The sequence below is a fragment of the Equus przewalskii genome, chromosome 12 (genome assembly GCF_037783145.1).
Source record: "Equus przewalskii isolate Varuska chromosome 12, EquPr2, whole genome shotgun sequence".
NCBI lineage: Eukaryota > Metazoa > Chordata > Mammalia > Perissodactyla > Equidae > Equus > Equus przewalskii.
In genome coordinates, this window is record NC_091842.1 from 18,036,854 (window position 1) to 18,319,004 (window position 282,151).

Here is a 282,151-nt window from a genome sequence, read left to right on the forward strand (position 1 = left end):
TCTCATAATTTCTTCATTTCTTTTTGGTCTTAGTCCTCTCTCCTCCTCCATCTGAAGCATTTGCTTCAGCATATTTCTGTCCTCTAAATTGTTAATTCTGTCCTCCATAATGTCAGCTGTTATTTAAGGACTCCAAGTTTTTCTTTATTTCCTTCAGTGTGTTTATCATCTCCAACATTTCTGATTGGCTTTTTTTATGGTTTCAGTCTCTTTTGTGAAGAGTTCCCTCTTTTCATTAATTTTATTCCTGATTTCATTGGACTATCTTTCTGAGTTTTCTTGTAATTCATTGAATTTTTTTATGATAGCTATTTTGAATTCTCTGTCATTTAGATTGTAAATTTCTGTGCCTTCAGGATTGATATCTGGGTGGTTATCATTTTCCTTCTGGTCTGGAGTGTTAATACACCTCTTCATACTATTTGATGGGGTGGATTTGTGCCTTTGCATAGTGGTAGTTTCTGGTCGCAGATTCCACCTGCTGCCACAAATGATCAGGGCAGGAGCTGTGTATTCTGAGCCTGCCGTGATCCCTGGCAGCTATGCCTGACCTTTGAAAACTATGTTGACAGGGCCCATCTCTGTTTGCCCACTCACCACTGCTGCTTTACAAACGTATGTGCAGGCACTCTGGAAGGGGTTCCCTGCTCTGGCTGACTGGCAAAGCTGGTGCACAAGGTGGAGGAGAGGTGCTTTGTTTTGCATGCGTGATCCCAGGGGTGCTCCTGCTCTGCATTCACTGTCTGCCTTCCTATGGTGCTGAGCTTGGTGAAGATGCCCCTGCAATTGCTTAGCCTCCTTGGTGTGGAGCTTTCCCATGGACAAGTCCAAGACTGAAGGTGTTCCCATAGAGACCTGCCCCTCCCCCCTCTCCTCAGAGCCACATGCAGTCCTGCACCCTAAGTCACTACCATTGGGGGAGGGAGAGGAGATACCCTTACCTCCTTTCACTGCCTTCCAGGGATCCATCACCTCCACCTTCAGACATATGGCCGTGTGGATCTCTCAGATGTCTATTGTGCTGTGTGAGTGTCATCTGTTGGTTTATGAGTATTCTTTTCGTTGTATCTTAGTGGGGAGAGTCTACAGGAAGACCTCATTCTGCCACCATGCTGATGTCACTCCTCAAATGATTTTTATATCCATTCCTCATTTGATTCTCACACTGTTGTGACAGAAAATAAAACTGAGGCCTAGAGGATTAGAATAGCTTCGAGGAGGTCAGCAATGAACTAGAGGCACAGCATGTCCTCTGTTGGACCCATCACACTCCCACCTATAGGAGTTTCTAGGTCACTGTGTTCTCCAAAGTTAGTTGCATCAAAATCACTGGAGGAGGATCTTGTTAAGAATACAGATTCCCAATCCCACCTTCAGAGAATCTGATTTGCTCAGTCTGTGGTGAAACCCTTGAATTTGCATTCTGAACAAACTCCCAGGGAATTCTGATGCTGCAGGTCCATGAACCACACTTTGAGTAGCACTATCCTAAAGAAGCTCCCCTGAGGCCTTCTCCTATCTATCACTACTTGCCCCAGCCTTTCTCAACAATATCTATAACAAAATTCCCTCTTTTCATCCTCATGACAATTAGGATGCTTCAGCTTTAAGAGAAAGCACAACCCAAAGTGCTTTAAATAATAAAAGAATTTTATTATCTTTCATAACAAGAAGTCTGAGTAGGGATCCTGGGTTGGTTCATTAAGTAACTCAACAAGGAGTTACCTGGACCAGCTTCCTTCCAATTATCCGCTCTTCCAGTTGGCCTCTCCCCTAGGAATCCATACAAGAAAACCACAGCACTAGGGGCTATCAGGGAGACATTTGTTCCAACACCTTACAGCAAGGCTGTATAGACAAAATGGGAAGGGAGCCCTAGAGGCTCAGGAGGTAGGAAAATCCATGTGCAATCAGTTCTATGTTGCTGACTGTATTGGAGTTTTCGTCTTCCATTTCTGCTGAGGGTTTCCTTTGGGAATGTAGTTTCCCAGTTGGTTCTGTTTATACGGGGGGAAACAGATATAAGCAGGTATTATCAGACTGATGTTGGACTGGAGGCCCAGAGTCCCACTCACTCACCCTCATTGTCCTCTGAAGTGGCCCATGAGGCATCTCTAAGGGTCTCACAGTGTTCAGCAGCCTGGGCTGAGGACTTGTTGAGTGAGTAGGAAAGGGTTGGAGCAGACTTTCTGGGAAAGCAGGGCAGTTTGCTGGCAGCAGGTATCCCCACCGCCAAGCAGAGTGACTCCCAGGCTGGTTCACATGTGGGCTGCGGGGAGGGGTCTGTGGGCCTTCAAGGGAGGAATAGGTAATACATACCCATGCAGAGGTGGGGGCTGCTCTCAGAGCACAGGCAGTTATAGCCCTGGGATTACTTGTCCTCCAAGAATCAATCAAACAAACAGTCCTACGGGGAACCAAGCCTTGAGATTAATAAACTGGATTCCATTCTCCATGCTTCCCCAAAGAAAAGAACTTTTGAATGCTGACAGATCTCCAAATTTCTGATTCCTGAATTTTCTCTCTTGATTCTAATTTATTGAATAAATACTTTAACAACAATAAAGGAAATAAAAACAGAAACAAAAGTACCCATCTTTTCAACATAACCTTCTTTTAGTTTTAATTTTCATTTAAATATTTTAGACATATAAACAATTATAGGTAATAATAAATGAAACCCCATGTACTCGCCTCCCAGCTCATGAAATACAATATTACAAACAAAATTGTATCTGCACATGCTCCCTAATTGCACTCCCCTCCCTCCTAAATATGGTGTGTATTAGTCCATGCATGTTTTCTTTTTTGCTTGGAATATATGGTACAGAAAAGTACAAAACCATATATATACAGTTTTAAGAATAATTATAAAGGAGATACTCATATAACCACCACTCAATCAAGAAATAGAACATTGCCAGCTCTCACACTCTCCAAGCGTTCCTCCCTGATGAAGACAACCTCCATTCTCCCAGAGGTCACCACTCTCCTCACTTTTCTGACAACTATTTCCTTGTTTTCTTGACTTAATGTCCCCAAACCTGGTTTACCTTCTTTTCTACTTCCTTAAGACTGAAAGTCCCTTGCCCTCCCACCCTTTTCTCTCAAGTATCTAATCACTTGACTTTATTTTCTCCCTTGTCCTACCAAGACCCTATGTGTCCATTTAAACATCTCTCTGGGGAACAAGTACATGTGTTCCTTCCCTCTTCAGCACTTGACCACCCTACAAAACCAATAACCTTAGATTAACCTATCAACCTTTTGTGCTCTACCTCTGGGTAGGTGCCACCACCATGTGAATTGCTACACCTACAAACACATAATTAACTCCCAGTTTCATCAGGGTATCCATCCATGTGTTTCTTCTAGTCAGCTCTCTTTTCTCTTTTTTTTCAGTGAGGAATATTGGCCCTGAGCTAACATCTATGCTAATCTTCCCTATTTTGTATGTATGACATTGTCAAAGCCTGGGTCGGTGAGCAGTGTGTAGATTTGTACCTGGGATCTGAACCCACTAACCTCAGGCTGCCAAAGCAGAGCATGTGAACCCAACCTCTATGCCACCAGGCTGGCCCTTTTCTCTCTCTCTTTTTTTTTTTTAATTGAGGTATAATAGACATATAACGTTAGTTTCAGGTGTACAATATTTGATATTTGTATATATTGCAAAGAAATCACCACAGTAAGTCTAGTTAACATCGGTTACTATACATAGTTGTGGAGTTTTTTCTTGTAATGAGAAATTTTAAGATTTATTCTCTTGGCAATTTTCAAATATGCAATTATTAACTATAGTTGCCATGCTGTACATAACATCTTCATGACCTATTTATTTTATAACTGGAAGTTTGTACATTTTGACTCCCTTCACTTGTTTTGCCCACCCTCCACCCCTCACCTCTGGCAACCATTAATCTGTTCTCCGTATCTATGAGCTTGGTGCTTTTTTTTTTTTCTTTTTAAGATTCCACATATAAGTGAGATCATATGGTATTCGTCTTTCTCAGACTGACTTATTTCACTTAGCATAATGCCCTCAAGGTCCATCCATATTGTTGCAAATGGCAAGATTTCATTATTTTTTATGGCTAAATAATAGTCCATTGTATATATATATATATATATATCACAATTTCTTCATCCATTCATCCATCAATGGACACGTAGGTTGTTTCCATTTCTTGGCCATTGTAAATAATGTTGCAGTGAATGTAGTGATACATATATCTTTTCGAGTTAGTTTTCTTAAAGTAAATACCCAGAAGTGGAATTGCTGGATCATATAGTAGTTCTTTTTTTAATTTTTCTTTTTCCTGAGGGAGATTCACCCTGAGCTAACATCCATTGCCAATCTTCCTCCTTTTGCTTGAGGAAGATTAGCCCTGAGCTAGTGTCTGTGCCCATCTTCCACTATTTTGCATGTGGGTCATCACCACAACATAGCCACTAACAAGTGGTGTAGGTCTGCATCCAGGAACTGAACCCAGGCTGCAGAAGTGGGACATGCTGAACTTAACCACTCTGCCATGGGGCCAGCTCCTATTTTTAATTTTTTGAGGACTCTCATACTGTTCTTCATAGTGGCTGCACCAATTTACATTCTCACCAACAGTGCACAAGGGTTCCCTTTTCTCCACATCCTCACCAATACTTGTTATTTTTTGTCTTTTGATAACAGTCATTCTAACAGGTGTGAGGTGATATCTCATTCTGGGTGTTTTTTGGTGAGGAAGATTTTCCCTGAGCTAACACCTGTGCTAATCTTCCTCTATTTTGTTTGTGGATTGCCACCACAGCATGGCTTGATGAGTGGTGTGTAGGTCCGCATCTGGGATTTGAACCCTGGGCAGCCGAAGTGGAGCTTGCAAACTTAACCACTATGCCATCAGGTTGGCTCCTCATTTTGGTTTTGATTTGCATTTCCCTGATGATTAGTGATGTTCAGCATCTTTTCATATACCTATTGGCCATCTCTATTCTTCTTTGGGAAAACGTCTATTCAGATCCTCTTCTCATTTTTTAATCAGATTGTTTTGTTTTTTTGCTATTGAGTTGTATGAGTACTTTATATATTTTGGATATTAATTCCTTACCAGATACATTATTTCAAATATTTTTTCCCATTCCATAGGTTGCCTTTTCATTTTGTGGATGGTTTATTTTGCTGTACAGAAGCTTTTTAGTTTGATGTAATCCCACTTGTTTATTTTTGCTTTTGTTGCCTTTGCTTTTGGCGTCAAATCCAAAAAAATCATTGCCAAGACCCATGTCAAAGAGCTTACCACCTCTTTTCTTCTAGAAGTTTCATGGTTTCAGGTCTTACATTCAAGTCTTTAATCCATTTTGAGTTAATTTTTGTGTATGGTGTTAGATAGTGGTACAGTTTCATTTTCTTGCATGTTGCTCTTTGGTTTTCCTAACATCATTTATAGAGGAGACTGTCCTTTCTCCCACTGTATGTTCTTGGCTCCTTTGTCATAAATTATTGATCATATATGTAGGGGTTTATTTCTGGGCTCTCTATTCTATTCCATTGATCTATATGTCTGTTTTTATGCCAATACCATACAGTTTTGATTAATTACTCTAGCTTTGTAATATAGTTTGAAATCAGGGAGTGTGATGCCTTCAGCTTTGTTCTTCTTTCTCAAGATTGCTTTGGCTATTCCAAGTCTTTTGTGGTTCCATACAAATTTTGGAATTGTTTGGTCTAGTTCTGTGAAAAACTGCCATTGGAATTTTGATAAGGATTGCATTGAATCTGTAGATTGCTTAGGTAGTATGGAGATTTTAACAGTATTAATTCTTCCAATCCATGAGCATGGAATTTTTTCCATTTATTTGTGTCTCCTTCAATTTCTTTCATCAATATCTTATAGTTTTCAGTGTATCAGCTCTCTTTTCTATTTCCAATGTTACCATCCTTTTCAAAACCCCTCCTCACTCCAGGAAATTCCCTCTCCTTCCAGCAAATAACAACTTTGCTTTTATTGCATAGAGAAATGTAGGCTATCAGGCATGAAAAGCTCCCTCAACTTCCTAGCATCTCATCTACAACTTAACTAGTTAACTCTATCTGCAAAATCTCTTTCCCTCCAGCTTTGGAGAAGTTTCTCTTCTCTGTGTTTAAGGTTAATTCCTACATTGGGGCTTTCACTTTCCAGGATTGTACCTTGCTCCATCAGTTAACCCTTCTCTCTCATGAATTTTTTTTTTATTAAGATTATGATAGTTAACAACCTTGTGAAATTACAGTTGTACATCATTATTAGTCATGTTGTAGGTACACCACTTCACCCCTAGTACCCTCCCCCCATCCCCCCTTTCCCCTGGTAACCACAGATCAGTTCTCTTTGTCTATATGTTAACTACCACCTATGAGTGGAGTCATACAGAGTTCGTCCTTCTCTGTCTGGCTTATTTCACTCAACATAATACCCTCAAGGTCTATCCATGTTGTTGTGAATGGGACGACTTTGTCCTTTTTGTGGCTGAGTAGTAGTCCATTGTATATATATATATATATGTGTGATATATATATATATATATATATATATATATATATATACACCATATCTTCTTTATCCAATCATCAGTTGCTGGGCACTTAGGTTGGTTCCATGACTTGGCTATTGTGAATAATGCTGCGATGAACATAGGGGTGCATGGGACTTTTGGAATTGCTGATTTCAGGCTCTTAGGATAGATACCCAGTAGTGGGATGGCTGGGTCATAAGGTATTTCTATTTTTAACTTTTTGAGAAATCTCTATACTGTTTTCCATAGTGGATGCACCAGTTTGCATTCCCACCAACAGTGTATGAGGGTTCCTTTTTCTCCACAGCCTCTCCAACATTTGTCACTCTTGGTTTTGGATATTTTTTGCCATTCTAACAGGTGTAAGGTGATATCTTAGTGTAGTTTTGATTTGCATTTCCCTGGTGATTAGTGGTGATGAGCATCTTTTCATGTGTCTATTGGCCATCCTTATATCTTCTTTGGAGAAATGTCTGTTCATGTCCCCTGCCCATTTTGTCATTGGGTTGTTTGATTTTGTGTTGTTGAGCTGTGTGAGTTCTTTATATATTATGGAGATTAACCCTTTGTCGGCTATATAACTTGTAAACTTTTTTTTCCCAATTAGTGGGCTGTTTTTTTGTTTCAATCCTGTTTTCCCTTGCTTTGAAGAAGCTCTTTAGTCTGATGAAGTCCCATTTGTTTATTCTTTCTATTGTTTCCCTCGTCTGAGGGGTTACCGTGTCCGAAAAGATTCTTTTGAAACTGATGTCAAAGAGTGTACTGCCTATATTCTCTTCTAGAAGACTTATTGTTTCAGGCCTAATCTTTACATCTTTGATCCATTTTGAGTTTATTTTAGTGAATGGTGAAAAAGAATGGTCGATTTTCATTCTTTTACATGTGGCTGTCCAGTTTTCCCAGCACCGCTTGTTGAAGAGACTCTCTTTTCTCCATTGTAGGACCTCAGCTCCTTTGTCAAAGATTAGCTGTCCATAGATGTGTGGTTTTATTTCTTGGCTTTCAATTCTGTTCCATTGATCTGTGCACCTGTTTTTGTACCAGTACCATGCTGTTTTGATTACTGTAGCTTTGTAGTATGTTTTGAAGTCGGGGATTGTGATGCCTCCAGCTTTGTTCTTCTTTCTCAGGATTGCTTTAGCAATTCGTGGTCTTTTGTTGCCCCATATGAATTTTAGTATTCTTTGTTCAATTTCTGTAAAGAATGTCATTGGGATTCTGATTGGGAAAGCGTTGGTAGTATGGATATTTTAACTATGTTTATTTTTCCAATCCATGTGCATGGAATGTCTTTCCATCTCTTTATGTTGTCATCGATTTCTTTCAAGAAAGTCTTGTAGTTTTTGTTGTATAGATCTTTCAATTCCTTGGTTAAATTTATCCCAAGGTATTTTATTATTTTTGTTGTTATCATGAATGGGATTGAGTTCTTGAGATCTTTTTCTGTTAGTTCATTGTTACCATATAGAAATGCTACTGATTTATGTATGTTGATTTTATACCCTGCAACTTTGCTGTAGCTGTTGATTGTTTCTAATAGTTTTTCTATGGATTCTTTGGGGTTTTCTATATACAAGATCATGTCGTCTGCAAACAGCGAGAGTTTTACTTCTTCGTTGCCTGTTTGGATTCCTTTTATTTCTTTTTCCTGCCGAATTGCTCTGGCCAACACCTCCAGTACTATGTTGAATAAGAGTGGTGAAAGTGGGCACCCTTCTCTTGTTCCTGTTCTGAGAGGGACGGTTTTCAGTTTTTGTCCGTTGAGTATGATGTTGGCTGTGGGTTTGTCATATATGGCCTTTATTATGTTGAGGTACTTTCCTTCTATACCTATTTTATTCAGGGTTTTTATCATAAATGGATGTTGGATCTTGTCGAATGCTTTCTCTGCATCTATTGAGATGATCATGTGGTTTTTATTTCTCATTTTGTTAATGTAGTGAATCACGTTGATTGACTTGCGGATGTTGAACCATCCCTGTGTCCCTGGTATAAATCCAACTTGATCATGGTGTATAATCTTTTTGATGTATTGCTGTATTCGGTTTGCCAAAATTTTGTTCAGGATTTTTGCATCTATGTTCATCAGTGATATTGGCCTGTGATTTTCCTTCTTTGTGTTGTCCTTGTCAGGTTTGGGGATCAGGGTGATGTTGGCTTCATAGAATGTATTAGGGAGTGCTCCATCTTCCTCTATTTTCTGGAATAGTTTGAGAAGGATAGGTATTAAATCTTCTTTGAATGTTTGGTAGAATTCTCCAGAGAAGACATCTGGTCCTGGATTCTTATTTTTGGGGAGGTTTTTGATTACTGTTTCTATTTCTTTACTTGTGATTGGTCTATTCAGATTCTCTATTTCTTCCTGATTCAGTTTGGGGAGGTTGTATGAGTCTAGGAATTTATCCATTTCTTCTAGGTTGTTCAATTTGTTGGTATAGTTGTTCATAGTATTCTCTTATGATCCTTTGTATTTCTTTGGTATCTGTTGTGATTTCTCCTCTCTCATTTCTAATTTTATTTATTTGATATGTCTCTCTTTTTATCTTAGTGAGTCTGGCTAAGGGTTTATCGATTTTGTTAATTTTTTCAAAGAACCAACTCTTTGTTTCATTGATCCTTTCTACTGTCTTTTTTGTTTCAATATTGTTTATTTCTGCTCTAATTTTTATTATTTCCCTCCTTCTACTGACTTTGGCCTTTGTTTGTTCTTCTTTTTCTAATTCTGTTAGGTGTCGTTTGAGGTTGTTTATGCAAGATTTTTCTTGCTTATTGAGGTGAGCCTGTATTGCAATGAATTTCCCTCTTAGGACTGCCTTCACTGTGTCCCAAATAAGTTGGTATGGTATGTTTTCATTTTCATTTGTCTCCAGATAATATTCGATTTCTTCTTTTTATTTCTTCAATAATCCATTGTTTGTTCAGTAGCATGTTGTTTAGTCTCCACATTTTTGCCCCTTTCCCAGCTTTATTCTTGTAGTTGATTTCTAGTTTCATAGCATTATGATCTGAAGAGATGCTCATTATTATTTCAACCCTCTTGAACTTATTGATGCTTGCTTTGTTTCCCAACATATGGTCTATCCTTGAGAATGTTCCATGCGCGCTTGAGAAGAATGTGTAACCTGCTGTTTTTGGATGAAGTGTTCTATATATATCTATTAAGTCCATCTGGTCTAATTTTTCATTTAATTCTATAATTTCCTTGTTGAGTTTCTGTCTGGATGATCTATCCATTGGTTTTAATGGAGTGTTGAGGTCCCCTACTATTATTGTATTTTTGTTGATGTCTCCTTTTAGCTCTGTTAATAGTTTCTTTACAAATTTTTGTGCTCCTGTGTTGGGTGCATACATATTTATAAGTGTTATGTCATCTTGGTGGAGTGTCCCTTTTATCATTATATACTGCCCCTTTTTGTCTTCCTTTATCTGTTTTGCTTTGAAGTCTACTTTGTCTGATATAAGTATGGCAACACCTGCTTTCTTTTGTTCATTATTAGCTTGGAGTATTGTCTTCCATCCCTTCACTCTGAGTCTGTGTTTGTCTTTGGGGCTGAGGTGTGTTTCCTGGAGGCAGCATATTGTTGGATCTTATTCTTTGATCCATCCTGCCACTCTGTGTCTTTTGATTGGAGAGTTCAATCCATTTACATTTAGAGTGATTATTGATACATGGGGGCCTACTGCTGCCATTTTATTACTTGTTTTCCAGTTGTTTTGCATTTCCTTTGTTTCTCATCCCATGATTTTTGGATTCCTAATTCAAGTAGGTAAATTTCTGTATTGGCTTTCTTCTTATTTGTAATTTGTGTCTTTATTCTTGTTGTTTGTTTAGTGGTTACCAGGTGGTTTGTATAACACATCTCATAGATGAGATAGTCCTTTCTTTGATAGCCTCTTATTTCTTTAAATTAAAACGTTCCTACCCTTTTCTCTTCCCCTTCTAGCTTGTTATTGTCAGATTTTTTTTTCTCTTCTTTTTTGTGTTGTGAGTTTGTGGTTAAAATGACTAGGTTATATTTATTCTTGGTGTTTCTGTTCTGTTTATCTTTAATCTTTTATTTAACTTTTGCTAACCTGGTGTGATGGAGAGCTGCTACTTTCTGTTATTGTCCTTCTGCTTATCTCCTTTGTTCTGGATTTTGTAACCCCTTTCCTTTTTTTGATTTTTCAGGTATGAGGTTCTTCCTGAGCATTTCTTGAAGAGGGGGTTTTGTGGCAATCAATTCCCTTAACTTTTGTTTATCTGGGAAAGTTTTTATTTCTCCATCGTATTTGAAGGATATTTTCGCTGGGTAGAGTATTCTTGGCTGCAGGTTTTTGTCCTTCAGAATTTTGAATATTTCATTCCAATCTCTTCTAGCCTGTAAGGTATCTCCTGAGAAATCTGCTGAGAGCCTTATGGGGTTTCCTTTGTAAATTATTTTCTTCTGCCTGGCTGCCCTTAGTATTTTCTCTTTGACATTGACTTTTGCTAGCTTCACTACTATATGCCTTGGGCTTGGTCTTCTTGCATTAATAAAGTTTGGCGATCTATTGGCTTCTGTCACATGAAGTTCCATCTCTCCTCCCAAGTTTGGAAAGTTCTCAGCCATTATTTCTTTGAACAGGCCTTCTGCCCCCTTCTCCTTCTCTTCTCCCTCTGGTATACCTATAACCCTTATGTTGCATCTCCTAACTGAGTAAGATAATTCTTGGAGAGTTTCTTCATTTCTTTTTAGTCTTAGTTCTCTCTCCTCCTCTGTCTGCAGCATTTCTATATTCCTATCCTCCATTTTGCTAATTCTGTCCTCCATATTATCAACCCTACTGTTCAGAGAGTCCAGATTTTTCTTAATCTCCTCCATTGTGTTCTTCATCTCCAGTATTTCTAATTGGTTCTTCTTTATAGTATCAAGCTCTTTTGTGACATAGCTCCTGAACTCATTGAGTTGTCTATCTGAATTCTCTTTTAACTCATTGAGTTTTTTAATAATGGCTGTTTTGAAATCATCATCATTTAGGTTATAGATTTCATTGTCTTTGGGATTGTTTTCTGGGTGCTTATCATTTTCCTTCTGTTCTGGAGATTTAATATATTTTTTCATACTGCTTGATGGCATGGATTTGTGCCTCCACATCAAGATAGAGTTTAGTCGCTGCTTCCACTTGTTGCAACTGGTGTTGTGGGGGGGGGAGCAGCTGTTTAGACTGCACCAACCAGGAACCCTGTCAGCTGTTACTGAGTGGACCCAGGCCTCTCCTCGTAGTCACAGTGGTCTTGTGGGATCCCTTGTCAGTTGTGGGGGCAATTGCAAGGGGGCCTCAGGCTGCTGGTGCCTACTGTTGCAGCCCTCCTAGACGCGCTCCCTCCTTGGGGTCTGCAGCAGTGTTATGGGCTTTCCCAGCAGCCGGGAGCAGGATCACCTATAATCACAGCTTTGTCACTGTCAGAGCCCACAAGATCACACTTGTCCACTATAGGTCCAAGCAGAGCTATGGGTATCTTCTGCAATCTGTGGTTAGCTCACCTCGTTGTGCTACTTTTGCCCCAGGACCTTCCAGCCTTGTGATTGCCGGTCGGGACCTCTCCACTAGTTAGTGCTGTGCAGAGGCTTTCACTGAGGCTGCTGTGGGAACCTGGAGTTCCCCCCGGGCCACGTAGCTGTTCCACTGGAGCACCACCCAACCCCACACCACTCTCACGGAATCTCTGGGAGCCCCTTGCCTCGTCTGGGACATGGCCAGAGTCCGTGGGCCTGGCGGTGGCTGGCAGGCTGCTGCCTTGTGGGGAATTCTGCTCTTTGGGAGCTTCCTGGCGTTCCGAATGCTGGGTGGGGCCTCCCCGCTAATGGTGAGCAGAGGCTTTCCCTGCAGCAGGTGTGGGACCCTGGAGTTTCCCCCTGGGCCATGGAGCCGAGTGCTGGAGCTCCACCCAGTCCCCAAGCACGTCCATGGGAAGTCTGGGTGCCTCCTGCACCGTCTGTGCACAGCCAGAGACCGTGGACCTGGCAGCAGCTGATGGGCTGGTGCCCTGCCAGGGAATCTGCTCCCTGGGAGCTTCCCCTTGTTCTGAATGCTGGGAGGGGCCTCTCTGCTAATGGCGAGCAGAGGCTTTCCCTGCCGGTGGGTGTGGGACCCTGGAGTTTCCCCCTGGGCTTAGGTGTAATCACGGGGGGCTTAGGTAGGGCTGTTGTCACCTGTTTCCACCATTGCTCCGCCAGTGAGTGCACACTCCTGCCCTTGGTGCGTGGCGATGCTATGGGGGAGTCTGCTGGAAGAAAGCCTCTTGCAGATACCAGGCTGTCTGGGGGTCGGGTGTCGGAGAGTTTTCACCTATTTCCACCTCCTCCAGGGGAGAAGTCCGTCCGCCTTCCGATGTATAGCAGCACGAGTCTCTCAGGCATCTTGAGATGCTATCTGGATATCCTTTGTTAATTGGTGAATGTCCAATTAGTTGTAGATTCGAAGGGGGAGAGACAAAGAAGCCCACTCACTCCGCCATCTTGGTCCTGCCCACTCTCTCGTGAATTTTTAGTCTCTCCCTCTATATGGTTTTCTTTGCTGCGGCCTATTTTATGTACCAGTCTCTCTTATCATAACAAACAAAAACTTTCCCTCAATCCTGCATTTTTCTCTACATAACACACCTTCTTTGTCCCTTTGTAGTCAACATCTTCACAAGAATAGTTCAAACTTGCTTCTTCTACTTCCTTATCCCCATTGCAAGTTAGACTTCTGACCCATCACTTCCCTGAAACTACTCTCCCCAAGAATCAGCATTTTCTCCTAATTGCCAAGCCCAAAGATTTGTCTTTCTTGAACTGTCTGAAGCATGCCACCATTGACCAGTTTCTCTCTTAAAATCCCTTCCTCTTTTGAACTCCATGACTCTCCTCTGGCTCTCCTACTCTTTCCAATTGTTTTCCCTCTCCCTTGCAGGCCCCTCCTCCCTTTCCTTTCTTCAGTGATGTTGGATCCCAAAACTAGTCCTCGGTTTCCTTCTTTCCCATTCCACATGCACTCTCAAGGTCATTCCATCTACTCGTCTGGTTTCAACCACCATACATTAAAGATTTTCAAATTTAAATTTCCAGCTCAGCTTTTCCCCCCAAACTTCAGATCCTTATCCTACATAAAATTGACTACTTGGCATCTCTAACTGGATGTCCCCAAGGGATCTCAAACTTAATATGTCCAAAACCTAACTCAGCATCTTCCCACCAGTTTATCGTCCTTTATTTCTTCAAATTCTCTCAATTCCTTTTCCTCATTCATGGGGTACAAAGGGAAAAGTGTGACTGAGAGGGAGTTGGAGGTTGGCCTTCCCTTGCCCTCCCATCCTTGAGGAGGAGGTTGTTTGCCAGCAGCTTCCTAAGGCACAAAAGCTTGACTAAGGGCTCACTTGCTCTCAACCCAGCTCAGCTCCCCCCAGCCTCTGAATCACCCCACTCATAAACTACTGCTATTCCTTAGCCTGGAATTCTCTTCCCATTGTCCACTTGGTAAATGTGGCTGTTCAGAGTGGTTCTCTCACCTCTTTTCTGACCCCCTTAAGTGTGCCTCACTGAGTGCTGGAAGCTTAAAATCTAAAAGCTACTTTTCCCAGAGTATCGTGTATCCCGGGTTCCACAGGTGATCTAACTTTCACCAAGCCCTTTCATCAATGCCCTTGCGATCTGGAGGGGGAAAGTGCACACTGAGTTGGAGGCCATGCTTCTTGCTCTTTTGGTGGGTAAACTTGGACGTGGAAGTGTTAAAACTTTTCCTTTTTGCTGCGGTTGTAGCAGAGGTTCCAGTGTTGATCTCTAGCTTTCTGGATGTCAAAAAGCAGGGTGAGGGCATCCATTTTGCTGTTTATTAATCTCTTTAATAAATACTATCTCTAAGGCCCATAGTAGGTACATAGTAGGAACTCAGGAGATGAACACATGAAAGAAATTTGTGCTATGATCATGTTCAAATAATTACTTCTCCATAGATTTTTTAAAATCTATTTTATTGGTATTCTTAGTAATATAGAAGCATGAATTGCTGTTATTAATATCATAAAGGTGGGGAATTCCAGGATGCCATCATGCTGGGATGGTGGGAAGGAGCTCCCCTCAAGTAGTGGGATGTCTTAGGGGTCTTACCCAGAGCAGACCATTAAGGGAGGGCTCTTTAGTTTGGGGTGCACACTAATAATCATGGATATCTTCACTGTGCAAGATGACATGGGCCCTGAAGTGCTCCCATCCCAAGCTCTTTACATATAGGCTTTTAATGACTATTGTTTTATATTTTCATTTATCATTTAATTATAATAAAACAGAAATCACATAAAATATACACGCAAAAATAAAACATCCAGAATTCCACGAAAATAGTCTTTTACGAATTTGGTTTGCAGGTCCATGGTTGTCCTACCTACTACGGCATATTACTTTCTCATCTCTTATGTCTCTGAGTTCTTGTTCCATTCACTTCTGGAAGCATTACGGTCAAATCTCATCAGTAGGTGGGTGAGTGTGTTGCAGCCACTTCCCCAATTCTCCTTGCCACCTCATGCCCAGTTTGTGTGGCATTTTCACTGGTCGATCAGTTCAGGTTTGAGCACTTCATAGTTTAAATATCTATTACTTCAATATGATTCCATCCAGTGGACAAAGAATTTAACTGGAAATATATTATCCTCTACGCCCTGATAAAATGCACCCTATCTCCTAATGTCCCCATCTCTTGGGGCCTCTCTCCCGTTCCACAGCCCTTCTTCCCCCAGGCATCCCAACCCACTTAGAAAATGCATTAAATTTGAGGCTGGGAGGGGCCTGCTTCTCTGAGGTAATAAAAGGGCATCAGGGAAAAACAATTTGCCATTTGCGGGGGTGGGGGTGGGGGTGCTTCCTAGCACTGACGTGTTTGCAATTGCCAGCTGAGAGTCTTTTCGGTTGGCTAGAAACATTAAGGCATAGTGAGACATTCATTAAAAAAACCTGAGGCAACAGAGGATTAAAATAACCTATAAGAGGCAAGATCGGCAGCAAAGGGCCAGATAGTAAATATTTACAGCTTAGCAGGCCATACAATTTCTGTCGCTACTCCACTCTGCTGCTGTTAAAGGGAAGCAGTCATAGACAAGACGTAACTGATAGTGTGGTCAGATTGGGCTCACTGGCTGTAGCTTGCCACCCCCTGCATAAGAGAAATGAGTCAATGCTAACCCACCGCAATCTGTTCAAATGTGCTTCATCTGAAACTCCTACTAGCTGATACCTTGCTTTCATTTCTGATTCAAGTCTCAGTTGTCCATTTGTGAAGAACAATCAATAGTCAAGTCTTGAAGATTATTAATATCACTAGTTTTGCTCAAAAGAGTTGGCTAAATAATAAGACATCAGAAAATCAATGAACTGCAGGTCCACTTGAGGTCTAACGAGACGTGTAGTCTTGGGGAAGTGACAGCGCAACTCTAGACCCCAGTTTTGGGGTTCAATCTCACGATTTCTTTCTTTAAAAAAACTCTATAATGTTTTTTACAAAAGTAATTCATGTTGACCGTAGCACATTTAGAAATAGAGTTAAGCAGAAAGAAGAAAACAAGGATCCTCACAACTCCGCCACACAGAGACACCACTGGGGACATTCTGGCACACATCCTTTCAGCTGTCTATCAATTTAGCTATTCTATTTACTTTCCTGGCGATCCTTCAAATAATAAAAGTGGGATCATACTAAACAGCTTCATGATCTCAGATTTTTCACTTAATATAACGTGAACATTTTTCCATGTTATTAAATATTTTTCTACAATATTAGCCAAATAGTATTGTTATGTGGCTGTACCATAATTCATTTAACTAATATCCTCTTTAGTTAGGTTGTTTCCAATTTCTTGTTTGTATAAATTACATTGCAATGGGCATCTCTGTAGAGAAAGCTTTGCACACATTCCTGATTATTTCCTTCTTTCAACGTTAAAACTTTTTCATAGGTTCAGCAGTCATTCCATGTTTGGCCAATAGAGGGCATGTTGGGTCTTCCTCCTCAGGGCAAGGCCATGCATAAAGCCGTTTCTACAGTATATAACAACAAAAATAATGGTTTTATTGTGAAAATTATTCAATTTTGGATCTTCAGTAATAATCAACAAACTCCAAAGGGAGGATCAAAGTCATTTATGTCTAACAAGATTACACACACACTCAATACCTAAATAATGAACTACCTTGTTAGCACTTAAACCCAAAATGAATAAAAATTGCCTCTTTTGCCCAGTTCAGAGTAACTAAGGGAGCGCTCTGCTTTATGCAAAGACATGAAAAGTCTCTGCAGAAGACTGTAGGATAGTAACAAGCAAGCAGAAAAGGGAACTCAAGCCTGAAAATACTGACCTTGCTAGAGAAAAAAGCCCAGAGGGCCCTAGGAGTTTTAGCTCCCTAGAAATACAGATTTTGGGCCAACACTGCATGGAAACTTGCCTAGACCATTACTTATCTATCACCTAGCTACCAGGTTTTGGTAGGTAGTACTATAAGTTTTGTCAGCTAGAGATTGAAATAATTATTTTATGCGCTTTTTAAAAAATTTTAACCAAGACCATCATTTTCCAAGGGCAGTGATCTGCCTATACTTCTTGGCACACTCAATTACTAAGCACAAGGGAGGTACTTAAATAGCTGTCACTCAATGCTAATGACCAGTTTCTATTCTAGTATAATGATGATTATTGAGAGGTAGAGAGTGGTTAAGGGCGGAGGCTCTGGAGCCAGGTTGCTGTATTTGTATCCCGATTTGCTCATTCACTAGCTGTATTGGGTACTTTACCCCCTTGAGCCAATGTTTCATCATCTTGTAAAATGTGGGTAGTAACAGTATGCATCCCAGAGGTTGATTATGAGAATTAAATGAATTTAAACATGTAAAGAGGTCAGCACAGGGCCTGGACCATGAGAAGTTCTTGATAGGTGTTATTAAAGTAATTGCTTAACTAAGTGATTACTAAGATTTATTCCTCACTTTAAAATTCTATGATTCTTCATGGGTGATGCTCTCTCCAAGCTTCTCCTGTAGCCACTGAGGACAGCAGCCTCTCCCTGGCTTCCCAGGTTCACCTGCTGGCTGTGGCCATGGCTATGCTGGCTCTAGGAAGCTCTCTGATAGCCATAGGCCACATATCTACCCTGGTCCCTTACCCAGTTACCTCTTTTCAATTCAACTCCAGCCATCTTCCATTTGTTCAAAAGGAGTTCCATTTGATTCCATCAAATCAGGACATTTCACAAATATAGTCATCTTCATAAAGGTGATCTAAGATGTCATATGGAACAGAAATGTTTTCCTTCACAGGCCTCAAACACAATGTGCTCAGACTAGAAAGATACAAGGCTTTGTGCAAGAAGGGACGTCAGAAGGGATGGAGATACCACAGCCCCTGCTTCTTCAGGCCAGCTGTGCCGTGGTTCCTCTTTGTCATTTTGTGCAGCGGTTCTCTGCCCTTTTCCTATGCCAATACACTCCCATCCAGAAAAGTGGATTCTCCAGGGGTGGGCAGGTGTGGGGAATGAAAACCATATGTTCCTTTAGGGGCAAATATTGGAATCAGGCTGAGTTATAAAGATGTCCTCCCCTCCCATTCTGATCAGCTCTAGAGGGGTGCATGACCTCCTCCCAACAAAGTTAGTGACATAAGACTAACACAGGATACAAGCAAGAAAAAACAAACATATACGTCTACAGATGGGGTTCATGGCTGGCTGCTCCAAGATGTGGCACTCTGGTACGCAGATTATTTTGAACTGAAGACAATAAAGGCTCAGAAGACTCAAGAATAACATTTGACCTTCCCCCAACATGCCTGAAAGAACTTAAGATAGAAGGTCTGTTCCGGGAAGGAGCTAATACCGTGAGACAACCATAGTACAGTGTAAAACAGGGGCAACAGAAAAGGCACCCACAAGCCCACTTTCATCAAAGTTCTGTCTCTCAGCCCACATTCTCTATAGGTGGCCCAGCAAACAGCTGTCTAATAAACATCTGCATTTCCCTCTCTATGTAAATTGCCTTCCTCCTGTTTGAAGTTCCAAACCACTACTGTCAACATCCTCCTTTGTCTTTAGCTGAAGATGTATTTGACATGGCAACTTCGGCGATTCTGGAAAGTTGCTCAGTTTCCTGGATTTCTCCCAAGTATACATATTAAACTTTGTTTTATTTTGTCCAGCTAACTTGCCTTATGTCATTCTAATTTTTTGATTAGCCATAAGAACCAGAGGGAAGTGGGGGGAGGGGCAGAATTCTCCTTCTTCCCCTATAATATACATATATAACGATATGCTGAAGCTGATTTTATTGCTATTTGGACGTTGAAGGAGTTGAGTAACAAGAAATGGCACTTAAGAGAGCTGAGCCCTTAATGAGGCTGGATTTCCCAGGCAGAGGGGAGAGGCATTGGGTTTATAGGCATCTGGAAGCAGCAGAAAGTGAACAGAGTGTAAGGAGACAGGAAGGAAGAGTACCATAAACTAGGGAGTAATGGAGCCAGACTGTGGAGCACACTAGTTTAGATGGAATGTGTTAGGTATTGGAGAATCAAAGGTTTTTGAACAAAGGAGTGACTACGACATAGTGTTGAACAGAGGCTTGATCTGGCAGCTCTATTCATTGTAAATTGAAGGGGACAGGCGAAGGAGTGGAGTGGAAAGAATGTTTCAGTCAGGCTTGGGCCTGACCACTGTGGCCAGGTCACCACTGTGGCACTAAGCTGAGGTGCCTCGGGTAAGTGACATGACCTGGCTGAGCCTCGGTTTCCTCATCTGTAAAATGATATGTCAGAGGCTTCTAGGAGGATTAATCATTTACCAAGTATTTTGCTGGGTTCCTAGAATGTGCCAGACTTTTTGCTGAGTGTCAGGGGTACAAAAATGGACAAGAAAAGAGGTAGTCTATGTCTTCAAGGAACTTTCCATCTACGACAGAGACAGATAATAAAAAAAAAGTAAACAAACAAATTAAAAACTGCAAAGTGTGATAAGGTGAAGAAGGCAGGTAGGGGGCAACCACTTCCCATTCAAGAGGTCAGGGAAAGTCCCTCCGAGGAAGTGAAATTTATTGAGACCAGAGAATTGAAAAGGAGGCTATCAGGCAAAGAGCAAAGGGAAGAAGATTCAGGGGAGGGGAATAATATGTGCAGAAGTAGGAAAAGGTTGGTGTGTTCCAAGAAATGCAAAGAACCCTAGAGCACGAGGGGTGAGGTGGGGGAGGAGGGCATGCGACGAGATGGAGAGGAGGGCAGTAACCGGATCACGGCAGGAGTCTGAACTCTACTGTAAACAAAGTGGTGAGCCACTGAAAAGTTTTAAGTGGGGAGGGTCATGTCCAGATGCGTGTTTTTAAACTATTACTCTGCTGTGCGCTAAACAGATTTGAGGGGGGCAAGAGCAGAAATGGGGATACTGTTCAGGAGGCTAGCTATTGCAGTAGTCTAAGTGACAGACGCTGATGCCTTAGATTAGGGTGGGGACAGTGGAGCTGAAGGGAAGGGTGGGATTCAAGAAATATTGTGAAGGTAGAATCAAAGATCTTGTACGTGGGTGAGAAAAGGGAGGGAAGGAGTGAAATGCAGTATGACTCAGGTTTCTGGCTTGAGTGACTGGGTAGAAAGCATTGTAATAAGTGAGATGAATGAGACTGGAAGAGGTACAGTTTTGGACCAGGGATAAGATAACATATAAAATATCTTGTTCAGTGCCTGGCACATAGAAGACACTCAATAAATGGAAATTACTATTATTATATGGTCATTCTATATTCTATAACAATGGCTTCTAGAAAACAGCTGGAAACAGTAACTTCTCTGTCCTTAAATACAGTATGTATATTGTATATGTATATGAAACAGAAGAACAAGATTCTGAGAAAAACAGATGATGGTAGCAGGCCTCTCTGAAAGAAATTACAGCAAAACCTTCACTAAGGAAGTAAGATGCACAGAGGGGGACAGCTACAACACAGCCACTGAAGAAGCTGGTTTATCAGATCACCACCTGATATGGTCTCACTTCTCCTCTGAAACCGCAGTAATGAAAACATGTAAACTACCAGAATGTTTCACATTTAAAGCTTTTATTTTGAAAAATAAAATACAAAAGTCATTAAGTTGTAAATGTATATGGTAATTCCCCAACTTCTCAGAAACAATACAATGAATTATTTAAATAATTAAGACATTTAACATTATCCACATCAATACATTTCAACAGGGACAAGTGTTCTACAAAACATTAGAACACGTACAGACGACCTATTTCAAGACGAAACTGCCCAATTTTGCTTTAAGAATCCCATTTTGAAGCCCTCCCCTTGAAACCAAAGATTAGAATCTGATAAGAAAAGATGAGGACCAGAGCAGTTTTAACAGAAGAAAATACACATCCCCTCTGGGCTCCGTATCCACAGGGTTATGCGTGTAATTAGGATCAGGAGCACTGTACTCAGAACGCAGGCCACTCGGGAAGGCCCAGAGGTGGACTGACACCCCACCTTCTTTCTCAGCAGGAGGAGATTGGCAAACGAATGGGAGATGTGGGCCATGGTACATGTACTCCACTGGTCTCCGCAGGGCACAGCTAGTCCTAGAAGTTTCCCTTCTGTTGAAGAGGCAGCTGTCTTCCTAGGGCAGACAGACAGGATTCGGTTACAGGTGCAGAGTCGCGGCTCTTCCTCCCCGGCACCACAGTGCCCTCTTCCCAGTTGTGAGCCTGGCATCAGCCAGGTAGCGGGGCAGGAGGATCAACAATTCCAAGAACAGCTGCATCAGGAGGACCACCGGAGAGGTACACCCTCCCTCAGTCTGGGATGCTTTCAGATGCTTGCCGGCAGCTTCTCTGTGCAAAACAAGCAGATGGCAGCCAAAGCAAGGACTGCTTCTGCCCATTTCTAAATGACTGCCACTGCCATCTGCAAACGAAGCTACTTCAGGGGCACTGGTATGGACGTCAAATGTCCAGGGGTCCAACAGGCTGACTCTTCATTTGACAAAATGGATACTAAGGTTCTTTAAAGGAAGCTTTAGAGAACACAGTGACTGTCATTCAAATGCCAAAGGGACCCAAAAGACAAGAAGAAAGACTAGTATCTGTCCTGAGATGCTGTGCTGTCTTCCTAGCTTCTCCTGAATCCTTCTCTCACTGCATGTGGACACCTACAGGCCTTGGCAAACAAACACGGATGAAATGCTGTTTTGGAGGCAACCTGAAGCCTGGAGTCAACCGACACTGTGTTCCGTCTTGTAAAACAGCTGGTCAACCAATCAATTCCTGTGTGTGCGTTTCAGGGGGGGAATTTATCTACAAATTTGGAAGTATTTTGGATAAGCAAAATTATCCAAGGCCTGTTAACTGCTACATCCATGCATACCCATAGAGGGGAAGTCTAACACTCAGCATTTGCTCCTTAGCAAAAAGGGAATCACAAACCCTGAAACCTAGTTAATATCATTAGCTCACTGCCATCCATTATTTTGACACAGCAGTGTTCACGTGCTTTTTATATCTACAATCCATTAACACAAAGTCAGTCACAAAAATCTCTTATTCAAATTATCCAATCTAAGTTTTCTCATCAGTACAACAAGAATACCACCTACTTGCCAGAGTGGTTTGAAAATTGAATGAAATCATTTATATATAAATGAATAATATATATATTTATCATAGATGTTATATACATATTGTATTATATATGTCATATACCATTTACATATTATATAGATAAAATGTTTGCTATTTTATGCCCAGTATAAAGTATGCGCCGAGTACACAGTTACTATATAAACTAAAAATAAAAATCAGCAAGCAAAACTAAGAAAAACATCAGATTTTTTAAAAAAAGCTTTCAAATTCCAAATGATCTAAGGCATCACTACATCGTTCAGAGCAAAACAGAATCTTAAGAAAGTGTGGGAGTGGTTGGCACCATGACCTAGTGGTTAAGTTCAGCATGCTCCACTTCAGTGGCCCAGGTGTGGCTCCTGGGTGAGGACCTATACTACTCATCAGCGGCCATGCTGTGGTGACGACCCACATACCAAGTAGAGGAAGATTGGCACAGATGTTAGCTCAGGGTGAATCTTCCTCAGCAAAAAAAAAAAAAAAAAGTGTGCAAGAGGGGTGCGAAGCTCTGAGCACTACGTCAAGAGGTCTGGGTTCAGAAACTAGCTTTGCCACTAATTGGCTGGTGTCCCTGGACATGAACCTGATGATTACTCAGATATAAGGCATGGCTGGCCTAGCCCACACTGCACCCTTAACTACAATGAGACAACATAGGTTACAAACATAAGAGATCATAATATATTAAAATCAGCAAGGCCAGATCAGAAAAACCAACCAACCCCCAAAAATATTAGTGCAGAAACATTTGCATGCCCAGCACACACAGAAAGGAGCATGGATGGTGGAAGAAGCCCTGGCTGGAAGCCAGGAGGCGATGTTCTCTAGTCCTGGGCTTCTACCTGTGATGCAACCTTAACAAATAAGTTCTCTCTGGGATCAGTTTCCTTATGAGCAAACAGGTGGCTGGGCTTGATGGTCTCTAGGTTTCTTTCAGCTAAAATATTTCATTATTTTAAACCCCTCTTCATATTGAAAATAACAACCAATACAATAATAACAACCAATCATGTGCCATGATTTTTGCAGATACTATTATGGTTAATTCTTACTACCACTCTCTTAGTTATTATACTCATTTTACTGATGAGGAAGCTAAGACACAGAGAAGTTAAGTAGTTTGCTCCATGCCACACAGAGCCAAGATTGCAACCCAGGTGGACTAACTCCAGAGCTGTGCGCTCCACTCCGGCTATGCTGCCTCCAGTGAGAGTCTGAGCAGGGAAACCCAAAAGACCCAGCAATGTCCCCCAACTCTCACCTCATGTAAGAAAGAGGCTCCTGGCTCTGCTACTCCACTTGCTCAGTCTGCTGAAGGAAGCAAAAGATGTTTTAAAGTCCTTGAAGTCAGCATGAAAAGTGACTGCCCCCCTCGAAATATCAGGTGTAACTTTCAGGCTCTGATCACAGACTTTGTAATGAACTCAGTGTGCTACTTTTGCATAATAAAGAATTTGACTGGTCTTTGTCCCTGGTTCCTGGTAGGGAGACTCTAAATCCTTGGAATTTCTGGGGTAATAGGAGGGTCTTTCGTATTCATGAGCTCCTTGGATCACATCTGAGTTTATGCTAAGAGATGAGATGACTTGAGATAGGGGCTGGTCACCAAAAGACAACTGTGTGATTAGAGGGGTGGGGCTTTGAGTCAGCCCAACCTCTGGGTAGGGGAAGTTGACTGGGGATTGAATTCAATCACATGGCCATGATTCAATCAATCATGCCCTTGTAATTAGACCCCAACAAAAACTCTGGATGCAGAAGTTCAGTGGAGCCTCCTAGCTGGAGAAGACTGATGTGCCAGGAGGGAGACACCCTGATTCCATGGAGAGATGGCACCAAGGCTCGCTGTCTGAGACCCTCCAGACCTTGTCCTGTGTTCTCTTCATTTGGCTGGTCCCGATTTGTATCCTTTACAATAAAACTGTAATCGTATGTACAGTGCTTTCCTGAGTTCTGTGAGCCATTCTAGCTAAATATCCAACCTGAGGTTCTGTGGGCTTGTTTTCTCATTCATTTGAAGTTAAACCAAAGTCTTTTATAGGCTCTTTTCTAAGTATATGTGTCTGATGCATTAAATGAAACTAACCAGAATAAGGGGCTTGAAGTATCTGCTAAGCCTTTCGCCTAATTTTTTATCATCTTTTTCTTATTGATTTGTAGGAATTCTCTACATTCTACAGATGAGTCCTTTGTTTCAAATAGTTTCTCCAACTCAAGGCTTATTTTTTTACTCTAAGATGCTTTCTAATAAGTAAACACTCTAAATTTTAATGTAGTCCAACTTATCCATTTTAAAATTAATAATTAGTGTTTTTTACAACTTGTTTAAGAAATTCTCCCCTCTTAAGGTGATGAACATATTCTCCTCTATTGTCTTCTAAAAACTATTATTTTGCCTTTCACCTTTAGGTCTATAACCCACCTGGAAATGATTCTTGTGTGTGCTTTGAGTGTCCCTTTAGTTTTAGTCTCAAATTCCCTTTCTTGACTCCTTCAGACTTAATATGCAAAACAGCCTTTCGATTTGACATTCCTTCAATACTCTTGAATTTTATTCTCTGGCTCCAATTGCCATAGGCCGTAAGTGAGTGACAGTCTGTTCACAAATCCATCCAGGCTTCTGGGACATCACGCCCAGCCCAGGCTCAGGGCCTTCCACTCCCTTGTCTGTAAAAGTTTATCAGTCTTTTGAATAGATTAGGAGCTCCTTGAGAAGATTTTTTTTTCCCTTTGACTACTGAGGACTTTTTCCAATTTCTCACCCATAACAGAAATTCAGTAAACATTTGTTCAATAAATGAAATGAATGAATAGACGGATTGATTAAAATCAAAGATATGCTAATAAGAATACGCCTTGAAAGTAGTTTGAAATTCTCAAGTAATATGTATCAATTATTGATGGATGATTGTTAACAGACAAGAATCTGGGAAGACAGAGCCTTAAACACTGGTGTGAGACACAGCTTCTCTTACGAGAGCCCAGCCCATTTACTCCAGGCTTGCTTCAGGCAACATGACTTCACACAGAGTCTGTGAGTTGGTATGTTTCCCTCACCAACCCATATCTGGAATGTTTTTAGAAACTGAGTTCAGTGTGGCCTTCATTTCCTATTAACGAACTAATTGCTGATAGCAGCAGCCTGGAGGCAACATGCATTATCACTACGCTAGAAAAAGAAGTCCACTGCTGGGCTCAAGGAGTAGCTATCAATTTCTTCCCTGCTACTATATAGGAATGGAAGATGATGCTAAGATGCAGGACACTTTGGACTACTCTAGGCATGTCAGCCATAACACTACTGTTTCTTTTCAACTCAAGAAACAATACTGGAATCCAAGTAAATGAGAATGTGACATTACAAGGATAACTCTGGATCTGTTTTAATCAATTTTTAAAAAAGTAAAAGTTATAAGCTTCAAACTCTCCTTTCCCAACTTGGAGGACTTTGCAGTGGAGGGCCAATGGCCAAGTATAATGTATTGACAAGTCTTCTAGGCTCCAAATGAGAAAAGTCAAAAGGCCATGGACATATATATAATAAGAACAAAGTATGGCTGTACACTTTTTTTCAAGCTAGATATAAGAAGGCTGGAGCAGATTTCCCAAGGCAGGCTCTTCACATGTGAGATACTGTGTGCCTTGTGAGTGACCTCAAGCAACTGGATTTTAGTTATTCATAAAGTATTCCCTAGTTTTGGAAGGTACTGAACTCTCTGAAATGAAGACTATGCTAAATTATTGTTAAAACCAACAATCACCAAAGGCTAATTTTTCTGCCATCAGCACATATCATTATCCCTTTAAAAAGATCACTTCAATGCTAGAGCCCATCTGCTGTATACATCAAGAGGAGGAAGCAGATACAGTACCTGAGGCTTTTCTTTAAGAAATTCAGGTAGCTGAAATTCTCCTTTATAGACCTGGAAAAACAAAGTCACGTATGAGTTTAAGGAAACAGGCAGTGTTATAGCACTTTAGGACGCCTGCAGCGCTTGATGGTGGATGGGTTTACTCCTTCATTCTTGGCGAGTTTTAGAATGGGAGGGAAGCCTGTCAGTTCAAGAGCAGCCACAGCAAGGACGGAGTGACACCGCCATTCACCCCGATCCCATCTGTTCCACATTTGTCTGTGCTCCCAAGTGGAGGCTGGCTGGGAGAGGGCTCAGAGTATCTGAAGAAGAAAAAAATGCATCCCAACACTCCAAGTGCCGATCACTTCAGCTGAGAGAGAAAGTGAGGCCCAGGCCAGGCCTCTCCAGTAAGCAGCAAAGAATCCATACAACTCACACAATCAGGAATCCTCCTGATTTCTCCAGGAAACCTCCAACTCTCCTTTCCTTTATGTATCCAATATTCCCATAATAATTTTAATATTAAATGATTCTTAAAATGATATATACTTTTAACCTTGTAAAATCTTAAAATTAAACATGTTTTAATATATAAATTGATTCTAATATCAGCAATAATTAGGACATAATTTAAAAATACCATTTATAATAACATATAAAAAAAACCCACCAGATACCTAAGAATAAATCTAATAAAAGATGTGTAAGATATTTACACAGAAAACTATAAAACATTATTGAGAGAAATTAAAGACCAAATAAACTGAGAGACATACCATTTTCAAGGATTGGAAGATTCCATATAACAAACATGTCCATTCTCCTCAAAGGATTTCCAATCAAAATTCTAGCATGCTTTTTTTTTGGCTGGGGGGCAGTTTCAAGCTGACTGTAAAAGTTACATGGAAATGCATAGGACCAAGAATAATCAAGGTAATCTTAGAAAGAACAAAGTGGGAGGACTTATTCTATCAGATAGTACAACTTCTTATTACACAGCTTTAATTATACTATATAAAATAGAGCTATAATTAAGACAGCAAGCAGCAAGGTTTTGGCATAACGACAGACAAATATATTAATGAAACAGAATAAAGAGTTCAGAAACAGCCCCTTGTATACAGATCCTTGGTTTATAACAAAGGTGGCAATGCAAAGTAGTGCAATTAGAACAAATAAATAAATGTTGTTTATGTATATAATGGTATACTATATAGAAGTAAAACAATGAACTACTACCATACCAACAACACAGATAAATCCCAACACGTGAGGATGAGGGGAAAAAAGCTACACCCCTGAAAATAATATATTACGTCTTCATTTAAAAATTTTAAAGCTCATAAATAGGCAAAACAACTCAATGATGTTCGAATTCAGGATCCTGCTTACTCTGGGGAGCAGGGATGTGGGAGCCACGGGGAGGGAGGCTGAGGGAGGTTTCCAGAGTGCTTGTAATTTTCTGTCTTGATATGGGTAGTGATTATGAAAGTGAGTTAATTTTATGATTATTTATTGAGCTATGATTTGTGTACTTTTCTGTATGTATGTTAAACTTCAATAACAAATTTGAACAAATTAAGCCAACAGATTAATACTAAAAGTTCACTGCTAACACATACACACTTTGAGTACAAAGATGTTTGTTTCAAGACTGCAACAGCAAAGGAAAAAAAAAAGGGAACTTTCATGTCAATCAAGAGTGAAGGTTTCCATTAGGAAAAGTCTGATAACTGCTGGACTCGAGGAGCTAGGCTAAGAAACTACGGGTCGTTATTGGGAGGAGTGCCACTGGATAGCTCTTTAGAGCACAAAGAAACCTCATAAACGGTGAATCCCATAGCCTACAAACCTAAAGGATTTTTACTTGGTTATAAGACGACTGATCCACTTGCAAAAGCAGCAGCATTCCTTCTGAGATTCAGAGAATGAACGTATTTTCTTCCTGTCTCTTTCTCCACAATTTCTAAAGCCTGGTCTATTCTTTGGGGTCTCTGCTACTGTCCTGGGAAGGCTAAATTAAAGCAGACATACCAGGCTTATGGATAAAGCTTTCCTTGAGAGATGCATCACACTGGAGGCTGAGGTGGGTTCTGGGTAACAATGCAGCAGCTAGGAGTGTCTCAAAAGCTACCACCATCTCTTTCATACCTGCAGATGGTCCCAAGGTCACTGTAGTGGGGGTAGAGGGGGTGGGGATGGCCTAGCTGCTCCCTAAAGAATCTGCATGTTTGCTGTACCCCAACACCACAAGCCAGAGATTGTTCCAGCTTTCTTCCCTGCCCCCACTGCCCCCAGTTTTATTGAGATATAACTGATATGTAACATTGTGTTACTATCCTAGCTTTCTGATACAGGAAGTATCTGAGTCCCAGAAGCTGTGTATCATGTTAACACTGACTTCTATCGTGCCCGTCTACTATCTGCGGGGCAAGCAGACACCCATCAGTGCTGGGGCTCAAGCCACTAGGAGGGTTTTTTGGTTTTTGTTTTTTACCAGATTTTCAGGTATCTTTCCTTCTTCCTCTATTCAGAGAACTGAGTCACAACCCCCACCCTGCAAGCCCCTAGGGCATAAGCTGCTCAGGCCTAGGGTCCTGTGCCCTGGCGGCTGTATTGAATCAGAACAAGTTTGGTTTGCCCCAGTCCTTCTTCCACTGTTAGTGGGTTAGGGCCCCAAGCAACTTTTCTTACATTCCTCACATCCTCTGCAACTCCCAGAAACGGAATCTCCTCTCAGCTAGCCTCTTCTGCTAGAAGTCAAGCAGAAGGTCAGCGCAAGCCCAGGGGGTCATACAGCTAGTTAGCGGCAGAGCGAGGCTCAGAAGGTCCCAGGCCAGCACTCTCCATTATCCCACACTTTTTGCATTTTATTACCATTAGCAATTCTTACAGTTAAATCTTCCATTCTCTTTTTGGTCTGTTGTAAAACCCAGTAAGATGATAGAAAATATGAGTGGGAACATTAAATATTTTAAGTTTCCTCCACGCCATCAACAGGTCCAGAGAGGGAAGGGTTATATGAAGGGGGGGAAAAAAAACCCTAAATGTGTGATGTCACAAAAATAATAAAAAACCAAAAAGGAGTCAGGAAAAGACAGGAGATAAAAGGCTCAATCAAAAAATAAGGAAGCTGTTTCCTTTCATTATCCTTTAGGGAAAAAATGCTTCAAAAGTTAGAAACTAGGGTACTGATGAAAAGACGACTTTCTACTGACAGAGCAATTCCTATGTGGTGCAGGAAACTCAATACTGCTTCGCTTATGAAAACAGCAATGTTAGGAATGGAATTTCCCTTGGTTAAATGAACAGCGTTTCTGGACATACTATTCTCTAGTACTAACAGATTGAAGATTTTGCTTGACGGCAACGAGCCAGGTACTCAGAATCCAAATATTCCTACAGAACCCTCCCACCTCAAGCACTGAAGGAATGATGAGGAGACAAAAAGTAGGCTTCTGATTTGGAGAATACATTGGAAATAAAAGTAGTAAGAACAGCAGCTAAACTTTACTATTTTCTCTGCACCAGGTTAGTGTTAAATAAGTGCTTCACGTGCTATTACTTCATTGAATTCCACAATCCCTTGAGGAAGGTATTATTCTCTTCGCAGATAAAGCAACTGAGGCACACAGAAATTAAGAAATCTGTCCAAATGGGAAGCTACTAGGTACCATGACTGAACTTCCATTTTAAAAGGATCATCCTAACTGCTTTGTTTAGACTGCAGAGGGTCAAGGATAGAGGTATGGAGGCCACAACAGTAATCCAGACAAGAAGGCAGCACTGGAGGTGGGGAGAAGTGGCAGGTTTGTGGATTTTTTCTAATTACATCAAGATTTCCCAAAAGATTGGATGTGAGGTGTAAGACAGCAGGGCCAGAGTCGAGGATGACTCCAAGGTTTTTGGCCTAAGCAACTCCCAACTAGAAATATGGAGCTGCTATCAACTCAGTTGGGAAAGGTTCTGGGTAGAGCAGATTTTCAGGGGAAGGTCAGTAGTTCAATTTTGGATATGTTAAGCTTGAGATAAGACAATAAATGAAAACGTCAAGTAGCCAGTTGGATATACAAATCTGGAGTTCATGGAAGAAGTCTGGGCTAGGATATATGAATTTGAGAATCATCAACTTTTACATGGTATTTAAAGCCTTGATATCTGATGTGATAAGCCAGGCACTGAGGGCAGACAGAGAAGAGCAGAGTACTTAAGACTGAGATATGGGGGCATTCTAACATTAAGAGATCAAGAGAAGAGGAAGAACCAGCAAAGAAGACTGAGAGGCAGCTACCAATGACATAGAAAGAAAATTCAAAAAGTGGTACCCTAAAAGCCAAGTGAAGAAAATACATCAAGGAGCAATTAATTGTATGAAAAGATGGTGGAAGATAAGATGATAATTGACCACTGGATATAGCAATGTAAAGGTCACTGTGGCCTTGACAAGAGCAAATTAAGCACAACAGTAGCTGTGAAACTCTGAATGGAGTGGATGGTAGGACAGAAAAGAGGGAGAGGAACTGGTGACATGGAGTACAGAAAACTTGAGTTTTGATGTAAAGGGAAGTAAAGAAATGGAATTGCAGTGGCAGGGCAACTAGGATCAATAACTGTGTGTGTGTGTGTGTGTGTGTGTGTGTTAAGAAACAAGAACTAAGGGCATACTAGTTTGTTGACGGGAAAGACCTTGCTGCAAAGCAAAATCTGATGATGCAGGAGACATGGGGAGATGGCTTGGGTACATGAGAGGAGGAAATGCCGTCAGATAGGAGCATGGATGTTCACTGCTGTTACACAGATTTCTATTGTGATAGATGAGAATAGGTCTGCAATGCTTTTCTTCCTCCAGTCTCTCAGAAATTACATTATAATTTTCAATTAAAGTCACATCTGGGGCCGGCCCAGTGGCGTAGTGGTTAAGTTCGTGTGCTCTACTTCGGCAGCCCAGGGTTCACAGGTTCAGATCTCAGGTGCAGACATTACACACTGGCTCATCAAGCCATGCTGTGGGGGAATCCCACAGACAAAATAGAGGAAGACTGGCACAGATGTTAGCTCACAGCCAAACTTCCTCACCAAAAAAGAAAGAAAGAAAGAAAGAAAAAGTCACATTCTCTACGTTTTCATTATTATGACAATATAAATATCATATGATGTTGAGCACTTTTTCATATGCTTAGTTGTCAGTGGTATATTTTCTTTGGTAAGGTGTCTGTTTAGATCTTTTGCTCATTTTTTTGATGATTTTTTTAAATTTATTTTTTTATTGTGCTCATAATAGTTTGTAACATTGTGAAATTTCACTTGTACATTATTATTTGTCAGACACCACATAAGTGTACTCCTTCACCCCTTGTGCCCACCCCTCATCTCCCTTCCCCCTGGTAACCACTAAACTGTTCTCCTTGTCTGTAAGTTTGTTTGTTCCACAAGTAAGTGAAATCATATGGTGTTTGTCTTTTCTGACTAGTTTATTTCACTTAACATAATTCCCTCAAGGTCCATCTATGTGGTTGTGAATGGAATGATTTTGTCATTTCTTATAGCTGAGTAGTATTCCATTGTGTATATATACCACATCTTCTTTATCCAATCATCCATCGACGGGCACTTGGGTTGCTTCCACGTCTTGGCTACTGTGAATAATGCTACAATGAACACAGGAGCACATAAGCCTCTCTCTTTGCATTGTTGATTTCAAGTTCTTTGGATAAATACCCAGTAGTGGCAGGGCTGGATCCTAAGCTATTTCTATTTTTAATTTTTTGAGAAATCTCCATGCTGTTTCTATAGTGGCTGCACCAGTTTGCATTCTCACCAGCAGTGTATGAGGGTCCCCTTTTCTCCACAACCCCTCCAACCTTTGTTATTTTTTTGTGTTGGTGATTATAGCCATTCTAACAGGCATAAGGTGATATCTAAGCATAGTTTTGATTTGCATTTCCCTGACGATTAGTGATATTGAGCATCTTTTCATGTGCCTATTTGCCATGTGTATATCTTCTTTGGAAAAACGTCTGTTCATCTCCTCTGCCCATTTTCTGATCGGGCTGTTTGTTTTTTTGTTATCCAGTTGTGTGAGTTCCTTATATATTGTGGAGATTAACCCCTTGTCGGATGTATGATTTGCAAATATTTTCTCCCAGTTGGTGGGTTGTCTTTTCGTTTTCTTAAAATCTTTTTGTTGTTGTTGCTATTTTTTAAAGACTTTATTTTCCTTTTTCTCCCCAAAGCCCGCAGGTACATAGTTGTATATTTTTAGTCATGGGTCCTTCTAGTTGTGGCATGTGGGATGCTGCCTCAGCGTGGCCAGACAAGCAGTACCACGTCCGCACCCAGGATCTGAACTGGTGAGACTCTGGGCCACCGAAGCAGAGTGAGCAAACTTAATGACTCAGCACGGGGCGGCCCCTGTCTTTTCATTTTGATCCTGGTTTCTTTTGCCTTGCAGAAGCTCTTTAGTCTGATGAAGTCCCACTTGTTTATTTTTTCTTAAGTCTCCCCTGTCCAAGTAGACATGGTACTGGATAAGATTCTTTTAACACTGATGTCAAAGAGTGCACTGCCCATATTTTCTTCCAGAAGTTTTATGGTTTCAGGTCTTACTTTCAAGTCTTTGGTCCATTTTGAGTCTATTTTTGTGTATGGAGAAAGATAGTGGTCTACTTTCATTCTTTTGCATATGGGGCTCCAGCTTTTCCAGCACCATTTATTGAAGAGGCTTTCCTTTCTCCATTGTATGCTCTTGGCTCTTGTGTCAAAGATTACCTGTCCGCAGATGTGTGGTTTTATTTCTGGGCTTTCAATTTTGTTTCACTGATCTGTGTGCCTGTTTTTGTACTAGTACCGTGCTGTTTTGATTACTATAGCTTTGTAACATATTTTGAAGTCTAGGATTTCTTTTGTTCATTTTTTTATTTTTTGAGGAAGATTAGCTCTGCGCTAACATCTGCTGCTAATCTTCCTCTTTTGGCTGAGGAAGACTGGCCCTGAGCTAACATCCGTGCCTATCTTCCACTACGTTATATGTGGGATGCCTACCACAGCATGGCTTGGAGAGCGGTGCCATGTCTGCACCCAGGATCCAAACCAGTGAACCCAGGGCTGCCGAAGTGGAATGTGCAAATTTAACTGCTGCACCACCGGGCCAGCCCCTTTGCTGAATTTTTAACTGGATTTTTTCTTCTTTTTTTGGTGAGGAAGATTCCCCCTGAGCTAACATCTGTTGCCAATCTTCTTCTTTTAGCTTGAGGAAGATTGTCGGTGAGCTAACATCTGTGCCCATCTTCCTCTATTCTATGTGGGATGCCGACACAGCATAGCCTGATGAGCGGTGCTAGGTCTGTGCCCGGGATCTGAACCTGTGAATCCTGGGATGCCAAAGCAGAGTGTGTGAACTTAAGCACTACGCCACCCAGCTGGCTCCAAAGTAGATTGTTTTTTAATTCTGCATTTTAAGAATTCTTTTTGGATGATAAGAGTAAGAATTCTATATTTTGGATGCCAGTCCTTTATCAGATTAGGTGTTTTGCAAAGATTTTTCTCCCAGTCTGTGGCCTGTCTTTTCATTCCCTTAACAGTGTCTTTTGCTTTGTCTGAAAGCTTCTCCAGCTTTTCTTTTATTAGTCTTATCATGATATATCTTTAGTCATCGTTCTAATTTGTGTCTTTATATTTGAATTTGTTTTCTTGTTACAAGAAACCTATTTTCTCTACTCACAACACTTCTGACGCCAAATGTGTATGTTTTTCCTCAAACCAAGCAATTCTAACACTAATTTCCTAGAGTTACCACAGACCTCCACAGGTTAAGAGCTCAGCCTTCCACAAGACTGCCGTCCACTTCAGAAGCCAACTGCCAGTCCAGGCCTCCCATACTTCTGACCAACTGACTATAAATCAGGATTTCCCATAACCCCCTCCTCAGGCTCAATAATTTGCTCTAATGGCTCACAGAACTCAGGGGAACACTTTACTTAGTATTACCAATTATTATAAAGGATACAAATGAACAGCTAGATGAAGAAGTGCATAGGACAAGGTCCAGAAGGTCCTGAGCACAGGAGTTTCTGTCTCCGTGTAGTATGGGGTGCACCACCCTCCCAGCACACGGATGTGTTCACCAACCTGGAAGCCCTCTGAACTCCTTCATTTTCATTTAGGGTCTTTACGGAAGCCCCATTATGTAGGCATGACTGATTAAATCACTGGCCAATCATTGACTAACTTAATCCGTAGTCCCTCCTTTCTCCCTGGATCCTGAGAGGGTGGGGCTGAAAATTCCAACCCTCTAATCACAAGGTTGCCAGCCCTGGTGGTCTAGTGGTTAATATTTGGTGCTCCCACTGATGTGGTCCGGGTCCTCACATTCCCATCTATCAGTTGTCATATTGTGGCAGCTGCATGTTGCTGTGATGCTGAAAATGCCACTGGTATTTCAAATACCAGCAGGGTCATCCATGGTGGACAGGTTTCAGTGGAGCTTCCAGACTAAGACAGACTAGGAAGAAGGACCTGGTCACTCACTTCTGAAAAAACAGGCCGTGAAAACCCTATGAGTAGCAGGGAAGCATTGTCTGATACAGCACTGGAAGACAGAGGATGGTGCAAAAAGACCCTTTTGCCGTACAAAGGGTCACTAGGGGTTAGAATGGACTCAAACAGCACTAACAACAACAAAAAATCACATGGTTAGTTCCTCTGGCAACCAGCTCCCATCTTGAAGCTGTCTAGGGGCCTACAAAGTAACTCATTAACACAACTTTAGGTATGCTTGAAAGGGGCTTATTATGAGTAACAAAAGATTTTCCTCTCACTCTTATCACTCAGAAGTGATGAGGGTTTTAGGAGCTCCATGACAGGAACTGGGAATGAAAACTGAATATGTATTTCTTACATCACAATATCAAACTTGTAGACAACATATAGTTGGGTTTCACATTTTAATCCACTCTTGCAGTCTCTGTCTTTTAATTAGTATATTTAGACTATTCACATTTAAAGTAATTACTGACACAGTTGGGTTAGTGTCTTCTTTCTACTCTTTTTTTGTCTTCTCTAGGCTTTTTTTGTGTGTGTGTGTGTGAGGAAGATTGGCCCTTAGCTAACATCTGTTGCCAATCTTCCTCCACCCTGCATGTGGGACACCACCACAACATGGTTTGATGAGCAGTGTTTAGGTCCACGCCCAGGGTTCCAAACCCATGAACCCTGGGCCACTGAAGCGTAGTGTGAGAACTCAACCACTATGCCATCAGGCTGGCCCCCACTGCCTTCTCTAGTTTTAATTGAGCATTTTATGATTCCATTTCCTCTTTTCTCTAAGCATATCAATTATACTTCTTTTAAAAATGTCTTCAGTGGTTGTCCTAGAGTTTGCAATATATAGTTATAGCTAATCTAAGTCCACTTTCAAATAACATTATATTGCCTCACCAGTAGCGCAGGTATCTTATTATAGAGTATTCCCAATTCCTTCCTTCTTTCCTTTATTAAATTCCTATCATTCATTTCACTTATCCATAAGCTATAATCACTGAATACATTGTTGCTATTATTATTTTGAAAAAAAAATTATCTGCTAGATCAATTAATGAGAAAAATAAAAGATTTTATTTTACCTTCATTTATTCCTCTCTAGTACTCCTTTCGTTATGTAGATCTGAGTTCTGGCCTATGTTATTTTCCTTCTCTCTGAAGAACTTCTTTTAACATTTCTTGCAAGGCTGGCCTATAGGCGACAAAGTTCCTCAATTTTGTCTGTCTGAGAATGTCTTTACTTCTCCTTCAATTTTGAAGGATAATTTCACTGGATACAGAATCTAGGTTGGTATTTTTTTTCTTTCAACACTTTAAATATTTCACTCCACTCTCTTCTTGCTTTTATGGCTTCTGTGGGGAAATCTGATACTATTATTATCCTTGTTACTCTATAGGTGAGGTATTTTTGTCTTCTGGGTTCTTTCAAGATTTTCTTTGATTTTCTGCAATTTGAATATGATATGTGAAGTGTAGATTTTTTAGTATTTATTCTGCTTGGTGTTTTCTGAGCTTTCTGGATGTATGGTTTGGTGTCTGTCATTAGTTTTGGAAACTTCTCAGCAATTATTACTTCAAATGTTTCTTCTGTTCCTTCCTTCCTTTCTTTGCCTTCTGGCATTTCCATTATGCATAGATTACATCTTTTGTCACTGTTCCACAGTTCTTGGATATTCTGTTCCATCTTTTTCATTCCTTCTTCTCTTTCCATTTCAGTTTTACAAGCTCACTGATTCTTTCCTGGGTTGTGTTCAATCTACTGATGAGTCCATCAAAGGCATTCTTCATTTGTGTTACAGTGCTTTTGATTTCTAGCACTTCCTTTTGATTCTTTCGTAGAGTTTCTATCTCTATGTTTACATTACCCACGTGTTCTTGCATATTATCAATTTTTCCCATCAGAATCCTCAGCATATTAATCATAGTTATCTTAAATTCCCAGTTTGATAATTCTCAAATCTCTACCATATCTGAATTTGGTTCTGATATTTGCTATCATCTCCTCAAGCTGTGATTTTTGCCTTTTAGCATGTCTTGCAATTTTCCGTTGAAAGTGAACATGATGTATTATGTAAACGGGACTAAGATAACTAAGCTTTTAGTGTAGATTTTACATTTATCTGGCTAGGAATTAGGCTGTGTTTACTGTTTGTTAAAGCTGTAGGTATCAGAAGCTAAAATTTCCTCTATTGTCTTTGTTTTTGTACCCTGTTGTTTTGGAGTTTCTTTAGAGACTTCTTTTAAAATAGGGTCTGAGCAGTATAGTTCTTTTAGCAGTAATCCACTGTTATACAAAAGCCGGATTAGTGTGGTGGTAGGGTATGTGTGTGTGGGTAGGGGGGTGAGTATTCTACAACACTATAATTACATCTCACTACTTTAGCGTGTCTGTGTGTCCGGGCTGTGCTTCTTAGCTTTACCTCCTACCCTTTTAGGTAAGACAGGAAGGCTAAAGGGGGCTGGAGTTGGGTATTCCCCTTCCCCAAGTTGCTTACGCTTTGGTAAAATAGTTTACCTTGAGGCCAAGCCATTGTTAGGGAGTATTCTGAGCTTATTTCAAATGGTTACTTTCCCCCTCCCTCTGCCAGAACACCAGGAGATTTTTCTCCGATCTTTACTCTGAGAACCTTGTGAGGCTACTGGAGGCAAAGCTCATGAGGGTGTAGGGGCCCCATTAAGACTTGACCTAGCTCACATTGAGCCTCTGGCAAGTCCTCATTTACAGTTTAAGTGTTCCTAACAATACTGACTTCAGCAGGAGGCTTCTGCTCTAGGTAATCTATGATTCTTAGCATCTACACGTCTCCCTTCAGTTTTTGGGGCAATGGCTTACCCTGTGACCTCAACTTTCTTTTAAGATCTCAACTCTCCTACATCTCAATTGATTTAGAATTGTTGATTTTCAGTTTTTGCAGCTTTCTTGTTGCGAGGATGGGAGTGACAACTGGAGGCCTTTTGCCTCAGATTTTTATTTGTGTAGTTTATTTGAAATTATGGCTAAGACTTCTCACATCCACTGATGTCTTTATAAAAACCTCTTGATATAATTTTCCACATGATTAAACCTGTCAGATCATTTATCAGTTATTTTCTTTTCCCCTTTCCTAAAACATCTTTCCTGAAACCCACTGTCTTCAATTTGGACTGCCTGTTGTCTAGGTGTCCTGCATTGCTGCTGTCTTGGGATTTTTCCTTCACTGTCATCTTGGACATCCTCCATACGTCTCTGGTTTTGATTCTGTTTTCTTGACCAAGATCTTCCTTTACTTAGTTAATCACTCATCTTTGGTGGAGTACATTCTTCAGTAACTCCTGAGAAAGGGTGTATAAGAAACAAATCTTTTGTGATTTTGCATGTCTAAAAATGTCTTTATTTTATCCTAACACTTAATTGAAAGTTTTTCTGGTTCTATAATTCTAAGATGTAAATTTTCTCTTTGAAATTATGGCATTGCTCCATTGTCTTCTAGTTTCCCAAGTTTCTGTTGACAAGGCCGATACTATTCTAATTTCTGGTCCTTTGTATGTGGTCTTTGTTTTCACTCTGGAAGCTTAAAGAATTTTCCCTTTATCCCTGGTGTTCTATAATTTTATGATAATATGCCTTCATGAGGTTCATTTTTTTCACTCGCTAGTGACACCTGCCCTGATTTTGGTTCCCCCACATTAAACCCAGCATACATGGGGTTAAAACCAAAGCACTCATTCCCTGCTTACTCTCTGGCTTCCTGGCTCCAGAATCCACTCTCCTCCATGGAGACAGACACAGCTAAGGACAAGCACCCGGTTCGTTATCTCCTCCCCACAAGGAGATACAGGCTGGTGGGAAAGGTGCTGACCAGCAAGGTCACGGGCTCCCTCCTCTCTGCAAGTAGTCTCAAGGCCAAAGACAGGTTGGTGGAAAAGTTATGACAAGCAAGGCCATATGCTCCCCCTCCCCTACCTAAAACCCCAAATAAAAACCTTTCCTTTTAGCTTCTTGGGGAGTTTGGGATTTCAGTGTTAGCTGCCCTTTATCCTTGCTCAGTGCTGTTCAATAATAAAGTCCTTTCTTCCACTACACCTGGTGTCAGAGATTGGCTTGCTGTGCAATGGGTGAACGAACTCACTTCAGGTTCAATATCACTAGTACTCAAGATGTATGTCCTTCTGTTCTTAGGCATGTCCTTATATTACTACTTTGATAATTTCCTGCTCATAGTTTTCTCTCTTTTTCTGGAACCTCAGTTAGTCAAACACTGGACCACCTGAACTAAGCCTCTAATTTTCCTTTTTTTTCCCCTCTCCCAATTATCTCTTGATCTTTTTGTTCTATTTTCTAAGAGATTTTCTCAACTTTTTGCTTTTTTATTTTTATTTTTTAGGCACCTGAGCTAACAACTATTGCCAATCTCTTCTTTTCTTCCCCCTGCTTTTTCTCCCCAAATGCCCCCAGTACATAGTTGTAGGTCCTTCTAGTTGTGGCATGTGGGAAGCCACCTCAGCATGGCCTAATGAGCACTGCCATGTCCACACTCAGGATCCGAACTGGTGAAACCCCAGGCTGCCGAAGTGGAGTGCACAAACTTTACGTGGCCATGGGGCCGGCCCCTCAACTTTATTTTTCCAACTCTTTATTGATTTTAAATTTCAGCTCTATTTTTACTTAATAAATTTTTAGTTCAATGATTGTTTTTGTCATTTGAAAAAATAACATCTTATTCCTTCATCTTAATATCAAAAATATTAATTACAGTTCATTTAAGTTTTCTTTTGCTCATTACATTGTGTTTGTTTCCTCTGAGGTCCTTTTTTCTCTTTCTTTTGGTTTCTCTCTTTCATGTTAGAGATGTTCTGCAAATGTTCAGTGAGTCTTGGCTGTGAAGTACTAAAAAGTTGACTGGAGTTCACAATCTCTTACCTAGGTGCCAGCATTCTTGAGCTGGGTTGAGAATTGGAGAGGGCAGCATCTAATGATAAATTTATTTTTTCAGAAAGCAGACTTTCACTTAATGCTCTGGTTTTCAAGTTGGAGCCCTACCTTTATTCCTAATGTCCTCATTTTCCCTAGTTTTCCTCCCTAAGAGAATATACTTCTTCTGCGGGGGGGGGGAGGGATGGTGATCTGGAAGTCTAACCCCTCCATACAGACTTTCAAACTCCATGGTTTTAGCATCCGATGTCATCCTGTCCTTTAATTTGTAATACTCTATGTTTCCAAATTTCTGAGCTTTTGTAGGGTTCAGGGTGAACTGGCTTGTTTCTTGACCCTTTGCTTGGTTGTATTCCTTTTTTCAGGCATACAGGTTTGGTTATCTTCCACTCTGCTAAGTCATTTACTGTTTATTCCTACAACAGCTTTCCATCTTCATCTATTATGTTTCAGAAGTGACAAATGGGTTTGTGGTCTCTAGTTTGGTGGTCCCTGCAAGGTTGGAAATGAAGAAGGAGGAGGTGCTAAAGTCAAAGGATCCAACAGCACTTAGTTTTAAGGAAATGTGTGGTCAGAGTACTCTTACAGTATGTATATTCCTTGAAGTCCAGGTAAGTAACTTGTAGCTGGAGGCTCTAAGGCCTTGTGGAGGCTGGAAATCAGCATTTATGGGATTTCTAAACAGAGGAACACACTACTACTGGAAAAGAAATTCTTTGTTGTGCAGAGGAAAAAGATAAATAGGCAGAGGCATGTAATTCCCATAATCTTTAGCTTTACTGTTAACTATTTGCAAGAGACCAGAGCTGGGAGAAAAAGACTAAGAGGTTTTTAAACCACTCCCCTCCAATCTCTAATATTTTGTGATTTTGAAGGAAGTTTCTCAAAGCCTGAGTATCACAGGGATTGCTTTCTCAGTTCCACCTCTGCCCTCTCTAGCAGGCCTCCTGGATCTGTGAATAACCAGTTATAAAGGTTACCACACTGCTCACAGAGCAAAACACTAAATAAGGCCTAAAAGAAATGCATATAAAAACGTGAGCTCCAAATATTTAACACTGCTTTATAGCTTTTACTTGTGGTAGTGGCAGTATGTTTCCATTTGAGAGGCTTTGGCTGTCAAGAGATACCATTTCAAAAGAAATCACTTGAATAGAAAAGTAAATTGTATTTGCTGCTTTGGGTTTGTAGACTGAAATCAGGTTCAAATCTTTGGAGTGAGGTATAATTAACTCCATTATAAGTACAGCCTTCAATTATGGAATTATGTAGAATACAGAGCTAGAGAAGGGAGGAGAATTTACCTAAGTTGCCTGTGAAGCTTTAAAAATACAAGAAAAGAGGTCCTGAATGTCGGCTGAAGTGAGCAACGCATCATTATTTGTCCTCAGGCCACGTCAGCCTTCTTATGAGGTTAATTAGGAACTGACCTACTAAGCCCTGTAGCGCTTCACCTGTTAGCACAGGCTCATCTATGGTAACAATTTACAATTAAGATGTAAACACAAGCCTCAGAGCAGCTCAAATGGATGTCATTAACATTACTTGCAGACTGCAGATCCAACCCTATATAGGTCCCTTTTCCTTTACACAGTTTTAACCAATGTAAGTTAATTAGTTTCAACCCGTAGCAATTCAATATAGCAAACAGGAAGCCAAATACTGATAACCGAGAAGTGACAAATGAAACAAAGGAAGACAGAAATTATAAAAGGCGGACAGGAAGCCTTGAGTTCTTAAGAAAGAGACAATAGTTCTATATCCAATATAAAGAGAAGACAGATATTTTCTCTTTATAACACATACAATAATAAATTTTCTTTTGATGAAATAAAATTTCAAATTATGATCAGTAATTTATTTAAGAAGGTAGGTAAGTATGTGATCAAATACAGAAGGAATTCTATACCAAATTATTAATTAAGATTTGGTCTTTAGGGGCTGGCCCCGTGGCCGAGTGGTTAAGTTCGCGCACTCCGCTGCAGGCGGCCCAGTGTTTCATTGGTTCGAATCCTGGGCGCAGACATGGCACTGCTCATCAAACCACGCTGAGGCAGCGTCCCACATGCCACAACTAGAAGGACCCACAACTAAGAATATACAACTATGTACCGGGGGGCTTTGGGGAGAAAAAGGAAAAAAAAAAGATTTGGTCTTTAATGGGACAAATCTATCTAGAAATGACCTTCTAGAACGACTGATTCCCCAAGGGTTTCAGAGTCAAGCTTTCACAAGTTACAAGAGAAACTGTCAGAAATGTTATGAGGCCAAATTCTGAATGTTAAGTGTTTTCTAAATTATTTTCATCCTAAAACTGTGGCCACATCCTGAGACACACGCTATCTGTGGTAGGCAGCCTCAGAGATTGGGCCCCCATGATCCTTGCCTCTGGTATTCATGACCTTGTATAATCCCCATCCTTTAGGTGTGAGCTGGATTTAGTGGCTTGCTTCTAACTAGAATATGGCAAAAATGATGGGATGTTAGCTCTGAGATTAGGTCACAAATAATCTATATCTTCTGTCTTAGGTACTCTTTCTTGCTCTTTTGCTTAGTTGCTCTGAGGGAAGCCAGCTGCATGCTCTGCTGCCTTATAGAGAGGCCTACACAGCAAAAAACGGCCATCCCCAGCCAATGGCCATTAAGGAATTGAGATGTGCCAACAGTCATAGGAGTGAGTTTGGAAAGGGATCCTCTTCCAGTTGAGGCTTGGGATGACTGCAGCCCTGGCTGACAGTTTGACTGCAACCTCATGAAAGACCCTGATCAGAGGCATCTACATAAACTACACTGGAATTCCTAATCCACAAAACTGTGACATAATATGTTTGTTGTTTTATGGCTCAGTAGATAACTAATACAGATTTTGGTGTCATGAGTGGGGTTCTACTGTAACAAACACCTAAAATATGGCAGAAGTTTTGGAACTGGGCAGTAGGAAGCGGCTAGAAAGACTTTAAGAAGAGCAGCGGTAGAAGCCTAAATTGCCATGAATTGATAGTTAGTAGATTTTGGATTTTGAGGAGGCTGCCTGTGAGGGTTTTAAGGAAAGTTGGAACATTTGATTAGAAACTGGAGGCAGGGGGAGTCTTTGTTATGTAGTGACAGAAAGTTTAGCAACCCTGTCACTGGCAGTTATACAGAAAGTAGAAAATGAACCAAATGAACTGGACAGTCCAGCTAAGGAGATAACTAAGCAAAGTGCTGAAGGTGTCACCAGGTTTCTCCTTGATGATTACAGTAAAACACAAGAGGAGAGAAAAATTGAGGCAAAGACTGTTTAAAAAAAAGAAAAAAAAGGAGCCAGAAGTTGATGATTTTGAAACTGGGTTTGAAAATGGTTAGCCTTGCCACCTTCAATGCTAGCCGTGTGGCACTGTCACATTTCTTTCACTGATTCTGCATCCAACGTCACATCACCTTATCACCTTCTCTGCCTTTAACTCTCCTTCCTCCCTCTTACAAGGACCCTTACAAGGACACTGGGCCCACCCAGATAGTACAGGATAATCTCCTTACTTTAAATTCCTTAATTATATCTCCAAAGCCCTTTTGCCATGTAAGGTAACACATTCAGATTCCAGGGATCAGGACATGGGAAGCTTTAGGAAACCATTATTCAGCTACCACACATAAGCAACAGATAACTAATGCATTAAACTTAGAATTTCTACAAACAGATGGATGAACAAAGTGCTATAGAAATGACAGTTATATACAGCCCTTACACATAAACAAAAAGCCCATACATGTGTCTTTAAATTTTAAAACAATGGCTTATGTAAAAGAATGCTCTTATTCTTAGAAATGTGTGCTTAAGGAGCATAATATCTGCAACTTTCAATAATTCAACAGTAGCAGCAGCAGCAACAAAATAAATGCATGTGCAGGGCTGGTCCAGTGGCATAGTGGTTAAGGTGGTGTGCTCCACTTCGGCAGCCTGGGATTCGCAGGTTTGGATCCTGAGTGCAGATCTACCACCACTCATCAAGACACACTGTTGGCAGCATCCCACATAAAACAGAGGAAGATTGGCACAGATGTTAGCTCAGCAACAATCTTCCTCAAGCAAAAGAAAGAGGTAACAGGTGTTAGCTCAAGGCCAATCTTCCTCACCAAAAAAAAAAAAAAAAAAAAAGCATGCGCATATACGTGTACATAGAGAAAGATGAAGAAAATACAGCAAAATTTTAACAACCAATGAATCTATGTTAAAGGTATACAGATGTTCTTCAAATTTTTCTCTAAGTATGAAAAAGTTGGGAAAAAATAGGGGGATCAAAAAAATGTTCAACACAACAAATATATTAACCTTCTAAAGCTCACTGGAGTAGATTACAAGAAATACATAACTTGTGAATGGTCTGAAACTGAGGATTAAACTCAAGGGTTGGCAACCTATTCCATAAAAGGCTAGGGAGTAAATATTTTAGGCTTTGTGGGCCATACAGTCACTTTCCCCACTATTCAACTCTGCTGTTATAGTGTGAAAACAAACAAAGACAATATGTAAATAAACGAGCATAGTGTGTTCTAATAAAACTTTATTTACAAAAATAGGTGGCAGGCCATATTTGGCCTGCAGGCTGTAAATTACCAATCCCTGATTTAACTTAAAACATTCTTTCAAAATAAGAGAATTTGTTTTTTATGATTGGCACCTGAGCTAACATCTGTTGCCAATCTTCTTTTTCTTTCTTCTTCTTCTCCTCCCCAAAGCTCTCCAGTACACAGTTGTACATTCCAGTTATGAGTGCCTCTGGTTGTGGCATGTGGGACGCCACCTCTACGTGGCCTGATGAGCGGTGCCATGTCTGCACCTAGGATCTGAACCGGCAAAACCCTGGGCCGCCAAAGCGGAGTGCATGACCTTAACCACTCGGCCACAGGGCCGGCCCCAAAATAAGAGAATTTTAAACAATCTCCAGAAACATGTACTAAGGACTGTACTATTTGTGAGGCACTGTATTAGGCATTACAGACTAAGGTATTGCTTTTGCTCATTGTTTAAAAAAAAAAAATATATATATATATATATTTAAAAAAAGGTTTATATATATATATTTAATCCCACTGGGTTCTTGTGGCCCACTAGAGACTCACTATCTCTAAAACACAAATATGAAACAGCTGATAACATATATATTTATATATTCTTATTTGTCTTAAAACGTTGTGGCACCTTTGCAAATCTCAGACTGGGTTCCTGCAGAGTTTACTAGTCTTCTGCGGCCTAGAAACAATGGGATAAATGTTATTAATATTTGTTATATCAAGAAGAAAAAATACTAATCAGCTCAGAAGCATGATATTCTACTCCAACAATGTTTTTAAGAAAAAGAAATGTTGGGGCTGGTCTGGTGGTGTAGTGGTTAAGTTCACACACTCTGCTTCAGCAGCCTGGGGTTTGTGGGTTCAGATCCCATGCGTGGACCTATGCACTGCTCATCAAGCCATGCTGTGGTGGCATCCTACATACAAAATAGAGGAAGACGGGCACAAATGTTAGCTCAGGGACAATCTTCCTCACTGAAAAAAAAAAAGAAAAGAAAAGAAAAAGAAATGTTCCAGTGTATTGATTTTTGGGTGAAGTTAGACAGGATGGACTGGAGTGAACTGAATTGGGAATGTGCAGTAACTGTGAAATAGGAACCTCTTCCTATTATAGAAAGCAGTGCAGTAGTCCCTCCTTATTCGACGGGGATATGTTCTGAAACCCCCAGTGGATGCCTGAAACCGTGGATAGTAATGAACCCTACATATACTATGTTTTTTCCTATACATACATACCTATGATAAAGTTCAATTTACTAATTAGGCACAATAAGAGATGAACAAAAATAGCTAATAATAAAATAGAACAATTATAACAATTTACTGTAACAAAGGTTACTGTAGATCTTAGCAAACTCAGCATACGATTTTTTTTCTTATTAAATCAAGAACGCTCACCTTTTCACTTAAAAGAAGCACTTTATGGCTTCTCTTTGGCATATACGAATTGCCAGCATCACTACTCTTGTGCTTTGGGGTAAAATATTAAGCAAAATAAGGGTTACTTGAACACAAGCACTGTGATACCACAACAAACGATTTGATAACCAAGACAGCTACTAAGTGACTAATGGGTTAGGGAGCTTATACAGTGTGAATATGCTGGACAAAGGGATGATTCAGTCCAGCAGGACGGAGTGGGAAGGTGTGAGATTTCATCACACTGCTCATAATGATTCACAATTTAAAACATGAATTGTTTATTTCTGGAATTTTCCATTTAATATTTTCAGACCATGGTTGACTGTGTTTAACTGAAACCAGATAAGGGGGCCTACTGTATAAATATAAATATAGCAAATATAAATATAGCAAATTTAGCATTAAGATTTTGATTTCCTGGGAAAAAAGTTTGGTGTGCACAATGATAAAGAAATCATAATCATTTGACTACAGGACACTTATCAGGTAAGAATGCTAAGTCATTTCCATTAAAAATAATGGTACCAAACCAAGTTTTCAGGGACACTGAAAGATAGTCAATACATACAAGTATAGCCAACAACTATTTCATCAATTTCCTTTCACTGGGGTGATTTTTCCTCTTTTCTCAAACTGTGAAACTTCTACTTATTCTTTAAACATGAGAATCCAGTAGTGACATTTCTGTGCCCACACGGTATGTGAATGCCCTACTTTTATGGCAGTTATCAAATTGAATTACAATTAATTACAAATTTATCTCCTCCATATTTCTTAAAGAGATAGAGTCTTACTCATCCTTATATCCTGGATGCAGGAATGAATCAACAGTTGGATGAAAAAGAAAGAGAAAGGAATGAGATCCTTTCATAGTGGTCTCCATTTTTACAGACAATGGACTGTAGGAGTGATGTTGGCATCATGGTGGAGTGAGCTCTTCCCTTGGACTCTCCCCCTCAGATACAACCAAAAGAACATTCATACACCAACAGAGGACATATATGCATCACAAAAGACGTCTGAGAGACCCACGCAGCCATACGCCTGCAGGTGTTGGTGGGGCTGGATCCTCCGGAAGAAGTGGAAGCTGACTCACAGGAGCTCCATGGAGAGAGAAAGGCTGTGGCAGCTGGAAGTGCATAGGTGAAAAGGGCGCCCCATCCCTGGTGGGTACTCCAGCCCCAGAATCGTCCAGAGCATGATGCAGTGAGCATGGTAGTGGTGGTGGGGAAAGTGCGGAGGTGAGGAGAGGTCCCCCATCCCCACTCCGCACCCCAGCCCCAGAATCGTTTGGAGCACAGTGCAGAGAACGTGGCAGTGATGGCAGGGAAAGAGTGCAGGTGAGGGAGGTGCACCATCCCTGCCCAGTACTCCAGTCCCAGGATCACCCAGAGCAAGGTGCAGAGAGCTTGGTGGTGGTGGCAGGGAAAGTGCACACCCCAGAATTGTCCAGAGCATGGCATGGAGAGTGTGGCAGCTGCCAAGGGGAAAGTGCACAGGTGAGAGCGATGCCCTGACACCACCCAGTATTCCAGCCCCAGAATCGTCCAGCACATGGTGTGGAGAGCATGGCAGCTGTGGTGGGGATAGTGTGCAGGTGAGAGAGGTGCCCTGTGCCCCTGCCCAGTACTCCAGCCCCAGAATCATCTAGAGTATGATACAGAGAGCTTGGCAGCAGCGGCGGGGAAAGGGAAATTACACAGTCCTGCAATCGCCCAAAGCTCCATACAAAGAGACAAGCAGCAGCTGGGGGAAGCGCTGGGGAAGGAGAGTACCGTTCCCCTGCCCGGTGCTCCAGATCTGCCATCATACAGTCACTCAGAGAGAAAAGCAGTCAGTGGCTGGAGCTGGCGAGCCCCTGCTCGTGCCAGGCCCAGAATACACAACACCTGATCCCCATCCAGTGGCAGTAAGTGGCAGCTGCAACCAGATAAGATCACCATGAGGAAGCAAAAACCTACTCCATCAAGCAGTATGAGTAGGTATATTAAAGCTCCAGATCAGAAGGAAAGTGACAAGTACCCAGCAACCAACCCTGAAGGCACAGAAATCCATAACCTAAACAACAAAGAATTCAAACCAGCTATCATTAAAAAACTCAATGAGTTACAAGAAAACACAGAAAGACAATTAATTAGTGAATTCAGGAGCTTCTTCACAAAGAGGATTGAAACCATAAAGAACAACCCATCAGAAGTGTTGGAGATGGAAACCACAATGGATGAAATAAACAAAAATCTGGATTCCCTAAACAATAGAGCTGACAATATGGAGGAGAGAATCAGCCAGTTAGAGCACAGTACTATAGAAATGCTTCAGAGAGAGTAGGAGAACTAAGACTAAAAAGAAATGAAGAAGCTCTCAGAGAAATATCTGACTCAATCAGGAAATGCAACATAAAGATTATAGGTAGTCCAAAGGGGTAGGAGAAGGAAAATGGAGCAGAAAGTTTGTTCAAAGAAATAATAGCTGAGAACTTCCCAAACCTGGGGAGGAAGCTGGAAGTCCACGTGAAAGAGACATCCAGACCTCCTAACTTTGTCAATGTAAAAAGACCCACTCCCTCTATATGGCCACTACTATACGCCACAAGCCATATAGTAATGAAGCTGGCAAAAGTCAAGGACAAAGAAAATATAGTAAGGACAGCAAGGGAGAAGAAAATAACTTACAAAAAACTCCTATCAGGCTTTCAGCAGATTTCTCAGCAGAAACTTTACAGGCTAGGACAGGGTGGAATGATATATTCAAAATCCTGAAAGACAAAAACTTCCAGCCAAGAATACTCTATCCAGTGAAAATCTCCTTTAGATATGACAGAGAAATAAAAACTTTCCCAGAAAAACAAAAGCTAAGGGAGTTCATTGCCACAAGACACTCCCTACAAGAAATCCTCAAGAAGGCCCTCAAAGCCCTGAACAAAGAGATGAATAGGTAGGCAATAATCAGAAAATGGCAGCTCTCTATTAGTAAACATTTAAGTTTAACATCAAAGATAAAGAAAAGGAAAACACCACAACAAAAATGATCTCATCATTTTAACCATAAACTCCCAACACAAGATGGAAAAATATATGACAAAAATTACTTAGAAGGGAAAGCGGAAAGGGCTGGAATCAGTACAGTCTAAGGAAATAAGAGGCTATCAGAAAACAGACTATCTCAACTACAAGATTTTTAATACAAACCTAAGGGTAACCACTAAATAAATAATTAGAACAGAGACATTTACGATAAACAAGGAGAAAACGAAGAAAACCAACAGAGAAAACTATCTAATCAAACTGGTAGTCCAAAATACATGGGATGAGAAAACAAAGGAAATGCACAAGAACCGGGAAACGTGCAATAAGATGGGAATATTAAGCCTTCATATATCAATAATCACTCTAAATGTAAATAGATTGAATTCTCCAATCAAAACACACAGAGTGGCAGGATGGATTAAAGAACAAGATGCAACAAAACGCTGCCTTCATGAAACACATCTCAGTTCTAGAGACAAAAATAAGCTGAGTGAAGGGATGGAAGACGATACTCCAAGCTAATGGCAAACAAAAAAAAACAGGTGTTGCCATACTTATATCAGACAAAGTAGAGTTTGAGATAAAACAGGTAAAGAGAGACATAGAGGGGCAGTACATAATGATAAAAGGGACTCTCCACCATGAAGACATAACACTTATAAATATGTATGCACCCAACACAGGAGTACCAAAGTACATAAAGCAACTATTAACAAACCTAAAAGGAGATATCAACAACACAGTACTAGTAGGGGACTTCAACACCCTACTTACATCAATGGATAGATCATCCAGACAAAAAGTCAACAAGGAGACAGTGGACTTAAACAAAAAACTGGACCAGACGAACTTAATAGATATATATAGAGAGCGCACTCCACCCTCGAAAAGCAGACTACACACTCTTTTCAAGTGCACACGGAACATTCTCAAGGACAGACCACATACTGGGAAACAAGGCAAATCTCAATAAATTTAAGAAGACTGAAATCATATCTACTATCTTTTCTGACCAGAACGCTGTGAAACTAGAAATCAACTACAAGAAAAAAGCTGCAAATGGAAGAAAAATGTGGAAACTAAACAACATGCTACTGAACAGCCAAGGTCATCAAAGAAATAAAGGGAGAAATCAAAAAATATTTGGAGACAAACGAGAATGAAAACACACCATACCAACTCTTATGGAATGCATCAAAAGCCATCCTAAGAGTGAAATTTATAGGAACACAGGCCCATATTAACAAACAAGAGAAGACCCAAATAAACAATCTTAAACTACACCTAAGAGAATTAGAAAAAGAAGAACAAAGCCCAAAGTCAGGTGGAGGAGGGAAATAATAAAAATTAGAGCAGAAATAAATGTAATTAAAACAAAAAAGACTGTAAAAAGAATCAACGAAACAAGGAGCTGGTTCTTTGAGAGGAAAAACAAAATTGACAAACCCCTGGCCAGACTCACTAAGAAAAAGAGAGAGAAGGTTCAAATAAAATTAGAAATGAAAGAGGAGAAACTACAATGGATACCACAGAAAAACAAAAGATTATAAGAGAATATTATGAAAAACAATATGCCAACAAACTGGACAATCTAGAAGAAATGGATAAATTCTTAGACTCTTAGAACCTCCCAAATCTGAATCAAGAAAGAGAGAATCTGAATAGACCAATCACAAGTAAAGAGATTGAAACAGTAATCAAAAACCTCCCCAAAAATAAAAGTCCAGGACCAGATGGCTTCTCAGGAGAATTCTAACAAACATTCAAAGACAATTTATTACCTATCCTCAAACTACTCCAAAAAATTGAGGAAGATGGAAATATTCCTAACACATTCTACAAGGCCAACATCACCCTGATCCCAAAACCAGACAACGACAACACAAAGAAGGAAAATCACAGGCCAACATCACTGATGAACATAGATGCAAAAATTCTCAACAAAATACTGGCAAACCAAACACAGCAATACATTAAAAAGATCATACACCATGATCAACTGGGATTCATACCTGGGACACAGGGATGGTTCAACATCCACAAATCAGTCAATGTGATACACCATATTAACAAAAACCACATGATCATCTCAATAGATGCAGAGAAAGCATCTGACAAGATCCAATATCCGTTCATGATAAAAACTTTCAATAAAATGGGTATAGAAGAAAATATCTCAACATAATAAAGGCTGTATATGACAAACCCACTGCCAACATCATACTTAATGGGGAAAAACTGAAAGCCATTCCACTGAGAACAGGAACAAGACAAGGGTGCCCATTCTTGCCACTCTTATTCAACATACTACTAGAAGTTTTGGCCAGAGCAATTAGTCAGGAAAAAGAAATAAAAGGAATCCAAACAGGCAGTGAAGAAGTGGAACTCTTGCTCTTTGCAGATGACACAATTTTATATATAGAAAACCCTAAAGAATCCATCGGAAAACTATTAGAAATAATCAACAACTAGAGCAAAGTTGCAGGATACAAAGTCAATGCACAAAAATCAGTGGCATTTCTATACTCTAATAATAAACTAACAGAACTCAAGAATACAAGCCTATTTACAATCGCAACAAAAAGAATAAATATTCAAAACATATTAATAAATATTCAAAACACAAATAATAAATAAATATTCAAAACATATTACAAAGCTATAATAATCAAAACAGCATGGACTGAAAGTAGTTTCTGAGGCCAACTTACAGTATAGATTGAGCACAGAGTGGCAGAAAAAGTGAATCTGTTGGGACTCCCTGATTTGAAGCTGCTGAAGCTTCAGTGCTACATATGACATTACTTTATATAATATTGCCATTCATTCCATCATTTTATTCAATTCTACTCTTGGAAATAAAAGAAGTCAAGAATTTTAAATTATTTTTTGTTAAAAATATTAGGTTAAAAAAAGGGAATTACATTCTGCTTAATTGCATTTCGAAATGTTCAGGAAGGAATCCATTGATGCCAGGTAGCAAAAAAAAAAAAAAAAGGTAGAAAATCTAAGAAATTCTCCCTGGCCCCAACATTAGAAAGGCTTCAGTAAGAGAAAGAATAGGGTACATTTTCCAAGACCTCTAATCACAATCTTTCTTTTCTTGGCTGGAAGACTACTCTAGAAAAATCACATTGCAGATACAAGTGTTTTGCTTCATTTTTCTTTTTAGAAATGGACATGATGAAAAAAGGAAAGCTAGGCTAGGACAATCAAATTCCCTGTAAAGAAGGTGGCCTACAAAGAAAAAGGGAGATTAAGAACAAAGAAATATGTTATGACTTCACTCTGTTAAGATGTTCAGTTAAACTAGATCTAAGAGCTACAAGTCAGTGTTGGGGCAGAAAGATAATATTCTAAATTTCCTTAAAGCAGAAAGTAAAATCTGGTTTAATTAAACAGAGATTGATAACTGCAAGGTTCAGTGAAAAGGAGACCAAGCCGCGCACGTGTGTGTGTATGTGCACACAGACATATTTTCTTTTTCCCGACACATCTCCATGTAGTGGTACTTGTACAGTCATACACCCATAATGATGTGTCAGTCAACAACAGACCTTGTATATAATGGTGGTCCCATAAGATTAGTACCATATAGCCTAGGTGTGTAGTAGGCTATACGATCTAGGTTTGTGTAAGTAAACTCTATGTTTGCCCAATGATGAAGTCACGTAATGACACATTTCTCAGAATGTATCCCTGTTGTTAAGCGATACACGACTGTACTCTCTTTGGCTGCCTAGGATTTGAATCCCATTCCTACATTTGGGAAATGCCTCACCTCATGAGTCTTGGTGGCAGACAAATCTTGGCCCCTATATAAAACCTGAAAATAACAAACACTTGCCTCTGCTTCATATCTCCTTCTGCATAATTATTATTATTAATAATTTTTAAAAGATAATTGCATATTTTAAAAATTTCAGTGCTATATGCTTGGTCAAATCTTCATCTGGTGCTGATTCCCTTTTGACTTACTACTCATTTTTAAGAGAGAGGAGTTGTTCATATGTCAAATATTTATAATGGTTCATACTGGGGAATGCCAGAGCTACATTCCAGGTTACTAGGAATTCCCTTTACGACACCTTGTAAATGAGAATTGATTTTTTTACTTTTACTTCTCCACAACTAACCAAGATCCACTGTAGGGGCTCCTTTAATTGCTGAATCTCTCCTTCAACCTGGTTCACAACAGACAGCATTGTACAAATACGGCTTATGGTCTGTATGTCAGTCCCACCTTCCCCGCTTTGTGACATTTCATGTCAAACTATGTCTAGGGAAGCTATTGGCACTTGGCTGTGTACTTACTGTTCTTCTTGTTACAGACAAAAGACTGCTGGTTTTGCCCTCAAGGCTACCAATTCTGTAGAAACCTGTGTTCTTGCCTAAAGGTATCCACATTGGGTGTCCCACTCACCTTTTCTTGATATTCACTGCATTTGTCCACTGTTCCTCAGTCTCCTGTTGTTTGGGGCTGCAGATTTCTCCAAGTGTATGGAATGATAGCCCAACCCCTCATAATCTCTATTTTACTTTCTGTATCTATGAATTTGCCTGTTCGACACATCTTATATAAGTAGAATCACACAATATTTATCCTTTTGTGTTTGGCTTATTTTGCTTAGCATAATGTTTTCAATTTTCATCCAAGTTGTAGCATGTATTCAAATTTCATTCTTTTTTTATGACTGAATAATATTCCATTTATGTATATATCACCTGTTTATCCATTCATCCATCAATGGACATTGGGTTGTTTCTACCTCTTGGCTATTATGAATAATGTTGCTATGAACACTGGTATACAAATATCTGTTTCAGTTTTTGCTTTCTATTCTTCTGGGTATATACCTAGAAGTGGAATTGCTGGGTCTATGTGGTATTCTATATTTAACTTTTTTTGAGGAACTGTCATAAAGTGGCTGCCTCATTTTACATTCCAACCAGCAACGCATGGGGGTTCCAATTTCTCTACCTTCTCATCAACACTTGTAATTTCCTTTTCTTTCTTTCTTTTTTCTTTTTCAATAACAGCCATCCTAATGGGTGTGCAGTGGTATCTCACTGTGGTTTTGATTTGCATTTCCTTAATGACTAAGGATATTGAGCATTGTATTTTAAATATTTTAAATTTCTGTATATTATGATGTTTTGACATCTTAAGAAAAAAACAAAAAACTTTTCTGGCTGGAGAGAGACTGCCCCTTTAGGACTAGGCAATTCTCAGAGATAGCAAAGGGCCCAGCACTAAGGGATGTCTTTGATATACAAACTAACCAATCCATGGTCATCTCCTCTATCTGGCCCCTATGCGCCAGGAGACAATGTTCCTCTGTCTTAATCATCCCAGTGCCAGGTGCCAAGTGAGAATGGGCCCACCCCTATAGTCCCAATCCCACCAAAATCATTTAAACTGGCCAGTCCTAAACTGTTCACCCTGCCCTGCATTGCCTTTCCCTCAGAAACCCCAATAAAGGCTCCAGTCTAAACCTCCCCCTTGCTCCTGTCTTCTGCGTCCTGACCACTCTGGTGGCTTTTCCACTTAGAAGTGCCATGCCTCCTGTCTCTAGGACCTGTGAGTATAATAAACTTTGTTTTCCTGAGCATTTCCTGTGATTCCTCCTGTAGCCACACTTGACTGACCATCTCATAAAAGAATACAAAACAAGCATATTTTCATATGTGTATTAGCCATTTGCATATGTTCTTTGGAGAAATATCTATTCATGGCCTTTGTCCATTTCATGTTTAAGCTCTTTTTTAAAAGACTGGCACCTGAGCTAACATCTGTTGCAAATCTTTTATTTTCTTCTTCTTCTCCCCAAAGCCCTCCAGTACATAGTTGTATATTCTAGTTGCAGGTCCTTGTGGTTGTGCTACATGGGACGCCAATTCAGCATGGCTTGATGAGCGGGGTTGGGTCTGTGCCGAGAATCCGAACCCATGAAACCCTGGGCCACTGCAGCAGAGCGTGCAAACTTAACCACTTGGCCATGGGGCTGGCCCCTATCTTTAACTTTTTGAGGAACTGCCAGTATATTTTCCAAAGTGATTACACCATTTTACATTCCCACCAGTAATGTACGAGGGTTCTAATTTCCCCACATCTTTGCCAACACATTATCATGCATTCTTTTCTTTTGGTTTTATTGTGGTAAAATACACATTACATAAAATTTCCCATTTTAATCATTTTTAAGTGTACAGTTCAGTGGCATTAGTGTATTGACACTGTTGTGCAACCATCACCACTATCCATTTCCAGAAGTTTTTAAATCATCCCTTACTAAAACTCTGCATCCATTAAACAATAACTTCTAATGCCCTCCTTCCTCTAGCCCCTGAAAACCACTGTTCTACTTTCTGTCTTTATATATTTGATTATTCTAGGTACTTCATACATGTAGAATCATACAATATTTGTCCTTTTGTATCTGGCTATTTTACTTAGCAAATTTTCTTCAAGGTTCATCTACGTGGTAGCATGTATCAAAATTTCATCCCTTTTTAAGGAATTTCACTCCTCTGCATGTATATACCGCATTTTGTTTATCCATTCATCTGTTAACTGACAACAGGTTCTTGTTTCCACCTTTTGGCTGTTGTGAATAACACTGCTATGACCATTGGTATACAAATACCTGAGTCCCTGCTTTCATTTATTTTGCGTACATACCCAGAAGTAGAATTGCTGAATTATATGGTAATTCTAGGTTTAATATTTTGAGGAACCACCATACAGTTTTCTGTATATTTTTATTACAGGCTCCCTAGTGGGTATGAAGTAGCACCTGATTGTGGTTTTGATTTGCATCTCCCCAACGGCTAATGATGTCAAGTATCTTTTCACGTGCTTATTGGCTACTTCTATATCTTCTTTAGAGAAATGTCTACTCAAATTCTTTGCCCATCTTTAAATTTGGTGATGTAAATTCTTATTACTGAGTCATACAGTTCTTTATATATTCTGGATACTAGTCTCTGGATACCATTCTGTGTGTTGTCTTTTCACTTTCTTGATGATATCATTTATAGCACAAAAGTTTTCAGCTTCATTGCAGTCCAATTTTCCTATTTTTCCTTTTGTTGCTTGTGCTTTTGGTGTCTTATCTACAAAACCAGTGTGAAATCTAAGGTCATAAATATTTACTCCTATGTTTTCTTCTAAGAGTTTTACAGTTTTAGCTCTTAAATTTAGGTCTATAGTTCATTTTGAATTAATTTCTGTCTAGGGTATTAAAGAAGGGTGTCTAACTTCAATCTTCTGCATGTCAATATCCAGCTGTCCCAGCACCATCTGTTGAAAAGACTGTTCTTTTCCCAATGAATTGTCTTGGCACTCTTTTTGAAAAACAACTATATACATTAGGGCTTATTTATAGATTCTCATGTCACCTAATAATGTTTTAATACATTCTCTTTCTGCTTAAATCAGCCAGAGTTGGTTCCTGTTGCTTGAAACTAAGAATTTCATTCAGGAATGGGGAACTGTAATATAAAGTTAAGTAAGAGGAGTATCATAAGAGAGTAGCAGTGACTCCACAATTCCAAACAGGAAATTCGGGAATTCTTGTAGCAGTTTCAGTCCTTTGAGGTTAAACTATCAAATACTGTACCTCAGACATTCATAAAGTCTCACTTTCTAATGGAAGTTCTGATACTGAATTAAGGAATGAGTCACTATTTAAGATCTCATTTTGATTACATTTAAAGGGTTTCTCTCCAGTGTGGACTTTACTAATGAGTAAGTAATAACCCAAAGGCCTTGCTGCATTTCTCTCCATTTTGACTTCTCTGATAATTAATAACACTTAAACTCTAATAAAGGATCTTTCATAATCCTTAAATTTGTATGGTTCCTTCCCAGGTTGAATTTTCTGATATTAGCTAGGCTTTGAGACTTAGTTAAAGGCCTGTCCACTTTGCTGCATTTACAGGGTTTCTGGCTAGTGTGAATTGTTTCATGCTGATTAAGGTATAAATCATGACTAAAGACTTTCCTTTATTCCATTGTATATATAGAGTGAGGTGAGAGTCATGGCGAAAACCCCACAATAAAATTACATTCCCACCTTTACAATCCCACTGTGAATTTTCTGATGTTCATTAAAGTGGGAACTATGTCTGAAAGGCATTCTCAGATTCATTTTAATGGCATTTTAAAAAACCCATGGTTGGTTGACATGCTAGTTTTAGATTGCTTGTCACTTCTCTCCCTCTCCCTTCCAGGATCCTTTTCTGGCTCCCAAAAGGATACCCCATCTGCCACAGAATCCAGGATTCTGTAGTTCTCTAGTATCACTTCCTGGTATTATTTTTTAACACAATGTGAGACATCGTGTTATGGAAGTATTACATTAAAATACATTAAATGGGGGCCGGCCTGGTGGTGCAGCAGTTAAGTGCGCACGTTCCACTTTGGCGGCCTGGGGTTCGCCAGTTCAGATCCCGGGTGCGGACATGGCACTGCTTGGCAAGCCATGCCATGGCAGGCGTCCCACATACAAAGTTGAGGAAGGTGGGCACAGATGTTAGCTCAGGGCCAGTCTTCCTCAGCAAAAAGAGGAGGATTGGCAGCAGATGTTAGCTCAGGGCTAATCTTCCTCAAAAAAAAGGAAAAAAAAACGTGAAATGAATCCACAATTAAGGTATGTGTTATGTATTCATGCTGGTGATCTTTATTGTTTTTTGTTTTCCTACTTCTAGTGAACATTTCCAAGTAAAGTGTTTTAGAGCATATAAATTAACAATAAATAAATAAAACCATATTGCCATAAAAAATATTGTACCTTGGACACTGATCCTGTGCCTTCGGAGGCTATAATATTAGGGAAAATTACAAGTTAAGGTCCAGATGTTGGCATTTGTTGACTAAATTTTTTAGCCTTTAGCAAATCCTGCCATGAAGGCATCTGAAAGTAAATATAGCTCTGTTAAGACCAAATCAAAACTGACTGAGAGTATAGTAATTTGGAAATTTTCAGGACTGAAAAAGCCAAATTGTGTATATTAAGCTAAAGTTAGGGTAAGCAGAGACAGTGGGGTGGAAGACTTGATAGAAGATAAAATTGAGCAAGAAAAAGAAACAAAAGCCTAATCTAGGCCTTTCTGGGTACCTTCTGCTAAGAATTCTCCACCAGAGACAAGCCTGGGGGCTAAGACTAAATTATGGGTTATATCTTTCCAACCTGAGCCTGTTTTTAAAAAGTCGTCTCAGAGCCAAGTGGATGGACAGGCTCTGTCCATAGAAGACTATGGCTAAGAGACAGGAATTCCCATGATCAAAAAGAGACTAGACAAGCACTATGGACCACAGCCATGTCACATGGCTAGGACCAGAGACCAGAAGTCAACTCATCTCCTAATCTCTGTCTCATTAGCTCTACTCCAACCCCACTAACCAAACCGCTGTGCAAGGCCTCAAACAGACCGAGTGCTGTCCTGCCTTAAGGCCTTTCCACAGGCTCGCCCTCCAGATTTGAGGATGGAAGTTCACTTACCACCTTGATGTCTTTGTCAGATGCATCTTCTTTTAATAAGGGCTGTTTAGACTACCCTATATGTAACTGTAACCTGTTCCCCCACTCACTCAGCTCCCTCAATCCTCCTAACCCTTCTCTATGTTTTTTCCACAGAAGTTATCTTCTGACAATATATAATTTACTTATTTGCTATAATTATTGACTATTTTTTTTACTTATTCCTCTAGAATACAAGCTCCATGAAAGAAGGGATTTTTGATTTTTGTCAGTTTTGTTTCCCAATGTCCTCAAAAATTCCTGTTGATTCAATGAATGAAATATGCTGTACTAAGCTAAATTTCGTATTTTGAGAAGAAAAAAATTATGGGAGAATGAAATCATCATTTGCTAAATGGTAGCATAGATATTATAGCATGTATATCAACTTTCTATTTCTAAACATGAAAAGACTTAAAAATAATGCTATTTCATTTTTGTTGTTGTTGTTTTTGTTGTTGTCAAGGAAGATTTACCCTGGGCTAACATCTATTGCCAATCTTCCTCTTTTTGCTCAAGGAAGATCAGCCCTGAGCTAACATCGGCACCAGTCTTGCTCTATTTTGTATGTGGGTCACCGCCACAGCATGGCTGCCAATGAGTGTGGTGCAGGTCCACATCTGGGAGCTGAACCTGGGCACTGAAGTGCAGCATGCCAACCTTAACCAGTAGGCCACGGGGATGGCACTATTTCATATTTTTTGATACCAATTGGAAGCTTAGTCCATTGTGAAGGGAGAATTTGACATGCTATTCTTAAAATGTCCATAAAGATTAAACGTAATAAACTCCCAGACAGAAGAAAAACAAATGGTTGCTCATTAGAAGTAAATTCAACTTGTACCCTTTTATACCTATAGCCAATCAGAAAATATCATTGCTTTACCATAATTGGGGAGTTTAATGTTTGCTTTCTACTAGTTTGTTCAACAGCTACTTCTTGGTTAGGGGTAAGATATTGTCCTAGGTGTTCATCACACTGTGGTAAACAAGACAGGCAAATAAGGTCCTTGTGTTCATGATATTTACATTCACTTTCCTTGAAAACATCTTTTAAAAGAGAGTGGTAAATATCTGTGCTGCTTACCAATATATCCAGTCCTCCTTTCCTCTGGCATGTGGGAGGACTGTACCTCAGTATCCCTTGAAGTTAGACAGGACCACCTAACATCAGGCATTGCTTTTACTAACGAAATGTAAGGAGAAATGATGTTTGACATTTCTAAGAGGAAGCATTACAGACCTTGTGTATGATTCTCCATGCTCTCTCTCTCTCTTCCTCTGCCACAGTGGCTGTGAATCACATGTTGACATAGAAGCAGCACAAGATTAAAGAAGCCTGAATGTTGAGACAATACATGAGATGCCTAGGAGTAGCCTAAACTCCAAAAAACATTTAAAAGTTTTTGGCTAAGCCCCCTGAAATTTGGAAGTTGTTTGCACTGTAGCATAACCGGCCTATCCTGCTGACAAAGGAAGATTATTCAAACTTCTTTCCACTGTAATACCTAAGTCAGAAGAAATAGTGATGTCTACCAGACATCCTTTTTAATCTAGAACACACTAACAACTTCATGGTTGCTTGAAACTAACCAGAGGTTCTCAAACTGGTTCTGAGACCCTTTCAGTGATTTCATAAAGTGAACACTAATTCTCTCTACAGTAGAGTTTTCCAGAGGCTACCTCATGTGTGATATTGCAAGACTGAATGCAAAGCAGATATCATAATCCATCTATCAAGTAAGACAATAAAGAGATCTTGAAAAAACTTAAAATACTCTTCTTACTAATTTTTTTATAGAAAGTAGTTGTTTTTTGATAAATATGCTATATTATGTTCATATATAATGAGTTTCTTATTTATAAATGAATTTAAAATATTTAAATTATTTTCCAGTTTAAATTTCTAATACAATAAACACATATATATAAATATAAATGTGTATGTATATATACACACACCCACATATATATAGCATGTAAACCAAAGCTCTTTGGAGTCTTTGACAATTTTTAATAATTTTGGTCCTGACACCAAAAAATGTGAGATCTGCTGGACTAGACTATGCTTCTATCAGTGAAGAGTTATTTTTCATCTTTATCACTCACTCTTTTCCTTCTCTATGAAATAATTATTTTACAGATAATACTAAAGTTTCCATGGTAAATATGAACATATGTCATCAAGTTTCTGCTCAAAAGTACTTTAAATTGGGATGCATGAGTAAAAGAAATTTTAAGAATTCTGAAATTTGTATCTCTTTGACCTGAATCTGGAAAAATTATAAAACAGAGTAAAAAGTGCTCTTAGAGAGTAGTAATACTCCCCTCCAAACCTCTTGGCTGGTGAACCCTATTTAACTCTCAAAACTCCACTAAAATATCGGCACCACTGTGAAGTCCCAAGTTGAATTAAAATTTCTAATCTTTCAGAGTACTTGGTTATTCTTTTTATAGCATCAATCAATTTAGTTTGGGAATTATTTTTTTTTCCATGCCTTTTTCCCTAGGGATATTAGTCTTACCTTAATAGCAAAGACTATATTTCATTTATCCCCAGTCCATCTGATGTGGTACCTAGTAGGTACTCAGTAAACTTCTGCTGAATTAATGACTGGACTATTATACTGCAAAGAGTTAAGAGCCAAGGCTGTGGAGTTAGAAAGATCTGAGGTAGTAATGGCCAGCTTTGCTACTGATATCATGGGTGACTTTGGCCAAGTTACTAACCACTCTGAACCTCAGCTTCCTTCTATATAAGATAGGGTAATAACTCAGATTTATTTTGAGGATTGAACATGTAAATGCATATAAAATACTAAACTTAGCACAGATCCTAGCACATCAAAGGTGATCGATAAATTATAGCTATCATTATTACTACTTTCCCAATATTAGGGCCAGGTTACATTGTTCCACTGATCTCTGTCCCTTCAATTATTAGTTTAGGGTGGACTCTGTGATTACAAAGAGGTAAAACAAATTGGTCTATCCATTACTTAACAGAGAAGTCTGTCTCCCTGACCACATACCCTAGCTGTCTGAAGAAGCTGAGAAACTAGCTTTCAAACGTTCTCAGTCCAGTAAATAGCAGTATTGATTAAATTGCATTAGTTTTCTCTGAGCATTCATATTTTACTGCAGGTTCAAAACATATATAAAAATACCTGTAGTGAAGGTCGCTAAAATTTATAAAACATATACACTGATAAATGAGTTTACGTATTTATCCTGAATGTCCTCCTGTTTATCAAAGGTATTATCTGTAATATGCAGTTGAAAACTAGGGTGTGTATAATTATTGGATTGAATTTACTGCTAGAGTGAAGTGTGACTTCCAGTTTCCAGTTCCACATTTAAGGAGCTTGGAAGTCACCACTTCATCTAACAGCAAGTCAAAAGCTGAACAGAATGAAAAATCAACAACTCTTCTTGGATTTGTAAGAGAGGTAAGGAAACAAGGGAAACCACTGCCCCCAAGATAGGAGAAACAGACAGGTGAATACAGGGAGTCATGGCTTACTGGAGCAGACCCTCCAGTGGAAATCACTGCAAAAACCAGTGCCGGGGGCGCTGGCCCTGTGGCCGAGTGGTTAAGTTCTCGAGCTCCGCTGCAGGCGGCCCAGTGTTTCGTTGGTTCGAATCCTGGGCGCGGACATGGCACTGCTCATCAAACCATGCTGAGGCAGCGTCCCACATGCCACAACTAGAAGCACCCACAACGAAATATACAACTATGTACCGGGGGGCTTTGGGGAGAAAAAGGAGAAAAATAAAAAAAAATCTTTATAAAAATAAAAAAAACAAAAAACAAAAAACAAAAACCAGTGCCAGGGTAGGAAAACCTGAACTATCATTAATGAATTGCTGGAGGCTTAGCATGGACAAGTCTGAGAGTTAAAAACTCCAGGGAGACCCAGTCATAGGGGAGCCCCTACACTTTTGTGAGCTTTACCTCCAGGAGCTCAACCAGGCTCTCTCACTACATACTGGAGAAACATTCTCTTGTGTTTTGGCAGAGGAAGGGAGGAAGGGAATAGGGAACCATTTTTAAATATACTAGAGCACTCTGTTCTTCTTAACAAGGCCTGCCCTTAGGAGAAATTAGTTAACCAGAGCTTAACCTGCTGGGGTATTATCAGAGCCTAACAGACCTGGAGAAAGGAAATGCCCTACTCAAGCCAGATCTAGAATTTCATGTGGGAGACGGGAAATAGCTAACTCCAGCCTACTCTAGCCATCCTGTTCCACCTAAGGAGGTGAAAAAGAAAAAAAAAACACTTGCGATGCTCACAATCCAGAGGCAAAGGCTCACTAAAAGACTGAGACCTAATCACAGGACTATAGAACACTTCCTCTTCCTCCATACTTTCAGAACTAGACATGGCAGAGATGTTAGAATTATCAGACTGGGAATTTAAAACAACTATGATTAACATGCTAAGAACTCTAATGATAAAGTAGCAGCATGCAAGAACAGATGCAACCAAAAGACATGCTAGAGATAAAAAACAACGTAACAGAAATGATGAATGGCTTTGATGGGCTTATTAATAAATAGCTGAGGACAGACTCTCTGAGCTTGAGGATATATCAATTAAACCTCCAAAATTAAAAAACAAAGAGTGAAAAAAAAACCCACCACAAAAACAGAGGAGAATATCCAAGAATTGTGGGACAACTACAAAGGGTGTAACATATACATAATAAGAATACCAGAAGGAGAAGAAAGATAGAAAGGAACAGAAGAAATATTTAAAACAATAATGACTGAGAATTTCCCTAAATTAATAGACAACAATCCACAAATCCAGTAAGCTCAGAGAACACCACACAGGATAAATGTCAAAAAGACTACACCTAGGGATACCATTTTCAAACTACAGAAAAGAAAAGATAAAGAAAAAATTCTAAAAGAAGTCAGAGGGGGAAAACATGTTACCAACAGAGGAACAAAGAATTAAATCTGACTTCTCCTCAAAAACCATGCAAGCAAGAAGTGAGTGGAGTGAAATATTTAAGGTGCTGAGAAGAAGAACCTACCAACCTAGAATTCTGTACCTGCAAAATTATCTTTCAAAAGCGAAGAAGAAATACTTTCTCAAACAAACAAAAATTGAGGGAATTTGTTGCCAGCAGGCCTGCCTTGCAAGAAATGTTAAAAGAAACTCTTTAGAGAGAAGGAAAATAATATAGGTCAGAACTTCGACTCTACATAAAGAAAGGAAGAGCACTGAAAAAGCAGTAAGTAAAGGTAAAATAAAAACTTTTTTTAATTCTTATTTATCCTAATGGAGAATAGTTTGCTCAAAATGATAATAGCAACAATCTATTCACATATGTATGCTTATTCATATGTCTTACGTATATATATTTGCTTATGTCTGCTTACATATAAGTGAAATGAATGACAGCAATTATACAAGGGGCAGGAGGGAGGAATTAGGATTATTTTGTTAATTATAAGGTACTCACACTACCTGTTAAGTGGTATACGGTTATTTGAAAGTAGACTTGGATTAGTTGTAAATGCACACTGGGAACTGAAGGGCAATGACTAAAAAAGTAATAATAATAAAAAAGGAAGTATAACTGATAAGCTAAGAATGGAGAGAAAATGAAATCATATAAAATGTTCAATTAAGGGGCCAGCGCCATGGCCAAGAGGTTAAGTTCATGCACTCCGCTTCCACGGCCCAGGGTTTCACCGGTTCAGATCCTGGGCACAGGCCTAGCACCACTCATCAGACCATGTTGTGGTGGCATCCCACATAGCAGAACTAGCAGGACCTACAACTAGAACATACAGCTATGTACTGAGGGCTTTTGGGAGAGCAAGAAGAAAAATAAGATTGGCAACAGATGTTAGCTCAGAGCCAAGCTTAAAAAAAAAAAGTTCAATTAAAACCACAACAAGCAGAAAAAATAGTCGAAGACAAAAATTGGAACAAAGAACAAGAGCAACAAATAGAAAACAGTAACAAATGTGGTAGATATTAATTCAACTATATCGACAGTCAGCTTGAACATCAATGTCTAAATGTACCAGTCAAGACAGAGATTGCCAGAGTGGACAAAAGATAGGACCCAACTATATGTTGTCTACAAGAACCCCACTTTATAGAGGCACATACAAATTAAAAGTAAATGAATGGAGAAAAAAATACCATGCTAACACGAATCAAAAGAAAGCAGGAGCAGCTATATTAATTTCAGACAGAGCAGATTTCAAAGCAAGGGAAGTTACCAGGCAGAAAGGACAACACATAATGAAAAAAGAGTCACTTCTCCAAAACACATAACAATACTTACTGTGTATGTGCCTAACAACAGAACATCAAACTACATGAAAAACTGATAAAACGGAAAGGAGAGAGATAAATCCACTATCAGACTTCACACCCCTCTGTCAGACATGGACAAATTCAGCAGGTAGAAAATCAGTAAGGACATAGCTGAACTCAATAACATGATCAATCAACTGGATATAACTGATATCTAAAGACTACTTCATCCAACAACAGCAGAATACACTTCTCGAGCTCACATGTAACATTTACCAAGACAGACCACCATAAATAACACACCTTAACAAGGGAGTGAAATGCAACTAACAGAGTAGCCATATCAAACACAGTTTTTAACTAGATCCTTATTTTAAAAAGTATACCCACTCAAGTAGAATGAGAAGATCAATGATATAATGGCAGAGTTAGGAAGGCATCCACGTAGGAGTGTGGGCTGCTGGGATGTTGTAACCCCAAGAGGGTGAGAAGGTCTTTTAAGTTGGGGAGGAGGAACAATGCAAGGGAGTACAGTGGCAAAGAATCAGAGCCTGGGTGGGGCGAAAGGTCACAGTGGAGTTGCCCAAAATGGTATATCAGAGCAAGAGAGGGGTGAGTAGAGCATTTCCAAGGAGAAGGGGCAGCAGAGATGAGAGATTTATTACATATGGGGAGACTGAGCAAAAAAGTCAATACGTTAAAGAGTGGGAGCCAGGTTTCTCATTACCAAACAAGTCATTATTATTAAGGACACAAATATTAAAAGAAAGCTAGAAAAAACTCTGAGATGTTGGATTGGAATCAGAAGTATTAGTATAAATCTAGAGTTTTCAACATAGAAATAAACGCAGATGTAAAATACGTGCATATGTGTGTACTCTCTAGCTCTGTTCAGTAAGAAAAGTCTAGGATTAGCAATACCCAACTTACAAAGAGCACATCTAGTGCCCTGATCTTGGTTTCCTAAGACCATTCTCCATCAAAAAGAACCAGGGCTAGGATAAACTACAAGATAATCCCAGATCATTTGGTGGTGCCAGAAAGTAAGAAAGTGTTCAAAGAAAGATGAGGTCATGTCTAAAGGACACAGGTCAGCTTGAAAGGGCTCCCACCAGCCAGATTTGGGAAAACTTGAGCATGAAAACAAATAACGGCATTAACTCTTTGAGTAAAATAGGACAATATGAGTTCATATTGATATAAATGAATAAATTGAAAGTTTATTGAGGAGCAGGATGTTTACATAGTCTCAAAGCACCTCCTTACAAAGGACTAATTAATTGCAAAGGGAAAATGAGTAACCACTGTGAATAATCCGGCAATCAAATTACCTTAAATAAATTATCAAAGTGATTATCATCAGTACTGGGACAAATTAATTTGTACGCCACCTGAGAAGATGCAATGAGAAGAACACAGCATCATTTCTGAACTATTCCTGCCAGAAATGAGCAACCTGAATCTAATGATGAAACATCAGACAAACCCAAACTGAGGGAATTTCAACAAAATAACCAGCCTGTACTCTCTACGAGTGTCAATATCATGAAAGTCAAAAAGGAGACTTCCAAAGTGAAAAAGACTAAAGAGACATGATAACTACATGCAGCGTATGACTCTGAACTGGATACTTTTCTACAAAGGTGATTCTGACCTGGATACTTAAACAATGTAAGGACAAGCAGCAAAACTTGAATGGTGTCTGAGGATTTGACAAGAGTAAAGATAATGTCAATGTTAATATATCAGTTTGGAGAATGTCCTTGTTAACAGGAGACATACTAAAGTATACAGGAGTGATGGGGACATTGAGTAAGCAACCTACTCTTAAATGGTTCTGGAAAACAAAAAGCTCTTTGTACTGTTCTTGCAACTTTTCTTTTAGTTTGATATTGTTTCAAAATAAAAGAGAAATTAAAATAATTGAATCAACCACCATTTTCCCATGATCCTGAAAAATAAATACTCCCCAACTATCAAGAATATACTTCCCTTTCCAGCAATGGTAAACCAAGACGTTTTTTGTTACCTTTCTACTGAAAACCACCAAAAAAGCAGGACAAAATATAGAAACAAACCAACAAACAAGCTGTCTGTAGGTACTGAAGACTTGCTAAGGTATTAAGTAAGAAAGCGCAAGACAAAGACTGGGAGAGAAGGGAAACCTAGAAAGGTAGGCCTGGCACTTGGGGTTTCTTTAGCCCTCAAGGGAGATACCCATTCTGAAATTGGCGGCAGACCAGAAGAGAAGCTGCACAAAACTTTTGACAGACCTATAACCTTGGGGAGAGGGATAAAAATCGGAGTTTAGGACCTATCAAAGAAGACATAAACATCTCAGGCTTTTGGATGGGACTCCAAAGGACTATACTGTGAAGTAAAGATAAACTGGAAACAGACAAGCCATCACAGGGACTTCAGCACAGCTTCAAACAATCATATTTCTATCCTGGATTCTATCCTGGTGATCTGAAAGTGTTAGTACCTTTAGCCAAAATGCCTGTCAGAAACATAAGTAAATCTCCTGGTAGGAAGATATCATCCAAAATTTCAAACAGGTTCTACAGTTTTTCAAATAAATATGTATCTTTTTAATATTTAAAATTTTCAAATAAATATGTAGTTTTCTAGTATGTTTTTAAAAAACACACAAGTCTAGAAGGGTGATATAACTAAATACTGAGAAGAAAAACAGACAAAAGAAATAGATCCACAAAAGACCCAAGAAATGGTATAATCGGACACAGACATTTAATAATTAAGATGTTTAAAAAATTTAAAAACATGATTGAGAATTTTCAGTAGAGAACTGAAAACTATAAAAAGAAACCAGATGGAAATTCTATAAAAACATTTTTAAAAATGAAGTTAAGAACTCAGTGGAGGAGTTTCACAGATATTAGATATAGATTAATAGAGAATTAATAAACTAGAAAATGGGTTAGAAGAAAATAGAAAGGCACAAAGAAAATAAAGAACATAAGAGACATAAATTATGGTGAAAAGGTCTAACATATATGTTATTTGAATATTAGAAAAAAAGAGCTAACAGAGCAGGAGCAATATCTGAAGATATGATGGCTGAGAATTATCCAAAATTGTTAAGAGACACCAGACCACAGATCCAGGAGACATTATGAATCTTAAGTAAGATGAATACAAAATGAGTGCACTTAGATCCATGATAGCAAAAGTACTGAAAACTAAACATAAGGAGAAAAAGTTTAAAGCAGACAGAGGAAACAAGGGCAGATTACTGTTAAAAGAGAAACAGTAAGACAAAGAAATGACTTTAAAGCAGAAACAATGGAAGTTAGGACATAATGGAATAACTTCAATTATTGAAAAAAACAACCAAATATAATTCTATAATTAGTGTAAGTATCCTTCAAGTAAAACAAAACAAAACAAAACAAAGACATTTTCAAACAAAAACAGGAAGATTTTGTTACGTATCAACTCACACAAAAGAAAAAAGTAAACAGGATTCTTTAAGCAGAATGAAAATAATTACAGATGCAAGCACAAAGTTTCAGGAAGGGTTGAAAAGCAAAGAAAAGTGTAAATTCTAATTCTAGATTTAGAATACAATGTATAACTTCAATTATTGAAAGAAAATATTACCATCTGTAATTCTAGAATTAGTGTAAGTACTTTTCTAAGTAAAAACATAAAGACATTTTCAAAGAAACAAAAACAGAAAGAATTTAATACTCATCAACCCACACAAAAGAAAAAAGTAAAGGGGGTGCGCTTTGGGCAGAAGGAAAATGATCAGAGATCAAATCATAAAGTTCTAGGAAGGACCGAGAAGCAACAGAAAGGGTAAACATGTGTCTGAGTTTAAAATAAAATTGATTTTATAATACAAAAATAAAAATATAATTTGGAGACATATATACGTAATATTAAAATATAGAACAAAATTTGCACAAAAAGTAGCAGGGGATATGAAAATACCAAAGTGTGCTAAGGTCTTTAAATTGGGAAATAGTAAAAGTACTAATTTAAATTAGGATTTAATTAGCCACAGAGGTATGTTTTAATCTCTACAGTAATCCCTAAAAAAAAGAGTAAAAGAATACGTAACTTATAAGCTAATGGAACTGAAAAGGAAATGAAAAATATTTATTAAATCCAAAAGATAAAAAAGGAGAGAAAAAGGAACATATAACAGGCAGTATAAACACAAAGGACATAGGAAAACAGCAGATTAAAACTCAAATATGAACTTAAATTAAACAAAAACAAACTAATTCAAATAAAAGAAAATGTCAGATTAGATAAAAAACAAAACCTAACTATATTCTGCTTACAAGCGACACACTTTAAATATGAAAAAAGAAGACAAACTAAAAGAATTAACACAATATACCATGCAATATAATGCTAGTGTATCTATGTTTACATCAGACAAAGCAGACGTTAAGGCAAAAGGAACACTGAGAAAGAGAGACATTTCAAAATGGTAATGGGTTAAAGTTCACTGAAAATATATAACAACTCTAAATTTCCATATTTTTAATACATGCGTACCTTTTTTCATTACACTTTGCTTCATTGCCCTTTGTGGATATTGCATCTTTCACAAGACCCTCCACCAGCAAAAAGATAATGACTCGCAGAAGGCTTAGATGATGATTAGCATTTTTTAACAATAAAGTATTTTTAAATTAGGATATGTACCTTGTTTTTCTTAGACATAAGGCTATTGCACACTTAATAGACTAGAGTATAGTGTAAACATAACTTTTATATGCACTGGGAAACCAAAACATTCATGTAACTCACTTTATTGTGATATTCGTTTTATTGCACTGGTCTGGAAACAAACCCGTAGGATCTCTGAGGTATGCCTGTATCCTAGCTTCAAAATATCTAAAGCAAAAACTGACAGAACTAACAGGAGAAATAAACAAAACCACGGTGAGAGTTGGAGATTTAACACACCTGTCTAAGTAACTGACAGAACAAAGCGACAAGAAAATTAGCAAGGTTATAGAAGATTATTACAACATAATTAACCACCTTGACCTAATGTCATTCGTCGTGCACCATATAAGGACATGTCAGTCACGACTGTGGTCCCATAAGATCAGCACCACATAGCTGAGGTTTGCAGTAGGCTATACCATCTAGGTTTGTGTAAGCACACTCTATGACATCCACACAACGACAAAATCATCTAACAATGCGTTTCTCAGGACGTATCACCATTGTTAAGTGACACATGACTGTATATAGTATTTGTAGGCAAAAATTGTAGAATAAATATTCCTTCCAAGTGAATGAAAAAGATTTACTGAAATTTACAATGTGCTGGACCAAAAGTAAGTGTTGCTAAATTTCAAAAAACTGAAAAAAAAAAAATAACAGATTCTCTGGCTATAGTAGTATTAAGGTAGAAATTAACTACAAGAAGATAATTAGAAAATTCCTAAACGCTTGGAAATTAACAAATTCTAACTAATCCACGGAATAAAAAGGAAATCAAAGTGAAAATTACCAAATGTTTTGAACTAAATGATAAAAAAATACTACATATAAAAACAACTAGGCTGCTGATACAGCCTTGTTGACAGAAAAATTTACAGCCTTAAATGAATATTTAAGAACAGAATAAAGGTTGAAACTAATGATCTAAGCATGCATCTCTAGAAGTCAGATTAAGAATAGTATATACTAAACTCAAAAACATTAGAAAAAGGAAATAAAAAAATAAAAGCAATTAATGAACTACAAAACACAGATACAAATAAAAATTTAAAAAGCCAAAAGATGATTTTAAAAAACTGGAAAACTTTATAAACCTCAGGCAAAACTGGTTTTAAAAAACAGACCATAAAGGGGTTGGCCTGGTGATGTAGTGGTTGGGTTTGTGTGTTCTGCTTCAGCAGCCTGGGGTTCACCAGTTCAGGTCCTGGGCACAGACCTACACACCGCTTATCAGCCCATGCATGCCATGGCAGGCATCCCACATATAAAGTAGAGGCAGATGGGCACGGATGTTAGCTCAGGACCAATCTTCCGCAGCAAAAGAGGAGGACTGGCAGCAGATATTAGCTCAGGGCTAATCTTTCTCAAAAACAAGACCATAAAAATAACCAACATTATAAATGGAACAGAAATCATCATCACAGACAGTAAAAAGGTAATCTAGCAAATTGTTTCCCGATTTTTTTGATCATCCTAAATAACCAATTTTAGTTTCATTGATTCTATTTTCTATTTCACTAATTTCAAATCTAATCTTTATTACTTCATTCTGCTGGCTTTGTGTTTAGTTTGCTATTTTTTTCCAGTTCCTAAAGGTGTAAAGTTAGGTTGTTGGTTTGAGATCTTTCTTCATTTCTAACGTAGGTACATACAGATAAATTTCCATTTTAGCACTGATTTCACTGCATCCTATAAGTTTTGATATATTACATTTCCTTTTTTAAATTTTCTTTTCCTTTTTTCGTTATTTATTGAGGTATAATTGACATATATTATATTAAATTTAAGTGTAAAACATAACGATTCAATATTTGTATATATCACAAAATGATCAGCACACTAAGTCTAGTTAACATGTCACCATACATAGTGACAGAATTTTCTTTCTCTTGTGATGAGAACTTTTAAGACCTACTCTCTTAGCCACTTTCAAATATGCAAAACAGTATTATTAACTATAGTTGCCATGCTGTACATTATATCCACATGATTTCTTTATTTTATAACTGGAAGTTTTTACCTGTTGACTCCCTTTAACCATTTGGTTCACTCCCTGAATCCTCACCTCTGGCAATCACCAATTTGTTCTCTATATCAATGAGCTTGGCTTTTTATTTTTAGATTTCACAAATATGTGAGATCATACAGTATTTGTCTTTCTCAGTCTGACTTGTTTCACTTAGCATAATGCCCCTGAGGTCCATCCATATTGTTGCAAATGGCAAGATTTTATTCTTTTTTAAGGCCAAATAATATTCCACTGTGTATATAAACCAAAATTTCTTCATCTACTCATCCATTGATGGACACTTAGGTTGTTTCCATAACTTGGCTATTGTAAATAATGCTGCAATGAACATGGGGGTACACATATCTTTTCCAGTTAGTTTTCTTGAGGTAAATACCAGAAGTGAAATTCCTGGATCATATGGTAGTTCTATTTTTAATTTTTTGAGGAATCTCATACTGTTTCCCACAGTGGCTGCACCAATTTACATTCTCACTAACAGTGCACAAGGGTTCCCTTTTCTCCAAATCCTTACCAACACCTGTTGTTTCTTGTCTTTTTGATAACAGCCATTCTAACAGGTATGAGATGATATCTCATTGTGGTTTTGATTTTCATTTCTCTGATGATTAGTGATGGTGAGCATCTTTTCATATACCTGTTGGCCACTGCTGCCGAGACCAGCTAGGCAGCCAGCTGAAGGGGCGGATGGAATTAATAGACAGAACACAATCTATATTATTCAATGGGACAGGGGACCATCAGCCTCAAGGACTGAGGTGAGGTCCCTCGGATCGCCACGTATTTATTTGCAGGTAAAGAATCACAAGCAATTACAATAGCAGAAATTCATGCCTGCAGAGACACGCAGGCCAGAGTCCAAAGGTTCTATTCTTCATCCCCCAAAGCACACCAGCCCATCCCAGGTCATTCCCTTGGGGAGTATCTTAAGGACAATCAGCAAGGTATGCAGGCAACTTCTGTTCCTGCAAGGGCCCGGGGTTCCTAAGCCCCTTGCCTTCACGCCTGATAACATATTCAGCCTGAGAGTCCAAAGCACAAGCAAGCTGGTATAATGATTATGAGAATCAGCAGATCACATATCCCCCCAGACATCCATTTGGAAATTATTTTTCCTTAGGCTTAAAGCCTAGCAAGAATGCTGCTATGATCTCCTGCAGCAGGCCACCATTTTGTCTTTGGAAAAATGTCTATTCAGATCTTCTGCCCATTTATCACATTGTTAGTTTGCTATTGAGTTCTTCATATATTTTGGATATCAATCCCTTATCAGATATATAATTTACAAATATTTTCTACCAGTCAGCAGGTTGCCTTTTCATTTTGTTGATGGTTTCCTTTGCTGTACATACGCTTTTCTGTTTGATGTAATCCACTTGCTTATTTTTGCTTTTGTTGCTTTTGCTTTGGTGTCAAATTCCAAAAATCATCACAAGACCCATAGAGCTTACTGCCTATGCTTTCTTCTAGGAGTTTTAAGGTTTCAGATCTTCTATTCAAGGCTTTAGTTCATTTTGAGTTAATTTTTGTATATGGTATAAGACAGTGGTCCAGTTTCATTCTTTTGCACACGGCTGTCCAGTTTTCCCAACACCATTTATTGAAGTGACTATCCTTTCCCCATTGTATATTCTTGGACCTTTTGTCATAAATTAATTGACAAAATATGTATGAGTTTATTTCTGGGCTCTTTATTCTTTTCCACTGATCTATGTGTCTGTTTTTATGACAATACCACACGATTTTCATTGCTATAGCTATGTAATATAGTTTTAAATCAGAGAGCACGAGCCCTCCAGCTTTGTTCTTCTTTCTCAAGATTGCTTTGGCTATTTGAAGTCTTTTGTGGTTCCATACAAATTTTAGAATTGTTTGTTCTAGTTCTGTGAAAAAATGCCATTGGAAATTTTAATAGAGATTGGATTGAATCTGTAGATTGTTTTGGGCAATATGGACATTTTAACAATATTAATTTTTCCAATCCATTTATTTGTGTCTTCTTCAGTCTCATTCATCAGAGTCTTATAGTTTTCAGTGTACAGGTATTTCACCTCCTTGGTTAACTTTATTCCAAGGTATTTTATTCTTTTTTGATGTGATTGTGAGTGGAATTGTTTTCTAAATTTCTCTTTCTGATAGTTTATTATTAGTGCATAGAAACACAACAGACTTTTGTGTACTGATTTAAATCCTGCAACTTTACTGAACTCTTTTATTAGTTGCAACAGTTTTTTGATGGAGTCTTTAGGGTTTTCTATATATAATATCATGTCACCTGGAAATAGCGACAGTTTCACTTCTTCCTTCCCAATTTGGATGCCTTTTATTTCTTTGTCTCATCTAAGTGCCCTGGCTAGGACTTCAAAATACTGTGCTGAATAAAAGTGGTGAGAATGGGCATCCTTGCCTCATTTCTGATACTAGAGGAAAGGTTTGGAGATTTTCACCATTGAGAATGATGTTAGATGTGGGCTTGTCATAGATGGCTTTTATTATGTTGAGCTACATTCCCCGTAATTGAGGATGTGCCACGACCAGTCAGTGCCCCAAAGAAGAGGATCTAGGTTAGCACCTAGATTAAGGCTGACTGGAAGCCAGACCCTCAGTCAACAGCTTTTAAAGAACAGAATTATATACAGTCCTGTGGGGCCAGAAACGTAAGCCCCACTGGCCACCAGAACGAGGAAATCTGGAGGTATCCCCTGGGCAGCATTTGTAAAAATGAGGGCTCCAGACAAGTATATAAGCTCCTTTCTGGGAGATACCAGTGAGCTGTAGTAAGGTAGAGGGAGAGTGCAATGATAGCGTTCCCCAGCCTATGTTCCCTGAGAGCTGCTCTGTAGCTTCTAGATGTATGCCAAACCTGAAGCCCGTCCCTACGGCCAAAGCTCCAGGACAGGTAAGTAGGCCTCTTTCACAGAAAGGCTGGGGGTGTCTTTCAGTCTGCTGTCTGTGCAGCAGTCCTGTGGGCCCAAGGAACACAAGCACCCCTGGCCAGCAGAACCAGGTGATCAAGGGGTATCCCCTGGGTGGCAGCTGCAAAAACCAGGGAACCAGATGTGTGTAGAAGCTCATCTCTGGGAGATACTGGTGCTCTTTAACATGGCAGAAGGAGAGTGCAAAGATAGTGCCCAGTGGCTGGAGCAAGGCAGAGTGGGAGTATAAATATGGCACCCACTGAAAAAAGGAAATAAAAAAGAAAAAAGAAGAAAAAACAAAAAGAAAAAAAGAAGAAAAAAACCTGGTGCCTGCCAGCTTTAGCAAGGCACAGGGAAAGCATGGAAGATGGTGCTCACTGGCTGGAGCATAAAGATCATACCCACTAGAGAAAAAAGAAAAAAGATGGTGCCCACAGGCTTTAACAAGGCAGAGGGAGAACAGGAAGATGGCATCCACCAACCTCCAATCCTGGAGAGCATCCTAGCAGGCCCTTGCCCTTCAGACCGCTTTAAAATTAGCAAACCAGTCTCTTTCACGCAGTTTGGGCACTTTTCAAAGGGCTGCTTCCGCACACGGCCCTGAAGTGGGTGAGTCTGCATGTGCCCTTTAAGAGCTGTTTCTTAGTTCACCACTGCCCGTTGGGTCTCCTGGGTGTGAGCCCAGTCGGTCTTAAAGTCAGATGCTTTGATGGCTCATGTCTCAGGTGCCAATGTTGAAAGCTGGGGTACCCAATGGGGGGTACAAACCCTTTGCTCCTCAGGGAGAAGCTCTGGTTTTGAGTTCCCTCCTGATTGTGGGTTGCTGTGCCAGGGGTGGGGTTTATGACAAGATTGCATCTCAGCCTTTCCTACCCACTTTGATGTGGTTTCCCGCTCATTTGTTCAATATGAAGGGCTTGCTCCACAGGTTTTTAGATTTTTTTCAAGGGAAATTGTTCCATATGTAACTGTTGATTTGGTGTGTCTGTGGGAGGAGCTGAGTTCAGGATCTTCCTACATTACCATCTTAACCGGAACCCCTTGTGTTTTCATTTTCATTCACCTCAAAGTATTTTCTAATTTCCTTAGTAATTTCTTCTTTGACCCATTGGTTAAGAGTGTGTTGTTCAATTTAAACATATTTGAAAATGATCCAATTTTCCTTCCGCTATGAGTTCTAGCTTCATCCTGCTGTGGTTGGAGAAGATACTTTGCATGATTTCAATCTTTTAAAACTTACTGAAAATTATTTTATGGCCTAACATACACAGGAAAATGTTCCACATGCCCTTGAGAAGAATGCATTCCACTATTGTTGGGCGGAGTGTTCTGGATAAGTCTGTTAAGTCTAGCTGGCTTACGGTGTTTTTCAACTCCTCTATTTCCTTATTGATCTGTTCTATCTGAAACTGAAATTCAGTCAACGTTTGCTCCATATTTTGGGACTCTGTTGTATGGTGTATATGTTTAAAATTGTTATATCCTCCTGCTGAACTGACCATTTTATCAACATAGAATGTTCTCCTTTGTCACTCATAACAATTTTTTTACTTAGAATCTATTATATCTGATAGAAATATAGCCACCTTACCTCTCTTTTGGTTATTATTTGCATAAAATATATTTTTCCATCTTTTCGCCTTCGACCTATTTGTGTCTTTGGATCTAAAGTGAGTCTCTTGTAAGCAGCAAATAGTTGGATCATATTTTTTAGTCCATTGTCCCAATCTGTCTCTTAATCGGTGAATTTACTCTATTTATGTTTAAAGTTACTACTGACGATGGAGGACTGACTTCTGCCATTTTGCTATTTGTTTTCTATGTCATATTTTTTCAGTTCTTCAATTCCTCCAATAATGTCTTCTTTTTTTTTCAATTGATGTTTCTTGTGTACCATTGTGATTCTCTTTTCATTTCCTTTCCTGTATATCTTTTATTTATTTTCCTAGTGGTTATAACGGGGATTGCAGTTATCTTAAATTTATACCAATGTAAATGAGAGAGAGAAAAAAAAAGAGAGAAGACACACCTAAACCAGAAATGAAAGTGGAGACATTACTACTGAACTGGAGAAATTAAAAGGATTATAAGAAAAAACTACCTACAAGTGTACGCCCACAAATAATCTAGGTGAAACAGAAAAATTCCTAGAAAAACAAAAATTATCAAATCTGACTCAAGAAGAAATAGAAAATCTTAAGACTTGTAAGACTTAAGACTTGTAACAAGTAAAGTGAGTAAGTCAGTAACAAAAATCTCCCAACAGGGGCTGGCCCCATGGTGCAGCAGTTAAGTGCGCACGTTCCGCTTCGGCTGGCTGGGGTTCACCGGTTCGGATCCCAGGTGCAGACATTGCACCACTTGGCAAGTCATGCTATGGTAGGCGTCCCACATATAAAAAAAAAAATAGAGGAAGATGGGCATGGATGTTAGCTCAGGGCCAGTCTTCCTCAGCAAAAAGAGGAGGATTGGTGGCAGATATTAGCTCAGAACTAATCTTCCTCAAAAAAAAAAAATTCTCCCAACAAAGAAAAGCCCAGACCACATAGCTTCATTGGTGAATTCCATGAAACATTTAGAGAAGAACTAACACCAATCCTACTCAAACTCTTCCAAAAAATAGAAGAAAAAGGAGTATTTCCTAACACATTCTACGAGGCCAGCATTACTTGATAGCAAAGCCAGACAAAAGTAACAGAAGTAAAACTACAGACCAATATCACTTATGAATATAGATGCAAAAATTCTCAAAAAAATACCAGCAAACTGAATCCAATAGCACATTAAAAAATTATACACTGTGATCAAGTTGGATTTATCTCAGGAATGCTAGAGTGGTTCAACAACAACAAAAATTAATTAGTGTACTACAATAATAATGGAATATTGGAGAAAAGCCACATAATCATCTCAATAAACTCAGAAAAAGCATTTGACCAAACTCAAAACCTTTTCATGACAAAAACAGCGAACTAGAAGTAGAAGGTAACTTCACTAAAATGGCAGAGGGCATTTAGGAAAAAACAACATTTAACATCAAACTAATGGTGAGGGGGCTGGCCCTGTGGTTGAGTGGTTAAGTTCATGTGCTCTACTTCGGCAGCCCTTGGGTTCACCAGTTCAGATCCTGGGCACGAACCTATACACTGCTCATCAAGCCAAGGTGTGGCAGCATCCCACATAGAAGAACTAGAATGACCTACATCTAGGATATAAAACTATGTACTGGGGCTTTGGGGAGGAAAAAGAAAAGAGAAAGATTGGCAACAGATGTCAGCTCAGGGCCAATCTTCCTCACCAAGAAGCATACTAAAAACAAACCCCCCAAAACAAAAAAATAACCTTAATGGTGAAAGACTGAAAGATTCCCACTAAGATCAGGAATAACACAAGGATACCAACTTTCAAACTGCTGTTCAATCTTATACTGGAAGTCTTAGCCAGAGAAATCATGCAAGAAAAAGAAATGACTTGTGTTTAGATGCACCAGTAATGAATAATCAAAAAGGAAATTAAGAAACCAATTACAGTTACAATAGCATCTAAAAGAATAAAATACCTAGGAATAAATTTAAAGTGAGTAAAGACTTTTACAGTAAAAACAACCAAACACAGATGAAAAAAATTAAAGATGACATAATTATGTGAAAAAACATTCCATGTTCATAGATTAGAAGACTTAATATTGTTAAGATGGTAATAATCCCCAAAGTGACCTAGAGATTTAATGAAATTCCTATCAAAATTCCAAAGGCTTTTTTTTGTGGAAATGAAATCATCAAATTCATACGGAATTGCAAGAGACCCTGAATAGCCAAAACAATATTGAAAAACAAAAACAGAGTTCAAGAACTCATACAGATTTCAAAACTTACTCCAAAGCTACAGTAATCAAAACACTGTTACTGGCATAAGGATGGACATACAGACAAATGGAATGGAATGGAATTGTGCTTCCAGAAATAAACCCAGACATCTACGGCCAACTGATTTTTCACAAGAGTGCCAAAACTATTCAATGAGGTAAAGATAATCTCTTCAAGAAATGGTGCTGGGCCAAGCGCATATATGAAAAACTGAAGTTGGAACCCTACTTCATTCCACATACAAAAATTAGCTCAAAATGGATAAAAGGCCTAAATATAAGAACTAAAACTATTAAATTATTAGAAGAAAACATAGTGGCAAATCTTTAAAATTTCAGATGTCACAATGGACTTGTTACTGACTCTTAGTTAATATCAGCTCTGATACTGGTGTCCTTATAGTGAACCAGCACATATGGGGTTGGAACTGGGAGCACACATTCCCAGTTCCCTGCTTCTTTAGTTACACTCATACATAAATGTTTGTTTCTATAACCTCTGACTCCCTGAGCTTTACAACCAAATAGAAGCTACAAGTTGCTAAAAGCCCTCCGGTCTCACGCTGGGCTTCCATTACAGTTGTGGCTAATCACAGGATCTTGAAGTTCTTTCACAGAGAAACTAATGTCCAGAGAATATCAAGAAACCAAAGCTTCCCAGGCCCAGCTCCTTAGCTTCCTGATGCCAAAGTCTACCACCACGGAGATAAACAGCCAACAACACTCATCTGAGAAATCCTTTGTCTCCTCTGCTGGAAGCAGCCCCAGACAGAGGTCGATGGGAAAACGCTGACCAAGAAGGCCATGACCCCCCTCCCCTACCTAAAACCCCAAATAAAAACCACTACCTGTTTCCTGATGGAGAGCTAGCAATTCTCGAGGCAGTAGTCTTTGCTTTGCTGCCTCTGCCTGGCATAGTAAAGCTTTCCTTTTTCACTCACGACTCTGTTCTTATTATGTGGATTGGGATTGGGATCAGAGACCGAACTTTTAGTAACAGATTCTTGATTTGACATCAAAAGCACAAGCAACAAGAGAAAAAAAAGAGATAAATTGGGCTGCACAAAAATTAAGACTTTGGTCCATCAAAAGACCTATCAGTGGCTAGCCCTGGTAGCCTAGTGGTTGAGTTCAGCATGCTCTGCTTCAGTGGCCCAGGTTTGGTTCCCAGGTGCAGACCTACACCATTCGTCTGTCAGTGGCCATGCTACAGTGGTGCCTCACATACAAAAAGAGGAAGATTGGCAATGGATGTTATCTCATGCGAATCTTCCTCAGGAAAAAAAAGAAGAAGAAGAAGAAGAAGAAGAAGAAGAAGAAGAAGAAGACATATCAAAAGAATGAAAAGACAACCTATGGAATGGGAAAAATATTTGCAACCATACCTCTGACAAGGGTTTGATATCCAGAATATATAAGGAACTCCTACAACTCAACAACAAAAAAACCAGAACTCAATCACAAAATGGGCAGAGGATTTGAATAGCCATTTCTCCAAAGGACATATACAAGTGGACAAAAAGCACATGAAAAAAATGTTCAAATTCATTGGTCATTAAGGAAATGCAAATAAAAACCACAATGAGATACCACTTCACACATGCTAGGATGGCTAGAATTAAAAAAATGAAAAATAACAAGTGTTGATGAGGAGGTGGATAAATAGGAACTCTTGTGCATTGCTGATGGGAAGGTAAAATGGCACAATCACTGTGAAAAACAGTTTGACAGTTTATCAAGAAGTTAAACATAAAATTGCCATATGACCCAGCAATTCCACTCCTAGGTATATATCCAAGAGAAATAAAAACATATGTCTACACAGAAACTTGTACATGAATGTTCATAGCAGCATTGTTCATAATAGCCAAAAGATGGAAACAATACAAATGTCCATCAATGGATAAACAAAATGTAGTATATATATTCAATGGAATATTATTAAGCTTTAAAAAGGATACATGAACCACAAAGACATTCTAAGTGAAATAAACCACACACAAAAGGACACATATTGCACAATTCCTTTTATATGACATATCCACAATAGGCAAGTCCATAGAGGCAGAAAGCAGATTAACGGTTCCCAGGGGGTAAGGGGAGGGAGGAATTGAGAATGACTAAAGGTTATTCTTCTGAGATAATGTCAAAGTACTGAAATTAGAAACAGTTGGTGATTGTATAACACTGTGAACGAACTGAATGCCACTGAGTTGTACACTTTAAAAATGTCACATGAATTTCACTTTGATTTTTTTTAGTTTTAAATTAAATTTTAATTATATAAAAATATATTATCACTGTAAAAAAACTGAAATATTACAGATAAGGCCAAAGTGCCCTTTGAGCTATTCATGCTCCCCAATTTCATTCTTAGCCCCTTACCTTGCTATTGAGAGGTAATTACTTTTGCCATTTTTTCGGGGGGGGGGGGGTGTATCTTTCCTAGTGTTTTGCTATGCATTCATGCTATGCATCAATATTTTAAAAGGTAATTAAGCAGATATTAAACTTTTTGGCAATAAATTTGAACTATCAGAAGAAGTGGACAAGCTCTTGGAAAACACAACTCAACAAACTGACATAAGAAAAAAAAAGACGTATTATTTGTCTGTTACAGAAAAATGATCCATAATTTGAAATCATCCCTTCTGTAGACTGCAAAAGTGGCCCTGGTTTCAACTCCCTTTATCCAGGTTACTTGCAATGTGACTCAGCAACTCAGAAAAGGCTTCAGAGGGCCTAGATCCTCTAGCTGGACTGATAGTGAAGATCTTACCCCGCATGAAGCCAGTGCACAAAGAATGGGAGAGGTGACTGGTTTTTCAAATACCTAAATCTCAACAAAAGACCACAAAGCATACAAATAAACAGGGAAACACTGCCTAATCAAAGGATTAGACTTAAACTTCGGAAACCAACCCTAAAGAAATGTGGACATCTGCAAATCATATATGTGATGAGGAGTTAATATGCAGAATATACAATAAACTTCTAGAACTCAAGAATAAAAAATCAAATAACTTGATTAAAAAATAGGCAAAGGACTTGAGCAGACATTTCTCCAAAGATGATATACAAATGGCCAATGAGCATATGGAAAGATACCCAACATCATTAATCATCAGAAAAATAGAAATCAAAACCACAATGAGATAGCATTTCACAGCCATTAGTAATCTATTAGGATTACTATAAAAAAAAATTACAAGTGTTGACAAGGATGTGGAGAAATTGGAACCATTGTGCACTGTTGGTGAAACTGAAAAATGATACAACTGCTATGGAAACAGTATGCAGTTCCTCAAAAAACTAAAAATAAGATTACCATATAATCCAGCAATCCCACTTCTGGATATATATCCAAAAAAATTGAAAGCACAGTCTCAAAGAGATAGTTGCACACCATGTTCACAGCAGCACTATTCACAAGGTGGAAGCAACCCAAACATCCACCAATGGATGAATGGATAAACAAAATGTGGTACCTACATATAATGGAGAATCATTCAGTTTTAAAAAGGAAGGAAACCCTGTCATGTGCTACATGGATGAACCTTGAGGCCATTATGCTAAATGAAATAAGCATGTCATAAAAAGACAAATACTATGAGTCCACTATTTTAGGTAACTGGAGTACAGTCAAATCTAGAGATAGAAAGTGGCATGGTGGTTGCCAAGGGCTGGGGGGAAAGGAAGAATGGGGAGTTGTTTCATGGGAAGGGAGTTGGTTTTCAAGATGAAAAAGTTGTGGATATCTGTTTCACAGCAATGCCAATTAATACTACTGAATTGTACACTTACAAATGTTTAAGATGGTAAATTTTATGTTACGCATTATTTTACCACAATTAAAAAAAATTAGTTCCAGGTAAGTTTCAGATCTAATGAGAAAGGTTACATAGGAGAATATCTTCATGGCCTTAGATTACAAAAACGATTTACTAAAATGCTATAACAAAAACACTAAACATAAGGGAAAAGGTTACTAAATTAGGCATTAAAATTAAGAACTTCTATTCTTGAAAAGACAGCCTTAAGAGAAAGAAAAGGCAAGGCAAATGGGTGAGAGAAGATATGTGAAATACATATAAACTCTATCAAAATATGTAGATAATTTATAAAAATCATTAAGGAAAAAGCAAACATAGAAATTTGGGTAAAAGACTTGAATAGGTATTTCATAACACAATCTAATGGCAAATAACATATGAAAAGGTGTTCATTCTCATTAGTTACTACTACGGAAATACAAATTTTAACCATAATGGGACATCACTATGCACCTACAAGAAAAACTAAAATTTTAAAAGATTGACTCTAACAAATATTGGCAATGTAGAAAAACTGGTATTCTCACACACTTGCTGGTGAGAGAGTAAACTGGTATAATCACTTTGAAAAACTCTTTGGCATTAGCTTCTAAATTTGTACACACAAATACTCTATGACCCATCACTTTCAACCTGTGAAGAAGGAAAAGATTAACTCAGCAGGACTAGCTTGCTCAAATGCTGCACATTCCCAAGAAAGGCCTATGTTCAGGACTGGCTCTTGCTGTCTCTCGGGATCCAAGCTTGGAATGATCTGTCTATAAGAATGTTTTTGCATGTCTGAGGCCTTGGGCCAGTCTGCACCAGTTTGAGTAGATAGTTTATGTTAATTTATTTACGGTGAACACCTATTTTTTCTCAGAGAGGTCCAGAGCATGAGAAACTGAGGTCAGTCATGGAGGCACTACATGCTTACATGACCGACACTCAATAAAAGACCCTGGTTGAGTGCCCTGGTTGGCAACAATTCGCATGTGTTGTCTCATATGTTGCTGGGAAATTAAGCATATCCTGTGTGACTCCACCAGAGGGGACATTTGAAAGATAGCACCTGGTTTCTTCCAGACTTCCCTCCACATGCCTTTTCTCTTTGCTGATTTTACTTTGTATCCTTTTGTTGTAATCAACTGTAACAGTGAGTATAAGAACTTCAGATTACTGTGAGTGGACTCCTAACGTAACTCAGGAATGTTCTTAAAAAACTGCATACTCATTTTCACCAAAAGAAATGAACATGGATACTGTATATCAATATTAAAACATCCATAAAACTATAAACAACCCAAATGTCCAAATAGGTGGGTAATCATAGCACAGTATTAAATAACAAAAATGTACTACTGTAAAATACAGCAACATTAAGCTCACATATGTTAAATGAGAGAAACCAGATACAAATGAATACTGTTAATGCCCTCCAGCTAAAGACTACCAGAAATATAACTGCAGTTGAATGCGTTGAGTTTATCACTCACTTCAACGAGAAAGAATACATCATGAAGAAATGGGTGTCTCAATAAAAGAGTATTAGAAAGGACTTATATGATTCAGGTTGAGGTTAGGAGATTTTGGGAAGAGTTCAAGGAAACAGGAGTTTGCTCTGGACTGGGTGCTGCCGGCAAGCAGGGATGATTCTATGACTGGGTATCTTTTTTTTTTTTTAAAGATTTTATTTTTTTCCTTTTCTTCCCCAAAGCCCCCCAGTACATAGTTGTATATTCTTAGTTGTGGGTCCTTCTAGTTGTGGCATGTGGGATGCTGCCTCAGTGTGGTTTGGTGAGCAGTGCCATGTCTGCGCCCAGGATTCGAACTGACGAAACACGGGGCCGCCTGCAGCAGAGCGCGCTAACTTAACCACTCAGCCACGGGGCCAGCCCCCTATGACTGGGTATCTTAATAAATCTTATCTAGAAGGTAGGTAGACTAGAAGTGAGACTAAAACTATCACTGGTAAGAAGCAGCAGTCACTCATAATAGACAAGAGGTGGATATTAGGTATTTCGTGGTTACCATGGTAACAGTGATTTTCTCTGTGCTTAGACAAAATTATGAAGTGGTCTGGTCTTTTCTCAGTTCATCATGGTTAAAAAGTAATCTTGTCTGATGTTGGTGTTCTCTGAGATCATTTGTATCCAACAGGAGACTAACATGTTCTAGCGGTGAGCACCAAGCCAGCTTCTAATAAACCATAGCCTAGATATTGTGTCAGATCAGTTCCTGGATGTCAGAGACTGCCTTTTTTTCCCCCTAAATACACACTGTATGATTTCATTTATGTGACGTGTAAAAATAAGCAAAATTAAATCCACGATGGCAGAATTCAGGACAGAAGTTATCTTTGGAGAGAAGGAAAGAGGAGGAGGGAATAATTTGGAGGGGCAGGAAGGGGGCTTCTGGGGGTACTGTTACTGTCTTGGAAAGAAAAAGAAGCATCTCTGGGTTGAAAACTGGTAGGAAAATAGAAAAAAACGAACAATAATCTGCACAGTCTTCACTCAATTATGAAACATGATCAATGGACTTTCATTACAAGATGAAGTCTTTCTATGCCCACTTGCATATCAAGTCATTGTTTAGGAGAATGTGTCACTTGTTGAAGTGCAAAATACATCAGATGGAAAATATACGAAGGGCTTACATGAAGCCCATGATGCTTAGTCGAGATTTCAAATCCCAAAAATGAATATCTGAACAAAACAACATTGAAATTATATCAAATTCAGCTCTTTGAATTCAACAATGACAAAAAAGAATATAAGAACATTTGAGAATGGTAATCTAAGAAAGTAAGTATAAATGTGTGATAAAGATCTAGGAGTTGTTCAGCAGGTGAAACACCCAAAACCATTCTGTCATGTTTTAAAAATTGCCATATAATACATATATTAAAAAATAAGTAAGGAACAAGAGAATATTTTTTAAAAACATAGCAGACATATTAAAAAGAACCAAGAACATAATTGTTAAAATTAAAATACATTGGATAGGTTAAAGAGCAGATGAGAAACAGATGAAGAGAGAATGAGTGAATTAGAAAATGAGTCCAAAGAAATTACCCAGAACATAGCAGATAGAAAGACAAGATAAAAAAAAACATGAAGATGTTAAAATATTTGGAGGGTAGAATGAGATAGTTTACATTATTTTGTTTTAATTGAGGTAACGTTGGTTTACAACGTTATACAAATTTTAGGTGTACATCATTATATTTCAATTTCTGTGAAGGCTCACCAGCCAAAGTTTAATTGCCTTCTGTCACCGTACCCATGTGGCCTTTTTACCTTTCCTTTTTACCCTCCCCACTTCCCCAGAACGAGCTATTTTAATGTAAGCATACCTTTGAAATATTATGGGTTCAGTTCCAGACAACTGCAATAAGGTAAATATCGCAATAAAAGTGACTCACACAAATTTTTTGGTTTCCCAGTGCATATAAGAGTTACGTTTACATGATACTGTAGTCTATTAAGTGCGCAATAGCATTATGTCTAAAAACAGTACATATCTTAATTTAAAAATACTTTATTGCTAAAAAGTACTATCCATCATCTGAGCCTTCAATGAGTCATAACCTTTTCGCTGGTGGAGGGTCTTGTAAAATATGCCTTATCCTGCCAGTATTCAACTAATTGGAGTCCAAAGACAAAATGGAGAGAATGGAGGAAACAAAATATTCAAAGAGAAATGGCTGAGAATTTTACAGGACTAATGAAACACAGGAATTCACCTAAAATAGGTACACAAAGCAAAATAAATAAAAAAGAAAAGCTGTGTGTGTGTGTGTCTGTGTGTATAAAGGGAGACCCCACTTGAGAAAGATGATCTCAGATGCAAGTACTTAAAAGCAAAGGAAGTGGGAAATATAGACATAAATAAATATTGTTTATATAATAATGATACTGTCTAACATATGGGATAAAAAAAACCCTAAAATACTCAGCAGAAATAGCAAAAACATTAAAAGGGTGGTTATCAGAGGTAAAATGTTTATGTGGGGATTTAAAATATTGAATAACTTGAGATTTTATCAAGTAGAGTTTGGACAGTAATATTTAAAGGCTAACAAAAGAATAAATACAAGAGTGATGTCAGCATCATGGCAGAGTGAGCTCTTCCCTTAGACTCTGCCTCCTAATATTAACAAAAAGGACATTCATAAACCAACAGAGGACATTCATAGCCATTGCTTTACTTCTACCTCTTAAATCTCAAACAAGTTCCTCTCCAAACTGGTTCCTCTAAGACCAATTCTATCTTAGAACCATACAAGAAAGAGAATTCTGGGAAAGGTAGTTAACCAAGCTGACAACAGAACAACCCAAGAAACCTACAGGGTGATCGACCTTCTAACACTACCCAAGACTGTCCCAGTTATAGCACTGAAAGTCCCACATCCCAGGAAACTCCTCAGTCCTGGGCAAACCAGGACAGTCAATCATCCTACCTTCCTTGCCAATAGAGGCAATCTTTTCTCTCTGAGAAAGTTGGCATCCTCTTGCCAAAATAACCTTTAATGACCTTTCCTGAGGTAGTCAGCTGGGAGGAGCATACTGATCCACTCACTACCACTTATTGCTTCTAAATTTATAACTAAACTTAAATTCCAGCAGGACCCAGAGAGATGAACACAGAGTCTGACCCAAAAAGAAGTTCTGTACACACCATAAGAAGTGCAAGATTTTGCCCTTGTGTATCTGCAAAACCTAGGTAAAGTATAGGAATCAAAAGAATGTTAGACTACAGCAGAACAAATGTAATGTTGGTTCAATCCAAATTTATTGATATGGGTACATTAACCAGAGATTTTGTATGCAGTGTGTTAGCTTGAGTACCTGGTAATAACTCTTAATTTCTTCAACTGGTTGACTAAAACCTGGAGCCAGGGGCCGGCCCAGTAGTGCAGCAGTTAAGTTCGCACATTCCGCTTCTCAGCGGCCTGGGGTTTGCCAGTTCGGATCCTGGGTGTGGATAAGGCATCACTTGGCAAAGGCATGCTGTGGTAGGCGTCCCAGATATAAACTAGAGGAAGATGGGCATGGATGTTAGCTCAGGGCCAGTCTTCCTCAACAAAAAGAGGAGGATTGGCAGTAGTTAGCTCAGGGCTAATCTTCCGCAAAACAAAACAAAACAAAAACCTGGAGCCAACAGTGGCCTACATTAAATGAAGTTTAGATGCCAGAACTTTCCTGGTATACAGTAAAGAAAAGTTATTCAAAAGCTCAGACAATAAGGAACACTGGGGTATATTTAATATGTATGACTGACCTGCTCACTTACTCCCTAACTATACCCCCGGAGGCTCCCCAGAAGTCAATCCTCTGCCAAGCCACTGAGAAACACATCAGCAAAGGGTGAAACAGCATCCCTGAAAAAGTTCTTTAGTACTTTCTCTCTGCAGGCTAGAAATAACAGTGGGAAAGGCTACCAACAAAGTAGACTCCCTGAACTCTAGGAGGGAAGATCTCAGAGCGGCAGATGCCAAGTGGTGGCATATAACTACTAGAAACAAGGGACGCATGGTTATAAGGTATAACCACGTGCAGAGGTAGAGCAGGAAAACAGAATGGTGTGACCTGTAGAGATCTTTGGTGGTAGCTAATTGATCATGGTGTTCCTAGGACTAACATACATGGGGCAGCATACTGAAGTCTCACTTCAGGGGTTACACTAGAACTGCCCCTCCCTATCAAAATATTAAACCAAACGCAACACTGCATTCCTAGAGAGACTGCAGAGATTAGTGCCACCAACAAAAACTTGAAAGATACAGGGTGATACTTAATGAAGTAGTGACTCCTATTACACCTGCTATTCCGGTTGAGTTAACTTTACTAGAGCTATCAACATAGCTCTTAATATCTACTATGTACTAATTGACGCAGCAAACACTTCTTTCTCTATACCTCTTAGTAAAAACCATCAGAAATAATATCTTATGAGAGGTCTATATCAACTCTCCAGCATTCTGTCATAATCTACAGGGACCTTGACCATCTCGCTATTGCACAACACAGCACACTGATCCATTACACTGATGACACGTTAGTTCTTTTTCCCCAACTGAATGCAGACTGATACACTCATAAAGTACTGCCACAGCTACTGGAGGCTTACCTGTGTAATGGAGCATTTCTTAATAAGGCAGGATCCCTGTGAACTGAGACATAACTTCGACTATTGTCTACGAGAGCCTCATATCAGAATATAGTGCTTTTTGTTGCAGAAATATTCTTCTTCCTATGTCTAAGATTTATTTTGCTAATAATAATCATATGATGGAGCACCTACTAATTGTCAAGTATTAACTTTGGTGTTCAGGATATAAAATGCATACGACGTGGTCCTTGCCTTTGAAAACATCTTACTCTAAAAGAAGCAGCATATAATATAAGCAATTATAATATAGCGTGATCACTGAAAGAATAAAGGCGGGTACAAAGTATAGAAGGAGCTGTGGCACAGAAGAGGTGTCAATTTGAGCTGAGTCTTAAAGGACAAAATTGTTAGACGAAGAGGAGGAGAAGTAGGACAATCAAGACAGAAGGAACAACAAGTGGAAAGGTATGGAGGCATAGAAATATGATAAGAGAATAAAAGGCAGGTAGTGTGGTATGGCTAGAATAAAAAGAGATGAAGTTGAAAAGGAAGATTAAAATGAGAAGAGGAAGAATCTTAACCCTATTCTAAGGAGCTCCATTATGGTTAGAATGCAGGAGCTCTCAGGAGACCGTCACCAAAAACGCCATCAAAACACCACCAGCAGATAAAACTAAACTTCATACTTTTCTTAGGAGCCATCAAAGAGCAGTGGATGCAAAGAAGTCTAAATGAACCAAATTCTAGAGAAGGAAGAGTTCTTCAAAGGTAAGCAAAGAGTCTCTTTCTATCTTGAATCAACTGCCTAGTCCGGGGCTAGGTGGGCAGAAAAGCAGGCTTACCACGGGTGAAAAAATTTTGCTGAGATAAAAAGAAGCCAAATTTTTAGTGACAATGCAGACTGCTGTGATGGAGTAGAATCTGGAAGAGGCCCAAGTATAAATTAACTCTCTTGGCCTGACAACTGTACTCTAAGGGAATTCTGCTAAGTGGCAAGGGGAACAGAGCTAGAAAGTAGAAAGAAATCTCCCAATTTTGTGAGGTGTGCAGGTTCTAGGGCCCTGCTGCAGCTGCAATCCAGAGGTGAAATAAGTTAATTTAAACTTCAACTCAACTCCCTGCCAGGTGAAATCTTGAAAAAAGACAAAGAAATGAATTCTTTATCTACAGCACACAGGAAGCTGTGAGTTGGGTAAAAGGTTAAATCACGATAATGTCATTTGAATCCAGAGGTAAACTGTAATTAAAACTGCTGCTCAGGAGCTGGCCCTGTGGCCAAGTGGTTAAGTTCACAAGCTTTGCTTTGGTGGCTCAGGGTTTCACCGATTCAGATCCTGAGGGTGGGCATGGCACCACTTATCAGGTCATGCTAAGGCAGTGTCCCACATGTGACAACTAGAAGGACCCACAACTAAAATATACAACTATGTACTGGGCGGATTTGGGGAGAAAAAGCAGAAAAAAAAGATTGGCAATACTTGTTAGCTCAGGTGCCAATCTTAAAAAACAAACAAACAAACAAAACTACTGCTCAGCCCCAGCTCAGCCTGACTCATTGAAATTTGAAGGATCATCCAGTTATCTTACCTGCCTGACAGAGGAAAGAATATGCCTTCTCTTAGAAAAATAAAACAAAAATACCATCTACTTCATTCTCTGCATTTCTCTTATACAAAAGGTCCAGTATGAAATCAAAACTTCTAAGACATCTGAAGAAACAAAGTATAACTCATAATTAAGAAAAAAATGTCAAGAGAGAGACCCAGGGACAGAACTTTAAATTATTATGAATATGTTAAAAGAACATACAGGAGAGTGCTGTGAGCATCATGGCTGAGTGAACTTTCCTGCTAATCCTCCCCACCAGCGTAGAACAAAAAAAATTCATACTCCAACAGAAGACATCCAAACACAACACAAATAACATTGGAGAGACACACGCAGCCACAAGACAGAGGGCAGAGAGGCTAGAGCCCCTCTTGGAGGAGGTGGAACAGGGTAAGAGGAAACATCACCCCCCACCCCAAAGACTGCGATCCAGGACTGCGGGAGGACTCATAGAGGGAAGGAACGGAGAAGGGGACATTTGTTTGCATGAACATCAAGGATCCCAGAGGGCCTGTGCAGCCTAAAGAGAAGACCTCTACTGGGGCAGGAGCTTTTTCAGGTGGTGACCTCATCAAGCCAACACCCCAGGAGAGCAGATTGTGAGAGCAGAGAGCGAGAGCAGATAGTGAGAGCACAGTGAGAAAACCCCAAGAGCACGAAGGAGAAAGTACACCTCCTGCTACCCACCCAGCGTGGCTCCAATGCTGAGGATCTCAGCTGAAGGCAGAGGGCTGAGAACACACAGCTCTTGACCCCGACCAACTGGCGACAGGAGGTAACTGCAACCAAATAATACGAGAATGCATAAAAACAGAGCCACCCCTTTAGCAATATCAAACACTATATTAGATCTCCAGACTAGAAAGAAAACAACAAGTACCTAGAATTCAGACCTGAGGACACAGAAATATGTAATCTAAACGACAATGAATTCAAAATAGTTATAAAAAAACTCAATGAGGTAAAAGAGAAGGTGGCAAAACAATTCAATGAGTTCAGGAGCTACTTCACAAAAGAGATCGAAACTATAAAGAAGAGTCAATCAGAAATATTAGAGATGAAATACACAATAAGAAATAAAACAAAATACAGAGTCCCTGAATGCTTGAGTGAACATCATAGAGGAGTGTATCAGCATAATCAAAGAAAGTCATGTTGAAATGCTTCAGACAGGGGAGGACAAAGAACTAAGACTAAAAAGAAACAAAATTTCCGAGAAATATCCAACTCAATTAGGAAATGCAACATAAGAATTATAGGTATTCTAGAAGGAGAGGAGGAGAATGGAACAGAAAGCATGTTCAAAGAAATAATAGCAGAGAACTTCCCAAACCTGGGGAGAGAGATGGAAATCCATGTAGAAGAGGATTCCAGATCTCCTAGATACGTCAATGTAAAAAGACCCACTGCAAGGCATATAATAGTAAAACTGGCAAAAACGAATGACAAAGAAAGAATACTGAGCACAGCAAGGCAGAAGAAAATAACCTACAAAGGAACCCCTATCAGGCTTTCAGCGGATTTTTCTGCAGAAACCTTACAGGCTAGGAGAGAATGGAATGACATTTTCAAGTCTTTGAAAAACAAAAATTTTAAGCCAAGAATACTCTATCCAGCAAAATATCCTTCAGATACATGGTAGAAATAAAAACTTTCCCAAATAAAAGCTAAGGGAGTCCGTAGCTACGAGATGCCCCCTACAGGAAATCATCAAGAAGGCCCTCATAACTGAAAAAAGAAAACAAGGGAGAAAGGGGTTACAAAGCACAGAGTAAGGAGATAAGTAGGTAGACAGAATCAGAATAGGATAGCAAATACTCAAGTGTAGCATTAAAGATAAAGGGAAGGAAAACACCAAAACTAAAAATAATCTTGCCATTTTAACCACAAACTCACAACACAAGATGGAATAAGATGTGAGAAAAACAACTTAGGAGGGGAGGAGGAAAGGGACTGAATCGGTTTAGGCCAAGGAAATAAGAGGCCATCAGAAAATGGACTATCTTATACACGAGATTCTGAATACAAACCTCATGGTAACCACTAAACAAAAAAGCATATCAGAGACACAAACAATAAATAAGGAGAAAGCAAAGAAGCACATCATAAAAAACTACATAATTCAATGGATAGACCAAAACACACAGGATGAGAAACAAAGGAAATGCATGAGAACTGGAAAATGAGTGATAAAATCGCAGCATTAAGCCCTCATACATCGATAATCCCTCTAAATGTAAATGGACTAAATTCTCCAATAAAAAGACAGAGTGGCAAAATGGATTAAAGAACCAGTCCCAACAATATGCTGCATCCAGGAAACACATCTCAGCTCCAAAGACAAACACAGGCTCAGAGTGAAGGGATGGAGGACGATACGTCAAGCTAATGGCAAACAAAGGAAAGCAGGTGTCATAATATTTATATCAGACAAAGTAGACTTCAAGATAAGTCAGGTAAAGAGAGACAAAGAGGGGCAGTATATAATGATCAAAGAGACACTCCAACAAGAAGAAATAACACTTATAAATATTTATGCACCCAGCACAGGGGGACCAAAGTTCATAAAGCAACTATTAACAAACCTGAAAGAAGATATTAAAATAACACAATAATAGTAAGGGACCTCAACACCCCACTCACATCAATGGGTAGATCATCCAGACAGAAAATCAACAAGGGAACAGTGGAATTAAATGAAAAGCTCAAACAGTTGGACTTAATAGACATATATAGAAGACTCCATCCAAAACAAGTGGAATACACATTCTTCTAAAGCACACACAGAACACTCTCAAGGATAGACCATACGTTGGGAAACAAAGCAAGCCTCAATAAAAAATTTAAGAAAATTGAAATAATAAGAAGCATATTTTCCAATCACAATGCTATAAAGCTAGAAATTAATTACAAGAAAAAAGCTGAGAAAGGGACAAAGATGTGGAGACTAAACAATATGCTATTGAACAAGCAATGGATCATTGAATAAATTAAAGAAGAAATAAAAAAATATCTGGAGACAAATGAAAATGAAAACATACCACACCAACTCATATGGGATGCAGCAAAAGCCGTTTTAAGAGGGAAATTCACTGCAATACAAGCTCACCTAAACAAACAACAAAAATCCAAAATAAGAAACCTCAAATTACACCTAATTGAATTAGAAAAAGAAGAAACAAAGTCCAAAGTCAGCAGAAGGAGAGAAATAATAAAAATCAGAGCAGAAATAAATGCTATTGAAACGAAAAAAGCAGTACAAAGGATCAATGAAACAAACAGCTGGTTCTTTGAGAAGATAAAATTGACAAAAACCCTAGCCAGACTTACAAAGAAAAAAAAGAGAGAAAGCTCAGATAAACAAAACTAGAAATGAAAGAGGAGGAAATAACAACAGATACCACAGAAATACAATGGATTATAAGAGAATACTACGAAAAACTATATGCCAACAAAACGGACAATCTAGAGGAAAGGGATAAATTCTTAGATGCACAGAACCTCCCAAAGCTGAATCAAGAAGAAACAGATAATCTGAATAGACCAATCACATGGAAAGAGACTGAAACAGTAATCAAAAGCATCCCAAAGAATAAAAGCCCAGGACCAGACAGCTTTCCTGAGGAATTCTACCAAACTTTCAGAGGACTTAATACCTATCCTTCTCAAGATATTCCAAAAAATTAGGGAAGATGGAACACTTCCTAACACATTTTATCAGGCCAACACCACTCTGATACCAAAGCCTGACAAGGAGAACACAAAAGAGAAAAACTACAGGCCAATATCACTGATGAACCTAGATGCAAAAATCCTCAAAATATTGGCAACCCAAATACAGCAATACGTCAAAAGGATCATACATCATGATCAAGTGGGATTTATACCAGGGACACAGGGATGGTTCAACATCTGCGAATCAATCAGTGTGATACACCACATCAACAAATTGAGGAATAAAATCCACATGATCATCTGAATAGATGCAGAGAAAGCATTTGACAAGACCCAACAGCCATTTATGATAAAAAAAAAACTTTTACCAAAATGGGGATAGAAGGAAATCACCTCAACACAATAAAGGCCATATATGAAAAACCCACAGCCAACATCATATTCAATGGGCAAAAACTAAACGGCATCCCTCTGAGAACAGGAACAAGACAAGGATGCCCACTATCACCACTCTTATTCAACATAGTGCTGGAGGCTTTGGCCAGAGCAATTAGGCAAGAGAAAGAATAAGAGGAATCCATAGGGAGTGAAGAAGTGAAACTCTCACTGTTTGCAGATGACACAATCTCATATATAGAAAATCCTAAAGAATCCACTGGAAAACTATTAGAAATAATTAATAACTACAGTAAAGGTGTGGGTTACAAAATCAACTTACAACAATCAATTGCATTTCTGTACTTCAATAATGAACTTACAGAAAGAGAACTCAAGAATACAATTCCATGTATAATCGCAACTAAAGAAATAAAGTACCTAAGAATAAATTCAACCAAGGAGGTGAAGGACTTATACGATGAAAACTACAAGATATTAATGAAAGAAATAGATAACGACATAAAGAGATGAAACAACATTCCATACACACAGATTGGAAGAAGAAACATAGTTAAAATGTCCATACTACCCAAAGCAATCTACAGATTCAATGCAATCCCAATTAGAATCCCAATTACATTCTTCATGGAAATAGAACAAAGAATCCTAAAATTCATACGGGGCAACAAAAGACTCCAAATTGATAAAGCAATCCTGAGAAAAAGAACAAAGGTGCAGGCATCACAGTCCCTGACTTCAAAATGTACTAGAAAGCCATAGTGATCAAAATGGCATGGTACTCATACAAAAACAGACACACAGATCAATGGAACAGATCTGAAAGCCCACAAATAAAACCGCACATCTATGGACAGCTAATCTTCGACAAAGGTGCCAAGAACACACAATGGAAAAAAGAGAGTCTTCAAAAATGGTGTTGGGAGAACTGGACAGCCAGACGCAAAAGCATGAAAGTAGACCATTATCTCATGCCATACACAAAAATAAACTCAAAATGGATCAAAGACTTGAAGATAAGTCCTGAAACTATAAAACTCCTGGAAGATAATATAGGCAGTACACTCTTTGACATCAGACTTAAAAGGATCTTTTCGAATACCATGTCTTCTCAGACCAGGGAAACAAAAGAAAAAATAAACAAGTGGGACTTCATCAGACTAAAGAGCTTCTGCAAAGCAGAACTAGGATCAAAACAAAGAGACAACCCACCAACTGGGAGAAAATATTTGCAAACCATATATCTGACAAGGGGTTAATCTCCAGTAATATATAAGGAACTCACACAACTGAACAACAAGAAAACAAACAGCCTGATCAAAAAATGGGCAGAAGGGGGCCAACCCAGTGGCGCAGCACTTAAGTGCACACATTCCCCTCGGTGACCTGGGGTTTGCCGGTTTGGATCTCGGCTGGGGACATGCCACCACTTGACAGGCCATGCTGTGGTAGGCATCCCACGTATAAAGTGGAGGAAGACGGGCACAGATGTTAGCTCAGGGCCAGCCTTCCTCAGCAAAAAGAGGAGGATTGGCGGCATATGTTAGCTCAGGGCTAATCCTCCTCCTCAAAAAAATAAAATAAAATAATAAATTAAAAAATGGGCAGAGGACATGAACAGACATTTTTCCAAAGATGGCCAATAAACACATGAAAAGATGTTCAACATCACTAATCACTAGGGAAATGCAAATCAAAACTACACTAGGATACCACCTTACACCTGTTAAAATTGCTATAATCACAAAGACTAAACATAACAAATGTTGGAGACGGTGTAGAGAAAAGGGAACCCTCATACACTGCTGGTGGGAGTGCAAACTGGCGCAGCCACTATGGAAAACAGTATGGAGAGTCCTCAAAGAACGAGTAATAGAACTACCATACGACCCAGCTATCCTACTACTGGGTATCTACCCAAACTACTTGAAGTCAACAATCCAAAGTAACATATGCACCCCTATGTTCATTGCATCACTATTCACAATAGCCAAGACATGGAAGCAACCCAAGTGTCTGCCGACTGATGATTGGATAAAGATGATGTTATATATACATACAATGGGATAATAGCCATAAAAAAAGACAATATCATTCCATTTGTAACAACATGGATGGAGCAGGAGGGAATTTTACTACTCGAAAGAAGCCACAGTGAGAAAGACAAACACCAGGTGATTTCACTCATATGTGGAATACGAACAAACAGGTGGACAAAGAAAACAGTTTGGTGGTTACCACAGGAAGGGGGGTGGTGGGTGGGCACAGGGGGTGAAGGGGAGCACCTATGTGGTGACAGTCAAGAAATAATGTACAACTGAAATTTCACATTGATGTAAACTATTATGAACTCAATGTAAAAAAAAAAAAAACAAACAAGAAAGAACTTAGAGGAAAAATGAACAGAATGGATAAAGAGATGGAGGATTCCAGCCAAGAACTGGAAATTCCAGAACTGAAAAAGAAATTATCTCAGGTTAATTGAAAACTAATGAAAGCTGAGGCCCAGGCTGGAGATGGCAAAATAGAGGATCAGTGAATTTGGCACATTATAGCCAAACAGCTGAAAACCAAAGATAAAACAAAAATCTTACAAAACAAAACAAATGCTTACATGATAAGAATTTTAGCTGACTTCCCATATGGAAGTCAATAAAATAACATCTTTTAAGTGCTAATAGTAAAAAACAAAACAAAAACACTCTTCCAAAAAATCTGTCAAACTAGAATTCTATCCCTAGCAAAATATTTTCACATAATGGAGAAATAAAGATATTTTCACTTAAACAAAAGCTGAGAGAATTAGTAGCCAGCATATCCTTACCATAAGGAATGCTAAAAGAAGTTCACCAGGGTGAAGAGAAACGATTCCAGAGGAAAATCTGGATCTTCAGAAAGGATGACCGAGATCATCTGTGGCCCATAAAGCTTACAATAGTTACTGTCTCTTTTTTTCTTTTTGCTGAGGAAGATTCAGCCCGAGTTAACATTTGCTGCCAATCTTCCTCTTTTTCAGTTGAGAAAGATTCACCCTGAGCTAACATCTGTGCCAGTCTTCCTCTATTTTGTACGTGGGTTGCCGCCATAGCATGGTGTAGGTCTGCGTCCAGGACCTGAACCCGCAAACCCAGGCCACCACAGTGGAGCACTCAAACTTAACCATCAGGCCACGGGCCAGCCCCACTATCTGGCTTTTTCCAGAAGAAATTTGCAGCTTTTGTCAGAGAACAACTGCTATAAACAAACAGACAAACAAAAAAAAGAGGTAATAATAGAGGAGACAAAATGGAATACTAAAACATTAGGTTGATGCAAAAGAAGGCAGGAAAAGATAAACAAAGAGACAAAGACAGATGGTCCAATTAGAAAACAAACAGTAAGATGGTAGCCTTAAACCCAACCAGGTGAATAATTACATTAAATGTAAATTGATTAAATCATCCATTTAAAGGCAGAGATTACAAAATGAGATTAACAAACAAGACCAGCTATATCTGTTTATAAGCAACATACATACTTTAAATATACAGACACAGATTAACAGTAATAGGATGGAAAAAACATACCATGTATACGGTATGCATAAAAACAACGTTGTGGCTATGTTTATATCAGACAAAGTAGATTTCCAGAGAGTAACTGACATCAGAGACGATGAGAGATATTTCATAAAGATAAAAGAATTAATTCCTCAAGAAGATATAAAAGAGTATGCTCCCAAAAATATAGATTCAAAACACAAGAAGCAAAATTGATAGAAATAAAAAGAGAAAGAGACAAATTCACATTTCCCAAAATTGATAAAATTAGACCCAAAAAATCAAGAAGTAGAAGACTTGAGCAACACTATGAAACAACTTGACCTAACTGATATTTATAGAACTCTGCCACAACTGCAGAATATATATCCTCTCAAGTGATCACATGAGACCAAATTCTGGCCACAAAGCAATTTTCAACATATTTCAAAAGACTGAAACTATACTGAATGTGTTCTCTCACAATAATGGAATTAAATTAGAAACCAACCACAAAAAGATAACTAGGAAATCTCCAAATATTGGAAAAGTAAATGCCATTCTAAGAAGTCTGGGCTTTATCCTGTAGTACCAGTAGAGCTATTCAAGGATTTTATGCGACAGAATGATACATTCAGATGTGAGTTTTTAAAAAATAATTTTCATTGAAAATAAAAAATGCAGAAGAAGAAGAAGGACTAAACACACTCATACAATAGAGGAATAAGTCACAACTCATATGAGAAAGGAGGAGAAACTGATCTAAGGCAGCTGAAAGGAAACAGCATTGAATCAATGTTTTCAAATGTAGAATCAAGGGGACTTGGTGACCAATTAATTACATGTGATCTGCAAAGCTAGACAGTCTTAACAAACTTTGATGACAGGATAAATAGGAATGCCATGTACGGAGATAGGAAAAACAAGGAGAAGCAGTTTTTGCTGGGTATAGGAACTAGAAAACACAAGTGTCCATTACAGGCTCTACCTTTAATGCGAGAACATCAATTCCAACTGCTGCAGCTTCTTCCTGTTTGGTTCAGAGATTTAACCCAACTTCCTCTTCCAGGTCACTTAATCTTCAAGTTCCGCCTTGTCTGCTACTGTGGGTTCTGCACCCTGATACTTGCTTTTCCACGTGATCACTTGCTATTCCTTAGTACTACTGTCTACTCAGGTTTTCAACTGGAATATCAACTGGAGATTCCATTCATGCTTGGATCTGCTTTTCTGCTCTTTCTTCAGATTTAGTAAACAGGTCTTCAAAGTGTTTTTGGCTTGACCCATGTGCCCTGAGGACTTTTCATATCTGCTTACTGGCTCAGAGACACTGCAAATATAGATGAACACAGCAATATCCCACCTCTACTCTAGATTCCTGCTCAGTTTACTGAACAACTCCATCTAGCTTCTGCTTTATAAGGGAACAAGTTTGGACAATCAGTTCAATTAAGGACACTGAGCTTGAGGTCCTTGTGAGCATCCGGGTGGAGATACACAGAAGGCAGTTGGAAATACTGAGGCTGGGGTTCAGGGAAGAGATGCACTGGGGGACAGAGATTTATGATCATCAGCAAATAGGTTGTAATCAAAGCCACATGAGTGGATAAGCGTGATCAAGGAGACTATAAAGCAGAAGTCCTTAACCTGATGGGCTTCAGGGGCATCTATGCATCCACTAAAATTGTGGGTAAAATTTTGTGTATGTATGTGTCTGGTATTTCTAAGGTAGGGATCCATAGGTTTCATAGATTCTCAAATAGGTCTGTAAATCTAAAAAGATTAAAAACCTATGGGGGAGGGAGAAGGCTTAAGATGCATCCTAAAGGGCATTATTTACTGAAATGTGCTACAATTTTGGGATTTGAGACTATTGTGGGAAAGAGTAAGGAATATGTTAGCATTTCATTTCCAATTTACCATCTGAGTCACAGCAACCATGAAACACATGATTTTCTATTCAAAATTGGGCAATTTATCCCAAAAATATGCTGATTCAAACACCAATACTTTTAGACTACCCAGAATTGTATGAAAAACAACACTTTTAGGCCTAGAGCTTTGGATTCTATATTCCCAGTCAAAATGTGAAGTTTTTCTTACTCTCACCCCATAATTAAAGGGAAGAGTCTCCCCAGCCATCTTTTTTCTCTGGAGCCCACCTCATGTCACAGCTGACAACCGAAGATCACTTTTTAAGCATTACTTTATGGAACTTCATGACCATCAATGCTGGATATATTAGCATCTGAGTTTTTACAAGCAAAAAGGCTTTGAAAATACATAGGATTTAGATTACAATAAGGCCTATGAAACCCAACCCCACAAAACAAGAATGTCAGCTTGTACATATTATCACAAAGTGCTCAAAAATGCAATTGCAGTTCACACTTTAGCTTTTTTTTCCTCAAAATTATTTGTCACTTAAGAGACAGACAGAGATAGGAAGGGAAAAAAGTTTTTTTCTAGTGTACATTTTGAAACCCTTTCAAAAGCCACAAATGTGTTATGAAACAAATTCTCTAGTCACATGGATTCAAACCACAACATTCTTCCCAACCTACCACTCAAGCAAGCCAAGAATAATCTAGCCAGCCAACTTGCATGTAAGAAACGTATAATGTCTACTGCCTGGAAAACCTCTAAATATCATTTGTACGTGTACCTTGGCTTATGAAAACCATTTCAAGATTGTACAAAGGATAAAACTATGAATTACTAATTACCAAGAGATTATCAAGGACTATGATCATGGATGCTAGATTGATGTGTATTTCAACTTCAGCAGAATGTAATTCAAAAAATTTTAACACATAAAAAACTCTTTTAAAACCTAAGAGATGGTTCATAAAAGAAAATATACATGTAGGTAATAACCGGAAAATGGTCAATTACATTAATCAATGAAACCTATTAAAATTAGCAAAAATCTAAAACAAAATTACCTGTACCATGCTGGTTCAAAAGATTAAAAAAACATTTTTATCAACATATTCAAGCACCTTAAAAAATTTCAGATAATTTGACCCAATTTGATTCTACTTTTATTAGTCTAATCTTTAAAAAAACCCAAAAAACCCTAAAATGTTATATGTGCAAAGATGTTCATTGTAGCACAATTTGCCAAGGAGAAAGCTATAAATGATAAAATAAAAATGGTAAAATGAATTATAGAACATATACTTGGGAAACACATTGTATTTATTCTTTCATTCATTCACTTACTACTGTTTCAGAAAGGATTTAAGGAGGCTCATATGATGACATATTACTTAGCCATGAAAAATTATGTTCAAAAAGCATGTGCAAAATGTGAAAATGCTCATGAATATTAAGAGGGAAGGAGTGGACACAAAATTGTGTGTCTGCAAAGGTAAGATAGTAAGATATGTAATGCTACCTTTTTATAACAACATGCAGAGAAGGAAGGGAAATACACCAAAATATTAAGAATGGTATATGTCTGGGTGGTAACATTACAAGTGAATTTTATTCTCTTATCTTTTTAACTTTATAAGTTTTATACACTGAGCTTATATTTTTATAATAAAATGCTTATACATATTAAAAGTAGAAAAAGGGCAAAATTATTTAAAAAATAAAAAATCTGCCTTCATATATGATGTTTTACAAGATAGCTCTTCCTGTTTAGCCACTAATGAATAGAAAAAGGAAAATGAGAATACCCAAGAGAAAAAAATCCATATGGAAATTAACTTCAAGAAATATGCTGGGGCCAGCTCAGTGGCACAGCATTGTTAAGTTCGCATGTTCTGCCTGGGCAGCCAGGGTTCGCCAGTTTGGATCCTGGGTGCAGACCTATGCACCAGTTGTCAAGCCATGCTGTGGTAGGTGTCCCACATATAAAGTAGAGGAAGATGGGCACAGATGTTAGCTCAGGGCCAATCTTCCTCAGCAAAAAGAGGATAATTGGCAGATGTTAGCTCAGGGCTAATCTTCCTCAAAAAAAAGAAAAAAAAGAAATATAAATTTGTCAATTAAAGGTATCAAAACAAAGACAGAGTAAAAAGATGATACATTATAAGGTTGTCGGGAGGGGAGGACACTGACATAAATGAGAGAATACCAAAGGAAGGCAAGGAGTTTTAATAATGAAATCAAATAGCCTATCAATGAACTTATGCTAACATGTTTATCTCATTTATACTGTAGCTTCAAACAAGAACACATCTAGAGACAGAAAGTAGAAGTGTGGTTGCCAGGGGCTTGAGGGAGGGGGAACGGGTAATGAGAATGTACTTTTAGTTTGGAAAGATGAAAAAAGTTCTGGAGAAGGATGGTGGGGATGGTTGCACAATAATGTGAATATACTTAATGCCAATGAACTGTACATTTATAAACTGTTAAAACAGTAAATTTTATGTTACGTATATTTTACCGCATACAAAAAAGAATGAATTAAGGTCTGATTTGAAGTAAATTCAACTGGTTAAGGTATATATTCAGATTGGCTCTTTGAGTTCACGGCTTTTCTGAAACAGTATTCTATAATGATGTGAGCATAATTTAAAAGAAAAAGCTGTAATTACACTATAAGAGCAACTTTCTCTTAATCAGAGGGTAGCCTATTGCACCTGTTTACTAATTCTTCTAATGTAGCCAATGTTTAGTTTCAAGTATTAAGGAAGCATGCCTCATCTAAACAAAGGTTTAAAAGTAAAGCAGCCATTAGATTCAAAGAAAAAAGAAAGGAGACGTAAGTGAGGTCACTAATAATTTCAGTGTTCACACAAATTTCTGGTAATTGCTTATGAGGATAAATCTCCAACAGTAAGCCCCATTCCTAGAAATAGGGCAAAATACAGAACTGTCCCCATAGCTCCTGGGAAGAACCACGGTTATCATTAAAATGTAGTGGAAGACTCCTGACGATAAAGCATTCTACAAATAGAATTTTTCTATTTTAAAATAATCTTCTGGTTATAAAAAAGCAAGAAACAAAATAGGAAAAAACTTTTCAGGACTTAAATTCCATAGCCAGTTTTCACAATTCACTTTAAAAATCTCACTTACCCTTCTAGTATTTTCAAGAATTTTGGGATCAGGTTTTCCATAGTTAGGTGGATTGGCATATGGGTCATATCCAAGTTTGGCGAGCATGGGTGCAATCACTGCCATGTCTTGTAAAACATCTGGAGGTATCTTCCCAACCCATTTTGATAGAGCTCCCACATTGACTGGCTTGATGACTTGGTCTGTAGATCTCTCCACTCTGAAAATATATAATGTGAATAAATATTTATTTAGAACACCAAAAAATAGTGTTAAAAGACAGTTGGAAATTATTTTTGATAACTTTAAAATTTGTAAGTGTCTGGATCTGTTGAGAAAGAGGGCACTAATCAGGCTTAACACTATTTACCAGACGTTGTTTAATGTTCTAAATTTGGCAGTGATCAATGGCAACTTCAGATTTCTAGAAACTGGAAAAAGGGTCAGTTGAAAACTTCAGCAGAAAATGTACTGACACTTTAATTGCAACAGTCAGAAAAAAATAACAAAGCTAAGAATGTTTACGAAAACAGCCAGTCAACTTACTCGAAATGCATGATTAATAAACAACTAAATAAATAAATAAGATGGATGGATGAATGACCAGAGGGACAGATAGATGGACTAATGTAACAAAGTAAATACAGCAAAATGTTAATTGTAGCTGGTGGGTAAAATTCTTTTATAATTCCTTCTGTTTGAAATTTTTCAAAATGAAATTTTGGGGGGAAAATAGCCAACCATAATCTGCTAAAAATGAAAACTATTCATTTGTTCTATTTTTCTACTGACTTCCTGAAAAATTTTACTTTCTAACGAAGAAAAAGAAGTGCTGGTGATGATTTTCAATATTATAGAATAAATGTGTTCTACCTCTTGACCTCGGAAATTACTTTTCAGCTTACAGTGATAATATTTACTATATTTGGCTAAATAAGTCATAATCTCAGGATAAAACATAACATAAAATGACACCTAGGTTTAAATTGGATCTGAATTAGCAGATTTTGGCCAAACGACTATAAGACAAAAACGTTAGGAGAGTTTTACATCATAATACATAAGAAGTCATTCAAACATAATATTCCAATAAAGGATAAAAACCCTTTTTCTTTAAGGATATGAACTCTCCCAGGAGATAATCTTTATCTGATGAGGAATCCCTCAGAGAGACTCCACTCCTAAAATAACAGACAAGAGAAAAATGAAATGATTCCTCCCTGGGATGCTGTGAGACCACTACTCCAGGTTTCCTTCCTGCCTCAAAGGCCACATTCTTTTCTTCCGTTTTGAAAACTTCTCCAGAAAAAGAAAAAGAAAATCTTTGAAAAAAAAAAAGAAACTTCTTCAGGATTCCACTTAACTCTATATGTCTAGATGGACTTAATAGATCTATATAGAATATTCCATCCAAAAATAGCAGAATACACATTCTTTTCAAGTGCACATGGAACATTCTAAAAGACAGACCATGTGTTGGGAAACAAGGCAAGCCTCAATACATTTAAGAAACTAGAAACCATATCGAGCATCTTTGCTGACCACAATGCTATGAAACCAGAAACTGACTACAAGAAAAAGGCTGGAAAAGTCACAAATATGTGGAGACTAAACAACATGCTACTGAACACCCATTTGATCAATGAAGAAATCAAAAAATACCTAGAGCCAAATGAAAATGAAAATTCAACATACCAACTACTATGGGATGCAAGAAAAGTGGTGCTAAGAGGGAAATTTACAGCAATACAGGCCTACCTCAACAAAGAAGAAAAATCTCAAATAAATAATATTAAACTACACCTAACGAAACTAGAAAAAGAAGAAAAAGTAAAGTCCAAAGTCAGCAGAAGGAGGGAAATAAAAATTAGAGCAGAAATACACAAAACAGAGACCAAAAACAATAAAAAGGATTGATGAAACTAAGAGCTGGTTCTTTGAAAAGATAAACAAAATTGACAAACCCTTAGCCAGACTCACTAAGAAAAAAAGAGAGAAGGCTCGAATAGATAAAATTAAAAATGAAAGAGCAGAAATTACAATGGATACCACAGAAATACAAAGGATTTTAAGAGAATACTATGAAAAACCATATACCAACAAATTGGATAACCTAGAACAAACGAATAAATTTTTAGATTCATACAACCTCTCAAAACTGAACGAAGAAGAAATAGAGAATCTGAATATAACAATCACAAGTAAAGATATTAAAATAGTAATCAAAAACCTCCCAAAAAACAAAAGTCCAGGACCAGATGACTTCTCTAGAGAATTCTACCAAACATTCAAAGATTTACTAACTATCCTTCTTAAACTATTACAAACAATTGAAGAAGATGGAGCACTTCCTAACTCATTCTGAGGCCAACATCACCCTGATCCCAAAAACAGACAAGGACAACACAAAGAAGGAAAATTACAGGCCAATATTGCTGATGAACAGAGATGCTAAAATCCTCAACAAAACATTGGCAAACTGAATATAGCAATTCATTAAAGGGATCACACGCCACGATCAAGCGGGATTTCTAACAGAGATGCAAGGATGGTTCAACATCCACAAATCAATCAATGTGATACATCGCATTAACAAAATGAGGAATAAAAATCACATGAACAACTCAATAGATGCAGAGAAAGCATTTGACAAGATACAGCATCCATTTATGATGAAAACTCAATAAAATGGGTATAGAAGGAAAGTATCTCAACATAATAAAGGCCATCATATATGACAAATCCACAGCCAACATCATACTCGATGAAAAACTGAAAGCCATCCCCCTGAGAACAAGAACAAGACAAGGGTGCCCACTCTTATTCAGCATAGTACTGGAGGTTTTTGACCAGGGAAATTAGGCAAGAAAAAGAAATAAAAGTTACGCAAACAGGCAAGAAAGAAGTGAAACACTCGCTGTTTGCGAACAACATGACTCTCTATATAGAAAATCCTAAAGAATCCATCAGAAAAGTATTAGAAACAATAAACAACTATAGCAGAGTTGCAGGGTACAAAATCAACTTACAAAACTCAGGTGCATTTCTATACTTTAATAATGAACTAACAGAACACTCAAGAATACAATCCCATTTACAATCACAACAAAAAGAATAAAATACCTAGGAATAAATTTAAGCAAGGAGGTAAATTTAACTATTCCACTGAATACTACAAGACATTGTTGAAAGAAACTGAAGAAGACATAAAAATATAGAAAGATATTCCATGCTCTTGGACTGGAAGAATAAACATAGTTAAAATGTCCATATTACCTATAGCAATCTATAGATTCAGTGCAATCCCAATGAGACTCCCAGTGACATTCTTCACAGAAATAGAACAAAGAATCCTAAAATTTATATGGAACAACAAGACCCCAAATAGCTAAAGCAATCCTGAGAAAAAAGAACAAAGCTGGAAGCATCACAACCACTGACTTCAAGATATACTACAACACTACAGTAATCAAAACAGCACAGTACTCGTACAAAAGCAGACACACAGATCAATGGAACAGAATTGAAAGCCCAGAAATAAAACCATACATCTATGGACAGCTAATCTTTGAAAAACGAGCCAAGAACATACAATGGAGAAAGAAAGGTCTCTTCCATAATCGGTGTTGGGAAAACGGGACAGCCATGTGCAAAAGAATGAAAGTAGATCATCTTGCACCATATACAAAAATTAACTCAAAATGGATCAAGACTTGAATGTAAGACCAGAAACCATAAAACACCTAGAAGAAAATAAAGGAAGTATGCTCTCTGACATCAGTCTTAGCAGCATCTTTTCAAATACCATGTCTACTCAGGAATGGGAAACAAAAGAAAAAATTAACAAATGGGACCACATCACACTAAAAAGCTTCTGCAAAGCAAAAGAAACCATGGACAAAATGAAAAGACAACCTCCCAAATGGGAGAAAATATTTACAAATCACACATCCGAAAAAGGGTTAATTCCCAAAATATATAAAGAACTCATATAACTCAACTACAAAAAAATAAACAACTTGATCAAAAAACGGGCAGAGTATGAACAGACATTTTTCCAAAGAAGATATACAAAAGGCCAACAGGCACATGAAAAGATATTCAACTCACTAATTATTAGTGAAATGCAAATCAAAACTACAATGAGATATCACCTTACACCTGTTGGAATGGCTATAATCACCAAGACAAAAAACAACAAATGTTGGAGAGGATGGGGAGAAAAGGGAACCCTCAAACACTATTGGTAGGAATGTAAACTGGTGCAGCCATTATGGAAAACAGTATGGAGTTTTCTCAAAAAATGAAAAATCTAAATACCATATGACCCAGCTATCCTAATACTGGGTATTTATCCAAAGAACTTGAAATCAACAATTGAAAGAGATTGATGCACCCTTATGTTCACTGCAGCATTATTCACTATAGCCAAGAGGTGGGAGCAACCCAACTTCCCGTCAACTGATGAATGGATAAAGAAGATGTGGTGTATGTATGTGTTTTTATATATATATATAATGGAATACTATGCAGCTATAAAAAAAGACAAAATCATCCCATGTGCAACAACATGGATGGATCCTGAGGGTATTATGTTAAGTGAAATAAGCCAGACAGAGAAAGACAAACACCGTATGATTTCACTCACATGTGGAAGATAAACTCATGGATAAAGAGAATAGATTAGTGGTTACAAGAGGGGAAGAGGGTAGAAGGGGTGGGCTAAAGGGGTAAAGGGGCACATATGCATGGTGATGGATAATTACTACTGGGCCTTTCACAGACAACAGTTTGTGACCCCTACTTCACACTAAATCCTTTGTTGGCTAAACGTTTGACAGATATCTTTGCCCTCTCCATGGCTTGCCTTTTGACTTTATTATTGGTATTTTCTAATAAACAGGATTTCTTAATTAAAAAAAAAAAAACCTAAGATGTTCCAAAACCTTGACACGTCATCTTCTTCTCCAAATATACTCCTCTTCATGTACATCTTATCTTGATAAATGGCACCTATCCACAAGGCAAAGACGAGATCTGGGATGAAATAGGGAGAAAGCAAGATCACTCCCAAGTTATCTAGTTCTACAGGCTTTATCTCTGAGTAGGACAACCTCTCCTCCATTCCTACTGCCACTACCTTAGTTCATGTCACCATGATTTCTCGCCCAGATTACTACAAAAGTCTCCTAATTTCCCTCCATTTAAATTGTCGGCTTCCTTGCCCAACTATTTATCATTCTACCAGCATATAAGAAGGGTCTATGTCTTACTAATCTCACTATCACCAGAACCTAGCACATTAACAGACAATAACAGGTAACAGATGCTCAATAAATGTTTATTAAATGAATGACTAAAAGCTTTTCATGGGAGAAAAAAACTCCACAAATTTAGTTTATACAAACATGCTCAAGAGAAGTCAAGGATCATATCTTTATAAGGCGATTAATTGACACAAGATGAAATAACTAGAGACTATCTAAGTGCTAAACACTACATGATATTTACTGTGGGTGCATTAGGAATGTTAGAGAATGAAAGTCATGTCTGCAGCAATAAACATTTACAGAAAAAAAAGCTCATAGAAACAAAGAATAACATTTTCTTTTCATTCTGTCGGGCATTTTGCATATGATTTTTAATTTAATCCTTAAAACAACCTTAAGAGAAAGATATTATCAGTAACCATTTTTCAATTGTGTAAACTGAGACATAGAGAAGGTAAGTTATTTACCCAGGGTCATACCGTCTGGAAATAATGGAATTAAGAATTTGAACCCATGTTGTGACTCCAAAGCTCCTGTTTTTCCCAGTTTCTCTTACTGCCATCCTAGTGATTATCTTAATTTTTACATTCTATGCTTCCTTATAAACCTTGGCCTTTTGCTCTACACTGCATAGAGTGGACAAGTTGGTTTGCCACAATGATAAAAACATACAAATGAACTATTGACATAATATGTATATACAGTGCTGTGCTAGTACTGTGTAACAACCTGTTCTCCAGGTGGGAAAAAGCAATGATTTGTTGCATTTACTGATGTCCATGGTGGAACCTCCCACCACAGCTGATTTCAAGCTACCAACATGATGTCACTGACTGCAGAGTTGGGAAGAGATGCACAAAATGGGCTCTCTATAGCTGGAGCAAGCCAGCTCCAGCAGACCACTGGATATCTACAGGGCCACAATCTCTTATCCCAAATTCTGAAATCCAAAAAGCTCTAAAAACTAAACTCATTTGGCAGCAAAACATGACCTGAACTGATAGGAATCTATTTATGGTCTTTATTCTACTAGGCACAAACAATCACACTCTTTAATGAGTCTGATTAGAGTGCTGACCCAGAACAAGCAGTGGATGTTACATGTGTTCTGTACATCCCAAAATTTCTGAATTCTGAAACACATTTGTATTAAGCCCTGGAGTCACACATAGGGTCTTGTATGTCATGACTGGGAAGATGGTTTTATCTTGAAAATGCTGGGGAATGACAGAAGGGTTTTAATCACAGGACTGACATAATCAGATTATCATTATCAGTTTTTAATGCTGATAACTATGGGAAGAGTAGATTAAAGGAAGGGGCAACTAGGGTCAGCAAAACCAGTAAAGAAGTTCAACTACATACTGGAAGAGATGAGAAATGATTAAAGCTTCAACAATAGCAAGCAATATAGAGATAGAAAGAAGAGAAACTCCATAGATTTTTTTTAAATTGATGAGACTTAATGGCCAGTTAGATATGTAAGGAAGGAAGGAGAGGAGTCTAGACGAATCCAGATTTAACTTGAAGGACTGAATGGATGGTGTTACCATTCATTACAATAAGGTAGTATGGAGGAAAAGCATATGATGCTGTTACTTCGTATTGTTTCAAGTGTAGGGAACGAAGAAAAAGAGGTAAACTGATACTAGTCATAAAGTTACCAAAAGTCTAAAGAAAAATTAGAGTTGAGACTGGAATGTAGTATGTGCTCAATAAACAATAGCTATTACTATTTTTTTCACCCAGATTATTGTTGTCCTGGTTCATAAGAAAAGTAAAAGCCATTACTTATCATTATGATAGAATAAACGATTTAAAGATAAAGTCCAATCATCTCTTTTTATGAAAGAGATAGAACTCTAAAAGTACTTGGGAAGGCCTACTGCATATCAATTAGGTGTTTCTCTTTAAGACAGCAGTTAACAGCATTTTATATTTATTGAGCATAAAGCTGAAATTAAACATTTTTTGAATACCCACTGTGTCAGGTCAAGTGTTAGATACCAAGGATGCAAAGATGACTAGGCCATGGCCCTCCTCTCAAGAAGCTCAGAGTCCAGTAAGAGAGATAAACATATACACATGATTAATATGCAGCAGGATAAATGTAATGACAGAGGTTAGAAACCATTATTATGGGAATGCAGATGACATAACTAGGCCATTCTTCTCCTGGAGTGGGACAGGAGTCAGGGCAAGTTACCAAGGAGCTAAGGTTGAGGTTAATCATCTATGGGTCACAGGCCAAATCCAGTCCCACTGCCTGTTTTTGTCTGGCTTCAAACTAAGAATGGCTTTCACATTTTTAAATGGCTTTTTAAAACAAAAAATCTAAAGAACAATATTTCATAACACATGAAAATCACATGAAATTCAAATTTCAATGTCATAAAGTTTTATTGGAACATAGCTGTGCTCATTTGTTTACACATTATCTATGGCTGCTCTTGTGCTGCAATGGCAGAGTTGAGTAGTTGAGGTAAAGATTATACGGTTCCCAAACCTAAAATATTTACTACTATCTGGAGCCCTTAACAGGAAAAATTTGTCAGCCCTGATCTAAGACTATATCTTAAGGGCATACAGGATCAGTGTGGGCATCTCAGGTGATGTCCTTCCTCACAGAAGAGCCACATCAACTTTCACACACGTGAGACAAGCTGGTGCACTTCGAGAATGGCACATGAGGAGAGCTAAGGATGTACTGAAGCTGCTTGTGGGGTAAGGGTGAGAGCGGTAAAAGAAACAATAGTGTTTACTTTGCACTTACCAGGTTAAAGACAGACATTTGTTGAGCTATAAGGATAAATAAATAAAATAAAGTAAAATAGAAAATAAAATAAAATACAAGATAGGGTGTGGTCCCAAATCCTCAAGGAGGTCACTGTCTGGTTGATGAGCCACACAAACTTTCCACACTTAAACTCAGAGTTGCTCTTAGTTCCAAATCAGCTCCTTGGGCTCACCTTTCCTCTTTTCCCACAGGTTCTAGTTATTTAGTCTGCCACTTTCTAAGAGTAGCAAGGTGTAGTGGGGAGAATGCAGACCTGGAAGTTGGGCATGTGTGATCTAGCTCTGTGATCGAAGAAACTCTGATCCTCAGAGACTGGGGACTCTGACCACTAGAGACACAGTTTTGAAAAGATTGTTCAAAACCAGAGATTGGCAAACTATGGCCCAAACCTGGCCTGCTGCCTGTTTTATAAATACAGTTTCACTGGAACATAGCTACACCCATTTGTTTCTGTCTATGGGTACTCTACAACACCAGAACTGAACAGTTACAACAGAAATCATACGGCCTGTGAAGCCAAAAATATCTGGTCCTTTACAGAAAAAGTTTGTCATTCTGTTCACAAGGATACAGTTATTAGAAACAAATGAGCCTGGTCCAGAGAGCCCGATTTTCTTTTTTAGACAATAAAGTGCAGGCTGGATGGAGCTTTATCAAATCTTTCTTACTCTTTCAGTCCTTCTAGAAATTAACCAACACTTACTGCTGAAGTGTACTAGGGTATAAATTAATTACCACTCCAGCACCCTTTCATCTCACTGGGATTTTAAAAGATATTGCCTGACAGACTGGTATATTTCAACAACCACAGCCCAGGCAAAGCACTGCAAACCAAAATATCTTGTGACTGTGCAGGTTTTCCCCTAGTTGTAAACGTCCAGGCTCCATTTCCTCAGTAACACACATAGTGGAAGGCACCCCTCCTCGGGGAACTGGGACAATGCCAAAGTCTTGAATGACTGAGGTGAATAAAATTCTCCAAGACACTCATTTTAAAAGCATGGATGTTCCAGGAGTGTTAGTTAAACACAACAGCCAGGTGGGCTGCCAAACCACAGGTCTGAATTGTGCAACACGGCAACTACTACAGGAAAACAAATTATCTGGACTAAAGCATCAGAGTTGGAATGGGCACGCAAAAAGGAATGGGTAAAAGATTACATCCATACGGTTATACTTAGTATAGTAAAAAGACAAAATACTATTAAAAATCATGTTTTTAAAGACTATTTTACTCTTAGAAAGTACTCAGGTTATGTCTTGTGAAAGAATTTAAAAATGTGTACACAACGTAAGTTCAACTTTGCAAAAATGTGTTACAGATGCATGTTATATATATGCACAGAATCATACCAAAAAGCCAACAATGAAAGTGATAAAATTAAGAGTGATTTTTATTTTCTTACCTAAATTTTCTGTATTTTCCAATTTTCAATGATAAACAATGTCTTTCTTTTTTAGCCCATGCAACAGTGGGGAAAATAGGATCACAAAGATTCACTCAGAAGTCTAATACTTATCTCAAACCCAACATAGTCCAAACTGAACTCCTGATCTTAACCCTAAAATCTACTATACCCACAGCCCTCCCCATTTCAGTTGAAAGCAACTCCTTTCTTCTGGCTGCACAGGATAAAATAAAATAAAACTGGAGTTGTCTTTTGACTACTCTCTTTCTCTCATATTCCATATCCAATCCAACAAAAAATCTTATCAACTATACCTCAAAATATACCCAAATATGATCACTTCTCATTAACTCCACTGCCACTCCCCTGGTCCAACCCAACATTCTCTCTCGCCTGGATTTCTACAACATTCTTCTAATAGTCTTGCTGCTTCTTCCTTTATATCCCTGTGTTTTATTCTCAGTCTACAAGCCAGAGAGAGCCTTTAAAAACACAAGTCAGATCATGTTATTCCTCTGCTCAAAATTCTGCAACACCTCCCCAGTTATTCCAAGTCCTGAAAATGAGAGGGAATCTGAGGAACGGGAAAACAGTTCTTCAGTCTCGCCAAACCATCCCCTAAAAACAAAGAAACCAGATAGCAAAACAAAAAACCCATGAACAACATTTAAAACAAAACTGGTGACGAAGCAGCCCCACAAACCCCAAAATGCAAGTTGGTGGAGACAACCAACATAGCTGTAATACCTGCACGGAATGAATGTTCATGGGGGAAGAAGGAGAAGGAAGCAGAGGGGCATCTGAAAGACAGCCATACTCTGAAAACCACAGCAGATGTATTTCACAACACCACTTAAAACTGCAAAGGGTTTCTCCCAAACCAAAAGACGAGTGCAAGGGGCCTGCTAAGTTCTAAAAGGGGTCAAAGAAGGCTGAGAAACATGAACTCTTGAAACCAACCAGCCGAAGCTCCTATCCAGGACAGGGCACCATACTGAGGGGAAAATTCTAGGAGTAGAATCAGAATAGGGACAGAGACAACGGAGTAAGAAGGTTCAGATACAATTGAGGGAGGGGTCAGAAAGCAAGCCACCATGTTACTTAATACTTTACCAAAAAACAGAAGAGGGAAATCTGTGAAATTCATAAAGCTATCTTGAACCATTTCTCCTTCTAAAAGTTCAAGAAAACTATTTTCATGTACAAATGAGCAACAAAAAAAGTATAAGGTCAAATCTTATACCAAGTTATTATAAGAAAAAAAGAGAATAAGGAGAATAACATCTCCATGGGTAAGGAAAGTAGCCAGAAAGATATGCCCACAAAACATATTAAAATTGTAACTTACTATTTAAAAATAAGCTAAAAGACATTAAGAAAATGATACAAGATATGAAACAATATAAATCATAATCACAAAAACTCATAAATGAAGTGATAGAGCTCAGGAAAAAATTAGAAATGAAACAAAAAAATCATTTCAGAAATGAAGACTAAACTTGAAGTGTTAATAAATATAACAGACAACCTTAAAAGAAAGTAAAAGTGAAACAGAATAATACCTTCAAATATTTAAGTGTTTTTCAATGTAAAATGATCGGAAATATAAGAAATAGTTTAAAAATAAAAAGCAAATGAAGAGACTAGATGAATTCAAGACTAAGTGACCAAATATTGAAGAAGGTCAAAAACTTAACAAAACAAAACCCCCAGTATATGAATAATATGGGTCTTTGAAGAAGGAAAAAATGAAAGTTAGGGACTGAGGAAATACTAAAAACCAAAATTCAAAGAAAACATTCTTTCAAAAAAAAAATTTTAACTATATATTGACAAAGCACATAGTCTCCCTGAGAATATCTGCTTTACAATGACCAAATCAAGACATATTCCAGTAAAACTATGGGACTTAAAGAAAAAATAATCCTTAGAGCATCTAGGCAAAATAAGCAAGTGATTTACAGAAGAAAAACAAAGGAGCAAATAAAAAAATAAGAACCAAAATTAGATTATCAGACCTTTCAACATCAGTACTTTTTGCCAAAGGAAAATGGAGCAATCTATTTAACATACACATGGAAGAAAATTAAACTGAGAGTTTTATATCCAGCAAAACTGATTATCAGGTATAAAGGGCACAGAGCAGCTATTATGGAAATTAAGAAATCAGAAAATATTGTTTCCCATGGGTATTTTCTGAAGAATCTAGTAGAGCTGAAGTCAGCAAACTTTTTCTGTAGAAGACTAGATAGCAAATATTTCAGGCTTTCAAGTCACAGTCTCTACTGCACATCTTCCTTTTTAAAAATTTTTACAGCTCTTTAAAAACTGTAAAAACATTCTTAGAGGGTGACATCAGCAACATGGTGGAGTGAGCTGTTCCCTTTGTCCCTCCTGCTTCAAAGTACAACTAAATGGACATTCATTGATCAGTGGAGGCTACCCACATAGCACATCAGGATGCGTGAGAGACCCGTGCAGTTGTGAAGTGGGATCTGATGTGGGATGGACTACCCCCTGGGAGAGAAAGTGGAGACAGGTGAGCACTCTCTGGCCCCTCAGCAGCCCACTACACGTGTGCAACTGCTCTCCTGGCTGGAGTGCTCATAGCACTGCTGTGGCCCTGAGAGTGGGAGTGTGCCTTGCCACAGGTGCAGAAACAGGTGATAGCAGCCGTGAGCCCCCAGATGATTGCTTCCCCATCCAGTGAGAGAGTCCACAGGGCCAGGGTAGACAGTGAGTGACTCAGGCTTGGACCCAGGGGGCAGACCCCATCCACCAAGAGTAAGGGGTGGTGCAACCTAGGAGTAGACGGAGGCAGAGCTGCAAGCCTGGGTGAACGAGCTCCTGGCTGCCTCGAATGCTGATAGTACTGCTGCAGCCCTGAAGAGGGGAGAACAACTTGGCAGGACTGTGTGAGCAGGCGGCAGCAGCCCTGAGGCCCTGCATGATCACTCTGTGGTCCAATGGGAGAGCCCACAGTCCCAGTGGTGCCAGGGAGTGGTGCTGGCTCAGACCCAGTACGAAGGACCCACCCACCAAGTACTACAGCTGGTGAAACCTAGGAGCAGACCTACAAGCAGACAGCGGCGTATCTGTGGTCCAAGTTAACAAGCTCCTGGCTGCCGCAACCACCCATAGAACCACTGTGGCCTCAAAGTGGGGAGTACTACTTGGCAGAATGGTGGGAACAGGCAGCAGCAGCCCTGAGGCCCCATGTGATCACACTCTCGGCCAGTGAGAGAGTCCACAGTCCCACTGCGGTCCCAGGGAGTGGCTCTGGCTCGGACCCAATGGGGAGGCCCTGCCCACCAAGTATAAAGGCTGGTATGACCAAAGAGCAGATGGTGGTGGAGCTCTGAATCCAGGCGAATGAGCTCCCGGCTGCCACAAATGCCCATAGTACCGCTGCAGCCCTCAAGTGGGGAGACGTCTTGGCAGGACTGTGGGAGCAAGTGGCAGCAGCCCTGAGCCCCTAAGTGATTGCTTTCCCATTCAGTGGGCAGCCCCACAGGGCCGCTGTGATCCCAAGCAGCCACCTAGGCTCGGACAGACACAGCTGACAGGGATCTTGCCAGGCTCAGATTACACAAAGATTATACAAAGAAAACATATTAAGGGCAGCAATGCAGAAGAAAATAACCTACAAAGGAACCTCTATCAGGCTTTCAGCGGATTTCTCAGCAGAAACCATACAGGCTAGGAGAGAGCAGAACGATATATTCAAAATTCTGAAAGACAAAAAGCATTCAACCAAGAATACCCTACCCAGTGAAAATATCCTTCAGATATGATGGGGGGAAAAAACTTTCCGAGGCAAACAAAACCTGAGGGAGCTCATTGCCACAAGAACTCCCCTACAAGATTTGATCAAGAAGACCCTCATACCTGAAAAAAAAAAAAGAAGAAAGGATTTACAAAGCCTTGAAGGAGATAAATAGGCAGATAAAATCAGAAAATTGCAACTCCTTATAAGAACAGATTAGCAAACACTTAATTATAACTCTAAAGATAAAGGGAAAGAAAACATCAAAAATAAATATAATCACCTCATTTTAACCACAAATTAACAACACATAAGGGAATAAGTTGTGACAATAACAACTTAGCAGGGGAAGAGGAAAGGGATGAAACCTGCTTAGACTAAGGGAATAAGAGGCTATCAGAGAATGGACTATCTCATCTACAAGATCTTTTATACAAACCTCACAGTAACCACTAAACAAAAAATCAGAACAGGGACACAAATGATAAATAAAAGAGAAAACTGAGAAAAGCATCATAGAGAGCCATCAAACTGAATGGGCAGTCCAAACACAAACAACAAGAAACAAGAGAAACACAAAACAAATGGAAAATAGGCAATAAAACGGCAGCATTAAGCCCTCACATATCAATAATCACTCTAAATGGGAACCCTAATATCCCACTGTCATCAATGAAAGATCAACCAGACAGGAGGTTAACAAGGAAATAGTGGAACTAAATGAAAAACTAGACCAGATGGCTTAATAGATATATATAGAATACTTCAACCAAAATCAGCAGAATACACATTCTTGTCAAGTATACATGGAACATTCTCAAAGAGAGATCATATGTTGGAAAACAAGGCAAGCCTCAACAAATTTAAGCAGAGCGAAATCATATCAAGCATCTTTTCTGACCATAATGCTATGAAACTAGAAACCAACTACAAGAAAAAAGCTGCAAGAGTGATGAACATGTGGAGACTAAACCATATGCTACTGAAAAACCAATGGATCATTGAAGAAATTAAAGGAGATATCAAAGAATGTCTGGAGACAAATGAAAATGAAAATACACCATACCAACTGACATGGGATGAAGCAAAAGCAGTCCCGAAAGGGAAATTTATAGCAATACAGGCCCACCTTAACATACAAGAAAAATCTCAAATAAGCAATCTTAAAACAACACCTAACAGAACTAAAAAAGAAGAACAAAGACCAAAGTCAAAAGAGGAGGGAAATAATAAAAGTTAGAGCAGAAATAAATGAAATTGAAACCCCCCCAAAAAAACAAAACAAAACAGTAGAAAGGATCAATGAAACTAAGAGCTGGCTATTTGAAAAGATAAACAAAATTGACAATTCTTAGCCAGACTCACTAAGAAAAAAGCGAAGGCTCAAATAAATAAAATTAGAAATGAAAGAGGAGAAATTACAACAGATATCAAAGAAATACAGAGAATTAGAAAACTATGAAAAGCTATGCCAACAAATTGGACAATCTAGAAGAAATGGATAAATTCTTAAACTCATACAAGCTCCCCAAATTGAATCAAGAAGAACTAGAGAATCTGAATAGACCAATCACAAGTAAAGAGATGAAACAATAATCAAAAACCTCCCAAAAAATAAAAGTCCGGGAAGATGGCCTCTCCGGAGAAATCCACCAAACATTCAAAGAAGATTTAGTACCTATTCTCCTCAAACTATTCCAAAAAATTGAAGAAGACGGAACACTTCCTAATACATTTTACAAGGCCAACATCACTCTGATCCCAAAGCCAGACCAGGAAAACACAAAGAAGGAAAACTATAGGTCAATATCGCTGATGAACATTAATGCAAAAATCCTGAACAAAATATTGGCAAACCGAATATAGCAATATATGAGAAGGATCACGCATCATGATCAAGTGCGACTTATACCAGGGACACAGGCATGCTTCAACATCTGCAAATCAATCAATGTGATATACCACATTAACAAAATGAAGAATAAAAACCACATGATCATCTCAATAGACGCTGAGAAAGCATTTGCCAAGATCCAACATCCATTTATGATAAAAACTCTCAATAAAATGGGTAAGGAAGGAAAGAATCTCAACATAATAAAGGCCATATGTGATAAACTCACAGTCAATATCATACTCAATGGGGAAAAACTGAAAGCCATCCCCCTGAGAACAGGAACAAGACAAGGGTGCCCACTCTTATTCAACACAGTACTGGAGGTTTTGGCCAGAGCAATTAGGTGAAAGAAAAGCTACCCAAATTGGCAAGGAAGAAGTGAAACTCTCGCAGTTTGCAGATGACATGATTTTATATATAGAAAATCCTAAACAATCCATCAGAAAACTATTAGAAATAATCAACGACTACAGCAAAGTTGCAGGGGACAAAATGAACTTATAAAAATCAGTCACATTTCTATACTCTAATAATGAACTAACAGAAAGAGAACTCAAGAATACAATCCCATTTACAATCACAACAAAAAGAATAAAATATCTAGGGACAAATTTAACCAAGGAGGTGAAAGACCTATACAATGAAAACTATAAGACATTACTGAAAGAAATCAATGGTGACATAAAGAATGGAAAGATCTTTTCATGTATGTGGATTGGAAGCATATAGTTAAAATGTCTATACCACCTAAAGCAACCTACACATTCAATGCAATGCCAATTCGAATCTCAATGACATTCTTCACAGAAAAAGAACAAAGAATCCTGAAATACATATGGGGCAACAAAAGACCCCGAATAGCTAAACCAAAACCTGAGAAAAAAGAACAAAGCTGGAGGCATCACAATCTTTGACTTCAAAATATACTACAAAACTACAATAATTAAAACAGCACGGTACGGGTACAAAAACAGACACACAGATCAATGGAACAGAACTGAAAGCCCAGAAATAAACCCACACATTTACGGACAGCTAATCTTCAACAAAGGAGCTAAGAATATACAATGGAGAAAGGAAAATCTCTTCAATAAATGGTGTTAGGAAAAGCAGACAGTCACACACAAATGAATGAAAGTAGACCGTTATCCTTTGCCATACACAAAAATTAACTCAAAATGGATTAAAGACTAGAATGTAAGACCTGAAACCATAAAACATCTAGAAGAAAATATAGGCAGTACACTCTTTGACATTGCTCCTAGAAAGATCTTTTCGAAGACCATATCTACTTGGGGCAAAGGAAACAAAAGAAAAATTAAACAAATGGGAATTCATCAGACTACAGAGGTTGCAAGGCAAAGGAAATCATGAATAAAACAAAAAGAAAACCCACCAACTGGGAGAAATATTTGCAAATCATATATCCAACATGGGGTTAATCTCCATAATATATAAAGAACTCATTCAACTCAATAATAATAAAACAAACAACCTGACCATAAAATGGGCAGAGGATATGAACAGACACTTCTCCAAAGAAGGTATACAAATGGGCAACAGGCACATGAAATGATGTTCAACATCACTAATCATCAGGGAAATGCAAATCAAAACTACAATGAGATATCACCTTACACCTGATAGAATGGCTCTAATCACCAAGACAAAAAATAACAAATGTTGGAGAGGACGGGGAGAAAAGGGAACCCTCAAACACTATTGGTGGGAATGTAAACTGGTGCAGCCACTATGGAAAACAGTACGGAGATTCCTCAAAAAATAAAAAATCAAAATACTATATAATCCAGCTATTCCACTACTGGATATTTATCCAAAGAATTTGATATCAACAACTCAAAGAGACTTATGCACCCTTATGTTCACTGCAGCATTATTCCCAGTAGCCAAGATGTGGAAGCAACCCAAGTGTCCACCGACTGATGATCGGATAAAGAAGACGTGGTATATACACACAATGGAATACTACTCAGCTATAAAAAAAAGACAAAATCAACCCATTAGCAACAATATGGATGGTACCTGACGATATTATCTTAAGTGACATAAGCCAGACAGAGAAAGACAAACACCGTATGATTTCACTCATATGTGGAGGATAAACAAGTACATGGACAAAGAGAACAGATTAGTGGTTACCTGAGGGGAAGGGGGTTGGGGAGTGAGCATAAGGGTGAAGGGGCACATTTATACGTTGACTGACAAACAATAATGTACAACTGAAATTTCACAATGTTATAAACTATCATGACATCAAAAAATAAATAAATAAAAACATCACCATAAAAAAATAAAACAAAAAAACCATTCTTAGCTCCCAGCCCATATCAAAACACGTGGCAAGCCATAGTTTGCCAACCCCTGTACTGGAAAATGAGCTTCAGACAACCAAAATAATTAGAGGGCACTGACAAAGGACTGGGATATCTTGACCAGATAGTGATCTTGAAAAAGCACTTTCTGCCAAAAGAACCAAAGGCATGTTGAAGAAATAACTGATTCCTGACCTGAGCCGAGCCTATAAATGTTTAGTCTACCCATACCAGACAGCAAAAAACTCATCAGATACTACTATCATCATGGCAAAAGTATGCAGGAACCAATTTGCAAAAGATTCCGGTGGCCAGAAATTGGACAATTTGAACTTCAATAAAAATAATAATTGTAATAATTGAAATCATTAAATTGGTCTTTTGGGAAGACATAAGGAACCACCTCAACATCTTTAAAACGAGCAAATAAAGAATAAGAATTAATTATTTATCACACCTTTTTCCTATGTGAACTGTAACCCTGGATAACCAAATAGATGCAGGGATATATCTCTTATAAAATTTTTCCTATTAATATATAGAAAAACACCAGAATTAGAATTTCAAAATTTTGCAAGATCCCACTAATCGACGAATCTAGGCACTGAGGGTCAATGGCTGCTAAAATCACCAAAGGAAAGTCAACTACACATAATGGACAGTCCTGTCAAATCAGAAATTGAGTCTGATTAAGCCTCTAGATTCAGATGCCAATTTGCATGAAGTAAAGAATTCAGAAGAATACGTTGGACAATCAGCAGTTTGCAAAAATTTTGCAATCTGCAAAATTCAGATTATAAATAACTTTACAAACTAAGTGACCTAGGCTCTTCAAAAACTAATGTGTATGATAAAGATGAAATCTGTAGATTAAAAGAAACTTAAACATGTCAAAGTACTTTTAATGGGTAAGACTGTAGTACAAAGGGATCCATATGTGGGTGATAAAACTATAAAGAAACATAAGGAAATTATTTCTAAAAGTGCCATAATAGTGGATAGTTTGGGCAGGAAGAGATTTGAGATAAGGTACATGGAAAGGCTTCTGGACTGACTGGAATAGTTCAATTTCTTGACATGGGTGATACTTATGGGGTGTTTGCCTTACTAAAAATAATTAAACCAATTTTTTTTTTCTTTCTGGTAACAAAGCTTGACCCTGAGCTAACATCTTTTGGCAATCTTCCTCTTGTCTTTCTTTTTCCTTTACTCCCCAAAGCCCCAATACAAAGTTGTATATGCTAGTTGTAAGTCCTAGCTCCTCTATGTGGGATACCACCACAGCATGGCTTAATGGGCAGTGCTAGGTCCGCGTCCAGGATCCAAACCTGTGAACCCCAGACCACTGAAGCAGAGTACATGAACTTAACCACCATGCCACTGGGTCAGCCCCTAATTTTTTTCAAGATTTTTTTTTTCCTTTTTTCTCCCCAAAGCCCCCCAGTACATAGTTGTATATTCTTAGTTGTGGGTCCTTCTAGTTGTGGCATGTGGGATGCTGCCTCAGCGTGGTTTGATGAGCAGTGCCATGTCGACGCCCAGGATTTGAACTGACGAAACACTGGGTTGCCTGCAGTGGAGCGCGCGAACTTAACCACTTGGCCACGGGGCCAGCCCCAATTTTTAAATAGTCCTTACGATAGTCTGCAAGACCCTACATAACATAATCTGACTTCTACACACTCCCATATCTACTCTGTTCCAGTCCCAATGACCTCTGCAATTGCTTGCCGAAGCCAGGCGTGCTCTTTGTTAGCATGTTTACGGTGCTGTTTCCTCTGCCTGGAACATTCTTTCCCTAGACATCTACCTGGTTAACTCCCTCACCTCCTTCAAGACTTTCCTTAGATCTCACCTCCATGAGGCATATCCTGACCACTCCATTTACTATTACAACCTGCCCTTTAATATCCCCTGGGTCCTGGTCCCCTTTATTCTGAGTTTTCCCTTTTTCCATAACATTTATAACCTCCTAACAGACTATATGCTTTTGTTATTTAGTATGATTTTTCTTTTTCATCTCCTCTCACTCAACTGTAGGCTCCAGGAGGACAGGAATTTTTGTGTTTTGTTCACATGCTCTTGCTCTTCCACAGGTCTCTGCTAGAAATGTCACCTTATCAATGAGGACTTCCATACTATTCCTACACCCCAGCTCTTGGCAACCACCTATTCTCTGCTTTATTTCTATAGTACTTATTACGATCTGACAAACTAGACATTTAACTTGCCTATTTTTTTATGGGATGGCTCCCAAATGCTAATGTAAGTTCCAGGAAGACAGGGTTTATTTTGTTTTGTTCTTTCTGTTTTGTTAACTGCTATATCCACAGCACGTAGAACTTTACCTGGCACATAATGGGTGCTTGGTAAAAACATGTTAAGTGGACAAATAGTCTTTATCATATTTAAGTAGGTTTTTTCTATTCCCTAACAGTTTCTATTATGAATGACAACTGAATTTTGCCAAGAGCCTTGTCAGCATTGAATGGTATGATCATATGGTTTTCATTTTAATTTACTGATGTAGTGGACTATGTTAATGGATTTTTCTGATGTGAACCATTCTTTCTTTTTTGAAATGAAAACTAATTGTAATAACTTAATCTTTCATATACTGCTGAATTGTTTAATATTACTTTATGATTTTAGTATGTATATGCATTAAGAAAATTCATCTGAGGTTTTCTTTTCTGTAATTTCTATTGGGTTCTGTCATTAAATCATGGTTTTATGAAATGAACTGGGGCGTTTTCCATCTTTTTCTATGACATATAAAATAGTTTAAACAGTATTGGACTCATCTGTTCTCTACAGGTTAGAAATAATTCAGTTGTGAATCTTTTCAATCAACCTGCTTCAGTTCTCCATCTACCTTGAAAAACCAGCTGTTGTCTCTAGGCTTTCAATTTATTACAAATGTATTTCCATGTAGTATTCTCATATAATTATTTTCTTTTATACCTGTGATTATTTGTCCTTTCTCATCCTTTAAGTGATATACATTTGCTCTATTTTACTTTCACTGACATTGCAAAGGGTTTATCTTTTTATTGATAATCTCAAATCACTAATTTTGGTTTCTATTTATCCTTTCTACTATTTTTCTCTGTCTTATTAATTTTAGCTTTTATCAGCCTTGACTTTAGGATCCAATACCATTACTCCTTTGTGTAGATATCATGCCACTGTCCTAAATTCCCACATGATTTGAGTCTATTTCTTTACGACTTATCAAGACAGATCAATCTTGATTCACATGCAAGGAGATTTTATTATTAAAATAATGAGGAGGGTCTCATTAGAAAGGGTAATGGGACTTCAACAGCAGCATTAAACCAGAGGTTCCAGAAGGTACATTTGGTTGAAAGCTAAACTATGGCTAAACAAGAAAAGTAGCCACCTAGTGTAAGCTCACAGCAACATGTATAATGTGTGTATGCATTCCTGCCCACCCCCCCCCCCATATATGTTCTATAAGGGCAGGAATTTTTGTCTCCTTTATTTGCTGCTGTATCTAAAGTGCCTAGAATGGTGCTAGGCACGTAACAGGAACTCGATAAATAGTTACTGAATAAATGAATAAACTGGAGAATTCTGTTTCTGATTCTTCAGATAAAATCAGCATTTCTAGGTTTAGATTAATAGTTACCACAAGGTCAAGAAAAAATAAAATCTCTCTCCTCCCATTGTTAGCCTTCTTCTCCCAAGCCCTGGTCATGTCTCAGTCCTTTTTCTTCAATTCCTTAAACATTCTGGGATGAAAGCAGCTCTGTTGTAGCTTTGTCTCTTGTTGTTTTATTTTCTCTGTGTAGCAACATCTTGGTGTTTGGCCAGCGGTGCATTCTGCAAGGAACAGATTTTTACGGCCTACAAGTAGTTGTAAAAACACTGGCACTTCATCTCTCAAAACTTCCCTCACTTGCTCATTCTGCTTTGGTCCTCCAGCATGAATAAACAAACAAGTTGGTTAAATGTTGCTAATAATTGCCCTTAGCCCATTCTGGACTTTAAGAATAACATACATGACCAAATATTTAAATTATTACCTAAAATAAATAGGGTAATCAGCAGATTCATCATAAACCTAGATTTATGTTTTTCTCTCAAAGGTAAATTGTTTTAACATGTTATACCTTAATAAAGGCTTTTAGCAATTACAAATGATGAAACTGTGGTTGAATTTCCTTCCACAGTAATTGAATTGCATAGCATTATTTATCTCTAATTTGAATACTGACAGAGCAATAAAGGTATATATTTCTTCAAGAACTTAAACTATCTTTCATAATATGGAGTACAAACAGAACTTCAAGAACAGCAACTTTTAAGTATTTAACTCCAATTTTTATGTATGCACACATGTAACCACCACCCAGAACAAGGCAGAGAACATTCCCAGCCTCCAAACTGGCTAGCTCCTTTTTGTTGCATCCCAGTCAGTACCCTTAAGATAACCACTATTCTAACTGCTAGAGAGATCAATTTTACCTATTCTGAACTTCGCATAAACAGAAACTTACATTATATACTCGTTTGTGTCTGGCTTTTCCCACAAAGCATATCTGTGAGATTCAACCAAGTTTGTGTATCAGCAGTTTGTTCCTTTTCATTGCTGAGTAGTATCTCATTGCATGAATATAACACATTATAGTTCCCCTGTTGATGGGCATTTGGATTCGTATCCAGCTTTTGGTTATTATTATGAATAGTGCTGCTATAAATATTTTTGTGTAATTCTTTTGGTGTAATTTTCTTAAAAGAATAACTTCTTTCTGTTGCATATATACCCAGCAGTGGATGTGATGGGTCATAAGGTAGACATATGTTTTGCTAAGTAGCTATAATAATTAGTTTTCCTAAGTGGCTATACTAGTTTACATTCTCACCAACATTAAGAGTTCCAGTTGCTTCATATCCTTGCCAACACTGTATTGTACACCCATTTAATATTAACCATTCCAGTGGATATGTAGGGATATTTCACTATGGATTTAATTTGCATTTCCTGTTGATTAATAATATTAAGCCTAAGCTTTTTTTTTTTTTTTTTTGTAGAATTAGAATGGTAAAAAAAGCTCTCACCTCATCAATCTATTCAAAAATTATACACTGAATGAAAGAAGGGAGCTAGGATTCCTGAAAAGTGGAGAGGAGAGAAGTACGACTTAATCCTTACTGTCCTGCAGCAAGTGATCTTCGGAAGGCCTCCTTTCTCTCAGGACTAGGTTGGCCAGTGCTGAGTCAACCTATGTAGTTGACTTTATCCATGTTTTTTAATTTTTTATATGGATTTGAGTCTAACATTCTTTCATTTCAGCCTGAAGGATTCCCTTCAGCATCCGTTGTAGGCATGTCTACTACTGATGAATTCTATCATTTACTGTTTGCAGGGACTGTCTCATTTCTCTTTCATTTTTGAAGGACAGTTTTCGCAGATACAGAAGTTTTAGTTGAGGTTTTTTCTTGTATGTCATTCCACTGCCTTCTGGAATCTATGATTTCGAATGAACAGGCAGCTGTTACTCATACTGAGGATCCCTTGTATATTCCAGTCCTTTTCTCTTGCTGCTTTAAAGATTCTCTTCGTGTTTCGACAGTTTGACTATGATGTGTCTAGGTGTGGATCTCTTTGGTTTTATTCTACTTGGAGTTCACTGAACTTCATGAATGTGTAGATACATGTTTTTCATTAAAACTGGGGTTTTGGGCCATTATTTCTTCAGGCATTCTTTCTGCTCCATTCAATATCTCTGTTCCCTATAGGATTTCCATTATGCATATGGGCATGTCTCAGAGATATTATGGGTTCAGTTCCACACCACTGCAATAAAGCAAGTCACATAAATTTTCTGGTTTCCCAGTGCATATAAAAGTTATTTATGGGGGCTGGCCCCATGGAATAGTGGTTAAGTTCAGTGTGCTCTGCTTCAGCAGCCCAGGCTTTGGTTCCTGGATGGGGACCTATACCACTTGTCAATGGCCATGCTGTGGTGGCAACCCACATACAAAATAGAGGAAAACTGGCACAGATGTTAGCTCAGGGCAAATCCTCCTCAAGCAAAAAGAGGAAGGTTGGCAATAGATGTTAGCTCAGGGTGAATCCTTCTCAGCAAAAAAAAAAATGTTGTTTACCCTATACTGTAGTCTATTAAGTGTGCAACAGCATTATGTCTAAAAAACAATGCAAACGGGGACTGGCCCCGTGGCCGAGTGGTTAAGTCCACACGCTCCGCTGCAGGCGGCCCAGTGTTTCGTTGATTTGAATCCTGGGCGCGGACATGGCACTGCTCATCAGACCACGCTGAGGCGGCATCCCACATGCCACAACTGGAAGGACCCACAGCAAAGAATATACAACTATGTGCTGGGGGGCTTTGGGGAGAAAAAGGAAAAAAATAAAATCTTTAAAAAAAAAAAAAAAACAATGCAAACACCTTAATTAATAAATACTTTACTGGGGGCTGGCCCCATGGCCAAGTGGTTAAAGTTCCACATGCTCCACTTCAGCAGCCAGGGTTCACAGGTTCAGATCTCTGGCACAGACCTACTCCACTCACTAGTCATGCTGTGGAGGCATCCCACATACAAAAAATAGAGGAAGATTGGCACAGATGTTAGCTCAGGGCTAATCTTCCTCAAGCAAATAAAGAGGAGGATTGCCAATGGATGTTAGCTCAGGGTGAATCTTCTTCACCAGGAAAAAAAAAAAAAAACTTTATGGAGGACGGCCAGTGGTATGGTGGTTAAGTTCATGTGCTCTGCTTCAGGGGCCCGTGGTTCACAGGTTTGAATCCCAAGCACAGACCTACACACCACTCATCAAGTCCTGCTGTGGTGGCGTCCCACACACAAAAAATAGAGGAAGACTGGCACAGATGTTAGCTCAAAGCCAATCTTCCTCACCGAAAGAAAAAAAACAAAACAAAACTTTATTGCTAAAAAATGCTCATCATCATCTGAGCTTTCAACACGTTATAATCTTTTTGCTGGTGGAGGGTCTTGTAAAAAACACAATTCTCTGTGAAGCACAATAAAACAAAGCACAATAAAAGGAAGTATGCCTGTATGTTGGTATACTTGGTGATGTCCCATGGGTCTCATAGGTTCTGTAAGTTTTTTTCTTTTTCTGTTCCTCAGATTGGATAATAGCAATTGATCTATCTACAAGTTTGCTGATTTCTTTCTTCTTTTAGTTCAAGTCTCCTCTTGGGCCCAATGAATTAATTTTTAATTTCAGTTGTACTTTTCAACTCCAGAATTTCTATCTGGTTTGTTATTACAGCTTTATCTCTTTATCGATATTCTCTACCTAGAAAACCACCATTCTACTTTCTGTTTTTATGAATTTGACTTTTTTAAGACTCCACATACAAGTGAGATCATGCAGTATTTGTCTTTCTCCGTCTGGCTTATTTTACATAGCATGAAGTATTCCAGGTTCATCCATGTTTTCCCAAATGGCAGGATTTCCTTCTTTATAAAGGCTGAATAATATTGCATTGTATATATATATGTACCACAACTTCTTCATCCATTCATCTGTCAATAATTGGGTTGTTTCCATATTTTGGCTACTGTAAATAAAACTTTAATGAATACAGGAGTGCAGGTATCTCTTTGAGATACTGGTTTCATTTCCTTTAAATATATACCCAAAGTGGCATTACTGCATGATATGTTACTTCTGTTTCTAATTTTTTGAGGAAGCTCCATACTGTTTTAGATGACAGTTGTACCAATTTTACACTCCCATTGACAGTGCACAAGAGTTTCCTTTTCTCTACATTCTCACCAAGACGTATCTTTGGTCTTTTTGATAATACCCATCTTAACAGTTGTGAGATTATATCTCATTGTGTTTTGATTTGCATCTCCCTGATGACCAGTGATGTGGAACACCTCTTCATATACCTGTTGGTCACTTATATGTCATATTTGGAAAAGTGTCTATTCAAATCCTTTGCCTATATTTGGGTTATTTGAATGTTTTGTTATGGAATTATATGAGTTCCTTATATAGTTTGGATATCAATCAGTTATCATATACATTGTTTACAAATATTTTCTCCCATTCTCTTGGTTCCCTTTTCATTTTGGTCACTGTTTCCTATGCTATGCAGAAGTGATGTAGTCCAACTTGTTTATTTTTGCTTTTCCTATCTGTACTTTTGATATCATACCTAAAAATCGTTGGCAAACCAATGTCAAGAGTTTTTCCCTGTGTATTCTTCTAGGAGTGAATGTGAAAGCCTAGGATATTACTGTACCCTACTGTAGACTTTATAAATATTGTACACTTAGGCTATACTAAATTTATAAAAAAGTATTTTTTTCAATAAGAAATTAACCCTTAACTTACTGTAACATTTTTACTTTATAAACTTTTTAATTTTTAACTTTCTGACTTTTTCTAATAACACAGCTTAAAACATCAACACTGTACAGTTGTACAATAATATTTTTTTCTTTATACTGTTATTCCAAAAGTTTTTTTCTATTTTTTAAAGTTTTTTATTTCTTTTTACTTTTTAAAGTTTTTTGTTAAAAACTAAGATACATACACATATCAGCGTAGGCCTACACAGGGCCAGGATCATCAATATCACTGTCTTCCACTTCCATATCTTGTCCTACTGGAAGGTCTTCAGGAGCAATAACACACATGGAGCTGTCATCTCCTATGATAACAATGTCTTCTTCTGGAATATCACCTGAAGGAGCTGCCTAAAACCCTTCTTGAGGAGGTGTCATTCTTTTCAGAAATATGTCCATGGTGGTTTGCTTGGTTTGTTTTTTTTCCATTATAGATTTACTTATAAGCAGACAATGCACCATGAACATTCCTTTCTATTAAAGAAAACCTTTTGGTGTTGGGGTCCATGTTTTCAAACTTTTTAAGGAGCTTGTTGAGGTGTGCAAAAGCTTTTGCTAAACCCTTCACTGTGAATTTTCTTAGAGGTTCTTCTTCTTTTTCTTCTCCTGTAGTTTCCTTTTCTTTCACTTCTTCTTCAGCTATGCATTCCTGTTCTAGTTTCAACAACCCCTCATTGGTCAATTCCACAGAAACTACCTCTAGGAGCCCCTCAATGTCATCCTCATCCACACCCAGATTAAAGTTGTTTGCCATCTCAACCACAGCCTTGTTGATTTTTGCAACCTCCTCATCCTTGGCAAATCCTTTTAAGTCATGGATGAAGTTCTTGAGTGTCTTCTTCCAGATGCCATTCATACACTCCTTGGTGACGTCACCCCAAGCCCAAGTAAGGTTCTTAATGCAGTCACAGATGTTGTAATTCTCCCAGAATTGCATCAGTGTCTTCCTCAGTTGCAGCCACAGCCTGGGCAAAGGTCCTCTTCAGGCAGCAGGCCTTAAAGGCTACTATAACTCCTTGATCCATTGGTTGAATCAAAGAGGTGCTGTTTGTAGGGAGAAATACCACTTTGATATTGGGATGAAGGTCACCAAGAAAAGGAGAATGGCCGGAAGCATTATCAACAATAAGCAAAACCTTGAAAGGTATGTTATTCTCCAAACAGCACTTCTCCATCCAGCATAGCAATTTAGGAGGGCATCTTGGAAGAGCAGTAGGGTCATCTATGACTTCTTATTGCCCCCGTAGGACACTCCAGTGTGTGCCAATTGATATATTTGAAAGCCCTGAGGTTCTCACTGTGCCAGATCACAAAGGCTTTCAATTTGTAGCCTGCAACATTGCCCGCAAGCAAGACTACCCTGACGTTAAAAGCCTTGAAACCTGGCATTGACTTGGCCTCTTTATGGATGAAAGTCCTTTCAGGTATCCATTTCCAGAATAGGGAAGTTTTGTTCATATCAAATATTTGGTCTGGCAAGTAATTTTCCCCCACAATCAGCTCATCTAGAGTTTCCAAACATTCTTCAGCTGCCTTCACATCAGCACTCATAGACTCCCCACTCACTTTCACACTATGCAATAAATAACGATTCTTGAATTGTTTAAGCCACCTAGAGCTAGAAGTAAATTCAACATTATAGTTGGGTCCAGCCTTTTCTTTCAACATCAGAAACTTTTTGCTTTGGCCATGATTATCATGGTGCTGAGAGGGATATGCTTCTGTCTGGTCTTCAATCCAGGTCATTATAAGTTTCTCCATGTCTGATATAAGCCCTTCTCAAATTTTTATTAGTCCAATTGCCTTCAATAAAGCTGATATTTTAACAGCTTTTATCACTTTGTTCTCGTTTGTGAAGATCATAGCTATGGTGGAATGGGACATGGCTCACTGGTAAACAATAATGATCACTGATTTTCCACCTTCATAGTCTTTAATCATTTTTAATTTTGTTTCCAGGTCAATCACTCGATGTGGCCTCTTACTGGCAACATCAGCAGTGGATTTTGTACACTTAGGGGTCATGGTAAACAAAACAACATGAGATTAACACAAGAGAAAATGATGCAATCAAGAGACATAGTAAACACAGAACATATGAGGCTGCTGCCAGCATAACACAGCATACTGTTTTACAGTAAACTTTTTTTTAATAAGTAGAAAGAGTTTAGTATAAAATAACGATAAGTATGGTATAGTAAATACATAAACCAGTAACAGTTATTTATTATCATTATCAAGTATTATATACTGTAAATAATTGTATGTGCTATATGACTAGCAGTGTGGTAGGTTTCTTTACACCAGTATCACCACAAATACGTGAGTAATGCATTACGCTACAATGTGATGATGCCTATAACATCACTAGGTGATAGGAATTTTTCAGCTCTATTATAATCTTACGGGACCACTGCCGTATATGCGGTCCATCATTGACTGAAACATTGTTATGTAGCGCATGACTGTAATTCATTAGATTTTGGTACAGTACTCAGAATGATCTTGACTCAACACTGGGGAATAATTAGCCCTAGACTAAGTACTTCTTCACATCCACCTAACCAATCATAAAACTAAAATACAAAAAGTTTAAACTGTCCAAGTAACTTAACTGCATCCCAGAACACGGTTCAGAGAACTTCCAAGTTGGAAGTTCTAAGGCAACCACTAAAAAAAGTTAAAAATTAAGTATAATTGGAGGCCATCCCTATGGCCAAGTGGTTAAGTTCACACACTCTGCTTCAGCGGCCCGGGGTTCACTGGTTCAGATCCTGGGCACAGACCTATGCACTGCTCATCAAGCCATACTGTGGCGGCATCCCACAGAGAAGAATCAGAATGAATTACAACAAGCCTATACAACTACACACTGGGGCTTTGGGGAGGGAGAAACAAAAAGGAAGACTGGCAACAAATGTTAGCTTAGAGCCAATCTTCCTCACACACAGAAAAAAGTATAACTGATATGCTAAGAAAGGTGACAAAATCAAATCATATAAAATGCTCAATTAAAACCCACAAATGGCAGAAAAAGAGCAGAAGGCAAAAATAAGAACAAAAGACAAGGGCAGTGAATAGAAAACAGTAACAAATATGACAGATATGAATCTAACTATAACAAAAATCACTATGAACATCAATGATCTAAACGTACCAATTAAAAGAAAATGATTGTGAGAACGGATCAACAAACAAGACCCGACTATATGTCGTCTACAAGAAACCCACTTTAGGGACTGGCCCCATGGCCGAGAGGTTAAGTCCCCATGCTCGACTTTGGCAGCCCAGGATTGTGCCACTTCAGATCCTGGGCATGGACCTAGCACCGCTCATCAAGCCATGCTGAGGCAGTGTCCCACATAGGAGAGCCAGGAGGACCTACAACTACGATATACAACTATGTACTGGGGGACTTTGGGGAGAAGAAGAAAAGAAAAAAAAGAAGATTGGTAACAGATGTTAGCTGAGGTGCCAATCCTTAAAAAAAAGAAACCCACTTTAAATATAAAGATACATATAGATTAAAAGTAAACAGAAAAAGAGATACCATGTTATTGCTAATCAAAAGAAAGCTAGAGTATCTATATTAATCATAAAGGGGTCAATTCTGCAAGACTTAAAAATCCTTAATGTATAGGCATCTAACAACAAAGAGTCAAAAGATGTGAGGCAATAAAGGATAGAACTACAAGGAGAAAAAGATGAATCCACTATTGTAGTTGCAGATTTCAACATGCATCTATTAGAAATGGACAAATTCCAAAGGCGGAAAGTCAGCAAGAACATAGCTGAACTCAACAGCATCATCAATCAACTGGATATAATTGACATTTATAAACTACTTCATTCAAAAACAGCAGAAGAGTGACACATTTTAAGCTTACATGCAACATAAGCCAAGACAGATCACATTTGGGCCATAAAAAACAACTTAACAAACTTAAAAGAGTAGAAGTCATTCCATGTACTCTCACAGACCACAATGGAATTAAACTAGAAATCAATAAAGAAAGATAGCTGGAAAATCTCAAAATACTTGGAGATTAAACAACACACTTCTAAATCATACATGGATCAAAGAGGAAATCTCAAAAAAATTTTTAAATAGTTTAAACTAAATGAAAATACAACTTATCAAAGTATGTGAAAGCAGTGTTTACAGGGAAATTTGTAGCATTGAATGCATACATAAAAAAAGAAGAAGAAGAAAAGAAATAATGATTAGAGCAGAATTCAATGAAACTGAAAACAGGAAAGCAATAAAGAAAAATCAACAAAATCAAAAGCTGGTTCTTTGAAAAAATCAATACAATTGATACTATTCAGTGCTAAAAATAAACGAGCTATCAAGCCATGAAAAGACACGGAGGAACTTTAAATGCATATTAGTATGTGAAAGAAGCCAATACAAAAAGGCTACGGACTATCAGATTCCAACTATATGACACTCTGGGAAAGGCTAAATTATGGACATAGCAAAAAGATCAGTGGTTGCCAGGCATTAGGGGGAAGAAAGGGACAAACAAGTAAAGTACGAAAGATTTTTAGGACAGTGAAACTATTCTGTATGATACAGTAATGGTGGATACATGACAGTATACATTTGTCAAAACCTATAGAATGAACAACACCCAAAGTGAACCCTAATGTAAACTATAGACTTTGAATGATAAAGATGTCTCAATGTTGGTTCATCAACCATAGCATATGTACCAGTCCAGTTTGGGATTTTGATAGTAGAAGGGGTTGTGCATGTTGTGAGGGCTGAGAATACATGGGAACTCCCTATATTTTCTGCTCAACTTTACTGTGAATCTAAAACTGCTCTAAAAAACAAAGTCTATTTTTAAAAATAAAAAGAACATCAGTGAGCTATGGAACAATTTCAAATAGTCTCATATATTTGTAACTGGAGTCTCCAAAGGAGGGGAGAGAAGAAAGAAAAAAATATAAATTTGAAGAAATAATGTACAAGTTTTTCCACATTTTGTAGAAACCATAAAACCCACAGGCTCAAAAAAGCTCAACAAACTCCAAGAAGAAATTACCAATTTCAGGAAGAAGAGGTTCTGCCAATCACTACAGATTCTACAGATAGGAAAATGTCAATAAGGGAATATTATGAACAATTTTATGCCTACTGATTCAACAACTTAGAGGAAATGGAAAAATCCTTGAAAGACACAAAGCTCACTCAAAAACAAGTAATTTAAATAGCATTTTATCTTTTAAAGAAATTGACATTTTAGTTAAAAACCTCCCATATTCGCAAAAAGAACATTTACCAAGCTAGATAAATCAAAACAGAAATCCACAACTACTCACAAAATAAAATAGTAAAACCACAAAAGATGAAGAGATCTTAAAATCGTCAGGAAAATGGCATATAAAAAAGGACTGACAATTAGACTGACAGCAGATTTCTCAAAAGCAACAACTGCAACTACAAGACAGTGGGGTAATCTCTTTAAAGCACTAAGAGAAAATTACTGCCAACTCAGATTGAATAAACAAAAATAATTTTCCAAAAATTAAAACTTTTTCAAATGAAAGTTAGAAACATTAAAATCCTTAGAATAAAATAAGAGCCTTTAAGTCCATAGTACGAACAAATGTGAGCAGCAAAAACTGGGCAAAATCCCATCTTTTAGGCAAAAAAGAATCGAGAAAAAGGACTGCTGCAGTCCAAAGGCTATAAATCTGTTATTTCTGACAGTTTTCTGTCACCTCTTTGCCTTAATAGTGGCACCAGTCATGAAGAAATGCATAGAGACAGCGTAGGCAGCTAAAACTCTGAGAGAAACCCATAATTCTGGGCAGAATAACAAGAAAAGTAGCCACTGGGAGCCAGGGAATGTTGGGGGAATCCAGGGAAAGAAAGAGCCAGAGAAAGTTTCCCATAATTTTGCATATGAATCAGCACAACTTTCAGTTCACACTTGGGAGAGACTGAAGGAAACACAGCAAAGGCTCTGAAAATTAAATTATAAAATAAACTGCCACCAAAGCTCCAAATTCATAAATGGTATGTGGGTGAGAAAGACCCAAAGCAGCAAAGTCTAAACTGAACTGGTACTGGAAATACTGTTCACAAAAGGTGAGCCCATCCTATGGTTTAGAACCTAACCAGCTTGATTGTCTATCAAAACAAACAAACAAAATTATCATTCTCCAGAGGATTCTAACAGGACTCAGATACTCAAAGCATAACTCCAAAAATTACTCAAATACAAAGAAACAAGAAAATGTGATCCAATATTGAGGAAAAAAGACAATCAAAATATGCACAGAATAGGAGGAAACACTCCCAAGTAATTTGTAAGGCTAGCATAACTATATAACAAAACAGAGATTAAAAGAAAAATTAAAATTATAGGTTAGTATCACTCATGAAATAGATATAAAAATTTTAAACCAAAAGTTAGCTATCAAATCCAGCACTAATTATCACATGATGAAGCATGACCAAGCTGGAGGTTTTTCCCAGAAATTCAAGGTTAAATCAACATTAGAAAATCTATTAATGTAATTTACTAGATTAGTAGCTTAAAAGAGAAAAAAAAAGCATATAATTACTTCAATTAGATACAATTTAACCTCTGCGGTAGGCTGATTCTAAAATGGCTCCCGAGGGGGCTGGCCCCGAGGCCGAGTGGTTAGGTTCCCACGCTCCCCTGCAGGCGGCCCAGTGTTTCGTTGGTTCGAGTCCTGGGCGCAGACATGGCACTGCTCATCAAACCACACTGAGGCAGCATCCCACATGCCACAACTAGAAGTACCCACAACAAAGAATATACAACTATGTACCAGGGGGCTTTGGGGAGAAAAAGGAAAAAAAAAAAAAATCAAAAACAAAAAATCAAAAAAATAAATAAATAAATAAAAAATAAAATAAAATGGCTCCTGAGGGGGCCGGCTCCGTGGCCGAGTGGTTAAGTTCGCGCACTCTGCTGCGGCGGCCCAGGGTTCTGATCCTGGGCGCGCACATGGCACCGCTCATCAGGCAACGTTGAGGTGGTGTCCCACATCCCACAACTAGAAGGACCTGCAACTAAGATATACAACTATGTACAGGGGGGGTTTGGGGAGATAAAGCAGACAAAAAAAAAAAAAAAAGATTGGCAACAGTTGTTAGCCCAGGTGCCAATCCTTAGGGAAAAAAAAAAATCTCTGACAGGTGTCAAAGTTTAAAAAAATAAATAAATAAAATGGCTCCCAATAAATTCCGTGACACAAAGAGGCCTTTAAATAAATAAGGGTGTGCCTTATAGGTCTTCTCAATTGAACAATAAGGCCTCTAGGAAGCTTAAGCACATTGTCCCTTAGCCATTTCAGCAGGTGCCCAAAGCAAAGACAGGCTTATTTCAGAGAGATTTGAGAGTATATCTGTTAGCCAGTGGAATGAACCCCAATGAGATTTACAGAGGACCCACGTTTTTGAGAAAAGTTTATCAGCAGCAACACCACCAACTTGGACTGAAAGAGACAGAAATAGCACAAAATGAAAAGATGCAGTGCATTCCCAAAATTCTACTGGCAGGAAGTTGACTGATAAAACCACATAGTTACAAAACATGTGCTATCTTCCATGGAAAAGGAAGGATCATTCAAGAGCCCAGAGGGTAGAGGTGAGAGACAAGCAGAATAATTCCTAGAATTTCTATGTGATGGAGACCTAATCAAAGAATATCTAACATTTTCCCAGATGGATTTCAGAACTGATATGGACTGTGAAACCTTTGTGCTTCCTATTTTCCCCCATTTTAAACAGGAATTACTCTATGCCTGTTCCACTACTATATATTGGGAGGGTTGAGGTGGGGATATAACTTGTATCCTTAAGTGTCACAGATCTTCAAATGGAGAGCAAATGTACTCAAGGACCTATATTTAACGAACTACACCCAGGAGCCTCATCCACAACTAGACCTGATTTAGATGGTAGAATGCTAGACTTTGAGCTTGTAACAAGGTGAGAGGGGACCTAGGGAGGGAGGAAATATATTTTGCACATGCAAGGAAAATGAGTCATTAGCAGCCAGAGAGCAGACTGGTAGGCTGCTTCTAAAAGAGTATCGATGATTCCCAACTCCTGGTATTCTTTTGCGTAATATCTTCCCCTTGATTGTGGCTGGACCTAGGGACTTGCTTCCAATAAATATGAAGCAAGTGATAGATGTCACTTCCAAGATTGGGTTACAAAAGATGTGACTTCTGTTTCACTCACTTTCTCTGGCACTTCTCATTTAATTGCTCTGATGAAGTCAGCTGCTAGGTTGCGAGTAGCCAAATAGAGAAAACTTCATGGTAAGGAAGTAAGGTCCTCCACCCAACACCCATGAGGAACTGAATCCTGCCAAAAGGATTGGACACCAGCTGGGAAAAACTCCCTTACCAGTTAAGCTTTGACTGTAGCCTTCTGAGAGATCCGGAGTCGGGAGACTCGTCGAAGCCATGACTATACTCCTGACCCACAGTAAACTACGATACAATAAATGTCTGCTGTTTTAAGTCACGAAATTTTGAGGAGCTTCCAAATTGGTGAACATATCCACATATCGGGAGGGCGGAGCACCCCAATTTCATGGGGCCAGAAGCTCCTACCGTTGGGACCCTTCTGGACCCCGCCCCTATGTACTACTTCATCTGGCTGTTCATCTGTATCCTTGATAAGAATAGCTCCAGATTTTCTTTCTTAAATGCAACCTTTTAAATGAGAAACCAAGACTCAAAGCAATGAAGTGACTTATCTAGGTTCACAATGCTTCTAAGTGGCAGAGCTGGGATTCAAAACCAGGATTATCTAAGAAACCAAAATCTTAACCGTTTTACTCACTGAATATGTCTTTGTAGGAACTAATAACATAAAATAAAGTACTTTTTTTTTTTTAGGGAAAAGAAGCCTAAGGAGGATTAGAATCAGAATGTTTTTTGTAAATCCCTGATTTAAAACTGCTGATGTCTACTTTTAATGAAATAAATGATTCATTTAATTATTTTTTTAAAAAAGATGGAATAATATGATATCTTGGATTTGCTTTAAAATAATTCAGAAGTAGGGGAAGAGAGAGACAACATTAGCCCATGTTGATAATTGTTGGTGGTTATACTTGGGGGTTCTGTATACCATTCCATTTTTGTATTTAAAATTTTTCAAGACTGAAAAAAAAAAATCCCTATTTTAAAGCTTCCCAACCTTGGCACTACTGACATTTTAGACTGCATCAATTCTTTGTTGTGGGGGTTGTCCTGTGTATTGTAGGATATTGAGCAGCATCCCTGGCCTCTACCCATTAGATGCCAGTAGTGCCACCACCCAACCGTTGTGACAACCAAAGACATTTCCAGACATTTCCAAAAGTCTCCCCAGGGAACAAACTGGCCCCAGCTGAGAACCACTGCCTTAAAACAAGATTGCTTGCTACTATTAAAAGTTCTAGCCTAGGCAAAACCACAAAACACCAGGAAAGCTGCAGGATATAAATATACAAAAGCTCATGTGCATCTCTATAAAAGAAAGACTAAAAGAAAATTTAAAAACAACACATATTATTTATGTTAACAAAAAAGAAGGTACTTAATATGGAACTAATCAAAAGTACAAGACTTTTATGAAGAACATTATAAAATATCATCAAAAGACATTGAAAAAATAAACGAAGAAGCTTACTGTGTTATGGATAGAAAGGCTTAATATCACAATGATGGCTATCCTTCTCAAAATTACAGATTTAATGCAAATTTAAGCATGATTTATATGGAGGAACAAAGGGCTAAAAACAGCCAAGACAGTCCTAGAGAAGAACTAAGCAAGGGGCTTGCCCTACTAGATATTAAGATATTTTGTAAAACTATAGCAATTAAAATAGAGTGGAATTGAAGAGAGAGATCTCACAAAAAGAATAAAGTATATATGGAAACTTAATATTTAACCTAGCCAGTACTGCACCCCACTAGGGGAAAGGGGACTATTTCGTAAATAGTTCTGGGAAACCGGTTATCTATTACGGAAAAAAATTGAAAGTGGATCTGTACCTCACACACAGAAAATAAAGTCCACATTGATTAATAAATTCCAGATTGATTAATGGGAAAGAAAATAATTAAGTTTTAGAAAAAAATAGAGGAGACTATTTTTATGATTTTAGGGTAAGGAAGGATTTCTTTACAAAATACAAAAAGTTCAAACCATAAAGGAAAAGACTGATAAATGCAACAACTTTAAAACCTACATTCATCAAAAAAGATTATAAAGAAAGTTAAAAGACAAGCTACTGAGAGAAGTAATTTGTAATTTATACATTAAATAAAGGCTATCAAAAAGAGAAACCTTACCCATGAGATAAATGGGCAAAAGTCACACATTTCACAGAAGAGAAACACAAATGGCCAATGAAAACATAAGGTGCTCAAACTCATTAATCAGAGAATTACAAATTAAAATCACAATGAGGTACTATTTACTCTTACCCAGCTGGAAAAATAAAAAGCCAGGCTGTAATATACAATTAAATTAAATAAGAAGGTTGTAAAATGAGTTGTAGTTCTATACAGTAAATTATCCTAATTTTGTTATCTAAATATTTGATATGGATGTACACATATATTTAAAAGTACATATATATACATATAAAACTTCAAAATAAACATAAAATATTAATAGTGGAAGAAAAAATAAGTCAGGCTAGTGAGGATATGGACCCTTGGGAATTTTTATACTCTGATAGTGACAGCGTAAACTAATGCAAACTTTTTGGAAAATAATTTGACATTACCTAGTGAAGTTGAATATGCATATCCTCCATGATCCAGCAATTCTGTTCCTAAGAGTGTATCTTAGAGAAACTCTTGAAGAGGCTATTTTAAATGTACATAGCCCCAAACCAAAAAGAACCCAAACGTTCATCAATAGTATAAATGTATAAATAAACTATATTATACCATAGAATAGTATTGTGGCAAAAAAACCCACAAATTGATGAAAGCTATACACCTCAAAACAAATAAATCTCAAGACAATGTTAAGCAAAAACAAAGAAAGAAAGAAAGAAAAACAACTGACGGAAAAAAATAGACTATGATCCCATCTATGTAAAGTCTACAAACAGGAAAACTAAACAAACAAAAACCAGAAAAACCTGACAATGAAATATCAGGGACCATCATCAGGTAGTTTCAAATACTGCTATTGTAATGCTAAAATTCCCAACCTGCCATGTCAGTTTCCCCACTAGAGCTGTTCAGATCATCTTGTCCATTTTGCTTCATTAGTTAGACAAACATTTCAAGAGTTAAGACTATCTCTGTCCTAAACAAGCTTATAGGAGAATGTGTTGGTACTGTGCTAGGTGTTTCACATTCATTATTTTTCTTTTTGACAGAGCATAAGCATTTAATAATAATAATAAAAATAATATGTTAAGTACCATTAATGCCAGGTGCTATGCTAAGGACTTTATAATAATCTAATCCTCACAACTCTATGAAATAAATACTATTATATTAAATAAATATATTATCACCATCCCCAAGGGGTACTATTATTATCATCCTAATAATAATAATAATAAAGATAATATGTAACATTTTTGACCACTTACTAATGCTAGGCTTTACAGGCATTCTAATTTAATCCTCATAACAACCCTATGAAGAAGATATTATTATCATCCCCAATGGATATTATTAGCACCCCAATTTCCAAGATAAGAAAACTAAAGGGGAGGATGAGGCAACTAATAGGCAAAATCAAGTAATTCATCCAAGGTCATACAACTAATAAAGGACAGAGCTGGAATTTGAACTTATGTCTGTCTGACTCTAAAGCCTATGTTTAGCCGTTTTCACACTCATTATTTTATTTAATATTCATAAGCCCTATAAATACAACATAGGGGTTAAGAGCACAGGTTCTAAAGACACAAAGACATAGGCCCAGATCCTAGCTCTACCATGTCCCAACTGTGGGACAGTCCTTCTTCTAAAAAATGGAGGTTTTTTTAAAGTACCTATGGGTAAATGTGAGAGGGTAAATATGAAAACTAGGGGAGATAATGCATGTAAAGAGCTTAAGAAAGTGCCTGGCACACAATAAATGTTCAATAAATGTTGGATGATACCATCATTATCACCATCACCATCTTCTCCATTTTACAGATAAAAAAATAAAGACAGAGAGGGACAGTAGTTTATCCAATGTTATAAAGACGTTAGTGTCAATGGAAGGTTTTAAACACAGGTCTAACCAGCTTCAAAGTCATTTGCCAAGGCATCTCATGAAGACACAGGAAGTGCATCCTGGACAGAACGAGGTCTTAGGGAGATCTGAGCTGAACAATGAAATACAACTTGAGCTAGTCCGATGAAGAAGTGAGAGAAAGATACTGTGGGCAGAAGGAGCAATACATGCAAAGGCGATGTCTGGAAACATTTTGGTTGTTACAGCTTGGGCGGCGGAAGGGATTGCTACTGGCATCTATTGAGTAGAGGCCAGGGATACTGCTACACATCTCACAATGTACAGGAGAGCTAGCGAAACAAAGAATTATCCAGTCCAAAATGTCAATAGTGCCAAGGTTGAGAAATGCTGCTTTATTTCTGTTTGGTACCACATCATCCTGGAAGGCCTTCCTGAACATTCCAGACTAGGTTAGGTACCTCTTCTTGGTTTCTCAGAGTACTTACCATTGTATTGTACATGAATCTGTGTCTTCCATTAGATAATGTGTACCTTTAGGGCAGAGGTCTTAACACTGTGCCTGGCACATACTAGGTACTCAAGAAAGTAGCAGAGATCTCCCTATCCCAGTATCCTGGGATGTTTTAATGTAAGCTGGTAGAGCTCAAGTAATACTAATTTGCATGCTATTATTTCTATATGCTATAGAAGTGATCATAATTTGCATGAACATAGTCTGTCTTTCTCTTAACTTGCTCGTAGTATTCTAGTAATCTTTAAATTTCAAAAAATTTTCAGGTGGATATTTCATTATCTTTCTCTGTTAATCCCATAAAATATTATAAAAATCTTTAATTTCCAAACTAAATTATATTTTGGAAACTAAAAAGAAATTTAATATTCTAAATTTAATAAATAACTATTCTTTCTACTTCCTCAAAAGTTTCTCCATTTCAAGAAACTTTTTTGCATTATTTCCACCTATTTATTTAATCTTTCTTTGCTCTGGATCTGATTTCTAGATTTTTCTCTGCTTTACTTATCAGAAAGTTAGACTAAAAAATATAATAGCAGTATCAGTTATCATGTTCTTATTTGTTCTCTTCCACCTACCACTGCTATTGTATTTTTCATTCTAGCCTATTTGTGCTTAATAGTTGTATATCCTCTTTCTGCTCTAAGAGTCGACAACTCTTCTCTGAATTGTAGTTGTGATTCTTGTACTTGTTCTGTTTAAGGGTTACCATTATATTGTTTTGTTTTCCTGGCTTTGTCTTTTGACCCAGTAAACTTGTTTACTGATCTTAGGTTACTTTCTTATTTCACTCATCTTTGAGTACATCTTCGTGGGTTTTTTGTTATTGTTATTGATGATTTTTATTTGTTCCAGATAATTTTATAGCATCTTAATGAGTTTAATAGCAGAAACAACTCTGTATGCTCTAGTAACTTACTGAATGTTCCCAAATGGAGATGACCAAAATTCCACAATTCGTGAGAAGAGCTCAAGGTAAATAACCTCAAACTTTACTTCTATTTTCTACCGAAAATATTTGAGAGCAGGCCTCAGCAGCAGGTAGTATTCACTGTTCAGTAAGATCCTACTCCATATTCAATCACTTGGAGAATTCTACTGGAATACAACTATTTGCATAAAGTATTGTCCTTAAAATGTACTCCCTTCCCTTTCTGTACACACATTTCTTGAGAGATAAAGGCAAAAAGACATTTAGAAATGCCTCAATTTTTTCTAGTCTTTGTTAGTTCAGAAGAAATAGATCAGAGAGTTATAAATTATTTTTTGGAACCATTATATTCAAGACTACAGCTCAGGTTAGTATGAAGTTGAAAAATATGGTTGAATAATTCATTAAAACAGAACATAAGGGGCCAGCCCGATGGCACAGCAGTTAAGTGCACACGTTTGGCTTCAGTGGCCTGGGGTTCACCAGTTCAGATCCCGGGTGCAGACATGGCACCGCTTGGCAAGCCATGCTGTGGTAGGTGTCCCACATATAAAGTAGAGGAAGATGGGCGTGGATGTTAGCTCAGGGCCAGTCTTCCTCATCAAAAAGAGGAGGATTGGTGGCAGATGTTAGCTCAGGGCTAATCTTCCTCCAAAAACAAAAAAAAACACAACAGAACATAGTATTCAAAACATCAAAGTTATAATACTAGTCACTGGAGAAACTAGCGCACTACTACTGGACTTGAAATGACTACCTAAAAACATTAAGGATGAACTGTATGTCTAAAATTCTATAATTTAGTACCTAAATGCAGAAATTACCAGCCAGCCAAAGCAATCTGGTTTCATCCCGTCCCTATTCATTAAATACTTTGCTCTTATTTTCAATTTTTAAAAAGTCTAGCTTATATACACTTGTCTCTAATGCAGACTCCCTGACCACCTCAGAATCAAAGTATGCTTTCTTCAATCAAATTCTTTCATAGAAAAACCCTTACATCTGCTAGCAGGTGATTACCCAATGCCTCCTACTTTACTGGAACTGGAACTGACCAGGGAGGCAAGAGGTCCCACTCCAAGTGAAAATAACTGGAAATTCCTAAGCAAAGCAAAGGAAAGCTTAACTTTCATAGTTAACGAGATAAGTCAGGGAGAACTGTGAAGGCCTTCCTTATTACTATCTTCAGCAATTTCTGCATACGTTCCTGAGTCATCTGGTGACACCTTCAAGCCTGCCTAAACATTTTCAGTATTTTAGTACTAAATAATACTAGAGTAAGTACTACAATACTTATTTTAAACAATTTTCCCAGAATAAAAATGTTATAGGAAGGTAAAAGCACACAGGATGATCAACCCTGAGCTATGAATTCCTTATGGTCCTGACTCTCAAATAACACGGAATATTTACAACTTGGTACTTACTTCTAGAAGAATTTTTTATGTTTCTGCTTTATAGCCCAATTAGCTCTTTTTGAAAGCAGGGACTCAGTCTTCAAAGAGGCAATATGGTCTGGATTAAATCTGCCTCAACCAAAGCCACTATGCTTTTATCTGTTTTATATTGGAATTATGGGTAAGAGTTCTTTCAAAAAGGAGTTTAAATGTTATTATTTTACATTGTTTTTAAGTTTAAAAAAATACTTGTACCTCACTAAATTTAAAAGGACTGACAATACCAGGTGTTGGCAAAGATATGAAGCACCTAGAACACATTCATGCATAGTATAGCCATACATGAATGATACAGACATTTTGGAAAACAGGAAGTGTCTGTTAAACATATAGATAGATATATCTTACAATCCAGTGATTCTATTCCTTGGTACACACCGAAGAGAAATTAATGCTTATGTCCACCAAAAGTAATGTAAAAGAAAGCTCTTAGCAACTTTACCCATAATAGCCCCAAACTGGAAACATCAGATGTCCATCAATGGAACAATGGATAAATTGTGGTAAATGTACCTATTGGAATGTTACAACGCAATGAAAAAGAATGAACTACTGCTATCTACAATATATGCGTGAATCTAATGTTAAATGAAAGAAACCACGCACAAAATAATAAACAGGCATGATTGCACTTATATGAAGTTCAAAAACATGCAAGACTGTTTTTGAACTTTATATACAACCTCAAATCACCTCTGGTCATAGAGGTTGGAACAGTGATTACTTTTCAGTTGAGGAGGATACTGACTAGGAAAAAACACAAAGGAGGCTCCTGGATGCTGGTAATTTTCTATACCTTGGTATGGATGTGATGACACAAGTGTATACAGCTATAAACATTCATCAAATTGTACACTGCACATTTACTATATATGTTATACCTTAATTTTAAAGAACTCATATAGTGGCACAAGTCTTGGAATAAGCATTGGAGGTTCTAGTCATGGTTCTCCCCCTTGCAATTCCTGACAAAGCACAGAACCTCTCTGGATCTCCATTCCATACATTAAATGCTAAGTAAGGTCTCTTTCCCTTCTAAAATCCATTAATTCAAAATTTCTATGAATTTCCTCAGTCTTCTGCTTGCCTGAAACATAGTAAGTATACATGCAAAATGATCTTTTCCTGATTTCCACCAAAATTTAACTTAAGTATATCTTTTAATCCCTATTCAAAGAGACGGTGGAGGGCAGTGTCTAATAGGTTTATTTTATATTAATAGAAGGAACTAGCATTAGAATCTCTGGGCCAATATACAAGCACACAGAGTGAAATGCTTACCTAGGAATACAGGTCATTAGAAATTAGTTATAGTCTATAATCTGGAAAGAACGATAAACTGTGATGATAGCAGTGTGGGGGATCAGAATTGGTAACCCCAAAATGTGTCTCTTTGCCTTGCCTTGATTATTTTTAAGGACAAAAAACTCTGAAAGAAACGTTGAGCTTCCCCCTAACTGCCTACAAGAAATGTAAGATAAAGGCCTGTACCCAGAGCAGGCCATCACCATAGATAACTCTGGGTATCTGGTAGACTGGGAGGATCCTTGCTAAGCCCACTCTTTATAAATTGTATTTACCAAACATTTGTTTTTCCATTTCCATGTGAATTGCCTTCCTCCCCTCTGAAATCCCAAACCACTACCCCCGAACATCCTCCTTTGTCTTTAGCTGAAGATGGTATTTAAGATAAGAGTCTCCACCATTTTGGTGAGTTACTCAGTTTTCCTGGGTCCTCCCATGTATACAGATTATAAAGCTTTGACTGAGTTCCTCCTGTTATTCTATCTCATGTCAATTTAATTTGTAGTCCAGCCAGAAGGACCCAGAGGGTAGAGGACATGTCCCCCTCTCCTACAGTAGCTAGAGCTAGAATTCTCTTTGAATCAATAAAAATAACCTAGAGCCACTGGAGTGGTAATGCCTAATAATTTATAGTCAATAACTGAAAGCTAGATGCAGAAAGGTGGCTGTTTCTTCCAAATTATATACGTGAGGAATCAATATCTATAAGTTCTACACACTGAAGGAAAAAAGCAAGAAGTCATTCCTTGGTAAGGGCAAGCAGGGCCCCCTAAGAAAGTACCTTGCTTTTTCTTTTTCGTACAGGGGGCATATATTACTTTTATAAATGGAAAAAAATTAAAAATAAAATAAAATTTAGTTATAGCCAACTTTTCTTCATCAGGAGATACTACCTGAATTTAACAGTAGTTTCCATTTTTATATCTTTATTCTAGGTATATAAGTTATCAAGTCAGGTTGTCAGACCTAGTCAGGGCACCCTAGTAATCACTTCATAAGAAAGGAAGAAAAATGAGATGGTTTTAGAAGTATTTGAATCTAAGAAACTTCTTGTATGGATTATGGATCAAGCTTCCAAACTTCAGGGATTCTTTAGCTTTTTATAAAAATCAAGAGATATATCCAACAGATGACAAAAGTAGCACTACACGTAATACATGCCATGAAAAAAAGCACCAGCCCATTGAACAAGGCATGAATTCTAATTCCGACCTTGCCATCTAAATTAGAGTAAATCATTTTGATCTTTCTAATTGAGTCCTCTACCTGCAAAAGGAAGGGATTGGGCTAGATAATTTTAGCCTTTAATTTTCTCTATCATGAAAAATTCCTAAATACTTGGAATTCACTACACACTCACCGACATGGTAGATGCTTTTCCTTGTATTAACTTTAATCTACACAAAAGCCAATTATCCTTTAACAAAAATATCTAGAAAGCAGAAATCAGAAGTCACTAAAATTGAATGATGGACATTAAAGCCTGAGGTCCATGAAAAAGGCCCTTCACTGCTATAAATTGGGTTTGCCTCCATAAAATATATAAAAAGGACAAGAATCCATAAACAAACAAATGAATTAAATAAATGGAAGGGTCTGTAACGAACTGGGTAGAGAAGTTTTAAAAAACTCATCGATGAAGCTATATCTATTCCAGAAAAGATCTGTAGTTTATACACACACACACACACACACACACACACACACACACACACACAACACACATATCTTTATTAGCTGAATATAGGGTCAAAAAAAAAAACATAACATTTACTCACTTTGACAGAGATACTCCCCCAGCTTTCCCAATCATCTCTTCATGGTGTAATACTGAGTGGTTCCACGGAATATGGAGGAACTTTAAGAGTGTTCTCATCCACCGTTCGGGATGTAAGACAAGTTGTTCATAGTGAACTAACATGCATTTTTTATAGCCAACCTCCATACACTGGTTATACATGGTCTCTATGGCACGATTCCACTTGGTCAAACAGTCTCTATAGCTGTTCAGGTCAAACCCAGCTATAGTAACTTTTCGAGAAATCATCGAATGTACTGATGCCCGACCATCTCGGACCATCAGGAGAAATTTGGCATTGGGGAATAACCTAGCAAGGTAAGTTAAGGATTTCAGGGCAAAAGGATCTTTATTACATAAATAAGGGGCTGGCTCCCCATGCTTAACAATGATTTCTAGTAAGAAAGCTTGCATGGCAGAATCCAGCACTTCATCGGTGACACCAGCCTCATCCAAGCGTATTTTCTCTTTACTTGACCGCGACCACATCTGCTTCAGGGCCAGGATTCGAGGAATGACCCTGGTTTCCTCTCCACAACGAATATCAGGGTGTGCATCCAGCATGGCTCTCATGAGTGTGGTTCCACTCCGAGGCACACCTCCAATAAATATTAAAGGCATATCTTTGTGATAGGCAAAGGTTTTGTTGGCTTTGATGTCCAAGCCAGTTCGCACAGTGGTCTTTGTGCTCTCCAATTTGAGGGGCTGGCTACGTTCCTCTATTTGATGATGGCATTCCATGGCATGTTGGCCCAAGTAAAACACAGTCACAGAACTAATCACCAGACATGCCAATAGTAAGTTCTGCTTCAGTTTTCCAACCATCTTGATGTGGTTATCTTGTTTTTAAACAGACAGTTTGCTCAGAATGATTTTCAGAAAATGTTCAGGCCATGGAGATTCCACTTCAGAAAGATGATCAACAACTAATAGGAAAAGGAAAAAGTTATTTTATCATCACATTAAGATTGTTTATAAATTAGTCATCAGCTACCACCATTATATTCTGGACAGAAAGAAGGTGAAGGAGTCTTAGATGCTTTGATATTCTTAGAACACAAGTAGACACAAATGCAAGAAAAATAAAACAACATTTCTAAACAGAAACAGCTTTTCTTATGTAACAATTCTGAAGCTATGTGCCTTGCACAGGATGAAAAAATAAAAATATTTTTATCAGTGAGTCAAGTAAATATTTAATATGCCCAAGTACGTTTGGAGTCTAACCCAAGCTCACCTCTGGCGTTCAGATTTGCTTCATCCCCAAGAAGTCATTATCTCCACATTCTACTGTAAAGAGAAATTACAGAAGAAATATACAACTCCCAAATCTTTCACACAGATTCAGTTTATTCATCCCATAATTTATTTATTTAGGTACTACAGGCCAGATACTTGGGCTTGGCTGAGGATAAACTTTGAAAGGGACAGCAGTGCAGTGATCAGTGCGCTAAAGAAACAAAGTCTCATGGACAGATAGATACACAAGCAATGAGAATAAAATGCAATCAGTGCCTTAGCAGAAATAAGCAAAGGGGACAATGGGAGTATAATAAAAAAGAGCACGTAAGTCTACCTGAGGAAGCTGTAACAGCCTTATAAAAAACAAGAGGGATGGGTACTCTAAGCAATAGGAACTTGTGTGCAAAAGCACAATGCCATCACAGAACACAGCATAATTAGGTGACAAGAAGTAGTTCAGGAGAGCTGGTGCATAGGGTGCAAAGAAAACTGTGTGTGTCTGATCTAGCCTTCAGAAGGACAGATAAGACTTGGACACACAGAGCATTCTAAGCTGAAGATATACTATGACCAAAGATGTGGATGGGTAAAAGCAGGGGCATGTATGGAAAATATACATGCTATGGAAAATATACCTACTATGGAACTGCTAGTTTAGCTGGAGTAAGGACACAAACTATGAAGCAGACAGCAATGAGACTACATCTACACTAAAAAAATTTACCCTGAATCCTCAGAGGGCAAGTGAGATGGTTAATTTTATGTGTCAAATTGGCTAGGCTATCGTGCCCAGTGTTTAGTCAAACACAAGTCTAGATGTTGCTGTAGAGGCATTTCTTAGATGTAATTAACAAACAAATCAACAGACTCTGGCAAAAGCAGAGTACCCTCCATAATACAGGTGGGCCGCATCAGACAAGTGAAGTCCTTCAGGGAAAAGACAGGATTCCTGAAGAAAAAGGAACTGTCCTCAAGACTGTGACACAGGAACCCTGCCTAAGTTTTAAGCCTGCTGCCCTGCAGAATTCGGCCTCAAGGCTAACATCAACTTTCATCTGACAGACAGCTCCACGGATTTTAGAAATGCCAGTGCCACAACTGCATGAGTCAATTCCTTAAAAACTCTCTCTCTCTCGAACTTCCCAAATCTAGGGATCAACAGAGAAATGTGTGTAGAGGAGGGTTTTAGATCTCCTAGATTTGTCAATGTAAAAAGACCCACCGCAAGGCACATAATAGTAAAGTTGGCAAATAGGAAGGATAAGGAAAGAATACTCAGGGAAGTAAGAAAAAAAGAGAATAACCTATAAAGGAGCCCCTATCAGACTGTCAGCGGATTTCTCTACAGAAACCCTACAAGCTAGGAGAGAATGGAGTGATATATTCAAAGCTTTAAAGGATAAAAACCTTCAGCCAAGAATACTCTATCCAGCAAGAATTTCCTTCAGATATGAGGGAGAAATTAAATCTTTTCCAGAAAAACAAAAGTTAAGGGAATTTGTAACTAAAAGCCCTCCATTACAAGAAATCCTCAAGAAGGCTCTCATACTTGAAAAAAGAAAAAAGGGAGAAAGGGGACACAATCCACAGACTAGGGAGACCGATGGATAGAACCAGAACAGGATAGCAAATATTCAACTATAGCATTAGGGTAAAAATAAGGAAACTACCAAAACAAGGATGATCTTAGCACTCTAACTACAAATTAATAAGACGAGTTGGAATAAAAAATGAAAATAATTATTTAGGAGGGAAAGAGCAAAGGGTCTAAATCAGTATTCGTCGAGTAAGTAAGAGACCACCAGAGAACAGACTATATTATACATGAGATTCTAAATACAAACTTCAAGGTAGACACTAAAATAAAGTATAGAACAGAGTCACAAATCATAGATAAGGAAAAATCTAAGGAACCCAGCATAAGAAATTGCAGTATTAAATGGGTAGTCTAAAGCACACAGGAAAAGAAACACAGGAAAACAAGATAATGAGCGACAGATTGACAGCATTAAGTCCACATGCATCAATAATCACTCTCAATGTGAACGGATTGAACTCTCCAATAAAAAGACACAGAGTAGCAAAATGGATTAAAGAACAAGATCCAACAATTTGCTGCCTCCAGGAAAGACACCTCAGCCCCAAGGACAAACACAGACTCAGGGTGAAGGGGTGGAGGACAATACTTCAAGCAAATAGCAAGGAAAAAAGGCAGGTATTGCAATTTTCATATCAGACCAAGTGGATTTCAAAATAAGTCAGGTAAAGAGAGACACAGAGGGACAATATATAATGATCAAAGGGACACTGCATTAAGAAGAAATAATGCTTATAAATATCTATGCACCCAACACAGGAGCACCAAGATTCATAAAGCAACTATTAACAGACCTAAAGGAAGATGTTAAAAACAACACAATAATAGTAGGGGACCCCAACACCCCACTCACATCAATGGACAGATCATCCAGACAGAAAATCAACAAGGAAATAGTGGAGCTGAATGAAAAACTAAAACAATTGGACTTAATAGACATATATAGATCACTTCACCCTGAAAGAGCTGAATACACATTCTTCTCAAGTGCACATGGAACATTCTCAAGGATAGACCATATGTTGGGAAACAAGGTAAGCCTCGACAAATTTAAAAAAATTGAAATAATAACAAGCATATTCTCAGATCATAGTGCTATAAGGCTAGAAATTAATTACAAGAAAAAAGCTGAGAAAGGCACAAAGATGTGCAGACTAAACAACACACTACTGAACAAGCAATGGATCACTGAAGAAATTAAAGAAGAAATCAAAAAATACCTGGAAACAAATGAAAATGATAACATGCCATACCAACTCATATGGGATACAGCAAAAGCTGTATTAAGAGGAAAATTCATCGCAATACAGGCACATCTTAACAAACAAGAAAAATCCCAAATAAGCAACCTTAAAGCACACCTAACTGAACTAGAGAAAAAAGAACAAATGAAGCCCAAAGTCAGCAGAAGGAGAGAAATAATAAAAATCAGAGCAGAAATAAATACTAATGAAACGAAAAAGGCAGTAGAAAGGATCAATGAGACAAAGAGCTGGTTTTTTGAGAAGATAAATAAAATTGACAAACCACTAGCCAGACTTACAAAGAAAAAAAGGGAGAAAGCTCAAATAAACAAAATCAGAAATGAGCGAGGAGAAATAACAACAGACTCTGCAGAAATACAACAGATTATAAGAGAATACTACAAAAAACTATATGCCAACAGAATGGATAACCTAGAGGAAATGGATAAATTCTTGGACTCCTACAATCTCCCAAAGCTCACTCAAGAAGAGGCAGACAATTTGAACAGACCAATCACAAGGAAAGAGATTGAAATAGCAATCAAAAACATCCCAAAGAATAAAACCCCAGGACCAGACGGCTTTCCTGGGAAATTCTACCAAACTTTCAGAGAGGATTTAATACCTATCCTTTTCAAGCTATTCCAAAAAATTAGGGGAGATGGAACACTTCCTAACACATTCTATGAGGCCAACATCACGCTGATACCAAAACCTGATAAGGACACCACAAAAAAAGAGAACTACAGGCCAATATCACTGATGAACATAGATGCAAAAATTCTAAACAAAATTTTGGCAACCAGAATTCAGCAATTCATCAAAAGAATCATACATCAGGATCAGGTGGGATTCATACCAGGGACACAGGGATGGTTCAACATCCGCAAATCAATCAACGTGATACACCACATCAACAAACTGAGGAATAAAAACCACATGATCATCTCAATAGATGCAGAGAAGGCATTTGACAAGCTCCAACAGCCATTTATGATAAAAACTCTGAACAAAATGGGCATAGAAGGAAACTACCTCAACATAATAAAGGCCATATACGACAAACCCATAGCCAAAATCATACTCAATGGGCAAAAACTGAACCCCATCCCCCTGAAAACAGGAACGAGACAAGGATACCCTCTATCACCACTCTTATTTAACATAGTACTGAAGGTCCTGGCCAGAGCAATCAGGCAAGAAAAAGGAATAAAAGGAATCCAAATAGGGAGGGAAGAAGTGAAACTCTCGCTGTTTGCAGACAACATGATCTTATATATAGAAAATCCCAAAGAATCCATTGGAAAACTGTTAGAAGTAATCAACAACTACAGCAAAGTTGCAGGGTATAAAATCAATTTGCATAAATCAGTAGCATTTCTATACTCCGGTAATGAACCAACAGAAAAAGAACTCAAGAATACAATACCATTCACAATCGCAACAAAAAGAATAAAATACCTTGGGGTAAATTTAACTAAGGAAGTGAAGGACCTATATAATGAAAATTACAAGGCCTTTCTGAGAGAATTGGATGACGACATAAGGAGCTGGAAAGACATTCCATGTACATGGATTGGAAGAATAAACATAGTTAAAATGTCCGTTCTACCTAAAGCAATCTACAGATTCAACGCCATCCCAATCAGAATCCCAATGACATTCTTTACAGAATTAGAAGAAAGAATCCTAAAATTCATATGGGGCAACAAAAGACCCCGAATTGCTAAAGCAATCCTGAGAAAAAAGAACAAAACGGGAGGCATCACAATCCCTGACTTCAAAACATACTACAAAGCTACAGTAATCCAAACAGCATGGTACTGGTACAAAAACAGGTGCACAGATCAATGGAACAGAATTGAAAGCCCAGAAATAGAACCACACATCTATGGACAGCTTATCTTTGACAAAAGAGCTGAGGGCATACAATGGAGAAAAGAAAGTCTTTTCAACAAATGGTGCTGGGAAAACTGGAAAGCCACATGTAAAAGAATGAAAATTGACCATTCTTTTTCACCATTCACCAAAATAAACTCAAAATGGATTAAAGACCTAAAGGTGAGACCTGAAACCATAAGGCTTCTGGAAGAAAACGTAGGCAGTACACTCTTTGACATCAGTATTAAAAGGATCTTTTCAGACACCATGCCTTCTCAGAGAAGGGAAACAATAGAAAGAATAAACAAATGGGACTTCATCAGATTAAAGAGCTTCTTCAAGGCAAATGAAAACAGGATTGAAACAGAAAAACAACCCACTAACTGGGAAAAAATATTTGCAAGTCATATATCTGACAAAGGCTTAATATCCTTAACATATAAAGAACTCTCGCAACTCAACCACAAAACATCAAACAACCCAATCAAAACATGGGCTGGAGACATGAACAGACATTTCTCCAAAGAAGATATATGGATGGCCAATATGAAACATGAAAAGATGCTCATCATCGCTGATCATCAGGGAAATGCAAATCAAAACTACACTAAGATATCACCTTACACCCGTTAGAATGACAAAAATATCTAAAACTAATAGCAACAAATGTTGGAGAGGTTGCGGAGAAAAAGGAACCCTCATACACTGCTGGTGGGAATGCAAACTGGTGCAGCCACTATGGAAAACAGTATGGAGATTCCTCAAAAAACTAAAAATAGAACTACCATACAATCCAGCCATCCCACTACTGGGTATTTATCCAAAGAGCCTGAAGTCAGCAATCCCAAAAGTCCTGTGCACCCCAATGTTTACTGCAGCACTGTTTACAATAGCCAAGACGTGGAAGCAACCTAAGTGCCCATCAACAGACGAATGGATAAAGAAGATGTGGTACATATATACAATGGAATACTACTCAGCTGCAAAACAGAACAAAATCATTCCATTTGCAATAACATGGATGGACCTTGAGAGAATTATGTTAAGTGAAATAAGCCAGCGAGAGAAAGATAATCTGTGTATGACTCCACTCATATGAGGAATTTAAAACTATGGACCAAGAACAGTTTAGTGGATACCAGGGGAAAGGTGGGGTGGGGGGTGGGCACAAAGGGTGAAGTGGTGCACCTACAACATGACTGACAAACATTAATGTACAATTGAAATTTCACAAGATTGTAACCTATCAATAACTCAATAAAAAAAAAAAAACTCTCTCTCTCTCATATATATATATCTCCTGACTAACAGTTAGTATACCTGGGGAAATGACTAACTACAACAGAAAAAGAACACATTCTTAAAGGCAGGACCTCTAGCTACAGACAAGTGAGAAGGTAGGCAATTCTTCTCCCCCAATAACAATTATAAAGCAGGACGAAATTGACAAAACAATCCTTTCAGTCCTCTGAAAATCAACCAAAGGTATACAACAACTCAAGAAGCATTTATGTTTGAAAAACTACTAAATTTTGAGTAAGAACAGTGGGCATCTGTGGCATTCTTGCCTAGGCTACTCCCACCCCACAATCCATCCAGTCAGTAGGTACAGAGGTTCTGCAGGGCAAGGCAAACTATGAGGACTGGTGGCTTTGCTGTCAGGATCAGAGATTGCTCAATCTGGAGTGGTGAATAACACACATGCCAAGCTGTGCTGTCAGTGTAAGTGATGTTCCAGCTGGCAGGTGAGCAAGAAGGGTGAACAGCTCTAGTAGGCTGAGGCTGCAGTCACGGTTGCAAGCTCGTGGCCAACCCTGAGGCTGCACGTAGGCAAAGAGGATACCTGAAAGGACTGAGTGGAAAGTACACGCCAGGGCAGATTTGAAAACAGCCTGAACTTTGAACATGCTCCTCTACTCACACACAGTTCCACTGGCAGAGGACAAGTCTTACTGGCTCAAGATGTTTGAACACAACCACTGTTCACTAAGCCACACAGATGGGGGGATCCCCTAGAAAGCCATGCTTAAGAATGAAAATAATTGTGTCTGTGTGTGGATGTGTGTATGTGTGTATATCTGAGCAGCTACATTTCATTCATTCATCCATTTATATGAAATGTCCACACAAGGCAAATTTATAGAGGCAGAAGGCAGGCAGTGGAAGCAGGAATTTAATGGCAAACAGGCATGAGGGGACTTTGTGCAGTGACAGAAATGTTCTAAAAGTGGACTGAGCAATACTTACATAACTCAATAAAATCTACTAAAAAATTATTGAATTGCACTCTTCCAATGGGTAAGTTTTATGGTATATAAGTTACACCTCAATATAGCTGTTCAGTTTAAAATAAAAAAAAAAAAAAGAATACATTCCTAGAAAAAAATTTTGACAGTCTCAGGAGGATATACCAATAAAGATCTGGTTTTTGTTTATCCATTCCTTTAGTCATATATTTCCACACATATTATTGTGCCAGGCACTGTACTTTATGATAAAGCTGCAAAAAAGAACCACAGTGAGAATAGGCTGATATTGAAAGATTCACCTAACAAGAAAGACTGCAAAAAAAGAAAGCATTAATTAAGATAACTGGTAGCAATATAGCATTTAAGTAGGTATGCAGAGGACTGTATCCATGACATACAGGACATACTTATTACACCAGTATTCAATTTAAAGGGGGTAGGTAGGAAGAAAAGAAAACAATGGAAAGAAAAAGAGGGTAATATGGAAAACAAACAATAATATTTTGATTGAAGAAACTAAAACTATATTACAAGCACAAAAGAAGAAAATGTTCCTAAACTGAAAAAGAAAAGACATTAGTCAGTTGTAACATCAGCATCACGGCAGAGTGAGCTCTCCCCTTCAACATTCCCCTCTCAAGTACAACCAAAAGGACATTCATACACCAATATAGGACATTCAGACAACACAAAAAACATGTGAGAGATACACACAGCCATACATCTGAAGATGGTGGGGCTGGATCCTCCAGAGTAAGTGGAAGCTTGTAAGGGGGACTTTCTTCTCAATGGTAGCCAACGACCTTGGGACAGTGCACAGCTCTGAGAGGAAAGCAGGGAGGGTGGCCCTCCATGCAAACACCACTGCTCTCCAAGTTCCCTCACAGCCCAAGGGAAAGCCCCATACATAGAGAAGACTGAACTGTTTTAGGGGTGTCTCCATCAAGCTAGCACCCCAGGAGAGCAGTTGGTGAGGGCCCAGAGAGAACGTTGGGATCACGCAGAAGAGAGAAAGTGCCCCAGTCGCCATCCAGCACTCCAGCCTTGCCATCACGCAGAGCACTGTGAAGAGAGAGAGGCAGCAGCTGGGGGAAGTTTACAGATCTCCATGATCACACAGACCACCAGGCAGAAAGAGAGGCAGCATCTGGGAAAGGTGCGCAGGTTAAGAAAGTGCCTCTTCCCCCACCTGGCACTCCAGCCCTACAATCGCCCAAAGCTCTACCCAGAGAGAAAAGCAGAGGCTGGGGGAAATACAGGTGAAAGAAAGCACCCCTCCCCGGCACTCCAGATCTGCCATCAATCAGAGTGTCCACACAGAGAGAAAAGGAGTCAGTGGCTCAATGACAAAGAAAAACTACTAAGGGCAGCAAGGCAGAAGAAAATAACTTACAAAGGAACCCATATCAGGCTTTCAGTGGATTTCTCAGCAGAAACCTTACAGGCTAGGAGAGAGCAGAATGACATATTCGAAATTCTGAAAGACAAAGACTTTGAGCCAAGAATACTCTATCCAGCATAAATATCCTTCACATATGATGGACAAATAAAAACGTTGCCAGACAACCAAAAGCTAAGGGAGTTCATTGTCAAAAGACCCCTCCTTCAAGAAATCCTCAAGAACGCCCTCATACCTGAAAAAAAATCAGAAAATGGCAACTCTCTATCAGATCAGGTTAGCAAACGCTTAACTTTAACATTAAGGATAAAGAGAAATAAAACACCAAAATAAAATAATCTCATTATTTTAACCACAAACTCACAACACAAGATGGAATAAGATAAGACAAAAATAACTTAGAAGGGGAAGAGGAAAGGGACGGAATCGGTATAGTCTAAGGAAATCAGTATATCAGAAAGTTGACTGTCTTATCTATGATATTTTTTATACAAACCTAATGGTAATCACTAAACAAACAATTAGAATAGAGACATATATGATTAACAAGGAGAAAATGAAGAAAATTATCACAGGAGACAACCTAATCAAATTGGTGGCCCAAATACACAGGACGAGAAACAAAGGAAATGCAGAAGAACCAGAAAGCGAGTGATAAAATGGCAGTATTAAGCCCTCATATATCAATAATCAATCTAAATGTAAATGGACTGAATTCTCTAATCAAAAGACAGAGTGGCAGAATGGATTAAAGAACAAGACCCAATAATATGCTGCATCCAGGAAATCTCAGCTCCAAAGACAAAGGCTTAGAGTGAAGGGATGGAAGATGGTACTTTAAGCTAAGAGCAAACAAAAGAAAGTAGTGTTGCCACACTTATATCAAAGCAGACTTCAAGACAAAACAGGTAAAGAGGGACAAAGAGAGGAAGTACATAATGATAAAAAGGATACTCCACCAAGAAGACATAACACTTATAAACATATATGCACCCAACACAGGAGCACCCAAGTACATAAAGCAACTATTAACAAACCTAAAAAGAGGTATCAGTGACAACACAATAATAGTATGGGACCTCAAGATGTCACTTAAATCAATGGATAGATCATCCAGACAGAAAGTCAACAAGGAAATAGTGGAATTAAATGTAAAATGGGACCAGATGGGCTTAATAGATATATATAGAACACTCCATCCAAAAACAGCAGAATATACATTCTTCTCAAGTGCACATGGAACATTCTTAAGGATATACCATACAGTGGGAAACAAGGCAAACCTCAATAAATTTAAGAAGATTGCAATACCTAGTATCTTTTCTGACACTGCCACTATGAAACTAGAAATCAAGCACAAGAAAAAAGCTGGAAAAGGAACAAAAATGCGGAGACTAAACAACATGCTACTGAACAACCAATGGATCACTGAAGAAATTCAAGGAGAAATAAAAAAATATCTGGAGACAAATGAGAATGAAAACATACCATAGCAGCAAAAACAGTCCTAAGAGGGAAATTTATAGGAGTACAGGCCCATGTTAACAAACAAGAAAAAGTTCAAATAAGCAATCTTAAACTACACCTAACAGAATTAGAAAAAGAAGAACAAACAAAGACCAAAGTCAGGTGAAGGAGGGAAATAATAAAAATTAGAGCAGAAATAAATGAAATTAAAACAAAAAAAGACAGTAGAAAGGATCAATGAGACAAAGAGCTGGTCTTTGAGGAGATAAACAAAATTGACAAACCCTTAGCCAGACTCACTAAGAAAAAAAGAGAGACGGTTCAAATAAATAAAATTAGAAATGAAAGAGAAGAAATTACAACAGATATCACAGAAATACAAAAGACTGTAAGAGAATATTATGAAAAACTATATGCCAACAAACTGGACAATCTGGAAGAAATGAATAAATTCTTAGACTCTTACAACCTCCCAAAACTGAATCAATAAGAAACAGAGAACATGAATAGACCAAATACAAGTAAAGAGATTGAAACAGTAATCAAAAACCTCCCCAAAAATAAAAGTCCAGGACCAGATGGCTTCTCTGGAGAATTCTACCAAACATTCAAAGATTTACTACCTATCCTTCTCAAACTATTCCAAAATATTGAGGAAGACAGAAAATTCCTTAATCTTCTACAAAGGAGCCAAGAACATACAATGGAGAAAGGCAAGCCTCTTCAATAAATGGTGCTGGGAAAACTGGAGCGCCACATCCAAAAGAATGAAGTAGACCATTATCTTTCTCCATAAAAACAGACTCAAAATGGACCAAAGACTTGAAGGTAAGACCTGAAACCATAAAACTTCTGGAAGAAAATAAAGGCAGTGCACTTTTTGACATCAGCCTTAAGAGGATCTTATCCAGGACCATGTCTACTGGGACAAGGGAAACAAAAGAAAAAATAAAGAAGTAGGACTTCATCAGGCTAAAGAGCTTCTGCAAGGCAAAGGAAACCAGGATCAAAACAAAAAAACAACCCACCAACTGGGAGAAAGTATTTGCAAATCATATATCCGACAAGAGGTTAATCTCCATAATATATAAAGAACTCACACAACTGAACTATAAAAAAGCAAACAACTCAGTCAAAAAATGGGCAGAGGATATGAACAGACATTTTACCAAAGAAGATATACAGATGGCAAATAGGCACATGAAAAGATGCTCAATATCACTAATCATCAGGGAAATGCAAATCAAAACTACACTTAGATATCACCTTACACCAGTTAGAATGGCTATAATCACCAAGACAAAAAATAAATGTTGGAGAGGCTGGGGAGAAAAGGGGACCCTCACACATTGCTGGTGGGAATGCAAACTGGCACAGTCACTATGGAAAACAGTATGGAAATTTCTCAAAAAACTAAAAATAGAAATACCATATGACCCAGCTATCACACTACTGGATATTTATCCAAAGAACTTGAAATCAACAATTCAAAGAGATTTATGCACCTCTATATTCACTGCAGCATTATTCACAATAGCCAAGACGTAGAAGCAATCCAAGTGCCCGCTGATTGATGACCGGATAAACAAGATGTGGTACACATATACAATGGAACACTACTCAGCCATAAAAAAAGACAAAATCGTACCATTCAGAACCACATGGATGGATCTTGAGAGTATTATGTTAAGTGAAATATGCCAGACAGAAAGACAAACACCATATGATTTCACTTATTTGTGGAACACAAACACACTTACAGACAAAAAGGACAGTTTAGTGGTTACCAGGGGGAAAGGGCTTGGGGGTGGGCACAAGAGGGGAAGGGGCACATTTATATGGTGTCTGTCAAATAATAATGTACAAGTGAAATTTCACAAGGTTATAAACTATTATGACCACAATAAAAAAAAATTAGTCTGTCTATATGTGATGGCATATGTTTCCGGCAAATCAAATGAAAATAAACCCAATCTGGACATATCGTGGCAATTTCAAATACAGCAATTTCAAATTTCAAATATCCTTCAATTTCAAATGTGAAGGAAACAGTTCTGCAGGCTTCCAAACCAAAAAAGAAAATAAGGACCAAAAGACCAAATAACAAGCTAGCACTGGATATCTCTACAATATTAAATGCTTATCCTCTTGTTTCCTTATGGATGTCTTTCTTATTTTTTTTAACCTTAATTGTTCACAATGGTGACATGTTTTGTTGCTTCCACCCCTCTTAATAATTTCCACATTTCCTTTGAGAAGTTGATTATTTTATTTATTTATTTTTTGAGGAGAAAGATTTGCCCTAAGCTAACATCTGTTGCCAATTGTCTTCTTTTTTTTTTCCTCCCAAAACCCCAGTACATGGTTGTATATCCTAGTTGCAAGTCCTTCTATTTCTTCTATGTGAGCTGCTACCACAGCATGGCAACGGACAGATGGATGGTGTGGTTCCATGACTGGGAAATGAACCCAGGCCATCAAAGGCTTAACAGCGCCAAACTTTAACCACTAGGCCATCAGGGCTGGCTCTGTAGATACATTTACTTTTCAAATTTGCTACAATGAACAAATGTGTTGCTTTCCTAAGAGGGAAAAGGAAAAACAACATTTTAAAAATAGGAATAGCCTGTCTTAAAAAATGACATTTAGATAAAGATCTGAAAAATGAGTAGGAATTAAGTGAAGAGTGAAGACAAGAGTATTCTAAGCAAAAGCAAATGGATATGCAAAAGCCCTGTGATGGGAAGGCATTTTAAAGCTTTTAAGGAGCAGGGCAAGGCAGTGAGCAAGAAGGAAAGTGGGTGAGAAGATGAAACTGGAAAGATGGGTGGGGGTCTGATCATAAATCTTGTGAATCAGGCTAAGGATATGAAATTTTATGATAGATGTAATCAGATGTGACTGATTTAAACATTTTAGTAGGGTGTAAATAAATAGGTTTATACAAGCTCACCCTGGCCAAAACCATCCTGAAAAAGAAGAATGTCGGAGGACTCATAATTCCCAATTTCAAAACTTACTACAAAGCTACAGTAATGAAAACAATGTAGTACTGGCATTAAAAAAAAGGCATACAGATGAATGGAACAGAATTGCAAGTCCACAAATAAACTCTTACATTTATGGTCAGTTGATTTTTGACAAGGGTGCTAAGACAACTGAGTGAGGAAAGAGCAGCCTTTTCAACAAATGGTGCTGGGACCACTGGATAGCCACATGCAAAGGAATGAAGATGAATACCAAGTTACAAAAATTAACTCAAAATGATCTAGAGACCTAAATGTAAGAGCTAAAACTATAAAACTCTTAGAAGGAAACAGAAGTGTAAATCTTTGTGGCTTTGTGTTAGGCCACAATTTCTGAGATACAGCACCAAAAGCACAAGAGACAAAGAAAAAACAGATAAAGTGGACTTCATCAAAATTAAAACATTTGTGCTTCAAAGGATATCATCCTGAAAGTGAAAGACAAACCAAAAAATGGGAGAAAATATTTGCAAATGATATATCTGATAAGGGACTTTATCTAGAATATATAAAGAACTGTTACAATTCAACAATAAAGACAACGACCCAATTAAAAAAGGACTAAGGATTTGAATAGACATTTTTCCAAAGAAGATATCCACATGAAAATAAGCTCAACATCATTAGTCTTTAGGAAAATGCAAATCAAAACAACGAGATATCCTTTCACATCCACTAGATGGCTACAATAAAAAATACAGACAATAAAAAGTGTTGGAAGATGTGGAGAAACTGGAACCCTCATGTACTGCTGGTGAGTGGGACAGTAAAATGGTGCAGCCACTTTAGAAAACAGTTTGGCATTTCATCAAAAAGTTAACATACGATCCAGCACTTCCACCCAAGAGTTACCATATGATCTAGCAATTCTTCCCAAGAGAATTGAAAACATGTCCACACAAAGACTTGTACACAAATGTTCACAGCATCATTATTCATTGCGAAAAAGTAGCAACCCAAATGTCCGACAACTGATAAATCGATAAACAAGATATAGTATATCCATACAATAGAGTATTAGCGATAAAAAGGAATGAAGTACTGATACATGCTACAATATAGATGAATCTTGAAAAGAGTATGCTAAACAACTGAACCAACTCATAAAAGATCACATATTGTATTATTCCATTTATATAACTGTCCAGAATAGGCAAATCTAGAGAGACAGAAAAATTAGTAGTTGCCTGGGGCTGAGGGCAGAGGGAAGATGGAAGTACCTACTATGTGTTTTCTTTTTGGGATGATGAAAATGTTCTAAACTGAGACTGTAGGGAATTTTATGGTATCTGGATCACAGCTCAATAATACCGTTTTTTAAAAAACCACTACACACATTAGAATGGCTACAGTGAAAAATACTGACAATAATAAGTGCTGACAAGGCTGAGGAGCAACTGGGCTCTCACACACTGCTGGCAATGCACAATGATACACCCACTCTGAAAAAGAGTTTGGTAGAATCTAATAAATGCAAACATATACTTATGATACAACCCAACAATTGCACTCCTGAGCACTTATCCTAGATAAATGAAACCTGTGTTCACTCAAAACCTGCACATGAATAGCAGCTCCACTGATTATCACCAAAAACTGAAAACAAACCAAGTCCTTCAATGGGTAAATTTGGGTAAACTGTGGTACATCCATTGCTGGAATAAAAAGGAACAAACTCTTGATACATGCAACCTGAATGAATCTCAAAGGCATCATGCTGAGTGAAAGAAGCCAGTCACAAAATGATTCTATTCATAAAATATTCCCCAAAAGAGAAAACTACAGATTGATGGAAACCAGAGGATTGTAACTATAAAGGGATATAACACAATGGAGTTTTCTGGGATGATGCAACAGTACTTGTATACTGATTGTGGCAGCTGTTACATTAATCAATATATGTATTAAAATTCACAGAACTGTACACCCAAAAAAAGTCAGTTTTACTGCATAATAATTTTTAAAACAACTTTTTTTTTTTAAATCAAGAGAAATCTGAGAGGAAACAAGGCAGGAGGGGAAGACAGATGATAGGAGAAGACCAAAACAGGTCAGTTTGTGATTCTAAATCTTCCAATTAACATTTCTGATCAAACATTATTTAGTGGTGATAGATTCAGGGGTGATAGGAACACATTAAAGAAATAATGGGTTTTGCTGAGAAGAGTAAAGAAATGATCCTAGAAAAATGATCTCCTATTTTCCATTTTATGGACATTTAAATGAAAAACAAAAATCATTTAAATCTGAACAAAGCAAACAAAATTCAGTGAAGCAAAGAGAAGTGCTTTTAAGAATGCAATTAACTCTAATAATGGTTGACTTCATTTTAGATAGTTATACAGCAATGATTCCTCTGGTACATTCCATTGGTTTGGGGGAGTTGCATAATGCATGAGAGAAGAGAGTAATCACTAAGAATTCACCTTCGAATGATAAAGCTTTTTGATAAAATTTAATACTATATGCATTTTAAATTACGCTTAACTTACCAACATAATACATGTCAGAATTCAATAGGTGACACTGACTCAACTTCTTTCAAAAATTACCTGAGCAACAATTTAGACTTCAATTGTACAAAAATGAGATAACTACCTCTCCGAAATCTTCCCCAAGCACATATCAGATACAGAATATTCACCAACAGAGAGTTAACATGACAGAGCTCTAAGTTACCAAACCAGCAGCCAATAACAACTTCCCACTAAAATACCCCAAATTGCCAGTAAAATACCTAAAAAGACAAAACTGGGAACATATTATTAATGTATTTCTTTGTCCAGAAACACACGTGTAAATTATTTTAATGACTGCATAATACTTTACTGAAAGGATCTACCAATGTCTATCTGGCCAATTCCCTATGACTATTTACTTGTTTTTATATTTTCATAACTACAAACAACACTGTTATAAATATTCTTGTATATACAAACAACTGTGCACACGTTATTTTTTTAAACTAAATTTTTGAAGAGGAATTGCTAGGTCAAAGGGTATGGGATGCACTTGATTTTAAAGCATTTAATACATATATGATTCATCTCTTTCTCATACCCTACTTCCAAATCTGACAAATAATTTCACTGGCTCTAAATCAAAATATAATCAGAATATGACCACTTCTCAACACTTCCACTAGCACCGCCAGCATCACTCACCAGGATTACTGAAAGGTTTCCTGACTTCTACTCCTGCCTCCTAGAGTCTATTCTCAACTCAACAGCCAGAGGAATCTTTTTAAAATGTAAGCTACAACATGCCATGCCTCTGCTCAAAGCTTGGTATTGTTTTTCAAAACGGTCTTGAAAAGACTTATTTTAAGACATCCACCCCTAAATCAATGTTAAATTTCTCTGTCTCTTTTTCTATTGATTCTGTCAAGAAATTTCTATAGGCACCAAAAGTAGCTCTGACTGAGGTCAGGCTAATATATCGTCATTGCAAAACAGTGGTGTGTTGTTCAAAGTAAAGTAATTGAGAAGTCACCTCTTAACATTAGACGTTTCATAAAGACTCAAATGAAGGCAACTCCTCTTTATTAAGGGATAATTTAGGGGAAAAGAAAATCTTGCCATACATCCAAGCATACTTGATAGTTGTGTTAAATAACACAATTTTGGGTGATTTTCTTCAAGTCTTCATTTCTGTTGTATTTTAAACAGTGCCTCCCCTAACACACTTGCAGGGGGAAAGTATGTTCTATATCGCCTTCAAGATGTTTGAAAGCATAAAACAGTGGTCGAAGGCCTTGCAATGGACACTAAAAAGGAAGAGACGGGGATTTTGGATTCCCCAGAAACATTCTTATTACTTTTCACTAAGCTTATTCAGCCTAATTTTCTCTCTTTGAATGTATCTTAATTTGGAGAATCACAGAATCACAGAGCATCAGTGCTAAAAGGGGCCTTTAGAACACTTGGTCCATGCTCTCATTTTATAAATATACAAACTGAAGCCCAAGAAGCACATTCTCCTACCACCTCTCTAAATCTTACTTATTCTTCCAAGATTACTTTTTATTTTATTGTGTATATGTTACCTACTCCAAAAGATTTTAGGCTTCTGAAGCTCAGAGACCATGTCTATGTCTCGTCCTCTACCACAACATGCTTAACAGAGCATCAGGTCACAGTGTACACTGAGCCTGCAAGAACTACCCATAAACTAACCAAACCGGGAAGTACATTTCTCTAGAAGAGACATGTCGTGGAGCCTGAGGTCTCTACTCACGCCCTGATACTGATTCTTCCCAAATTCTTGAAAAAAGTAGCCCCATAATTTAAGAAGAAAGTACAGTAAAAGCTGGTCTGACCATTAACCTTACATATTCAACCATGTGAACAGGTGTGCACACACATACACACACAGACCTCTTTCCATTACCTTAAACTCCATTTCACTGTATTTTCAGACAAGCGCTATCAATATTTTCTCAACTGGGACATTTACAGAGCTGAGGCTGAGCTAGAAGAAAACACTATAAAGCTCAGTCTCGTTTTTATCTCCAGGGGAAAGAAAAAGCATTGAAACACTGCAACAAACATATCTGAGAAATCACTATTAATAGGACTGCTCTTTCTCAGCAAGCCAAATGAAAGACTCCCAGAAATAATGCTCTAGAGATGAAGAGAGTACTGGCATTACACTTCCATACTTAGACCTTCATAAATTTTATAAAGGTTTCTAATCAAACACAGTGTCAGTCAACAAAAGTAGGGGTATAGAGGTCGGTAGTCAGCAAGACCATGCCCAACTCTCAGTGCACAAACAACAGACACAGGCACATGCACTCATGAGCACATTCATCACATCCTACTTTATAATCAGGAATGTGCTAGCTCCAAAGAGATGCTGGGTAAATGTCCCAGTGAAAGATAAATTACAGGACTATAACGATCCCCTAAATGTTTTCTTTCCTTTGTTAATCATTAGCTCCTTGCTTCCCATGCCGATTCATGATGCCAACCAATAGCAAATAGCAACAGCCAATGCCACTTTTCCTGCTATCCAAAGTCCAGTCTATAGCTGGTTTCTCTACTCACTTCTAGCTTTTCAGCAAAAGGAAAAATAACAGTATCATGTGCTTGAACTTGCTAATTAGTAAGTATCCAGGGGTTAATTTTAATGACAGCTTTGCCATTCAGCAGAAACTTCAAAACTTCAAATAAAACCATTGTTGCAAGATCAATCCTTATGTCAGCTCATGGTCAGAGCACCAAGATGAGAACAGCTTTTTCTAGCTGCACATTGGGGGCTGGCACTAGAACCACTAACAACAAATGGCAAACGACAAGAAGAATACGGTATACACAGCTGACATCTTTGGGAGTTTGCTGGAACCTATCTTCTTTTTTTTACTTTCTTTTTCTATTGTGGTAACACAGGTTTATAACATTACATAAAGTTCAGGTGCACATCATTATATTTCAGCTTCTCTATAGACTACATCATGTTCACCACCAAAAGTCTAGTTGCAATTGCCATCTATCACTGTATACATAAGCCCCTTGTGGGGACCTGGAATTGGCCACCCCAAGATATGTCTCTTTGGCATCAGGATTATTTGAGGTTGATTGCTTTTGATAAACTGGGACAGGGAAGGAGGCTCTGAGGAATGGAACTTGCCCTTTGTTAGGACACGTTTACGTTTGTAAGGTAAATATCTGTAAAAGGTGCCTCCCTCTCTGTACCAGGAAGAAGAAAGGAGATGACCTACTCTCCAAAAACTCTTAATCAATACCAAAGGCAAGGACTTAAAATCTGCATTTTATTGTGCTAGTCTGGTAACCTCCTGTAACTGACTTCCCTGCCCCTCCCAACGTTGGCATTCCTTAAGGATTAAGCATCTTTCCTTAGGCTAGGAACTGATTGCTGCGCTCACCTGCGACCGCCCAGCTCCAGACATAGACTTGCCTCCTGCTACGCCCACCGAGATAGCAGACCATTACCTGCTGTGTCCATCAAGCACTGTGCCGACATGGCAATCTTGTGACTATTGTGGGAGGGACATTTCAATCACATGCGAAACACCCCGTTTGGGGGTAGATAACCACTGTGTGCACCCCACTTCTTCGGTGCCCTTTCTTCCTTCGGGAAGAAAGGCCCCGGGCCATGGTTCCTCATAAAGCTTTGTTTAATTTTCTCTTGCTATTCTGTCTCATGTGAATTTAATTCGTTCTCCGGCCAGACGAACCCCCATTTGGGGAGAGGAAATGTCCTCCTCCCCTACACCCTTTTCCCTTTTGTCCTTCCCCCAGGAGCTATCTTTCTGAAGCAGCAGTGTACTGGGATTTCGTTTTCAATTAAACTCCATGGTTAGAAGCAAAAAGAGGGGTTGGCCCAGTGGCGTAGCGATTAAGTGTGCAGGTTCCACTTCTCGGTGGCCCAGGGTTCACCAGTGTGGATCCCGGGTGCAGACATGGCACCGCTTGACAAAAGCCATGCTGTGGTAGGCGTCCCACATACAAACTAGAGGAAGACGGGCATGGATCTTAGCTCAGGGCCAGTCTTCCTCAGCAAAAAGAGGAGGATTGGCAGTAGTTAGCTCAGGGCTAATCTTCCTCAAAAAAAAGAAAAAAAAGAAGAAGCAAAAAGAGCTGGTCAAATACTAAGAACTGGGGCTAATGCCTAGGACACAAAGAGAGACAAGAGCACAAGTTAAACTCAAGCATAACATTTTTAATAGCTCAAGTTAAATGAAACAATGTCTGGGAATTGATTCAAAAATATCTGAGGGCAGATGTGTGTGTAGGAAGCGGGGTTATATATGAGATTAGATGGCTATAAGGAATAACTGTTGAAGTTGAATGATGGATACTTGAGAATTCAATATAATTTTCTATTTTTGGATACATTAGAAAATTTTCATAATAAAGAGTTAAAATGAAATCAAACAAAATAAAAAGTTTAAGTTACCAAGTTGTAACCTTCTCAGACCTGTAAATCAGAAGGTCACTCTTCTAGATTCTTCACTCATGTTTATTGTCTGTTTAAACCACTCATGAGAAGGAACACAAAGAAAAGAAAGCAAATTTGCTTCAATTATATACTCTCATTCAGTAATTCAATTATGCAATTTTTCTACCAACCTCCTAACTTTTAAAATTAAAAGTAACCACAACAGGAAAAGGAGAGAAGAAGATGGCATCGAATTAATGAAAAAGAAGCCTAGTAGATCAGTCAGAAGATCTGAGCTCTCACCTGAAATCAGTTTTTTCTTAGCCATCTGGAACTAGACAAACCACTGAGCAGCAGTTCCCTCATCCGTAAAATAGGAATAATGATAATCAAACTCTTCTCCAGACATGATTAGAGTAGAAATTACAAAAAGAAGTAAGATTGGAGAGAAAAATGCAAAAGATAAAGGAATACCTGCAAGTTCTCTTTTCTTTCAGTGCTGCTATGACAATCAAGTAGATAACATGTGAAAGGACTTTTATTTATTTATTTATTTATTTTTTTGAGGAAGATTAGCCCTGAGCTAACTACTGCCAATCCTCCTTTTTTTTTGCTGAGGAAGACTGGCCCTGAGCTAACATCCATGCCCATCTTCCTCCACTTTATATGTGGGACGCCTACCACAGCATGGCTTGCCAAGCGCTGCCATGTCTGCACCCAGGATCCGAACCAGCGAACCCTGGGCCTCTGAAGCAGAACGTGTGAACTTAAGTGCTGTGCCACTAGGCTGGTTCCTGAAAGGACTTTTAATGAACAAGGGCCTGTGGCATCCTTCATACACTGACTTCTGCTCATCTCCAACTTCAACTCTCAGCACTCCCCCCATGCAGCCTGCCCCCTACAGTACCCCTCCCCATCCACACTGGCACCTCCACACCTGGCCTCTGCTCATGCTGCTGCCTCCTGTGTCACGCCCTTCTCCCTTTCATACACACCTCTTCAGTGCTCTTTTCCCATCCCCCTTCCCCCAAAATTAATTGTCCCCTCTCCCGTAACCTCAAGCACTTGGCAAAAACACATTGGTTTGCACATTCATACACTGTATTGTGGTTGGTTTACCCCACTAGAGGATAAGCCCCTTTCAAGCACAAATTAAAACCCATTCATCAGACAAAATTTAACAAGTGAATTTACAGGTGAATAAGCACCTAGTGAAACCTCTCTTACATCTCCTTAAAATACCTATAGAATAATCTGAAACAAAGCTAATGGTCAACAAGTAAATGTCAAAAATGAAACAAGGAACTACAAATACATAAAAACAAAGTAATCTGGAAGCCACAATAGAATTTTGCAATCCAATCATTATCCCACCAGGGTTTTTTTAATTGAATCTACAAAATTCACAGCTGGTGGGGAAAAGTTTTTCCAAGACATTTTTTTCCAAGAACCATACTGATATTAAAGTATTTAACAAAAATATTTTTTAACTGTTATGATACTAACAGTAATCAAACAAACAAAATAGAAAGCCCAGAAAAAAAGCAGCCTCAACTATGTATATAAATTTAATGTTTCAAAGGCAAACATCACAAAACAGTGACTAAATATTATTTAATTTATGGTATTGGGTCCCCTCATCCACACTCCTACATTCAACCATGCTTTATCTACTGTCACCCCCTGCTTATATTCTGATGTCTGTCAAATCTATTTGCAACCAACAATTCCATCCCAAATCTCAGACCTGACCATTCAAAGACTAAGGGACAACTCCATCTGGATGCTCCACTGGCATGTCAAATTCAAGGAACACCAAACAGAATTATCTATTCCCTAGTAACTCTGTCCTCCTCTTCTATTTCCTCTACTGGTCAATGAACCACTTCCTCCCAGATGCCCGAGCTCAAAGTCTGGACGCCTTTATGTAGTTTCTCCCTTAACTTCTCCATAGGTAACTGGTGAAGTCCTGTCAATTCTTCCTCCTCCATATCTCTTGGATCTATTCTCCTGTTTCTTCTCCTGCTGGCATGGCTTTAATCCTCACCCTCATTCTCTCTTACAAGAATAACTCCACAGCCTCCTAACTGGTACTCTCTGACTTCCTTCAGTCAGTTCATTCACTATCCTGTTTCAGGAATGATCCTTCTAAAACACAAATATACTTATGACACTCCCCTGCTTAAAACTCTTTCCTGACTTTCTACTTCTTCCAGAAAAAAATCCTCGCCATAACATACAAGGCCCTTCACAATCTAGCTGTTGCCTGCCCCTTGGCCTCTTCTTTCATCACTCCCCATTGCCAACACCCCCCTACACAAACTCTCACACAACACTGTCTTCGTTTTGAACAATCTGCAGCATCTTTTTTTTTAATTTTTTTTTTTTTGAGGAAGATTAGCCCTGAGCTAACTACTGCCAATCCTCGTCTTTTTGCTGAGGAAGCCTGGCCCTGAGCTAACATCCATGCCCATCTTCCTCCACCCTATACGTGGAATGCCTACCACAGCATGGCGTGCCAAGGGTGCCATGTCTGCACCCGGGATCCGAACTGGTGAACCCCGGGCCACAGAGCAGCAGAATGCACGAACTTAACCGCTGCACCAGCGGACCAGCCCCTCTGCAGCCTCTCTTACTCATAACTCCCACTCATCCTTCAATATTCAGCTTCAATGCGATTCTTCTAGGAAGCTTTCCTGACTCGCATGACATAGGTGTCCTTCCTAGTGCCCTTGTACTTACCCATATCATATTACTTCTTGCATTATATGGTTAATTTGTCTGTTTTTTCACTAGATTGTGAACTCCTTGAAAGTGAGGACTTTTAAATGAGTTAATGGATTCTTGATAGCCAATAAGTGAATGTAACTAGGTTCTGAGTATAATTAAATTAGTTGTGAGTTCTTGGAAGGTACTGGCTATATCTTATCGTTTTCAGTTTTCCCCATAGCGTATAACATAAATGCTACATGCATATTGAGTGACTCCACCAGAACTTTCTCACCAAAACCAAGACAGCTAACACTTTCCTATGATTAGAAAACTGCTCTTTTCTCTTGAGTCTTAAAATATGGTTTGACCATATTTAGAAAGACTAAAGTTCAAAGTTCACTGTTGGTTTTCCCCCTCTGACCATTGCTCTTCTAATCCATTCTCTTTATTGATCAGTCTATTTCATCTGCCTCTATCATTTTACACTCTCACTGATGAATAAATCAGAATCTTATTATTTTGTAATCCCTTAGGCTCACTGCAACAAATCAGAAGATAAAGGAACATTCTGTCTTAAGAGTCATTTTACATATGAGGAAACTGAAGCTCAGAAAGGATAAGTAACTCACTTAAGGTATCGATACTTGGCAAATTATTGACCCAGTTGGAATCCAGGTCTGACTCTAAAACTATGATAGCTATTCTATGGTGCTTCCCAGACATTAGGCTTGGCATGAACAAAAAGCCATGTATGCAACAAGTATGTTGCAAATGAAGCTTTCATTAGCATTTATAAGGCTTTCATTAGCATATGATTTAAAAAATATACCTAGCTTTTGAATTATTCTATTATGATCACATCAGATCTAATCAGAATAATAGAAGAGACTCTAAGTCCATATATGCATTATGCTTCGTTTACATAAATGAGGGCATGCATATCTGCACACTTTCTGCTAGTCCCTAAAGATGTCATCTAGGCAAGATTAAGAATGGAGAACTGGATCTGGTCCTAAGAGATAACAGACATAATATAGAGGCTAGAAATTCGAATGGCAAGTGGTTTTATCAGTTTGGTTTTGCTTTAGCACAGTCACTCTCACATATAAGTTCCAACTTCTGTCATGAGAAATTACCCCTCTGACACAGTCACTCAGAACTGGAATTCTTTGATATTTTCTATAAAAAGCTGGCATCAAATCTTTGATTTTTGTCTTATTTTCTCTTACCTTTCCAAGGATTAAATAATATAGTATGTGTACAACCATGTATTGTTATTTTATTTTTCCAGATTATGCAATTTCCTTCAGTTCAATAACAAGTGAGTAAAATGCAATCCCCGGTAACGACGTCTAAAATGTGGAACATTTTTGCTAAGAAAACTTACTTCAATTAAACTTTTATTGAGCATATAAATGAGCATGATACATCATTTCCTTCAAAGAACTAGCAAGTTAGCTGGGGGAGAAGAAAAGAAACTATACATGAGATAAGAAGGTCATACAAAAAGTATGAAAAAAGGACATACAAGAATTTCAATTAAGGATTACACATCCATGGGCTCATAAAAGGCTATATGAAGAAAATGACATCATAATGAACCTTAGAAGATAAGAAGGACTCCTATTGTAGGAGTGAGGGAAGAGAGTGTTTTCAGCGAAGAAAATAAGATAACAGGAAGTCTCAAAGTGGAAGAGAGGACAGCACATATTCATAAAATATTAACTAGTTAGCTTAGCCAGAGTGCAGGAGAATAATAGTAAACAAAGCTGAAAAAAACAGAATTGTATAATCTCAGAATTGTCAATGACCTAAAGAAATCTTCCAAAATGTAATGCATGAACCCCTTCTAGCACGTAACTGTAAGAAAAGACTGGAGGAAGCATATCCATCATGGCAGAGTAAGGACCTCCAAAGTCTGATCCTCCATAAAAGTTAATGAGAACACTGGCAAAAGTGGTCAAAATCAACTTTTTCAGAAACCTGAAAATTAACCAAAGGCTTGCAACAGTCCGAGAAATGTTTATTCAAGAAAAACAGCTGACTGCCAGTAAGCAGAGTGAGCTTTATACTATTTTAATTTGCCCTATTCCCCCTCCCAACTCCGTGGAAGCCCTGGAAACCAAGAACCTGCAAACATGGTAGCTGTGAACCACAGCAGCCCAAAGCCACTTAAAGGGGCAGAAGACGTTAGGAGCTCCCCCTTAAACCATATCTCCAAAGAACTGCCACTACTTAACCTGTCTAGCAGCTCAATGGAAAAGTTTCGTTCTTAGGGCTTATCTTTATTGGACCTAAATGAGAGCACCCTCAACGTGAATAATCCTATTCCCAAGACATTTGTTAAAAATAATCAGAGGCAATTGTTTAACATCACAGCTGTCTGCAGTGGCAATAACAGTTGGAACTAATAGGACATTGATCAAAAAATTTAAAAGGAAAAACTGAGGAATAAAATGTATAGAGAGGGGGCTTAGAAAAGCTCCAATATATTCTTGGGAATTCAGAGGGCATGTACATGCCCAGGAAAGACCTGGGAAGGCCCTAATCTCTCACCTCTGGCTGACCTTGATGTTCTATACAAGCAGGAAGTGAAGGCTAAGGCACAGTGTAAACTGCTGGTGCATGAAGGCAGCCATAACACACACACAAACACTCACATACACACAGCCCCTCAGCAAGATATTTAACAGTTCAAGGTATTTAATGAAATCTGTCCAATCATTAGCTGACCACCAAGCTAGCCAATCAGAGACTTCAGTGGTTACACAGGACAAAGAATACAGACTTTACAGAATTAGTCCCAAAAAGTAACAAAGCAAGTAGCAACAACAACAAACTCTAGGATAGAGGGGATTTTCAGAGTAGCCATGTTATATTAATGTCATGCATCGCTTAACAACAGGAACACATTATGAGAAATGCATCATTTGGCAATTTAATCATTGTGCAAACATCAGAGTATATGTACATAAATCTCGATAGTATAGCTTACTATACACCTAGGCAATATAGGACTAATCTTATGGGACCACTGTCATATATGTGGTCAATTAACTGAAATGTCATTATGCAGTGCATGACTGTATTCACAATGTCCATTTTTCAACAAAAAACTATGAGACACAAAAAGAAACAAGAAAGGATGGTCTCTACACAGGGAGAAAAAGGCAGTCAATAGACACTACCCCTGAGGGAGCCCAGACGTTGGACTTACTAGACAAAGACTTTAAATCAGCAATTGTAAATATGTTCAAAGAACTAAAGGAGACCATGTCTAAGGAACTAAAGGAAATTATGAGAGTGATTTCTCACTGTATAGGAAGTATCAATGAGATAAAAATTATTAAAAAGAAAAACAACCAAATGGAAACTCTAGAGTTGAAAAGTAGAATAATTGAAATAAAAAATTCACTAAGTGGTTCAACAGCAAACTTAAGCTAGCAGAAGAATCAGCAGACCTAAAGACAGATCAATTTCCCAGTCTGAAAAATAGGAGAAACAAGAAAAGAATGAAGGAAAATGAACTCAGCCTCAGACCTGTTAGACATCATCAAGCATACCAAAATATGCCTAATAGAAGTCTCAGAAGGCGACATGAAGAGGAAAAAATCAAATGTATATAAATAAATGGCTGAAAACATCCTAAATTCAATGAAAAACATTAATGTAAACATTCAAGTAACTAGATAAACATCAAGTAGGATAAACTCAAAGAGATGTACACCTAGACACATTATAGTCAAATTGTCACAAGTCAAAGACGGAGGATCTTGAAGGCAACAGGAGAAAAGCAACTCATCACATAAAAAATCCTCAGGAAGATAAACAGCTGACTTCTTACGAAAAACCACAGAGGCCAGAAGCAGTGGGATGACATATTCACAGTGCTAAAAGATAAAGACTATCAATCAAGAATTCTATATCCAGTAAAACTATCCTTCAAAAATGAAGGAAGAAATTAGGACATCCTCAATAAACAAAACTGAGAGAATTCATCGCTGGAGGAGCTGCTGTATGAAAAATAAAGGGAGTTCTTAATACTGACGTGAAATCACACTTGTCAGTAACCCAAATCCGCATGAAGAAATAAACACCAATAAAGACAACGACACAAATATAAAAGACAGTATAAACATATTTTTGTTTGTAATTTTTTCCTTTTCCTATTTAAATGGCAACTGCATAAGGCAATAATCATAAAACTGATAAGGGGGGCCAGCCCCGCAGCCTAGGGGTTAAGTTCGCATACTGCACTTTGGTAGCCCAGGGTTTCGTCAGTTCAGATCCTGGGCGTGGACAAGGCACCACTCATCAGGTCATGTTGAGGTGGCATCCCATTTGGCACAACCAGAGGCACTCACAACTAGAATATACAACTGTGTACCAGGGGGCTTTAGGGAGAAGAAGAAGAAAAAAAAAAACTGTTAATGGGTTTTTAACGTAAAATATGTAATTTGAATGACAATAGAGCACAGAGGAAAGGGAACTGAACAGAACTTTATTAAAGCAAAGTTTCTGCATACTACTGAAATTAAGTTGGTATAAATCTGAAGTAGACTGTTTTGCCATATTAATTATAATCACCAGGAAAATAAAGAAAAGTTGTGATAAAAGAAATAACAATAACAAGCCAATTAAAATATATACTAAAAAATATTTAATATAAATATTTAATACAAAGGCACTAATGGAGGAGTAGAGACACTAAAAAGACATAAGACATATAGAAAGCAAATAGCAAGATGGCAAATATAAATCCTAATGTACTGGTAATTACATTAATGTAAAAGGATTAAACTCTCAAGAGGCAGGGATTGGCAGAATGGACCAAAACAAAAAAAAATCATTCAAATATATGCTCTCTACAATACACACTTTAGATTCAAAGACCAAAAGGGCTAAAAGCAAAAGGAAGGAAAAAGATACACCATGCAAATAGTAACCAAGACTCTGGAATAGCTATACTAACATGAGATACAGTAAACTTTAAGATAAAAACTGTTACTAGAGACAAAGGATATTTTATATTTACAAGAGGGCAAATCCATCAAGAAGATATAACAATTATAAACATATGCACCTAACAGAACCCCCAAACACAAGAAGCAAAAACTGAGAATTGAAGGGAGAAACAAACAATTCAACAATAATAGTTGGGAACTTCAAAAGTGTACCTTCAATAATGGATAAAACCACAAGACAAAAGATCAGCAAAAAAACCCAGAAGACTTGAACAACACTACAAACCAAGCAGACCTAGCAAACATCTATAAAATGCTCCAGGCAACAATAGCAGAATATATACCATTTTCAAGTGCACATGGAACATTCTCTAGAATAGACCATAAAACAAGTTCAATAAATGTAAAGAATTGAAATCAAACAAAGTATATTCTCCAACCACAATGGAATAAACTTAGAAGACAATAACAGAAAAGAAGTTTGGGAAATTCACAAATATGTGAAAATTAAACACCACTCTCTTAAGAAACCAACGAGCCAAAGGAGAAACTGCAAGGGAAGTTAGAAAATACTTTGAGATATTACAGGACATAGCAAAAGCAGCAAGAGTCATGCCGTGAGGGAAATTTATAGCTGTAAACACCTATAGTAAAAAGATCTCAAATCAACATGCTGTACACCTTAAACTTACACAATGCTATATGTCAATTACACCTCAATTAAAAAAATCTCAATCAACAACCTACTTGTCCATCTTAAGAAACTAGACAATGAAGAGCAAACTAAACCCAAAGCCAGCAGACAGAAGGAAATAATGAGACTACAGTGAAATAAATACAATAAAGAATAGCAAAGAGAAAATCAACAAAAGTTGGTTCTTTGAAAAGACTAACAGAATTGACAATCATTGAGCTAGATTAAGCAAGAACAAAAGAGAGAAGACTCAAATTACTAAGATCAGTAATTACTACCAACCTCACTAAATAAAAATAATTATAAAGAATTACAGGCGTATTTTGGAGATACTGCCACTTTGGTACCAGACCACCACAATAAAATGAATATCGCAATAAAGTGAGTCATAAATCTTTTGGTTTCCCAGTGCATACAAAAGTTAAGTTTACACTACAGTCTATTAAGTGTGCAATAGCATTATGTCTAAAACAACAATGTACATACCTTAAGTAAAAAATACTTTATTGCTAAAAAATGCTAACTATCATCTGAGCCTTTAACAAGTCATAATCCTCTTGCTGGTGGAGGGTCTTGTAAAAAATTCAGTATCTGTGAAGTACAATAACACAAGCACAATAAAACGAGGTGTGCCTGTACAGGGAATACTATAAACAACTGTAACTTAATCAAGTACATAATCTAGATGAAATGGACAAGTTCCTAGAAGACACAAACTACCAAAATCAACTCAGAAAGAAATAATCTCAATAAAGCTAGAGAGAGATGGAATTAGTAGTCAAAAACTTTCCACAAAGAAAAGCTCAGGACCAGATGGCTTCATTTGTGAATTCTACCAAACATTAACAATGAACACCAATTCTTAACAAACTTTTCCAAAATACAGAAAAGATAGGAATACTTCCCAACTCATGCTACAAGTCCAGTTTTCCCTGATTCCAAAACCAAAGACACTGTAAGAAAACAAAACTACAAATACTTATGTAAATGCAAAAATCCTCAACAAAATACCAGCAAACAGAAATCCAGCAACATATATAAAGGATCACAAACCATGACCAAGGGTAATTTATCCCAGGCATGCAAGGTTGTTTCAATAAATGAAAATCAATCCATGCCAAACGCCATATTAACAGAAAAATGACAAAAACCACATCATCATCTCAATAGGCACTGAAAAAGCATTTGACAAAATCTAATACCTTTTCCTGTGTTGTTATAACCCTCAGTTAGGATAAACACAATGAATAAACTAGAAATAGAAGAGAACATCACCAACCTGAAAAAGAACATCTAAGAAAACCCACAGCTAACTTCATACTTAATGACTCCCCCTAAGGTCAGGAAAAAGACAGGATGTTCACTCTCCCCACTTCCATTCAATACTGGATAAGAGGTTCTAGCCAGGGCAATTAGGCAAGAAAAGTAAATTAAAAGGATCCAGATTGGAAGGAAGAAGAAAGACTCTCTCTCTGCAGGGATGATATTTGTGTACATATAAAATTCTAGTAAATTACTAAAAAACTATCAGAACTATTTAATGAGTTTGGTATGGTTGCAAGATACAAGACTAATATACAGAATTCAACCGTATTTCTATATACTAGCAATAACAATCCAAAAACAAAATTAAGAAAGTAATTCCATTTACAATAGCATCAAAAGAATAAAATATTAATGAATAAATTTACCAAAATTGCAAGACTTGTATGCTGAATACTAGAAAATATTATGGAGAGAAATCAAAGAAGATCTAAATAAATGAAAAGATATTTCATGTTCATGGATTGGAAGAGTAACACTGTTAAGATGGCAATATTCCCCCAATTGATCTATGGGTTCAATGATATCATCAAAATTCCAACCGGACAAAGGTGCCAAGACAATTAAAAGCGGGAAAGAATACTTTTTGCAATACGTGGTACTTAGACAACTGAATATCTACAAGCAAAAAAATGAAGTTGGACCTCTATCTCACACCATATAGAAAATTCACAAAAATGGATCAAATACCTAAATGTCAGAGCTGAAACTATAAAATTCTTGGAAGAAAACAGAGGGTAAGTCTTCATGACCTTGGATCAGGAAATACTTTCTTTTTTTCTTTCTCTTTTTTTTTTTGGTGAGGAAGATTACCCTGAGCTAACATCCACTGCCAATCCTCCTCTTTTTGCTTGTGGAGGATTGTCACTAAGCTAACACCTGTGCCAATCTTCCTCTATCGGGATGCTGCCACAGCACGGCCTGATGAGTAGTGTGTAGGTCCATGCCCGGGATCTGAACCTGTGAACCTCAGGCTGCTGAAGTAGAGGACGCAAACTTAACCACTATGCCACCAGGTCAGCCCCCAGGCAATGGTTTCTTAAATACGAAACCTAAAACACAAGCAACAACAACAACAAAATAGATAAATTAGACTTTATCAAAATTAAAAATCTTTGTGCTTCAAAGAACACCATCAAGAAAGTGAAAAGATACCCATAGAATGGGAAAATTATATTTGCAAATCATATATCTGATAAGGGTCTAGTATCCAGAATATATAAAGAAATCTTATAACTCAACAATAAAAAGATAAATAACTCAATTTAAAAACGGGCAAAAGAACAGAGATTTCTCCAAAGATATACAAATAGCCAAAAAGCACATGAAAAGATGCTCAACATCATTATCTATCAGGGAAATGCAATCAAAACCATAATGAGATACTTCACTCCCCTTAGGATGGCTAGAATCAAAAAGTCAGAAAATAAGAAGTGTTGGCAAGGATGTGGGGAAACTGGATCCATCATACACTGCTTCATTGCTGGTAGAAATGTAAAATGGAGCTGCCACTTTGGAAAACAATCTGGCAGTTCCTCAAAATGTTAGACCTAAAGTTCTATGACCCAGTAATTCCACTCCTAGGTATATATCCAAAAGAAATGAAAATATGTCCACACAAAAACTTACACACAAATGTTCATAACAGCATTATTCATAACAGCCAAAAAGTAGAAATAATCCAAAGACCCATCAATTGATTAATGGATAAATAAAATGTGGTATATCCATAAAATTGAATATTACTTGGCAATAAAAAGAAACAAAATACTGGGACATTCTACAATATGGAAGAACCTTGAAACCATTATGCTAAGTGAAAGAAATCAGCAACAAAGGACCATATACTGTATGATTATATTTATATGAAATGTCCAGAGTAGGTAAATCTATGGACACAGAAAATAGATTAGCAGTTGCCTAGGGATGGAGCAGATGACAAGCAGAAGAGTTGGGGGTGACAGGTAAGGAGTGTACAGTTTCTCTGTGGGGTAATGAAGATGTTCTAAAATTGATTATACTAATGGATGCACAACTTTGTAAATATACCAAAAATTTTTACACCTTAAATGGGTGACTGTATGATATGTGAATTAAAGCTATTACCAAAAAAAAAATTCGGCTACGACCTACACATTAAACCTTTTAGGGTGACTGCCCACTAAAAGATTTAATAATAGAAGGTTTAAATAGGATCCAGAGTCTCCTAACAAAATATCAAAAACGTCCAGGATACAATCAAGTCACTCATCATACCGAGACCAAAGAAAATCACAATTTAAATGAACAAAGACAATTAACACATGCTAAAACCAAGATGAATCAGATGGTAGAATTATCTGACAAGGATTTTAAAGCAGCTATCATGCTTTAATGAGCAAAGAAATATACTCCTGAAACAAATGACAAAATAGAAAATCTTACCACAGAAGTAGAAGATAAAGAAAAGAACCAAATGGAAATTACTGAACTGAAAAACACAATAACAAAAATCACTAGGTGGGCTCAAAAACACAATAAATACGACAGAAGAATGAGTTGAACTTAAAACTGGAAGTAGAACAATAGGAAGTACCCGGTCTGAACAACAAAGGAAAAAAAGACAGTCCTGAAAAAAAACATAGGGGCCGGCCCTGTGGCTGAGTGGTTAAGTTCGCACACTCTGCTTTGGTGGCCCAGGGTTTCGCTGGTTCAGATCCTAGGCACGGACATGGTGCCGCTCATCAGGCCACGCTGAGGCGGTGTCCCACATGCCACAACCAGAGGCACTCACAACTAGAATATACAACTATGTACTGGGGGGCTTTGGGAGAAGGAAAAAACAAAAAAACGGAAGATTGGCAACAGATGTTAGCTCAGGTGCCAATCTTTAAAAAAAAATCACAATTTGTTAAGAGAAAAAAAATAATGAAGCCTCATGCTCAGTGGGACAATAACAAAGGATCTAACTTTTTTTTTTTTAAAGATTTTATTTTTTCCTTTTTCTCCCCAGAGACCCCCAGTACATAGTTGTATATTCTTCGTTGTGGGTCCTTCTAGTTGTGGCATGTGGGATGCTGCCTCAGCATGGTTTGATGAGCAGTGCCACGTCCACACCCAGGATTCGAACCAACGAAACAGTGGGCCGCCTGCAGCGGAACGTGTGAACTTAACCACTTGGCCACGGGGCCAGCCCCAGGATCTAACATTTTTATCATCAGAGTCACAGAAGGAAAGAAGAGAGTGGCACTGAAAAATTATTCTAATAAATGGCCGAAAACATCCCAAATTTGGCATAAGACATTAACTCACAGTTCAAGAAGCTAACAGAACTCCAAACAGGATAAACCCAAAGAAATCCATGCAAAGATGTATCACAACTAAACTTCTGAAAACCAAAGACAAAGAAAAAACCTTTAAAGTAGCCAGGAGAAAGGATACATTACCTACAGGAAAACAAGAATTCCAGTGACAGAGGATTTCTCATCTGAATCATGGAGGTCTAAAGGAAGTCACAATATTGTCCAAATGCTGAAAGAACTGTCAATCGCAAATTCTATAAAGAGAAAGAGCTGACAAAAATCTTAAGAAAACTAAAGAACAAAAGCAGACCAACAGGGGCCAGCCTGGTAGAGCAGCGGTTAAGTTCGCACATTCCGCTCCCGCGGCCCAGGGTTCGCCAGTTCGGATCCCGGGTGTGGACGTGGCACCGCTCAGCAAGCCGTGCCATGGTAGGCGTCCCACATATAAAGTAGAGGAAGATGGGCATGGATGTTAGCTCAGGGCCAGTCTTCTTCAGCAAAAAAAGGAGGATTGGCAGCAAATGTTAGCTCAGGGCTAAACTTCCTAAAAAAACTAAAAATAAAAAAAAAGCAGACCAACAAGTGATAGTTTATATCTTAGCTCTGAAGAACCACAAAATATGATGATAACAATATATGAGCAATATAAGGTTTTTCTTATAACACTAACTAAATATTTGGGAATTATAGATTTTCCCCCTCGCCACCACCAATGCCAATCATATAGATATATGGTGTAATGCATATTCCCTACTTCCCTAATTCTTAGTTAAAAAGAAATAGTTCTGCCACTGTTCAAGATCTTTTATCAATTTGACAGTTTTTGTTCTAGTTAAAAATTCCAAAGCTTATGAGACTAAAATCAGATCTATTTGTTTAAAAAAGGTAAAAGATATATGTGCTTCAACCATCTGAAATAAAGTCTATTTTACTTTTATTTTTTTGTCTTCTTCTCCCCAAAGCCTCCCAGTACGTAGTTGTATATTCTAATGGTAGATCCTTCTAGCTCTACTATGTGGGACGCCACCTCAGTGTGGCCTGATGAGTGATGCTATGTCAGTACCCAGGATCCAAACCAGCGAAATCCTGGGCCGCAGAAGGGGAGCATGCAAACTTAACCACTGGGCCACAGGGCTTGCCCCTGAAATAAAGTATATTTTAAATATCATCTGTTAAAGAGGAAGACCGAATGAACCTCTTTAACACTGTCATCGTTTAACTACCTTAAAAGCCAAATCATAAGACCAAACAGTATTTATCTTAATCCACTCTAATTTATGAACTGTGTGTGGGTTTAAAACAAGAATGACTACGCAAGTATGACTAGTGACCTGTTAAGCAGCCAAGAAAGAAACAGCTGGTCAACTTGCAAAACCATGAATTCAAGATGGATTTTACATTATTTACCAACTGATTCATTCAACCAATTTTTATCAAGTTTCTAAAATATATCAAGTACTGTGCAAGGCAGTGATGAAAAGATAAATAAGGCATAGTGATACTGTGATATAATAAGAATTATTGTGGAGTAGATATTAGGTCTTCGTTCCTGGTTCCTGGCACAGAGGCTCCTAAAACCCTTGGAATTTCTTGATAGAGATGAGGAGCATCTTTTGTTATCCATAACAAGCCCCTTTCAACCATATCTTGGTAGATGGGGCTGGTTGCCAGAGCGACTAATCCCTGACCTCTGAGAAGGGGAAAGGGGCTGTAGGTTGAGTTAATCACCAGCGGCCCAATGATTTAATCAATTATGCCTATATAATGAAGCCTCCATGAAAACTCTAACTGAAGGTTCAGAGAGCGAGCTTCCAGTTTGGTGAACACATGAAGGTGCTGGGAGGATGGTGCACCCAGAGAAGGCATGGAAGTTCTTAGAAGCCCCACACCCCCTCCCACAAACCTTGCCCTATGCATCTCTTCCATTTGGCTGTTCCTGAGGTTATATCCTTTATAGTAAATTGGTAATGGTGAGTAAAGAGCTTTCCTGAGCTCTCTGAGCCATTCTAGCAAATTATCAACTGAAGAGGCGGTTGTGGGAAGCCCCAATTTATAGTCAGTTGGTCAAAAGTATAGGTCACATCCTGGGACTTTCAACTATCTTCTGTAGTGGGCAGCAGTCTTGTGGGACAGAGCCCTTAATCTGTGGGGTCTGCACTAACTCCAGGTAGGGTCATAATTAAGTCAAATTGTAGGACACCCAGTTGGTGTCCAAAGAGTTAGAGAGTTGCTTAATATGAGGGGGAAAATCCACATATTTGGTGTCAGAAGTCTTGGAAGCAGTGTACAACAAACAGTAGTTCACCTTTAAGCACGATCCCAGACTTCAAGGGAACTCCTAGTCATGAGAAAAATGGGCTCATGAGAAATAATTTAAACAAAATGTGATAAGTACTTTACTAGGTACATGTACAAAGTACCAGGAAAGTAAGCAACTAACCATGCCAACAAAAGTGACATTTATCATGATTTTTAAAGGATGTTAAATACTATAGTTCCTCGAGGTTCTATCATTCCCTCTTCAAGCTCTCAGCCCAGTTCTCAGGCCTAGCTGCATATTACTGTCACAAGGGAAACATTTTTCAAATGACAAGGTCTAGCCCCACACCAGATCAACTTAACCAGAATCTCTGTGGATTTCTCAATCCCCTCATCTTTACCCTTTAAAAGCTCCCCGGGTGGTTTTACAGTAGCGCCTGGGTTGAAAATGACTGACTCTGTTCCGGAAAAACATAACCCAGGCCTCAAGCAATCTTTTGGCAATGAGGAAAGAAAGAAAAAGATTTCCGACAGGAACAATAGCATCTATGATAGACAATGTGAGGGGAGAAGAAATTAATTCTAGGGTGAAGACCTTAAAATAAGAGGAGTGTTTGTATATGTGCTTGAGGGTGCCATGAGTAAAAGGAAAGGAAAGGAAAAGATAAGCCAAGTTTGAACAAGTATCCAAGTTATCCAATAGACAGAAGAAAATAAAGAAGACTTGAAAGTCAATAAAAATGAGGACTGAATATACATCTTTGAAAACCATAGATATACAGGTCCTATTTGAAGCTATAAAAGGAAGTATAACTACATAAGGAAATTAAAGAGAAACAGATAAAAGAACAAAAAATGAAACCCTAAGGAATACCATGTTAATCTGAGAAAAACAGAGGGAAGCATCAAGGGAAGGTTTTTATTTATTCTGGATGATGGGTATGCAGGCTGAGAAAATGAGAATATAAGGAGAGATCAAAGATGTTAGCCTTAGAAAGGAAAGCTCCGATAAAAGAAAACATCAGAAATCAGCTAAGTACAAGCACACAGAAAAATTACAAACCCTTAAGAATTCAGGACTGATGCCCACCAATTTCTTCTGTGAAGTTTACTTCACAGGCAAAATACACAATGAAGAGAAGTCAAGAATAGGACAAAAAGAGGAGAATGTCAAAAACTTATGAATAGCCATGTAGGTTTCAGCACATAAGAACATAGGGGGAAAGTCAAAACATCTCCAGGAAGCGTGAGTAAAGTTGGAGTCCAGAAGTTTAGAGGAGCACCGCAGCTCAGTTACACGGTTTTCTCTAACCTGCTCTGAAGATCCCAGGAGCAGAAAAAGCCAGCTGTTTGATTGATCCAGGCTTGAAGATCATCAGAGCAAATGCGGCAAGAGTGGCCTGAGGCCAGTAATACTGCTTTTATAATTTTTAAAAGTCAAACTCACTTTACTCTTTAAAAAAGAACTGTAGCTATTTCCTCTTTCACTCTTAGAGAACTTGTCAGGACTTTCATTCCCAAGCATTCCTGATCCCTTCAGCAGCCAATTCCAAGAAATCTAAACCTGATTCCTCTAGGCTCTTAAAAGGATAAAAATTCACTGCAGGACTGCACTGTCAGCTGAGAGAGAAACACCTGAAACACTTCTTACATACAATGCCATTTCCATTAGGAGGTAGGGGCTCTTTCTTCCCTAAAAAGAAAGGTTCAGTAAATGCTATAGATGGGGAAGGGGGAATAAAGGGGTAATTAGATCGCAAAACTCGCTAAGAATCCTTTACAAAGCCAATTAATATAAACAATATAGGACACAAAGATAGCAGAATTCAATTCTTCTGAATAAATGCAGTTGAGTAAATAACTGACAATCTAATCTCTTTATCACACTTGGAGTTCACTAATTCGTCCCGCCATCTCCCATACGACTCTTCAGGTAGTAGGTCAAATCCCTTTGGATACTGGACCCCTTGCTACCACCATCTGGAGAGTACAAAGGCCTAGAAAGAGGAAGAGGCTAACATGCGTGACACCCACCATGTGACAGGCCTACTGTGTGCCAGACTCTGGGCAAGGCATTTTACATGTTATGGGTGCAGCTCACTTACAGACGAATGAAAATGTCAAAACTATAGATCTGTAATTCAGGAAAGTATTAAAGCGTCTGAATTAAGTGTAAAGGAAAGGAAGAAGTGTTAGCGACGGTGGTCGATGAAAGCGAGGAAGGAAGAGGCGAGCTGGGAAAGGAAGGCATTTGGGAGCAAAAGAGCCAGACCCAGGGCCACATGGAGGGGAGAGGGATGTGCGACTGAACTATAGAGAGGACATGGTACAAGGGACAGGGATGGGAGTGACCCTGCGGAAGCGAAACCCGGGTAAAGGGGAGGGCAAAAGTCCGATCCCTTTGGGTTGGGGGGCGTCATCTCCGGAAGGAGCCCCGAAAGACTGCAGGGGCTGGGACGCGCTGCCAGCGCCGCGAAAATGAAGGGAAGGAGAGGGGACGGGAGGCCGACCACGGGAGCCGGGGCACGGCGAAGCCGGAGACCGAGAAACGCTGGCGCTGGGGAAAGGGGTGGGTGTAGGAGCCGGGCCCGGCCAGGACGTGGGGGCCGTGCTGGGGGTGCGGGGCTGGACAACTGTCCAGGACAGACCCGGAGATCTGCGGACAGAAGGCGACGTGGGGTCGAGAGATGCCAGGACAGAGCCGGCCGGGGCTCAGAGCCAGGTGGGTGGCGGCGAGAGGGCAGCGGGGCCCGGGTGGCGCTCCAAGTGAAGCCGCAGCGAGCGCGGCGTCCCCCTTACCTGGGATGAGTGAGGAGCCGCCGCGCCGCCTCCCCAGCATCCTGGGCGCAGCCGCTTCTCCCACCGCCCTAGGCGGGGGCCATTCCGCCCGCCCCGAGAGCCTGTCCTCACTGCCAGGCGATAGCAGCGGCCAGCCTGGCCAGGCCCCGCAGAGCAGAGCCGACACTCGCCGAACCCGCGGCCGCCTCAACAGCGACTCCCGCCGCCGCCGCTTCAGCGCCCGCCGCCAGCCTCCCCGACGGGCGGGGGATCACACGCGTGCGGTGATTGGCTGCCGGGCGCCCGGCCCGGACGATGTGTCGGCATCTCTGATTGGTGAGTTCCACTGGCTACCCACCGATGGAGGCGGGGCCCGGAGTCGCCCTGGGTCCAACTGGCTCTGAGGGCGGGGGTGGGCCTGACGTCGCGGCAGGGTGGGTGCCCAGCGTTCCTGCGTGCGCGCGCTCCCCGAGGGGACCCCCGCGCAGCCACCTGCTTGGGCGGGTTGTTGCCAGAGCAAAGGTGAGCGTGGCCTAGCTGGAGGGGAGCCGCTGGCAGATGGCGGCGACCGCCCCAACCCTCCACGTGGGTGGCCTTCATCCGTGAAACCTGGGCGAGAACAAGAAAACGAGCTTTTCCAAGAAATCCCCCCTCTGCTTGTTGACTGCTTCACATACCACCGCTGTGCCCGCTGCTCGCAGAGGAGCTCTCATCTCATTGGCGATAACTTGCAAGTGCAAGTATCAAATTCCCACAATATTCCATTCCACACAAAAGTGTAAATGAGTAAGAGTAAATTCTGTCCCGCCCACGGGGGAGGGGAACTGATACCTGAAAGAAAGAAGTGAGACTGGGAAAGAAGAAAAGGTCAAAGAGGGGATGGAGATGTTGGGGAGAGGGCTGAAATTTCCCAAATGAAGTGGTTCACATTTACAATTCCTTCCTAAAGGCATATCCACACCAGTTTCTGTCAAAGCAATTACTTCAACTCTATGAGCATAGATTGGAAAAAGCATAGGCTCAAGAATCTAATAGCTATATGCAAAATTCTTGTCTACCATCTCGAGATGAGTTTTGTTATCTATGGAATGAGGTCTGTAGAATATGTACCTTAGAGAGTTGCTGTAAAGATCAAATGAGGTCCACGCAAAAACTTGTACTCGAGTCTATAGCAGCATTATTCATAATAGCCAATAAAGTGGAAACAAACCACATGTGCATCAACTGATTAATGGATAAGCAAAATGTGGCATATCCATACAACAAAATATTCAGCCAGAAAAATGAAGTTCTGATACTTGCTACAATGTGGATGAATCTTGAAAATATGCAAGTGAAAGATGCTAATCAACAAAAGACCATATATTGTATGAGTCCATTTATATGAAATGTCCAGAATAGGCAAACCCATAGAAACATAAAGTAGATTAGTGATGTCTTGGTCATAGGGGATTGGGGAAAAATGGTATAAATGACTGCAAATAGGTATAGGGTTTCTTTTGGGGTGATTGATGAAAATGTTTTAAAATTGATTGTGGTAATGGTTGCATAATTGCGTGACTACTAAAAACCATTGAATTGGGTGCCTTAAGTAGGTAAATTGTATAGTATGTGAATTATATCTCAATAAAGCTGTTATTTTAAAAAAAAGACCAAATGAGATAACAAACCTCTGAAAGCCCCACGCTCTGGTGCTTCTCTGAGAACAAGGGCTCAGTATATCTGTTTTCTTTTTTTTTCATTCATTTGGCCAAATCTTGTAAGCAATTTGATCTGAGGGAATTTTAAGAAATACCCACCATGATATTTTTCTTTGGAACATTTAAATCAAATGAGGAAGTTGATCTGATTTGACCCAAGCTGCTCTTAGGCAGCAAAAATGGACCACTAGGATCACAAAGCTCATCAAAAGGAAATGAGCAAGATCGGCAGGCAGAGAGCATGGGGAAAGGGAAGGGATGAGATAGCAATCTACAAGTTGCTTATCGATAGACCTGAGAGCTGCCCCCAAAGTCATTTATCCAGTCCTTTAACATTGGAGGCTGTGTCCCATTCCACTTCCTGCAAAAATCAACTGAGTAAATTTAAAGAGCTAGGTGGCTTTATTCAATGATTCATGAATCTGGCAGCATCCCTTCTAACAAATAAAAGGATACTCAAGGAGTTGTACAAAATGGAAGGTTTTTATAGGCAAAAAGAGGGTGAGACTAGGAAGTTAAAAAAAGTGGATTATTTCTGGCAAAGTTACCTTCCCTTGGGGGAAGGCAGAGGGTCTTATCAGGCAGATTACCTCACTAGAGCTGACCAGGAAATTCCAGACTGATTGGTTTAAAATTCCACTCCTGGAAGAGGCTGAAACTGCAGTTGGGTTAGGCATTAAATCTAGGTGGTGTCTAGCAAAAGTGATTCCATCTTGGGTCTGTTGTTTCTTTTTAACACTGCATTCCAGACCCCTTCAGGAAAAGAGCTCCCGGTGACCTCAGTAATACTGAAGCCACTACCAGCATCATGGGGCATTAATCCCCTAAACACTGTCCCTGCCAGCCTCTCCCTACAAACCAGAATGCAGCTCTCTGAGATGAACTCCACACTGCCCAGACAATACTTCACCCACCTACAAGTCCTAAAAAAGAATTGAGAAGCCAGGTGGGGGGCTAGTAATATAATATAATCTCATATAGTAAACTATGAGAACAAATTCCTGACATGGGGAATTCAGTAAGAACAGGGGACACTAATTCCTTCAGGGAACTCTGACAGGAAGATTTTCTCCCTGCCTGTTCTGTGGCAGGATGTCTTCCTGAGCAAGACAGCTTCAGGTGGCCGAGGGCCACACTGTAGAAAGCAGCCAGAAGCAAGGAGCTGCTTGATCTGAAGCAAAGCTTAGGGTCATTTGGGAACAAGCTTTTCTGGCTTTCTAAATCTACCTGCATCCCATATAGTATATGTACTAATCAGAAAAAAGCCTCCAAAATACACTCTTTAGTGAAAAGAACAAAGTTAAAAACAGTGTATCTAATCTGACCTTTCGTGTTTCTTTAAGTACACAAACACACACACACTCTTGTGATTTTCAGAGACACTCTCCAGAAGGATGCACTGTGTAATTTAATAAGCCTCATATTGAGTGCAAATCCAGATCTCAATATCTGGATCTATTTTCCCTCCTCAGCATTACCTCTTCCAGGTGATCAGCTCAGACTCAGATAACCTCACCTGAGGGCGTAAATAGCTTCACTCCCTGACCCACAGGCAATTCTAAGACTGGGAGCTTTTGTCTTCCAAACAGCCTAGGCAGCCAAGGCAGGCCCAAGGAAAGAGAAGAAATGGAAAAGTGCTCACTGACCCCCCAGTAAGAGCCCAGAAGCCCCTGCCCTCTAGGCCAGCCTTTGCACAGCTTCTGCCTCAGGGATTTATCTCCTAGGAAGAAGGCTTGGCCAAAGATAAATGAGGACTCTCTATGGTAATCTCATCTCCCGGAAGGAAAGTCTCTGTGCAACACACCTGGGAATGTTCAGGCTTTGAGAAGCACTAAAGAGGCAGCACAGCCCTCCAGCACTTTTATTTTGGGGGGTCGTTGGCTTTGCTTTGGTTTTTGGAAGGATGGAAGTGTAGTAGATCTCCCTTCATGGCATTTCGTTTCCAGGATCTGGCATGGAGAGAGGATGGTGGCAGAGGTGGGAGGTGGAAGGGACAAGGAGACCCTCAGAATTGGAAAATTGGGGAAGAGAATAGTACCAGGTCCTACGTTTTTTATTCTCTGTCCCAGCCCAAGTGAGCTGAAATGCAGATCAGAAGCAAAGGGTTTGGACACTGAAAATGAAAAGGACAGGCTGCGTTTGCAATGCAAGTGAAGGAGCAGAGATCTTTCAGAGAGCACAGACACGGCTGTGGGAGGAAGTGGAGAAGTGGGGACAAAGGGAGTTCTCAAGGTTAAGGGCAGAAATAGTGTTGACAGAAGATGGTTTGTCTGCCCAACCCTCCGTCCTGTCCCCAGCACAGGGCCTGACACTGAATGAATGATGGATGGGTGAATGAATGGATAGATGATTAGCAAAAGCTGCAGCTATCAATGAAGGCCACCAGGGCAAAACAGAGAGGGCCACAGGGAAGAGAATAGGAGGGCTCTCAGGGTCATACGTGGACGGGCAGGGAGATTGCAGGTAAGGGCTCTGGAGCCAAAGATCCTTGATGGAAAATTGAGGGTTAAACTTTCACAAGACTTAAAGTGACCACAAAGCCCTGACTGACTCGACCCGGGACAAGATGAAACACTTACCTGCAAAGAACATCAAAAAGCCGATGAGCTGCAGGAGACACCTCACAATTCTCTTGAAGCTTGTGGGATAGAGGGATTCAAGACAAAAAGAAAATGGTGATACAGTTTAAAGAAGAGGGAAAAAATGAGCATGGCTCCTCACTTTCCCCACCCCTAGATTCAGAAAAACTGGCCAGGTCAGGCCCCTGAGCCACATCATCATTTTAAAACGAGAATCCAGCCCAGCCTATGAGCAGACATTTTCCAAATGGCTACAGAATTCCTGCACCTTCCAAAAATACCTCTTCATGCAACTCCTGCCAGGGAGGGAGGGCCGCTTGCCCGGGCTGGAACCAACCAGCTGAGCTTCCTGAGCCCAGGAGCTGCTACCCATGTACTCTGCAGACCCCAGATACAGGAAATGCCCACTATTCTTTAGGTAAACTCAGCCAGACAGCTACTGGTGTTGAGCCTAAGACTAGGAGCAAAGCATCGGCTCATTCTACTTAAAACAAGAGATTATGTGACTTCCAGGAGTATTTTCCAAACCTAGCTATGCATATAAACCACCTGTGCAGCTTTGCAAAATAGACACTGGGCCTCTCATCAGTTTCAGGAAGCAGAAGCTCTGGGAGAAAGGTGCCTCTGGGGGACTGCGATGGGAGTAGTGACTGGTAGGGGGCACAAGAGGGACTTCAGAGAGGCTAGTTGGTGCTATTCTGTTTCCCAACCTGGGAATTACCCAGCTCGTTCACTTGGAAAATTCATCAAACTATACACACATTTGTGCTTTTCTGTATGTTTGTTTCTCTTCGTTTTTTAAAAAGCTCCCAGGTAAATTCTGCCCCTCTACCAAGTTTGGGAACCACTGAGTCAGAGGTCCAGAATGAGAGGCTTAGGTTACACTAAAGATAGATGCTGGGTGGTTTGAGTATGGGCTGGAGTGGCTACAGGGGTCTGCCTCCCTTCTCGGGCAAGTCACTGACCCTCAGGGGACAGAAGCTACAGGGAAGGGAGGGCCTGAATGGGAGACTCTCCGGGGAGCAGCCAGCCCTTCTCTGCCCACAGATGCTGACCCATGACACAGCTGCAGACCAGGGACAGCTGCCAAGCCTAATGATTTATCCTGCACCCCACCTCTTGCAGAGGGCTTGCTGAAGCCCTTTGCAACCTGGTTTAAGAGGGCCATTTTCTTCTGTGGCTTTGGTTTTCCCTCCCTGTTAAAGATGCTCAGAGGCTACCACCCTCTTGCCACCCTCTCAGGTGCCTTTCCCAGGGCGAGCAGCTTCTTTGAAGATTATGCTCCTCCCAGCAGGATCTGGGGGACCCCAGAACATGAGAGTTACCAATGTCCTGCACCAGGCACTGTTCCAGGCACTGAGGACACAGCAGTGGACAAGGCAGTCCCTGCTGCCCTTATGAGGCTTATATTATAAAGTAGAGCCTGGCATTCAGTTACATACAAAGGAAATCAGAAAATGCCACCCCAAAATATGACACTGTGGCATAAGGATTATTTTGATTGAAGGCAATTAAGAAACAGAAAACACAGGAGTTCTTTGTCTTCCTCCTTTCTGCCTGAAACAGGGCATTAAAGTCTCTTTGGTAAAGGGAATTTCCATTTGTGAAGGTGTCCCCCCCCAAAACCCTTTACCAGGAAGAGGAGAAAAACTAACATCACCACTTAATCTGCATAACAAACCTTACTAAATAACCTTTATCTTCCCTTAGTTTCCCATATATATTCAATTTACCACACTTTACTGGCCCCAGAAGCCCAAAACCTCCCCCTCCCTTCCCCCTATTAAGTTAGGAGTATAAGTCTTTAACCATTTAAAGAGCCTGTTACTTCCTTCATTGGCTCCTGTGTGCCTGAGCAAAAAACCTTTTCTCCTGTTAATGTGTCAATTTAATTCTCAGGCCTCAGCCACGGAACATAAGAAGAGAAGAAGACAGTGTTGCCTTTCCTCCATGTACGTAACAAAAGCACTCGAGGCAGTGAAGACTTGCTCACCACTCAGTGTGCGCAGACCTGCACTTCTGTTCCTTTGCGCATGCACATCCTTCCACCTGCGTTGAACTGCTCAACCCAGGTCTGCCACTGAAAATTCAGCCAACCTCACATTACACTCAAATGACAACTCCACTTGAAAGGGTCTTATCTCTGTGACTCCTGTGATTTGTGCCCCAATTTACACCTTTCTTAAGGCACCTCTCGGATTCCACTTTGTCTTCTTGTTCTGTGTGTATGTGTCTGGTTCTCCTCCCTCACCCATCAGATAGGAAACTGCTTAGATGGGGCATGGTATTTTACTCCGTGCATGTTCCCTGCAGCACCCAGCACTGTTCCGGCCTTTAGAGGCCTTGGAATGTTTGTTGAGATGGATTATCTTGAATGGTAGGACAGCATTTCCCTCAAGAATCATCAGTTCACTTTGTTCTACATCTCTGTAACCCAGACAAAAAGCCCTATTGGGTTTGTTTTTTTTTAACTTTACTTTGAAAACATTTAAACATAGAAAAATTTGGTGAGAATAGTGCAACTAACTCCAATATATGTACCTTTCACTGAGTGTCCAACTGTTGATTCACCAATTGTTAACATTTGCTACCTTTGCTTAATCTTCTCTCTCTTTCTCTCTATATATACATAAAATTATCATTCTTATTATTGTTATTAAACCATTTGAGAATAAATTACAGACATTATGTCTTGTGTCCCTTTACCCCTAAATACTTGATATCTCCTAAAAACAAGGACATTCTCTTATACAATGATCCAATGAAGGAAATTTAACACTGATATACTATTATCTAATATGCAGTCCATATTCAAATGTTCCCAATTGTCTCAATTATGTCCTTTACAACTATTTTTTCCTTCTCATCTATATCTTGCATTTAGTTGTCGTGTCATGTCACTTTAGTCTCTTTTAATCTGTAATAGTTCCTCAAGCTTTCTCTTTCATTCATTTATAAAATAGCCTTCAAGTTGAGTTTGTCTTGCTGTCTCAGGTTATGCGTTTGGGGGACAAGCATGCCCCAGAAGTTAAGTTGTGCCTTTCTCAGTACATCACGGTAGGAGACACACAAGGTCAGTTTGTCCCATTATTGGTGATGTTAATTTTGATCATCTGGTTAAGGTGGTATCCTCCAGGTTTCACCACTGTGAAGTTACCATATTTTCCCTTTGTAATTTAAAAGTAATCTGTTGAAATTCCTTAGTATTTCAGAGACTGTGGAAATATCCTTTTCCCTATCTGATGATGATTCCTGCCTGACCCTGATGTGCTTGCCAGTTATTCAAGGAAAGTGGAGCTGGCCAGGGCCAGGGCCTGCAATACTGGCGATCACAGAGCCGGCGTGGGCAGAGAAGGAAAAGCAGCTGGGACAGGAAACTGTGCAGAGAGCAAGGAAGGCAGTCTGAACGCCACGCTGGGAGCTGAGGTGCGGCTCACTGAGGTGTGGGTGGCAGGCACCCCCATGCCGCTTCAGTGCCACCAGCCACTTCAGGGCTGCCCCAGGAGGGCCGGGCCTTCACCAGGATCATACTCTGGAGAGGGACCAGTTTGTAGGAAGCAAGAGGACCATCCTTTCCCTCCTTATTCCCTGGACCCCTGATGATTCCCGGGGGCGGGGGAGTGCCCCAGAGGCATTATTTCCAGAGGCCCAACAAATCGGAAGGGTTACAGCCCTGCAGGCCTGGCCTGGCGCTCCTAGCCAGGCTCCCCGACAGACCCCCTGCCTGATTTTTCCCTCCTTACAAATATTTGCTGTGCTGTTGGACAAAACCCTGGGCCGCCAGGTATCAACCTTCAAAAACAGAAACCAGTTTAAGGGGCAAAGCGTTTATTTGGGACCAAAGAATTGCAATTCAGGGAGCACAGATTCAGGTAGAAACCCAAATAGCGTCCCGATTACAGGGTGAAAGCAAGGGATTTTTATGAGAAAAGGAAGGGGATAATTACATGAGTTGAAAGAGGAAAGAAAACAATGTTTCTATTAGTGTTAATAAGCTAAGCTACTTGGTTACACATTGATTGGCTATTGATTCTGTCTTCAGAAAGTCCACAGTCATCAGTCTTTGTGATCAGGATGTTCGTTTTGCTGCTGACTTTTCAAACAATTACTTGTAAAATAATTGCCATTTTGGCCCAATCCAAAGGTTTGGCCTAGTCCAAGATTTAAGGAACAAGACAAGCAAGGCAGTTCCCCAGGAATGGCTGCTCTGGCTCTATTTTAAAATGGTTCCACTATTTTTACATTTCTTCTTCTTCTTTTTTTTTTTTTTTTTTTGCTGAGAAAGATTCACCCTGAGCTAACATCCACTGCCAATCCTCCTCTTTTTTTCTCTTGAAGAAGATTAGCCCTGAGCTAAAATCTGTGCCAATCCTCCATTTTTTTTTATGTGGGATGCCTCCACGGCGTGGCTGTTGAGTGGAGTATGTCTGCACCTGGGATCTGAACCTGCGAACCAGGGCCACCAAAGCAGAGCATGCGGAACTTTAACCACCCGGACACTGGGCCAGGCCCTCATTTCTTTCTCTGCTGATCAAGATCTTTCTCCAAAAGTTTTGTTGATTAACCATTTGAAAGCATTGTTGACTGGAAATATTGGAAAGCATCATCGGTCCCTCACCACCAGGAAGGCTTATTCCTGGTTTGTCATGTACCATGTTGGAGGGAAAGTGGTTTCCTTTAGAGCCTTCCAGGAAACATTTGAGCAAAGACAGCACCAGAGCAGAGAAAGGCTTGTCATCAAGTCCTATGAAAGAAACAAAAGTTAGTAAAGTTCCTTTAATTAGTATTAGAATTCAATTCAAAACATTGGGATACCATTATTTGCATAGAGTTTTTATAGCATTGTGAAAAGCAATAGAAGCAGAGTCTTATAATAATAATTCCTAGAATCAAGCAAGACACTAATTCTGAATTGTAGATTAGTTCTAAACCATTAGTTCTAATACCTGAGGGTACCAACTAAATAAGTCAAAAACTTCTGAGTCTTCTGTTTCTTGAAATAATCAGCCTAAAATAATCGTTGTGCTAAAGAGACACATTTGGGGTGGCACAATTTCTTGCTTCTCTAAGAAGTTTCAGATTCTAGAAGTTGAGTTGGCAGACTGTTCCATCTCATTGAACCAGTCTCTTAGTCCTGACAATAGATCAGTTCAGTTAAACTCATTTTAGAAAGTAGTGATACAGGTGGGCTCCCAAAGTCAGGTCTGTATATTGTAAGCAAGCAATCAGGTATTTAATAAGAAATAAAACAAAAACAAAGGTTAATGGTTGGAGCAAATTATAAACCAATTTCTGAGCCTGGGGGGCAGCCAGTCAAGATTTCTAGATGTCAGGGTTGAAGCATCTTTCATAGTTTGAAATATCTCTGATGATGTCATCAGTGTTCAGGTAAACTTTCTGAGTGGCTCATATAATGACAGACATGAAGATTGTTTAACATGGGATCGTGTGGTGATTTCTCTGAAGTTTATATCAAGTCTTCTAGCTTCACATTGCAAGGCTTCAGGAAGAAGGGCAGTTTTAATTCTCAATGATCCCCAGTCAAAAAGATGAAAGAAAATTAGAAACTTTAGTTTGGAGATTTGTAGCCTGATGTTTGAGGAAACTAGAAGAATTCAGAATCCAGTTCGGTTTACAGGCAGAAAATAAAAACTTAAAAAACAATAAACAGCATTAGAATTTAATATCCACAAAGCTGTGTTACTGAAACATAATGTTTCTTTCTAAAATCACCCTAATTTTAACCAAAGATAACCAAATTAAGATTAATTTGTTTGCAAAATATCTAGTTTCAATAAACTTGGCTTAATTACTTACATAAATACAGCAGGAATAGAGATTGACCATATAGGCTCTTTTAAATTTGCTTTGCTGGAACTTTTAATAAGGAATCTCCAGATTTAACTGTTAATAGCCTCTCAAGGCTAAGAAGCCAAGCCAAATACTTACCATCGGATTCCACCTGCACTACACATAGATTTGAGTGAATTCCTCTCTTTTTGAGGTTCCCAACATATCTTGAGGTCTCGGCACCCACTAGGAAGTGACCTTCTTCACTCACCTGGGCAGGCTGTTAGGAATCCTATAAGTAAGGTACCAGGCTGTTTTCCAAAGGGCTTTGTTGGCTTCATAGGGTCAACTTTAGTTCCTTAAAGCTGTTTGGTCATATCTTAGTTTATGCATGTCTCTCTCAAATATGACATTTCCATCAAAGCCTTGGTAATACAACCAGTATTTCCAATTGTGTGCTGTCATAAGTAAAACAGATTCTTATTGAACTTATGTAAATGATTATATTGCCATAAAAGTAATAATACTCACTGAGAGTTTCTGAATTCTGGAGGGATCAGGTAGGGAGGAAAAGTAAATGCTTATTCTTTGTTCACAAAGGTATATCTTGCCAGATTGTTGATAGCTTAAGAGAAGATTTAAAGAATCTGGAAAAACATTAAAGAACCTGCAATATTTTAAGCACAAAGTGATAAAAATTATAATCATCCTCATCAGTTCATTCACTCTCATATTATTAATGTAACTAATCTCATTATTAACCTTGTTCTTCTTGAATCCAGTTTTTCAATTAGTTCTCTCAACCTTTCTTGATAATTGAGGGTGATAAGGACAGTGATGATTCCAAGAAGTTTTTAAAGTTTTCATTAAGGCTTGTAAGATTTGCCCAGTGAATTGTGTGCCTCAATCACTGGAGGTTGTGGAAAGCATACCCCAAGTGGGAAACATACAGTTTGTTTGCCATTGTGAGGGCATCAGCCTTGTGGCCAGGGAGAGCTTCAACCCATCCAGAAAACATAGGTACAATAATAAGTACATATTGATAACTCATACTAAGAGTAGCAGTTGAATGAAATCCAGCTGCAGGTGGTCAAGGGATCCAGAGGGAGGAGGTCTGAAGGCTCTGGGGACAAAAATACCTTTCCCTATGGTGGCTAAAGGAATGCAAAAACCAAAACATGGGATTTTCAAGGGAGCCTGGAAGAACCAAGTGGCTGTCTTGAGTTTTCCATAGTTCCAGCTGTTTATCTCATTTACAATCAGTGTTTACCCATCTTAATTTCTCTGAGTCAGGAGCAGACTTTTGCCATGTTATGAGGACATCAGGACAGCAAAAGTCTGACAACGAATGGCTATTCTTAAATCTTTGTGTTTTTTTTATATTCTCTTCTCAGGAGCAGACCTAATAGTCCAAGAAAACTTTGGGGTTGGCCCCGGGGCCAAGTGGTTGAGTTCGCACACTCCACTGCAGGCGGCGCAGTGTTTCGTTGGTTTGAATCCTGGGTGCGGACATGGCACTGCTCATCAAAACCACACTGAGGCAGCGTCCCACATGCCACAACTAGAAGGACCCACAACAAAGAATATACAACTATGTACCAGGGGGCTTTGGGGAGAAAAAGGAAAAAAATAAAATCTTCAAATTAAAAACAAACAAACAAACAAAAAACACTTTGTCTTTTTAACAGATGAAAGGAAATTAAGATTTAGTTTTACATAAGTACAATTATTGATATTAAAGCCTAGTTCCACAACCCTTAAAATGACAATCCAATTTTTAACCAACTTGATCACACAAGGTAAAATTCCCTCTTCCCAGCTTTCTATATACATTTAGTTTGACCTTCTTTTTTTCTTCACATTATGAAACAAAATTACACTTATTTCCCTTAAGAAAAATGCATCTTCATATTAGAATTTTTTAACCTTTAGAAACGTTAATTTCTAGTGAAAAATAAGTAAATAATTATGAAATGCCTTTTATATTTAATATATTTATAAATAGTAATAAATGTAAAATAAGTATAAAATAAATTTATAAATAGTAATAAATATTTATAACTATAATAAATATATTTATTAATATGTATACTTACATATTTAATGTTTACTAATATTTATGTTAATATAAAATATTGTACTAATATATTTATTTTACATTCTATGTTCTGTAAATTGGCAGATTTATAAATACTTTCTAGAAACATGTGCTTTCTCATAGAAAATTTTTCAGTGTTGAATAGAACATGTTTACTAATAGATCCAAATATCTTTAGTTCCTCTGTAATAGAAAGGCAAAAGTACCATAAAGCTATGTTTAATAATTAACGTTTCATTATTTTATCTTATTCGGACATGATCTAGACATTCAATGAATTTTCATCACTTAATTTAACTTAGCAAAATTCTAAAGTTTCAAGTTACCAAAGAGATTTGGAAAACTATTTTTTAGGTACATATACCATATAATGCTAAAGAGTTCACCTAAAAACTTTTTATCTTACTTATATCTATCTAAATCACTTGCTCTCAATAATTATGTTTAGATTACCCATGAAAATTTCATGGGACATTAGACAAAATCAGCCATCATTTTAAGTTATTTTTTTTTCTGACAAACATTACAACAGAGATAACATGAATTTAACTAGTAAACCCCAGGTGGAATAAATGTTGTTTATCTGCGTTATATTCAAGATTTTTTATTTTTCCTTTTTTCTCCCAAAGCCCCCCAGTACATAGTTGTGGGTCCTTCTAGTTGTGGCATGTGGGATGCTGCCTCAGCATGGCTTGACGAGTGGTGCCATGTCCACACCCAGGATTCAAACTGGCAAAACCCTGGGCTGCCAAAGCAGACTGCGCGAACTTAACCACTCGGCCACAGGACCGGCCCCCTCTGTTATATTCAATGTTGGTAACTTTAAAGACATGTCTTTTTTAAGTCAACAAACTTATGGTAGCTTTTATGTACCAAAGATTAATCCTAGATCATGTGAACTTGAAAACATTTGGATTAGTCTTCATATTTCTGAGAATCTAGAATACCCAGTCCTTACAAGTGCTTGACCTAGAACCAGCTATACAGAGCTCTTTTACAAATCAGTTTTAGCAGTACCATCTGGAGGTAGAAAAATACCATACATTTACAACACATACACAGACAGATACATAGATAGATAGATAGACAGACACATACATAGAGACCCCACAGCTATTGTTTTAAAATTACTACTATGAATAAGGTATAGTTATACAAAACTCACTAGTTATAAAAGAACAGTTGGATCCAAGTTTTGTTTGGGGAAGGGAATAGGTTAAGTTTATCCATTCATGTGGCTAAGCTCTTTTACTAATATTTGTGGGGAATACTTTCTAAGATTTATATTTGCCCTTGACAAATAATCTTATGGAGACTGTGGCAAGGGAGATTTTATAGCAGTTTGTATTTTAAAAAGGCCTTGTCTCCCTTTCTTTTCCTTCAGTTTTAGGAATCTAGGATGATCTAGATAAAAGTTCCCAAGAGGAGGCCTTTGAGACATAAAAGTTTTACCAGATCTCCTCTTGCCAATCTTTTTTTCTTCTTCTTCTTCCCAAAACCCCCAAATACATAGTTGTATATTCTAGTTGCAGGTCCTTCTAGTTGTGCTATGTGGGATGCTGCCTCAGCATGGCCAGATGAGTGGTGCCATGTCCACACCGAGGAACCAAACCTGTGAAACCCTGGGCTACTGCAGTGGAGCACACGAACTTAACCACTCAGCCATGGGGTCAGCCCCAACTTCATTAATTTTTAGTTTTAGTTTCCTCTTTCCCCTTACCAGAAAATCCCTCAGAGCCTCCTCAACTCTAGGAGGGGCATATATAAGGACTCTCCTTTGAAGGTAGATATGGGGATGTCTGTAAGGTCATTAACTTAGCAGATTTTTGCTTATGGTTGTAGTCTTTTCTTTTATGTGCCTCTTATCTCTTTAATGTTCCATTAGCTTTTTGCAATGAAACTTTCAGTGAAGCTATTTTGGAGTTTTGAAGACTTTGCTTTTAAGTGCTCTTCCCTTTTTTTTTTAAAGATTGGCCCTGAGCTAACATCTGTTGCCAGTCTTTTTTTTTCTTCCTCTCCCCAAAGACCTCCAGTACATAGCTGTATATTCTAGTTGTAGATCCTTCTGGTTCTACCATGTGGGACGCCACCCCAGCATGGCTTGATGAGCGGTGCTAGGTCCACCTCCAGGATGTGAACCTGTGAAACTCTAGGCTACCGAAGTGGAGTGTGTGAACTTAACCACTTAATTATATCCTCAAAGACCCTTTATCCAAATGAGGTCACATTCACAGGTTCTGGGGGTTAGTTCATATCTGTTGGGGGGCCACCATTCAACCCACTACAGAAGGTATCCATGTGCTCTTTTCCTTTCTGCACAAATCTTCATTTTCTACACATTTCTATGATTGAATTCTATATTGATGGTTAGAAGTCATTAAAGTACTCCCTGATGGCTGTTTTGGGCCTGCCCAAATATTATTGTCCTCCCCTACCACAAGAAATGCGCACACACACACACACACACACATAACACATCTACACACAGAGATTAACACACTGTACACAGGCACTTGTACAGAAATGTGCATGTGTGGGGGACTGGAATTGGCCACCCCAAGATATGTCTTTTTTTTTTTTTGAGGAAGATTAGCCCTGAGCTAACATCTGCTGCCAATCCTCCTCTTTTTGCTGAGGAAGGCTGGCCCTGAGCTAACATCCATGCCCATCCTCCTCTACTTTATATGTTGGACGCCTACCACAACATGGCTTGCCAAGCGCCTGGGATCCGAACCAGTGAACTTTAGGCTGCCGAAGTGGAACGTGCGCATTTAACCACTGCGCCACCGCCACCGAGGTAGCCCCTGTCTCTTTGCCTTGAGGATTATTTTGGGCTGGTTACTTTTAAAAACTGCAGACAGGAAAGAAACTCTAAACAGTAGAATTTATGTACCCTTTGTTAAGCGACATTTACATTTGTAAGGGAAACCTCCATCTGCAAAGGTGTCTCCCTCTCTGTACCAGGAAGAAGGTGGGGTGACTTTATCTCTAGAAATACTTATCAATGTGGAAGGCAAGGACTTAAATCTGCATAATAACCTTACCCTTGTTTACTGTGCTTTTCTGGTAACCTCCTGTAACTGACTCCCCCCACCCCCACATCCTCCTTTGTCTTTAGCTGAGGATGATATTTAAGGTGGTGACTTCAGCCATTTTGGTGAGTTGCTCAGTTTGCCTGAGCCTCTCCCATGGATACATGTTATAAAGCTTTGTTTAATTTTCTCCTGTTATTCTGTCTCATGTGAATTTAATTTGTTTTCCGGGCAGAAGGACCCAGAGTAGGTAAAGGAAATGTCTTGCTGATTTCATTCATTCCACACATATTTAACGAGTGCCCACTCTGTACTAGGCCCTGTGGAGGCACTGAAAAAACCCCAATAAACAAGACAGCAAGCCCATGCCTTGTTTACATTCTGGTATAATATTTACATGCTCACAATGAGCATAATACAGATGCAGAATATGCAAGGCTTTTATATTCCCAGTGCTCCCAGAAGGGCTGAATTCAGCAATTCTAGGCCATAGGCATCAAGGAATGTGAAGGCCCCTAAGGCAAATATAGAAAGTCACTATCAAAGTAGTTTTACAAACCACAAACCATTGATTAAGAGAAACATTTGTGAGCAGGGATGAACCCTATTTTTGAAAGAGCAAATCTCTGTATTGTTGTTGAGGGGCTTAGAGTTCTGAGTATGAGATAGAGGAGTCTGAACAAAGGGGACGAACTGGGCCTTATACAGACAGGGCCATGACTGCATACACATGCTGGATTTGAGGTGGGACACAAGGACAAGGAGTGGTGGGCCACATGGAGGGGAGAGAGACTGATGACAGGAGACACATATCAGAAGCCAGTGATCAGAATTTGGCAATGATGTGTGCAGGATAAGGTGAGACTAATAAATATAACATCATGGGATTATCTACCAAAACTGGCACTCAGACTAGTGTGATGGGCATGTGATGTGGCAACTTAGCTGGGCTGAATGACAGAACCCAGAATTCCTTTTCTGGTATGATTCCAGTCAGGGTGGGCTACAAGTGATATTCTCTCATGGGAGTCAGAAGATGGAAGGAAGGCAGCAGGCATTTTGTAGCACACGCATAGCTCTCTCTGTTATTCACATAATTGTTCTCTCTTCCCTCTGGATCTTCCCTCCTGAGTGCTTGTGAATAAGCTTGCACGTGTGCCCGTGGGGCTTCAACCTACTTGTGACCTTCCCTTCCTAACTGCCTGCCTCCTTGTGGACTTTGGGCTGCTTAGCCTGAACCCAGAATTGCATAAGCCAATCCCTTATAAGTAAACCATCTAAAAATACTAGTATTAGGATTAGCAGTTTATTTATAATTAGTACTTATTTATTTATAATTAGCATTTTATGTATAATTAACTAGTATTTTATAAAGTGTTAGAAGTTCAAATATTTTTTTAAAAATCCAAGTATATATTTGTTTATTTTTTTGTCCAATTGCTCTGGCTAGGTTTTCCAATACTATGTTAAACAAGAGTCGTGAAAGTGGGCATCCTTGTCTGGTTCCTGTTCCCAAAGGGATAGCTTTGTTTTCCACCATTGAGTATGATGTTAGCTGTGGGTTTGTCATATATGGTCTTTATAATATTGAGGTACTTTCCTTCTATACCCATTTTATTCAGGGTTTTTATCATAAATGGATGCTGTATCTCGTCAAATGATTTCTCTGCGTCTACTGAGGTGATTATGTGATTTTTATTCTTCATTTTGTTAATGTGGTGTATCACATTGATTGATTTGCAGATGTTGAACCATCCCTGCATCCCTGGAATAAATCCCACTTGATCATGATGTATGATCCTTTTAATGCATTGTTGCACTTGATTGACTAATATTTTGTTGAGGATTTTTTCATCTATGTTTATCAGTGATATTGGTCTGTAATTTTCTTTTTTGTGTTGTCCTTGTCTGGTTTTGGTGTCAGGGTAATGATGGCCTCATAAAATGAGTTAGGAAGCATCCCTTCCTCTTCAATTTTTTGGAAGAACTTGAGAAAGATAGTTATTAAATCATCTTTGAAAGATTGGTAGAATTCACTGGGGAAGCCATCTGGTCCTGGGCTTTTGTTTTTTGGGTGTTTTTTTTATTGCTGTTTTGATTTCCTTACTAGTAATTGATCTATTCAGATTCTCTATTTCTTCTTGATTCAGTTTTGGAAAGTTGTATGATTCTAAGATTTTATCCATTTCTTCTAGATTATCCACTTTGTTAGCATATAGCTTTTCATAGTATTCTCTTACAATCCTTTGTATTTCTGTAGTGTCTGTTGTAATTTCTCCCCTTCATTTCTGATTTATTTGTTTGAACCTCCTCTCTTTTTTCCTTTGTGAGTCTAGCTAGTCTAGTCAATTTTTTTTTTTTAAAGATTTTATTTTTTCCTTTTTCTCCCCAAAGCCCCCCGGTACATAGTTGTGTATTCTTCGTTGTGGGTTCTTCTAGTTGTGGCATGTGGGACACTGCCTCAGCGTGGTCTGACAAGCAGTGCCATGTCCGCGCCCAGGATTCGCACCAACGAAACCCTGGGCCGCCTGCAGCGGAGCGCGCGAACTTAACCACTCGGCCACAGGGCCAGCCCCTAGTCTAGTCAATTTTTTTTGTTTTCAAAGAACCAGCTCTTAGTTTCATTGATCTTTTTTATTGTTTTTTAAGTCTCTATTTCATTTATTTCCACTCTGATTTTTATTATTTCCTTCCTTCTACTAATTTTAGACTTCATTTGTTCTTCTTTTTCTAGTTCCTTTAGGTGTATAGTTAAATTGTTTATTTGAGATTTTTCTTGTTTGTTGAGGTAGGACTCTATTACTATAAACTTCCCTCTTAGTACTGCTTTTGCTATATCCCATAAATTTTGGTATGTTGTATTTTCATTTTCATTTGTCTCTGGGTACTTCATGATTTCTCTTTTGATTTCTTCACTGGCCCAATAGTTGTTCAGTAGCATTTTGTTTAATCTCTGCACATTTGTGACTTTTCCAGTTTTCTTTTTGTAGTTGATCTCTGGTGTCATGCCAGTGTGGTCAGAAAAGATGCTTGGTAGTATTTCAATCTTCTTAAATTCATTGAGACTTGTTTTGTGGCCTAATACGTGATCTATCCTGGAGAATGTTCTATGTGCATTCAAAAAGAATGTGTACTCTGCAGTTTTTGGATGAAATGTTCTGTATGTATCTACTAAATCCATCTTGTCTAAGGTATCATTTAAGGCCAATGTTTCCTTATTATCCTTCTGTCTGGATGATCTATCCATTGGTGTAAGTGGAGTGTTAAAGTCTCCTACTATTATTGTGTTACTGTCAATTTCTCCTTTTATGTCTGTTAATATTTGCTTTATGTGTTTAAGTGCTCCTATGTCAGATACATAGATATTTGCAAGTGTTATGTCCCTTGTTGGCTTCTTCCCTCTGTCGTTATATAATGCCCTTCTTTATCTCTTGTTACAGTTTTTTTAAGTGTATCTTGTCTGATATAAGTATTTCTACCCCAGCTTTCTTTTCTTTGTCATTTGCATGGAGTATCTTTTTCCATCCCTTCACTTTCAGTTTGTGAGTGTTTTTCCATCTGAAGTGTGTCTCTCATATGTAGAATATATACGGGTCTTGTTTTTTTTTAATCCAATCAGCCACCCTATGTCTTTTGATTGGAGCACTTAGTCTATTTACATTTAAAGTGACTATTGATATATACTCACTTATTGCCATTTATTGCTTTTTTTCTGGATGTTTTTGTAGTTCTTCTTTGTTCCTTTCTTCTTCTCTTGCTCTGTTCCCTTGTGATTTGATGGCTTTCTTTAGTGTTATGTTTGGGTTCCTTTCTATTTATTTGTTTATTTTAAAGATTGGCACCTGAGCTAACAACTGTTGCCAATCTACTATTTTTTCTTTCCGCTTTTTTCTCCCTAAATCCCCCCAGTACATAGTTGTATAATTTAGTTGTGGGTCCTTGTAGTTGTGGCACATGGGATGCTGCCTCAGCATGGCCTGATGAGTGATGCCATGTCTGTGACCAGGATCCAAACCAGTGAAGCCCTGGGCCGCTGAAGCAGAGTGCATGAACTTATCCACTCGGCCATGGAGCCAGCCCCTATGTTTTACGCATTTATTATAAGTTTTTGGTTTGTGATTACCATAAGATTCATATGTAATGTCAACATTGACTTTAGTCAAGCCATTTTAAAATGGAGTCAGAGCTGCCTTTCCAGAGAAACTGCCTTGTTGTCTTGAACCTTGGACTGGGCCAAACCATTGGACTGGGCCAAAACAGCAATTGTTTTACAACCAATTCTTTGAGAAGTCAGCAGGAGATTGAACATCCTTATCAGAAAGACTGGGGATTGTGGACTTTCTGAAAATAGAATCAGTAGTTAATCAATGTTTAGCCAAAACTAGCTCTGCCTCCAACTCCAGTTAAAATTCTTTGTAATACAACATCCCTTCTTTGCCTTTAAAAGCCTCCAAATTTTACTCCCTAGTGAGACACTCTTTGGGTTTCCACTTGAATCTGTGCTCCCCAAGTTGCAATTCTTTGATCTCAAATAAACACTTTGTCTCTTAAACTGGATTCTATTTTTTATAGGTTGACAAAAATATATAATCACATTATAAAACATCAAATAAAATACCAACACTAATTATATAATTCTACTGTAAGTTATTAGCAAATTAATTCAATAAATTATTATTTTAAAATAATCAACTTGGTACAATAGATGAAATATAAGTTTAATCATGAAACACCAATAATGAAATAACATTGGTTTTTTAAAAGCAATTTTAAAATATAAAGAGCATCTGGAGATATGAGATAATTTTTGTGCAAATATTCCCAGCTTCTGTAAAAAGCTCTGACCCTTCACTGGTTGGGGTAAGGTGAGGAAATAACTTCAAATATTTTTCCATAAATCATCATATTAAAACATAGCTGTACAGGGATGCTGGAACACCAGGATGCTGAAAATCATTGCTGCAGTCACCAATGTGATGTTGTGATATTATAAGAAATATATATTTGGTTTTTGTCCCAGCTTCATAGCACAGAGCTCCTAAAACCCTTGTCATTTCCTAAATGATAAGGGTGAGAGGAGCAACGTTTGTCGTTGGTAATAAGCCCCTTTCAGCCACAACTGAGTTATGTTGATGAGCCCCTAGACAGCTTCAGATTGGGAGCTGGTTGTCAGAGGAACCAACCATGTGATCAGAAATTTGTAAATTTTAGCCCCATCTCCCATCCTCTGGGGAGAGAAGAGGGGCTGGATCAAGTTAATCACCAATGGCCAAGGATTTAATCAATCATATCTGTGTAATAGAATCTCCATAAAAACCCTAAACCAAGGGTTTTGGAGAGCTTCTGGATGGGTGAATACATTCACATGCCAGAAGGGTGATATGTCCCAAACCCCATTGGGACAGAGGCTTGGGACCCTTCTAGATCTCACACTATGCATCTCTTCATCTGACTGTTCATTTTGTATACTTTATAATATCCTTCATAAATAAAGTGTTTTCCTGAGCTCTGTGAGCCATTCTAACAAATTATCAAAGCTGAGCACAGGGTTGTGGGAAACCCTGATCTATAGCCAGTGGATCAGAAGTACAAGAGGCCCAGACTTACAAGTGGTGAGTCAAATGGGGGATAGTCTTGTGGGACTGAGCCCTTAATCTGTGGAGTCTGCACTAGCTCCAGGTAGTTAGTTTAAGAATTGAATTAAATTGTAGGACACCCCACTGGTATCTGCAGAGAACTGGAGAACTTCTTGATGTGGTAAACCCACACATTTTGGTGTCAGAAGTGTGTGAGTAGATAAATAATTTTCCTTTAGGTAGGGTGACACATAATATGTTCTCAGTAAATCTTTCTTGGCAATTATCCTATCTGTTCTAAACAGACCTAAAACTGATGAGTGATTCACTGCTCTGGCAGTGAACTGAGAGCTGTTGTATGGCCAAATGGGCATTTATTGAGTGAAAACTGTGTGTAGCATTCTGCTTGTTTTTCTTTTTTTCTAATTTTTTAAAATCACATTTGAGTGACTATGAAGGGGGTCATTTCATAGACCAGAGCTTCTGGTACAGGCCTGTATCTTGGGTATTCTTGGCCCTTTGCAGTTGCATATAAATTTAGAATCAGCTTATCAAGATCTATTAAGAAACATGTTGAGATTTTGATAAGGATTATATTTAACTATAAATCAATTTAGGGAGAATTAATCTTTACAATATTGAGTTTTCCAATCCATGAACATGGTATACTTCTCTGGACTCATACATAGATTAATGAATGCGAAATAAGACATCAAGAGCCAGCCCCTGTGTCCTAGTGGTTAAGTTCGGCATGCTCCACTTCAGCAGCCCAGGTTCAGATCTCAGGCGCATACCTACAACACTTGTTTGTTAGTGGCCATGCTGTGGTGGCAGCTCACAGAAAAAAGAGGGAAAAACAAGAGGAAGATTGACAATGAATGTTAGCTCAGGGCAAATCTTACTTAGCAAAAACAAACAAACAAAATGATGGGGTTGTTGGTTCAGTGGACACCCATAGAAATGACTGGCAGGCATTACTCACCTTCTAGTTGCTGCCTCTGCTCCTTGCTTCCTGCTTCCAGGCTGCCAGGTTATCATGTGACCTTGTCCCCCGTCCACAGTTAATTGGTTCAAGGGAATGTACCTGCCCCAAGCTGATCCAATGAGAGCCTTCTCATAGATTTTTTAAACAGAGGCTGAAAAAGAGTTGAAACAGGGTCTTTTCAGTATCTAAAGTTGTAAATATATAAAATTTTGGAACCTTCTGCAATTATATTTCAGGTCTTGTGGACTGGAAGATTGGAGGCAGATGCATTGCTGAGAAAAAAGGGTGAAGCTCAGAGAGGCACAGAGATAAGACAGAGAAGCTAGTAGTGTTTGAGTCTCTGACTCAACTGCCTACTTGCTCATGGGTTCCAAGGGACCCACAATCCAAGAGATCCATGGGTTCCAAGAGTCCACTGTTCCTTGTAATAAATCCATCTTTAGGCGTAAACTAGTTTGAGTTCAGTTTCTATGACTCACAACCAAGAGTCCTAACTAATGCATTTGAGTAGATCGACTCAATAGATTAGATATTCTCAAATAGATTTCAGGTGAGCCAGCCTGGGCACCTGGCTTTAACAGGCTCCCAGTTTAGATTGTACTCTACTCCCTCTGGTGCCCCTAGACAGAGTCTTCTCTAACATAGACCAGCAGCTGGCAGACAATCTTTGTTTCCTTTCTCTGTAGGAATTTTACTACCTCTGCTTGGGATAGATAATCAGAGGTGGTTTCTCTTATCCTCTTTTTCATGAAGGATTTATCTAATGTAAGCATTTGTCTTATTTTTAAGTTTGGATGCCAAACTTTGGTTAGAATTTAATTACCATATTTGTCATTAAGATTACTCAGGTGATCACTCAGGGCTGTTATAAGCCTAATTAACTGGCAAGTGTTGAGTATGTCAAGATGTCAAGAGCCCCCCAAAATAAGATATGAGCACCAGATGGGACTTCAAGAGAAATATTAAAAATCTTCACCACTTCTGCCTCTCTTGATAATGACCCTATATACCGTGGGGCAGAGAGTGTTATAATAATAGGAGCGTAAGTTTCTGAATTTTGAGGGGGTTGGAAGCAAGAATTTTGAAGATACTGTGATTTGAGGAAAGGGTATGTCCAACATATATAGACTGTCATAAACTTTGCTAAATTTAAATCTTGAACAGTTTACACTTTCATATGTTTCATACATTATGTGCTGACAGATCCAATGCACTTTTAAAAGGCCAAATTTGAACTTTTATTCCTCAGCTGCCTCAGGATGATTTCAGGCTAACTCATGGGGGTGCTGTGTAGCTGCCAAAAGTCCCACTTCAGCATAGTCAATTGTCATCATTATCAGTATAGCAATTGATATCATTATTTAAATATTTAATTGAATAGAAAATATACAAATAAAGGTGCTGCTCAGTGATAAGAAACAAAGGTCTCATGAACAACACAATTGAAACAAAAGTGGGAATGATTAGCTGGGCTAGAATTGGTGAACTTTAGCTTCAAGTCAGATGTTCACCACACTGAAACTAGTCAATTGTGTGTTTATTCGTGAAGGGAAAAAAAATCAAGTTATGTAGGACAATAGAAGACTGTAGACTCTGGGAAAGTGCATTCCTTTGGACAGGGCCTGAAATGTTCTATGGCCTGTTTCCACAGCCCTGAGAAGCACAGTGAAGCCAGCCAAGTATCCTAAGATTCCACAAGGCAGGCTATTCTTGGCCTTTTCTATGTTACTCTGACAACCCCAAGAAGGTCTTGGCCACTAAACTTTAACAGGATTGTAAAAGTTTTACTCTGTTCCAAACTTTCTAAACCAAAATTATATTACTTTGCAATATGTATATCTCTACAACTATCTATCTATATTTAGATGATGACAGGCAGATAAGAGAGAGAGGGAGATGGATAGGTAGATGACAGATATTCTATGGGACTTACAAAACCCTCTAGTTGCTGGTGTCTGGGTCTGATTCTCTGGAAGAAAAAGGATCCAGGCCTCAAGAACTGAGAATAGGCACTCCAGAATTTCTGAACTGATGAGTTAAAATAGCTTAGGAATGTGCTGTCTGTTGGGAAATAGCCACATGAGGACACATTTTAATCATTAATGCTGATGCAGGCCAGATTGCTTTCCAAGAAACACTGCCCTGTCACTTTTTCCAACCATTCTTTTCTGAAGACGGAGGAAATTAAGCAAGCCTGGGTATTCTTGGAAGGAAAGCTATGCCTGAGCCTGGCAGTCAGAGTTTCAGCAGGCGTGTGTGCAAGGCAGAGTGTGATGACAGAAAGAGCAGCTCCCTGGGTCCTCCAGGCAAGAGAGGGGAATTTGGCAACTGGCCACTTCCAGGGACCATACTCCCCCACGTTTGGAGGCCACAGAGAAGAATCCACCTCCAGACATGACCACATTTCCCCTGTGCTTCTGAAATACGGTCACGGCTCACTTCTTATTCAATTACTCTATCTCCAGAGATTTTTCAATTTGAATAATTGATTTGATAAGAGGCAGCAAAGTACCCAGGACTGTTAGATCAGAGGATCTTAACTGGGAGCACATCACCTGGAGAGAGGTTTCAAAATTCATAGACCCTGGACCCCCATTCTAAATTCATTGAATCAGAAAATCTGGAGCTTAGATCTATGTGGTTTGAAAAAAATCACAGAGATTCTAATGCAAACCCTGAGTTAAGAATGAGTGCAAATGAACACAGTGTCAATAAGGCCTTGTTTTTTTATGTTAAAAATGTGACTTTCACCTGAGTCACCAAAATATATTAGAGGCTGCATTCTATAGGATATGCTAGACGAGGCTTCTCATTTTAATAAGCATACAAATCACTTCTTATTAAAATGCAGATTCTGATTCAGCAGGTCTAGGGTGGGGCCTGACAATTTACATTTCCAAAAAGTTCCCAAATAATACCTATGTTGCTGGTCCATGGTCTCTACTTTGAGTGGCAAGGGGGCTAGGTCCTTGGTCCTTAACCTGGGGTAATTTTGTGACCACGACTCCTAGGGGAAATTTGACAATGGAAAATGTCTGGAGACATTTTTGGTTTTCAACTGTGGAAGGAGAGGGTGTTAACCATCTAGTGGCTAGAGGCCAGGGATGCTGCTAAACATCCTACAATCACAGGAGAGCCTCTCACAACAAAGAATTGCCCAGACCTAAATGTCTGTGACCCTGAGGTTGAGAAACGCTGGACTAAACCAAATGCAGAATTTATAAGGTTTCTGAAATGTGGTTACTTTGGTCTTAACTCCTTATTCCATAAAGGTATAAAAAAGGTTGGCAACTGGATTTAAGGAGAGAATTTTTGGGAGAGAATTTTACAGGAAATGTGCATTTGCCCCACACCTGGTAACTGAGGAGAGGAGTTCCTCAGAGAATTCATCAAAGTACCAAGTATCAAAGAGCTAACTTTAGACATGTAAGAAATCTGAAACCAGCTCACAGTAGTGATATGCAAACAAGAACTTTCCTGCTCCTTTTTCATCTCTTCCCTTACTATAATCCAACCTCAAGGGTTCAAAAATTAGCCACCCAATTTCAGGCTTCCCACCTGTGTCTCAGATCATAGTCTTCTCCCTGTCTGAAAATCCTCTCATCTCTTCTTCCTTCCCACCAGGCTTTGAAGGCCTCATTGAAACCTCCTCCCTTGACCATCCTAGCCCGGAATGATCTGGCCCTTTTCCGGTTTTCCTTGATTTGCTGTCAAAGCACCCCACGTATGCCCCTATTATCATAGCTCTCCTCACATTGTATGTTTTAAACAGCTTTATTAAGATATAATTCACATACCACACAATTCACCCATTTAAAGTATACAATTCAGTGGTTTTTAGTATATTCAGAGATATGTGCAACTATCACTGTTACCGAACCTGAAGTGAGTTCACTCACCCATTGCACAGCAAGCCAATCTCTGACACCGGGGGTGGTGGAAGAAAGTAGGAATTTTATTTTTGCACAGCACTGAGCAAGGAGAGAGGGCAGCTAATGCTGAAATCCCAAACTCCCTAAAAAGCTAAAAGGAAGGGTTTTTATTTGGGGTCTTAGGTAGGGGAGGGGGAGCATATGGCCTTGCTGGTCGGAGCTTTCCCACCAGCCTGTCTTTGGCCTTGAGACACTTGGAGAGAGGAGGAAGCCTGTGACTTTGCTGGTCAGCAGCTTTCCCACCAATCCATACCTCTTTGCGGGAGGAGATAGTCCAGTTGCTTGTCCTTGACAGTGTCTGTCTCCATGGAGGATAGTGGATTCTGGAGCCAGGAAGCCAGAGAGTAAGCAGGGAATGAGTGTTTTGGTTTTAACCCCATCTATGCTGGGTTTAGTGTGGGGAAACTGATATCAGGGTCGGTATCAACTCCCCCCTATTTTATGTCCATCCCTCAATCTTGAGGGATTTGAGGTGGTGACTGATCTAGCTACTTCCTGCTCAAATGAGGCGTAGGTTGTTTCATCTTATTGAATCAGTCTTTTAATAAGGCAGTGATGCTGGTGGGCTCCTGAAAGTAGGCCTGTATCATGTAAGTAAGTAACCAGGTATTTAATAAGAAGTTTTTCTAGAGAAACAAAAAGAGAAAAACAAGGTTAATGATTGGAGCAAATTATAAACCAGTTTCTGAGTCCAGGGGGCAGCCAATCAAGATTCCTAGAAGTCAGGGTCGAAACATCTTTTGCAGTTTGAAATGTCTCTGATGGTGTCATCGGGCACTCAGGTAGCTTTTTGAGTGGCTTACACAGCAGTAGACATGAATCTCTTTTAAGTTTATATTAGGTCTTCCAGCTTCAGTTTGTAAGGCTTTAGGAAAAAGTGCAGATGTAGTTTTTAATGACTCTAAATGAAAATAATGGGAATAAAAGGACCCTGAAAATGTTAGTTTGGAGTTTTTTAGCCAGATATTTCAGGAGACTAGAAGAATTCAAGGTTCAGTCCAGTTAACAGAAGTGAAACAAAATTTCAAAGATAATTGAAAGATTAAAATCTAATATCTATAAATATGTATTATAGTTTCTATTGAAACATAATCTTCTTCTCCAAAATTACCCTCACTTTTACTAGACATAGCCAAATTAAGACTAACTGGTTTCCAAAGTAAGTCTAGTTTTAATAAATTTGGCATATTTATTTAAATAAGTATAGCAAGAATAGTAATTGATCATATAGGCTCTTTTCAATCTGCTTTGCTGGAATCTTATAAGGAATCTCAGGTTGAATTTTAAAGGTCTCTCAAGGAAAGTCAAGCAAAGGATCTGTTATCATATTCTGTCTGTAGTATCTGCAGATTTGGGTGAATTCCTCTCTTCATGAGGTTCTCCAAAATATTGAGGTTCCTTGTATCTGCCAGAGGGAGCGACATTCTTTGTTCAACCTTACCAGGTTACAGAATCCATAAACACAGTATCAGGCCAATATTTCTAAGTGGCTTTATTTCAGAATGTCAACCTTCATTCCTCAAAAGCTGTTTTATTATATCCAAGCCTGTATGTTTTTTCATATATGATGTTCCAGTCAAAGCCTTGGTAACATAACCAGTGTTTCCAATTGTGTCCTGTTAAAAGAAGAATAGATTCTTATTGGATTTATGCAAACAACTATATTGTCATAAGAATAAGAATATTTATTTATCAGAAGTTTTTGTGTTTTGGGGGGCCTCAGATAGGGAGGAAATGAGAAATGTTTTAATTTTGTTTATAAATTGCTGTAAGTCATAGTTCTTTAAGAGAATAGAGAAAAAGGTTTTCTTAACTCTGAAAAAAAGCAAAACATTAAAACCAGTAATATCTCAATTAAAAAGTCATAAAAATTATAATCATCCCTATCAGTTTATTCTGTCCTGCGTAATTGGTTCTTGATCTTAATTTTCTGTCAGCAGTTTGTGAGGTCATCAGTTTCTCTGTTGGAGTTCCATAATTTTTATTCAGTTTAGTTTTACAATCTGAATGTTTATTGGAAACGTGTATTCTAGAGTGTCAGAGTCTTTTTCATGAATTTCTCTGAAGATGAAATATATTTTTAAAAATATCAAAGTAAAATAGCCACTGTTCATAAATAACAAAATATTCAAAAAATGGTAATTGACAAAGGCATTTGACCATGTCTGTGATATACAGCATTTTGAGATAATAACCAGGATTATAGCTGACAATCAGAATAGATCAGATAATTTTTTAAATATTTATATTAATAACATTTATTTATATAATATCATTTAAGAAAGTTTATTATTTATTTGACAATGCTTCTCATGTAATTTAACATATAAAATAAGCCTTATTAGTTTAGCATTTTTTTTTTATAGGAAGAGAGCAAATTTCTCCGAGAAGTCCCAGGGCCCTCTGAAAATCCCCAGAGAAATCTTCCCTCCTCTTCCAGGTCAAAAGAAAGCTTTTATTTAAGACTTGAATATTTATGTGTGGGGGGAAGCGTGTCAAAAATATTAAAAGCTTTAAAACATTTGTTTAAAAATCTGAACAAATGATAGGAAACAAAGTTCACTTTGAAACTATGTTCAGGTATCTATTCCAAGTGACAACAAAACAGGCAAGGGGAAACAGTTAAAATAGTCAAAACAAAGTCTTTTTATAAAGAGCAGATTAAAAATTTAGGAAAATTATCCTTTTAAGAAAGAGGAAATCAAGTTTTAATTTTGTATCAGTTTACTTTTGATATATGTTTATTTACTTAATTGGATTTATTTTAATCCTGGCCAACTTAACCATATATAAATGTCTTTAGGGCTTTATTTTTATAAACCTTTGGTTACTTTTTTATATTTAGAATTTGTCCCAGTATTTTGGGATAAATTTATCTTTCTCAACTCAAGAAACAAAAATATTTCTATTCTTTATATCTTTTTATTGAAAATATATATTTTATTTTCCTTGTATATAGACCTTTCAGAAATATATGTTTTCTCAGAGAAAATTTCTCAGCATATATAAAATCTGTTTATCAATAAACCTAAGCACTTTTTAGTCTCTTTGATATAAGAAACCAAAGGCAGATAAATATATGTTTAGTAGTTAACCTTTAATATTTTATCTTATGTGGAAATGACTTAGATATCCAATAAACTGTTATTATTTAACTTAACTTAGTAAAGTTGTAAAATTTAAGTTTCTAAAAAGATTTTGGAAGCTGTTTTCAAGTATGCAGACTATAAAACATAATTATTGTATTTAAAATTCTTACCCAGTTTTAACAATTACTCTCAAAAACTTCATGTGACATTACAGCAGTTAACTATCATCCTCAGTTGTTTTAAGTATATATATCATAAAATAATTATTATACATATAATTATATATATAATTATTGTTAAAAAGTTTTCCCAAAAACTTTTATTTTTTTTTACATTTATTTAGTTTACCTGTTCTTAACAATTATATTTAGATCATCTACAAAACTCCATGAGACATTAAACAAAATTAGCTATTATACTGAGTTATGAGTTTTGCTGATAAATTTTGTAACAGAGATGACATGAGCTCATTTGACCAGTAAACCCAGGCTGTATGTCTGCATTATAGTCAATGCTGATAACTTTGAGGATGTGTTCATTTTAAATGAAACCAGCAAACTTAAACAGGCTTTCATTCATCAAAGATCATTTTATATCATGTTAAATAACTTTGTCTCTTAGAAGTTTTTGTATATTCATGAAAGACTGCATTTCATTATGAGAGATTTCGAATCCTCTTCTGAAACAGGTTTTCAGAATGGTTGTTATAATTTCAAATTATCTCAAAAGTTTACTTATTTTTACTTGATCAATTTTAGATCAGGAATTTTGGGGGAGTTGAAGTGAAGCTCAGCTTGCTGGGAAGCTCAGCAAGAGAGGAGACAAAAGCAGTAGATTTGGATTGGCTGCTGGCGTGTTTAATTATTTAATTATTTCCTCTTAAAGAGGCAGTATTTTTAATTTTATTTAGAAGCCTCAAAAGATTAAAACAAGCTCCCCATTGTTGCAGCTGGCTTTTCCAATTGCATACATCAGTTTGGGTGAACTGTAATTGACCCATTTAAGTGTATCAATTTTTATAAAACTTTATCTTAGTTTTACTAACCCTTATATTTTTAATTATAACTCACATTAGAATTCTATTAACCAGTTTTGGTATTACAATATTGTTCAGCGGAAGCATTCCCAGTTAGACATAACATTTATTCCCAAAGAAAACATCCAGGCAAAGTTGACATAACCTCTCATATAATATTAGCTTAAATACTTTAATCTTTATAGTCTTATTAATCTTAGTAGCCTAACTGTCGACCCAAACAATTGTTGGTCAGGTTTCTCACTCTGATTTTTGCCTCCTGACCTTTTACGTTTTTCAAACTGGGGTAAATAGAACAGGTTTGTTTGATGTCCTTTAATGTTGGGGAGCCAATAGGGGGGTCCCTTTAGCCCAGTCAACCTTAGGCAGTGTTTTATTAAAACCTTTGTTTTAACTTCATTTATATCTGTTCCATTTATCCCATTGGGACGAGTCCTGTGGCTCTTCCCTTTCTGATTTCTCTTTGTTAACTTAACATGTTCATTACCATCTGTAAAACTACGAGAAGCTGAGACCCCAAGTTTGATTAAGTTCTTAAGACTAATCATTATAGTTTCTTAATTTGGTCTTTTCATAGGTACTGATAAAACAGTTGTTTATCATAAGAGCTCTCTAAAAAGCTTCCCAACTTGAGAATCCATCATTTGGCCATTTTTTTTCTCTCCGGAGTCTAAAGAATATTGCAGCCACGTGGTGTTACAAAAGAAAATCATCCCTCTTTAGACGTTGGCTTATAGCTATAGGTGGACCGTCAGCCAAAGTTTCTCCCGAGGGGCTCTTAGGTGGAATAGATGCAGCACCTCCCATGTTAACACTTTTAAAAGGACAGACAAACAAACAACAACAAATACCAAATAAGCGCGCATTCCCCAAAACACTCAGCCACAAATGGAAGCCAAAACAAAGACCAAAATCAAAAACCAAAGTGCTTCCAGTCCCAGCTTAGTCCGTGTCCTACACTCGGGGGCGCCCAACAAATGAAGATCCGCCATGCAGATCTTTCCAAGATGAGCAAGGACAAGGGACCTCGGTTGTGCACACCTGGGGCACTTACCAAAATTTGGCTGGGGTGTCGCAGCGACTTCAAAACAAATGGAGCCCAGAGGGCTGCCAAGGTACCCATTATTTCCAGCCTGTCCTGTTGGAAAAGGTTAACACAAAGACAAAGACAAAAACTACCAGCTACTTACAAGAGATGTCTTCCTAAGTCCTAAACCTAGTTTCTTCCACCACCAAAGCAAAAGCGCTGTGGGCCAACGACGTCTGGCTAGCAGCCAGTCTCTTGGGGCTGTCCCTGAGACAAGGGGCTCAGGCAGCTGCAGGACAGCTTCCAAGAGAGGCCTTTAGCCAGAGGCCGGTGTGCCACAGGTAAGATGTCCACCTGGGACATTGTCCCATCTGGGTCGCCAAATTGTTACCAAATGTGAAGTGAGTTTGCTCACCCGTTGCGCAGCAAGCCAATCTCTGACACCGGGGGTGGTGGAAGAAAGTAGGAATTTTATTTTTGCACAGTGCTGAGCAAGGAGAGAGGGCAACTAACGCTGAAATCCCAAACTCCCTGAAAAGCTAAAAGGAAGGGTTTTTATTTGGGGTCTTAGGTAGGGGAGGGGGAGCATATGGCCTTGCTGGTCGGAGCTTTCCTACCAGCCTGTCTTTGGCCTTGAGACACTTGGAGAGAGGAGGAAACCTGTGACCTTGCTGGTCAGCAGCTTTCCCACCAGTCCATACCTCTTTGCGGGAGGAGACAGTCCAGGTGCTTGTCCTTGACGGTGTCTGTCTCAGTAGAGGATAGTGGATTCTGGAGCCAGGAAGCCAGAGAGTAAGCAGGGAATGAGTGTTTTGGTTTTAACCCCATATATGCTGGGTTTAATGTGGGGAAACTAATATCAGGGTCGGTATCATCACTAGTCAATTTTAGAACATTTTCAGCACCTCCAAAACAAATCTTGTGTCCTTTCAGTTATCTCTCCTCATCCCCCATCTCCTCCCAGTCCTAAGCAAACACTAACCTACTGTCTTTATAGATGTCTCTATTATAGACATTTCATGTGGATGGAATAACATAATATGTGGTCTTTTATGACTGGCTTCTTTCACTTAGCATAATGTTTTCAAGGTTTATCTATGTTGTGGCATGTATCAGTACTTCATTCCTTTTTATCGCCAAATAATATTTCATTGTATGGATATGCTACATTTTGTTTATCCATTCTTCAGTTGATAGACATTTGGGTTGTTTCCACCTTTTGGCTATTACAAAAAATACTGCTATGAACATTTGTTTACAAGTTTTTCTGTGGACATATGTTTTCATTTCTCTTGGGTATGTACCTAGGAGTGGAATTGCTGGATCATATGGTAACTCCAGAACTCTATTTTCAGTCATTTCAGGACCTGTCAAACTATTTTCCAAGTGGCTGAACCATTTTACATTCCCACCAGCAGTGTATGAGTGTTCTGATTTCTCCACATCCTCGTCAACACTTCTTGTTATCTGACTTTTTGATTATAGTCATCCTAGTGGGTATGAAGTGGTAGCTCATTGTGGTTGTGATTTGCGTTTCCCTAATGACTAATGACATTCAGCATCTTTTCATGTGCTTTTTTTGGCCATTTTTATTTCTTCCTTGGAGTAATGTCTATTCAGATCCTCTGCCTATTTTTTAATTGGGTCGTTTGTCTTTTTATTATTGAGTTGTAAGAGTTCTCTATACTATATTCTGCATACAAGTCACTTAGACATAAGATTTGCAACTATTTTCTCCCATTCCGTGGGTTGTCTTTCACTTTCTTGATTGAGCAAAGATAATCAATAGAGGAATCTCTTATGTTTGGCAAAAAATATCCAGCCCTAGTATTCCTGTCATACTTAGTTGTGGTCTGGGGCTGCCCAGTGAGACCACAGCCTCAGCTTGCAAGCTGAGGCAGATTGTGAGATGCTAACAGCTGGAGGCTGCTAGCTACCTGCATGATTGGTAGCTGATGGACAAGTTCTTTCTTATGGAAGAACCAAGTGGCACATCTCCATGACTGCCATGGTGTCTTTTGTTTCTAAAAGAAAAAGCCCACAAATTATATTTTCTTTTCTTTTCTTTTTTTTTAGGAGCAAGATGAGGAGAAGCAGTGTTTCTCCAGATGAAACAGAGTTCTCAGGCTGGGCACTGTGAGTCAAGGGTGTCTGTAATGTTCCTAGGATGAGGCAGTGCACCCAAGGGAGTAGCTGCAAGTGTACCAGGGAGGCCAGATGCTAAACAAGCCTGGAGTGCCAAATGTACCAAAAACCCTGAGCATAGGTGCCTCAGAACAGCATATCTGAGAAACCTGCAGACCAGGACTGTGGGTGCCTTAGACAGAACCAGTGTCAGGGGTGAAGTCAGGATCTCTCTTAGGTGAGTGAGCCTGGCCTGGGGCCTATGGTATTGGTGGGTAAAGGAGCCCACACATGAGAAGATGCCATTTCCTGCCTCCCTTCTCTATGGATTTTATAAGGTCTGCTTTCTCATCCTCTTCTTGCCAAGCATCATGTCAATATATTATTCTTCAAATTTGTGGTGAACATAGTGATGTGCCTCTCAGATCCTCCTTCACGAAGGAAGTACTTATTACCCCAGAGTGCTCCCAATAGATAAGTCACAGCCACCTTCAACAAAAGCCTCAGCTAAAGAGAGCCACCTCACCCAAGGTCATGCCCTCATCCCAGGCAACCCATATCTAATGACTGATTGACACAGGAGGATAAAGGCCAGACCTTCTCACTTCAAACCAGCTCTGAAGGTTTGTCCCAGCTTCATAGTTACCCCTAGCATCAACTGAAGCTTTGAGACATCATAGCTCCATTTCTCCCTCTGTCCAATCCTGCCCCCCTTCTCTTCCCTTCCCTTTCTTTCCATGAATGTTGATCTAACAAGCACTCCTTAATAGGCCTCTTGTATGTTAATCTCTAACACAAAGTCTGCTTCCCAGGAAATCCAATTTATGTCAAAATAATTCTTGGTGCTACTTTTGGAGAATGTCATCAGGGAGATCCATGACTTATTTTTCTAACTTCCCCCCTCCCCAACCTATACTTCTGACCAATATGGACAATCAACAGTTCCATGGGGCACTCTATGCCACAGCCATGGTCAGGGCCAGTTTGGTGAAAACATCTAAAAATTATTGGGATTGAGCTTTCAACCAGCACAGTAGCTTTGGTGCTCAGAATCTAAATTAAATTGATTTAACGTCAATAAACAAATATAATATGTCTTCCCAAATAAAACAGCAAACTGAGATTCTTAGTCATTGCACTGGGGTGGGAAAGTTTGCCACTTGCTTAATTATAAGGAAAGAAAATGAATTAGGAACTCTCTGTCTTTCTTTCCATCCCAGACTGGGTGAACACTCCAGAAATAGAGCCCACCTCTGAGGGAGCAAAACTATTCAGAGGTTGAACTCTCCAACAGCTGAGATCTTTCTATGGAACCACCTTACTCAATGGCACAATACTCCACGGTCTCCCATCCTCCATCACGAGTGCTTGTTCAGGAAGACAGGAATGACTCTAGGTATTTAAAGGAAGAATTTACATGACTTTACTTGGATAGATCCCTGTAACCTTTAACTGCCTATTTGATCAACCAATGACTTAGAAATAAGCTTAAAATAGCAGAATTAGAAAGAGCATTGTTGAGATTCTGGTTCAAGATGGCGACGTAGGAAGATCCTGCACTCACCTCCTCCCACAGACACACTGAGTCTACAGCTACATATAAAAAACCTAAAGGCTGCCTAGATGATGACTATATATTGAAGATATTGAAGACGACCATATAATGAAGAAAATCACAGCAAAGTGAGTAAGAGAGGCTGGGACACAATCTTGCCATAAACTCCACCCCTGGTGCAGTGTCTCACAACTGGGAGGAAACTCAAAACCCAGGGCTTCTTCCTGAGGAGTGAAGGGTTCAGACCCCACACTGGGCACCCCAACTTTTTTTTCCCCCAAAGATTTTTTATTTTTTCCTTTTTCTCCCCAAAGCCCCCCCCCCCCGGTACATAGTTGTATATTCTTTGTTGTGGGTCCTTCTAGCTGTGGCATGCGGGACGCTGCCTCAGCATGGCCCAATGAGCAGTGCCATGTCTGCGCCCAGGATTCAAACCCACGAAACACTGGGCCACCTGCAGCAGAATGCGCAAACTTAACCACTCGGCCATGGGACCAGCCCCCAGGCATCCCAACTTTTAAGACACACACTTGAGAGATGAGCCCCTAAAACATCTATGAAAACCAAGGGGGCTCATGTCCCAAGACCTGTAAGACTGTAGCAGTCTGAGAAACCTCTCCTAAAGGGTACCCATGCTCAGACTCACTCGCCCCAGGCCCCAGCTCAGAGGACACCAATTGCACCTAGACTTAAAGTGAAGGAGGCTCACCTGTTTATATTAAAATATCAGTGTCAGAAGAAGGCATCTAATTTAACACATGCTTCTAGGAGCCTTCAGAAACACTCTCCAGGAATGGAGACTGGTGGGCACCATCTTTGTGCTCTCCCTTTGCTGTGCCCCAGAGCACCAGTATCTCCCAGAAGGGAGCTTTTACATGCAACTGGTGTCCCGATTTTTGAGGCTGCCACCTAGGGGATATCTCTTGATCGCCTGGCTCTGGAGGCCAAGGGAGCTTATGTTCCTGGTCCCATGGGATTATAATAATTGGTATCACCCAGAAAGGACACCTCTACATTGCCTGGCTCTGGTGGCCAGTGAAGCTTATGCTGATGAGTCCCACAAGACTGTAGCCAATGGAGAAAGAGTTCTTAAACAGCTACCACCCCTAGGGCACCACAAGAGGCAACAGACCCAGGAGCTCCGGCTTTCTGTGAAGGAGGTCTATTAGCTAATCATCAGGACTGCAGCTTGAGGGTCAGGCTTCTAATTAAACACACATCTTGGGGCTGGGTGTAATTCTTTCCAGAGACCTCAGAGGTCAGGCACTATCTTCACACTTAACCTCTGCCAAGCTCCAGAGCACCATAGCCTCCTGGAGGGGAGTTTTACATGGAGCTGGTTCCCTTGTTTTTGTGTCTGGTGCCCTGGTTTTTGGGGCTGCCACCCAGGGCACACCCCCTGATCACCTGGCTCTGGTGGCTAGGGGGGCTTGCATTCCTGGGTCCCACAGGACTGTGGCAATTGGGGAGATGGTTCTTGGCAGGCTACCACCACCAGGGCACTACTCAGACAGCAGAATGAGGTACACTCCCCAGTTTTCCTGTGAAAGAGGCCACTTTGCTTGTCCTGGAGTCACAGGCTGTGGGGCAGGCTTTAAGTTTGGCACACATTTAGTGGCCTATGGAGCCTCTCTCGTGTAAGCTGTGGATGCCATCTTGGTGCTCTCCCTCTGCCTCACTCCAGCTTGCTGGTATCATCCAGAAAAGGGCTTATACACTTGGCTGAAGCCCCAATTTCTGTGACTGCCATCCAGGGGACATCTCCAGATTGCCTGGCTCTGGTGGCCAGTGGGGCACGTGCCACAACTAGACAGACCCACAACTAGAATATATAACTATGTACTGGGGGGAGCTGGGGAGAAAGAGCAAAAAAAGATTGGCAAGAGTTGTTAGCTCAAGTGCCAATCTGAAAATTTAAAAATGACAATAGAAAAGATCAATGAAACAAAGAGGTGGTTCTTTGAAAAGATAAACAGAATTGACAAACCTTTAACTAGACTTACCAAGAAAAAAAGAGAGGACTCAAATGAATAAAATCAGAAATGAAAGAGGAGATGTTAAAACTGATACCACAGAAGTATAAAAGATCATAAGAGACTGTCGTGAACAATTATACACCAACAAATTGAACAACCTAGGAGAAATGGATAAATTCCTAGAAACATACAACCTACCAAAACTGAATCATGACAAAATAGAAAATCTGAACAGACCGATTACTAGTAAGGAGATTGAATCAGTAATCAAAAACCTTCCAATAAACAAAAGTTCAGGACCAGACCGCTTCTCGGTTGAATTCTATCAAACATTCAAAAAAGAATTAATACCAGTTTTTCTTAAACTCTTCCAAAAAATAAAAAGAAGAAATTCTTCCAAACTCATTTTAAGAGGCCAGCATTACCCTGATACCACAACCAGAGAAAGATGCAAGAAAAGAAAATAACAGGCCAATATCCCTGATGAACATATGCAAAAATCCTCAATAAAATATTAGCAAACCAAATTCAAAATACGTTAAGAGGAGCGTACACCATGATAAAGTGGAATTTATTCCAGGGATGCAAGGATGGTTCAGCATTCACACATCAGTGAATGTGATACACCACATGAACAAAATGAAGAATAAAGATCATATGATCAGCTCAATAGGTGCAGAGAAAGCATTTGACAAAATTCAACACCTATTTATGATAAAAACTCTCAAAAAAGTGTATATAGAAGGAACATACCACAATATAACAAAGGCCATCAAGACAAGCCAACAGCTAATATCATACTTAATGGTGAAAAGCTGAAAGCTTTTCCTCTAAGATCTGGTTTGTGATTACCATAAGGATCCTATTTAATATCTATGTATATAACAGTCTATATTGAGTTGATAGACTCTTTAGCTTGACCTCTTTCTCAAAGCTCTACTTTTTCACTCCCCTCCTCCCACATTTTATGTTTTTGAAATCATATGTTGTCTCTTGTTTAGTGTGTGTCTATCCATTACCCTCTTATCATTGAAATAGGTGATTTTAGAACATTTGTCTTTTAACCTTCATATTATCTTCACAGGTAGTTGATCTGATACCTTTACTATATTTTTACTTTTACAAGTGATTTTATTGCCTGTTTTATTTTTGTTTTTTTGATAATTTTTTCATCTCTATTTGTGATCATTGCTTTCCCACTTAAATAAGTCCCTTCAGCATTTCTTGCAGAACTGGTTTCTTGGTGATAAACTCCTTTAATTTTTGCTTGTCTGGGAAGCTCTTTATCTCTCCTTCCATTCTGAATGACAACCTTGATGGATAGAGTATTCTTGGCTGTAGGCTTTTTCCTTTTAGCACTTTAAATACATTGTGCCATTCTCTTCTCATCTGTAGGGTCTCGGCTGAGAAGTCCACTAATAGACTTATGGGCTTTCCTTGGTATGTCACTTGTGGCCTTTCTCTCGCTGCTTTTAGGATTCTCTCTTTATCTTTAATTTTGGACATTTTAATTATGATATGTCTTGGTGTGGGCCTCTTTTGGCTTATCTTGTTTGGAGCTCTCTGTGCTTCCTGTACTTGGATGTCTGTTTCCTTCCTTAGGTTAGGAAAATTATCATGTATTATTTCTTCAAATAAATTTTCTGCCCCTTTGTCTCTCTCTTCTTCTGGGACACGTATAATCTGAACGTTAGTACACTTGATATTGTCCCAGAGTTCCCTTAGACTGTTCTCATTCTGTCTAATTCATTTTTCTTTTATCTGTTCTGCTTGGGTGATTTCCTCTAGTCTTTTGTCTAGCTTGCTGATCTATTCTTCTGCCTCCCCTACTCTGCTATTGAGTCCCTCTAGTGATTTTTTCATTTCCAGTATTGTATTATTCATTTCTGATTGGTTCTTTTTTGTATCTTCCAGTTTTTTGCTTATGTTCACTGTGTTCATCCAGTCTTCTCCCAATATCTGTGAGCATCCTTATGGTAGTTTGTTTGAACTCTTTGCTGAGTAGGTCGCTTGTTTCTGTTTCATTTAGTCCTTTTTCTGGGGTTTTGTCCTGTTCTCTTGCTTGGAAAATACTCCTTTGTCTCCTCATTATGCCTCTTTCTCTGTGCTTATTTCTGTGTATTAGGTGAGTTGGTTATGTCTCCTGATCTTGGAGAAGTGGCCTTATGTAGGAGATGCCTTATGAGGCCCAGAAGTGTGCTTCCCTCTCGTCACCAGTCCAGAAGATCCAGGAGTGACCCCTTTGTGGGCTACTTGTGTCCTTCTGCTGTGGCAGGGTTGCTCCCTCTGCAGGTACCCAGGGAGTCTAGTCTTTCCTTCCCTGGCCAGCTGTTTGTAATTCCGGTTTGGGGAGCCTCAGCACCATTGGCTACAAAGTCTATCAGCACACTCCTATTGCAGTTTTCCTCTTAATTGGGTTGTTACCCAGTGTAGCTTGTTGCTAGGCTTGGGGGCTTACAGTTGCAATAGGCCTCAGGCCTACAAGGCTGTTGTCAGTTCTCTTAGGAGTGCAGATGTGTGAGGCCGGCCCTAGGCACAGGAGCACTCAATTGTTTCAGGCTTTGGAAGGTGGGGCTGATCCTTTTTATGGGTATTTTTGAAGCACAGGTCTTCTGTGGCTGAAAGCCTCACCCTCCATAGGACCACACACACCGTCAACACAGTCCTGGTCTGTGCACACTTCTCAATCCCCTGGAGCACACCCTGACACCACACTGCAGAGGTCCCCACCTCTCCATTAATGCCCCCCACAGTTCACCTGGTCCTCACACAGGCCCTGCCCCGCCGAGGAGGACACACTCACCCACCTGTAGAGGATCAAAGCACCCAGTCAATGCAGGCTGAATAGTAGCCTGAGGGCTTGCTGTTAGGTGGGCCAGTCCCTAGGGCGGGTTGCCTACCCTGGCTGAACTGGATTAAATCTGAACTCTAGTGGGTGTGGCAGACCCCTGGGCTAACAGGCCAAGGGAATAACCTCAACGGTGCCCATCAGGGTCTGTGTCAGCATGCCTGGACCAGGTCAGAACAATGGCCCCCACCAATCTCGCAGTCTCCAGAGAGGTCCCCCCTCTCACCAAGATGCCCCCAGAGCCCACCAGGTGAGTCTCCTTACACCAAAGGACTGTCAGCCTTCTCTCTGGTGATTTTAGGTTGCTGCAATGAGTGAGTTTGTGCATGAGCCCTTTAAGACGTGGGTCTTTTCAGCTTTCAGCTCATAGTTTTTCTAGGGGTATCCTGGCTGCAGTTAATAGCCAGTGAAGCCAGACAGTAAGACCCCTGTCTCAGTTGGGCTGAGTCTGAAGGATGCTTATAGCAGTATCGGTCCCCGCTCCTGACATCACTCCTCCAGGGAGGGCTGCACACCTTAGGGTGGCTCCTGCCTGGCCAGCCGAGAAGCTCCGCTGCTCCCAAAGTTGGCTTTTTTCCTCTCCAGCAGGAATTTCTGCTCTTCTGCTCGAGTCAGGACTGTCCCTTGTTGTGGGGGTTCTTTTTATCCAGTTTTCCGTTTTCTATCCAGAGTAATTTTTCCCAAAATAGTTGTAACCTGACTGTGTTCGAGGGAGGAGATGAGTTAAGAGTCTGCTTACACCACCATCTTGACAAGATCCTCTGTAATTATTTTTAAAAAATAACTTTCATTAACCATTTGGGTATCCTAAAATACAATTGATAAGGAAGGTCAGGATAAATGCTTAATTCTTTCTTTCCTTTACCAATTTTCAGAATGAGTTGGTATCCTAGAAACCTCTAAGGATGACCTTTTGCTTTTGGTTTCAATATTATGAATGCTTACATTATTACATTCTTGACATGTTTAAGTCCGTTGCAGTTCTTATTCTTTTGAATGCCCACATGGTGCCTTGCTTTGCCCCAAATAGGGTGTGGAAATTCATAAAAAGAAACCTCATTAAATTGGAGTGAAGAGGCCAAAAGGGGGAGCTCTCATACCCTGCGTGGGTAGCAGAGCCCAATAGGAAGAAGAAAGACTCCTTCCTCTTCTTGACTGGGAAGAAGCTCAACCAATGAGAGACTGTTACGAGACAGCCACTGAAAAGCTACTACACCGCAAGCTCTTAATTACTCCAATGGGCTCTGTTTATAATAGTCCTCCCAACCTCTTTTTCACCTCTATAAAGGAGTCTCTCCTCCTTTTGTTGCCGGAGACTTGCACATGCCTCACCGTGATTGCAGACCCCAAATTGCAGTTCTTTGCTATCTTGAATAAACCCACTTTTTGCTGGAGAAATAACTGGCTATTTGTTTAAGATCAATATTTTTGTGGCATGTGTAGGTGTCCAGAAAAGACCCCTGACAACTCAGAGGCTGGTGAACCAACAGGTTTGGTACCCACAACATTAACGAGCTTTTCTCATCGACCCTGGAATTTGAGGGTAAATTGTTCTCCTAGATCTGAGCTTCTGGCCTCTTTGTGTTTGAGCTCTCCGGGCTTTATTCAAGATCTATTTTAAGGGTTTGTTTGTCTGCGAGTTCTGAGTGGCACTTCGGCCTGTCTCTTTGAATCAGGCTGTTCCTTTGAACTGTACTAGCCTTTGGTCCAATTCCTTTTGGAACTAAACCGTTTCTGCTGAAACTGTGCTAGCCTTCAGTCTGACTTTCAGACTGTTCCATTGGAACTGTGCTGGTCCCGCCTTCAGCCTGGTTCCCTTGGGAGCAGACTGTTCTATTGGAATGGCATTGATCAGCCTTCAGTTTGATTCCTTTGGAACCGGACTGTTCTGTTGGAACTGCATTGACTCAACCTTCAGTGAACCTTAATGAAATCAGACTGTTCCCTTAGAACTGGCTGGTATTAAGACTGAAGGCTGTTTGAATTATTCAACCTGAGTTGAAAGCTGTTTAAGCTATTTGAGCTGTTTAGGCTGTTTGAGAATTATTTCTTTGCTCTAGAGAAAAACTTCTAAGAAATGGGATGCCAGTTATCTAAATGTTTTGAAGGTTTCCCCTGACAGGGACCTCAACCAATTTTATGTTTAAAAACAGTGGTCATTCATCATGAACGCTTCTAACTAAATGGATCAATTTAACCAAAAGTAATTAAGAATACCAATGGCCGTGGAAGGCAGGCCCCGTGGCTGAGTGGTTAAATTCACACTCTGCTTCAGCGGCCCAGGTTAGCCAGTTTGGATCCTGGGCATGGACATAGCAGCACTCATCAAGCCATGTTGAGGCAGCATCCCACATGGAAGAACCAGAAGAACCTATAACTCGGATATACAGCTATGTACTAGGGGGCTTTGGGGAGAGAAGAAAAAGAGGAAGATTGGAAATAGATGTTAGCTCAGGGCCAATCTTCCTTACCAAAAAAAAAAAAAAAAAAGAAAGAATACCAATAGCCGTTGTGTGGAACTTTTGAGCTCCTCGAACTTACGTTCTTTAAAACAGAATTGGACAACCATAGTTCTATAATTTCCAAAACTGAAAGAGATGCGCATTTCAATTGGTGTTTTGAAGCTTCCAAACCTTATCAGGAGTCTAAAAATGCCTCTTTGCAAAATAAAATTTTGCAGATGAACTAAGGTGAAAAATGATTAAAGAAAGAGAAAATGGCTTCTGAAGGAAGCATCATGTGTCGGCCCCCTGTTCTGCCACCCCTTGTGCTTAGTCCCTGCCTCAGGTGCCATCTTCCTTCCCTTCTATACTGCCTACCCCTCCTCTATACCCTCAGTTCCCCCATACTGATTCTCTCACTGAACCTCCCCTTTTCCCTGAACCTCTTCCCACTCCCTCTTCCTCTGGACCTATAGAATCTGTTCCTTTAAAATTAAGCCTTCTGAGGATCCAAAGGCTAAACTCTTAATTTCTTATACTCCCTGGACTAAAAGCTGAACTGCAAAGCCATAGTCAAAGATTTTCCCAAAGTAACCAAAGATTTTCACAGATTTGCTGAGGAATTTAATATAGTTCAAACTTATCAGCCTGGTTTCTCTGAGTTATATCAGCTTGTTCATATGCTTGTCAGTGAAGACCAGGCCCAGCATTGGATAAAAACTGCTAATCGGGAAAATCCTGAAAGATCTCTGGAATTACAACCAGGAGACAAACCCACGGACCTGTTGTATGATCAGGCTTGGGCAATCGCTAGACAGCTTTATCAGGAAATTCCCAGGGCTTTCCCAAAGTCTGTTAATTAGAACAAAATCCAGGCTTGTGTACAAAAACCTGATGAACATGTTTATGACTATTACAATTGTCTTCAGATTGTTTTTAAAGAAAATTCTGGTCTTCCTTCAGCTGTTGGTTCCACTTGGATAGCTTTTAACTCTATGTTTCTAATAGGCTGAACCAGGACATTTCCTTTCTAGTAAAAAGGACCAGGAGGAAATGTGAAACTATGTCCACTCCAGATTTAATCTGGCAAACCAACTCTTTCACACTCTACATGAGTCACCTGAAAGAAAGACTGTTAAAATTCTTAATCTTCAACTTCAGTAAATGAAGATCCCAAACAAAACCAAAAACCTCCTAGTTTCTCCTATTATTGCAAAAAGCCAGGACATTGCAAAAGAGATTGTTATAAATGTAAGTGCTTCAGACACCTTCAGCTGTCTAACCAGCCTTTCCAATGTCCTCCAAATTCTCAATGATGGGGCTCTGCGGAGCTACAGGGGCTCTTTCCAATCCTTGCTCTTAATCAACTTGGAAAAACACTTCTCCAGCTTGGGGATGAATCTCTTTCTGTCCTAATTGACACCAGAGCCACTCTTGGTGCTCAATCCCACTTCTCTAAAGCAGCCCCTGCCTTGGAGTACGACAACAGTTCAAATAGTGGGATTTCTAATATACCTCAAAAGGTTCCTGTCTCTGAATCTGTTCCCTTTTGTTTAGGCCATTTGAGAGACACACATCCTTTTCTTCTTAGTTCCTCCACCCTTATTCATTTGTTAGGTTGAGACTTCTTGAAAAAGTATCATGCTAGAATTTCTTTCTCCTAAAAGGGAGAAATAATTCTAGAATTTGACAGTAGTCACCAAAACAGCCAACCAAGTGAATTAAATGACCATTTGACATCTTTATTTGACCCATCTCTGATGGTACTAGAGCTGATTCTGGAAACACTGATCATTTGTCCCTGCTGAATCAGCTACCACTCTCCTTATGGACAAAATGTTCAATTGAAATTGGTAAAATCCACAGCACACTTCCCATCAAGCTTCTACTAGATCCCTCAAAACTTTTCCCCAGAATTAATAAATACTCCATATGTAAAGAAGCCCTTCAAAGTATAAAGTCCATGATAGAGGATTACAAGGCTCAAGGCCTCATTATCCCTTGTACTAGTCACTGTCATACTCCTATTTTACCTGTGAGAAGACCCAAGGGTGGAAGTGGAGGTTTGTCCAGGACCTCTGAGCAATAAACAACAGTGTCATCCCTCAACACCCTGTTTTTCCTAACCCTCATATGCTACTAACATCTATTCCCTCTGCAAGTAAATTATTTACCATAATTGATTAATGCAGTGCATTCTTTAGCATTCCAGTTGATGACGCCAGTCAACACTTATTTGCCTTCACTTGGAAAGGAAAACAATTCACCTGGACAGTAATGCCTCAGGGTTTTACCAAGAGCCCTTCTTATTTCTCACAAATCCTGAAGGCTGATCTGGATGATGTAAAGTTCCCTAGGGGTTCTACTTTGTTACAATAAAATTTGCTTCTTGGCTCCTTCCCAAGCCTCCTCACAGGAAGACAGCATCTACTTGCTAAAGCTTTTAGCCTTAAAGGGACATAAGGTCGCCAAACCCGGGCTCAATATTTAGGGCTTCTGATATCAGAAAAAGGGCTACACCTAGATCCAGATATGCTTCATGGTGTCTCAAGTTTCCCTAAATCCAAAACTCAACATCAACGGTGAGGTTTTCTCAGGCTAGTTGGTTATGGCCAAGATTGGATTCCAATTTTCTCTCTTAGGCCGGACCTCTGTATGTTTTGCTAAAGAACAACAACCTCAACCCAGTTTTATGGGAAGAACCAGACAACATAGCCTTTAAAGCCTTAAAGGAGAGTTTGATGAACCCACCTTCCCTCAGGCATCCCAATTATCAGATTCTCGTTTTCCTTTTTGTGTATGAAAAGGAAAGAAATGCCCTTGGGATCCTCATCCAAAACCACAAGGGATCGCCATCAGCCTATAGGGTGTTATATAGCCAGCAACTGGACCCTATGGCATGGGGATACCCAACTTGCCTTGGAGACATTATTGCCACCGCGCTTTTGTTTAAGGACACTAATAAAATCATTGTAGGATCCCCTTTAACCACATTTGTACCCGATGCAGTAAAAGCCCTCCTGAATTCTCATCACACTCAACATATTTCAGCTAGCTGCCTCGCCTCCTATGAAATCCTTTTGTTAACTGCTTCTCACATAACTCCTTTATTTTGTAACAACCTCAACCCTGATATTCTTCCCTCCATTACCAACAAAGTCCCTCACGACTGCTTAACACTGACAGATTACCTCCTAATTCCTTGTGATGATCCTCTGAAAACCCTTTGGGTAATGCCAGCTTCACATGGTTTATGTGATGGTTCTTTTTTTTTTTTTTAAGATTTTATTTTTCCTTTTTCTCCCAAAGCCCCCAGGTACATAGTTGTGTACTTTTAGTTGTGGGTCCTTCTAGTTGTGGGTCCTTCTAGTTGTGGCATGTGGGATGCTGCCTCAGCATGGCTCGATGAGCAGGGCCATGTCTGCGCCCAGGATTCAAACCAGTGAAACCCTGGGCCACCACAGCGGAGCGTGAGAACTTAACCCCTCAGCCACGGGGCCAGCCCCCAATGGTTCTTATTTAAAGGGTGACAATGGCACGTATTGCTCTGGGTATGCTATTGCAACTCCTTTTAACATTACTGAGGCAGCACCTTTACCCATGGCTACTTATGCCCATCAGCCTGAATTATATGCTCTTGCACGAGCTTGTACTTTAGCCAAGGGCAAAACTGCCAATATTTATACTGATAGGAGATATGCTTTCACAGTAACTCATGATTTTGATATGTTGTGGAAGCAATGTGGCTTCCTTACTTTCAGTGGAAATAAAATTTAAAATGACACCTATGTTCAGGAATTATTAGATGCTATACTTTTACCTGCTGCTTTAGCTATTATTAAGATCCTGGGGTTTTTTAAATTGAGGTCACATTGGCTTATAACTTTTTGTAAATTTCAGGTGTACATTACTATATTTCACTTTCTCTGTAGACGGTAATATCCTAGTTTTTATCTGTCACCATACCTATGTGCCCCTTTATCCCTTTTGCCCTCCCTCCACCCCCTTCCCCTCTGGTAACCACTAATCTGTTCTCCTTACCTATGTGTTTGTTTGTTTATCCTCCACTCATGAGTGAAATCATATGGTATTTGTCTTTCCCTGTCTGACTTGTTTCACTTAGCATAATACCCTCAAGATCCATCCGTGTTGTCACAAATGGCATAATTTTGTCTTTTTTTATTCTGAGTAGTATTCCATTGTATATATATATATCACATCTTCTTTATCCATTGTTCTGTTGATGGGCACTTGGGTTGCTTCCATGTGTTGATATTGTGAATAATGCTGCAATGAACATGGGGTGCATAAATCTTTTTGAATTATTGATTTCATGATTTTGAGATAAATACTCAATTGTGGAATAGCTAGATCATATAGTATTTCTATTTTTAATTTTTTGAGAAATCTCAATAATGTTTTCCTTAGTGGCTGCATCAGTTTGCATTCCCACCAGCAGTGTAAGAGGGTTCCCTTTTTTCCACATCCTCTCCAATACTTGTTATTTCTCGTCTTGTTAATTATAGTCATTCTGACGAGTGTGAGGTGGTATCTCATTGTAGTTTTGATTTGCATTTCCCTAATAATCAGTGATGTTGAACATCTTTCCATGTGTTTGTTGGCCATCTGTATATCTTCTCTGGAATAATGTCTGTTCGTATCCTCTGCCCATTTTTTTATCAGGTGGCTCATTTTTGTTGTTGTTGAGTTGTATGAGTTCTTTATGTATTTTGGAAATCAACCCCTTGTCAGACATATGATTTGCAAATATTTTCTCCCAGTTGGTAGGTTGTCTTTTCATTTTGTTCATGGTTTCCTTTGCTGTGCAGAAAGTTTTTAGTCTGATGTAGTTCCATTTGTTTATTTTTTCTTTTGTTTCCCTTGCCTGAGTAGACATGGTATTCGAAAAGATGCTGCTAAGACCGACATCAAAGAGTGCACTGCCTGTATTTTCTTCTAAGAGTTTTATGGTTTCAGATCTTACATTCAAGTCTTTAATCCATTTTGAGTTAATTTCTGTCTATGGCATAAGATAATGGTCTACTTTCATTCTTTTGCTGTCAAGTTTCCCCAACACCCTTTATTGAAGAGACTTTCCTTTTTCCATTGTATGTTCTTAGCTCCTTTATCAAAAATTAGCTATCCATAGATGTGGGGGTTTATTTCTGGGCTCTCAATTCTTTTTCATTGATCTGGGTGTCTGTTTTCTGCCAGTACCATGCTGTTTTAATTACTATAGCCTTGTAGTGTAGTTTGAATTCAGGGAGTGTGATACCTCCAACTTTGTTCTCTTTTTTTCAGGATTGTTTGGCTATTCAGTGTCTTTTTTTGTTCCATATAAATTTTAGGATTCTTTATTCTATTTCTGTGAAGAATGGCATTGGGATTCTGATTGGGACTGTATTGAATCTGTAGATTCCTTTAGGTAATATGGACATTTTAACCATGTTTATTCTTCCAATCCATGAGCACAGAGTATCTTTCCATTTCTTTATGTCTTTTTCAATTTATTTCAGTAATGTCTTATAGTTTTCAGGGTATAGGTCTTTTGCCTCCTTGGTTAAATTTATTCCTAGATATTTTATTCTTTTTGTTGCAATTGTAAATGGGATTGTATTCTTGAATTCTCTTTCTGCTAGTTCATTATTAGTGTATAGAAATGCAACTGATTTTTGTATGTTGATTTTGTACCCTACAATTTTACTGTATTCATTGATTATTTCTAACAGTTTTTCATGGATTCTTTAGGGTTTTCTATATATAGAATCATGTCATCCACAAATAGTGACAGTTTTACTTCTTTCTTTCCAATCTGGATCCGTCTTATTTCTTATTTCTTTTTCTTGTCTAATTGCTCTGGCTAAAACTTCCAGCACTATGTTGAACAAGAGTGGTGAGAGTGGGTATCCTTGTCTGGTTCCAGTTCTCAGAGGAATAGCTTTCAGTTTTTCACCATTGAGTATGATGTTGGCTGTGGGCTTATCATATATGGCCTTCATTATGTTGAGGTATTTTCTTTCTATACCTTTTTAAAGTCACTTTTTATCATAAATGGATGTTGGATCTGGTCAGATGCTTTCTCTGCACCTATTGATGTGATCATATGATTTTTATTCTTCATTTTGTTAATGTGATGTATCACATTGATTGATTTGCAGATGTTGAACCATCCCTGTATCCCTGGAATAAAACCCACTTGATCATGGTGTATGATTCTTTTAATGTATTGTTGTATTCTATTTGCTGATATTTCGTTGAGGACTTTTGCATCTATGTTCATCAGTGGTATTGGCCTATAATTTTCCTTCTTTGTGTTGTCCTTGTCTGGTTTTGGTACAAGGTAATGTTGTCCTCACAAAATGAGTTATGAAGCAGCCTATATTCTTCAAGTTTTTGAAGTATTTTGAGAAGGATAGGTAATTAAATCTTCTTTGAATGTTTGATAGAATTCACCAGAGAAGCCATCTGGTCCTGGACTTTTATTTTTGGGGATGTTTTTGATTACTGTTTCAATCTCTCTACTTGTGGTTTGTCCATTCAGATTCTCTATTTCTTCTTGATTCAATTTGGGGAGGTTGGATGAGGCTAAGAATTTATCCACTTTTCTAGGTTATCCAATTTTTTGGCATATAACTTTTCACAGTATTCTCTTATAATCCTTTGTATTTCTGTGGTGTCAATTATAATTTCTCCTCTTTTATTTCTGATTTTATTTATTAGAGTCTTCTCTTTCCTTTTTCTGAGTGAGTCTGGCTAAAGGCTTGTCAATTTTCTTTATCTTCTCAAAGAATCAGCTCTTAGTTTCACTGATCCTTTCTTTTGTTTTTTTAGTCTCTATTTCATCTCTGATTTTTATTATTTATTTCCCTCTACTGACTTTGGGCTTTGTTTTTCTTCTTTTTCTAGTTCTTTTAGACATAGTGTAAGCTTGTTTATTTGAGATTGTTTTTTGTTTGTTGAAGTAGGCCTGTATTGCTGTAAATTTCCCTCTTGATACTACTTTTGCTGCATCCCACGAATTTTGGTATGTTGTGTTTTCATTTTCATTTGTCTCCAGGTATTTTCTGATTTCTCCATTGATCCAATGGTTGTTCACGAGCATGTTGTTTAGCCTCCAGACATTTGTGACTTTCCCAGCTTTTTTCTTGTAGTTTATTTCTACTTTCATAAGATTGTGGTCAGAAAAGGTGCTTGATATGATTTCAATCGTCTTAAATTTATTGAGACTTGTCTTGTTTCCCAATATATGGTCTATCCTTGAGAACGTTCCAGAGAGATCTTACCAGGATGGTAGCATAGTTGGACTCTGAACTCTACTCCTTCCATGAACACAACCAGGTTACAACTATTCTTGGAAAAATTATGCCAGAGAGAGAACTGAAAACTGGATAAAAACCCCTACAACAAGGAACAGTGCTGACTGAGGCAGAAGAAGCAGCAATTCCTTCTGGAGAGAAAAAAGCCACCTTCTCTAGTCGTGGAGCTTCACAGCCAGCTGGATAGGAGCCAGCTTAAGGTACACAATGCCCCCTGGAGGAGCAGGGACCTGAGTGGGAGGGTGGGTGGGTTACTGCTATAAGCATCCTTCAGACTCAGCACAACTGAGACGAGTCTTATAACATCTGGCTTTGCTGACTATTAACTGCAACTGGGATACCCCCAGAAAATCTGTTGACATAAGTAGAAAAGCTCAGCTCTTAAAGAGCCAGTGCAAAAATTCGCCCATCTCAGAAAGCAACCTAAAATCACCAGAAAGAAAGGTGTACAGTCCTTTGGTGAAAAGAGACTCACTTGGTAGGCTCTGGGTGCATCTCGATGAGAGGCAAGACCTCTCTGGAGACTGAGACATTGGCAGTGGCCGTTGTTGTGACCTAGTATAGGCATGCTGACACAGACGCTGGTAGACATCATTGGAGTACTTCTCCAGGCCTGTTAGCCTAGGGGTCTGCCAGACCCACTGCAGTACAGATTTAATCCAGCTCAGCCAGGGCAGGCAGCCTGCCCTGGTGACTGGCCCCACCCAATAGTGAGCCCTCAGGCTACTTGTCGGCCTGCATAGACTGGAAGCCTCCATCCTCTGCAAGCAGGTGAATGTGTCCACCTCTGTGGGGCAGAACCTGCATGAGGAGCAGATGAATTGTGGGAAGCACTGGTGGAGGGTGTGGGGGCCTCTGCAGTGGGGTGACTGGATATGCTCCAGGGGATCAGGAAGTGTGCACAAGCCAAGACTGTGTTGACGGTGGGTGTGGACCTTTAGGGGGTGGGGGTTATTAGTGGCAGAAGATCTATGCTTCAAAAACAACCACAAAGGGGATCAGCCCCACCTTCCAAAGCCTGAAACAATTCGGTGCTCCTGTGCCTGGCGCCAGCCCCACTCAGCTGCAATCCTTGAGAGAACTGACAACAGCCTTGCAAGCCTGAGGTCTTCAGCAATTGTAAGCCCCTGAGCCTAGCAACCAGCCACCATGGGGGCCTACTCACATAACAGAAAAACTACAACAGAAGTGTGCTACTAGACCTCTCAGCCAACTGTGCTGGGGCTCCACAAACCCAATTTACAAACAGCCAGCCGGGGGGAAAGCCTAGACTCCCTGGGTACCTGCAGTAAGAGCAACTCTGCCACAGCAGGAGGACATAGCCCGCACAGGAGTCACTCCTGGAACATTTGGACTGGTGACAGGAGGGAAGCACACTGCTAGGCCTCAAAATGCATCTCCCACATAAGGCCACTTCTCCAAGATCAGGAGACATAGCTGACTCACCTAATACACAGATATAAACAAAGAGAAAGAGGCAAAGTGAAGAGGCAAAGGAATACGTTCCAAGCAAGGGAACAGGCCAAAACCCCAGAAAAAGAAAATGTTCCATGTGCACTTCAGAAGAATGTGTATTCTGCTGGTTTTGGATGGAATGTTCTAAATATAGCTATTAAGTCATATGGTCTAGTGTTTCATTTAATCCCTTTGTTTCTTTGTTGACTTTCTGTCTGGATGATCTCTCCATTGAAGTAAGTGGGATGTTGAGGTCCCCTACTATTATTGTGTTCCTGTCAACTTCTCCCTTTAGGTCTGTTAATAGATACTTTATATACTTTTGTGCTCCTGTGTTAGGTACATATATACTGATAAGTGTTATGTCTTCTTAGTGGGATGTCCCTTTTTTATTTTATAATGCCCATCTTTGTTTCCTATCTATTTTTTTAATTTTATATTTTCCTTTTTCTCCCCAAAGCCCCCAGTACATAGTTGTATATTCTTCGTTGTGGGTACTTCTAGTTGTGGCATGTGGGACGCTGTCTCAGCGTGGTTTGATGAGCAGTGCCATGTCCGCGCCCAGGATTCGAACCAACGAAACACTGGGCCGCCTGCAGCGGAGCATGGGAACTTAACCACTCGGCCATGGGGCCAGCCCCTGTTTCCTATCTTTTTTATCTTGAAGTCTGTTTGGCCTGATACAAGTAGGGTTACACCTGCTTTCTTTTGCTTGCCAGTTGCCTCGAGAATCATCTTCCATCCCTTCATTCTGAGCCTATGTTTGTCGTTAGGACTGAGATATGTTTCCTGGAGGCAGCATATTATTGGGTCTTTTAATACATGCAGCCACTCTGTGTTTTGATTGGTGAATGTAATCCATTTATATTTAGAGTGATTATTTATATAGAGGGGCTTAGTACTGTCATTTTATCTTTTGTTTTCTGGTTGTTCTTATTTCCATTGTTTCTTTTTCATTGTATTTCTGTCTGTCATTTCAGTTTGGTGATTTTCTGTGATGTTTTTCTCAGTTTTCTCTTTATTTATGATTTGTGACTCTTCTCTGATTTTTTTGTTTTCTGGTTATCATGAAGTTAGTACAAAAGATCTCATAGATGGAATAGTCCTTTTCTGATAGCCTTTTATCTCCATTAGCCTATGCAGGTTCTATCTCTTTCCTCTTCCATTTCTATGCTTTTGTTGTCACAAATTGTTCTTTTTTGTGTTGTAAGTTTGTGACCAAATTGATGTGGGTATAGTGCTTTCTTTCCATTTATCCCTTATGCTATAATTAAGTGTTTACTATCCTATTTCTGATATAGAGCTACAATTTTCTGATTCTATTTATCTCCTTGCTCAAAGCTTTGTATGTCCTTGCCTTTTTCTTTCAGGTAAGAGGGCTCCTTTCAACATTTCTTGTAAGGCAAGTCTAGGGGCAACAAACTCCCATAGCTTTTGCTTGTCTGGAAAAGCTTTTATTTCTCCATCATAGCTGAAGGATAATTTCACTGGATAGAGTATTCTTGGCTCATAGTTTTTGTTTTTAAGTACTTTGAATATATCATTCTACTCTCTCCTAGCCTGTAGGGTTCCTGCTGAGAAATCCACTGAAAACCTGATGGGGGTTCCTTTGTAGGTTATTTTTTTCTGTAATATTTCTCCTCTTAATATTTTTGTCTGTCACTGACTTTTGACAGTTTTATTTTTATATGCTTTGGAGAAGGTCTATTGGCATTGAGGTAATTAGGAGTTCTATTAGTTTCATGTACTTGCATGTCTAGTTCCTTCCCCAAGTCTGGGAAGTTCTCAGCTATTATTTCTTTAAATGAGCTTTCTGCTCCCTTCTCCTCTTCTCATTCTGGGATACCTATAATCCTTGTTACTTTTCCTAATTGAGTCAGATATTTCTCAAAGAATTTCTTCAATTTAAAAAAATCTTAGTTCTCTCTCTTCCACCTGAATCATTTCTAGGTTTCTATCTTCAAGCCCATTCTCTCCTCCATATGATCTGCTCTATTTTTAATGCTTTATACATTATTTTTCATCTCATTATTTGTGTTATCCATCTCCAGAATTTCTATTTGGTCTTTTAGAGTGTCGATCTCTTTGGTGAAGTACTCCTTCTGTTCATTAATTTTATTCCTGAGCTCATTGAGTTTTCTTGTAACTTGTTGAGTTTCTTTATGACAGCTAGTTTGAATTCTCCGTCAGTTCAACTGTAATCTTCTGTGACTTCAAGTTTGGCTTCTGGAGAGTTGTCACACTTCTTATGCTGTGCTGTGCTACTGTAGTTCTTCATGGTGTTTGATGATATAATCCTCTGCTGGTACATTTGTGGTAGTAACCACATTTCTTGTTTGAGTACCACTTTGGTTACTTTGGTTCTGAGTTGCTTCTGATTGTATTCAAGAGCCTGCACTTTCCACCCTCCACTGCCTCTTCCAGAAGCATCATAAGTTCCTTCCTTGTGCCTCTTGTGCCTCTGGGGTTGCTGGTACCTTGCTGCTTATGATGTCACTGCAGTCTCAGGTGTTACTACTGAGGTCACCAGGCTGTGAGTACTTCTCCTGCTTCCTGGATCTTGTGTTCTTCCACTTGCTTTCCATGGGCTGGGATGCTGCTGCCCCATGCATCACCTCTGCTGCTGCTCCCAGGTTGTCTGGGGGTGCTGGTTGCACCACTGCCAGGGATGCTGGGTTCATGGATGTCACTGTCATTGCCAGGGGCCTGGGGCTCCAGGGATTATATTTGTCCCCTGCTGCTGGTGGGGTTGATGTCATGGGTGCAGCCACTGGGAGCTGGGTCACTGGTTCTACTGTGGCTCCTGATGCCTCTGGTTGCAGTTTCCACCTGCCACCAGTGCAGGGGGGCTGGGGCTGCTTTTTCCTGGGAGCTGGCTGCTGCCTCCATTCACAGTCATGTGGGCCAGGGCAATTGCTGCTGTCTCTGCTCTACCGGCAGTTGCATGGGGCCTGGGAGCTGGCTGCTGCCTCCACTCCACCAGCAGTTGGGAGGGGCCTGGGCACTCTCTGCCTCTACTCACAGTTCAGAAGCTTACTGCATGAGGATTGCTGCCACCAGGGCAGGGGGTTGCTGCTCCCCTAGTTCCACTGCCTCCTGGGGTCCAGTCCACCCACCTTCAGATGTATAGATGCATGGATCTCTTAGGTGTGCTGTTGTGCTGTGTAAGGAATCCTCTCCTGGTCAATGGACGTCCATTTGGTTGTAGCTTAGAGGGAAGAGACAAAGGGAACAACTCACTCTGCCATGATATTGATGTCACTTCCTCCTGGGGGATTTTAAACTCAACTCTCTGAAAACTAAAGGAAACCCTGATATTTCCACAAGCAATGCAGCCCTTAAAGGAACCAAAAATAGCCAAACTTCTGTCATAGTCCAAAAGGTATATTTCCCCAAATAATAACTTAGAAGAACTGGCTAGAGAAGCCCAACAATTGGCCTCAAACAATACAAAACAAGATTGGAAATCCAACAATTGTTAATTTGATAAAAAGAGAAAGCTCTGGTTTGGACCAAATAACAACTCAATGCCATTGGAGACTCTAAAATTCCAACTCCTAACCATTGTATGTGCATTTAACCATTGGTCTACTGACAAACTGATAGAATTCATGAATCAATATTAGTGGGAAAATATTAACAAGATTGTGAAAAGTGCCTGCCTCATTTGTCTTGCTTATCCAACATACAACCCAGGGAAGTCTGTTTATACTGCTCTCAGACATTTTAAACTGCCTGATGGACCATTATAGCTTTGGCAAATGGATTTCATACAACTTCCCCCATCACATGGGTATATATATGTTTTCATCACGGTTTGTATGTTTTCTCACTGGATTGAAGCCTCCCCTTGCAAACATGATACTGCCTCTTCTGTGGCTAAGCCCTTTGGGAAAAGATTATTCCTACCTGGAGAACTCTTTTTGAGCTACTTAATGCTCAAGGAACTAATTTTACTGGTCAGGTACTTTGACAAGTCTGCGCTATTTGGCTCGTTTTACAACACTTTCATTGTGCTTACTATCCTCAGTTCTGACTTAGTCTAATGCACTAACAAAATTATTAAGACTGAATTGGCAAAGTTTGTAGAGACTCTCCAAATACCTTTCCAAAAGCACTTCCATAGGTCCTTCTAAATCTCAGCTCTACCCCCTTTGGAACTCATAAACTCTCACACTTTGAGATAGTCACAAGATGCCCAATGCACTTGGCTTCTGCCTCTTTTGACTCACAGCTCACAAAAGGAGATATATTCCAATATGGCAAGAGTCTAAGGGAGATCAATCTTTTCACAGTGCACTCCTTGGTGATGAAGACCTTAAGCATCATGCCTTGCAACCTGGAGATTTTGTCTTTTAGAAAATATACCTCCAGTAGGACTCTCTTCAACCTCACTGGAAAAAACCCTATCAAGTAATGTTAACTAACTCTTGTGACACAAAACTCCAGGGAATAGACTCTTGGATTCATGTGACACACCTAAAGAAAGCACCAAATGCTGACTGGACCTGAACATCATCTGATGACTTAAAAGTAAAGATTTCCCAGATTATAAGCAGATGACATCTCATGGGTCAAATTTCCCAAGATGTCCAGACCAGGCCTGTTGGAAGTTTGTCTGCCAAACCTTTTATGATGACATAACATTTCAGATGATCTCCAAGGCCTATGATCTTGATAACATATGGACTTTAGATTAAAAATGCTTGAGAGTTCTCTCACCTACCCCTCCTTGTTACTCAAATGTGGCCAAAGGAGGTTTCCAGTCTGTGCACTTTCCCTCCAATGTGGGACATTATGCCCAGGAAAGGTCCTTCCTGGCATAAAGGGAGAAAATGGCTGCTGAAATTGGAAAAACTTGACTCTTGATCAGCAATACTTTCAGAGAAAGATCTTGATCAAAAGGGGAAAGTGTGAAAATTAATAAATAGAAACCTCATGACATTGGAATTGAGAGGCCAAAAGGGGGCGTTCTCAAGCTCTACAATGATAGCAGAGTCCTGCAGGGAGAAGAAAGACTCCTCTTCTTGACTAGCATGAATCTCAGCCAATGAAAAATCACTACACTTCAAACTCGCAATTCCTCCAGTGGGCTCCTTGTTTACAATAGCACTCCCAACTTCCTTTTCCACTCTATAAAAAGAGTTTCTTGGGCTGGCCCAGTGGCCCGGTGGAAGTGTGCACGTTCCACTTCGGCAGCCTAGGGTTCGCCGCTTTGGATCCCGGGTGCAGACATGGCACCGCTTGGCAAGCCATGCTGTGGTAGGCATTCCACATAGAAAGCAGAGGAAGATGGGCATGGATGTTAGCTCAGGGCCAGTCTTTCTCAGCAAAAAGAGGAGGATTGTCAGATGTTAGCTCAGGGCTAATATTCCTCAAAAAAAAAAAAAGAGTTTCTCCTCCCTTTGATGCTTGGGACTTGCATGTGGCTTGCCATGGTCGCAGACCCCAAATTGCAATTCTTTGGTAATCCTGAATAAACTCATTTTTTCTGGAGAAATAACTGGCTGTAAATGGAATCTCAGTCATCTGAATGTTCTAAGGGCAGCCCTCCATCAAGGACTCTGACCAGGTTTATGTTTAAGAAGCATGGGTCCCTATCTACAGATTCAACACTATCCGAATCAGAATCCCAAGAACATTCTTCTCAGAAATTGAACAAAGAATCCTAAAATTCATATGGGGTAACAAATGACCGCGAATTGCTGAAGCAATCCTGAGTAAGAAAAACAAAGCCGGAGGAATCACAATCCCCAATTTCAAAACATACTACAAAGCTACAGTGATCAAAACAGCATGGTACTGGTACAAAAACAGGTCCACAGATCAATGGAACAGAATTGAAAGCCCAGAGATAAAACCACACATCTATGGACAGCTAATTTTCGACAAAGGAGCAGAGGGCCTACCTTGGAGAAAAGAAAGTCTCTTCAACAAATGGTCCTGGGAAAACTGGACAGCCACATGCAAAAGATTGAAAATTGACCATTCTTTTTCACCACACACCAAAATAAACTCAAAATGGATCAAAGACCTTAAGATTAGGCCTGAAACAATAAGTCTTCTAGAAGAAAATATAGGCAATACACTCTTTGACATCAGTTTCAAAAGAATCTTTTTGGACACTGTAACTCCTCAGTTGAGGGAAACAATAGACAAAATAAACAAATGGGATTTCATCAGACTAAAGAGCTTCTTCAAGGCAAGGGAAAACAGCATTGAAACAAAAAAACAGCCCACTAATTGGGAAAAAATATTTACAAGCCCCTTATCTGACAAAGGCTTAATCTCCATAATATACAAAGAACTCACACAGCTTAACAACAAAAAAACAAACAACCTGATCAAAAAATGGGCAGAGGACATGAACAGACATTTCTCAAAAGAAGATATAAGTATGGCCAATAGACTCATGAAAAAATGTTCATCATCGCTAATCATAAAGGAAATGCAAATCAAAACTACACTAAGATATCACCTTACACCTGTCAGATTGGCAAAAACATCCAAAACCAAGAGCAACAAATGTTGGAGAGGTTGTGGAGAAAAAGGAACCCTCATACACTGTTGGTGGGAATGCAAACTAGTACAGCCACTATGGAAAACAGTATGGAGATATCTCAAAAAGTTAAAAATAGAAATACCTTATGACCCAGCCATCCCGCTACTGGGTATCTATCCTAAGAACCTGAAATCAGAAATCCCAAGAGTCCTTTGCACCCCTATGTTCATTGCAGCATTATTTACAATAGCCAAGACGTGGAACCAACCTAAATGCCCAGAAACTGATGATTGGATAAAGAAGATATGGTATGTATACACAATGGAATACTACTCAGCCATAAAAAAGGACAAAATTGGTCCATTTGCAGCAACATGGATAGACCTCGAGGGTATTATGCTAAGCGAAATAAGCCAGACAGAGAAAGACGAACTATATATGACCCCACTCATAGGTGGAAGATAACATATAGACAAGGAGAACTGATCGGTGGTTACCAGGGAAAAGGGGGGGGTGGGGGGAGGGCACAAAGGGGGAAGTGGTGTACCCACAACAAGACTAACAATAATGTACAACTGAAATCTCACAAGGCTGTAATCTATCATAATCTTAATAATAAAAAAAAAAAAGAACTACTGCCCTACCCAGAATTTGTTAACATATTCTCCTGTATTGCCTCCTAAAAGTTTTATATCACATATCATTGAGTATAAGTTGTTATTGATTGTAAGAAATGTCACAATTTCAGAAATGGTGAAATTTCAGAAAATGTGAAAAAGAAAGTATATCCTTAAATGATGACAGCAACATAATTTTGTTTTTCTTATATAGGTCTTTAATCCAATTAAAGCTAATTTGGGTAAAAAAAAAAAAAAAAAAAAAAAGAAGCATGGGTCCCTAAACACGTGCATTTTCAACTAAATGGGCCAAACTGACCAAGAGCAGTCCAGAATTACAATGGCCATTATGAGGAACATTTGATCTTCCCAAACTTGTTTTTCTTAAAACAAAATTGGAAGACTGTGGCTCTAAAATTAAGCATAATGAATGGCATTTTTATTTTAATTGATACCTGGAGTCTTCTGAATGTGCACAAAACTCTAAAATCAGCTCTCTACAAGACATGGTGTCTAAATTAGCTGCAACAACTAAAACACTGAGGGAAGGCAAAATGGCTCCTAAGGTCTCTCTTTCTCTTCCTTTGTTTTCCTTGTCTTAAGCTCGGGTCACCCTTCTGGTGCCATCTTCCTCCTTCCCTTCTGCACCATCTCCACCTCCTCTATACCCTCAGTTTTCCCATTCTAATTCTCTTGCCAAACTTACAGAGCTCCAAGGAACTACAGGAACTCTTCTCAATCATAAAAACAACTCTCCATATTGGGCATGCAACCCCACTGCTATAAAGTAGCCCCTGCCTCGGCACTAAAATGATTCACACTGTGGGAATCTCTAATAAACCTCAACAAGTTCCTGCCTCTAAACCCATTCCATTTTTTTTAGGCCCTTTGAGAAGATATCCACTCTTTTCTCCTTAGTTCCTCTGACCCTATTCATTTATTAGGCTGAGACATTTTAGAAAAGTATCACGTTGGAATTTCTTTCTCCCAAGAAGGGGAAATAATTCTAGAATTTGATAGCAGCAGTAACAGCAATAATCAAAATAGCCAACTGGACAAATTAAATGACCTTACAACATTTTCTATTTGTTCTATCATTGATGATGTTAAAACTAACTTTAAAGACACTAGCCATTTGTCCCTATTAGATCAGCTGCCACCCTTCCTATGGGCAAAGTCCACAACTGAAATTGGCAGAATCCATAGTGCATCGCCTATTAAAATTCAAATAGATCCTTCAAAACCTCTCCCTCAAATTAATCAATACCCTATAAATTAGGAAGCCCTTCAACGTAAATCTTTTACCTCTTGTGTTAAGAGTTTCCTAGGAGATTCTATAGGCTTTTGGTAAGGACACACAACTTGTTCCTCAATGTATTCCAGTTTTGTTTCTGAATCAAAAATTTCTAGTGGTTTTATTAAATTCTGAGAAAATTCTTTACTTTTCTGTGAGCATATTGAATTTTTGTTAGAGTGCAATGAGGAAGCATCATTTTCAAAATGCCTACGTTTGTTATTTATGACACCAGTACTTGAATTCTGATTTTCACTTGACATGTTATTCCCAATTGCTGCTATTTTCAGTGTTTCAAGATTGTTTGATATAGTAGATGATTGTAGATGATTTGCTTCTCTGCCTCCTTTCTCAAACCTCTTCTAACCCCTTTCCTTTATCTGAACTCCTCTTCTTCTCTAGTGCTGAAACTTTGGTCATCTGAGTAAGTAAATTTAACTTAGTCCATTTGCCAGAAACACCATTTGAATCCAACTATTCCTTTGAACTTGCACCTGAAACATGGTTAAAGTTTTTTAAACAAAAGCTATAAGGTCCTCTGTTGGTCTAAATGTTATGTATGTCTATGTATGTATGTGATAGTTTTCTACCTCCAGATGGTATTGCCAAAATTAACTTGTAAAAGAGTTCTTTTTAATTACCTTAAGGAAAATCAAGTGCTGATATAAATTAAATATTCCTAAAACTTCTTAGAAATAGAATAGAATCTAACCCCAAATCTTTTCAGGTTCACTTGATCTGGGAAAATATTCAAAATTAAAACTAGTTTAAGTTTGTTGATTTAATTGACACAGGCATGTCTTTAGAGTTATCAACATTAAATATAATACTTTTATCCTACATGGGTTTATTGGTCAAATAAGTTCACGTTATCTCTGTTGCAAAATTTGTCAACAAGAAAATTTGTTTGGAAAGATGGCTGACTTTGTAATATCTCATGAAGTTTTTCTGAGTAACCTAAACATAATTGTTCTTTAACAAACTATTTAAATAGATGAAAATGGGATAAAGTTTTTAGATGCAATAATTATGTTTTATGATATGTGTGCTTAAAAACAACATCCTCAAATCTTTTCAGTAACTTAAAACGATGGAGTTTTTGCTAAAGTTAAAATAAATGATAGAATTTCATTGACTACCTGGATTATTTTCCAAACAATATAAAATACTAAAACATTAGATACTGAACCATAGGTTTATCCACTTTAGGGCCCCTATTGCAAAGAAACTAAAGATAAATTTGAGTCCATTAGTAACCATGTCTTATGCTACATTGAAAGATTGCCCTCTTTAAAAGGGCACGTACTTCTAGAAATATGTTTCTAAATTTACTAGGTCACAATTGCTTACTTCTTAGCTTTCTCTAGGAATCAAGGATTCTAAGGTTAAGAATTCTAATTAACATATGTGATTAAAGCCACTAGATGTAAAGAAAGTAGAATGTGTGTATTTGGTTAGCAAAAGACACCAGATATAGAGATACATTTTTGTTGGAAAAAAAGGAAAGGGAGAGCAACTAATTTTGTCCCAAAGTAAAGTGGTCGCCAGATTAAGAAAGGATGTAATCTGAATGTAAAAAGAAAGTTGTAGAAGATTTGTGAAACAGGAATCTTTGGAAAGAAATTTTTTACGTGATCAAGCTAGATAAGACTAAATAAAATCACTGTAAGGGTTTTAAAATAAGCTTTAATATCAATAGTGTACTTATCGTAAAATTGTAGTTTAAATTTCTTTCATCTACTAAAACAAGAAATTTTGCTTGGGCTACTGTTCTGATCATGATAAGAGATTGTGAAAGATTTTTCCTTACCTTTTTAGTTTTATCAAAGTTATTTCCTGTGCTTTATGTTAAAAGCTGAGTCTTTTCTATTTAAAAGAGCTAAGATTTTTGCAGTTATGTAAACTTCTATATTTGTCTTTGAAATCTTTGTCATGTTGGTTAAATAGATAATTAAGTATTATTTTATAATTTTCTGTAATCCTATTGGATCAAATGTCCAAAACCTTCTGATATTTTTGACAAACCTTCCAGAAATCAAATTCTAAGTGAAGTCTTTTTGACCTGAAAATAGCTTTGAGAATTTCCAGAGGGCCCCTGGGACTTCTTAAAGGATTTGTTCTCTCTTCCTAGAAAAAGGGAGATGTTAAACTAATTAGGCTTATTTCATATATCAAATTACATGGGAAGCATTGTCAAATAAATGATGATAAATCTTCCTAGGTTATATTATATAGGCAAATGTTATTAAAATAAATATTCTAGAGATTGTATGAAAATTCCTAAAATTCTGATATGTTCTGGTATAATTAATGTTATCAGCCATAATTTTAAAATATATATCACAGAAATGGCCAGATTTACTTGTCATTTACATTATAATGAAACTTCATCAGATCTTTAACCATTGCTATATTTTTAAGTCTTTTTGCTTTACCCTGGTGCTTTTGCAAATATGCTATATCTTCAGAGAAATTCATGGAAAATATCTTGATAAATACTCTAGAATGCAGGTGTTTGATAGCTTTAAGATCATCACATTGAAGTGGACTCAGAGAACCCCTTTTCTCCTCTCCTTTGAGAAAATGTATCTTTACAACAAGGACTAAAACATTTCTCTTCTTTCTCCCTTGCTGACCCCTCCAGAATTTGAAAACCCCTAAGCATTCTTTTCATAAAAATATATGTATTTGGATAAATTCAATGAGAATCTGTTCTCCTTATAATAGGACACAATTGGAAATACTGGCTATATCACCAAGGCTTTGACTGGAATGTCATATTTGAGAGAGATATACATAGGCTCAGATGTTTGATTATCTTTGATAAAAATGGGGGTAATCGTGGAGGGAGAAACTATGGCTGTACCTTCGTAGATACTAAATTCCAGCCGTTTTGTTTTTAAGGTTTTGTTACATACCTGTAAGCTGGACTAGATCCTAAATTCTTCTAGTTACCTCAAACGTTGGCTATGACTCAGCAAACTAATGTTTCCAATTTTCTTACTGCTTTTAAAGTTTCCTTGGAAGGGACTATACCAGGTCCTCCTCACTACCCTATGGCAACCAAACTTGAAGTCCTTCAGCCTTGGGTACACACCTTACAGCTAAAGAAGGTTCCACATGACATCTGGTCCTATATGAATGCTGGAAACCTCCAAATCAAATTGACTAGGAAGAAAAGCAGCTGATATCTGAGGCAAATAGCTTTCCCAAGATGACTGGACTAGGCCTCACTGTTGCTTCTTCTCTCTCTCTTTCATGAGAAAACAATGCCTTTGTTCACATTTCCCAAACCCTTGAGAAAGGGAAAAACATTTTCTTTTTTTTTTTTTTGATTTTTTGGGGGAAGATTAGCCCTGAGCTAACATCCACCACCAATCTTCCTCTTTTTGCTGAGGAAGATTGGCCCAAAGCTAGCATCTGTGACCATCCTCCTCCACTTTACATGTGGGACGCCTACCACAGCATGTCTTGATAAGTGGTGTGTGGGTCCGCACTTGGGATCCGAACCAGTGAACCCCTTGGCCAGTGACACAGGGCACACAAACTTAACTGCTGTACCACTGGGCCAGCCCCAGAAACTTTTTCCGTTGATTGTAGCCTTTCAGAAACAGCCTTGTCATAAGCCCATGACAAATCAATCTTTTCACTTGCTTTTTATGAAGTGTTAGAAAGTTCAGAATTCACAGAAATCTTTCCTTCACTGGTAGTATTAACTGACTCTGGGTTCTTATCCAAATTCGTGGTCTCTAAATTTGCAACCTTAGAGTATTATTGGCTAACACCTTTGGTTCCTCAACATTTCTTTTGAGATAACAATATTGTTTCAACACATCTTTGAAATTTTTCCTATTTTTTCAAAGATTTCATTAGCTATTGCTTCATGTTTATTCCTGCACTGTGTAACCAATGTACTTGGTTAATTCTTTCAGTTTGAGTATGCTCCTGCTATATTTACTGTTCTTTTTTCTCTTCATAATAAATCAGAAGCCTCTCATTGGTCCAACTCATTAAAGCTTTATTTAGCTGGTTACCTTCAGGTTTGGGATCCTAGTTTAGAGCCATCATACAAGTTGGAATTGTCATGTTACGTTTAACTCTGTTTTGTATAATTATTTTGTTTTGTGTTTTCTGCCTGTCAAACCTTTTGTCAAAATTATATATCCAATAAGGTAATGCTAGCTCAGCACTTTGAGATGATGTTCAATGCCTGTGACCTTGGGGAAATATAAACTTTAGATAGGAAATGCCTGCGAGTTTTCTCTCCTGACTCTCCTTACTCAAGTGTGGCCTAAATGGTTTCCAACCACTGTGTACTTTCCCTCCAATATGAGATGTGGCAATCAATTCCTGGCGTTGAAAGACCAAACCATTACATGCAGAGAACCTGATTCTTGACCAGCAATGCTTTTGGCGAAGGGGGTAAGTGTGCAAATTAATAAAGGGAAAGCTCATTTAAAAACTGATTCAGGAGACCAGAAGAGGGCACTCCCATGACCACTCGAAGTCAATTACAGGAAGTATTGTCAATTACAGACCCTAATAAGAAGAATTGTCGACAGGAAAGAATTGCCAATTACAGGCCTCAACATGAAAGATCTGCATTGCATCTCCTGGAGGAAACTGACTGCCTCAGCAACTAAACCAATGAGAACCCGTCATCACTCTGAACTCTCACTTTCCTCCAATAAACTTTTATTCAAAACAATCCTTCCCCAGCTCCTCTTTGTTCTCTATAAAATAACTTTCCTTTGCTTTGCTTGGCGGATTTGCCTGTGGTTTGCCATAGCACGCACACCCCAAATTGCAATTCTTCACGTATTCCCAAATAAACTTGTTTTGCTGGTAAAATAACTCACTGTTTTATTTTTAAGGTCAACGTGAGGTTGAAAGTTTCTATGTCATTAGCAATTTGTATCTGCCTCTTGGTGAATTGTCTAGTTAGCTTCTTTACTCATTTACCTATTAGTTCTTAGCAGTTTTTAAAATCAATGTATGTGAATTTTTTATATATTAAAGTATTAACGCTATTTCTGTTATATTATTGTACATTTTTCCCAGTTGATTGTTTGCCTTTGACTTTATTTAGGTATATAGCTCTATAATTTATAAAGGTAAGTCTATGTTTTTATTTGAGAGTTATTCCAATGTTATGAGAATTAGAATGCCCCTTTCCATCATAAAATTTGATAAATATTTTTCTCTATTTTATTCTAGTATTTTAATGGGTTAAAAATCAATTTAACTCTTTAATCTATATGTTATTAATTTTGATAATTAATGTGAGGTCTGAATCTAAGTCCTTTTTCCCTCCCAACTTATACACACACACCCCCCATGAGTTACCTATTTATTAGAATTCTGGAATCACACATTATTAGAGTTTTACAATATATTTTCCCATGTAAGAGAGAAAGTCTCATTACGCTGTACATCTAAAACTAAAATAATGTTGCATGTCAATTATACTTCAATAAAAAAATAAAAATAAATTTAAAAAAATTTTTAAAGAAAAAGGGCTATTGTTACTCTTATTCTTTATAGATTTCTCAGCAGTTATTTTATGTTCATTCTTTCAAATAACTGCGTACTGAAACTTTGTCATGTTTTGGAGCTGTCTTTTTGGAGGATTTTCTGCCCTATAAATCCTGCCTATTCCCCATCCCCAAGAGAGAAGCCAGAAAATGTGATTTCCCAGCCTCCCTTGTAGCTAAGGAATGGGCAAGTGCCCTAGGCTCCAGCAATCCAATATACTTGGGCGAAACCTTAGTTTAGAAATAAACAACGTGCGAAAGTGGGCTCTGTGTGGAATCCATTTGCCGGTGAGGGTGACAACAGACATGCAAATTTTGAAGCTGGCAATAACTGTGAGGTTGAGTTCCAGGCATCCATGTGACATTAGTGCTGGTGGCAATAGTGTTTACAGTTGGTTTGCCTCCCTGGCATCAGTGCAGATGGGCTCAGTGCCTGGGTGGGAAGACTGGTTCCCTCATTAGGTCAGTTCTGCAACGTGGTCTGGGCACTGTTCCTGGGAGCTCAGCTCCAAGCGGTTTTGAGAGCTCCTCAGTGCCCATTAATAAATTCCTTTTCTAAAAGTGCAGACTACAGTGTGTTCTCATGTTTGTAACTGAGAATCTTGACTGACACACAAAGGCGTTGTATCCAGAATAAATTGTAGGTATGGTATGGAGTCTAGACTGACCCTTGATATTTAAAGTGTGGTCCATGTCGACCAGCAGCACCAGCAGCTCCTGGAAATTTGTTAGAAACGCTTAATCTCAACTCTACCCCAGTTCTGCTAAATCCAAATTTGCGTTTTAACAAGATCCCCAGAGAATTTGTAAACACAGACTGAGAAGCATTGGTCTAGCGATTCCCCACTCTGGCTGCACTTTAAAATCACTTGGGGACCACTTAAAAAATATTGATGCTAATTTACATTCTCCATGACAACAATTGATTCAGGTAAGAATCATCAATAGAGCAAAAGGTTGTTGGGGGATAGGTTACTCACACAGCTCCAAGAATTTTACCACGGATGACTTATTAATGACAAAGGGAAAAAATTACCTTTACAGCGGAGAAATGTGGCAAACACCACATAAGTGACAAAACTTATGAAATAATTGGACAAAGCAACATCAAGATGTATACATGTATACATACATCACCTATGTATAACTTCTGCCAAAAATGAATGGAGGACATTTTCAGGACAATTTGGGGGAATTTGAATCTTAGTTAATAGAATCGTATCAATGTTAAATGCTCTGGGTGTGAGAACGATAGTGTGGTTTATGGAGAAGGGTACACTTACTCAGGAGATATGTGCTAACATACGTAGTCTTGTGATATCTACGTTTTATTTTAAATCGTTAAGAAAAAACACACACAGAAAACAGAGAGAAATAAAACAAAAGTGGCAAAATGCCAAATGTTAACATCTGGTGGACCTAGGTTAAAGGTCAGCAAACTTTTTCTGTGAAGAGCCAGAGAGGAAACACGTTAGGCACTACAGTTTCTGTTGCAGTACTCAACTCTGCCGTTTTAGCGTGAAGGCAGCCCTAAACAATGTGGAAACAAATAGGCCTGGCTGTGTTTCAATAAAATTGTATTTATGGAAAATTATGTATTAATTTTAGCTCATTAAAATTAGAAATCAGACATTTCAAAAATTTCCTTATCTGAAAAGATATCCACCAAAATGTGATCAACGATGACTCCTGAAGGAGCAGGGAGTTGGCGAAGGGGAACTTTATGTTTTACTTTCTATATACTTCTGTTTAGTTTTTTGTTTGTTTTTTCATTAAGTTCCTTCTTAGATTAGTCAGCTCTTGCTGCAGTAACAAACCCAAATCTCAGTGGCTTATAACAAGTATTTGTTTCTCACGTTACATGAGGGCTGAGGAGAGGCTGCACTCTGGCTCTGTGTATCGTCTCACTCTGGGACCGGCGCCGAAGGAACTGACCTATCTGGAACATGCTGTTCTCACAGCAAAGGGCAGAGTCACCCGAGACCAAGGCAATCCATGCAACCGCATTTAAAGTTTCTGCTCAGGCATCGTATGAGCCATGCCTGCACACATGCCAAAGGCTGAAAGAAGTCACACGGCCAAGTCTCACCCTAGAAGGCTTAGCAAGGGGGGTGTGTATAGTCACCTTATAGGGAAGGGAAGGAGTAATTGTGAAACAATGATATACTTTATTACATTTCTGTTGAACTAAGTAAATCTACTTTGAGGAAATATTTTCTTTTTCAGTTCTTACATAATTTTTTCCCTATTGACTCATTTTTTTCTTTTCAGTTTTTGATTCCCTATTTAAAAGCAGAGACACAAGGATCTTTAGCAGTGCTTTTCAAACTATGGGTGGTAACCCATTTGTGAGTCATGAAATTAATTTAGTGGAGGCACAACCAGCATTTTTGTTTAAAAGAAATAGAAGAGAAGACAAAATTACAAGAGAATATTGCACATAGTGAAGATAAGGATTGTTTCAGGAAACTCTTGCTTCAGTTACATATATACGTCCACATACTGTTATAAGCTGTGTTTTGCTGTGAGTTTCAGTAAAAGTTTTACAAGCCTTGACCAAGAGGACAGGCTAGATTGAGAGCCGGCACAATTCCCGTTTGAACTCAAGGATGCTGGCCCAAGGATGAAGGGAAGCTGGTTAAAGAAATCTGATCACCAAGATATGACTGAATGCTGAGAGCCCCTGGTGGATATGGCAAGTTGACTGCCTTATCCTCTTTCCTGTGCCCCGTCCTCCTTTCTATGCTGTAGAGACTAGAAATCCTAAAACTGCTTTTCCCAGACTCCATTGCAGCAGGGTTCTAGGTGGGATTCAGCTTCCACTCATCAGATCCTGTTGGGAGATTAAAGATTGCACACATTCTTTGCCTTTCCTCTCACTGAGTAGTGGACTCTAACTCCCCTCCCCCAGAATCTGATCTGGCTTTGGAGACTTGTTTGGCCAAAAGAAGGCAGCAGAAATGACATTCTCCAACTCTGAGTGCAGTTCATAAAAAGCCTTGCAGGGGCTGGCCCCGTGGCCGAGTGGTTAAGTTCGCGCGCTCCGCTGCAGGCGGCCCAGTGTTTTGTTGGTTCGAATCCTGGGCACGGACATGGCACTGCTCATCAAACCACACTGAGGCAGCATCCCACATACCACAACTAGAAGGACCCACAACGAGAAATATACAACTATGTACCGGGGGGCTTTGGGGAGAAAAAGGAAAAAATAAAATCTTAAAAAAAAAAAAAAAAAAGCCTTGCACTTGGGCCTCTTGGATGCCTGCCCTGGGGAAAGCCAGTTGTCATGTGAGAAGCCTTACTGCTCTCAGACAGCCATGCTGTGAGAAGCCCAAGCATCCTGAAGACCCTGGAGGAGAGAAAGCCTGTGGAGGTGCTCAATATGGGAGTAAAGAAGCTATCTCAGAAGTGATTTACTTCCAGCTCCAGCTGCCCCAGCATGGATCAGAGATGCACCACCCAACCAAGGCCTCTCCTCACTCAGAAAATCACAATAAAAATAATACAGTTATTCAAGCCACCAAGTTTTGAGGTACTCTGTTACATAACAACAGATAACAGAAGAGATGCCTTTTCTAGGGACTCGCATTTGGAACCGAGTTAAGCAGACAGACAGTGCACTGCAAGGTTCCTGAAGGGTAGAGGGGTAGACACCCTTGTCTGGGTGTCTTGAAGCAGATGTCTGATGTGTGGGGTACTTTCATTTTAGGCCTCCAGCCTTAGCAGGTGTGAGGGTAGGGCAAGCTCCAGGACAGGATGCTTGGGAACCAGGAGCCATTGTGCTGAGAGAATCCAGGGGCTACACCAAGGACCACCAGAGAGCCAAGAAGATCTTGAGGTACAGAGCTAGAAATGAAGGAAGACAGAGTAATAAACTCAGACAGCTACCTTTGTTGGGCATTTACTGTCAGCCTGGAATGCATTAGCACTCTATCAATATGTTTTCACTTGATCCCCCAACTATCCCAGGAGGTAGCTACTATTATTACTCACATTTCATAGATGAAGAAATCAAAGTACAAAGAAGTTAAGTAATTTCAAGTTCCCACAGCTGGTAAATGGCAGAGCCTGGATTCATCTGACCAAGAGCTTGTGTTTTGACCAGCTACTCAGACTATTATGGCTTCCAAGAGCAAAGGCCAAGAGCAGAGTCATCAAGGAGGTTGAAACCAGAGTGAGTGTTAAAGGGGATGTGAGGTGGGTATATGTTCTTGCACAAAAGTACAGACAGGATTCAGCCACACAGAACAATTCTACTGTAATTGTCCTTTACTCAAGATAACTCATGGAGGTGCCCCTGCCCCTCATTCTCTAAGATATTGTTTGTAGCCTCCATCACTGTTCCCACACTGTGAGTGCCAAGAAAGTTCCTTTTGGGACCCTCAGGCTCTTCCCAATTCCTGGTGACCAGAGGCTGAGTTAGCCTTGGCATTACTCAGAGCCCCATACAGTTCAGACCTCTTATTCTGGTTCCTGTGTGATCAAGGTGGGTGCTGGCCATGACAATTGCTGGAAGGAGGACTGGGAATTTTAAGATGGTCCCTATAACCTTCACCCCCAGGTGTAACTCCCATGATCATGTTATGTTATATGGCAAAAGGGACATTATCCAGGGGGGCCTAATCTAATCATATGAGCACTTTAAAAGCAGGATTTCTTTGTCTGGTAGGAGCAGAGGAAGTGAAATAGATTCTCTCTCTGACCAAACTCCAGCCACATTCCTCTGAACCCTCTTCAAAACTAGGCCTCAACCTTGGCCTATAAAGACTCAAACAGACACTGACATAGTTTCTAACAGCTCAAGGTCACATCCCTAGGATGACCCTAGCTCACCTTGAAGTGCCTGCCTGAGAAAGCTCAAGGCTGCTGAAAGAATTTACTTTCTGTTCCAGCCAATACCTGAGGATGGGCCTCCGTCTTCCCATCTCAGTGGGAGGATAGGAATCCTAACTTCAATGATTGCCAGCTAGCAGACACAGTTGGCCTAATGACATTTACACTAACTGATCCTTTGCAGTTTTGCACTTCCCTGACTCTACTGAGCCCCCACCCACTCCCCTCCCTATTCTCTCATTCTTACTTTAAAACCCCAGTTTATTGCCATACAAATCGAAGTTGAGTTCAATTCACATTGGATTCTTCCCTATTGCAATAGTTGTTACTGATTAAAATCTGTCCTTACCACTTTAACCAGTGTCTATACTTGTCTTTGACAGAAGTTGGAGAGATTCCAAGCAAGAATGATTTGACACACTATTGCTGGCTTGAAGATGGGAGGGCCATGTGGCATGGAATGAGGGCAGCCTGCAGAAGCTGAAAGCCTACAGCAAAACGGGGACCTCAGTCCTAGGAATTGAATTCTGCCATTGAATTTTCTTGGGAGTGGATTCTTTTGAGAGTTTTCAGATAAGAGCCCAGTCAACGTCTTGATTTGTGTCTTGTGGTATTTTGAGCACAGAACCCAGTCAAGCCTGCCCAGATTTCTCACCTTTAGAACTGTGAGCTAATGAATGGGTGTTGTTTTAAGCTGTTAAATTTGTGGTAACTTGTTATGCAGCAATAGAAAGGGAATACACCTTGTTTGACCCAGCAATCCCATTTCTAAGAGTTTATCCTGAGGATATACTGTCAATAATACAAAAATACATATTCACAGGTTATTTCTTGCAATATTATTTTTAACTGCAAAATACTAGAAACTACCTAAATGTCCAAGCAGGAGTTTGGGTGACTATTGACAAATAGAAATGACAAGCAATAGGCTATATTGGAGTATATGAGGAAGCCATTTGGTGTAAACCTAATTCGGCCTGACTTTGTTTTTTCCAAAAGGACCTGACGTGGCCGTTGAGCATGCATTGTATATCCGCTTTAAACATTTACTATGGCAAGAACAAATGCCGGTAAGATAAAGGTGCAACTTCCCCCTACATTGGCATTTACTTAAGGATAAGCATCTTTCCTTAGGTTAGGAACTGATTGCTGCACTCACCTTTGACCACTCAGCTCACCTGTGACCACCCACCTTGAGACAACACACCTGCCAGCCCGCTGTGTCCACGAGACAGCAGACTTACCTGGTGTGTCCATCAATCGCTGTGCTGACAGAGCAGTCTCACGACTATTGTAAAAGGGACATTTCAATCATATGTGAAATATCTTCTTTGGGGGTATATAACCACTCTGTACACCCCACTTCTTTGGGGCCCTTTCTTCCTTCAGGAAGAAAGGCCCTGGGCCACAGTCCTCACATTCTGGCTTAGAATAAACTCACCCCAAATTTTCATTTATAGATTGGTTATGGATTATTTTTGTCAACACTATATACGATGGAACTAATGGAGTAAAAAAAAAAAAAGGACGATTTCTGTGAACTTATATGGAACAATTTCCAGAAGATAAGTTAAGAAATTAAATTGCAGAAAAGCATATTGTAAGGGAAAAATTCTATTGCTTTCCTTTACACTACACACAATACTCTGAATACTTATGTACTCCAAATATGTGGTAGTTTCTCCCACATCAACCAATTCTGCGACACCAGCTGGGTGCCCTATAATTTAACCCAATTCTGACATTGTCTACTTGGAGAAAGCATCAGACCCTACAAGTGAAGAGCTTGGTCCCACAAGACTCCCTCCCTTCAGGCGCCAGTCACAAATCCAGGTTGTTACCTGTGTTTCTGACGGGCTATAAAGCAGAGGTACCCATGAACCCCTCCTCAGTTTTGATTTATTTGCTAGATTGGCTCACAGAACTCAGGGAAACATTTAGTCATATTTATCAGTTTATTATTGAAGATATTATAAAGGATACAGATGAACAGCCCGATGAAGAGGTTCATAGGGTGTGGTCCAGAAGTATTCCAATCATAGAAGCTTCTGTCCCCATGGTGCACCACCATCCAGGCATGTGGATGCATTCACCAACAGGAAGCTCATCAAATCGCATTGTTCAAGAGGTCAGTGAGTGGGGCTGAAAATTCCAACGCTCTAATCACTTGGTCTTTCTGGCGACCAGCTCTCCTGAGGCTATCTAAGGCCCCAACGATGTCGCCTCATTAGCATAAACTCAGGTGTACTCAAAACAGGAGCTCCTTATGAGTAACTAAAGACACTACCATCACTCAGGAAATTCCAAAGATTTCAAGGAGCTCTGTGCCAGGAACCAAGGACAAAAACCAAATATATTTCTTATTATGCTACACATATATAGTATGCTATCTTTTGTATGAGAAAGAAGAGAAAATATACTTATATCTGCTTATCATTACAAAATAAAACACAAGAGGATAAATCAGAAGACAGTTCAGTTGGTTACCTACAAGGGGTGGAGGGGAATAAGCGGAAGTGATATTTCTCTGAGCATACGTTTTTGTACATTTTTGACTTTTGAAAGCATGGCAGTATCCCACATATTCAAAAGTAAAATTAAAGCAACAAGAATTGAAAGGAGGTAGTAAATTAAAACTGAAAGCAAACAGAAACAGTGAAACTAATCATATTTCATACAAGTACCATAACCACACTGAACAGAAAGAAAAATAACGAATTCAATGTAACTTAACACAGTATTGACTACATACCCTCAGCTGGGGCAGGAGGTGTGGTGGGGAGGGAGAAGAATTGCAAACAATCGTTTTAGTAGTTCTGCTATCTGTAGTGGTGTGGGCAAAGCATTCAGAAATGATTTTAGATGTAACAAACTATTTTAAGTGTAATATAGGATTGAGCAAGTGTGTTGATACAGCTAGGAGCCCGGATTCTCACTGAGGGAGAAGGGACCTAAAAATATGGAATGGGGAAGGCAAGAAATAACCTTCTGAAGAGGTATCAGTGTAAATTCACGATTTCAAAAATGTTCACGTGCATGTTTGTGTCGCACATGTGTGAATATGCAAATATATGTACATATGAACATGTGCATGTACATGCATGTATTTTCTAACTCTGTCCATGGAGTCAAGAAACAAAGACATTCCAGTAGCAATGAGGACATCTAATTCTCCACAAGGTTTTGGTCTCTAATACCATCACCAATAAAAGGAATCAGGCTCCTCAAAGAAATAACTAAGTGCAGGACTGGTATAGGATATGCTTGGAATCCCATGTTACATCAGAAAGAAAGGAAGTGCTTAAAAAAAAAAACGGTTTCTGTCACAAGGACATAGGAGAGAGCTTGAAAGGGTTCCAACTGGCAAATCTGGGGCAATTTGAACACCAAAATAATTATTAAATTACAAATCACTGAAAAAAGTAGTAATTCATGAGTCCACAAAAACATAAATGGGAGCAGGAAGGTCTCTCCTTCACAGAATACTGAAGGCAGAACGGAAAATGTGGGGGGGTGCTGGAGTTAGCAAATCACTGTCTTGCAACCATCATGGTAAAGAATGGACTAGGCAAGAATCATCAGTGGATGCTAAATCTAGGGGACAATTTTGACAAAGGACACAATATTTACATGGTCTCCCCACATTGCTTATTATTTGCAAGGGAGGAAAAAACAGCAATAATTATACAGTGAAGTATTTAAGGATAAAGGGCTATGACATTATTTAACTCACTTTAAGATAGTTTAGGGAAAAAAAATATGTACTTTTATATTGTGCTGCTTTTACTTTTGCAACTTTTTTGTACGTTTGAAATTATTTCCAGAGGGTTAAAAAAAAAAGCCATTACAGGAAAAGTGTCTTAGGGCAAAGCCCTTGAAGAATGCAGTTTTCATCCAAAGAGAGGGCTGGGCCTGACTGAGTAATCTCAGCAGATGAGTAGCTGAGCTAGTGACCCCAGCTGACAGGATACAGAGGCTGAACCGCAGGTAGTCGAGGCGAGTACAGGCCTGATGGGCCTGTTGATGTCCAGTTGTGGTTGGAGAGGTCAATGTCCAGCACAAAGCCTGATCCAAGAGGGCACCTGTGACTAATGCACACTTCTGGCCTTGTGAATCCCCAGCCTGGGCCAATATACCAGGCTTAGGCCACTGTTGGCCCTGGAGAACAAGCCTCCAGCACTGGAGATCTCCAGACATAGGTTCAAGATCTCCTATACCAGCCCTGTGTGATCCTGGTGAGGGAGCTTGTTCTTGGCTCCAATCTTGACTGTGATCTCCCCTCTTGTGACCTTGCCTGCATCTGGTGACTTCTCCCTCCTCCCAGCATTCGGATCATGGCTTTTCTCCAGGTTTTCTGGCTCAGCATATTTTGCCCTGGCCCTGACTCCCTGGTCTCCCTGTGACTCAAGGCTCTGGCTCCCTGACCCAGGACCCCACCCTGCCTATGTTCTGACCCTTCCAGCTCAGGCCCCACAAGAGCGAAGAACAGGGATGTTTAACCCAGAGCCTACCAGAGTACTAATACCCTCCACTCTTATCATGTGAAAGAACAACTTGGGGCTTCTAGTTCTGTGAACCCAGTGACTGACCCAGCCATACTTGCAGGATACTACAGATACATAGTGACCCATGAAGCTGAAAACAGGGGACCAGTCTGAGTAACTAGTACTCTATCAGGGAATTGGCTCCTGACTGCAGAACACACCCAACATGTCAAAGCCTACAACCCTGAAGTCTGCCTGCTCCCTACCCCCTCTCTAGTCAAAGGGTGTTGGGAAGCATAAAGAAGGAGCATCAGAAAGAGGATCACTCAACAGCCCTGATGCTTGGAGTCCAAGTTTCTAGCCAATACTTTCTTCCCAAGCTCTAGCATGTGAGCTCTAGCTCTGGAGCAGACAGTCTTGTAGTCTACTCTCATTTCTACTGCTTGCTAGCTATGAGTCCTTGTGCCATTGTTTTACCTCTTCAGCTTCAGTTTCTGCATCTGTGACATAGGGATAATGCATATTAAGCACCTGATGCAGTATCTGGAACATGGTTGGTGCTCAAAAATAGTAGCCATTGATTCAAGAAAGAATCATCAATAGATGCTTAAACTAGTGAGTGAAAGTTTGAGAAGGAAGAGGATATTTATGTAAGCTTAAAGCATTTCCCCATAAATGACTTATTAATTTAAAAAAGCAAAATAGAGGGGCTGTCCTGGTGTCCTCTTTCCTCCTCCCCTCCTAAGTTATTATTCGCATATCTTATTCCAACTTGTGTTGTGAGTTTGTGATTAAAGTCAGGGAGTAAGCAGGGAATGAGTGTTTTGGTTTAAACCCCAATATATGCTGGGTTTAATGTAGGGAAACTGATATCAGGGTCAGTAACAATATCACTGATGAACATAGATGCAAAAATTCTCAACAAAATTTTGGCAACCAGAATTCAGCAATACATCAAAAGGATCATACACCATGATCAAGTGGGATTCGTACCAGGGACACAGGGATGGTTCAACATCTGCAAATCAATCAACGTGATACACCAAATCAACAAATTGAGGAATAAAAACCACATGATCATCTCAATAGATGCAGAGAAAGCACTTGACAAGATCCAACAGCCATTTATGATTTAAAAAACTCTGAACAAAATGGGGATAGAAGGAAATTACCTCAACATAATAAAGACCACATATGACAAACCCACAGCCAGCATCATACTCAATGGGCAAAAACTGAGTGCCATCCCCCTGAAAACAGGAACGAGACAAAGATGCCCTCTACCACCACTCTTAATCAACATAGTACTGGAGGTTTTGGCCAGAGCAATTAGTCAAGAGAAAGGAATAAAAGGAATCCAAATAGGGAGGGAAGAAGTGAAACTCTCACAGTTTGCAGACGACATGATCTTATATATAGAAAACCTCAAAGAATCCATTGGAAAACTTTTAGAAGTAATCAACAAATACAGCAAAGTTGCAGGGTATAAAATCAATTTATACAAATCAGTAGCATTTCTTTACTCTAATAACAAACTAACAGAAAAAGAACTCAAGAACACAATTCCATACACAATCTCAACAAAAAGAATAAAGTACCTTGGGGTGAATTTAACTAAGGAAGTGAAAGACCTATACAACAAAAACTACAAGACTTTCCTGAAAGAAATCGATGATGACATAAAGAGATGGAAAGACATTCCAGGCACATGGATTGGAAGAATACATATAGTTAAAATGTCAATACTACCTAAAGCAATCTACAGGTTCAATGCAATCCCAATCAGAATCCCAATGACATTCTTTACAGAATTAGAACAAAGAATCCTAAAATTCACACGGGGCAACAAAAGACCCTGAATTGCTAAAGCAATCCTGAGAAAAAAGAACAAAGTTGGAGGCATCACAATCCCTGACTTCAAACCATACTACAAAGCTACAGTAATCAAAACAGCATGGTACTGGTACAAAAACAGGTGCACAGATCAATGGAACAGAATTGAAAGCCCAGAAATTAAACCACACATCTATGGACAGCTAATCTTTGACAAAGGAGCTGAGGGCATACAATGGAGAAAAGAAAGTCTCTTCAACAAATGGTGCTGGGAAAACTGGAAAGCCACATGTAAAAGAATGAAAGTAAACAATTAACTTATGCCATACACAAAAATAAACTCAAAATAGATCACAGACCTAAAGGTAAGATCTGAAACCATAAGCCTTCTAGAAGAAAATATAAGCAGTACACTCTTTGACATCAGTATTAAAAGGACCTTTTCAGATACAATGTCTTCTCAGACAAGGGAAACAACAGGAAGAATAAACAAATGGGACTTCATCAGACTAAAGAGCTTCTTCAAGGCAAAGGAAAACAGGATTCAAACAAAAAACCAACCCACTAACTGGGAAAAAATATTTGCAAATGATATATCCAGCAAAGGGTTAATCTCCATAATATATAAAGAACTTACACAACTCAACAACACAAAATCAAACAACCTGATCAAGAGATGGGCAGGGGACGTGAACAGACATTTCTCCAAAGATATACAGATGGCCAATAGGCACATGAAAAAATGCTCAACATCACTGATCATCAGGGAAATGCAAATCAAAACTACACTAAGATATCACCTTACACACATTAGAATGGCAAAAATAGTCAGAACAAAAAGTAACAAATGTTGGAGAGGTTGTGGAGAAAAAGGAACCCTCATCCACTGTTGGTGGGAATGCAAACTGGTGCAGCCACTGTGGAAAACTGTATGGAGATTCCTCAAAAAATTAAAAATAGAAATACCATATGATCCAGCTATCCCACTACTGGGTATCTATCCAAAGAACCTGAAATCAGCAATTCCAAAAGTCCCATGCACCCCTATGTTCATTGCAGCATTATTTACAATAGCTAAGCCATGCAAGCAACCTAAGTGCCCATCAACTGATGATTGGATGAAGAAGATATGGTGTATATATATACAATGGAATACTACTCAGCCATAAAAAGGGATAAAATCGTCCCATTCACAACAGCATGGATGGACCTTGACGGTGTTATGTTAAGTGAAATAAGCCAGATAGAGAAAGATAATCTCTGTATTGACTCCACTCATATGTGAAAGTTAAACGTGTAGACAAAGAGAACAGATTCATGGCTACCAGGGAAAAGGGGTTGGGGGGTGGGCACAAAGGGTGAAGTGGTGCACCTACAACACAACTGACAAACAATAATGTACAACTGAAATTTCACAAGGTTGTAAACTATCATAATCTCAATAAAAATTAAAAAACTAGAGGAAGATTGGTGCAGATGTTAGCTCAGTGACAGTCTTCCTCACCAAAAAAAAAAAAAAAGGAAAATAGAGGGCACTATCAAGAGAGTGAAAAGATAAATCATAAATGGGAGTAAATATTTGCAAGTTATATATGTGATAAGGGATTAATATCCAAAATATATGAAGAACTGAACTCCTATAACTCAACAACAACAAGAAATGCAATTCAAAGAATAGACATTTCTCCAAAGAAGATATACAAATGCTCAATAAGCACATGAAAAGATACTCAATATCATTAATCATCAGGGAACTGTAAATCAAAACAATGAGACACCACTTCACGCCCATTAGGACAGCTATTATTAAAACAAAATGGAAAAAAACAAACGTTGGAAAGGATGTAGAGAAACGAACTGAAGTGCACTGCTGGTGGGAATATAACATAGTGCAGCCATGTGGAAAAATGGAAAAGCCACTGTGGCAGTTCCTCAAAAAGTTAAAAAGAAAATTACCATATAATCCAGCAATTCCACTCCTAGATAAATACTCAAAAGAACCGAAAGCAGGGACTTAGACACTTGTACACCAATGTTCATAGCAGTGTTATTCACTATCACCAAAAGGTGAAAACACCCCCAGCATCCATCAACAGGTGAATGGATCAACAAAATGTGATATATACATACAATGGAATATTATTCAGCCATAAAAAGGAGTGAAACACTGATACAACGCAAATGATCTTGGAAACATTTGCTTAGTGGAATAAGGCAGACACTGAAGGACGAATATTGTATAATTCCACTTACATGAGGTACCTAGAATAAGCAAATTCATAGAGACAGAAAGTAGAATAGATGTTACCAGGGGCTGGAGGAAGGCAGGGAGAGGGGAGTTATTATTTAATGGTGTATAGTTCATTGAGCTCCCTGCCTTCCAGGGACACTGGGATCCCGGGCCTATGTGAAAGAATGTGCTTGGGCTCAGAGCCCGAGATGGCCACTTCCACCCTGACCCCAAGGCACAAGTTCACAAGAATATGTCCTGCATCATGTTCCTTGTGAGGGTTGGCCAATCCGACAGGCACCTGACTGGACTATAGAAACATCCCATCCGTGGGAACAAGAAAAAATAACTCAAAGTATCCAAATGTCTGTCTGAAACCCTGAGTCAGAACCCAGATAACATTAGGAGAAAAGGGAGTCACAAGCATAGAACAATTGGGAATCTCACCGAGGAAAGGACGCTTTGCCTCAGTTCCGGACAATCCCCACTCTCACCTGCCATACAAACCATTGGGACTTCCCAGGATGATTGTGGTGTGGATGTTGTAAGTACTGATTTATTGTTCTTTGCTTCCCCACTCCTCGTTCTGTTCCCCTTTATCCCTGGTGCTCGTTCTGTTCCCCTTTACAATAAACTTTGATTGCTTAAACAACCAAGTAGCCTTTGTGGTACCTGTCATTCCTTGCCCTTTGCAGCTGTGGACAACAAATGGGTACACAGTTTCAGTTTGAGATTTTAAAAAGTTCTGGAAATATACAATGGCGATGGTTGCACAACATTTGTGAATATACTTAATGCCACTGAATTGTTAACCTAAAAATAGTTAAAATGATAAATTTCATGTTATATATATTTTACCCTAATTTTTAAAATGTGAGCAAGGAGTGCTGAGGCCTGAAGCAGTGTGGGTCCTTGTGAACTCTGAAAACTGACTGGTGGGGACTCACTTCCAGGACAGTATCCCCCACTGAGAAGACACTGCTGGGAGTAAAATAAAAATTGAACAGAAGAGAGACGATAGAGACAAAGAAAAAGGTCTAAATCAGGGGTCTTCAAAGGCTAGACAATAGATATTTGTGGCTTTTAGGCTATAGGGTCTATGTTGCAACGCCTCAGCTTTGCTAATTTGGCCTGAGAGAAGCCATAAGCAAAATTTTATTGAACAGGCAGGGCTGTGTTCCAATAAAATTTTATTTACAAAAACAAGCAGCTTTTGCCAATCCTTGGTCTAAATAAAGGTGTGGGAGGGGAACAGAGGCAGCAAGCCACCATAGTTTTGAATATTATATGAAAAAACAAAAGAAGGAGCTCTGTGAAGTTAGAAAAACTATCCTGAACCATACAACTCCTTCTAAAATTCCCGAAAACTAATTTCACATGGAAATGAATAGCAAAAAATTATTGAGGCCAAATTCCATACAAAGTTATTTAAAAAAAAAAAAGAAAAAGAGCAGAATAACATTTCTGTAAGAAAATAATAACACATCAGAAAGACATGCCCACAAAACAGCTTAAATTGTAACCTAGTATTTTAAAACCAGCTAAAAATCATTAAGAAAATGAAACATGACATGAAATAACAATAGTAAATGAAATTAGAAAATCAGAAATTAGTAAAAAGTTAGAAATAAAAGAAGAAAAGGATGAAGACTAAATTAGAAGAAACTAAAGAGCAAATAAACACAATAAAAAATGTCTTAAGGGAAACAGAAGAGAGAGAAAAAATTTAAACTGTAAAGAAATCATAGAAGAGAACAAAATGATTTGAATGAAAATGACAAATATGGAAGACAGGCAAAGAAGAGCCGATACAGAATGCAGAAGTCTCTGAAGTAGAGAACTGAAGCAAGTGAACAGAATAAATATAAAAATCAAGAAAATATATTAAAAATCAAGATGCACATAACTTGATATAAAATATGTATAAAATCAAGGAAATATATAAAATAAAAAATTCAACAAAATGTTCCTGATTTTAAGAAAAAGAATATTTGAAACTACATACATACCATCTATCTAAGAATACCTGGCCCGAACCACCAATACCAAGGAATATTCTAGTAAATTCACTAGAATTTCAGGAGAAAAGAATCCTTTCAGCATCTACGCAAAAAAAAGCAAGTGGCTTAAAAGAGAAACAAAATGAGGATATTGCCAGATTTTTTAATGGTGATGCTTGATGCCAGAAAAAAATAGAGCAATATATTTAAGATATCCAAGGAAATGAGAATGTGACCCAAGGATTTTGTATCCAGCAAAACTGACTTTCAAATATAAAGAGCATAGATTATTATCAACATGCAAGAGCTCAGGGAATATTGTTTCCATGAGCTCTTAATGAAGAATCTTCTAAAGAACAAGCTTGAGGTAACCAAAATGAGAGATAAGAACATAATATAGCCAAAACTAGAGAGGTATGAACAAAAGGTATGTGGATGAGCATTATAGATATATGTAGTCAGTTGTAGAACTAAGACTAAATAAGGGTTAAAAGAGGAAGAGTAAAGGTTGTATGTTCTTGAAACCAACAGAAAGTTAGCCATTGATGATTAAGTAGCTAGGAACTAAAGGGTTTTTTTTTCCTTTTTGCAGTTACTGATTATAGCTTTTAGCTGTTTAACCCACCCCTTGTTAACTGTGCTGTTTACGCACTGTGCTCTCTGACTCCCACTAGGCTCCTATAGCTAACATTTCCTTGGAGCCTGGGTCACCATGGTAATGGGTGTTTGAGCTTTTTTAGGAATTAGAACCCCTTTGTCCACTCCAGGCCAGTTGAGATCACGAACTCATCAACTGGCCCTATGCAGATATCTGATAGGCAACCTTTTGACGTCAAGAGGCTAAAAACTCCACCCTGAGATCATGCTAATGCCGCCGTTTTGTGAACGTGGGTCCTATGAGGAGGCGTGCAGTCTGACTACGCCTGTGCAGATCATCAATTACCTCACTCTCCTCACCTCCAATCACCTCTCTCCACATTTCAGACCACCTTGCCCCCATCTCATAAATATTCCTGAGTCCCTTTTTTGGGGGAAGTGAACGTGAGGCTCATGCTCTCGCTTCCTCACGTGGCTGCCTTGTGAGTAGACTCTCTCTCTGGTGCAATCTTGTTGTCTTGGTGTTTGGCTTTCTGGGCAGTGGGCAAAAGTGAACCTGGTTCAATAACATTCTGACAATGTGTATATAGAATGATTATTATAAAATGAAGGGAAAAAGGGAAAGTATATACAAAAATTTTTTAAACTGTTTTCAGTAATCATATTGATAATGGTAGTATTAGTATTGTTACTCTGAGACTATTGTGTATGTAATGGGGGATAAAGCAAATAATCCTAATTCTATCATATAGAAGAGTTTAAGTAAAAACCCTGAAATCTGAAGTGGAAGTGATACTGGCTCAACACAAGGTTGACATAAGAGAAGCCATATTGTAGAAAGGAAACCATATTGTAACTTTAAATGACTTCGGACTAACTAGCCCAGACATGCTCAGTAGATTTTGTGGCCCCTCCAAGCTGCTTTAGGATAATAACTTTGTTCTTTTGAGTTCCTTAGGAATGTGATGACCCCCAGGCAGAGAGCCTATGCTGATAGCCATCATCAATGACACCTGAAAGATCAGGGCATACGGCATTGCTCCCTTCTCTGGTGCATATCCAGTAAAACAAAGGACTATCAGTAACTAGGACTAGATATCTGCCCACCCCCCCAACCTAGAGACCATCCGCCTCCCCTACCTGGAGAATAGCCCCATATATAACTGGCCTGTAGTCTTTGTTCAGTGAGATGGTTCTTTCGGTCATGAGTTAGCCATCTTCCCTCTTGCTAGCAAGCTGTAATAAAGTCCTTTCTCTCCTACCACCCTGCCTCCTGACTGTTGGCATGTCTGTGACAAGCAGAGGGCCCCTCTTGGGCCGTAACAGAAGTAGCATCAGGATGGACTTGAGTACTTTTATCTTTCAAAATGAACACACTATATTTTTACAAGGGTAGAGTTGTTATGTAGATTTAAGTCATTCCCTTCTCTATTGATAAGAGTTCTAGAGATTTAGTCACCCCTTCCTTCCTGGTACAGAGAGGAAGACACTCTTACAAATAGAGATTTCTCTTATAAATGTAAATTTGCCTTACAAATCCGTAACTTCTCATAGGTTTTCAGAGCCTTTTCCTGTGTCTGCTGTTTCATAAAAATAATCAGCCTAGGGGCTGCCCAGTGGCATAGTGGTTAAGTCTGCATGCTCCACTTCTGAGGCCAGGTTCATGGGCTCGGGTCCCAGGGGCAGACCTAGCACTGCTTGTCAAGCCACGCTGTGGTAGCATACGACATAAAATAGAGGGAGATGGGCACAGATGTTAGGTCAGCAACAATCTTCCTCAAGCAACAAGAGGGAGATTGGCAACAGATGTTAGCTCAGGGCCAATCTTCCCCACCAAATTAATTAATTAGTTTTTTAAAATCAGCCTAAAATAATTCTTATGCTAAAGAGGTATATGTTGGAGTGATAAATTCTGTCCCTGGTCCTGTGATTACAATACCAGGGCTTTTTGAAGAGATGGATCTTTCCAGGGTAGGACAGGTACAAGATGAGCCTGGAACTCTTCTCATACCTGATTGCAAGGAGGTTCTCAAAGACTTCTACAGTTATGTCAAAAGGACTCAGGAGGGGGCTTGTCCCAGTGGCCAAGTGGTTAAGTTCACATGCTCTGCTTCAGCAGCCCAGGGTTTCACCGGTTCAGATCCTGGGCATGGACACGGCATCACTCATCAAGCCATGCTGAGGTGGCATCCCACATAGCACAATCAGAGGCACTCACAACTAGAATATACAACTATGTACTGGGGGGCTTTGGGGAGAAGAATAAGAAGGAAAAAAAAACGATTGGCAACAGATGTTAGCTCAGGTGCCAAGCTTTAAAAAAAGACTCAGGAGTCAACTTTGAAGAGGCTTCTGATACCGACCCTGATATCAGTTTCCCCACATTAAACTCAGCATATATGGGGTTGAAACCAAAACACTCATTCCCTGCTTACTCTCTGGCTTCCTGGCTCCAGAATCCACTATCCTCCATGGAGACAGACACCGTCAACGACAAGCACCTGGACTTTCTCCTCCCACAAAGAGATACAGACTGGTGGGAAAGCTATTGACCAGCAAGGTCAGTCACAGGCTTCCTCCTCTCTGTAAGTGTCTCAAGGCCAAAGACAGGCTGGTGGGAAAGCTCCAACCAGCAAGGCCATATGCTCCCCCTCCCCTACCTAAAATCCCAAATAAAAACCCTTCCTTTTAGCTTTTTGGGGAGTTTGGGATTTCAGCGTTAGCTGCCTTATCTCTTTGCTCAGCACTTTGCAAAAATAAAATTCCTACTTTCTTCCACCACACCCGGTGTCAGAGATTGGCTTGCTGGGCAATGGGTGAACGAACTCACTTCAGGCTCGGTAACACTTCCACTGGCCAGAGAACAAACTGAAAAGCACTAAGGATAATAATTATATAGATTGAAACTTATCAATAATGGGTTAAGTCCATGAGTTAACAATGGTACTTAAAACAAACAAAACTAATTGGTCAGCTTTGGAGGATGCTTAGGAGTCAATTCATTATCTTGAAAATAGGTAAATAAAGGGAAGGAATCAAACATTCACCTTGCATGTGTAACCACGGGCCCTCCAGGACCAATTCAATGACCCCATCTTTTATCAATAGAGTGATTAAGAATTGTCTTTCAGAAAATGTGCAAAGTCACGTAGCCAGAGCATGTGCAGAAGAAGAAATCTTGACAACGATGGAACTAAAAATCCTCCAACCCACGGAACCAAACGACCAGGACACGACTGGAACTTGAAAGAGGACTCTTATCAGAAGCAAGGAGTCCTTGATTCAGTCAGATCTGGTGTTAAAATTCCTTCCCGACTCATCATAAAAGTTTAGAAACTGTCATAAATGTTTAGAACCTCATCATAAATGCTTGAAGCCCACCAATCAAAACCTGTAATTAATTGGTTATTTATATACATCAGGAAAGAGAACCCCAATTTTGTGCTGTAACACCTGCCCCACATGAATTTTACTCCTGGGTGTAAGGTAAATACAAATCTAAAAAAAAATTTTTTTTATTTCCCTGTTGCTTAAAGGAAAAGAGAACTTTTCCTCTCCTTCCATCTCTTCAGCATTTCCTTTAGAAAACTTGAAATTATAAATGTTTTCTCTCCTTTGAAAGGTATGTAAAACTTTTTTTTCGAGGTTATGATAGTTTACAACATTGTGAAATTTCAGTTGTACATTGCTGTCAGTCACCATATAGGTGTAACCCTTCACCCTTTGTGCCCGCCCTCACACCACCCTTCCCCCTGGTAACCACTAAATAGTTCTCTTTGTCCGTGTGTTTATCTTCCACATATGAGTGAAAACATACAGTGTTTGTCTATCTCTGTCTGGCTTATTTCACTTAACATAACACCCTCAAGGTCCATGTTGCAAATGGGATGATTTTGTCTTTTTATGGCTGAGTAGTATTTCACTGTGTATATATATATATATATACACCATATCTTCTTTATCCAATCATCAGTCAATGAACACTTGGGTTGCTTCCACATCTTGGCTACTGTGAATAGTGCTGCAATGAACACAGAGGTGCATAAGTCTCTTTGAATTGTTGATTTCAAGTGCTTTGGCTACATACCCAGTAGTGGGATAGCTGGGTCATAATGGTATTTCTATTTTTAGTTTTTTGAGAAATCTCCATACTGTTTTCCATAGTGGATGCACCAGTTTGCATTCCCACCAGCAGTGTATGAGGGTTCCCTTTTCTCTCCAACTTCTCCAACATTTGTTATTTTTTGTCTTGGTTATTATAGCCATTCTAATGGGTATAAGGTGATAACTTACTGTAGTTTTGATTTGCATTTCCCTGATGATTAGTGATGTTGAACATCTTTTCATGTGCCTATTGGCCATCTGCGTATCTTCTTTGGTGAAATGTCTGTTCATATCCTCTGCCCATTTTCTGATTGGGTTGTTTGATTTTTTTATTGTTGAGTTATCTGAGTTCTTTATATATTATGAAGATTAACCCCTTGCTGGATATATGATTTGCAAATATTTTTTCCCAATTGGTAGGTTGTCTTTTCATTTCCATCCTGGTTTCCCTTGCCTTATAGAAGCTCTTTAGTCTGATGAAGTCCCACTGGTTTATTTTTTCTTTTGTTTCCCTTGTCTGAGTAGACATGGTGTTTGAAAAGATCCTTTTAAGACCAATGTCAAAGAGTGTCCTGCCTATATTTTCTTCTAGGAGTTTTATGGTTTCAGGTCTTACCTTCAAGTCTTTAATCAATTTTGTGTTTATTTTTGTGTATGGCATAAGTTCAATGGTCTACTTCCATCCTTTTACATGTGGCTGCCCAGTTTTCCCAACACTATTTATTGAAGAGACTTTCCTTTCTCCATTGAATGTTCTTAGCTACTTTGTCAATGATTAGCTCTCCGTAGACATGCAGTTTTATTACTGGCCTTTCAATTCTGTTCCATTGATCTGTGTGCCTGTTGTTGTGCCAGTACCATGCTGTTTTGATTACTATAACTTTGTAGTATATTTTGAAGTCAGAAATTGTGATGCTTCCAACTTTGTTCCTTTTTCTCATGATTGCTTTAGCAATTTTGGGTTTTTTGTTGTCCCATAAGAATTTTAGGATTCTTTGTTCTATTTCCATGAAGATCGTCATTAGGATTCTGATTGGGATTGCATTCACTCCGTAGATTGCTTTAGATATGGACATTATAACTATGTTTATGCTTCCAATCCATGTGCATGGAATATCTTTCCATTTTTTTTATGGCATCATCAATTTCTTTCAGTAATGTCTTATAATTTTCATCGTATAGGTCTTCCACCTCCTTGGTTAAATTTATTCCAAGATATTTGATTCTTTTTGTTACAATTGTGAATGGCATTGTGTTCTTGAGTTCTCTTTCTGTTAGTTTGTTGTTAGAGTATAGATGTTGAACTGATTTCTGTAAGTTGATTTTGTACCCTGCAAACTTTTGCTGTAATTGTTGATTACTTTTAATAGCTTTCCAATGAATTTTTTAGGGTTTCCTATATATAAAATCATGTTGTCTGCAAACAGTGAGAGTGTTACTTCTTCGTTGCCTATTTAGATTCTTTTTATTTCTTTTTCTTGCCTCATTGCTCTGGCCAAAACCTCCAGTATTCTGTTGAATAAGAGTGGCAAGAGTGGGCACCCTTGTCTTGTTCCTGTTCTCAGAGGGATGGCTTTCAGTTTTTCTTCTTTGAGTATGGTGTTGGCTATGGGTTTGTCTTATATGGCCTTTATTATGTTGAGGTACTTTCCTCCTATACCCATTTTATTGAGAGTTTTTGTCATAAATGGATGCTGGATCTTGTCAAATGCTTTCTGTGACCATTGAGATGGTCATGTGGTTTGTTTAAACAGTTAAATAGACCTCTTGCTAGCTTGTCATGTCAGGAATGCCTTTCTTGGAGGCCTACAGGCCATCTCATTGAATTGTGAACCTCAAGGAGGATGGTACCCTGTTACATTGTCTCTGTGGGAGTTTAAGCCTAGGCGCTTCGCTCAATGATTAACAACCTGCTTGTCATAAAGATAGAAGTTTTATTTCTCCTTTTTCTCAAGATAATTAACATGTATGGAATGGATTGTATTTGCCTAGCTATAGAAAAGGGTGCTGGTGGTCTAGTGGTCAAGATTCAGTGCTCTTACCACTGCAGCCTGGGTTCATTTTCCTGTTAGGGAACTATACCACCTGTCTGTTGGTTGTCAAACTGTGGTAGCTTTGTGTTGCTGTGATGTTGAAAGCTATGCCACTGGTATTTCAAACACCAGGAGGGTCACTCATGGTGGACAGGGTTCAGTGGAGCTTCCAGACTAAGACAGACTAGGAAGAAGGAACTGGCTACCCACTTCCAAAAAAGTTGGCTCTGAAAATCCTATGAATAGCAAGTCGAGGGTTGTCTGATATAGCAGTGGAGGGTGAGAGGATGGCACAAAAAGACTGGACTCTTCACTCTGCTGTACACAGGGTCACTAGGAGTCAGAATTGACTTGATGGCACTAACAACAAATGAAGGGGTGATTTATTTCTCTTTGCAGTCTCCTTAGTGGATTGTTATAATGTGCACTGCTGTCTGGTTTAATGCTTTTTCAATAATAAAACTGTTTTCTTTCTTTCTATATTTTATGGAGAAAAATTTCTGTGTTGGTAGGAGATCTTATTTTATATTATATTTCCCCAACAAAGGTAACCAAATAGTAGATGAGGAGAAACATCTCATTACAAAAATATTCTATCTAATAAGTAAAGAAGAAATGATAGAATTAGAATGTTACCATTTTGCAACCCCCAATGAATTAATGGATCCAGACGCTGAACATCAACAGCTGTTAATGTGACAAACAGACATAACACAAATACTATGCACCTCTTGATGAAAGAACACAATACCACCTTTGGTCTAGCCAAAGAGGTGAAACTTCAACCTGACCAAGCTTCTGGATCCAGTTCCTAAATTACAGGAAAAAACATAAGACAGAGGAACAAGTTGAACTGCACCATGAGTATGCCATCAGCAAAATCCAGGACTGTGGGAAATTCTACTGGTCAAACAGCCTGGTATCGTCATCATGAAGCTGTAAGAAAAAGAAAGGGATAAAGGGGGACCTGAAGATAAAAGATGTAAAAAAAATAACAAACATGCAAGAGAAAACTATCATGGTAACTGATGCACACTCGGGTAATAAAACTATAAAGAAACTCAAAGAAGTGGTTATCATAAAGGTCCGTATTTTAGATACTTTAAGCGGCAGGAAGGCGAATGTATTCAGTGCAGGGCAAAAGGAGTTTCTGGAGTGGCTGGTAAAGTTCTATTTCTTGACCTGAGTGGTAGTTATAAGGGAGTCCGCCTTAGAAATTATGAGCTATGAATCAAAATTGTAAATTCTCTTTTTAATCCATCTCCTTATAATTGACAAGATTTTTTTTTTGGTATCTGTGTTTTATTTTACAATAAAAAAGGTTAAGATTATTTATACCACGTCCTCTAATCGTTGCTTTCCTAGACAATTCTGCATGGAAATAGAAGTGACTCATTAATGAATGGCATGGAGGCTGGAATCTAGATTTATGTAACAGGGCAAGATGAGAATTGCAAAAACATCACAAGGCCATGCGCAGCCTATAGATAGTAAGCAACACACTTGTCCAGTTTCTAGCAAGGAGAGAAAACTTCAGCACAAGATGATCAGGAAGGGATTCCTGGAGAAGGGAGGATATGAGCCAAATCTTGAGTTAGAATTTGAACACTTGAAGAAGGCATGGAGTAAAAGCAGCTGGCACAGTATACACAAAAGCATAGAGAGGGAAAAACACAAAAATATCTTCAAGGTATGTTTTTTCCTTCTCTAACTTTTACTCATCCTTCAAGTCCAAACACTACTCTCTCAGAGAACCTTCCCTGATTCTCCCAGACTAGGTCAGGTTCTCTGTTATATGCTCTCTTAGCGCATTCTCACTTCTAACTCTAACCATAGTTGTAATTAAGTAATAAATTGTGAAATTGGTCATTTAACTTCTCTTTCCCCAGAACATAAAGCTTCCTGAAGGCTGAGACTCTGGTTAACAGACTCACATCATATCCCCAGTGCTTGGCCCTAAGCCTTGCACGGTAGACACCTGATAAAAATTTGTTGAGTAAATGAATGAAAGAACCCATTTGACTGGAATGGAGGGTTGTGCAAGAGACTAATAACGTTGGAAATTTTATTGGGAGCCAGATTGTGAATGACCTAGAACGCTAGGATTAAATGCTTAGATTTTTATTTATTTTTAGTTAAAGAACAGAAACTCATCATCTCATAGTTCTGGAGGCTAGAAGTCCCAAATCAATTTCATTCACCAAGTTACAGGTGTCAACAGAGTTGGTTCCTTCTGAGAGCTCTGTTCCAGGCCTCTCTTCTTGGATGTCCATGGTTGTTTTCTGCATGTATCTCTTCACATCATCTTTTCTCTATGCATATCTCACTGGGTCCAAATATCTCCCTTTTTAAGGACACTGGTCATGTTAGATTAGGGCCTACCCAAATGACCAGGTTTTAATTTGATTACTTCTGTAAAAAACCCTATGTCCAAAATAAGGTCACATTTTGAGGTACTGGGGATAAGAACTCCAACATATCTTTTTTGTGGAGGACGCAATTCAACTCACAAAACATGGCTAACTCCTGCTCAATGTTTAATACAGTTGAGAGGTTTCATTTATTCTCTATAGCTTTCTGTGAAACTCCTTTCCTTCCTAAGCAATATCCATGTTACATGCACCCCCCCAATGTGTTTCCATAGTATGTTTGTTTTTATTTCTTTTGGTATTTATTAGGCAGTATTATAAGAGCCTGCACATTGTCTCTCAGTGGACTATGAGTGCCTTTGAAAGCAGAGATACTGTAAATTATCTTTGTATTTCATATGGCTAGAACCATTTTTAGAATGAATGATAAAACAATCCATACTTTTCTAAATCTTAATTTGCTTTGGTCACAATATCAAAATAAAATACCTTCAATAATTTTCAAAGAAATATATAGTATTGCATATTAATAAATATGCAGTTATATTTTTAATAGTATTTATGCAAACAGTATAGCTTATATTCTAAAAACAAATTAATCAAAATATTGAACTTCATATTCTTAAGTAAAAGGATTTCAATTTGTTTTCTTTTGAGGAAGATTAGCCCTGAGCTAACATCTGTGGCCAATCCTCCTCTTTTTTCTGAGGAAGACTGGCCCTGAGCTAACATCCGTGCCCATCTTCCTCTACTTTATATGTGGGATTCCTACCACAGCATGGCTTGCCAAGCAGTGCCATGTCCGCCCTGGGATCTGAACTGGGGAACCCCGGGCTGCCGAAGCGGAACATGCAAACTTAACCACTGTGCCACTGGGCTGGCCCCCAAAGATTTCAATTTTAATTCAAGGGTATATCCTCTTTAAGTAGTCTTCAAAGTACACCCACAGGGATGGTAATACTTATATCAGACAAAATGGACCTTAAAATAAAAACTGTAACAAGAGACAAAGAAGGACACTACATAATGATATAGGGAACAATCCAACAAGAGGATATAATACTTGTAAAAACCTATGCACCCAACTATAGGAGCACCTAAATATATAAAGCAATTATTAATAGACATAAAAGGAGAAATAGGGGCTGGCCTGGTGGCGCAGAGGTTAAGTGCGCACGTTCTGCTTCGTTGGCCCAGGGTTCGCCGGTTCAGATCCCGGTGTGGACATGGCATCGCGGCAAGCCATGCTGTGGTAAGCGTCCCACATATAAAGCTGAGGAAGATGAGCATGGATGTTAGCTCAGGGCCAGTCTTCCTCAGAAAAAAGAGGAGGATTGGCAGATGTTAGCTCAGGGCTAATCTTCCTCAGGGAAAAAAAAGGAGAAATAGTAACACAATAAAAGTAGGAGACTTTAACACCCAACTTACACCAATGGATAGGTCTTCTGTTTGGATAGACCAATAAGGAAACATTAGCCTTAAATGACCACATTAGACCAGATGGACTTAGTAAATATATCCAGAAAATTCCATCCAAAAACCGCAGAATACACATTCTTTTCGAATGCACATGGAACATTCTCTAGGATAGATCAAATATTAGGCCACAAAAGTCTCAATGAGTTTAAGAATATTGAAATAAGACCAAGCATCTTTTCTGACCACAACAGTACGAAACTAGAAATAAACTACTGGAAGAAAATCAGAAAAGCCACAAATATGTGGAGATTAAACAAAATGCTACTGAACAATGATTGGGTCAATGAAGAAATCAAAGGAGAAATAAAAAAAACCTGGAGACAAGTGAAAATATGACATGCCAAAATTTATGGGATACAGCAAAAGCAGTTGTAAGAGGGAAGTTTATAGCAATACAGGCCTACCTCTACAAATAAGAAAAATCCCAAATAAGCAATCTAACAGTGCACCAAAAGGAACTGGAAAAAGAACAAACAAACCCAAAATCAGTAGAAGAAAGGAAATAATACAAATCAGAGAAGAAATAAATGGAAACTAAAAAAAAAATAGGAATAATCCTTATTTCCTCTATTAACCAAAAAATCATAATCTCTGAATTTGTCTATAAATTTTCATATTGAGTATTTAACTTTCTACTGTCACGATCTAATTATGTATGTATACAGTTCAGAATTTCAGCTTCCACAATTTAAACCAATGCTATAGTTTCCATTAAACTGTTGGAACCAAGCAATACTTTCTTGGCATTATGTTAAGAATAAATCTTTTCTCTTGGTTCCAGGAGGCTCAGAGCCGAAAGCGGTGCTCAGTTTATTTAACCACACCAATATTCCTGGTTAACATATCTGCTCCTTCTGCCTTCCATTCACTAGTTTTCTAAAACTTTTTTTATTGGGGTAAAATATACATAACAATTTATCTTTTTAATCATTTTAAAATATACAGTTCAATGGCATTAAGCATACACACATTATTGTGTAACCATCACCACCATCATCTCTAGAACTTTTTCATCTTCCCAAACTGGAATTCTGTACCCATGAAACAGTAACTCCCCATTTGCCTTTCTGCCCAGCCCCTGGCACCCACCATTCTACTTCTTGCCTTTATTATTTTGGCTATCCTAGGTATCTCATATGGGTGGAATCATACATTTGTCCTTTTGCATCTGGCTTATTTCACTTAGCATAATGTATTCAAGGTTCTATCATGTACTATCTGTCAGAATTTCATTCTTCTTAAGGCTGAATAATATTCTATTGTGTATATATGCCACATTTTGCTTATCCATTCATCCATCAATGGACATTTCAATTGTTTCTACCTTTTAGTTAGTGCAAATAATACTGCTATGAACATGGGTACACAAATATCTAAGTTCCTGCTTTCAATTCTTTGGGGTATATACCCAGAAATAGAATTGCTAGATCACATGATAATTCTATATTTAAACTTTTGAGGATCTACCATACTAATTCCACAATGAATGGATCATTTTACATTCCCACAAGTAATGCACAAAGATTCCAATTTCTCCACATCCTCACCAACACTTCTTATTGTCTGTTTTATAGCCATCCTAATGGGTATGGCTCTCGTAGTGGTTTTGATTTGTATTTCCCTAATGACTAGTGATGTTCAGCATCTTTTCACAAGCTTATGAAACATTTGTATATCTTCTTTGGAGAAAATGTCTATTCAAAGTCCTTTGCTCACTTGTGAATTAAGTTGTTGGGTTTTCTTTTTGTTGAGTTGTAGGAGTTCTTTACATATTCTAGATATTAATTGCTTATCAGAAGTATGATTTGCAAATATTTTCTCCCATTCTGGGGTTGCCTTTTCTTTCTTTCTTTTTTTTTTTTTTTGAGAAAGATCAGCCCTGAGCTAACATCTGCCACCAATCCTCCTCTTTTTGCTGAGGAAGATTGTCCCTGAGCTAATACCCGTGCCCATCTTCCTCTACTTTATATGTGGAATGCCTGCCACAGCATGGCTTAATAAGCAGTGCGTAGGTCCGCACCTGAGATCTGAACCAGTGAACCCTGGGGCACCGAAGTGGAATGTGAGAACTTAAGCAGTGTGCCACCGGCCGGCCCCTTCACATTCACTTATTCATTCATTCACTTATTTATTTATTTTGAGGACGATTAGCCCTAAGCTAACATCTGCCAATCCTCCTCTTTTTGCTGAGGAAGGCTGGCCCTGAGCTAACATCCATGCCTATCTTCCTCTACTTTGTATGTGGGATGCCTTCCACAGCATGGCATGCCAAGCAGTGCCATGTCCACACCCAGGATCCGAACTGGTGAACCCAGGGCCGCCGAAGCAGAATGTGTGCACTTAACCACTGTGCCACCAGGCCAGCCCCTCCCTTCATCTCTTGACAGTGTCTTTTGGTGCATTAAAGTTTTAAATTTTGATGATGGCCAATTTATCTACTTTTTTTTGTTGCCTGCGCCCATCCAAGAAATCACTGCCAAATCCAATGTCATGCAGACTTTCCCCTATGTTTTCTTGTAAAACTTTTACAGTTTCAGCTCTTACATTTAGGTCTTTGATCCACTTTGAGTTAGTTTTTGTATATGATGTAAGATAAAGATTCATCTTCATTCTTTTGCATGTGGATATCCAGTTTTCCCCACACCATTTGTTGAAAAGACTGTCTTTCCCCATTGAATGATCTTGATACCCTTGTTGAAAATCAATTGACTATATATATGACAGTCTATTTCTGGGCTCTCTATTCTATTCTATTGGTCTATATGTCTGTATTTATGCCAGTACCACACTGTTTTGGTTACTGTAGCTTTGTAGTAAGTTTTGAAATCAGAAAGTGTGAAACTTCCAACTTTGTTTTTCCTTTTCAGGATTGTTTTGGCTATTTGAGGTTCCTTGGGATTCTATATGAATTTTAGGATGGATTTTTCTGTTTCTCCTAAAAATGTCAATGGGATTTTGATAGGGATTGCATTAAACCTGTAGATCACTTAGGGTAGTATTGACATCTTAACAATATTAAGTCTTCCAATACATGAACATGGAATGTCTTTCCATTTATTTGCATCTTCTTTAATTTCTTTCAGCAACATTTTGTAGTTTTCATTAGTGTTAAATACATTCACATTGTTGTGCAACCAATCTCCAGAACTCTTCATCTTGCAAAACTGAAACTCTACACCGATTATACAACCCATTACCCTCTCCATCCAGGCCCTGCAACCACAATTCTACTTTTGCTTTTATGAATTTGATTGTATTCTAGGTATAAGTGGAACCACACAGTATTTGACCTTTTGTGACTGGTTTATTTCACTTAGCATAATACCCTCAAGGTTCATCCATGTTGTAGCATGTGTCAGATTTTACTTCCTTTTTAAGGCTGAATAATATTCCACTGTATGTATATACCACGTTTTATTTATCCTTTATTTATGCTACTATGAACATGGGTGCACAACTATGTCTGAGAGCCTGCTTTCAATTCTTTGGGTATGTACCTAGCAGTGGAATTGCTGGATCATATGGTAATACTTTAATCTTTTGAGGATCTGTCATACTGTTTTCTATGTGCTACACCATTTTATATTCCCATCAACAGTGCACAAAGGGACACGGGGACAGCCTCATGGCCTAGTGGTAAAGTTCAGTGTTCTACTTTGGAAGCCCAGGTTCGATTCCCGGGTGTGGACCTACACCATTCATCGGTGGCCATCCTGGGGTGGCTACCCACATACAAAATAGAGGAATATTGGCAACATATGCTGGCTAAGGGCAAATCTTCCTCACCAAAAAAAAAAAGAAAAACAGTGAACAAGGGTCCCAATTTCTCCACATCCTTCCCCAACACTTATTTTCTATTTTGTTTTGTTTTATAGTAGCTTCCTAATGCGTGTGAGGAGGTTCTTTCTCTTTTGAAGGACAGTTTTGCCAGATATAGAATTCTCAGTTTAAAGTATTTTTCTTCCAGCACTTTAAATACGTCATCTCATTCCCTTCTGGCCTCCAAGGTTTCTGCTGAGTAATTGGCTGATAATCTTGAGGATCCCTTGTATGTGACAAATCGCCTTTCTCTTGCTGCTTTCAAGATTCTGTGTTTTTATAGTTTGATTATAATGTGTCTTGATGTGAGTCTTTTTTGGGTTTATCCTACTTGGAGTTTAAACTTGTCTATCTTCAAATTTGGGTAGTTTTTGGCCATTATTTCTTCTAATAATGTCTTCCTCTTTCTCTCTCTCTTTTGGTACTCCCATACACATACATATTAGTCTTCTTGATGGTGTGCCATAAGTGCCTTAGGATATGTTTTTCTTCATTCTTTTTTCTTTTTGCTCCACGGACAAGGTAATTTCAAATGTACTTCCTTTAAGTTTGCTGATTCTTTCTTCTGCCTGCTCAAATCTATTGTTTAACACTCATAGCAAAATTTTCAATTAAATTATTGTATCTTTCAGCTCCAGAATTTCTGTTTGAGTCTTTTAAATAATTTCTCTGTTACTATTCTCTTCATTCACATATCATTTTCCTGGTTTCCCGTGGTTCTTTGTCCATTTTTCCTTTAACTCTGAGCATATTTCAGACAGTTGTTTTAAAGTCTATCTAGTAAGTCTGATCCCCGTGTTCCTTCAGGAAAGATTCCTGTCACTTCATTTTCTTCCTTTGAATGGGTCAGGTTATTCTGCTCTTTGTGACTTTCTTTTTGTTGAAAATTGGGCAGTTGAAAAAACAGCTACTTCTCCCAGTCCTTGCAGACTAGGTCTGTGCCAGTGAAATCTTTTACTAAGTAGTTCTGAGCCTTGGGATCAGCCAAAGCAGAAAACAAAGTCTTCAGGTGTTTTCTTAGCATGCAATGCACCTGGATCTGTATACTGTTTTTGATTCCCCTCTACACACCCTGCTTTTATATGTCTTAATTTCCCAGAGTCTCACTCCAGTTTCTCCCTCGGGCCTTAGATGTTCTATTGTATGTCTCCCTCCACCCATAATGTCTTGCCCCAGGGGTCTGCAAGTTTTAGTCTCCTTATAAATTTCATGAACAGTTCCTGCCACTTTCTACTGAGTTTCCCCTGCAGAGCTCCAGGGAAACTAGAAACTGTTTAGGCAAAACAGAAACTAGTCCTTCAGGCAGCCCCCAGACAAATTGAACATTGCAAATAAGATTTGCTTTGCTCCCTCTAGTTTGAGGGAGGGCACTGGGAAATTGGCTGCTAACTCCTCCACAACAAGAGTGCATGAAGGTGGAGGGACAAGGGTGAGCAAAAACTTTATGAATTTTTCTATCATTTTAAATGTAGTATCTTCTTGATTGGCTGTTCACTTGGTTACCTTTGACTGTTTTCCAGAACTCCCACAAACTCACTTTAGCTAGCTTTTGGCTGTTTTCAATGTCTCTGTGGAGGAACAAGAGCTTGGAGCTTCCTAGCACTCCATTTAGTTGACGTAACTACAGAATTTTTATTTGCAATGCCATAAGAAGACTTTCAGTTTCAGAGCTTAGGGTATGATGTAAAGAAAAAGTATTTTAGGGATATTAAGTACAAGCAGGGTACACAATGGATCAGAGAGGAAACAGCAGAAGCATTAATTAACCTGTCTTATCTTGCAGGCCATAAGCAATTTGAGGTTTGACTTTGTGACCCCAGTATATAGTACTGAACCTAAAAAATACTGTGTGCTTAACAAACCTTTGTTGAATGAGACACCCAAAATTGTAGTGGTTGTGACAATACAGAATCTTCAATGCAGCCTTACACTGTGTGGTACGTAAGGCAGTCAAGACTAAACACACTCCATGAGACTTCTGCATCATGCTAATGGGTACAATCTCCACCAGGACTGGACATGCCAGCTCTTGAAGGATCCATGAAAAGAGCCCAGATGTCCTGCAGAAAAGTGAGCCACACTGAGGACCTCATGGGGAAGGTTCTTAGTGGATAGGGAACCCTCTCCTCCCTACCCTAGAACCATTTAAACGACGGGGTCAGCAAATTATAGCCTGCTCCCTGATTTTTACTGGAACACAGTCACGCATAATAAACATGTAATAAATAATAATTTATGTATTGTCCATGGCTGTTTTCATGCTGTAACAGACTTAAGTAGTGTGACATTAAGTTTATGATCTGCAAAGCCTAAAATATTATCTGGCCCTTTACAGAAAAAGTTTGCTTTAAACAATACAGTGAGGTCTAAAGAGGCTAGAAGATGCTGTGGATTATCATATTTAAAAAGGGCCCAAGATGACAGATAACTCAGTAGTCCACAGGACCCAACTGATGAAACTCAGTCACCTTCTTTTCAGGGACAGAATACTTGGGGGGAAATAAGTTTCTACAAATGGTGCTAGGACAAATGGATATCCATATGCAAAAGAATGAAGTTGGACTCCTTCCTCACACCATATACAAAAATTAACTCAAAATGGATTGAAGACTTAAATGTACAGAATTTTTTTTTTACTATTTTTTAGACATTCCATAAATATGTATTATCTGACTACATGCATTCACTTTCTTCTTCATTGACATCATGTGTTCTGGCCTCATAGTCGGCCAAGTGGCTCCATGTCCTTGTCCTGCACAGGCACAAGTAGAGAATCCACCACATTCACAGCAACAGCCTTTCCCCAGGCTTTTCCATGAGACCAAGGCACCATTCTCATC

The 282,151-nt window shown here is 38.9% G+C and overlaps 1 protein-coding gene across 17 annotated transcripts; it reads right to left on the reverse strand.

The window, feature by feature from the left end:
* Window positions 1–1,629: 1,629 nt before the first annotated feature.
* TPST1 (tyrosylprotein sulfotransferase 1) lies at window positions 1,630–189,552 on the reverse strand. 17 transcript variants are annotated; one of them, XR_011524736.1, is made up of 8 exons: window positions 185,046–185,186; window positions 147,243–147,295; window positions 145,986–146,931; window positions 101,972–102,170; window positions 26,042–26,092; window positions 23,431–23,477; window positions 2,320–2,407; window positions 1,630–1,997 (listed from the first exon to the last, which is right to left on the reverse strand). XR_011524736.1 is itself a non-coding variant. In XM_070567857.1 (7 exons), the coding sequence occupies exons 3-6, from the start codon at window positions 146,828–146,830 to the stop codon at window positions 23,460–23,462; spliced, it is 1,113 nt and encodes a 370-aa protein (XP_070423958.1). In that variant the 5' UTR covers window positions 146,831–146,931; window positions 147,243–147,295; window positions 189,304–189,552; the 3' UTR covers window positions 20,606–21,165; window positions 23,431–23,459. The 17 variants fall into 17 exon arrangements, 12 of the variants coding, with proteins under 12 accessions (XP_070423958.1, XP_070423953.1, XP_070423952.1 ...); XR_011524737.1 differs by having other exon boundaries at window positions 147,243–147,292; window positions 185,046–185,156; XR_011524734.1 differs by having other exon boundaries at window positions 1,631–1,997; window positions 23,431–23,480.
* Between the last annotated feature and the right edge of the window lie 92,599 nt (window positions 189,553–282,151).

Excerpts from the sequence above, each read along its gene's own strand:
- TPST1 (XM_070567848.1), bottom strand. The coding sequence starts at position 146,830 with ATGGTTGGAAAACTGAAGCAGAACTTACTATTGGCATGTCTGGTGATT. Across the intron at positions 102,171-145,985 it reads GGGGGAGTATCTCTGTCAAA|AGTGGAGAGATCTACAGACC; the intron begins GTGAGTAAATGT and ends ATATATTTTCAG. Across the intron at positions 23,481-26,041 it reads TTCTTAAAGAAAAGCCTCAG|CAGACTGAGCAAGTGGAGTA; the intron begins GTACTGTATCTG and ends TGCTTCCTTCAG.